The sequence below is a fragment of the Phyllopteryx taeniolatus genome, chromosome 1 (genome assembly GCF_024500385.1).
Source record: "Phyllopteryx taeniolatus isolate TA_2022b chromosome 1, UOR_Ptae_1.2, whole genome shotgun sequence".
NCBI classification, from domain to species: Eukaryota; Metazoa; Chordata; class Actinopteri; order Syngnathiformes; family Syngnathidae; genus Phyllopteryx; species Phyllopteryx taeniolatus.
Genome location: NC_084502.1, coordinates 28743087 through 28985724, shown reverse-complemented (window position 1 = coordinate 28985724; position 242638 = coordinate 28743087). Strand labels below are relative to the sequence as shown.

General features: G+C 42.0%; 8 protein-coding genes across 39 annotated transcripts in view; 2 read left to right on the top strand and 6 right to left on the bottom strand.

Moving 5' to 3' along the window:
- Nucleotides 1–334: 334 nt before the first annotated feature.
- Nucleotides 335–20670, bottom strand: fmnl2b (formin-like 2b). Of its 4 annotated transcripts, none has more exons than XM_061786310.1 (28): nucleotides 20016–20670; nucleotides 19708–19791; nucleotides 19561–19641; nucleotides 18654–18730; nucleotides 18494–18577; nucleotides 17578–17721; nucleotides 17389–17518; nucleotides 17129–17205; nucleotides 16908–17001; nucleotides 16727–16801; nucleotides 16479–16589; nucleotides 16005–16154; nucleotides 15823–15924; nucleotides 15432–15652; nucleotides 15231–15337; nucleotides 13796–13984; nucleotides 12478–12498; nucleotides 12126–12250; nucleotides 11855–12057; nucleotides 10903–11137; nucleotides 10754–10822; nucleotides 10596–10676; nucleotides 7828–7957; nucleotides 7586–7746; nucleotides 4938–5039; nucleotides 4770–4862; nucleotides 4527–4650; nucleotides 335–1607 (listed from the first exon to the last, which is right to left on the bottom strand). In XM_061786310.1, the coding sequence occupies exons 1-28, from the start codon at nucleotides 20130–20132 to the stop codon at nucleotides 1519–1521; spliced, it is 3276 nt and encodes a 1091-aa protein (XP_061642294.1). In that variant the 5' UTR covers nucleotides 20133–20670; the 3' UTR covers nucleotides 335–1518. The 4 variants fall into 4 exon arrangements, with proteins under 4 accessions (XP_061642294.1, XP_061642299.1, XP_061642310.1 ...); XM_061786315.1 differs by having other exon boundaries at nucleotides 17389–17515; XM_061786326.1 differs by lacking the exon at nucleotides 12478–12498.
- A 392-nt stretch (nucleotides 20671–21062) lies between these two features.
- LOC133484110 (ATP-binding cassette sub-family C member 4-like) lies at nucleotides 21063–104489 on the bottom strand. Of its 9 annotated transcripts, none has more exons than XR_009790289.1 (32): nucleotides 103899–104469; nucleotides 97489–97599; nucleotides 93158–93278; nucleotides 90788–91012; nucleotides 89432–89521; nucleotides 86885–87048; nucleotides 83411–83536; nucleotides 75442–75691; nucleotides 68845–68946; nucleotides 59376–59465; nucleotides 58732–58932; nucleotides 55643–55737; nucleotides 55488–55574; nucleotides 49810–49906; nucleotides 47214–47432; nucleotides 46227–46364; nucleotides 45170–45207; nucleotides 44974–45089; nucleotides 39622–39768; nucleotides 39371–39450; nucleotides 38833–38983; nucleotides 38633–38752; nucleotides 38447–38557; nucleotides 30314–30414; nucleotides 30042–30233; nucleotides 29809–29964; nucleotides 27160–27249; nucleotides 26873–27045; nucleotides 25873–25978; nucleotides 24272–24406; nucleotides 23324–24190; nucleotides 21063–23161 (listed from the first exon to the last, which is right to left on the bottom strand). XR_009790289.1 is itself a non-coding variant. In XM_061786246.1 (32 exons), the coding sequence occupies exons 2-32, from the start codon at nucleotides 103973–103975 to the stop codon at nucleotides 24173–24175; spliced, it is 3927 nt and encodes a 1308-aa protein (XP_061642230.1). In that variant the 5' UTR covers nucleotides 103976–104071; nucleotides 104174–104469; the 3' UTR covers nucleotides 21063–24172. The 9 variants fall into 9 exon arrangements, 7 of the variants coding, with proteins under 7 accessions (XP_061642230.1, XP_061642221.1, XP_061642245.1 ...); XM_061786246.1 differs by having other exon boundaries at nucleotides 21063–24190; nucleotides 103899–104071; nucleotides 104174–104469; XM_061786237.1 differs by having other exon boundaries at nucleotides 21063–24190.
- A 2903-nt stretch (nucleotides 104490–107392) lies between these two features.
- Nucleotides 107393–122168, bottom strand: timmdc1 (translocase of inner mitochondrial membrane domain containing 1). 5 transcript variants are annotated; one of them, XM_061786197.1, is made up of 9 exons: nucleotides 121947–122106; nucleotides 119633–119833; nucleotides 116801–117138; nucleotides 115845–116010; nucleotides 114188–114276; nucleotides 113839–113906; nucleotides 110596–110674; nucleotides 108091–108201; nucleotides 107393–108005 (listed from the first exon to the last, which is right to left on the bottom strand). In XM_061786197.1, exons 3-9 carry the CDS (start codon nucleotides 117118–117120, stop codon nucleotides 107858–107860), a joined length of 981 nt encoding a protein of 326 aa, XP_061642181.1. In that variant the 5' UTR covers nucleotides 117121–117138; nucleotides 119633–119833; nucleotides 121947–122106; the 3' UTR covers nucleotides 107393–107857. The 5 variants fall into 5 exon arrangements, with proteins under 5 accessions (XP_061642181.1, XP_061642191.1, XP_061642199.1 ...); XM_061786207.1 differs by having other exon boundaries at nucleotides 119633–119871; nucleotides 121947–122105; XM_061786215.1 differs by having other exon boundaries at nucleotides 119633–119830; nucleotides 121947–122105.
- A 198-nt stretch (nucleotides 122169–122366) lies between these two features.
- poglut1 (protein O-glucosyltransferase 1) lies at nucleotides 122367–132214 on the bottom strand. 4 transcript variants are annotated; one of them, XM_061786139.1, is made up of 12 exons: nucleotides 132045–132214; nucleotides 131365–131449; nucleotides 131099–131242; nucleotides 130874–131009; nucleotides 128052–128173; nucleotides 126077–126136; nucleotides 124713–124812; nucleotides 124534–124592; nucleotides 124034–124201; nucleotides 123787–123902; nucleotides 123373–123429; nucleotides 122367–123253 (listed from the first exon to the last, which is right to left on the bottom strand). In XM_061786139.1, the coding sequence occupies exons 1-12, from the start codon at nucleotides 132115–132117 to the stop codon at nucleotides 123057–123059; spliced, it is 1317 nt and encodes a 438-aa protein (XP_061642123.1). In that variant the 5' UTR covers nucleotides 132118–132214; the 3' UTR covers nucleotides 122367–123056. The 4 variants fall into 4 exon arrangements, with proteins under 4 accessions (XP_061642123.1, XP_061642143.1, XP_061642136.1 ...); XM_061786159.1 differs by having other exon boundaries at nucleotides 132101–132212; XM_061786152.1 differs by lacking the exon at nucleotides 123787–123902 and having other exon boundaries at nucleotides 132045–132209.
- Nucleotides 132215–132259: 45 nt separating this feature from the next.
- On the top strand, nucleotides 132260–142217 carry LOC133484080 (calsequestrin-2-like). The gene is made up of 11 exons (XM_061786174.1): nucleotides 132260–133123; nucleotides 133358–133442; nucleotides 133524–133624; nucleotides 136092–136200; nucleotides 138879–138952; nucleotides 139031–139161; nucleotides 139233–139278; nucleotides 139377–139431; nucleotides 139507–139607; nucleotides 140551–140625; nucleotides 140695–142217. The coding sequence occupies exons 1-11, from the start codon at nucleotides 132881–132883 to the stop codon at nucleotides 140902–140904; spliced, it is 1230 nt and encodes a 409-aa protein (XP_061642158.1). The 5' UTR covers nucleotides 132260–132880; the 3' UTR covers nucleotides 140905–142217.
- Nucleotides 142218–146510: 4293 nt separating this feature from the next.
- On the bottom strand, nucleotides 146511–214256 carry LOC133484008 (vang-like protein 1). 13 transcript variants are annotated; one of them, XM_061786024.1, is made up of 10 exons: nucleotides 214082–214256; nucleotides 208397–208454; nucleotides 205474–205661; nucleotides 190834–190960; nucleotides 166062–166493; nucleotides 165106–165281; nucleotides 152248–152408; nucleotides 151089–151236; nucleotides 149987–150221; nucleotides 146511–147465 (listed from the first exon to the last, which is right to left on the bottom strand). In XM_061786024.1, the coding sequence occupies exons 3-10, from the start codon at nucleotides 205542–205544 to the stop codon at nucleotides 147205–147207; spliced, it is 1611 nt and encodes a 536-aa protein (XP_061642008.1). In that variant the 5' UTR covers nucleotides 205545–205661; nucleotides 208397–208454; nucleotides 214082–214256; the 3' UTR covers nucleotides 146511–147204. The 13 variants fall into 13 exon arrangements, with proteins under 13 accessions (XP_061642008.1, XP_061642113.1, XP_061642096.1 ...); XM_061786129.1 differs by having other exon boundaries at nucleotides 166392–166493; nucleotides 214082–214254; XM_061786112.1 differs by lacking the exons at nucleotides 205474–205661; nucleotides 208397–208454; nucleotides 214082–214256 and adding exons at nucleotides 169420–171002; nucleotides 171095–171151; nucleotides 185383–185449.
- A 15620-nt stretch (nucleotides 214257–229876) lies between these two features.
- Nucleotides 229877–232801, bottom strand: nhlh2 (nescient helix loop helix 2). Of its 2 annotated transcripts, none has more exons than XM_061765562.1 (2): nucleotides 232272–232801; nucleotides 229877–231610 (listed from the first exon to the last, which is right to left on the bottom strand). In XM_061765562.1, the coding sequence occupies exon 2, from the start codon at nucleotides 231587–231589 to the stop codon at nucleotides 231215–231217; it is 375 nt and encodes a 124-aa protein (XP_061621546.1). In that variant the 5' UTR covers nucleotides 231590–231610; nucleotides 232272–232801; the 3' UTR covers nucleotides 229877–231214. The 2 variants fall into 2 exon arrangements, with proteins under 2 accessions (XP_061621546.1, XP_061621463.1); XM_061765479.1 differs by having other exon boundaries at nucleotides 229881–231618.
- A 9308-nt stretch (nucleotides 232802–242109) lies between these two features.
- Nucleotides 242110–242638, top strand: part of LOC133465436 (uncharacterized) — a 12884-nt gene continuing 12355 nt past the window's right edge. Inside the window, exon 1 of the mRNA XM_061748258.1 lies at nucleotides 242110–242514. The gene's annotated coding sequence lies outside the window, so the exon portion shown is untranslated. The remainder of the gene's footprint in view (nucleotides 242515–242638) is intronic.

Sequence of the window (242638 nt, the reverse complement as noted above, 5' to 3'; positions counted from 1 at the left end):
TTAAATGTTTTTGCTCTTTGCTTTTAAATGTACTTTTATTCATGTAAAGCACATGAGCACCAAATATGCTTTATAAATAAAGCTGCCTTGCATTGCCTAAAGAATTAATCTTTTTTTTCCTCCCAAAGTGTTGGTGTGTAAATTGTAGGCCTACTCCAATTCTGGAATGACCCCTTGTAACCTACTTTATGTGACATTTTGTTTGTGGTGTGCCAGGATTTCTCTAATGTAAAATGTGTGCCTTGGGTCTATGAAGTTTAGGAAACACTAGTTTAATCAAACGATGATCAACAAAGTTTTCTCAATCAGAGCAAATAACGTATCAAGAAGAAAATAACGTTGTAACAATGTGTTTTATTTATTTACACCAAATATAGACTCAACAACAGTAACAACAAAACCGGAGAACCTACAAAATGTAGAAAACGTTGTGCTCTTTTGTGTGACTGAAAAGACGATTCAGGGCAACATTGGAGTCTCTGATGGTTAAGAAACAGGTTGTCTGACTGGGGGTTGTTCAAGGCTGCAGGGGAGCTTCCACGGTGAGCAAGCGATGTCAGACAGAAACGAAGAACTTGTTTGGATGTTACGTGTGAGGTGAGTCAGAAAAGTTCCTGCCACAATTCCCACCTCTTCTCGCCAAGGAACAAAGCAAACTCTGCAGATCTCTTCGTAGACTTGCTGGTTGATAGTCTGGCCTACATCGAAGGGAGATCTCATAGTTTGTGTTTGAAGTATATCTTTTGTGACACCTTGTCATGGAACTTTTCTGACACCCCTCATATGTGCAAGCTAGCAGAGTAGCCAGCTAGTAAGACTTCAGGTGAATGAAAGAAAGGTTGCTCATGAGTAACAGTAAGTCACAGATGAATTGTTTTTTTTTTAAGGGGCTTTGATTGCTGGATTTTACAATGTTTCATTTAATGAAACCTGAAGTCACATTTGGTTGGTAATAGTTTAAATACAGTACAAACTAGTAGTAGAACCCTGTACGCATTTCACTTAACAAGCCTCCCGAGTCCGACCAAAACTCTGACTCACTCGCAAGACTCAGGAAAGCTTTCACTACTACACTCACATATTCTTATCCAGAATTTGGTAAGACTCAGCTGGGGACGGCAAGACATCAGCATGTGCATGTGCTTTGCGCTGCTTTTTTTTTTTTTTTTTCTCTCCAGTTCTGCTGCACTCATCATTAAACAAAAAACAAAAACAAATTGTGGAACAGCTAGTCTTCAGTTTGTGAACACAACTGTCAAAGACAAAAGAATCGGGTACTTCGTTGATTGAGCAGCGTACATGAGTGGATAAATTCTCCACAATGCAATTTGTACAAGGACTTGGTTCAGGAAATCCAGTGTTCACAAACCCTTACGAGACCAGGGCGCAAACATCTCGCTGACTGACCAATTAGATCACATGAAGTTATTGTTTTCCTCGAGTAGAAATGTTCAAAGTGCTTATTGTTGCCATTAATTCAGGGTGGGCAAGGCAATGACGAGCATCATCTCTGCCATTTCAGTAGTGTTCTTCGGGGTGGGCAGGGTCGCAGAAGAATCGAGAGCTACGTTTGGCCGACCGTGCTGTGAAGGGACCGGTTTTCAGAGCTGCGGGAAAGAGGGGAAAATGGCCATTAGAATTGCAAACAGGATAGATGCCTAGATAGATAGGGTTTTCATTCACAAGGGAAATCAAAACAACAATGCAAAACAGGAATGCCAAATTACTCATCATATTGACCCTCAACCCTTGCTCAATTTTGCTGACCCTTTTGGGTCATGTACAGACTCGGGCCTCTATTTTCCTGACTAGTGTAAATCTGGTGCGGCGCAATGAGGCAGGTTGGTAGAATGTCGTAATCTCGCAGATGCGTGCAGCTCGTCTATTCAAGAAAAGGAACTGTCTGTGCCGGTGGGAGTAAACAGCAGACTTTATTCACCATCAATCAAAGCAGCTTCATTCATTCATTCCCATGAAGTGAAGCGCAATGACAATCTCGTATGGGTGGAGGGAGCGATCCGCGCGTCTCACTTGGCTAGTGTGCTTCAAGACAATTAATGTGATTAAATACAAGATGAGCTGATGATAACCGCGGGTGACTTAAACATGTCCGCGAACCTCATGAATCTATCCCCACGCATTCACAATCGATCGTGCATGTGCCCCCCCCCCCCCCCTCTCTGCGTTCTGGCCAGTGGGGTGGTTTAGAGAAATAAAAATGGGCTAATAATGATGTTAATAATGATGATGCGTACATTGAACTGCATTCTGCAATGATTCAGAGAGGGTTCGATGTCCGTGGTTCACATATTTAAGAATGAAATGCATCTGCATCTGATCCACATGTGCAGATACATGTCCGCGGAACTTGTGTATCTGTCTGCCCACTCTGCAAGGAGGTGGGCTAGACTCGGTTTTGGTACTTTAGCGGACCCGGCTTCAATCTTCTCCAATCAGAGCGGGTCATGGTATAGCTTTTAAAAGCAGTGCAAATAGTCTCGCATGGTGATGAATTGATTTCTACAATGATTAAGCGGTTTGGATGCCCACTGTTGAAATAAACGTCATCCACTACACGTCTGAGGACCTCGCTTGGCTGTCTGGCTGCAAGTACCCCGAGCAGATTCACCAATATTTTGAGTTAGATCCCCGCGCCACAACTTAGACGTGGTATTAGGTGTAAGTTTAGACAAACTTTTTGACACCATAATGTCACTTAGCCAAGCGCATCTCCAAGAGCACACCCTCGCTACACTAACACCATCCAGCTGGGCGCAGATGGGTCTGCCAACGCGCTTGCATGCAAATTAAGATTCATCACTGAAAATAGGGCCCTAGTAACCAAAACTCACATGTTGTCAAAGGACACACCCTCGCTGCGCAGTGATCGTTCTGCCAAACAGGCAAAACTCATGCAGCGAGCCTTGCGCTGGCACAAATATCAAGACGCGCACCACTTGTGCTCCAATGCACGTTGTGCAGTCTACGAATATAGACCCCACGGTCTTCTTTTTTTGTCTATTCTTTTCGTTTACTGCATTAAGTTTTTAACTAACATCAGATTTTGTCACTAGTATAAAGTATCCATGCATTTTAATTTTTTGCCCCCACCCTTCTCATTGTAGTTTGTTTACACAATGCACAGGTTGTAAATAAACCTAAAAAATGAAATTTCTATAAATTCTCAGGAAGAGAATTGTTTTCTTATATTGCTAGTAGTACAGTCTTGCAACAGTCAGCAGAGGGAGCTTCCACTTCTTAAATTAAAATGTCAGCAGGGGTATCTTGACTTTTAAAATCTAAATTGCATTATTCATTTGCTCCATTGTGGAGTTCAGCAAGGCATTAAACACCTCTTTCTGAAAGTGAAAAAATAAACAAAATTGCTCCTTTGTCGGCGGCACGGTGAACGACTGGTTATCACATCTGCTTCACAGTTCTGAGGATCGGGGTTCAAATCCCAGCCCTGCCTGTGTGGAGTTTGCAGGTTCTCGATGTACCTGCGTGGGTTTTCTCCGGGCACTCCGGTTTCCTCCCACATCTCAAAAACATGCGTGGTAGGTTAATTGATGAGTCAATTAATTGAAGAATTGCCCGTAGGTGTGAATGTGCGCGCGAATGGTTGTTTGTTTCTGTGTGCCCTGCGATTGGCTGGCGACCAATTCAGGGTGTACCCCGCCTATCGTCCGAAGCACGCCCGCGACCCTAGTTTGGATAAGCGGTACAGAAAATGGATGGATGGATGGACGCTCCCTTGTCCACAAACTTATAAAGATGGCCACGATAGACACAATACAGTTTAGTCTTAACAGTATACAGTTAAAGAGCAGAATCTTTAAATTATAAAATCTGAAAAGAAATCCCACCCTTGGGAAGTTTTCTTAGATTTGAACTATCCATCCATCCATCCATTTTCTGTACCGCTTTATCCTCACAAGGGTCGCAGGTGTGCTGGAGCCTATCCCAGCTATCTTCGGGCGGGAGGCGGGGTACACCCTGAACTGGTCGCTAGCCAATCGCAGGGCACACAGAAACAAACAACCATTTGCGCACACATTCACATTTAAGGGCAATTTTGAGTCTTCAATCAACCTACCATGCATGTTTTTGGGACATGGGAGGAAACCGGAGTGGCTGGAGAAAACCCACGCAGGCACGGGGAGAACATGCAAACTCCACACAGGCGGGGCCGGGATTTGAACCCCGGTCCCCAGAACTGTGAGGCAGATGTGCTAACCAGTCGGGCTACCGTGCCACCACATTTGAACTAACAGAGTTAAAATTGTTTCCAAAAAAGGAAACGAGGTGGACACAAATGGCCAGCATTGAGCTCAAACAAAGCTCAAAACTAGCTAAAAACAAAAAATGATTGTACATTGTAGGCTATCTAAAAGACATAAAAAAACACATATTAGCTTTACAAGTCTTTTTTTTCCTTTTCTCGTTTTTAAATTCAGAAATAAAACAAGTCATAATTCCCCATGCTGTTTACCTGTGATGCGTGAGGTCAGAGGTCATTCATTTACCTGTGATGATGTCTTCGATGGCGCCATCCTTCCCCTCGTAAACGTGGCGGCTGTCCTTTCCTTGTCGTCGTCTCAGCTCTGTCAGGAGCTCCTGCTGCTGGCGTTTGCCCTTGTGAGACGGCGACTGGGGTACAAGCATGACTTTTAAACAACAGGCCAGCTGCTGCCTTAACACTTTCAGAATGTAAATTCCTCCATAAATTCCAACATTTGTTTTCCCCCTTCATATGATCTTGGTCTTACCTTGGTCTCTACGTCCTGCTGCTCCTCCTGTTCCAGTTTCTCCAACATCATCTGCTCCTGACGCCGTCGCTGTTCATTCTCCTCCTCGGCCAGCTGAACACACGAGTCGCCACAGCTCACATAACCTCACTGACTCACAGGCTGCAAGACTATTTTGGAGTCACTCACCCTGTAAGCTTTGATGAAACGAACAAAGATGGGGAAGAAGACGGATGGCGGCATGGTCTTGGAGCTCTCCCCAAAAAATTTCACCACATCTTCAAAAGCATCCTTCAGAGATTTCAAATAAACACTCTTGAGAATATTTCAATTTCAATATGTGATTGAAAGACAGTAGTGCAGTGTTTCCTAACCCTAAGGCACATATTTTATCCATCCATCAATTACCTGAGCCGCTTCTCCTCACAAGGGTCGCGGGAGCGCTGGAGCCTATCCCAGCTATCATCGGGCAGGAGGCGGGGTACACCCTGAACTGGTTGCCAGCCAATCGCAGGGCACATACAAACAAACAACCATTCGCACTCACATTCACACCTACGGGCAATTTAGAGTCTCCAATTCATGCATGTCTTTGGGATGTGGGAGGAAACCGGAGTGCCCGGAGAAAACCCACGCAGGCACGGGGAGAACATGCAAAATCCACACAGGTGGGGCCGGGGATTGAACCCCGGTACTCAGAACTGTGAGGCTGACGCTCTAACCAGTTGTCCACCGTGCCGCTCACAGCACACCACCAAACAAAAATGTCAAAAAAAAAAGTGTATACAGTGGTGCCTTGAGATACGAGTGACCTGACCCACAAGTTTTTCGAGATACAAGACATTTGAGATACAAGTGGTGTATGTTGGCAGTGAGCTCAACTCACTTCACAACAAGCAGCTGTTTGGCAAATTGTGAACAATTCTTCAAAAAAGAGCCTTAAAGCTGTTTAATGCCACTCCCAGTCGAAGTTCACACTCAAGCTAAACATAAAGCAAAGACAATTACACGTTGTGTATTTCAAACAAACTCATAACTTTGCCTTTCAGTCCACTAGCTTAATGTTAATTAGGACATAATGGGAAACGCCATAGACCGGCTAACAAATAGCATTGATAGTCACAAAGTTATAACCCTTTAAACTATTTGAAAACAAACGGTGGAGCAACACATGTAGACTTACATAAGAACAAGAATACTCACGGGAATATATTCTTTAGCCTTTGTGAAGACCAACAATACTGTATTGCTGTGGCTTACTGAGGAGCTGAGACCGGCTCCTTGTACAGTAAATCTGTATGTCTATATTATACTGCCCCCAGGTGGCCAAGGCACACACCACAGAAGCACAATGTCCATTGAACTGAAGCAAAAAAATTGTTCAATTTCTTTACATGCTGTTTAATTATGTCATAGCCTTGTATTTTTTATTAAGCACAATATTATAAGGGGCTGTTCCACCAACCACCCCAGGAACTGGTAGCAAAAGATTCCGATGGCCCATGTGGCTAGTGTTTCCATCACACTAATTAATTCAAGGTAGCTTAAGCAAATGAGGCTGATGTTGCTCAATACTGACACCTACTGCATCTAAAAAATGCTGGTATTTAAAGCTGTCAATGTCTTATTTTCTATCTTAATCTAAATTTCAAATATTTTTGATACCTTTAAAACCTAACCTTCTATCCAGGTGAGGCAATTGAGAACTGATTCTCATTTGCAATGCCAACCTGGCTGCCGACAATCTTTGAGGTAGGGAGTTTTATTATACAGTGTACAGGTACAGTTCAAGAAATTTTGAAAAATAAAAAATAAAAAAAATATTCTATTTTACTGAGATGACATACCTATATACATAGATTGTGCAACAGAATATTTCAGATGACTATAGATGTAATTTATCAGCTGGAAAATGCAGTAGGGACATGAGCCTAAGGCTCACACAGTTCCACTACAAATCTGACAACAATAAATCACATCTATAGTCATCTACATTTATTTATATTTTCATTTATTCAAAAAGACAAGTTTTTGCCATGCTTGATGGGTGATTTAAAGTTTTGCTTTTTTTGCTGTATATATATTTTATTTGCATTACAAGCGTGGTCACGGAACAAATTAAACTCGTATTTTAAGGACACCACTGTTTGTTGAAATAAAGATGATCTTATCTCAATTTACTCATAAAGTTGAACACATCTATTATTCTGTTGTATGATAGGCAACAGGTGCATACACAGGTTAGTTGCATCTTCTGCCATCTAGTGGAAGAGCATTTCATTGTTCAGCCTGTCACTATACAGTATGTTGCTGGCATGGCTTGATGGGCAAAAATACATCTGGTTCACTGTACGATATTTGTACTAAATAATAATAATTATTATAATTATAATATTAATATAATATCATGTTAATATGATCATAATATTATTATTGTCATCATTATTATTAATAATATAATTATATAATAATAATAATAACTATTATTATTATTATAACATTATTATTATTATTAATAATATAATTATATCATAATGATAATAACTATAGTACTATAATATAATATTAATATATTCTTATTATTTACTGCAAATATTGTACAGTGAACCAGTTGTATTTTTGCTCATCTATCCATGCCAGCAACATACCGTATCGTGACAGGCTGAGCAATAAAATGCTCTTCCACTAGATGGTAATAATAATAATACTAACTATTATTATTATTTTTGGAACAATTTTGTTAAATTGGATCATTTTAGCGCCACACCTGGTGATCTCTCACAGTGGTAGGGAATCACTGCACTAGTTAGTATGTGTGTGCATGTGCGCGTGCGTGCCTGGGCTATGCGTGCATCCTCCTGAAGTTTGTTGAGTCGTGATTCGTGCCTGCTGATGAAATCTTTCAAGGTGGAGTTGTGCTGAACGCTGAACTCACGCCAGGTGAGTTCCATCCCTCGCTGCAGCTCCTTTACGTCGCACAACACATTTTCCAGACTCACTGCAAGACACATACACACATGTATATGGTCGCATATGATGCAACGCTAGAAAGACATGCCGTCATCGGTCGACGTCTAACCTGCGGCTGCCTTGTCTACGTAGTGAAGCTCGTTGTAGAAGAGCGCCGCTGTGGGATATTTCTCTCGGACAACATTGCTGATGTAGTGTAGCAACGTCTGTGTTCTGTCAGTTGACTTGGTCTCCAGGAGCTGAAACCACGTAAAAACAGGCAACATTCAGTAGCAGCCAGACTTAAATCACCAATTTTAGGACTTGGGACTTAGCGGCTAAAACTTACGAAAGACTTAACGTGACTTTGACTTGGTATTCATGAGACTCGACTTTTGACAAGTCTTGCGTGTTTACATTTAAAAATCAGCATTTTCAAGGTAGTGTGTCAGTTGTTTTGTGTATGATAGGTAATTAGCAACCCACTAGTATGATATGATGGCAAAGGCCACGCCATGAAGGAAGTATCATAGAGGGAAGATTATATTTTGGATTCAAATATTGCTTTTGAAAGGATACCAATGTAACTTTTGAAACAACTACAAAATGTAACTTCACTATAGTCACTATAAAACCCACAGATGGGTGAGCTGCATTAGCTTCCCATGCAGTTTAGCTGGAGCAGGTCTGTTTAAACTTTTACAACATTCAACATTCATTGATGACTGTGAAGGCACATTTCCATTTCTACATTCGCCTAATTCAATTTCTTATTGTTATGTATGCATGGTGTGCGAGAGCACAGAACACTACACGTGTGCCAACACTTTTTTCCCCCAAACATTATTGTAATGCATTATAGATTCCTATCCAAGTATATTATTATATAATAACTTATGTCACACAATGTTATCGTTGGCCAAATATCGTGATAATATAATATTTCAAGTCACTCAGTCCCTTGTGACAAGAATGCCAGTGATTCTAAAAGGGCTCCCTCTATTGGTACGCAAAGAATAATTGATCAACATTTCGCAATTCCGATTCCATTATCGATACTGCTTATCAATCGGATTCCTTGTTGACTCTCGTGTCCATTCTCACTGGGCGATGGAATTAAATAATAGAAATGGGTTTGTGTGCTTTAATAACGGTTATAATTTTGGACAGAGGATACAGTAGATCCGGTATGCAGTCATAATCTGCAATTTATCCTGTAAAAAAAAGAAAAGTAGGTGACTTCCTTTTCAAAGTATGCCAAGAAACCAAAATGCCTTGTACAGTTTTTGCATACCTTAGAAGATATCAAAGCTTTATGAAATTGTCTAGTTCCACTCTTATTGGGGCGGCACGGTGGCCGACTGGTTAGAGCGTCAGCCTCACAGTTCTGAGGACCCGGGTTCAATCCCCGGCCCCGCCTGTGTGGAGTTTGCATGTTCTCCCCGTGCCTGCGTGGGTTTTCTCCGGGTACTCCGGTTTCCTCCCACATCCCAAAAACATGCATGAATTGGAGACTCTAAATTGCCCGTAGGCATGACTGTGAGTGCGAATGGTTGTTTGTTCCTATGTGCCCTGCGATTGGCTGGCAACCAGTTCAGGGTGTACCCCGCCTCCTGCCCGATGACAGCTGGGATAGGCTCCAGCACGCCCGCGACCCTAGTGAGGAGAAGCGGCTCAGAAAATGGATGGATGGGCACTCTTATTGGTCCAGAGAAAATGAAATATTTGGGGTTTTAAGCCCAACTGATCCAAGAACTCTAAACATCGAGACTAAGAACAGTCAAAAGAAAGCTTCCTTTGACTCTCATCCTTCCTGCCAGGATATCAGCTCCTTTTTAATTCAGCAGGTAAAACCTTCCATTATATGCAGAGCTGTCAAATGTTGAGGAGCATCCGTATTTTGTTACTTAAATAATCACTGAACGCTGACACCGATTGTTCTGGATACTGGGGGCTGTTGGGAATCTAGCGCCCGACACTACCGGCCAGTACGGCGCTGTGTCCAGCCACCGTAATGAAAATTTGACAAATGAATTTGATGAAAAGAACCACTATATTGTTTAAAAAAAGAGAGAGGAAAAAAAGCCGCTTGGTATGTATATATTATATATGTATGAATATTATTATTCTTAATAATTTTATTAGTCCCACAATGGGAACATTTCCATCATTTCAGTAGCAATAGTGGATATAGGAACTATAAATACATAATATTAATATCATGCAAGAGAAGGCATCTATCCAACTACAGTCACAAAATAGAAATCTAAACTATTGTCCATGCAGAAACTATCCAATTCAATCCCTTTATTTGCAAGATAGAGTGCTGAGTATTAATTGACTTTTGAGATCTGATTAATGTGATTTCATAGATTTAACCAAGGTTAAAAACAGAATAAATCCAGAGACCGATATTTTTGACGATGGCATGTCAAAATCTCATATTCTTTGATTTAGGTTGCAACTGCCTCCGCCATTACAACGTTGATGCAATAAAAACATTAAAATAAGAAATATTGAAGCCGTAACTTATTAACGATTACGATTATAGAGTACTGATTATGTTGTGCAATTGAACCATATGGAGAATTATTTTATCCTATTCCATAATATAGTGCAATAGCCGCCCTGCAGTAACGTTGTTGACAAAATATTGAAAATAAAAATGATGACAAATTGTTCTGGAAGTGAATTTCTATCGCTACATACGACACCTTGGCTAACAACGTGCTCCTTTTGCATTCACCTTTGATCCAAAACTAATTCAGACGTAAAACAAGAATTCTTCAGAAAAAGAACATATTTGACCTGGTTTTGAAAAATACCTTCCGTAAGACTTTTTAGACCTCCAGACCTCCCCCAGCCCCTTGTGTTTGTGTCCGTGTCTGTGTGTGTTACCAGGTCTAAGCTCTGTAGTTTGAAGCCATACACAGCACCTCTCTTACTGCTGTTCATGTAGTTCCCAAGAGCTAAGATGATCTGTAACAACAAAACAGCAGCAAGTCAAAATAATTAGGATAGTGGCGAGCGCACACTAACAATGGAAACAAACTGACCTCGAGTATCTTCTTCAGTTTTTGAGATGATTTTATCGAAACAGATGCTGCAATCATGGCATGGAGTTGCTGCAAGGAAACGTGAGCTTTTTAGAAATAAACTACACTGTCATGCCAACTCTTGTACTTCGTTTCCATGTACGACATACCGGTGTTAAGAGTTGTACATTGTCGCTGAAGTTTCCCATGAAGGTCATGATGGACATGCGCTGGTTGAGTCTTTCAATGCGACTGAACTGGATCATGAAGCTATCTTCGTCACTCAGCGCCTCCAAAGGTTTTCGGTCTCTCTCGTACTGCCGGAGAAGCTTTATCTCAGCTTCAGTTGGCAAGAAACGCATCAAACACTCCACAAAGTCCACTCGAATCGTCCGCAGGTCAAACCTGAATAAGCACAATCCAGCTAAGCTACAGACAGCTGAGCAGTCGTGTATTGAAGTACAAATATTTTTTTACTGTACCTAAGTACTGTAGACCTTTCAGGTATTTTACCCGAGTACTTTTTTTCCCCAGATATTTATAAGAAGGCGTGTTACTTTTTTTTTTTTTTTTTTTTTTGGTCAGGCGTGGGTGCGCACATCATGCAGAGAAAGGTGGAAACTCAAAGGGAAATTAAAAAAAAGAAAAAAAAAAAGTCGCACTTGACAGCCAGGGTGTGGACCGGGGCTTCGGGCTGGGATCGCCGCTTTAAAGCGTGTCGTCGCAGAGTGGAAAAGCCCCGCGACGACCCGGTGAGATACAGTACATAGTATTCCAGCTATGGGAGGCTTTAAGTTCTAGCATGTAGTTATCTGTAGGCATAAGAAAGATGCTAGAAGAGGTAGCATCCATTTTTCCAGGTCGTTGATTGACAGGTGACAGTTGAGCGGGGCGTGGTTTCAGCACATTCAGTGGACACGCCCACAGCGTTTGAAAAGGCAGAGGACGGCTTGATTTTTCACCATCCTGAAGCCACATTTTTTTAATCATTCAAATTTGGTGTGTTGTTAACAACACTCTTCTCTGTGGTCTGTCAAATTTAGAAGACATTTATTTTCACCGTACAGGGTGTGAGTACTTTTGGCCCCTCTGCAGCTGAGCATTTGTCTATGTGAGTCTTACATGTGGATGGCACGGCAGATGACCTCTGGACCCTGACCGGCCTTTCTCAGCGTGATCGCCAGATTCTTGGCTCTGTTGGCGTCCAGCAAAGAAACTCTAGAAGGAGCTTTCTGTGGAAGCTTCTGTCTGGACAGAGTTAAGTCCATCGCTGGACCCTGAGCCTTTGTTTTAAAAAGTTCCTCAAAGCCCTCCACATCCAGATCCTGGACACAAACAAACCGGTAACAGCTGGATCTGCACTTTCTAACTCGACTGGGTAATTGAAGGTTACCTGCAGGATGGCTTCGTCATCAATGTCATTAAAGACTGTACCGTTGATTTGACTTGGCTTCAGAGCAACCCAATTCAAGACTGGCATCCGAAACTTGGTCTGGATTGGCTTCTTTATCTTAACCGCTGCACAAGTGAGCAATCAGATCAGTTATTGTAATAGACATTGTAGTGTTTCTTTTTAAACAAGGCTTAGTGGTTTATGGACAATGTATTGATTGACAATTGTAAGATGGATAGGTGAGTGACAGGTGGAGGCGATAAAAGGTTCACACGAGGATGAGAGACAAATGATTGACAGATGACTGACAAGTGACGATTGCTTTAAGTATGGGTGCAGTCAGTAAACATACAGAATAACTTGAGTGGTCCCTCTGACAGCAGAAAAAAAGAGAACACACTTGTAAGTGACAATCAGAGTGACATTTGGTTGGACAGTGTTTCTCAAACTCTCCCCAAAAAATACTTAGCTATCCAAGTACCGCCATCAACGTTGGGAAAGTTCATTTTCTACGCGAACTACTTCAAAGTTCAGTTCACCGTTCTAAAAATGAACTAGTTCAGTTCATAGTTCATAATTCCAAATTTTGACCTAAGATCTCCATTCCAAAAATCAACCAGTTCATTGTTCTTTTTTCTTTTTTCTCAATACAGCATGTTGCTGACGGGCTATCAAAATTTCATTTTCCCATCGTTGCCACCCATTCAGTCCACACTAGTAGCCAGCTACAGCTTTCACCCTACAATCTCAAAAACATGAGGAGAAATGTGGTCTTTTTTAAAATGAGGAATTAAAGCAGTGTTGTCCTTAATGTGCAAAGAAAAACACGCAACACATTTGACATGAACGATGGTTAAAGGACATTAATAACTTTGCATTCCTCGCAGCTCTGGCTGACTTTATTAACAAAATATATTTTTTTTAAATCTCTTTTTATATTACAAAAGAAAATCAATTCCATATCAGGACAGTGCAATCGTACAGTTTAAACTAAAGCATTCTGATACAAATAATAATTGTAAAAATTATGTACTGTATTACAAAAGAACCACCGAAGAACACATTTACTCCCTGTTACGCAGTGTCCCTGAACGCACCTTGCGTTCTCACGCAGCTGCGACGAGCCTGCCATGAATGCCGCCCGTGGCCGCACTTAATCAGTTGAATCCCTGACAAAACCTGGCATTCTTGAATGAAAATGAACTTTTGTTCGAAAACCGTCCTTTGACGCCAGAATGACCGCTTTCTCAATTACGTTCATCAGGCAAAAATTAACTAGGTTCAGTTCATGATCGCACAAAATATGAACTAGTCATGAACTTTCATTCATTGAACTCTTTCAGGTACAACACTGACCGCCATCATGACCAACATTTAAACACAGTAGCATAGTAGGCACCGTTTGAATATTAACACTGCTCTTAAATACAGGAATGTAAAAACTGCAATTAAAAAAATTACTCAAAATGTATTGCACATAAACTTAAATAAAAAAACAACAACTAAATAAATGATTAAAAACAAACCTTTCCTCAAGATTGAGGGCAAATGTATTAAGCTTAAAAGTTAAATACAACTGAACTGTACATAGGCAGTGGTTGTTTTGCATACCACACTTTGACAATCACAGCTGTAGGATAGAATATACGTAGACCTTTATCTACGCTCACCTGCTAGCCCCGAGTTGAAGATGACGGTGGGTGACCCTCCTGAACCCGGAAGTGGCGGGGCCACTGGCGGAGGAGGTGGAGGCATCGGGAGGGTAGAAGAGAGCTCGCTGGTCCGACAAGGAGGGGGAGGGGGCGGGGGAGGAGGAGGAGGAGCAGGCGGTGGAGGAGCAGGGTACAACCCATTGGACACTTAAAAGAAGAAGACATTCCACTGTTGGTCCATGGTGGACAGGAAGCACTTGGAGGTGACATACAGTAGATAAACATTTTTTACTGTAATGAACAGAGATAGGGGAATCGAATGACTCGAATGATACGAATGAATCATTACTTGAAGGTGGCAATTTTGGAACTTGCTTGGCTAAAACTTAAAAGACTCGACTGTGACTTGGTTTTAATGAGACTTAATTGAGTTTTGCCTGTTTTTAGTACTTTCCTGGTAGTGTGAAAATTAATTTTTGTTGGAGTACAATGACTCCCTCACCGCCACAGTCATCATTGCGCATTTGCACATTTGGATATAAATAGACTTTTGGGGGGTAGGCTGTCATCTGTTATTCGCTGAAAAACTCATTTGTTGTTTTTGTGCGACCATCCCCACTACACACAGTGTTGATGAGTGCTGAGATGTCACCTGGTGGACCAGAATTTCCTCAAAGCCATCCAGAAGTTGTTCTCCACAAAGCCATGTTGGATAAAGTATAAAATAGTCCTTCAACATCATCTGGTGGCATCTTGGTGCCAAGAAACTATGTTGAACTGAGGGGAGGAGCGTCATTTAGTCAGGCCATAGCCTTGTTTAATGGAGAAAGGTGCATTGCCACCATCGTGTGGCATCTATAGGCAATCAAAAAACCTTTTGGGTGGTCGTCAAATACTCGCATATTTTTGTTATATGCTAATTCACTGTACACACAAACCTAGTAACCCGCTAGTATGCTATGATGCAGAGTGCAGAGGACAACGTATGAAGCAAGTAACACGGAGGGAGCTCTTACTTTTGGATTCAAGGATTACTGTATGTTTTTGATCAAATCAGGAAAGAGAGAAGTTTGCAAGTTTGCAACTCAGAGATAAGAGACACAGCAACTACGACATCCAACTGCAACTGTCACTAAAATCAACCACAAGGACAGGTCAGCTATGTCAACTTCACAGCTGAACTAATCGATAGATGGTCAAACATCAATGTTTAATTGAGAAAACTGGTTGGTACAGCTAACTAACACAAGTACAGACACTGAGGGCAAAGTCACTAATGTGCAAATATACTGTATGTTGCGACTGAGCAAATTGTATGACTTGACTTATAACTTGCTTAACTCAAGTAATGACTTGCTTGAAACTAGAAGGACAGACTTGAGACTTTCTTATGACTTGCACATATGTGAGCTAGTCCCTCTCTAGTATTTTGAATGATGCTGTTCAAAGTCACCTGAGCCTGGCATTGGTGGTGGTGGAGGAGGTGGAGGGGGTGGGGCTGGCATGTCCGGTGCACCACCCATTCCTGGTCCCATGTCATGATAGGCTACTGTCTCTGGGCTGGATCATGATAATAAACATTTGTCACTGTGACTGTACTTAGTTTTTTTGTGTTCAATCCAAACGTGTACAGGAAGTTTGGGGAATACACTACCTGGGGGAGAGAGTGGCGCAGGGAGGAGGTGAGGGTGAGGCAGAATTGGCAACACCCCCATCACCTTCTCCTCTTTGGGGTTGAGGAGCTCCAGGACCACCTGCCTGTTGTGCCTCTTGGGCCTGTCGCTCTAAACGACTGTGACGGCGAATGGTCTGGTCCTTCTCCCGAACAATCCGCCTCAATGTGTGCACCTGTGTGTTGGCACTGGCATACACGTCCTGCATGTGCAACACAAAAACAGTCTGTCCAGTGTAAGGTTGAGCATGTAGAAACATTCAAATGGAGTTCTAAATGTAGGTTGAGAAAAAGTGAAACGAAGGGACAAAAATGGCTTTTTTAGGGTCACCACAGCGAGGAAAAGTTGGCTTTACTCATTATCATTACTGACCCGGAGCTGGTCCAGGTCTTTGTTTGTTTGCATCAGCTGTTTCTCCAATTCCACGATCTTCAGCATTGCTTCATTTTCCACATCAAGCAGACGCTCCGACATCTGAGTAGAGAGTGATGTGAGTAAGAAGGTTAGTCAGTCAGTTATCTGTGTGGCCATTCTGTCTTGTCAGCCTTTCTTACAGTGCTCAGGTTCTCCTCCAGCTCTTCCACTCTTTCCAGAGCTGCGGTTTTAGTCTCTGCATCTTCCAGCAGTGTCCCGACATCAAAAACATTGTCCAGGTATGCCTGGATTTGCACTTGTAGTCTGTCACTCTCCGTGTGCTTCAACCTCTGGCAGATAATAGAGAGACAGGTGGATAATGATACTCTTGTGTACACGAGTGTTTCGCCAGGTCACTTCCAGTTGGACAGAGATAATGTGACTGACGCCAATGGTTTCACAGGTTATAAGGTTTACCAAACTGAGGCAAATGATTCAAAAATGGGTTCACAAGTCTGTTTTTAGGTTTTCAAAACTGAGGCTCATGCATACAAAACGGTTTGCAAATCACTAATTTGGGTTGCCCAGTTTCTTAAACTGAGGCACAGGTGCACCAAAATTGTTCATGGGTTACCAGGTTTCACAAACTGAGGAACGTGTTCCAAAAATGCTACCTCTAGGTGGTCATCTAGGTTGAGTTTGGTGAAGTCATACTGCAGATGGACTCGGAAGTTCATGTCTTCCACTGAGTGGACCACAATGTTAATGAACTGCATGCACGCAACCTGACCAACAAGAACAAAAAGAACAAAAGTCAGTCAGTTATTCAAACTAAACTCTTGGCGATTAGTCGTGCTCGTCGAACTGATATTTCATTGGTTTTTATGCTAACAAGAAAGAGGGTTGTCACAGTTGATGTTACCAAGAAGTCGATATTGTCATCTTCATTCTTGAAATGTTCCATCAACTTTTCAAAGCGCATGGACTCTGAGCACACCTGGAAAATATCAACCAACCGATTGACAATCAGTCTACATGGCAGTCAATTAATCAACTACTGAAGTAGCCGAGGATCTAAAGGGACTTTGACTGAATGTGTTTACAGTTTTAAAGTTGTCAAAGGCCGACAAGATGATCTCATGTCCTCCTCTGACCAAACACACAGCAGCCAACAACTCCAACACCAGAGCTTTCGTCCTGAAGGGTACACACAGAGCGAAGTTCAGCTTTCAACTGTTTGTTCCTTAACTACATACTGTTGTTATGGTTTGTTATGTAATGTGTATAATGTATGATTGTAGATTTTACGGTGTGCGCTAGCAACCTTGCATTCCTGTTGTTGAGGCTCAGAGCAATTTCATTGACCCCGTGCGGATGAGACATGACCATGTTGAAACCATACTGAGGAGGTCAGAACAATTCACGTATTATTTCCATGCTTGCCAGAACTCCTCATGTGACGAGTGACGTAACTGGGTTTTCACAGTGACTTATTTTTAGAGCTCTAGTTTAGAGTTCATGAAGGCAACAACTTCATATAGGTTTTCGATTGTGATTATTTCAGCCACGGATATTTTGTCTCACCTGGTAGTTCATGATGGCTCGTAGACACATGATGCACACATGGACGTCGTCTTTCTTGCAGACAAGTCGGGAATTTTTTAGAGTGCGACTACTGGGTAGCGTGTTGGAGCGAGTTACCAAAGTGGAACTACTAACAAAAGAAAACCTGATCAGAGTTCTGACCTGCAGTTCTCTTTTGCCGTTTGTTACCTGATGGAGTGTCGTGCTGCTCTGGTTGCAGAGGTGGAAGGGGATGGGAGACTGCAGTCGCCATGGAGATCCTCTATGGACCGACTCCACGGAGAGTCAATTGAAGCTGCGTCTCCTCCAGACTCTGACTGCTCACCATCAAACCTGCACGGGGAAAGTTGGTTGAACATCCATCCATTTTTAACACCGCCTATCCTGGTTAGGGTCGCGGGGCGCTGCAGCCTATCCCAGCTGACTTCGAGCGAAAGGCGGACTACACCCTGAACTGGTCGCCAGTCAGTTGCAGGGCACATATTGACCCGGACAACCATTCACACTCAGATTTTATACCGTCACTGAGTGGGAACTGAACCTGGGGCTTCCCGCACCAAAGTCAGGCGAGTGTACAACTACACCATCAGTGACTAATTGGTTGAACAGACACGACAAATTACCCGATAAAATCTGAAGATGTCGCTTTTCCCTATGTAACGCAATCTGATCACTGGCACTCAGACACAGGCTCACTAGTAATGTCTGCATAGTGGTTACCATGGCAACAAAAATAGTCAACTAGATTTTGTGTGGATAGGTTCCAAATTCCTGTGACCCTGAAGAGGATGTGCAGTAGCAAATGAATGAATGAGTTCAGTATGGTAACTAAGTGGTTCGCACATCTGCTTCACAATTCTGAGGTTCGAATCTCAGCTCAGATTTTGCTTGTTCGCCCCGTGCTCCGTGTGTTTCTGCGGGTACTCCGGCTTTCTTCCACATTCCAAAAACATGACAGTTCACTATGATTCTTTTGCGACCAGTCCAGAGTGTACCCGACCTCTTGCCCAAAGTCAGCTGGGATGAGCGCTAGCTCACCTTCAACTCTAATGAGGTGTAGAAAATGCTTGGATGGAATGAATGAATAAAAATTCTCCAGACTTACGTGACAGCATATTGAGCGAAGGACAAATACTCAACCAGGACATCCAGCCCTCGGTTCTCCTCGTTCAGAAACTCTCGAACCCACCTGCACGTAAACGGACATGTCAGACATAAAAGCATTTAGCCCATATAAACAAAACAGGCAGCCACGCAAACGGTACCCGATGTGGTTTGTGCGAAGAGAAATCTCAAGTTCTCGGAGTGTCTGAGTCGACTCCTGGACTCTCCTCCGGAACTTCTACAGACAGAGAGACGGACAAAGTTCTGTCATGAGCAAAACAAATCTAAATCACTATTATGCTCATTGATGGTTGCTAATGTTTTTAGCTTGATCGTATATTCTATGACTGCTCATCTGTAGGATGGTCGGAGCTTGACTAATATCAAAAATGCTTCACTCGGACTTGTCATAAAATCATGGTAGCAAGTGAAGAGGCGTTCATGAGGTCTAGGTATTTCTGTGTGGATACTATATATCCTCTACGGAAAAGCCTTGGTCCCAGCATTGAGTGCTGCTCTACACACACTTGATGCAAGATGGCTCTGGTACCGAGGTGGGAGGGACAACATTGTCTAGTGCTGAAAGGTTCTGAAGGGTGCAGTTTGTGTCTAGTGGATGCTCAGAGTCAGAAACGATGGTTATGATTTCCAGCCAATGCCTATGCAGAGTCACTGATGGTGTTGTGGTACATTTAACCGGACTTCAGTGCAGGTGGCGTGGGTTCAGTTCCAGTGTGATTGTGAGGGTGGATGGTTGTCTCTCTCTATGTGTGCCCTGCGAATGACTGGTGACCAGTCCAGGGTGTAGTCTGACTTTCGCCCAAAGTCAGTTGGGATGGGCCTAGCTCTCCGCGATGGACAGGATACAACGTATAGAAATTGGATGAGTGGATGCCTATCCATGTGAAGATGATTGTCCAAGGTGGGTCTTGATGAAGATTAAACTTCAAACGATTCACTTTAGTTCATTTGATTTGTTTTCATTTCCACAAATCATAAAACAGCAGGCAGTCTTCCACTATTGAGATTGCTAGGTTTCCGTCAGATGCTTTCGATCGCCCATCTTACCTTGCGTGTGACAGCCGGGTCGAGGAATCCCCGCAGCTTCTGGATGTATGTGTGCGGAGGGTTTTTCACCTGGAATCTCTCCTATATCCCCAACATAGAATATCACATCATCATTGATTCAAAATCACCTTTATGAAGAGCTCCTACCTGATCACAGATGAGCTCCCACTTCTTCTCATTGTCATAGGAACGCAACAAACGCACCTTGTCAGGAGGAAGGTTCATTGAATTCTGAAACACAGTTTCATTTTGCAAATCAAAATGTCTGGTGACATTTCACCTTCTGTGGACTTTTCCTTTCCAGCTCTAAGCATCTTGAGCCAATCGGTACCTGTCTCGCAGCTCCCTCAACAATAAACCGAAGCCAGTGGTCTACATCAGACTGATGTGTGTTGTTGTGTAGTATCCCCCCACCCCCCGCAACATATGATTTCTTTCCATATTTGTGTAGTTACCAGTGCAATGGAGAACCTTTCCTCTAGCTCGGCGGCGTCAGGCATCGGGAGTCGGACCGGTGCGGCTCTGGACCTGATCACGGCCAGCTGGCTCTCCATACTCTCAGCGTTCCCCATCACAGACACACACACACTCACACACGCTTCCACCCAAACACACCCACCACAGACAGACTGCTCAGCATACACACAGCAGCAGGAACATGTGGTCAGCCATAGCACACGAACAGAACTGGAGGTGATGAAGGCCGTGGGTCTGTCCCTCCTCCCGTCTCTCCCTCTTCCGTCCTTCTGTCTCTCTTCCCGACCGTCAGTCAGTCTCCTCCGGTATGCCTGTCTCTCTTCCCGTCTGTCTGTCTCTCCTCAGATGGTGATATGGTCCCAATTCACCCCCCTTCCACTGTCTCACTCTTTGTCTCTCGCCCGCCACCGATGGTGATGATGTTGATCCCGGTGATGCTAAGCAGTGTTTGGTGTGCCTATCTAATGTGTGTGTGTGTGTTGTGTATGAGCGCGTGTTGCAGATCAGCCGGTTAATCCTCCCCCCCTAAGCCTCCCCCACATGAAGAAAGAGAGTTGTCGCCGCCTCCTCTTTGTCTATGTCTCTTCACCGCTCACTGCCTTGCGCTCCCAGTCTTTGTGTAGCTGCTGGCCTAACCCTCCCTCCCTCCTCCCTCGCTCCTCTGCATCCTCAAACAATAAGGCCTCTGCTGCAATAAGCGCCGCCCCCTCGCATGCTGACGCGCACACATTCAGTCCATTTTTAAATGTTTTATTGGCTATTCCTATTCCCAAATGTGCCTACTCCTTCCACATTTTTCGACCGATTCAAACCATTTTGATTCACCTTCAACATTTCAATTAATTCTACAAGCATTAAGTCCAGCTTTTCAGTATTCACACCAAGTGTCTACATAAATTGCATTCTCTACTTTCAAATCTTTTATTAGCCGTCTCTTAGCGATACAAATTAAGGGATCAGAAAGCAGAAATACTGTTCAAAATTATCTAGAAAATGTAGTAGTAATGTAATGTAATGAATCAGAATAAACTCAAAATGTATTTTTAATTAAGACATTGTTTACATTATTCCCTCCTCCATCCACATTTCTTGACTGATTCAAACTATTCCAAATTCAAAGTATTCAACTCATTCAGGACATCTCAAGAACTATACCCATTCCACAAATTTTCCATATTCCTTCCACATTTTATGTCAAGCGTCACACACTTTCTACTTTCAACATTTCAATTAAGTTCACAGCTTTACAGTTTGGCTTCACAAGCTTTACAGTTTGGCTTCACACAAAATTTCTACAGATATTGCATTCTCTAGTTTAAAATATTTGATTGGGTTTCTCTTACCAAGTAAGGTCAACAAAAAATGGAAATATTGTTCAAAATGATCTAGAAAATGTAGTCACTGGATGTAAAAATTAGAAATGTTTTTAAATTAAATGAACCATTTAATGTACATTTTAAAATAATTACATCTATAGATGAAAGAAAAATGTAAATTGCCTACAATTTGATCACACTCGGGGGCTCAGGTTTGAATTCTGTAATTGACAAATTTGAACAAATGTGTAGAGAAGTATTTGGAGAGAGTTTTTATGTTTGAACAAGGATAGTTTATTCATGTAGCACCATTCATACTCGAGGTAAATCCATAGTGCTTTACAGAGGCAAAGAAATAATGATTAAAAAAGCTAAATGAAAAGATGAAAACCCAAATAAATTCTAACATAAAATCAGGGTTAATGAAAAGAAGAAAAAAAACACAGCTTAAGTTAAAATCACAGTATAAAATCAAAATGGTGAAAACAAGCAATATTTGATTGATGAATATAAATCACCACAATTAATTTTAAAAGACAACAACAAAAAAAAAACAGTATGCAACTGACCCAGTATAGTCCTCTGAGATATTCACTGCATTACTACAAATAGGAGGATTTGGTATGTTTATATTTTTGGAAAACATTTTTGACATTATTTGTCATGCATACAGTGGACGCAAAATTTTCTTTTGATGTTTGGTGGTGGTCACTGATGGTGTAGTAGTACACTCTTCTGACTTTGGCGCGGGCAGCGTGGGTTCAGTTTCCACTCAGTGACGGTGTGAATGTGAGTGCGAATGGTTGGCCGTGTCTATATGTGCCCTGCGACTGACTGGCGACCAGTTCAGGGTGTAGTCTGCCTTTCGCCCGAAGTCGGCTGGGATAGATAGGCTGCAGCGCCCCGCGACCCTAACCAGGATAAGCGGTGTTGAGAATGGATGGCTTTATGGATGTTTGGTGGTGCAGTGTCTGCAAATTTCCTGGAGAGGTGATTGACTGGGTGGCATGGGCGTGCATGTGGTTAATTAATCTGCCTTAAAGTCGAGAAGTTCTGGGTTCGTATTTTGGCTCAGGCCCTCCTGTGTGGAGTTTACATGTTGTACCCTAAGCTAAAAAACAAGGTTCTTACTGAAGACTCCAAATTGACAATAGGTGTCAATGCTTGTCTGTCAAGCAACTACTACAACTTAAAGGCCTGCAGCCATTAAGGGCCACCCCAAACTTACGCATGATGCCATTAGCTTTTTTTCATTACGTGGCAACCTCAAACTATGTATTGCTGCTACGCCAGGGAGGAATGCCACCAGGGATTTGGGGTCCGGTGACAAAATCTCACTATGGGCCCCACTAAACAAATAATTTTCTACCCCTGTCAGTCTTGGGCCCTTTGCATTGTCATCACATCTCTTTCAGCATCCCTGACTGCAGGTAACAGTCAGTCATCTATTTAGTGCTAAGAACTGGCAACCCAGAGAATGAAGCAATTGGTCAGCTTTGAGATGGCGGCTTGGAAGAAATTCATCAAAACAACTTTCGCCACATCGAAAAAGAGATACCCATCGGTACCCAAAAACTGAAAGACTTATGAAGAAAAGAAACATACTCAAGGTAGTATAAAGTGAGTTTTATCAATAGACAGTTTCAGAATGATTGCAAACAATACGCGCTAGGGTACTTACGGGTGGCAGAAAGTTTGACTTTGGACGGACTGGGAGCCAAACCTCCATCATCAGAATCAGAGTCATCTTTATTTGCCAAGTATGTCAAAAACACACGAGGAATTTGTCTCCGGTAGCTGGAGCCGCTCTAGTACGACAACAGACAGTCAATTGACAGAGAATACTTTTGAGACAAAGACATAGACGGTTTGTGGAAGGCATTTTCTCACAAGTACAATGTTTAGTTGTGTTGTCTTTGAGTAAAGAACACATCTGTGCCATTAATCCGAGCAACAGAAAAGTTCATTACCCATTGTTGTTTGATTGAATGCAGTAGAGTCTTTTTGTTCTGGTGGGGTGGTTGTCGTTATAGGGTGAGTAGGTCTAGCCAGTAGGCGTTTACGTTTCCGTGTTTGTCGCTCCTCGCGCTTGTTGTCTTGTACCATCTGGGCTCTGGCCACGAACTGAGAAACTTCTTAGATGACTGTGACTGATCAAGTGTTTTGGAGTTGTCTGGAGATCTGGTTGACCTCCTCGTTGAGAACATGAATGGTTAAGCTTGTTCTGTGTTTTCTGGAGAAGTTTAGGACTCGACAGTGGAGTGAAGACCTAGGCTTTTAGATGTTAGTGTTCTGTCAACATCTTAGATTGAAGCCAATCTGGTTCCTACTGTATCTGCAATTTTCCTTGCCATCATTTCTTACTCTCGCACCTGATGCTGGGTGTCCTTCCCAAGGTTCAAAGCGACATTTCAGTATAGATTCTCAGTAATCCAGGTCATAAACAGTTTTAAAATGTCTTAATATGTTTGAGATTGTACAGTAGCATAAGTAATATTGCAAGCTAAACCAGTGAGCAGTCTCTCCTTACAAACTTTTACCCTCTTCTCATGCAATCGGACTATCAACATTGATCAAATTCTAAAGATTTGTTCCACACTCTTTAATAGCTAATGATTATTTCTTATTGTTGTAATTGTCCTTTCAACATCTAATAGCGATTGACCCAAAAGGGAACACTTTCAAACCTTTTCACCCCTTTGGATTCTGATGATCACCTCTTCAACATTCTTAAACCCTGACAAACCTCACTCAGTGTTTCTGCAGGCACTGCCCACATCTGCTACTCAAGTGATTGCTGCTCCATCAGCTTCGACCAGTCAGGTCGTCTTCGCTGCCTGCATGTGATCCACACAGATATTAGGATAAATGGTCTGACCGGTGCTTAAGATGACTGTGTGGAGCACAGTGTACCTCACCTGTTTAGCTGCTTCCAACAAAGATTCAGCCTCAGCCGGGCCCAACTGCTGAACCAACCTGTACAGAGCGCCATCTTTGTTCTGAAGAAGGTTAAAAGGATGATCCAACTCTTGTATTCTACCCTCATCCAGCACCTGCAAACAGAAGGCACAGGTGCAAGATGCATGACTTGTTGCGGGTGTAGTGCTTTAATTGATTAACTACGACTAAGTAGCAAGAGCTGTGTCTCAATTGTTGAGTCAGTAAGGTGTAAATCAGTGATTTCCAGCGATCATCAAGTGTGCCACGTGAAATTATCCAATTCAAAAATAAACCAATTAAATGGCCCGAAACTTATAATTTATCCATCCATCCATCCATTTTCTGAGCCGCTTCTCCTCACTCGGGTCGCGGGCGTGCTGGAGCCTATCCCAGCTGTCATCGGGCAGGAGGCGGGGTACACCATGAACTGGTTGCCAGCCAATCACAGGGCACATAGAAACAAACAACCATTCACACTCACAGTCATGCCTACGGGCAATTTAGAGTCTCCAATTAATGCATGTTTTTGGGATGTGGGAGGAAACCGGAGTGCCCGGAGAAAACCCACGCAGGCACGGGGAGAACATGCAAACTCCACACAGGCGGGGCCGAGGATTGAACCCGCGTCCTCAGAACTGTGAGGCTGATGCTCTAACCAGTCGGCCACCGTGCCGCACTTATAATTTATATACTACAAAATATGTTTTTTTTTTCTTGTCTATCTATGCCAGCGACGTACGTGTAGTCACAAGCAGAGCAATTATCGGTAAATGGTCTTCCACTGGCGGATCGGTGCAGCGTCTGCAGTAATGCGGACTCTGTGTCGTTCTGTCATAGTGAAGAAAGAGCTGAGCTGGAAGGCAAAGCTCTTGATTTACCAGTCAATCTACATTGCTACCCTCACCTATGATCACGAGCTGTGGGTCGTGACCAAAAGAACAAGAGCTGAAATGAGTTTCCTCCGCAGGGTTTCCGGCCGGGCTCTCCCTTGGAGATAGGGTGAGAAGCTCGGTCAGCCGGGAGAGGCTCAGAGTCAAGCCGCTGCTCCTCCACACCGAGAGGAGCCAGATGAGGTGGCTCGGGCATCTAGTTAGTATACGTCGAGGACGCCTCCCCGGAGAGCGGTTCCAGGTACGTGCCACTAGGAGGAGACCCCGGGGACGACCCAGGATACGCTGGAGGTACTATGTCTCCCAGCTCACCTGGGACCAGCTCGGGATCCCCCCGGAATAGCTGGACGAAGGGGCTGGGGAGGAAGTCTGGGCTTCCCTGCTTAAGCTGCTGCCCCTACGAACTGACCCGGGATAAGGAGTAGAAAATGGATGGATGGACTAGATGTGAGAAGGTCCAATTAACCTGTGTATACCCCTGTTGCCATTCACAACACATAATAATTTCACACTGAGTAAACCAATTTGTGACTTATTGGAGACGAGATCATCATTATTTCAGTATATTTACATTTCGGGACATGTTTGTTTACTGGTGTGCTATGAAATTTTTCTAATGTAAAATACAGTACAGTATGTTCCTTGGCTCAGTTAAGGTTTGGAAACACTGGTTAAGATAAAAACCTCACCAGTATGCGATCGCTGTCTATGACGGTGTTGAGTCGGTGAGCAATGGTGAACACGGTGCAATCTCTGAACTCCCGTCGGATGGTTAGTTGGATCAGCTCGTCTGTCCTGCAACAATGGTCAAACAACCACAATTACCCATCAGTAGCCAGTCACAGATTCTGGTGTGGTTACCCATAGTACATATGGAACAAAATCTGCCAACAAGCCATACTGCGCATATGTATATTGGCCATGCTCTTAGAAAAGAGTGACTCTGAGAAACAAACTTTTCTTGTAAACATTATGTATTTCTGAGAATCTTATCAGCTTCACCTATAACGGTCACTTTAATTTTGTATTGGCATCTCAACCACTGGTTGATTGGAATTGGAATTGTTGCAGGGTTTTCCACACCGCGACAAGGCCCTCTAAAGTGGCCATCCCAGTCCAAGATCTAGATGTAGGCTGTCAAGTTGGACTTAAAAAAAAAAAAAAAACTAATTCACCCTCCTCTTCTGCCTTTGTCTGTGTGACATGCGTGCACTCACGGCCGATAATGTGGCTTTCTTTCTAAGGTCAATTTAACACTGTCTACTCTGTCCACTACTCAACATTAATGAACAGAACCATTCCTGAAATCAGTGATATTTTCCTTTATTTTATCCAAGTTTAAAATCTAGTCATTGCCAAGAACTCAACTTAAGCAAAATATTTAACATCATCGCCATTCCTAATCAAATTTACCATCGCTCATCCAATGCCCCCAAACATCCTTCCATCCATACATTTTCTGTACCACTTATCCTCACTAGGGTCACGGGCCTGCTGGAGGTTATCCCAGCGAACTCTGGGGCTGAGGGGCAGGGTACATCCTGAACTGGTCACCAGCCAATCGCAGGGCTCCCAAACAAATATATGATATTGAATTATTATTTTTTTTTAATATTTAAAGGTTTCTGTCATCTAAAACCTTTGTTCCATATGCGGGTTGCGTAACCACAACCTGTTTCTCTCTGGCACCTGGGGTCCACATTGGCTGTGGCCTCGTCAATGACGAGGATGCGGTTCTTCCTCAGGATGGCTCTGGCCAGGCACAGCAGCTGCCTCTGACCAACACTAAAGTTGGAGCCACACTCAGCTAGAACCGTCTCCAACTTTGCATGAAGCTCCTCCACCATGCACTTTAGCTGGACCTGTTGGTGATGTCGGAAAATGGTTAAGACAAGTTGTCTGTCTGTGTGTGACTGTGTGTGTGAGAGCAAGAGAGAATGCAAAAGAGACAGCATCAACAGAGGATGGATATTTGCCTGCTCCAGAGCCTTCCACAGGTCAGCATCAGTATGCTGGTTAAAGGGGTCCAGGTTCTTCCTCACAGTATCAGTAAACAGCACTGGATCCTGGTTCACGGTAGAAAGAACAAAACAAAATGACGAACACGCACCTTTTTTTTTTTTTTTTACGTATTAATAATAAAGTGTTATTAATACATTTCCCACCCCTAATGATCCCTCAATTTATTATCAATGTATTTAGATTTGATCGTTTCTCCCCTCCATGAGCCATCACCTTATCGTGGTGGAGGGATTTGTGTGTCCCGATGATCTTTGGAGCTAAGTTTTAGCTCCTAAGCTTTACGCCCCTGGTAAGGTCACTCTTGCCCACGGTAAGAGCCCCTGAGCAGGTGTGGGCATACTTATTGGCCCCCGACTTGGTGTCTGTACGTTGGGGTTTACCCCCGGTGGATGGAAGGGTAGCCTCCCTCCACCTTCGGGTGGAGGGATGGGTCCTGACTGTTATTTGTGCCTATGCAACAAACAGCAGTTCAGAGTACCCACCCTTTCTGGAGTCCTTGGAGGGGGTGCTGGAGTGTGTGGCTGCTGGGGACTCCATCGTTCTGCTAGGGGACTTCAATACTCACGTGGGCAATGACAGTGAGACCTGGAGGGGCGTGATTTGGAGGAACACCCCCCGACCAGAACCTGAGTGGAGTTCTGTTATTGGACTTCTATGCTCGTCATGGATTGTCCATAACGAACACCATGTTCCGACATAAGAGTGTCCACATTTGCACTTGGCACCAGGACATCCTAGGCCACAGTTCGATGATCGACTTTGTGGTCGTGTCATTGGACTTGTGGCCGCTTGTCTTGGACGCTCGGGTGAAGAGCGGGTCAGAGCAGTCAACCGATCACCGCCTGGTGGTGAGTTGGATCCATTGGTGGGGGAAGATGCCGGTGAGACCTAAATGTATTGTGAGTAGGAGAATCGAGAATTGATTGGAACCGGGACTAACATTCCGGTTCTACCGGAAGCGTTCCAATTAAAAAAATACGGTTCCCAGTTTCGATGCCTACAGTCCGCCTACCCCGAAGAAGAACCCACCCGAAGACATGCTTGTGGCCAACGGCAGTGCGAACAAAACTGTCTTAACTATCCTAAAATAATGACCAGTGACTTCAGTGCAACACTTGGATTAAGATTATATTGTGCAAAGGAGGCTTTTAGGATGTGTACAAGTCTGACGCGCTTCCTCCCTCTCCGAGCCTCAGCCTACACACCGCGCGGAACTTCAGTCAAGTCAATTGGGTGAGTGAAACAATAAAATATGTCTATGCCAACATTGAGGCAGCTAACAATTTAAACGGTGGGCTGCACTCTTGCAGTGATGGTTTTAAACATTTATTTTAGTCTTCAAACCAATGTAAGAGCTGGTGACAGACACAAAAATAAAATATGCATTATTTTATAATACTGGAAAGAAAGTAGAAAGAGTCACATTCCAACTTTAACATTGAGCAACCTAACTAGAAACCTTACATCATAATGAATTAGGACAAAATTCACAAAAAGGTTGTGTCACAGTATCATAAACACTAACCTTGTGTCTAATCGGTGGAAAGGTAAAGGAACAAACGTTTTATAAAGCTTTTTCTTGCGGTGTCGTGTGAAGTTGATACTTTGTCTTTGTTGTTACAAACCACAGTCTGTTCTTTAACTTGAAACAGCATACAACCCCTTTTTATTATCATCTCAGTTTTAAGTGCTTTGCTGGCACTTCTGGTATCTATGGGGAATTACAAATCCCTTTTAGGGGAGGGTCAATTACTCGCAGGATTTTCGCTTTTCGCAGCAGGGCGCGAATCCCCGCGAATTGCCAAAAGGCCGCTTGTATTTAAAAAAAACTTGTAAGTTGGGTCCCTCGTATGTCTAGGCACCGCAGAATATAAAATGGTCAATGTTTTGTGTTCAAATGTTTGTGTTTAAAAATTTTAAAAATGTAATTAAATTATATATATATATATATATATATATATATATATATATATATAGTGTGGCACGGTAGAGAACTGGTTAGCACATCTGCCTCACAGTTCTGAGGACTGGGGTTCGAATCCCGGCCCCGCCTGTGTGGAGTTTGCATGTTCTCCCCGTGCCTGCGTGGGTTTTCTCCGGGCACTCCGGTTTCCTCCCACATCCTAAAAACATGCATGAATTGGAGACAAAATTGCCCGTAGGTGTGAATGTGAGTGCAAATGGTTGTTTGTTTCTATGTGCCCTGCGATTGGCTGGCGACCAGTTCAGGCTGTACCCCGCCTCCCGCGCGAAGATAGCTGGGATAGGCTCCAGCAGCCCGCGACCCTGGTGAGGATAAGCGGTAAAGAAAATGGATGTGTGTATATAAATATAATATGATGTTGTTTTGTCAGCTATTATTCCACTGCCGATGTTATCGTTTTAGTGCCGGTATCGATGTAGTTTATGTAGGTATTGTATTAAAGTCAGCATTTTGGCATCGTGACAACACTACCCGGAACTACGTGTGACGTCGTGATGAAAAGGTCTATTTCAATGAAAAATGTTAGACAGCTTTTATTTAGACACCCGTGAACTCATAAATTGTAAAAAAAGCTTAACGTCTCACGCCTTATAAGGGGAGCCTGTCAGCTAATGTCTACCTGAGGTATAATCGACATCTTTTGCCGCAGGTCGTGCAGACCCAACTCAGAGGTCAACACGCCATCGATGTAGATGTTCCCTTGTGGCTCTGCCAGGCGAAAAAGAGCCATCACCAGGGAGCTTTTCCCGGCTCCCGTCCGACCCACGACGCCCACCTGACCAATGGAACACTCTGACTGTGAAACTTTTTCTCTTGGGGTCACATTGGTTGACACTATGGGAAATGTCTCACCTTCTCACTGGGGCAGAAGATGGCATTGATGTCCTTGAGGATAAGTGGCCCGTCGACACTATACGACAAATGCACCCGGTCAAAGGTAACCTGGCCTTGACTGGGCCAATCAAGAGGAGGGCGCGTCTTGGTTTCCCAGGGTGCTTCACACTTTAACTCGGTGTACTCCACCACTCTCTCTACAGATGTCATCTGAGGACACAACATTTGATGTTAAATTCTTACACTGACCTTGTGAAAAACAATGAATTTGCGTGTTGAACAGTATATACCATGTTCTCTAACTCGGCACTTTGCCTCACGGTCCACTGGAAGTTTCCAATCAGCGTCACAGCGTACGTCAACACCAGGCCCACCTCGCCAGCATCCAAACCTGATGGAAAATAAATAAATAAATACACACACACACGCACAAACACACACGCAGCGGTTGAAATAAGTATTTAACACGTAACCCTTTTTCTCACTAAATATAGTTCCAAAAGTGCGCTACTGACCTGAAAATTTCACCAGATGTTGGGAACAACCCAAGTAATCCATACATACAAAGAAAGTAGAACAAATAAGCTGAGAAATTAAATTGTGTGTACAAATGTGAAATGACACAGTTAAAAAGTATTGGACACATGAAGAAAGGGAGGTGCAAAAAGGCATGGAAAGCCAAGACAACACCTAAAATCTATCAATAATCAAACAGCAATCCAGCTCTTTGTCAGTGAATATCAGCTAGTTCAGTCCTAATTGATGGTCTACAAAAAGGTCTCTTTGCCAAGGTGTGAGTCAAGACATATCTCATGATGTATAAGAGCAGAGAGCTGTCTCAAAACCATCGCAAACTAATTGCTGCAAAACATAACGATGGGATTGGTTACAGGCGCATATCTAAGCTTCTGAACGTTCCAGCGAGCATGGTTGTGGCCATAATACATAAGTGGACAGTCAATCATACCACCATAAATTTGCCTCAATCAGGTGCTCCTCTCAAGATTTCTGACAGAGGAGTGCAAAGAATAATCAGAAGAGTTGTCCAAGTGTCAAGGTCCACCTGTGGAGAGCTTCAAAAAGAGCTGGTACTGTTGTCATAAGGAAAACAGTGAGGAATGTACTCCACCACCATGGCCTGGATGCACGCTCACCACGCAAGAACCCATTGCTGAAGCAAAGCAAAGCAAAGCAAATGTATTTATATAGCGCATTTTATGCACAAAGTAACTCAATGTGCTTTACATGGTTAAAAGCATTTAAAAACAAAGAAATAAACCCATCTTATAAACATTTAAAACAAAGAGAAGAAATAAAATAAAAGTACAATAAAAACAGCGTAAAGTGCAAGAAATATAATTTAAAAGTGGAAATACTCTAAAAAGCATGAGAAAAAAGAAGGATTTTTAACCTGGACTTAAAAACATTCACACCTGGGGCTGACGTCACTTTTGTTGGCAACTTATTCCATTTGTGTGCAGCATAACAGCTAAATGCTGCTTCACCATGTTTGCTTTGGACTCTGTGCTCCACTATTTGACCTGAGTCTATCAATCTCAGAGCCCTACTAGGTTTATATTCCATGAGCATTTCTTTCATGTATTCAGGACCTAAACCATTTAGTGATTTATAGACCAGTAGCAGAACTTTAAAATCTATTCTAAAGCTGACTGGAAGCCATTGTGAAGACTTTAGAATGGGAGTAATATGCTCCGACCTCTTTGTTCTGGTCAGAACCCGAGCTGCAGCATTCTGAATGCTCTTTTTGGGGAGTCCAGTCAGAAGACTATTACAATCGTCTACTTGAGATAAAAGCATGGATGTGCTTTTCCTGGTCTGCTTCTCCTGGTCTGCAAGCCTTCTCTCTGGATATGTTCTACAGATGGTAGAAGGCAGTTTTAGTAATTCATTTGATATTAAAGGGTTTTATTGTGACTTGGTCTGAGGGTAAATAAGGGTGTTTATTGCAGAAAGTATAAAATGGAAATCAGATAAGAGTGTGGGAGTGTGTTGCAGGAAATCTCCCAGGAGGGTGCATGTGGAGGCCACAAAGAACAGATGTCGGAGAAGACAATGGCTGCGGGGGGTTGCTGTAGACATGAGAAGACCGCGCCTGGAGCCAGCGGCAAATGGCCATCATTCTGCAGAGCAATGATGACGTCAGATGGGACCACGGACCAATCAGACGACAGCGATTCCATACTACCTCTTTTAAACATTGTATAAGTCGGGGGGAAGAACAGATAGCTTTGTTCAGTCTGTGGTGTCTCTGCTGAGGCTAGGATAAGCGTAGCTGCTGACCCAGAGCTCTGTAAAATGTATAGACTCCTCTGTCAGGAATAAATTGGTTGACTTTTAACACATCGTTATAATTGTAATTCCTTCATGAAAACGAACACGCATGGAACCTCGAGAGTAATAGGAGATTATAAAATTCTGGTTCCTTCAAATGGTGACCCCGACGTGATCCTGGAAGGGCATTACATAAAAAGACAGAGGAGTGGACAGGGATTCAATTGGACGAACCCGCATGGAACCTCGAGTGTAATAGGTGATTAGAAAATTCAGGTTCCTTCAATATGACTGTTGAAAGTCAGGCACGAATCTATCAGAAGACCAAGGTTTCGGATTTGGTCTTTGGTTTTTAAAGAAAGTGACTCCAGGTATTTACTAACAGCAATCCTCTTTTCATTTTTGCCAAAAACAATTATCTCACTTTTGTTGTGGTTTAATTGAAAAACTTGGCTCATCCAGTCATCTGTTTTAGACAGTGAGACACCACTGCCTCACAGTTTTAATAGGAGCGACAGCATTCATGACATTTGAGATTTTACAGGTGAAATTATGCAAAAGTTCATCAACTGTCTCAGCATTCACAGTTTGTGGCACAGCTATGGTCGCCATAAACTTAGTGGCGGTACTCTCATTTATGTACCTTTTCTTAATAGACATAGAGGTTGTCTGAACGTTTGGAAGAATCTGTAATTCAAAGAATACACAAAAAGGGTGAGAAATAGCCATATCCTTAATGTCACTTGATAGAATTTCAACATCCTTGGAGATGACCAGGTCGAAGATGTGACCTTGAGTGTGGGTTGGACTCTTAATATGTTGAGAGAAGTCAAATGTGTCTCGTATAGCAGAGAGTTGTTTAGATTTGTTTTCTGTTATTGTCAACATGAATGTTAAAGTCCCCCGTTATGACAAAATAGTTGTAGTCAGTACAAATAACTGACAGCAGTTCTGAAAAATGATCCATACATTTTCTATTGTATCTTGGAAGTCTATAAATTATTAAAACAATAACCTTTGGGTCACCTTTAACTAAAAAACAGAGATATTCAAAAGAGCTAAAATCACCCAGTATAATTTGTTTACACTGAAATAATGACTTAGAAATAACAGAAATAACCGCCTTTTTTCCCTATTCGACACTTGTTCATAAAATAAAAATTTGCTGGTGTTGCCTCATTTAAAATGGTATTACAGCTACTTTCTGTTAACCACGTTTCATTTAGTTACAAAAAGTCCAGATCAAAGGTTGTAATGATGTCATTAATCAACATTGATTTATTACCCAGTGACCTGATATTGAAAAAAAGCTAGTCTCGCAGAGATAACTGGAGACAATGGTTTGATAGATTCACATTTTATCCTCACTAGGTTTGTAGTTCTTTTTTTGTGCCATATTTCTTTGACGAAATTTCTGTCCCTTGTAATTACAGGGATGAAACATGCCTGATCTCCACACGGGTCTGACTTATTCTGGAAAAGACCCCGCATATATCAGTCAGATTCGGAGATAAGATTCTTCATGGGTGGAGGAGGGGCCCTTCGCATCTTATTGGACGGTGGTTTCAGGCGAGGGGGGATGGGAGCAGGATCTTGGCATGGTGTGGGCTGGACTCCAATATTGACAATAGCCATGGCATTTAGCCTAGTAGAGAGTGAGTTTTGCATTGGGCTTGGGTTCAACGGGGCAGGGAGGGGTGAGTGAGATTGAAAGTGGTGGCTCATCCGCTCCTCCGATTGTCTGGATGGCGTCCTTTTTTCTTGCTCTTCGCTGTAGTGACCGTCCACGGCCGCTCACTTGGGGTTGAAGCAGCCTGCAACGCAGGCCAGCCGGATTCCTCGGTAATCTGCTGGTGTTGTGACCTCCCTTTTAGATGTTGTCCCATATCTTTGGGCTTTGGTCCTAGTAAATTCCAGGGAGAACTACTGGATGATCCATTACTGTTTCCACAGTCCACACCTGTCCTCTTTGTTGAGCTAAGTGGCTGTCTGTTTGCACACTTCTGCTCACCATTTTGAGACATCGGTAGAGTGGTTTCATTCCTCAACTGTCCATTTACATCTACATACACTTCAAGAAGGTGGATTTTCGTTTCCAGGATTCATCCTCTGCAGCAGTCCGTGATGGTTCTCAGTGGAAAAGAAAGGCATCTTGTCTGCTGAGCTTGTTGCTAATAGCAGACTTGTGCTAATTAGCAGGCCATGCTCACGTAATGGTGAGAGGGTATCAGAAAATATTGGAATATGGGTCATTCCACTGAGGTGGTACACAATTTGTGACATGTAAGAAAAGTGTAAGAACTTGAAGAATTTTGTTGAAAATATGTTGAAAATTTTCTTTGAAGAATACCAGTTACATTTAGGGGTTCATGGGATAAAAACATACATAGTTTACTTAATATGACCATTATTTGACCAGTGGTCGCTTGTAACACTGACTCTAGATATGAACATGGATAGCTGTTTATTGTATGAAAACCTTGAGAATTGTTCACACAAACACTAGGTTTAGAGTAGGTTCACAAACCAATTCATGTCCAACTTGTTAATGCACCGCAAAGTATTGAGTAAAAAATGTACTTAGGGCAAATGTCGATGTGTGTAACGTTGACCAAAAATACAACATGGAAAATGAAGGACCTGAATACTAACAGGTATAAGTGAATGAATTCAGTGCATATCAGAACTTAATAGGACTCGTGAATTTTTCAATATCAGTTTCCTTACTTGGTATGACACCCTTCACAGTTAGACCATCAACAAGTTTGAACGTTGACATGTTCCATCACTTGCCATTTTTAACTTCCAATTCAATCATTTGACCAACTATGTTTATCTAATTGTTTGTACATGATAAACAATGTGAAGTCAACATTTTAGATCATAGGGAACATTAAGGTTGTCTATATTTTTATTTTTATTTAGGCATAACTATTTTACTGCTTAAACCCTAGTTCTGAAAACAATGTCTCTACACAAGTCAGTGTTAGTAAACGATAATACAGCCATTTAGACCTGTGCGTAATTTTGACACTAGCAGTCTTTGCCAGTGCCCATGTCATGTTAAAAGCACCAGTAACAATCCACAGTGCACCACACAACATCGACATTTTTATCAACAAAGTGAATCATATGTTTTGATCAAAGATAGTTAAAAACGTTTGACAGGAGGCCTTGATAATCGGAACCGAATCCAAGTTTAATAATAAGGATTGAAGTATGCGCGTAATCTTGACCACATCCTCAACACTGCTGTGATCCTTTCTCCTTCAACGAATCAAACAAGAAACCATCTATTTCTATACAAACTCGCTTTTCATCATTGCTAATAACTTGACCGTTTGAGATCGACGCTTGTAACATTTTGACATCATTTTCTTGACAAAACTCACCAGGTTCTACCGGTATATTATTTTATATCTACATGTTGATACCTGATTACTGGCGATACTGTTGTGTGTTAATATTTGATGCCTTTTAATGTATTTTGCCGTTAATAATTACTCGTAACATTTCACCACATCCGTGGAATGATCCGTATGGTAACAACTGACCGTATCAACAAAAAAAAGTACAGTCCCACAGGTTCAAAAATATCCAGGAGTCGCTGCTTCAAATTTTTTTTAGAAGAAAAACAAGCTTATCAGCAAGAAACAATGTAAACAGAGGCGAAGCAAGCAGAGCGAGCAAAAAAGCGTCTGCACTGTACGAGAGCGAGAGTAAGTAAAAGAAAAACATGTCACAACTCATTTCAAGTTTGCTGAACAACATCAGAATCAGAATCATCTTTATTTGCCAAGTATGTCCAAAAAATGCGGTAATTAGAGCCGCTCTAGTACGACAACAGACAGTCAATTGACAGAACACTTTTGAGACATAAAGACATCGAGAAAAACAGTCACTGAGCAATAAAGGGTTGCTAGTCATCTGCCGGTACATTTCTTTTTCTTTTTTTTTTGACAATTGTGCAAAAAGATGCAGAGTCCTCTTGCACTTACAGCAGTTCGAATGACTAATATTGCAATGGCCATTGTGCAAAGGGCGCCGAGACTTCAAGCGAGTAGTGCGATAGTGTGGGACAATGTTGATTGTGCAAATGTTGCAGATACTCCTCAGTCAATGTGCAAATGGAGCAGATGCTACTCTGGCGTGAGTGGCCAGTATTGGTCAACAACAGATATGCAAATAGTGCATTTGGACAAGCCAGTTAAATACTGGGAGAATATAGTCTGGTCTGATGAGACCAAAATTGAATTGTTTGGATGCCATAATGCACACCACGTTTGGAGGAGAAATGGCACTGCACATCACCCTAAAAACACCATACCAATAGTGAAGTTCGGAGGTGGGAACATGATGGCGTGGGCCTGCTTTCAGCAAATGGTACTGGTAAACTTCAGATTACTGAAGGAAGGATGAATGGGCAAATGTACCAGACATTCTTGACAAAAATGTGCTGCCATCTACGAGGATGATGGAAATGAAACGAGGGTGGACATTTCAGCAGGATAATGATCCAAAACATACTGCCAAGGAAACTCACAATTGGTTTCAAAGAAAACAATAAAGCTGCTAGAATGGACCAGCCAATGACCTGACTTGAATCCGATCGAAAATCCATGGAAAGAACTGAAAATCAAGGTCCATAAAAGCAGCCCACGGAACCTTCAAGATTTGAAGACTGCTTGTGTGGAGGAGTGGGCCAAAATCATACCAGAGCAATGCATGCGACTAGTTTCTCCATACAGGAGGCATCCTGAAGGAGTCATGGCAAAAAAAGGCTTTTTTACAAAGTATTAAATCAATATCAGTTGGCGTGTTCAATACTTTTCCCTGTGTCATTTCACATTATTACACACACTTAATTTCTGATCTTATTAGTTCTACTTTCTCTGTATGTATGGATAACTAGGGTTTTTCCCAAAATCTGGTGAAATTTTCATGTCATATAGTAATATATAGTAATATATAGTTGTTCATTATTAAGTGAATGTCTCATTTTCTTTTGTGTATTCATAATTGCTCTTTAACCAAACAAAAATATATTTTATCCTAATACTTGATTATTCCTATAGAATTGTCAGTAGAATAATCGATTACCAATTGCAGCACTACTGGATGCAAATTCTTATTTGTGACAGGTCTGTTTCATGTCACTTCAGAAATAAAGTGAGAAAAAGTAAGTCATAGCATAGCATTTTCATAGATTAAGTGAAAACCTACTATGAATTGGTTTTGAAGGTGCAATAAACTAAGCCCCCCCCCTTGACGGCTGGTTTTGAAGGTGCAAGAATTTTTATCAGCCCCCTAGTTTTCTTATAAAGGTTTAATGCACTTGTTTGTCAAATTTGTTTTGATAAATAAATATGGATTTTAAAATATATTAAATACATAAATCCAGTATATAATATATACATATTAATTAAACATATATATATTAAGATATATTTTTATTTTGCTGGTAAAATAACTCGAAAGGACTCACAACTCAAAGTGTAGGACTTGGGACTTGACTCAGGACTTGCATGTCTCGACTTGAGACTTTTGGTTCGGGACTTGAGGGCAAAGACTTGAGACTTACAGGTGACTTGCAAAGCAATGACTTGTTCCCACCTCTGCCTGTGAGTATTGTTATATTGTCTTTCTACATGTGTCGATGCACCGTCTGTGTTCGAATATCATTTGCTTGAAGCGTTATAACACTGCCACATTGATACTATAATCCGGCTATGCCGTTTTGCATTGTTTGTTACCATTAAGCTAAGCTGATTTTCCTAAGGCAAAGCTATGTGGTTGTTTGAAATTCACAAGATGTAATTATCTTTGTTTTGTTTAGTTTGACAGTTACCTTCAACTTGGAGTGGCATTTAACAAGTTGAAGCCTCGTTTTCAAAACATTGTACACTATCTGCTGAATTGCTGCTTGTTGTGGAGTTGAGTTCACTGCCACCATACGATGCTCGTAAATCAAATTTTTGCTCTCAAGCCAAAGCAAAAAAAAACAAACAAAAAAAAACAAACATCCAAATGACGGCTCATATCTCGAAAAACTTCTAAGTCAAGTCACTTGCATATCAAGGCACCACTGTACTTGACACTGGTCAGACAAGACAGTATTTGAACATCCTCACCATCTCTGAGTAAAATGCACCCAAATGTTGCTACGGTGATAAAGACGGAGCAAATGCTGTCCAGGCGGAGGGCAAACCAGCGGGATGTCATCAGGAAGAGAAACCACGCTTCTGAGATCAACGACAACACTTAATCGAAACACAGTCACCATCTCATGCGTTAAAACACACACACAAGAGAAGAACCTGAGTGCCGGTTCTGGTGTGAGTCAAAGGCTTTCGTTAACCTCTCCTCTCCTCCAAAGGCTCGGATGCTGCACAGGCCCTGGAGGGATGATGAAAGATGGGAGAAGACCGGACTGCGTGCTGTAAGGAAAGACGGAGCATGTCACGGACTGCCGTGGCGGCTGGCACGGTTTACAACTCGCTTTAATGCCTTCATGTACTTATGGACTCCAGACGTTTGATATCTCGTGACGTGGAGAGATAGTAACGCCGCAGGTACAGGAAGATGAAGAGCAGGGGAGCGATGGAGACCAAGAGGAGAGGGATGATAGAGGCCGCAATGACCAGAACGCCCACGTTCTGCAAAAAAAGCTACGACAACCCCATATTTTCATCAAACCTCTACAAAAATATTATGAGCTCTGCCAGTGATTCCCAACCACTGTACCTCTCAGATCATCAGGTGTGCCACGGGAAATTATCCAATTTCACTTAATTGCTCTGAAACTTTATATTTATGTACAATAAGTGAATGATCTATGATCATGTATCGGTGCCAGTGATGTGTATTGACAGCTGCAACAACTAAATGCTTTTCCACTATGGCAGAAGGTAAAATAGATCTGTGTATCCACTTGTTGCCGTTCATGCAACAGAATATGAACAAAGTGTTCAATTTAACAGGTACAGATTTGAAGTTGACTGTGTCTTGGCTCAGTAAAGGTTGGGAAACACTGGCCTAACCTGATGACTCCTCACTTGATAGAAATCCACAAAGGTGAGTGGTAACAGGGAGTCCATCTGGCTGATATCCTTGGAAAAGCGGTTGAGGATTCTTCCTAGCGTGCGGAGAAACAAGCAAAATTATGGAGCAGCTTGGAGCTGAAACAATAACATGATGATTCTGAGTGGCACCTCCTGTCTTACATGACATGAGCCATCAACATGCTACGTGCTTCACCTTGAAAGATTACATTTAAAATAATTAAGACATGGCGTCAAGGTTTCACCTATGGGGTTGACGTCAAAGAAGTGGACTTGGGTGCGGAGGACAGCGTTGAACATGCGGTTGTGCAGTGTCTGAGTGGATTTTACTAGCCCGTGAAAAATCACTAAACACCTGGCAAAGCCAAAGACCACGGCGGCAGCAGTCAAACCTGCAGAACAAAGAAAGTAGGGATGAGAATCGATAAGAATTTAGCGTTTTGGATTTCATTATCAATACTGCTGAAGAAGTGGATGAAGTAATTCTAATGAATTTATCATTATTTATATGAATACAAAAATGTTTCTGCATCGTGCTGTGCACTATGGACAAAATGTTATAATCCCAATAATGATACATTTCCCAATAAAGTATTTTTCCTCAAAATGACATGAAATTGATGCATTTTTTTCCTCTTTTCTCCATTTATTTATAAAACACATTGTATACAGGAAAACAATTTAAAGGATAAAAGATTTTTTTTTCAATCTATTAATTGATTCACGCTCAATCCAACTGTTACACTAATGTAACATGTGAATTAAGCATGGGTTGATTGGTCATGCCTGGAGAGTGAGGCACAAGGATGACATAATAGACAGGCAACTGTTGTTGCTACATTACTGTAGCAACAATGTTAACCCAATACCCCACAGATAAAAAATTATTATATAAATGATAGAGGGGTTATATCGTATGTTACACATTTTGATATTGCGTAGCTCTATTTGTGCATATTGGAAGCGTCCCCCTCCCCCGTTTTGACAAAATAAAAGCTTTCCAAGTGTTGCAAGTAGCCCCTCTATTATATTTTTGTGTGAACTATAGCCAAACTAAGGAGTGCTTCTGCCTTGACTTCAGAACCAAAATTGACCTCTCGCATGTGACGTCATTGTGATTTAAGAGGAATCGATAGAGGGAATCGTTAGGCAAGCAGACAAACAATTCCCAAGAATCTAATTACTGGGAACAATGTCCATTCCTGCAATTTTAACTTACACCACTCGCAAAACGTTAGGGATATTCGCTTTGGGATGGAATTTCAGGAGGAACATAAAATGCATTATAACCTTTACAGTTGAATTCGATTTGACCTTATCTAAACTTTTGAATGGAGATGTCCAGCTGTTCAGTGATTCGGTACGCTCTGCACAACTTGTTGTTCTCTAACAAGGAGCAGAACGGCAAAATTCCAATGTTTGACCCATGGATGGACCATTTTCTGGTTCACTCAGAATTGGTATTTCACTCATTCACCGACAGCGGTTTTCAGAGCAGCCAAACCAATACTGGCAGCCGTTTTAAAGCATTTTGACCATGATTTTATATATACAAAATCTACCAAAAGAAAGCATAGACTCTCTTCTTTCACCAAGAAAAAAACCCTTAAAACTATCTTTTGTTTAGCTGCTTTTACATGGCCACCGGTCATCCTTGTCATTCCTCCAAGATCGGCGTCATACTTCCGCCAACTACCGCAGCACATACTTTGCTAATACTTTAAATATACACACTCTATTTGAGTGTAAAATGCCTAAACTTATCCAACTTCCAACCTGTGGCCATTTTATTCCTCATAATCTCTCAATCTTTCCTCAAAATTTGGGTTGATCTAAAATCTAAAGTTCTGCATCGCTGCCATCTACTGGGATCTGTTCGGCAGTACAGTTGTTTACAAGCTTGAAATCCACAGATGAGCAGCATCGGACCCTGCCCCATCCTCCCTGTTGAAGTTGAAAAACATAATTGATGTGCATGAGTCAACAGTGGATGAGTTAAACAGCTCTCTTTATCATGCTGTTGACATTTTGACATCATGAGACCAAGATGACCCCTCCTGGAAGCCGTCTCCTTATCGTGGTGGAGGGTTTTGTGTGTCCCAATGATCCTAGGAGCTAAGTTGTCTGGGCCTTCACGCCCCTGGTAGGGTCACCCATGGCAAACAGGTCCTAGGTGAGGGACCAGACAAAGCACGGCTAAAAGACCCCTATGATGAAAACTATTAATGTATCTAAGTTTCTCTTGCCCGGAGGTGGGTCACCGGGGCTCCCCTCTGGAGCCAGGCCTGGAGATGAGGCTCGAAGGCGAGCACCTGGTGGCCGGGCATGCACCCATGGGGCCTGGCCGGGCACAGCCCGAAAGGGTAACGTGGGTCCCCCTTCCCATGGGCTCACCACCTGTGGGAGGGGCCATAGGGGCCGGGTGCAGTGTGAGCTGGGCGGTGGCCGAAGGCAGGGACCTTGGCGATCCGATCCTCGGCTACAGAAGCTGGCTCTAGGGACGTGGAATGTCACCTCTCTGGCAGGGAAGGAGTCTGAGCTGGTGTGTGAGGTCGAGAAGTTCCGACTAGATATAGTCGGACTCGCCTCCACACACAGTTTGGGCTCTGGTACCAGTCCTCTCGAGAGGGGTTGGACTCTCTTCCACTCTGGAGTTGCCCACGGTGAGAGGCGCCAATTAGGTGTGGGTATACTTATTGCCCTGTACATTGGGGTTAACCCTGGTGGACGAGAGGGTAGCCTCCCTCCGCCTTCGGGTCGGGGGGATGGGTCCTGACTGTTGTTTCTGCCTATGCACCAAACAGCAGTTCAGAGTACCCACCCTTTTTGGAGTCCTTGGAGGGGGTGCTGGAGAGCGCTCCCGCTGGGGACTCCATCGTTCTGCTGGGGGACTTCAATGCTCACGTGGGCAATGACAGTGAGACCTGGCATTGGGAAGAACGGTCCCCCCGATCAGAACCCAAGCTGTGTTCTGTTATTGGACTTCTGTGCTCATCACGGATTGTCCATAACGAACACCATGTTCAAGCATAAGGGTGTCCACACATGCAATTGGCACCAGGACACCCTAGGCCACAGTTCGATGATCGACTTTGTGGTCGTGTCATCGGACTTGCGGCCACATGTCTTGGACACTCGGGTGAAGAGAGGGGTGGAGCTGTCAACTGATCACCACCTGTTGGTGAGTTGGCCCCGATGGTGGGGGAAGATGCTGGTCCGACGTGGCAGGCCCAAACATATTGTGAGGGTCTGCAGGGAACGTCTGGCAGAATCCCCTGTCAGAAGGAGTTTCAACTCCTCCGACAGAACTTTGCTCATGTTCCGGGGGAGGCGGGGGACATCGAGTCCGAGTAGACCATGCTCCGTGCCTCCATTGCTGAGGCGGCCGCCCGGAGTTGTGGCCGTAACGTGGTCGGTGGTTGTCGTGGCGGCAATCCCCAAACCCATTGGTGGACACCAACGGTGAGGAATGCCGTCAAGCTGAAGAAGGAGTCCTATCGGGCCTATCGGGTATGGGAGGAGTTCGGTGAGGCCATGGAGAAAGACGTTCCGCCGGCTTCGAGGAAATTCTGGTCCGCCATCCGGCATCTCAGGAGGGGGAAGCAGTGCACCATCAACACTGTGCATCGTGGGGATGGGGCGCTGCTGACCTCTACTTGGGACATTGTGAGCCAGTGGGAAGAATACTTTGAAGACCTCCACAATTCCACCAACACGCCATCCCATGAGGGAGCAGAGTGTGGGTTCTCTGAGGCAGGCTCTCCTATCTCTGGGGTTGAGGTCACCGAGGTGGTTAAAAAGCTCCTCGGTGGCAAGGCCTCGGGGGTGGATGAGATTTGCCCGGAGTTCCTAAAGGCTCTGGATGTTGTGGGGCCGTCCTGGTTGACACGCCTCTGCAACATCATGTGAACATCGGCGACAGTGCCTCTGGATTGGCAGACTGGGGTTGGTGGTTCCCCTTTTTAAGAAGGGGGACCGGAGGGTGTGTTCCAACTACAGGGTGTGTTCCAACTACAGGGGGATCACATTCCTCAGCCTCCCTGGTAAGGTCTGCTGGAGAGGAGGGTCCGTCAGGAAGTCGAATCTCAGATTCAGGAGGAGCAGTGTGGTTTTCGTCCTGGCCGTGGAACAGTGGACCAGCTCTACACCCTCGGCAGGGTCCTCGAGGGTGGATGGCAGTTCGCCCAACCAGTCTACATGTGTTTTGTGAACTTGGAGAAGGCGTTCGACCGTGTCCCTCGGGGAGTCCTGTGGGGGGTGCGGGAGTATGGGGTATCGAACACCCTGATACGGACTGACCGGAGTCAGAGTTTGGTCCGTAATCCGGCAGTAAGTCGGACTCGTTTCCGGTGAGGGTTGGACTCCGCCAAGTCTGCCCTTTGTTACCGATTCTGTTCATAACTTTTATGGACAGAATTTCAAGGTGCAGCCAAGGTGTAGAGGGGGTCCGGTTTGGTGGCCTCAGTATTGCATCTCAGCTTTTTGCAGATGATGTGGTTCTGTTGGCTTCATCAAGCCGTGACCTCGAACTCTCACTGGAGCAGTTCACAGCTGAGTGTGAAGCGGCTGGCATGAGAATCAGCACCTCCAAATCTGGGACCATGGTCCTCAGTCGGAAAAGGGTGACGTGCCCTCTCCAGGTCGGTGATGAGATCCTGGCCCAAGTGGAGGAGTTCAAGTATCTTGGGGTCTTGTTCACGAGTGAGGGAAGAATGGAACGGGAGATCAACAGGTAAAGAAGGAGCTAAGCCGAAAGGTGACGCTCTCGATTTACCGGTCGATCTACGTTCCTACCCTCACCTATGGTCACGAGCTGTAAGTCGTGATCGATTGAACAATATCCCGGATACAAGTGGCCGAAATGAGTTTCCTCCGCAGGGTGTCCGGGCTCTCCCTTAGAGATAGGATGAGAAGCTCGGTCATCCGGGAGGATCTCAGAGTAGAGCCGCTGCTCCTCCACATCGAGAGGAGCCAGATGAGGTGGCTGGGGCATCTGATTCGGATACCCTCCCGGACGCCTCCCTGGTGAGGTGTTCCGGGCATGTCCCACTGGGAGGAGACCCCGGGGACGACCCAGGACACGCTGGAGAGACTACCTCCTTTGTTTGGCCTGGGAACGCCTCGAGATCCCCCCGGAAGAGCTGGATGAAGTGGCTGGGGAGAGGGAAGTCTGGGCGTCCTTGCTAAAGCTACTGCCCCCGCAACCCGACCTCAGATAAGCGGTAGAAAATGGATGGATGGATGAGCTTAGAGTGTCATCAGCAGGTTGTAACAGGGATAGACTGGAAGAGTCACAAAAAAGCATAGAAGTGGCCGTTGTTGGAATTTTTCATGGATCACACACCTGTTGTGAATTTTGCCTCTAAGCTCTTTGTTTGAGAACAGCAAGTACTGAAACGTGAACAGTTGAACATGTGCATTCAAAAGTTTAGATAAAATCAATTAAGTTCACCTGTAAAGGTTACAGTGCATTTTCGGATCCTGAAATTTTGCCTCAAAGCCAAATAGCCCTAACCTTTTGTAAATTGTGTCTAACCCATAAAAAATTGGAGATACTTTTTCCAACACAAAGAGAAAACAAGAATTTTTGCACTGACCAGAGTAAATGCCCAGATAAAACGGAAGATTTGTGCCTTGGTATAAGGCAGACGACTGATTGGTGCTTTTCTCAACAATCACAACCGTGCTGGTGTTGTTGAGCTCATCTTTGGCCCTGTTGTCAACAATATCAACACAAAGTAACATGTGATTTAGTTTGTGTATGTGTGTGTAGACGCCAGGCCATTGACTCACCAGAACACCAGCCACCAGTCCTGCAGAATATATGCAGCCTAGAAAGAACGACAAAGACCCACTAGGTGAACAATTGTGAATTCCGGGCTTATGGTGATGCTACAAACTGCTTAGTTTCTTCTGAGCAGTACAGTTCAATTTAGTTTGTTTTGTAATTTTCTTGTATTTGCAGTTTTGGAAACCGGCATGCTGGAGCCATGCTGCAGCTGCATTCCATCGAATCATAAAAATATTTTATAGTTTAAACCTTTAAAATACCTTTCCCACATGACATAGCCACATTGAAAGTAATTGAACTCATTCACTGCCAGCCTTCACAGTTAACATGGATATTTGACTTCTAAAGCCGTCAATGGCAGTGAATGTGTTAAACATACTTCTTAAACATTTATTTCAATGCAAAAAATGTATATCGTTGACAGAAAAATCTGCGATATAGCAAGGATTAATGTATTCCAGTATCTACTCCACTCCGTTTCATGCCTCACACTTATCTAATACATATCAGTATGGTTAAATTGTAAGGATATCACATTAACTGATCAGTACAACTGCAATAGCTGCATGAGCTCTGTAAATAGTGTGGCATCATTATAGCAGGCGGCACCGTGGCTAACTGGTTAGCACGTCTGGCCTGTGTGGAGTTTGCATGTTCTACCCGTGCCTGCGTGGGTTTCCTCCGGGCACTCCGGTTCCCTCCCACATCCCAAAAAACATGTGTGGTAGGTTGATTGAAGACTCTAAATTGCCCGTAGGTGCGAATGGTTGTTTGTTTCTATGTGCCCTGCGATTGGCTGGCGACGAGTTCAGGGTGTACCCCGCCTCTCGCCCGAAGATAGCTGCGGTAGGCTCCAGCACGCCCTTATCCTTGTGAGGATAAGCAGTGAAGACAATGGATGGATGGATCATTACAGCATTAACTCGCCAGTGACTTCAACAAAGAAGAAAAATGTGGGTGTTTTAGGTTTTTTTTCGACTAAACCATTAGATGGAGACAATATAATTAAACTGTATGTACTATATATTTTGTTCGACTTCCTCAGAGGTTCTCACTCACCTCAGCAATGACACTGAGGAGCAGAATAGCCAGTAAGATCAGAGGATGACAGTGGGCAGTAAAATACTTGACATAAATGTCCTTGCTGACATTTCCTTCAGCACGGGCCTCCTCCTGAGCTGTGTGTGCACTCTCGACCTGTAAACAAAAAACAAAAAAAGAAAAAAGCCATCACAGTCAAGTTGCTTGTGGTTATATTACTTAAAAATAAATAAATAAATAAATAAAATAAAAATAAAACGCAATGACCGAGTTGGGTCTGTCTTTGCTTTAAGTTACTTCTTGTTAAAAGAGGTTTGCTGACACTCTTTTCAAGTGCTGGATAATTGTTATGATTTGGAATTTGATATTTGAATTTGAAATCTGGACAAATACAGTTAACCCCCATTATTCACCGGGGATGGGACCAAGTCAACAAAGAATCATCATCAAAGTATCAACATGACATGTACAGTCATGAATCCATGTTACATACTGTAAATGACTGTATTCAGTAGTTAAACTATTTAACGCACACAAACCACCTCCAGAAGAGACTCATCAATACTATTGGCTAGGAGACAAGCCTAAATAACACACTCGTACAAACTGACATAACATCACACATTGGCAAACAGATATTGAGTCATTCGGTCATTAAAGCCACATTTTGGCATTTACACACAATAATAAATGCCAGTGAAAAAGGCAAATTGTAACTGCAAAGTTAGCTATTAATAGCTGCACCACTTTGAGTGTTCCATCACACAAGGTGAATTCAAGGATGACCAACAGAACAGAACAGAACACAAAATGAAAAAAAAACACCATCAACCATCAATCTAAACGTTGCCACAAGATGGTGCCAAAGTAATGTTAGCAAAGTAAGTTCCCCCACCACTCCCCCACCAAAAAAAACTAATAATCTGAAAATAGACAAATTTGCAAACGCCAAAATGTGAATATGCGGGGGTTGACCGATGCAAAATATGGGGTTCTGCTGCTTACGGGAAGCAGGTCAGGAACACTGCTCTCTGGTGGGAGGAGTGTGCTGTGTGCGTAGAGTGAACTGCTTGAGTGATTGGTCCTCTTGCTAGAGAGTGACTCCTTGTCACAGTTGGCTGACAGATATTGATGCTCCTGTTCCTCCTGACTTTTTAGCAGGAAGCCAACATCAAGGCCGGAGCTCTGCAACTCGCTGTAGGTACCCTGGGCCATGATACGACCCTTGGAGAAAGTAAGAAATAAACAAAAACAGTCAGCGGCAACCAAAAAGTCCCTGCCAAAAAATGTGTATCAAACCTGTCCAGCTGGCCTAAGGGCATTCATAAACAAGGAAAGTAAATGAAAATGTACTTATGTCATGCTCATTGTGCTTCTTTTAATTGAAAGTGAAAGTGTAACTTTTATGTACAGTGTTTCGGCCCGCATATGCAAGTGCTAAATAAATAAAGAATAAAAATCAATACCCCTCCTGGAGCCGTCACCTTATCGTGGTAGAGGGATTTGTGTGTCCCACTGATCCTAGGAGCTAAGTTGTCTGGGGCTTCACGCCTCTGGTAGGGTCACTCATGGCAAACAGGTCCTAGGTGAGGAACCAGATAAAGCACACTCAAAGACCCCTTATGATGAGTAAATATACTGGACCTCGTTTTCCGTTGCCCAGACATGGGTCACCGGGGCCCACCTCTGGAGCCATGTCCGGAGGTTGGGGATGATGGCGAGCGCCTGGTGGCCAGGCCTGCACCCATTGGGCCCAGCCGGAAAAGACAACGTGGGTCCCCCTCCCATGGGCTCATCACCTGTGGGAGGAGCCAAGGAGGTCAGGTGCAGTGTGAGCTGGGCGGTGGCCAAAGTTGGGGACCGTTGCGGGAACGTCACCTCTCTGGCAGGGAAAGAGCCTGAGCGAGGTCAAGAAATTCCGACTGGATATAGTCGTGATCGCCTTGACACAGAGCTTGGGCTCAGGTGTGAGTCTTCTCAAGAGGGGTTGGACTCTCTTCCACTCTGAAGTTTCCCACGGTGAGAGGCGCCAAGCAGGTGTGGGTATATTTATTGCCCCCCGGCTCGGCGCCTGTACATTGGGGTTAACCCTGGTGGACGAGAGGGTAGCCTCCCTCCACCTTCAGGTGGGGGGACGGGTCCTGACTGCTTTCTGTGCCTATGCACCAAACAGCAGCTCAGAGTACCCACTCTTCTTGGAGTCCTTGGAGGAGGTGCTGGACAGCGCCACTGCTGGGGACTCCCTCCTTCTGCTGGGGCACTTCAAAGCTCACGCGGGCAATGACAGTGAGACCTGGAAGTGCGTGATTGGGAAGAACAGTCCCCCCCCCCCCCCGACCAGATCCCGGGGGGTTCTGTTATTGGACTTCTGTTCTCGTCATGGATTGTCCAGAACGAACATTTGTTCAGACATAAGGGTGTCCATACGTGCACTTGGCAACAGGACACCCTAGGCCGTAGTTCGATGATCGACTTTGTGGTCGTGTCATCGGACTTGCGGCCGCATGTCTTGGACACTCGGGTGAAGAGAGGGGCGAAGCTGTCAACTGATCACCACCTGGTGGTAGTCGGCTCCCATGGTGGGGGAAGATGCCTGTCCGACCTGGCAGACCCAAACGTAATGTGAGGGTCTGCTGGGAACGTCTGGCACAGTCCCTTGTCAGAAGGAGTTTCAAATCCCACCACCAGCAGAACTTCGTCCACGTCCCAGAGCAGGCGGGGGTCAGTGAGTCCGAGTGGACCATGTTCCGCACCTCCATTGTCATGGCGGACAACCGATGCTGTGGCCCTAAAGTGGTTGGTGCCTGTCGTAGCGGCAATCCCTGAACCTATCGGTGGACACCGGTGGTAAGGGCTAGATAGGACTCATTCAGCTTGACAGCATTCAAGCTGAATGAGTCCTATCTGGCTAGGGTGAGAAGCTCGGTCATCTGGGAGGGGCTCAGAGTCGAGACAGTGCTCCTCCGCATCGAGAGGAGCCAGATGAGGTGGGATGCCACCCGGACGCCTCCCCACATATTCCCCCGCAAAAAAAGAAAAACAAAAAAGACAACAATTGAAATAAAATTGCAAAAAAAAAAATTATCCAAAAATGGTTGAATTTGCGGATGCCGAATATGCGGGGGTCCAATGTACAGAGGTTTTAGTGGATCTCTGTATATTGCGCAAATGTACAGGGATTCATGGAGAGGGTTGCAATTATTTTCGCAATTTTCAAAGTAAGTTTGAATGGGACTTTTTGGGTATTTTTGAAATGGGGTTTTGAATGGGTTGAGTTGGGTGAGTAATATTTAACTCAACATTTATGTTTTTTTTTGTTCTTCAATAAATAATTGATTGTTCATTCAAATATTTAACAGTTGTTAAAGTCCTACTTACAAATAGGTTTATTTAAATGTCATGCTTTTTAATTGTATTATTTTGCATGGATGCCTGCTTATGACACAACATAATGTTTATATTTTTGCATGAATACGATATCCTTTAATAATTCCCTAGCTTAACTTCCAATGGAAATTTACCGTAAACCTTCATAAAATGTAACAGAAACGTACCACTTCTACGCAACACTCTTCATGACACTCAAATTTGTGACACCAACCTCCTTGATCACCACTATGTGATCAACTGTCCACAGATTCTGAAGTTGATGAGTAACCAGGATGCGACACTTGTTCTTCAACAGACCACAGATGCACCTGAGGAATTGACAAAAATACTCTTCAACAGGACTGACAAAGGGGAAAGACACAGCAGTCATGAGCAGACATTCATAAGACATTTGGGACTAAAGTGTGCTTCCAGCTTGTTGGGAACAATTAGGGGGTGCTCTGTTCTGTTTCAGCTTGACTATACAGTGAGCACCCGCTATATTGCAGTTTATATTTCACACCTTTGTTATATGTTTCAGATTTTTAAGTGGGTAATTTGAATGTGTTTTTACAGTAAACAAGCAAGTCAAAATTTGGAATTGGACGACTTCAGTGTATTACCACGTTTTGCTGCAACAAACTCTACTGGATGTAGAAGCAGCATAATTAAAAGAAGAGAAAAAGAAGAAGAGAAGGTCCCCTACTAAACAGACAGAATATGTATATGCCTGTGAGTAATGTACTGTACGGTTAAACATTCTGGTGTTTAAATATAGTATTTAATTCTCCTTTGTTGTATGCTAATTTCCGTTAGCTCTTCTATGGGATTTGACATTAAATGTTTGAATTAAGCAAGCAGACTTTTGTTATTGTATGGCTTGGGTGAACATTTTGGGGTTTAAATATACGGTTTAATTCTCTTTTGTTGTGTGTGATGCCGCTCCATGAGTTTTAAGCAGCAATTGTTTGAAGGTTTATAATTAGAGCAACATCTATGCTGATTTTCATTAGCCCTTCTATGGTGTTTCAAATTACGTTACCATTAAGCAAGTGCTCTTTTTGGTTTGGTTACACATTTTGGTTTTTAAATATACGTTGAATTCTCTTTTGTTATGTGTGATAAACGCAGCTTTGGTGGTGGTTGAGGCAACAACTTGGACGTGGGAGGAGTTCAGTTAGGCCATGGAGAACGACTTGCAAATAAATGTCTTAGAAGAAATCTGGTGCATGCGGAATGTCACGTGATCAAACCTGGAAAACAAGTTAGCAGACTGCCTGTATAAGCTGCGCTAACGAGCAACACTATGAGTTAGTGATATGATAGTTTAATATGATAGTTTGCATGCTAAAATGTTGTTTTCTTTATGGCTGGTCTCTTTGGACAAAAGTTAAATATATGTATATCATTTATCTATACAGATATGATATGACAATTTATATGTAAACACAAATGAAGGCTAAACACTATGAAGGCTATTGTCATCTTTGGTAGCTCTGTGGTGACATCTTTGAAACAAAAGATACTGTAGACATTGAGGAAGCAGAATCTGGGGACTCTTAGGAGTTGAGGTCATCGAGGTGGTCAAAAACCTCCTCGGTGGTCGGCCCCTGTGTGTGGATGAGATCTGCCCTGAGTTCCTAAAGGCTCTGGATATTGTGGGAGTGTCCTGGCTGACACACCTCTGCAACATTGGGTGGACATCAGTGTCAGTGACTCTGGATTAGCAGACCGGGTTCGTGGTCCCCCATTTTAAGAAAGGGGACCGGATTGTGTCTTCCAACAACAGGAGGATCACACTCCATAGTCTCCCTGATGAAATCTATTCAGGGGTGCTGGAGAGGAGGGTCTATCAGGAAATCGAATCTCAGGAGGAGCAGTGTGGTTTTCGTCCTGGCCGTGGAACAGTGGACCAGCTCTACACCCTCAGTAGGGTCTTCGAGGGTGCATGGAGGTTCACCCAACCAGTCTACATGTGCTTTGTGGACTTGGACAAGGCGCCTGGAGGGTGTTGGAAGGATGCACTTGGTCACCATTTTGTTCAAAACCTTTATGGACAGAATTTGTATTCGCAGCCAAGGCGCTGGGAGGGGTCCGGTTTGGTGACCTCAGTATTATGTCTCTGCATTTTGGAGATGATGTGGTTCTGATGGCTTCATCAAGCTGCGATCTTCAGCGCTCACTGGAGCGCAGTGTTGTACCTGAACGAGTTAAATGTTCGAAAGTTCATGAACTAGTTCAGTGCGCGGCCGCCATTCATGGCAGGCACGTTGCAGCTGCGTGAGAACGCGAAGTGCGTTCAGGGACATTGCGTAAATGGGAGTGAATGTGTTCTTTGGTGGTTCTTTTGTAATACAGTACATAATTGTAAAAATTACTATGGAAATTATTATTTGTACCAGAATGCTTTTGTTAAAACTATACGATCCCACTATCATGATATGGAATTTATTTTTGTTTTGTAATATAAGAATAGATAAAATAAAATATTTTGTTAATATAGTCAGCCAGAGCTGCGAGAAATGCAAAGTTATCAATGTCCTTTCCTGTCATACTGTGTTGCATGTTTTTGTTTGCACATTAAGGATGAAAGTCATGTTTTGGTTTTACTTCCTTATTTTAAAAAAAGACCATTCAAGCAGCATGTATTTCCTCATGTTTTTGAGATTGTAGGGTGAAAGCTGCAGCTGCCTGCGAGTGTGGACAAAAATGTGACCTAGAGGTTATGAGATAGGTGTACACTTTCATTCCAATATGCCACCGCCACCTAGTGGTTATAAAAAAGGTGTAGCCTACACTTTCATTCCAAGATGAAAGAGGTACGTACGACTGCATATATGTACAGTTGTGCTCATAAATTTACATACCCTGGCAGAAATTGTGAAATATTGTTTTTTTTTTTTTAAATACGACTGATGATTGAACAACCATTATTAATTTCTTTACGGTTATGTTTTGTTTAATGATAATGCTTTTCTGAAAAGCTAGACCGTTTAATTTGAATCCCTTTAAAATAAAAGTAAATGCGTTTCCCCTGGTCCTTCATTGTTTTCTTTAAAGAATTGTACTCATCTTACAAATTCTGGCTGGGTAATCAACCATATGAGCACAACTGTATGTTTTCTCATTTACTAAATAAAAGTAGGGCTGTGAATCTCAAAATAAGAGCAAATAAATTAAAAAAGTATTACATTTTCAAATAAAGTGCTTAACTTGAGAATAATTATTTGAAAAAAACTAACAAAATACAGATAATACTTCATATTTTGATCATATCGGTAGAAGCATATCATTATATCATCATTATATATGCTGGACACTGCTGGAGCGGTTGGGAGTCGTTTGTGATGCTGTTGGGTTGAGAATCAGCACCTGCAAATCTGAGACCATGGACCTCAGTCGGAAAAGGGTAGAGTGCCCTCTCTGGGTTGAGGAAGAGATCCTGCCCTTGTTCAAGTATCTAGGGGTCTTGATCACAAGTGAGGGAAGAATGGAAAGGGAGATGACCAGGCGTATCGGCGCAGCGTGTGCAGTCCCTGGGGCTTCTGGGACACATTGGAGAGATGGTGTCTCCCATTCGAGACTTTCCTGCTTAAGCTGCTGCCTCAGCGACTCGACCCCGGATAAGCAAAGGAAAATGAATGGATGGATGGATGGATGTTGTGTGTGATTTGGCTCTGTGTCTGGTAAATTAGAAGTTGTTTTGAGGTTTATAACTACTGTTATATCTATGCTAATTTCGGTTAGCTTTAACTGGGAGTGACATAGATGGCTTCTTTTACCTCTTTCATACCAGCGGTCCTCCTTATCCAGAATTTGGACATTGTTGTACTCGACAGAATGTCACTTCTTCTTGAGATGCAAATGAACCGCTGAGTCTGGACCCGAAGAAGCCGCCAAGCATTGTTGCGGCATGCGCCTGTGCAACGTTTTTGTGCAACGGCCGCTGGCATGGCACAAAAAAGAAGCCATCTATGTCAAGCTAGAAAAGCTGTCTCCAAACAGAGGGGGGAGGTTTGAGGCATCACCTGCCAGTAACAATGTTATTAGATCTCTCCCCCTGAAGATCGCCTCATTCAATCAAGAATGGTCCAGTTGCCTAGATTCAGCCTTTTCAGATTACCATCACCTGTAGGGCTGTCACGATAACATTTTTTTTAAAGAAGATATATTGTCCCAAAAACTATCACAATAAACGATAATATTGTGGGTTTTTTTTAAATCATGAAAAATAAAGCCTGCCCTTACTATTTTTTTATATTAAAAATCAGTAATTTTGTTGTTACTGTTACAATTTCCTCTCTTGTTTCTCTTTCCATCCATCCATTTTCTGTACCGCTCATCCCCACTAGGGTTGCAGGCGTGCTGGAGCCTATCCCAGCTATCTTTGGCTGAGAGGCGGAGTCTACCCCGAATTGGTTGCCAGCCAATCGCAGGGCACTCTCTGTTAAATTGTTTTTCTTTACTCTGTGATCCCCCTGGCTCTAAAATAAAGAATAAAGAGCTTCAAGACTAGTCTGTTTTTTATGGAGTCTTCTCTTTCGATTATAATCGGCGTAGAAGCCCAAACCGAACCACAATGCTTTATATAAACACCTCAATCGGAAGAAACAGACTGAATATGAATGAAATTTCATTCAGTTTCACAGGAGTGGAGTATTCCTTTTGCCAAACTGATCAGAAGTAGATTTTCACCATGTAGATGTCATTCAGAATAGTCGGGAAAAGCTGTCTCCGCATGCTTTGTCTCGACATAAATCTGCGGCGACGTCATCAATTACGCACGGCATAAAAATGGCTGCTCCTGACGGCGCGCGTATGCGATGGAGATTAGCTACTTTTTAGCTACTTCTAAATTGTTTTTATCAAGCGTTTTTTTTTTTTAAATAAACATAAAAACAATCCCAAATACTGGGCTAAATAGACGACGGACCTCCATCTTGATAAATGACGTTCACGACAACGTGTGCATGTCACACGGCGATTATGATTAAATGTAGTGCACATCATGGATACACCCGATCGAAAGAGATCACATCACATGGAAACAGTTGACAAGAAATCTTTCAAATGATTTCAATCAAATTGACAAAAAAGACTCCATGTAAACCCGGCTATTGTGAGATTGGTCCACTGAAGACGAGCCCCTCACCTGTCAATCAAATACACGTTGACTTCACAGCAGTCAACTACTGGCTGCATAACGTGTGCCACGGAAGTTATTCTTAATAAACAGTTAACGTTCCCATGTTTGTGTTCACTGGGGATTAACGCACACAACAACTTGGAGCGAAGCGCTGATGTTTTAAACGACAAGGCTGTTTAGCTCCTTAACTCGCTAGCTCGTTAGCTCGCAGGCTAGTTCGTTAGCTTGCGAGGTAGCTCGTAAGCTCATGGCCGGGCCAGCTAACACAACAAACAGTTCACTTTCCCTTAAGTTCTGTTGTTTGAATCTTCACACTGCACATGGAGCAAGGCTGTGGAGTATTGGACTGAGCCAACACCCGCAAGAGTGTATCGGTCCACCGGCATCCCAGGAGTCCACTAGCGGCTAAGACACAGCCATTCAACTCTGTCAGCTCACTGTGTGATTCGTATGTCGCCTCACCACAACGACGACAACCTATCGAGTCCGGAAAAACTATCGTGTCCATTTTATTTACTGAACAATAAGTCGACATAGTAATTATAGTAACAGGTCTAATCACCAGGATGACTGAGAATCTACATAGACATATTGCAATGTTGATGACTGAGGTAGACTTATCAAATTATATCATGTTTTTTCTTGAAAACAAAATGAAAAAAAATTATAAAATAAATAGTCCGTTTAAATGTTGATGTCTAAATTGTCCTCCAATTCTGGAATGACCCGTAATGTACAATGAACAATAAAGGATTGACACTCACACTTCAAAGAGATATTTTCCAACTTCGGCATCTACAGCACTCAGAGGATCATCTAAGAGGTAGATATCTGCTTCCTCATACACAGCTCTGAGAACACACGCACACAATTATTCTCACTCTGCATGTTTCAGATTGCAAATGCAACATTCTCGCACCTGGCCAGGTTGATGCGAGCCTTCTGACCCCCGCTGAGGGTGCCTCCCTTGTCCCCGATGAGGGTTAGGTCTCCATCTGGGAGTAACTCCAGGTCCTGCACTCCAAAACATTACACAGAACACAATATGCAGTGTATGGCGATGTCTCAAACAAATGTAAGCAAAAACCTGTTCAAAATGAATGCGCCACCAGCTAATACTTTTTGATACAAATGTTAGACACAAATTCATAAATGAATTATGAATCTGCTTTTTGCAGATGATGAGGTTCTAATGGCCTCATGAAAGCGTGATCATCAACTCCCGCTCGAGCAGTTCCCAGCAGAGTGTGAAGCGGCTATAGCCTTGAATCCTATAGGATGAAAATCAGCACCTCCAAATCTGATGCCATGGTCCTCAGTCAGAAAAGGGTCGAGGAAGAGATCCTACCCCAGGTGGAGGAGTCAAGTGTCTCGGGGGCTTGTTCATGAGTGAGGGAAGAATGGAGCGCGAGATCGACAGGTGGATCGGTGCAGCGTCTGCAGTAATGTGGATTCTGTATCGATCTGTCACGGTGAAGAAAGAGTTGGGCCAAAAGGCAAAGCTCTCGATTTACCGATCGATCTACACTCCTACCCTCACCTATGGTCACGAGCTGTGGGTCGTGACTGAAAGAACAAGATTGCGGATACAAGCGGCAGAAATTAGTTTCCTCCGTAGGGTGTCCGGGCTCTTCTTTAGAGATAGGGTAAGAAGCTCGGTCATTAAGGAGGGGCTCAGAGTCAAGCCGCTGCTCCTTCGCATCAAGAGTTGCCATATGAGGTGGTTTGGGTATCTGGTTAGGATGCCTCCCGGACGCCTCCCTGGTGAGGTGTTCCGGGAACATCCCACCGGGAGAAGGCCCTGGGAACAACCCAGGATTTGCTGGAAAGACTACGTCTCACGGCTGGCGTGGGAATGCCTCGGTATCCCCCGGGAAGAGCTGGATGAAGTGGCTGGGGAGAGGGAAGTCTGGGCTTCCCTGCTTAAGCTGCTACCCCCACGATCCCAGATAAGCAGAAAAAGATGGATGGATAAATGAATTAGGACGGTCGACAAGAGACAGGAGCATGTCCAGCTCTTCTTTGCAAACCACAAGACTGCATTTTGTAAACAGAAAGTTCCAAGAAGAGATGAGGTACAAATAAGCTCATTCAGTTCCATTAAACACTTCCAAAAATGAAAATGGACTAAACTGAAAAAGTACTTAACTAATATTATCCATCCATCCATCCATTTTCTGAGCCGCTTCTCCTCACTAGGGTCGCGGGCGTGCTGGAGCCTATCCCAGCTATCATCGGGCAGGAGGCGGGGTACACCCTGAACTGGTTGCCAGCCAATCGCAGGGCACATAGGAACAAACAACCATTCGCACTCACAGTCATGCCTACGGGCAATTTAGAGTCTCCAATTCATGCATGTTTTTTTTGGGATGTGGGAGGAAACCGGAGTACCCGGAGAAAACCCACGCAGGCACGGGGAGAACATGCAAACTCCACACAGGCGGGGCCGGGGATTGAACCCGGGTCCTCAGAACTGTGAGGCTGACACTCTAACCAGTCGGCCACCATGCCGCCTTAACTAATATTAGGAGGAAAACATATTTGTAGGTATTTTTGTTAAGACACTCCTTATTCTGACATTTACAATTAAAGAGGTTTGCAATTTCAAAAACAATCACTTTTTGTCATACAGTATTTGTTAAAACTGCCAGTCCGACCTGACAGTAGTACATTATTAAAATGGTCTGTGAACAAAAAATAAAAATAAAAAAAGCAGACCTGTCTTGTTCTATATTGGTTGGTTCGTCAATTAATATTCAAGTACCTGCCCACTTTGTGGTTGCTACATGCCCACACTCATGAAAACTGGCTGAGTGACAACACTTCTGTCATGTGCAGAACTTGCATCCCCTGCCACCAAAATTGTGCTGTGTTCGGGCCCATTTCATGGAAGATGGCTTTGTGAAGTAAACTTTCATACACTGCTGGAAGTGCATTTCCAGGTTTGGAGCGAGCGAGCCAGTTGGATAGGCAGCCGCTACCAAAACATGCAAGTTATAGTGATTGAATGGGACCCGCTATCACAATATCCGCCTCTCTTTTACTTTTTGTGACACGTCCCCTCCTCTGTGGGTTTGTGACTTGTGAGTCAGGGGCAAGCAATCCAACACTTGGTGAATTCTGCTTCAACGATAATAGTGCGTGAACGTGAGGTCGCCCTGCCGCCAATAGATTGCCATTCACCAACGGTCACTCAGAATGCAGCTGTTTTCCATATTTACATTGAGGAGATGAGCAATCCAATGAGAAATCGCATATTAATGAGAAATCCGGCCGTCTTAACTGTCAGGCGTAGAAGACCAACTAGAATAGCTTGAAAAGGGACTTTTTGGGCATTTTCATCTCAAATTACCTTGCAAACCTGAAAAAAGGACATCAAATATTATTTTTTAAATGATTGAAGAGACTTTTAAAGATTCCACTGTATTGACCTTTTTGATCTGGTCTTTAAATTTGGTGGTGCGACCCAAAAGCTTTCATCATGTTTTTCAGTTCAGGTCAGCGGTAGCAATCACTTTTCTGCCACCTAGAACTACCCTGGTGCCTATTATTTACAAACATTTTGAAAAGTTCTGGCACGGTGGACGACTGGTCGAGTGTCTGCCTGGTTCGAGTGTCTGCCTCACACTTCTGAGACCAGGGTTCAATCCCCGGCCCCACCTGTGTGGAGTTTGCATGTTCTCCCCGTGCCTGCGTGGGTTTTCTCCGGGCACTCCGGTTTCCTCCCACATACCAAAAACATGCATGGTAGGTTAATTGAAGACTCTAAATTGCCCGTAGGTGTGAATGTGAGTGCGAATGGTTGTTTGTTTGTGTGTGCCCTGCGATTGGCCGGCAACCAGTTCAGGGTGTACCCCGCCTCCTGCCCGAAGATAGCTGGGATAGGCTCCAGCACTCCCGCGACCCTTGTGAGGATTAGCGGCTCAGAACATGGATGGATGGATGAAAAGTTCTATCTACCAGCTCGACTGGACCGGAGGCTCCTCTTTTACAATCAACTCTGCTTACCAAACTCACCTTCTTTAGAGCGCAGGCCTTCAGTACTCTTTCATACTTCTGGGGATTCAGCACTCTCCCAAACAGGATGTTACTGCGGATGGTCCCTGGAAACACCCAGGGTTGCTGGGATGCGTAGTTGAGTTGACCTCTAACGGTCATCGTTCCAGTGTCATGAGACAGCTCGCCCAGAATGGCACTCAGCAGCGACGACTGGCGGAAGTGGGTGGGGAGAGGGGAGTAGTATGAAGTGATGAATGAAAACAACTTTTGTCAGTAATCAGTATATTTGTGTATCTAAGCTAGTGGTTCTTCAACTTTTTACATCAAGCATCAAGTAATTGCCAACATTAAAATACAGTAGGCTTAAGTATCTGTCAAAAATGAGGCAGAGGTTTTATACTTACAAAGTATACAGTATTTAATATTATTGCAAGCCCATCTAATATAAATTAAATACAACTGAATGCTTTCAGGGGAAAAAAATCCACTGGCTCGTCCTTAAGTGCCCTGTGTTTGGTTGTGAGATGGCACGTGTGATGGTATGGTTTCATGGATTCATTGGTAAGGACTTTGCCAAATACGACACGCAGAGTACCACTAGAGAGAGCCCTCGTACCACACTTTGAGAATCATTGAACTATGTTTAATCTCACCTTCCCCGCTCCTACTGGTCCTATTATAGCCAGAAGCTGATGTGACTTCACGGTGAGCGAGATGTTTTGCAGAGATGGCGAATCCAGAACCTGAAAAGAATAGATACAGATGTTAACAAATATTTACGTACATTCATCATGGGCATCAGTGGTGTTGTTAGGCCTATTTTAGGGGGGCTTTAAACTGTTCTTAAGCCCCCCTAAATTAAAATGAGTTTAAATAATCACCTAACCTATCATTATTCACTTAAATATGATCATAAATCTATGGTTTTCAACTTCACTTCGTAGTGTAAGGTAGAGAGCCCACGTAGTGTGTCGGTATCCAATTCGTTCCACTTGTTCATGAAGGCTGTATGACTACGTCAGAAAAGGCGCTTCTCTGGCTGTGCAGAGTCTCCCGTCCACTTAAGCACCCTCGTGCCAACTACGCACTCTAGGTGGAGCAACCCTGGAATGTGGGCATTCACTATCAAATCTGAATATTCGCGTTTTCTGCCATTGACTTCAGGCCCTTTCTCTCTCCGCACTCTGGAGGCTGCTGCAAATACAGTACCCCGTGAAGGTGAACCATCACATGGCACTTGGGAGTTTGGAGGCAGTTACAGTATACAGTGGAACCTCAATTTAACAAACCCCAATTCAACGTATATCGGTAGTAACAGACCATGTGGACAGTACATGTGTCTAAAAATAGCTTTCAGTTGTCACTTAAACCGGTGGTGACAAAGTCTGTTGTTTCCGGAATTGGTTGCTGTTTACTGGCACTGTGGCGCAATGAAGGCAACACACGTGCCTATGTGGTGGCCATGTTGAATGTGGCAACATTCCATCAAAGGCAATGATTTGACATATGCAACATTTCCAGGCATATTGATGTGGCAGCTGTGATGTCAGGAGTTCTATCTATGCATAGAGCTCTGTGCAGAGAGAGAGCACGCACATGCTATCTTTGGTACAGTAACAGTTTTTTTGTCAAGCCATTCGTCTATGGAATGGATTTGGAAATAGGAAGCACACAAATTCCTCCCGGCTCATGAAAGCGACCCACTGCGACTCGCCTATGACTACAACAACGTCACGATCAAGCACACCAGCGTGGTAAGTTTAGATACAATTTAAAACTTCTCAAACATTTTCAAGCTTTTTTATATTTATGTACAATAACTTTCCGCTGTACTGGAGCGTTTTAGGGCGTGAAAAAAGTACATTAATATGGGTGCATATGGCCACAAAAAAGTGCTTCAATATAACGGACAATCAGCTGAAATGGACGATCCCCCGCCCCTATTAGTCCGTTAAATCGAGGTTCCACTATACGTCATACTACGTGAAAGAGACCCCCCTTCAGCTCCTGGCTGTTTACATAAAGTTGGAGGTTATAAAGTGAACTTCGACATCTACTGGAAATGTGAGTCTGGGGTGTGAAACTCATTTTAGTTCAGGGCCACATTCACCCCAATTTGATCTCAAGTTGGCTGGACCAGTATATTCGTGGCCTACTAAGTTATAAATAACGCCAATTCCAGATTTTCCACACTAATTTGGTGCAAATATTTACAAGTACATTTGGAAAAGATTCACATTTACGATGATCTTTTTGGAAATCATATGCGCAATCTGAAATTTCTTAACAAAAATGAGTGCAATTTCAACTTTTTTAACAGGTGTACAACTTACAGATCAAAGCAGATCTATATACTGTACTGTATGGTAGCTTTTATAAAACTACTTCTTAAAATCCATAAATCATTTAAAATGTATGTACATACATTTCCACATCCATCTGAAATCTTGACAACCTCAACTGACTCATCATACACCACCATACAAACTAAAGTGGGAACTTCAGTGAATGAAAAAGGAAAAAATGGTTTCACCAAACCAACCTCTTTTGAACTAAAGCTGTTGACTGACATTTTGCAATATTCAATGTCTTGAAATATTTCTAAAGAAGGTATTTATTTTCACAAAACTAATGCAAAGGTGGCAAGGCATTCTATATGAAATGGGCTTCCTTTGCTCCTGAAACTTGAGTAAGTCTCGTCTGTGCGCCCCCCACTGTCCAAAATTAGCAACAACAGTTACTTTTATTGAAAAACAGCAGTGAACTTGTTCTCCGTCCCCACGAGCCAAACATGGTGTGGCTTACTATGCGCTTGAGAGCCGTTGTACTGCAGGAGAGCGTTAATACTCTGGCAAGAGTTTCCGGGATCCGGCAGGCTTTTATGCAGGTGATGATGAGGGCTGATTGATGACAGGTGCGCGGCCGAGGTGGAGCTGATTAGAGAGAGAGAGAGAGAGAGAGAGAGAGAGAGAGAGATAGTGAGAGAGAGAGAGGGAGGGAGAGAGAGAAGGCAACTGGAGTCCCTCTCAACAGACGCCCACTGGCGTCCTACCAGCTTTCCCCGGGTTAGCCGCATAAAAGTCTCTAATGAGGGAGTCGTCCAATATACGTTTACGGGAAATCCATGAGCGTTCCTCCGGAACCATACCCCTCCCAGTCCACCAGAAACTGATAACCCCTCCCCTTGGGCCTCACATCAAGGATGCGCGAAACCGTGAACCCAGGTGGTTGTCAATAACACGGGGGGCGGAGAGGGCACGGCCGGAGGGCTAAGCGCAGGTGGAGACAGGCTTGAGTAGTGACACATGGAATGTAGGCTGAATCTTTAGAGAATGGGTAAATTTCAGTTGGACAGACGCGGGATTGATAATTTTTGTAATAGGGAAAGGACCAATGAAACATGGAGCAAGTTTGCGGGATTCCGTCTGAAGTGGGAGGTAATGGGAAGAAAGCCAAATGGACTGACCCACCTTGTACTCAGGCGTAGGAGAGCGATGAAGGTCCGCAACCCGTTTGTTTCTTTCTGCAGACAAGGCCGCCCGGACGTCTTTCCACACGGCCTGGACCCTTTTGAGGTGATCCTTAACCGTGGGAACCGCCACTGCATGCTCCTGTTCCCTAAATAAAGGAGGTTGGAAACTGTGGCAAGCCATGAACGGGGACATACTGGTAGCGGAGCTGGTGAGGGAGTTGTGGGCGTATTCAATCCACGGGAGGAACGAGCTCCGTGAGGAGGGGTTGCGTGCGGCAACACAGCAGAGGGCCGATTCTAGGGACTGATTCGCCCACTCCGTCTGGCCGTTGGTCTGTGGATGATATCCCGAAGACAAGCTGGCTGCTGCGCCCACCGCTTTACAATTCCTTCCAGACAAGGGAGGAGAACTGAGGTCCTCAGTCATAGAGGATATTGATGGGAATTCCGTGGAGTTTAAAGACATGTTGGGCAAGGAGGTTAGTAGTTTCAAAGGCAGTTGGTAGTTTGGGGAGGGGTACGTAATGGACATATTTGGAAAAGCGATCGACAATAGTGAGAATGATCGCGTTACCTTCAGAGGGGGGTAGGCCGGTGACGAAGTCCAGAGCAATATGGCACCAATGGCGGCTTGGGATAGGCAAGGGACGCAGGGGACCAGCTGGGGGCAGGTGTGAAGACTTTTCTCGGGCACAGACGGAGCAGGCTTGGACGAACTCCTAAGAGTCTTTAACAAGGCTGGGCCACCAGAAGTGCTGCTGGATGAACTGAATGGTGCTTCCACTCTTCCAAGGCCCATATGATGGCCAACAGCTCTCGATTGCCAACGTCATAGTGGCGTTCGGCGGCAGATAGATGACGGGAAAAGAAAGCACAGGGATGAAGTTTTTGGGAAGGGGGGTCCTGCTGAGAGAGAACGGCCCCTTTTCAGGTCTTTACTGAAAACGGGAAAGATCATGATATTCTTCGGGGGCTCAAGAGAGGTCAACTGGTGTGGCAGATGGTGGTGGTTTACAGGAGGGCGGTATGGCAGAGAGCAGGCAGTGTGAATGGCAGTGAGCGCTCCATCCCGTGATTGACAAGTACGTCCAGTCTATTTCGGGGTTATGTCTTTTGAGCCAGGGAATTCCAAGGACTAGTGGGGTCTCAGGGGAAGGGATGAAAAAAATAGAAATGTCCTCATGGTGATTTCCAGAAATAAGCAGGGTGAATGGAACTGTTTGGTCGGTGACAGGGGATATGACTCGCCCATCCAGGGCTGTGACCTTCTTGGGAGACGGGAGCGGTTGGAGAGGGAGTTGATTTGCTAATCCTTCATGAATGAAGTTATCGTCTGCACCAGAATCAATGAAGGCAACTATGGATGTGTCGTGAGCAGTACCAAGAATGAAAGCGGGAACTGTCATACGGGAGGGAGAGCTATGGGAGGTAGTGGTTTGGCTCACCACGGAGCCTGGTCTTTTGGTCGCAAGGGCCATGTGGAAATGAAGTGACCTGATTGAGTGCAAGTTTTATAACAGCAGTAACCCATTTCAATGGACTAGCCTATTAGTGGCATGCAGTTAAACCTTAGCAAATGCAAGCTGTTGCTCTGCAAAAAAATATGCTTGTGTCACAACAGCATGTGCTCATGTGGGTTAGGTTAACAGGTTTCTGATAAAAATCTGTTTTGCTCTTCTTGGTACAGTGCCGTAAAAAAGTATTTGCCCCCTTCTCAAATTCTTATTGTTTTGCAGTTTTCCCACTATAATGTTTCAGATAATCAAACAAATATAAATATCAGACAAGATAATCTATCCATCCATCCATCCATTTTCTGTACCGCTTCTCCTCACTAGGGTCGCAGGTGTGCTGGAGCCTATCCCAGCTATCTTCGGGCGAGAGGCGGGGTACACCCAGAACTGGTCGCCAGCCATCAGACAAGATAAGTAAATATAAAATGCAGTTTTTAAATGGTGATTTTATTTATTGAGGGGAAACAAATATTCAAAGCTACCTAGCTCTGCGTGAAAAAGTATTTGTCCCCCTTGGTAAATCATGAATTAACTGTTGCTAATCACATTTTTGGGGTAATTTTCACTGTCCACACCCAAGCCTGAATACTTCCAGACCTGTTCAATCAAGAAATCACTTAAATAGAATCTGTCTGCCCCTTCTTGAGCCATCACCTTATCGTGGTGGAAGGGTTTTTGCGTGCCAATGATCCCAGGAGCTAAGTTGTTGTGTGCTTTATGACCCTGGTCGAGTTACCCAGGATAAACAAGTCCAAGGTGAGGGAGAGACAAAGCACATCCCCTATGATGAATACAAACAATGAAAGACATTTTTGCTCGCTCGGAGGCAGGTCACCGGGGCCCCCTCTGGAGCCAGGCCTGGAGGTGGGGCTTAATGGCGAGCACCTGGTGGCCAGAGGCCTGCACCTATGGGGCCTGGCCGGGCACAGCCCGAAGAGGCAACGCGGGTTCCCGTTCCCATGGGCTCACCACCTATGGGTGGGGCAAGAGGGTCGGGTGCGTGGAGAGCTTGGCGGCAGCCGAAGGCAGGGACCCTGGCGATCCGATCCCCGGCTACAGGGGATCGGATCCATACATATTGTGAAGGTCTGATGGGAACGTTTGGCAGAATCCCCTGTCAGAAGGAGCTTCAACTCCTACCTCCGACAGAACTTGGCACACGTCCCGAGGGAAGCTGAAGAAGGAGTCCTATCGGGCGTTTTTTGGCCTGTGGGACTCCGGAGGCAGCTGACGGGTACTGGCTGGCCAAGCGGAATGCAGCTTCGCTGTTCACTGAGACAAAAATTCAGGTATGGGAGTTCGGTGAGTCCATGGAGAATGACTTACAGACAGCTTCAAGGAAATTCTGGCCCACCATCCAGTGCCTCAGGAGGGGGAAGCAGTACAGTGTCACCATTGTGTATTGTGGGGATGGCCTTAACTCAGGACGTTGTGAGTCGGTGGTCCCAATACTTCGAAGACCAAGGTTAAAAAGCTCATCGGTGGCAGGGCCACAGGGATGGATGTGCTCCAACCAGAGTTCCTAAAGGCTCTGGATGTTGTGAGGCTGTCCTGGTTGACACGCCTCTGCAACATCGCGTGGACATCTGGCACAGTGCCTCTGAATTGGCAGACTGGGGTGGTGGTGCCCCTTTTTAAGAAGGGGGACGGAAGGGTGTATTTCAAGAATAGCGGGATCACACTCCTTAGCCTCCCTAGTAAGATCTGATTCAGGGGTGCTGGAGAGGAGGGTCCGTTAAGAAGTTGAATCTCAGATTCAGGAGGAGCAGTGTGGTTTTCGTCCTGGCCGTGGAACAGTGGACCAACTCTTCACCCTCGGCAGGGTCCTCGAGGGTGCATGGGAGTTCGGTCAACCAGTCTACATGTGTTTTGTGGGCTTGGAGAAGGCATGGGGTACCGGATTGCCTGATATGGGCTGTTCCATCCCTGTACAACCGGTGTCAGGGTTTGCTCCGCATTGCCGGCAGTAAGTCCCATTCATTCCCAATTAGAGTTGGACTCTGCCAAGGCTTTCCCTTTGTCACTCTGTTCATCATGGAAAAGAATTTGAGGTTTGGTGGCCTCAGCATTGTGTCTCTGATTTTTGCAGATGATGTGATTCTGATAGCTTCATAAAACTGTGATCTTCAACTTTTGCTGGAGCGGTTCACAGCAGAGTGTGAAGCGGCTGGGATGAAAAACCTCCAAAACTGAGGCCATTGTCCTCAGTAGGAATAGGGTGGAGTGCCCTCTCCGGGTCAGGGAAGAGATCCTGCCCCAAGTGGAGGAGTTCAAATATCTCGGGGTCTTGTTCATGAGTGAGGGAAGAATGGAGTGGGAGATCGACAGGCAGATCGGTGCAGCGTCTGCAGTGATGAGGACTCTGTATTGGTCTGGTGAAAAAGAGCCGAAAGGCAAAGCTCTTGATTTACCAGTCGATCTACGCTCCTATCCTCATCTATCATGACCAAAAAAACAAGAACGCGGATACAAGTGGCTGAAATTAGCTCCACCGCAGGGTGTCCAGCTTCTCCCTTATAGATAGGGTGAGAAGCTCGGTCATCCGGGAAGGGCTCAGAGTCGAGCCAATGCTCCTCCGCATCGAGAGGAGCCGGATGAGGTGGCTCGGGCATCTGGTGAGGTGTTCCAGGCACGTTCCACTGGGAGGAGGCCTCGGGGACGACCCAGGACACTCTGAGAGACTATGTCTCTTGGCTGGCCTGGGAATGCCTCAGGATCCTCCCGGAAGAGCTGCCCCCACAATCCAACCTCGAATAAGCGGAGAAAATGGATGCATGGATAATAAAATACATATAGGGAGATCTGTGTATTTTGTATCTCTCCAGATGATTGTCATGCTTTCCCTGGGGGCAACAATGGACAGAAGAAACAAAAATTTAAAAAGGTATGCTTAAATTAAAAGACAAGCACTTGTACTATTTAAATAAAGGTATACAAACTGAAATATTTAAAAATAAAAAAGCTAGATTTGTTTCAAACATTTATTTGCCCACTAAAATTAATGTTTGCAATATTATGTTAATGTTCAAATGTGACATAATTTACTGCCAGTGAGCAAGACTTCAACAAACTAGCTTTATAAAAAGAAACCTGTCATGAGGAGCTTTTCCACCAACCAGTCCAGGGAACTGGAGTTCCTGCTAACAGGAGTTCTTGGTTGTAAAAGGTTCCTGTGGCCCAGGTTGTTTTTGTTTCCATCGCACTTATTAGTTTAGGGTAGCTTAAGCAAATGAGACTGATGTTGCTAAATACTGTGACGTACTGGATCTAAAAAAAAATGCTGGTATTTCAAGCTTTCAAGTTAATGTCTTATTTTCTATCTTAATCTAAATTTCAAATACTTTTGATACCTTTAAAACCTAACCTTTTATCCAGGTGAGGCAATTGAGAGCTGATTCTCATTTGCAATGCCATCCTGGCGCAGACAGTCTTTGAGGTAGGGAGTTTTATTATATACAGGTAGATTTCAATCAATTAGAATATATTTATTCTATTTTATTGCGATGATATGCCTACTGTAAATACGTAGATTGTGCAACAGAATCTTTCAGATGACTATATATGTGATTTATGAGCTGGAAAATGCAATAGGGCCATGAGCCTAAGCCTCACACAGTTTCAGTACAAATTAGACAACAATTAATCACATCTATAGTCATCTGCAGTCAGTATTCTACATTTATTTGTATTTTCAAAAAGACAATTTTTCTTCATGCAAGTTCTTCAGCTTTAGAGAACATCCGCTCACATGCCTTTTATGGACCTTTTATTCATCATGTGCTATGATTACTATGCACTTACTATGTACATTGTAGTTTGTATATGTCTTTGCTACTATTTTGCTTTGTTTTAATCTGCTGTCTGCAGCCAGGTTGGCACTGCAAATACCTTACCTGGATAAGGTTCAATAAATAAAAAAATACATGACTTCACGGACAGCTCTTTGTCAGTTTTTAAATACAGCAGTGTGAAGTATTTGGAATCTGTAAATGTATTTTCCTGAAAAAAAGACTGTACATTGCAAATATTTATTTGTGAAAATACAAAAACAAACAAAAAGCCTGGCTTCATTTCCTTGTCTTGCAATTTGGCAAACGCAATATTTTTTATGGAGCAGCTCCTGTCTGGGAAGTTTTTTATTTTTATTTTTTAAATCTGATCCCTACACCCCGCGATTGACTGGATTGGGTGGCATGGAGGCTAACTGGTTAGCACATTTGCCTCAGTTCGGTGGACCTGGGTTCAAATCTGGCCTCACCCTCACCTGCTGGGCATTCAGTGAGGGTGTGTCGTTTGACTAAATAGCGGCTCAAGGTAGGCCGCTGGTCTAATGCAATTTTGTTGAATTTGACCGGGACACAGGCAGACAGATACTGAGGTCCGCTGACATATTTATGTCACCGGTTATCACCAGCTCATTCTGAATACCCACTCACATTGTCTGTTGCTACACCGGCCAAGAGCAGTTACAATACTCCACTCATCCACGAATCGCTGCGATTAATGCATTGTCCTCTTACGCATAGAGATGTCTCTGTCGAAACTGTCATTGCGCCATCTTTAAAGGGAACGAGAGGAGCTGCGTCAATTGGTGGCAAATAAAGTCGGCTGTAACACACTCACAGTGGTGCAGCCGGCCCACTATCGGATGTGCCAGGCTGCGGTGGTCTACGAAATTACAAACACCGGTCTAACCTCGCCGTGTTGGATTCATACCGTTCACAAAAACAGGGCCCCGTGTCTTTAATAATTTGGAACACATTGTAGGAAAGTAAAAACAATCAGATACAATCAGATAAACAGCCAGGCCAGAGACATGCAAACTTATTTCCAAAAATCCCTAAAAGTTCAATTTTCAGTATTATTTTCATCATCACACTTTTCCTCTTTGCCATCAATGGGCCCCTTTTGTTTTGGCATCACAAATAAAGCCAAAAAGGCATTGTGGAGTTAATCCTTTAATGCTCTCTGAGCCGGAGTCTCATGATAAAAAATAACTTTGTGAATGCTCCAGTTCAATCTCTGGATTTTTGTTATGGTGTATTCGGCTCGACAATTTTGGTTGAATTTCAAATTGTAAGACTACCAGGGTTTTCGACCTTTGACATTACATGGTACACAGAGTAGAATGGTCACCTTATCCCAGTAGCACGTCAGCCTCTTCATCTCGATGGTGTTTGGGTTCTTTTCCTCGAGTGTTAACTTTCTTCTACTCATTTCATCCAGGAGAAGGAAATTCTAGATGAATACAGTAAAGCAGTGGTTCTCAAACCAACGGGTACTACAGCCAAAAATAAAAACAGCGCGAAAAGATTAAATGCAACTTATATTGTACTTAAAAGTTAAATAGAACAGAACTGTACTCAACAAATGAAGTCTACTTGATTCCAAACAAAGTTTAAGTCACAGTATCTATGCACAATTTGAACATTTAATTTTGTGTCCGCTTAGGACTAGTGGTACCACACTTTGAAGATCACTGCAGTTGAGTACTGGATCAGAAGCCCAAACCTGCGCCACTCTTTGTTTTCCACCATTGGACATACTTTACATAAACATAAGTATTGCGACACCTGCCCATTACGCCTGTTGGAAGTGAAAATGGAAGTTCTGTTGTCGCGTCGATGCTAAAACAGCTTCCTATTTCTATGAGATTGTGGAGTATGGCCAATTTTTGTACATTATTCCAGAAGAGCACTAATGTTGGTTTCTCTTTCATGGTATTGACGTCAGGGTTCAAATTAATTCTTCCACACCATACTGATCCAAGCATGCTTTTATAGACCTTGCTTTGTGCACTTGGGCTCAGCCATACCATCAGTGTTGTACCTGAATGAGTTCAATGAACGAAAGTTCATGAACTAGTTCATATTTTGAGTGAACGTGAACTGAACTTAGTTCATTTCTGCCTGATGAACGTTATTGAGAACGAGCTCATTCTGGCATCTGTGAATGGTTTTCCAAAGAAAGTTCATTTTCCTTCAAGAGTGCCTGGTGTTGTTAGGGACTTCCAGGAAAAACCCGTCTGAACACACCACATACGAGCCTTCATACAGTGCCGTGAAGAAGTATTGGCCTCCTTCTCAAATTCGTATATTTTTGCATAGTTTCCCCACTTTAATTTTTAAGATCAATCAAACAAATATAGATAGAAAAATATAACACAAGTGAACTTAAAATATTGTTTTTAAATGGTGATTTCATTTGTTAAAGAAGAAAAAAAACTATTCAAAGTTACCTGGCCCACGTGTGAAAAAGTAATTACCCCCCTTGTTAAATCATGAATTAATTGTGGGAAATGACAAATGTTTGTTCATTTTTACTGAGCACCCCCAAGCCTCCAGACCTGTTCAATAAAGAATTCACTTTAACAGAATCTGTCCCGACAAAATCAAGTCGGACAAAAGCTCTAAAAAAAAGCTGCAACAAAATGACACAATCTAAAGAAATTCCAGAACAGTTTAGAAATACAGTGTTGAACCTTCCCAGGAGTGGCCAACCTACAAAGGATAAGGCAAGCACCTTATCGCCAGCTGTGAATGACCGTAACTTTGCCTTGGCCCTTTGTTCCAATTGAGCTTTCTGTTGAAGGTGCACAATGTCTTTTGTCTTTTTAGGTCTTAGAAGATCAAGTCGAGTGCGGAGCGTTTTCTTGAACATAGACGAAGAGGGAGACACCTTTGTTGTAGCATGGGGTGTGTTTCTGTAGGACAACAGAAAAGCACTGAGGTGTCGGTTGAGGGACTGGGAGCTAGGTAAGGCTTTGAGCACTTGCTTCAAAGTTTGTACAAATCCTACTCCAAGTCCATTTGTAGCAGGATGATAAGGCGCAGACATAATGTTGTGAATACAATTTTCTTCCATGAATGTTCTGAACTCCTCCGACACGAGGTGTGGGCCATTATCAATAAGTTGTTGAGGTAGACCAAATCGGCTTAAGATAGACCTGAGCTCTTGAATGGTTCTCTCTGAAGAGTTGCTCTTCATCACAGCTACTTCTGGCCATTTACTATGAGCATCAACTACCACTAAGAACATGTGGTTGCCCAATGGTCCCACAAAATCAATGTGAACTCTTTGCCACGTTTCTTCAGGCCAGTTCCATGCATGTAAGGGCACCAACTGTGGGAGGTTTCTCACTTTTTGGCAGTCAGTACATGACCTTGCTTTCTCCTCTATAGCTGCATCCAGGCCACCAGAAATAAGTGTAATAACCGTTTCTTTCATCCGCACTATTCCACAGTGTCTGACATGAAGCTCAGCAAGCACTTTCTCTCTAAGGGTGGTGGAATGATGACACGATAGTCCCACAACAGGCATCCATTTTGGACTGAAAAGTTCATCTTGTCTCACCAGATACGACTTGAAAGTGGGTGTCATCTCTCCTCCTCTTCCCCGAGTGATGGTATCAACAACTGTGTCAGTGCGTGTATGTTTCGTCACGTGAGCTGAGGGGACCGGAGCAGCTGTCACCTCCTTGAAGTAAAATATCTCAGCCTGTGGAGGCTCAGAGTGTGTGACAGGTAAAGGAAGCCTAACAGATAACAGATAACAGCAGAGCCCATCGCTGCATACAGGTGGCTGCCAGATATGGAATGCCCACAAATAGAGGTTAGTGGACGATGATCCGTTAGTAGCGTGAATTTCCTGCCAAAGAGATACTGATGAGATTTCGTAACTCCAAACACTACAGAAGGTCCCTAACTTTCATTCTGTGCATAATTACTTTCCGGCTTACTCAGTGTTCTTGATGCAAAGGCGATAAGTCTCTCTTCTCCAGATGGCATTATGTGTGACACAACTGCACCCACCCCATAAACTGAGGCATCACATGCCAGCTGTAGTGGTAGCTATGGGTCAAAGTGGGCCAGGCCCCCCAAGTTGACGAGAGTTGTCTTTACGTCTTTGAATGCAGAATCACATTTGTCTGTCCATTTCCATGTTCTTGCTTTGTTGAGCAGTACATGTAGCGGGTTTAACATGTTTCCCAGGTTGGACATAAATCTTGCGTAGTATGTCAACAATCCAAGAAAGGACCTCAACTGACTCATATTTTTGGGAGGTAGAGCTTCCAAAATAGCCTTCACCTTAGATGGTGCCTTGTCAATCGCATGTCCCAAGTATTCAACAGAAGGCTGGAAAAACTCACATTTATCTTGTTGGACGTTCAACACCTATTCCCCCAGACGTTGTAGTGTCGCATCCAGATTCCGTAAGTGGGACTCCTCATCTGGCCCTGTGATGAGCAAGTCATCCAGATAACACCGAACCCCTGAAAGGCCACTCAGGATCTGGTCCATTGCTGTTTGAAATAGTGCTAGAACAGAGGTAATCCCAAAGGGGAGCCTCTGGTACCAGTATAGTCCTTTGTTCAGGCAGCAATTCCTGTGACTCATGTACCGCATGCATTTGATTATATGCTTGCAAGAAATCTATCTTGCTAAACTTTTCACCTCTAGCCAAGCATGAGAAGAGGTCATCGATGAGAGGTAATGGGTAATTCTCAGCTTCCAGAACTGGATTTACAGTGACTTTAAAATCACCCCAAATTCTCATTGTGTGCTCCTTATTTTACAGTCATCTTAACAGTAATGTCTTTCATGCTGCCAAGTTGCCCATCGAGAACTTTGGAATGTTTCTTCAAAATCTCCTGCGAGAGGCTTGTTTTGTTTGTTCTCTAATCATGCCAGTTCAGCTTGATCTTCTTCAGCCCATCAGAGCGGATGATTCCCCCAAAACGACGTACACTGGAAGAGTCTTTTTCTGTTTGCTATGTTCCACGAGCACATAAACAACTCCTAACACTGGTACAGACTCACCAGTGTATGTCCTTATCATAAATTTTGTCATTTGGAGAGAAAGGTGCTGTAGTTTGGCATTGTAAACAACGTTTGATACCATGGATACATGTGTACCAGTGTCCACCTGTATCCTGACTGGTTGGTTCTCCAGTAATGGTGTGACCCAGTATCCATCATCATTGTCATCGATAACAGATATGTACTGTCTTCTTCCTCTGACTCACAATTACTCAGTTCCATTTTATTCACATATTTCTTCTTATTTCCCCCACTTCTCTGTCTCTCTTGCGTGTCTGAGTTTTCTTACTCCGACAGACACGTTCTATGTGGCCCTTCTTACCACAGTTTCTACAGTCTAAAGGCCTCTTTACACTCCCGCGTTCGTGCGGCTGACAATGCCCGTATTGCATCACATGACCGACATGCAGACATCTCCATTGATGTGCTAATTTTGCCTTTTCCAGTCGTAGGTTAGCTTCTGGCAATAATCGTTTTTGAATAGCCTCACCACGTAGACCACACACCAGCCGGTCATGTACAGTGTCATTTAGTGCCAGTCCAAAATCACAATGTTCAGATAACTGTTTTAATACAGCTACAAATTGTAAAACAGCTTCCCCCTCTTCCTGGTTCCTTTTATGGAATTTGAACCTCTCTGCAATGACCAGCGGCTTTGGTGCATAGTGATTTTTCAATCTTGCCACTATTTCCTCAAATGACTTGTTTCCTGGCTTGTCAGGTTGCACCAGACTACACAGTAGGTTGAATGATTTTCCTACCATGATACATAAAATGTTTGTACAATAATATCCTTTTCAATCTTGTTTGCTAGGATAATGTATTCAAACCTCTCGGTATATGAAGTCCATTGTTCTCCATTTTCGTCAAATGGCCCCCGATGTCCAGCCATCTCAGCAGTTTGTCTTGGGGTAACTTTTCCTTTCCACCGCGGACCTTTTTACCCCGACCCACAGCAGCAGCAACATATCCCAGCGTGCATCGCGGCATACGCAAGAGGGACATCACAAGAGAATAATACACAACAATTATATGGACTGATGAGATGAAAGTTGATCTTTTTGGAAGGTGTGTCTCTCGTTACATCTGGCGTCAATGTAGCACAGCATGTCAGAAAAAGAACATCATAACGTCAGGCAAAAATGGTGGTGGTAGTTTGATGGTCTTGGGCTGCTTCGCTTTAACTTGTGATTGATGGAACCATGAATTCTGCTCTTTAACAGAAACTCATTGCCAGTTATAGAAAACTCTTGCTTTCAGTTGTTGCTGCGGAGGGTGGCCTAACCAGTTATAAGGTTTAGGGGGCCATTACTTTTTCAAACAGGGCCAGGTAACTTAATCGTTTTCTTTCCTGAATAATTTAAATCACCATTTAAAAAGAGCATTTTAAGTTCACTTGGGTTATATTTGTCCAATATTCACATCTGTTTGATGATTTTAAACATTGAAGTGGGGCGCTATGCAAAAATATAACAATTTGAGGAGGGGGCCAATACTTTATCACGGAACTGTATTTTGGGGATAAAACGCTGCATTTGGCAACCGATTTAGTGCGGCTATGGCCGCCATTCATGGCAGGCACGTCGCAGCTGCGTGAGAACGTGAGGTGCATTCAGGGACACTGCATAAATGGGAGTGAATATGTACTTTGGTGGTCCGTTTGTAATACAGTATAGTACATCCATCCATCCATTTTCTGAGCCGCTTCTCCTCACAAGGGTCGCGGGCCTGCTGGAGCCTATCCCAGCTATCATCGGGCAGGAAGCGGGGTACACCCTGAACTGGTTGCCAGCCAATTGCAGGTATAGTACATAATTTAAAAAAGATTTTTGCTACGAAAATTATTATTTGTATAAGAATTCTTTAGTTAAAACTCTGTACGATCACACTGTCATAATATGGAATCTATTTGAATATAAGAATAGATAAAATAAAATATTTTGTTAATATAGTCAGCCAGAGCTGTGAGGAATGCAAAGTTATCAATGTCCTTTCATCATCGTTCCTGTCATACTGTGTTGCGTGTTTTTCTTTGCACATTAAGGACAAAAGTCTTGTTTTTGTTTCAAATCCCCTTTTAAAAAAAAACACCTTTCAAGCAACATGTTTTTCCGCATGCTTTTGCGATTGTCGGGTGAAAGCTACAGCTGGCTACCAGTGTGGACTGAATGGGTGGCAACTATGGGAAAATGAAATGGCAGTATTTTGAGGGTAATAGCCTATCAGCAACATATTGAGAAAAAAAAGAGCTATGGAACTCCACAACAACAATTGGGTTCACAAGTTTGAAATATCCTTAGCATTTTCTGCAATCAACAAATGATGAAACTTTTACATACAGGCTCAAATACAGTATATACTGTACATACACTACCACTAATCTCCCTTAGCAAGTTTCACCGTGTACTGAGGCACAGGCGGATCTGGTTATCAAAAGAATAGTTCTAATAGAGTTCTAATGGAGTTCATCTTTGGAATGGTAAATTTATGTCAAAATTTTGAATTATGAACTGAACTAGTTCATTTTTGGAATGGTGAACTGAACTTTGAACTACTTCGCGTACAAAATGAACTTTCTCAACACTGCATACCATCCATTTTCTGGATTACTTATCCCCATTTGGGTCACGGGAAAGGCGAGCTGCAGTCTATCCTAGCTGACTTTAGAGAGGTGGGGTACACCTTGGACTGGTCGCCAGCCAATCACAGGTCAATATAGACAATCAACCATTCATACTCACATTCACACCTATGGACAATTTAAATTCCGGATACTGTACCGAAAAAGTCTACTTAAGTACAGTACAGCAATTATTTATTTGAACTTCATTACGTACCACCATCGATGGTGAGTGAATGTGACATAAATGAATGTTTTCAAGGAATGGTAGAAAAAGTGAGGTAAGAGTGGTACCTTGATCCTGTGAATGCTGACGATGGTCTCTGACAGTTTTTCAATGGCCAGCGGGAAGAACAGCGTGACAGTGAGCTTGATGGTTCCGTACAAAGACACCGTGACAAACACTCGCCTGGCGCTGATACTGTTGCCCAGCATAACATACACCACAAAGGTGACAAACACCACAATCTTACTACTGGCGAAGAACGATGCCATGTTGAGTCCTCGCAGGTAGGAGCTCTTCATGATCTGGTTTATTTCCTTTCTGGAGAGAAAAGAAGAAACACAGGCATTTGTTACTGCCTTGGCCTTCCACCAACAGATGACCCAATACCAAAAGCAACCGGTAAAGGTCCATGGGACATTTTCTACCCGGTCGTACAGGGACTAAACCAAAAATATTTTATTGATCACCACAGGCTATTAGAACTATTCTTTTGATAACCAGATCCGCCTGTGCCTCTGTACACGGTGAAACTTGCTAAGGGAGATTAGTGGTAGTGTATGTACAGTATATACTGTATGTAAAAGTTTCATCATTTGTGGATTGCAGAAAATGCTAAGGATATTTCAAACTTGTTGTTGTGGAGTTCCAGACAGACCATTTGACCAGTGACAGCTGGTCAGTAGAGTGCAGCTTTTTTAGGGTTTTCTCTGGTCTCGTCAACTCCTGTGACTTAGCCAAAGGAGGTCTCAAGCGCACAGGCGCAACCTCAGGCCAATGCGTTTGCATATTTGTCCGCTGCGGAGTAATATTCACAATTACATCTGTGTGTGGATGGTGGATGTGTGGAATGGATCTAGCTGCCAGTGTTCAAGGAGTACAAAACAGCCCATGACAACAGCGACAGCAACCCCCCAAAGGAAAAACTTATACGATTCACGTAAATGGCCTACCTATTTTGACTTCAAAATGGCCAATTTCGCCGAAAGGCGACTGATTTGCATGTATGATTTTTAGATGAGCAGGATAAATTGTATGTCGTCAATCATGAGTAAAGTTGTTTCATTCATCTCTGTTGTCTGATTTTGTAATGTATTCCCATTCCGGGGTCCAAGGTGGATGGCTGTTTGCTTACAAACAGCAACTCTGGGAGGATATTATTGCATCCTCAAATGAGATACAAGCAGAAACTATCCATGGACTTACCATTTCAATTGATCAGAGAGTTGGTCAGCTGATAATGAAGAGGGGTTCCTATTGTAACACTTGACAGGCCAATATAGCTTTACAATATAATCAGGGCTGTCAAACTCATTTTTACCATGGGCCACATTGCAGTTGTGGTTAACTTCAAAGGGCCGTTATGACTGTGAATCGCCTCATCATATCATTATATATACTTGTATAGTGGAACCTCAGTTTTGTATGCCATTCCTTTCGTATGATTCGATTTCTGACCATTTTTTACATTTAGAATTTTGTTTCAGTTTTATACATCTGCAAATAGTCCAAATGCCAAATGCATCCACCTGCCCACATCACTCCTAAATTTGTATTATTAAAATGCATGCCATTTCTCAACATTATTAAAATTGGAAACAATTTGAAATTTTGGTACATAAGAACATGAAGTAGACACACATGATTTGCTTATTCTCCCAAAGGTTTAGACAACCTCTGTCTATTAAGAAAAGGTATATACATGAGAGCACCAGCACTACATTTATGGAGACCATAGCTGTGTTACAAACCATGAATGCAAAGAGAGTCAATACACTTTTGGATAAGTTCACATGGAAAATCTCAAATGTCACGGATGGTGTTGCTCCTATTAAAACTAAGACAACCTTGAGTCGACCAAAAAAAGAATTCCTGGTGTCTACGTCACTTGGGTTGTTTGAGGAAGAAAAAATAAAATAAAATTCAGGCTTTAGAAGAAATTGAGAAAAATGCCAAATGTTTGGAAATGTGGTTGACTGTTAGATTTCGATGCGGACAGGGACAGAAACTTTATGACAAAACTATGTGTAGGGCAAATTACTGATAACTGTGTATCGCCTGTGGTCTGATCTGTCCGAGTCAGCCAAGGGGAGGATGTCGGGTTTTGGTCGTGAGCTGGGTTCCACAGTGGCCTCCACAAGTCAATCACCCTATGACAAAGATCAAGGAGAGTGCAATCTGGAAAAAGACCAACAATACAACCACCTCCTGCGACCCACAGCACAGTCCTCCACACGCATGACTTCTGCGGTCCCCTCTCTTCTCACACAGCCTGCTGCAGTGTCACAACAAGAGCAGCCACCTCCCTCCTACACCGCTTGGCCTTGCGGAATGTACTTGACAACTCATGGATAGCAAAGCACCGCTGAACCAGATTTGAGGAGGTTGAGGCTAGGCGCTGAACATGGGAGGGGACACGGAGGGTGCAGAAGATGCCTCCATTGTGGAAAGAAGGGACATTGGATAGACATTGAATCAGAGACTGTCCGAAGGAGAAAAAAAAAAAAAAAAAAAAAAAAAAAAAGGCTTTTGCACTCATGGGGATGATTGATGGTGGGGGACCCAGTTCCTCCGACCTCTGGCTGACTCCCGGCGGCCCCAAAGACAGAGCGGCGCTTAACTGCCGATATGTAGACACACATGATTTCAACATTGCTGTTTCTTTTTGTTATTTTTCTGCAATGAAGACGCGCTTGGCACTGATAACACTGCTTCACTTAGGCTAGTTATTTAATTTACAGTCACCACCAGACATTCATGTACACACTTATGGAGTTAATGTATACAATTATGAAGTGTAATTGATAGATCCCTTTGACTTAGAAAGATATCCTCCCCCTCTCCAAAACCAGTCCAAATTGACAGAATTAGCATTATATTTGGATCTCTCAGCACTGTTGTTTATGTTCTTTTGTTTTGTTTATTTGTTTGTTTTGTTGTCATGACAACAAAAGACGAGGGATAACAAAGATACATTGAAAATTGAGTTACTTGAAATGTAGACTTATTACTTGTAATTGTCTGAGGATCTATTCCCTGTGTTAGATGTTGTACAACCCCAATTCACACTCACATTCACACCTACGGGCAATTTAGAGTCGTCAATTAACTTACCATGCATGTTTTTGGGATGTGGGAGGAAACCGGAGTGCCCGGAGAAAACCCACGCAGGCACGGGGAGAACATGCAAACTCCACACAGGCGGGGACGGGGATTGAACCCCGCTCCTCAGAACTGTGAGGCAGACGCTCTAAACAGTCGCCCACTGTGCCGCTAAAAACAGAATACAATGATTTGCAAATCACGTTCAACCTATATTTAATTGAATACAGAAGCTATTTAATGTTCAAACTGATTAACTTTATTGTTTTTAGCAAATAATAATTAATTTAGAATTTTATGGCTGCAACATGTTCCAGAAAAGCTGGGACAGGTGGCAAGACTGAGAAAGTTGAGGAATGCTCATCAAACACCTGTTTGGAACATCCCACAGGTGAACAGGCTCATTGGGAACAGGTGGGTGCCACGATTGGGTATAAAAGGAGCTTCCCTGAATTGCTCAGTCATTCACAAGCAAAGATGGGGCGAGGTTCACCTCTTTGTGAACAAGCCATAAAATAAAAGCCATAAAAGTTAATGATTATTTGCTAAAAACAATAAACTTTATCAGTTTGAACATTAAATATCTTGTATTTGTAGTGTATTCAATGAAATATAGGTTGAACATGATTTGCAAATCATTGTATTCTGTTTTAACACAACGTCCCGACTTCATTGGAATTGGCGTTGTACAATTATTATTTTTTTCTTTTGTTTGTCTTTGTTCTGTAAATCTGTTATCCATTTTGTATTGTGTTTTTGGGATGCCCTCAAAAAAGAGATACTGCAGCTCAAGGGGTTATCCTTGAATAAATTCAAATTACACTTGCTGACCGGGCAAAAATTAATTCATGTTCTAAACATAACAGTAACACACACATAAGGTAATGAATTGACCTTTGTGCAGTAAAGTTAACTGTAGCCTGAAGCTAGCTAGCAGCTCATTTGCACCAGGAGTTATGTGGAAAACCTTTGGCTTACATTACATTAACATTATGTATAAAAGACATGTTTAGAGGACTTGTAACTTACCTTCGACCAGTCTCGTCAATGAAAACTGGCACGCATTTTATCATGTTTAAGTCATCAAAGAGATATGTTTGGCTCGACAATGTCCCATTATCATCATGAAAAAAGGTCTGTGTAATTAAAATTTTATGTAATGAATTAAAACAGTTTTTGCATCATGGTTTCATGCTTTAATTCTGTGCTGCTCCTTCTGGTATGCCTGCATTGGACACCAGAGGGCAGTACAATAATTACATATACAAATCTGTAATACACAAAGATCATCATTGCAACTAAACTGCAGTAATATTAATTGTTTTACATGCCTGTCAGTATTGTTCTATGCCCTGTCTGGATGTGTTTTTGCACCGTTTGTGTACAAATATTAGTTATTTAAAGGTTTATAACTAATGTGATATCAGTGGTAGTCTTGTTAGCCCGCTACTTAGCTTACTTGTAAGTGAAATTTATGCTCACAACACAAGGCAAAAAATAAAGACCCCGCAACAGCTTGCAACTCACAAGACTCACAAATCGGGGCACTTGTAAGTCAAGGTACCACTGTATTACCAACACCTCTCAGTACAATGCAGTGCAGGTGAACACATCTATATACTGTACATAATAACAAACAGTATTAAATGAACAGCTCTCTGACAGTGTCAATATCTGGCATCATTATCTTTAAAGGCTGAATTTCAGATCTCGCCCTTGTAGTGGATTTCAAAAGATTGTGTTGCTTGTGTTTCTCCCAGTCATTTTTTGCCAAATGGCAGGAAACGGATGCCATCTTGCCTCTAGAGCAGTGGTTCTTAACCTTGTTGGAGGTACGGAACCCCACAAGTGTCATACGCACATTCACAGAACCCTTCCTAGTTAGAAAAATAAAATATGCTTTATTTAAAATTCAAAAGAGCTATTCTGTATATTTTATTGTCTGTGTAGATTCTCAGTCATCCATGTCATGGTAATCCCCAAAGGTTCAATCATGGTGACTGGACTGTTCTTGTTTATTGTTTGTTCAACAAACACAAACAGTCCAGTTGCCATGTTTCAACCTTTGCGGATAAACTGTACATTTTATTTGTGCACAAAATGAACCACCCATTAGTTACACACAAAATCATTATGTTCAAAGAACCGTAAATTAATGTGAATTTTGCTGTTGCCTTTCTCCTTGGCAAGTGCCACTCTTATATCATTTTCACAACAAAGTCCTTTTTTTTTCTTTGTGTTATTGCTACAATCCTTGAAAAGGGTTCATAGGTAAGAGCAATTTTTTAGGGCTCTTTTTTTTTAATGTTCTGTATTAATAGTACATGCATTGATGTTGACAAAAAAAGTTAATCTCATGCAAATCGGTTGATAAATGAGCAATTTATGATTTATTTTCAATAAACATGCATTGCCCTTGATGGGAACGTTGCCCCCAGCAACATGACCGCTACGAAGGCACGTCATTTAGCCGGGCTGCTCCACCGCACTGGCGTATCTAGTATGCTTTCTATTCACGTCTAAGTATTGCTGTTTGCACTGTGAAGCATTCCACCAACCCATCTCCTATCGGTTGCGCCGTCTGATGGCACAGCGATTCAGCTCAACTCGTGTATCGCTGAAATATTGGTTTATATTATATTTTTTAACTATTATATATATAAATAAATTATTAAAAAAATAATAATTTCAGATCAAGGCGCAGCGCCGCAACGGCAATACGCCCACCTTGACACAATGTTGCGTTTTGAACGCCGTGCTTTTATGGAAACACGCACACACGCCGTGTGTGTCTTGTCCACCATTGAGCCCCTGTGACTGCCTCAGCGAACCCCTGGGGTTCGATCGAACCCAGGTTAAGAACCACTGCTCTAGAGTGATATTTCTAACTCTAAACAATTTCTATGAGACTTTGACAGGGTAAGGAGTGCATAGGGGCTCATAGAAAACTTGGCTTCAAGGTCTCGCTTGAGAATTTGATCCGGAACCAAACCGCTGTTCTAGAGAAGGATTTACTAAATGTTGGGCCCTGAATACAATGTCAACAGACAGAAAGATATGCCAAATGAGGCATGTGCATTAAACTGCAGTAAACAAACAAATTCTGAAGCCTGCACGCGAGGCCTCAGAGGAACAAACGGCTTGATTAAACAAAAAAAGGGGGAAAAAAAGGCTGACTCTTACATTTTTGACCTCATTATTTTAGGTTCAACACACTAATAGAGCCACAATTGGGAGAACCAAGAAACAAAAAAATGCACCAAGCATGTGGATACTAGATGCATAATACAATCCTAGGAATAAAAACAACAACTTATAGACTTTTTCACCAGAACGTCACATGTATTTTCAAGAGACAGCGCCATTTCCAATGGCTACTAGTAAACACACCCTTCCATGTCATTTGACCAAGGCAGATTGATTAAGAAAACAGGGGAAATGGCTTGCACAATGATTTTAATCTTCTCTACCACCGTAGTTTGAATGTGGGACGTGTTAGTCGTAAAGATGTTACATGAGGTGAATTTGTCACGGTTAGGGTGAGGCAAAAACGAGGAAGACCAAAGTGCAAGGAAGCAGGGAGGCAAGGCAGTAGTCTCAAAAAATTATATTTAATCCCCCCCCCCCCCAAAAAAAAAGGCAAACAAGGAACATAAATAAAGCAAACTGATGGGGGCTATCCATTTAGGCATCAAAAGAGTCAATCTGTTTGTATTTAGTTCCCTGGTTTCTTTCAGTTCTTGTCGGTTCATTTTCATTGTCTCTGTCTGTGCAACGTCTTAGTTACCAGTAATGTTTTGTTTCCAGTTTTAGGTTTGTTCAAGTGTTTCTTTGTTACTTTGGTTATCTGTTGTGGGACTTTTGTTTAGTTTGCTTTCCATCAAGGCAGTCTTGCAATGTTCTCTGTACAACTACTTAGGAAATCCACTCCATTTGCACTCTTCAGTCACAGGTTTCGCTAGTTATTTTTTTGTTTTGAAGGAAATCGAATGGTAAAAAAAAGAAACCTTTTGGAGTATATCTGAGATTCCAACCCCAAACCCAACAAGTAAAAAGTAGTCCTCCAAAAAATTACGTATTACGTAAGTACTAAGTAAATGATAACTTCTAGTTTACTTTTTAAATCAGAGCATGAACGTCAAATAAAATTAAAATTAAAAAAATGAATGTACAAATTCTCATATAGTTGTGTGTGTGCGCGCGCATGTGAGAGAGTAGCACATACCCCAAAAGATGCATGTTTTACAGTTACTTAAGACCATAAAATAGGGCTAATGTGTTCTCTCAATTTAGAAGTGAGCTGGAATATCCACATTTGGGCAGACAGTGCCAGACAAATGTTACAACGCATGAAAGCTGTTGTTTTTCTCCATCAATATGTACACACAAGTTGTTCGCCGTTGCGTTCAACGGGAACGACGACCGTTCCAACATGGCCGCCACGTAGGCACATGGATTAGCCGCACAGGTGTTTCTAGTGCTCACATACCTATCCCGGTGAAGCCCAATAGAAGACGTTGTGTGCGGTCATGTTATTGCCTTGTGTCATTTGATTGGTGAACTAGTCAAACGTCACTAGCGGTCACGTTGGATTGGATCAAACAGCGTCCGATGCAGAAGTCGTAGTCCAGACCGTACACAAAAAAATTGGTAAATATGCAAAAATTGATAAATAAAAGTAGCGAGCGGCATGTAGATCATTGTAACAGAGTAAAAGTACCGTTTCTTCTTGACATAAATACTCAAGTAAAAATAAAAAGTTAAAGTAAAACACTAAAATTGCTCAAATAAAATGAATGAAATTCAAATTATACAAAATGCTACTTGAGTCAATGTAGCGCGTTCCTACGCACCTCTGGCTGTAGTCAATCGCTTTTATGCCACATGAGGTATGGTGCATATTATTTAGAAACATTATAAAAGCTCTATTATGGTTACCTTCTGGACTCTGTGACTAGAGATGAAAAGGGGTTTTCCCATGCGTACATCTTGATTATTCGGATGCCAGACACCACTTCGTTCATGATGCGGATCCGACTGTCAGTAAGGACCGCTGTTTTACTCCTGCACAAAAAAAAAAAAAAAAAAAAAAAAAAAGGATTCATTAATCTCCAAAGTAGGAAACTTTACATGGGAATCAACAGGAATTCATGGGAAGTAATGGGAGTAAACCAGGAAGTTAGAAAATTTTAGGTTGGAACTTATTGTAAATAAGGGAATATATTTATTATAATATTATATTTTCAAGTATAGTTGAAGACAAGATTTGTATGTGATAATAATATTTGTCCTTTTTTATCAAGCTTATGTTACTAATTGGTAAATATTTCTTGTAGAATTTAATTTGTACACAAATACCTTCCCTGCTTAAGCTGCTACTCCCAAGACCTGACCCCAATTAAGCAGAAGATGGATGGATGAATCACTTGAAGCTAATAAATAATTTTAAAATATATATGCTAAAAAACCTTGGTGAGTTATATCATTTATCATTTATACAAGTTGAATGAAAAGAAGCCTACTGCCCCTTATACCGTTTGTGTTATTTTTTTGAGTGTTTCTTTTGTTTGATCGTTAGTTTTGTTTGCCATTATCCATCCATCCATCCATTTTCTTTACCGCTTATCCTCACAAGCGTCGTGCTGTTTGGTGCACACAGTGGGTACGGAAAGCATTCAGACCCCTTTAAACGTTTCATTCTTTGTTATATTAAAGCCATTTGTTCAAATAATTTAAGTAAATTCTCCATCCATCCATTTTCTGAGCCGCTTCTCCTCACTAGGGTCGCGGGCGTGCTGGAGCCTATCCCAGCTGTCATCGGGCAGGAGGCGGGGTACACCCTGAACTGGTTGCCAGCCAATCGCAGGGCACATAGAAACAAACAACCATTCACACTCACAGTCATGCCTACGGGCAATTTAGAGTCTCCAATTAATGCATGCTTTTAGGATGCGGGAGGAAACCGGAGTGCCCGGAGAAAACCCACGCAGGCACGGGGAGAACATGCAAACTCCACACAGGCGGGACCGGGGATTGAACCCCGCTCCTCAGAACTGTGAGGCTGACGCTCTAACCAGTCGGCCACCGTGCCGCCTAAGTAAATTCTTTTCCTCATTAATGTACACATAGCACCGCATATTGACAGAAAAAAAAACTGAATTGTTGCAATATTTGCTGATTTATTGAAAAAGAAAAACTGAAATATCACACAGCCACTGTGACACTCATATATTTAACTCGGGTGCTGTCCATTTTTTCTGATCATCCTCGAGATGGTTCTACACCTTCATTGGAGTCCAGCTGTGTTTGATTATACTGATTGGACGTGATTAGGGAAGCCACACACCTGTCTATATAAGACCTTACAGCTCACAGTGCATGTCAGTGCAAATGAGAATCATGAGGTCAAAGGAACTGCCTGAAGAGCTCAGAGACAGAATTGTGGCAAGGCACAGATCTGGCCAAGGTTACAAAAAAGATTCTGCTGCATTTAAGGTTTCTAAGAGCACAGTGGCATCCATAATCCTGAAATGGAAGACGTTTGGGACGAACAGAACCCTTCCAAGAGCTGGCCGTCCGGCCAAACTGAGCAATTGGGGGAGAAGAGCCCAAAGGTCACTGTGGCTGAGCTCCAGAGATGCAGTCAGGAGATGGGAGAAAGTTCTTGGAAAGTCAACCATCACTCCATCCTTCCACCAGTCGGGGCTTTATGGCAGAGTGGCCCGACGGAAGCTTCTCCTCAGTGCAAGACACGTGAAAGCCCGCATGGAGTTTGGTAAAAAACACACCTGAAGGACTCCAAGATGGTGAGAAAGAAGATTCTCTGGTCTGATGAGACCAGGATAGAAATTGTTGGCCTTAATTCTAAATGGCATGTGTGGAAAAAAACCGTCACTGCTCATCACCTGTCCAATACAGTCCCAACAGTGAAGCATGGTGGTGACAGCATCATGCTGTGGGGGTGCTTTTCAGCTGCAGGGACAGGACGACTGGTTGAAATCGGAAAGATGAATGCGGCTAAGTACGGGGATATCCTGGACGAAAACTCGTTTTTTTCTGTCAATATCGGATGCTGCGTGTACATTAATGAGGAAAAAAATTAACTTAAATGATTTTAGAAAATTGTGCTCTGCGATTGGCTGGCAACCAGTTCAGGGTGTACCCCGCCTCCTGCCCGATGATAGCTGGGATAGGCTCCAGCACGCCCGCGACCCTAGTGAGGAGAAGCGGCTCAGAAAATGGATGGATGGATGGATTTTAGAATATCACAAAGAGTGAAACATTTAAGGGGGTCTGAATACTTTCTGTACCCACTGTATGCACAAACAACAGTCAGGACTTGTCCCTCCACCCAAAGGAAGAGGGAGGCTACCCTCTCGTCTACCGGGGTGAACCCCAACGTACAGGCGCCGAGCCGGGGGGCAATAAGTATACCCACACCATCAGGGCAACTCCAGAGTGGAAGACAGTCCAACCACTCTCAAGAGGATTGTTACCAGAGCCCAAGCCGTGTTTGGAGCCGAGCCCGACTATATCTAGTCGGAACTTCTCGACCTCACACACCAGCTCGGGCTCCTTCCTTGCCAGAGAGGTGACATTCCACGTCCCTCGACCCAGCTTTTGTAGCCCCCCGCCTTTAAGGTCCCCGCCTCCGGCCACCGCCCATCTCGCACCCCTATGGCCCCTCTCACAGGTGGTGAGCCCATGGGAAGCGGGACTCACGTTACCCCTTCGGGCTGTGCCCGGCCGGGCCCCATAGGTGCAGGCCTTCGAGCCCCACCTCCAGATAAATAAATAAAGATACATAAATAATATAAATCAATAATCAATAAATAACATCAATCCATCCATTTTCTGTACCATTTATCCTCACTAGGGTTGTGGGCATGCTGGAGCCTATCCAAGCTATCTTCGGGCGAGAGGCGGGGTACACCCTGAACTGGTCGCCAGCCAATCGCAGGGCCAATAAATAACATACTTACGGTAAATAGTATTATTTGCTGAAAATAAAATGTTTTCTGGATTTTTTTTACCACATCAATCACAAATGTAACTAGATTTGCGATTGGATGATCAAGGATGCAGAGTGGGAACTTTTGCCACAAGCTTAACAGATCTCCATCTATGCTGCGGCGCAGAGCAATGCGTTATGCACTCTGTCTGTAAATGATCGTGACGCAGCGCGAATCGAAGCACAACAGTTGCTTCCATTCATCCATAACATAACAAGACCGTTCACAAACTGAAAATAATACATAACTAGCAGTAGATTTTCTATTAAAAAAAAATTTTACATAACCCAAATCGTACGTAAATCGGATCATTCTTAACCCGAGGTTCTACTGTATTTGTGCCATTTTATTTTAAAATTACCCATCTTAAAATGTTCCACCCCTTTGTTACCCTACTCACCTGAAGATTCCAAAAAGCTTTCCAAACCACGTCTGCACGGGCATCATGAAGGCAAGTACAGCCATGCCTGCGAAACATGAGGGCCCGATCTCATACCAAAGGAAAGAGATGATCACAACTGCCTGAAGAGGTCCCACCCACAGGTAGTGCAGATTGAGTGTAATCTGCACAGAAAGCACAAACACTCAGTAAGTAAGCAATGAAATTACCATTTTTTTGCAGACTATAACCACATTTCAACATGCGTTGACTTGCGCTCAGTTTCTACACGTTTAGACTCTAAATAGCCACTCCCACCACACTCCAGTCGCAGAGCCAGGTCCACTACCCTTGTCTTGCTCTCTTCCCTTCCTGTACCTGCCCCATCCTATCCTACATTGTTCTGTTCTTCCCCGACAGGGTGTAGCACTACTGCCCCATACAAAACTCAAATGAAATGTGACATTGTAGTATGCATATCATGCTTTGTTTTGCATATTTTTCTCACAGTTCGTGTCCTGTCTTTTATTGTTTATGTTTCTCTGTGTCCTCTAATTCCCCTTTAAATCCCTGTTCTTTCCAACTCCAATTTTCAATAAAGAACAATGATAATACAAAGGACCACAGTGGCAGTATAAAAAAAATTCCACTGTTGCACAGTAAAACTAGATTATATAAATTAAATTAAATATAGATTACAGGTTAAAAAATAAATAAATAAATACTCTTTCTCCATTGAAATGAATAGAAGTGCCATTTCAGCCTTTTTTGTAATGTTTTTTTTTATAGGAAAAACAGCACTCCATACATCTTTATCAAATAATTCAATAGAATGTAAAGAATTAATGCATGACTAATTCATTGCAGCTCCCTTTGCTGAGTGTGACTGGGCCGCCGGGGGCAGTATAATACACTCATGGAGACACAAACAAAGAAGAGTTTCACAACTACTGTAAGTGATTCAGTAAGTTGCAGTGACATTAGTAATTTTCCTCTGAGAATAAAGAATATATGCCTGTGAGTATTGTTATGTTGTCTGCCTGTTATGTGTTGCTGACACATTTTTTACTTAGTGTAATAACACCGCCACATAAATGGTATTCGTTCGCCCACCTTTGGCGTTTTGCATTTTTACCATTAAGTTTTTCTGAACGCCCGCGACCTTAGTGAGGATAAGTGGAATGGAAGATGAATGAATGAATGAAAAGTTTTGCTGAACCAAGGGTGATTGATGCATGTCAAAATGGAGAGACTAAATATACAAACAGAATTACACAAATAACTTGTTTCATATCCATAGTTTCATATCCACAGCATTTGCTCATTATGTCCCATATTTCACATATACATTCATTTCTTTTTGGCGGCACGGTGAACGACTGGTTAACACATCTGCTTCACAGTTCTCACGACCCGGGTTCAAATCCCACCTCGTCTGTGTGGAGTCTGCATGTTCTTCCCCCGCCTGCGTGGGTTTTCTCTAGGTACTCCGGTTTCCTCCCACATTCAAAAAATATGCATGGTAGGTTAATTGAAGACTCTAAATTACCCGTAGGTGTACATATGAGTGCGAATGGTTGTTTGTTACTATGTGCGATGCGATTGACTGGCGACCAGTTCAGGGAGTACCCCGCCTCTCGCCCGAAGATAGCTGGGATAGGCTCCAGCACGCCCGCGACCCTAGTGAGGAGAAGCGGTATGGAAAATAGATAAATGGATGAATTACACTAGTGTCAATGTAAAATGTAAATGCAAAATATGTTCAAATACATTTACAATGTGTTTAAAAGTGTTTTAATAAGTTTCAATGTGTTCAAAGTGTATGGGAGGGGTAAAACTATTAAAAATATATATTTTTTTTACATAGTCTCTTGATATCGCGGATTTTCACCTATAGTATAGCAAGTAGGTCTGGAATATCTGCGGAATGAACTGTTCACAGTTTACTGAACATGGTTTTTCGCAAACAGAGACAATGGTATTACTAGCGATGGGCATTTGAAGAAATGGAAATTATCGGCTATTGATTCATTGTTTAATTTTTTTCATAATTTGTATACACACACCATTTTCATTTCAGGCCGAATTTTTTCTTTACAAATACATTTCAACTACTTTGTTGCAAGGCAGAACAGAGGGGCATTTAAGAAATGAGCCATTCATCCATTTTCTGTACCGCTTATCCTCACTGGAGCCTATCCCAGATGACTCTGGGCGAGAGGCGGGACACACCCTGGACTGGTCGCCAGCCAACCGCAGGGAATGCATAGACAACCACTCACAATCGCGTCTATGGACAATATCGAGACTTCAATTAAGGAAGCCAGACTACCCGAAAACCCCCCACATAAGCACAGGAAGAACATGCAAACTCACAGGAACACCAGAAGCCGGATTCGAACCCCCAACCTCAAAACTGTCACCATGCCGCCAAAAGGATACGTACATGCACAATTTCAGTCAATTCACGAATCCTGTGACAGCTGCTAACCTAAGGCACGCTTCAAAACGCAGAGACTCATGATGGGGAAAAGAAACTGGTAATTGAAATGTTGCAGCACACCTGACCTCATCAAAACGATTGACATCATTTGAAAGGAGGTTCACAATTTGGCCTGTGGTGGTTTGTCCCATCGCTTGGCTGCTGAGACGAAGAGCCTGAAGAAAGCCACAAAGACAATCAATCAGTGGTGGGAAGTCATGAAGTACAAATACTTTGATACTCTACAAGTAGATTCTGCATGTATCTGTAAATTTACGTATTTATTTTCTGGATTTTTAAATTTAATCCCTACATTTAAAAAAAACATCCATACTTTCTACTCCTTATTTTGTCAAAATAGGCTTGTTACTTTTTTCAACCACCGCAGATGACGACACGACATTATTAAACGTGGTTGAGATTTTATTAATTCTTTGCGATCTTGGAGAAAAAACTGAGACTGTAGCAACATGAAGGAACATGAACCAGGGAGCTAATCTGCACACACACAAAAAAAAAAAAAAAACATACAGCTAAAGTGTAGTTTTTGTTGTTGTTATCAGCCAATCTAGCATTTTTTGTTAGTTATTCAAAACAGCAAATATATGGGAACCCGTTGTTGAGCCGACACTAGCCAGCTCTTAAAAAACAAGACTAAGTAAAGTGATGATTTTTTTCTTCTTAGTAGAACAACCACAGATATAAATAGGTAGATATGACACGCCCATTTTGAGTTGCGTGCCTCCAGCGACACTAAGCTAGGAGGTTAAAAGTGGTCAGCCCATGCCATGTGTGTGGACAGCAAGAAAACCAAAAGACCAAGGACGCCGGTACATTGTCCTGCATACAGTTGCATACAATGCAGCGCAATTATGACAAGGGAACTGGGAGTAACGTTTCACAGATATTTTAGGGAGCTTTTTTTCCAATGTTATGCATTGATAGCACACGCTTTGACGTTGACAAAAAGAGTAAACCTCATGAATATTGGTGGAGAAATAAGCAAGTTACGACTTAATTTCAAAGTCCATGCATTGCCTTTGATGGGACCATCGACCTCCCCAACATGGCCGCCACATAGGTACGTTGGCTAGCCAGGCTGCTACAGCGCGCTGGCCTAGCTAGTCCTTATATCTATGACAATAACAATGTAAATTCATGATAGAGAGAAACTATTTTAAGTTTTTTTTATTGTACCAAGTTATAAATGAGTATTGTATATAATTGACAGTAAAAATTCATTTTTACTTTTTACTTTGTACTTAAGTAAAATTTAGTCTGTACTTTTTACTTTTACTGAAGTACAGGAGTTGAAAGTTTACTTCTACCAATCTTTTTTACACAAGTATCTACGCTTCTACTTACTGTAAGAACAGAGTGTGATAACTTTTGCCACCTATGTATTTAATCATCTCACAGCACAAAGCGACATTGAAACTGACCTTGCAGTATATAATGTGACACACGGCCACTCTCATCTTCATGCCTGTTCTTTGGACAAAATAGTAATAGAGATGCTGGAGGATAGTCAAACCGACGGTGGAGACGCACATGGCAGCAGCGCAGCCGTATACTGCGCAAAGACCACTTTGGTCATCTGCATCATAATTCTCAAAGAACATTATTATTTTCCCTAGAAGAAGTGGCTGGATGACTTTAATGGCCTCCTGTAAAAAGGAAAACAGTTGCATTAGTAATTGCTGCAGTCAAAGAGGAAGTAAATAATTTTTGATAGAGCACTTGGACAACAGAGTTTGTGTGTTATATTCCAAAAAGTGACATCAGCAGGATGCCATTATGTCATACACCTCACTGCTCACTGGACTGGAAGCAGCAAATATGTGCTTGGTCTGCCAATTTAAATTAGAGCTGCTGAGATTATCAGAGGGGCTACCCAGGACAGACTCCTGCTGTTATCTTGGATGGTTTTGAATTCAAAACTGCAATAAGGGACTTTTTAGTTTTTCGGCTTGTCCGTCGCCACAGCAAGTCCCGGTTTTTTATGCAACCCAACCATTTTTTATCCACACTTGGGACTGGAAGTGGCTGGGTATTGGGGCACTGGCTGGGAATCAAACCTGCACTGTCTGCATGAAATCCAGCAGCATGTACAACTACGCCACAATTTCCAATGGACTCTTTAGCGTTGACAAAATACGTTTTGTCATCATTTTTTACATAAAACAGGGCCAATTGTTAGTGGCAAGGTTTTGTGGTAGTGGTAATAAAGTCAAGAACTCTACCAAAAGCAACAGAATAATCCCTTATTCTTAGTTGCCAAAATCGGCAATACATTATCCTTCAGTATGAGATCAATGCGTCATTATTACCTGCACTAAGGAAGCCATGTTTTCATCGCTACTCGATTTAACCTGCATGACTGAGAATCTTCACAGACAGATAGAATAGCATCGCTGTCATTGACATAGCAACCCAGGGCGTGTTTCCAGCAAATTCAGCGTCATGCCCACACCGTCCTACAGCTCATTTTGGAGCCTTATTTCACATACGTTGCAATTTTTTTTATTCAAATTTGGCAGCTTGTTCACAATACTCAGGGTCTTACAGGATCTTTCAGTTCTAAATTTTCGGTTCTGATTCTCCCTATTTATGCCTCAGTGGGTGTGTTCCAAAAAGGTGTTGTTGTTGTCCTGCATGGCTGGTGAACAACTATCCTGCACAGGGACGCAGCGAGAAATATTTTGGTGGGGTGGCTAAAATGACAATCTTTGGAGGGAGGGATGTCGCAACATTGTTTTACGCTGACCATAGGTCGTGCTTCAAATCAGAATCATCTTTATTTGCCAAGTATGTCAAAAAAGACACAAGGAATTTGTCTCCGGTAGTTGGAGCCGCTCTAGTACGACACTAGACAGCCATTTTGACAAAAAAATACTTTTGAGACATAAAAGCATAAAAACACACTACGAAGAGCCACTGGGCAATGAAAGTTTACCGGTAATGTGGTAATGCTGATCCTATCAATTACAGTTGTGAAAGTGATGCAGAGTCCTCTAGCAATTTAATGGCAAGAGGGAAGAAGCTGTTGGAATGTCTTCTTGTTTTAGTTTGTTTGAATTGTGTTTATGGACGTCTTTTCTAGTTTGACATAGAAATTACTCCTCTTTCAAACCAGCGGTCCTCCCTCTCCAGAATTTTGACTCAAAGGAATGCCCCTTCTTGAGATCCAAATGGACTGCTGACTACAGACTCTAAGAAGCTGGTCGCCGATGGTGTGCCATGCACCTCTTCAAAGGTTGCTTGGTTTCTCCAATATGGCGATCATTGCACTCCTCCCTGCACTGTAGTGCATAAACAACAACAAGTTTGAGTTCTGTCTTTGGGGTAAACCAGCTTTGGTTTGAGTGTATTTATGGGTTTGAAATTCATTGGTATGTTGTATTTGGAGAGAATCATTGTGAATTACTCAGAGAGATCAGGCACATAGGAGACCACTCCATTCCTCCAACCTCACCTGATAGTGACCGCACCAAGGAACACCAACTGAGGCATGAATAGACTCTACACCACATAAGATTTTGAACTAAAGAATCCTTCTGGAATAAAGGTTAAACGTCTCCAACAAACAAGAAAATTCCATTTGCCTCAATTCAACCTTTACAGAGATGCTATTCTCCTTTTTACAAAGTCCAAATTTCAAGTACTTAAAATTGCTTTCTTTCCCATAATTAAATAAATGGATCTTTTTGTATTAAAGATAATAGAGAATGTTATTTTGTGAAAGGGATTAATTAAGATTCCTTATTGACTTTGGGTCACATCATGCTTTTATAAAGCCTATCGGTTCATACCAAGGAAAACGCAAACAGTCCCGCTACAGCATAAGACTTCCCATAGCACCTAATAAGGACTTTGGTCAGCTTAGGCTTCCGTAGTTGTTTTGTAGCCTTTTTAACTTCAAGATCCCAGCACCTGCAAGACATGTGAAAACATTGTTTTCGCACAGGCACAAATTACAGTGCAACTTCTACAGTAGGGTTAGTCACAGATAGGGTAGCAATATTGTTGGAATTTTCTATGTTGGAAAGTTTCCATGAGAATTATTGAGAAAAAACAGGAATAAACCAGGAATTTACCAAATTGAAGTGTGGCTCTTTAACAGGGAACGCAAATATAGTCGGGGTAAATAGATTTTAGCATAATCCTGACTAAAACAACCAAACTTCAGTTCAATGGTACCTAACATGCCGAAACGGACAAAAAAAACAAAAAAAAGAACAAGCTGGCTTCTCAGGATGAAACTTGTTATCAAGTTGTTTTCTCAGAGCGTCAGAGCGCATTGACATTTGGAAGACTCTGCCCACCCAATATTACGCTTCCAGTTTTTTATTTGTACCCAGATTTGTTCGCGCCCAAATACTGGAATGGGCTCAGACGTCTGCTTGCCCTGTCACTCAGGGTTCCATAGACCCTCTGTCAACGATTCTGGTGGCCTTCCATGGAGATGGGAATGCAGTCCTTGTCTCTGCGTGCACGGTATCTGCCCAAAACAAGATAACCACTAATCCCAACTCTGGATTCCTAAACCAGTTACCCATTCCCAGTCGGCTATGGCCCCACATCGCCGGTAGCTTCCGCTAAAAACCCAGGCTAAAATGAGCTCCTCCTTAACATACAAATATTGTCTCTCAGTCAAGCTTTATCATTTCAAAATACTTATTTGGCACCACTTACGGTACTACTTTCCTACTTAGTCTGTGCTTTGGCAGCATCTTGGGCATTTCAGAAAGAGCACAAAAGATTTGACAAAAGGTTTGACAGGGAAAAAAATGCAAATAGATGAATTTGTGAATAGTGAACTGTGAATATTACTGTAATAGCAAATCATGGGCTTGTCTGGGTTGAAAGGTCCAGGGCAGTTTTTTCAGACCCACTCCATCCCAGCTTAACGCCACTTGATGAGGCTGACCCATCTTTTGGAATGAGTGTGACAAAAGCAGCTACAGAAAGCCAAAAAAAATAAATAAATAAAAATAAAAATAAAAAAAATCAAACACATGCACAGAGTTGAGTCACTGACTGGTACCTTACTTCAATGTGGTTACTTCAGCATGGTTTTACTTTCCACTCAGTGACAACGTGAATGTGCGTCTGTCTCAAAATGTCCCCTGTGATTGACTGGCAACGAGACCAGAGTCTAGTCCCTGCTACCCTGAACAGGATAAACTGTAGGCCTACGTATAGAATATGAACAGGTGGATGGATGCAAAGTTTGATCAAGTCAATCACAAAAGAGGGTAAAATAGCTTCACAGGTCCACAGTTGGCAATGACTGAGGACATCCCCTAATCTAAACCCCCCAATGGAGCAAGGAAAATCTCAGAACCCAATTTTGGGAAGAAAAGAAACCTTAAGAAGGGACCGCAGATGTGGATGACCATGCTGCAATGGATGTCGCGTGGGTAACATTTATCACATAGTCTGGTGTGGTAAAATGTTTATTACGAGGGCAAGATGTTGTATAAATGTTCATTAAGATGGCATAAGAGTCAATTTAAAGAGAAAAGGCGCCCCACGGTAGACGCTTTTGGTTGTTCTGCCTCAGGATCTGACCCGGTCGGTCGGAGCAGAAACCTCCATGGCGACGACTCCGGGGGAGGAGGTCCACCTCAGATCTTGTCCCAATTGGTTGGTGCAGAATCCAAATAGCAATAGCCTCAGATTCGGTCAACATCACCTAGCCTTCTGATACTTGCTGAACGGAGCTCTGGCTGACATCCGTGTGAATTTAAACTGAGGGTTTTGTGGGGTTTGGGAGTTTTGTGTGACTGAAGATCTGGGGTGGCCAAACTTTTTTCTCAGAGGGCTGTATACGGATAAAGGGCCAATTTGACATTCGTTAACGTTAATATATTAGACGTGCTAAAACCAATCCATAATTTTAGGTAAAGATATGCAAAGCAATTATATATTGTTTATATCTGTTATAGTTATTTTGAAAAACTGCAACATCACAGCTTTCTGTTAAACGTGATAAAAATGAGGAGCAGCAGAATCACATCTCTACAAACAGAACCAAACCAGGAGCAATTTTTAGTAAGCGGACAATCTGACAATCTTTAAGTGACTGCTTACTTTATTAGGATCAATTACTGATATGTTTCACAAATCTGACCTTAACGTCAAGCAGAACGTGAAGCAAACAATTGCGATTAACTCAGTTTTCTTCTGAAACTGAATTATCACTATAAAGAGAAATTTTGTTTTTAATGGTAGCATAAGCAGTACAGATGGATGGATATTTTAGCTATAAATAGATTTTTTGTGTCTATATAAAAGCTGTATGTTAAACCAATTTAATGGTATTATTTGTAGTAGTAGTTGTCATGGGTTTTGCACCTTTTTACCTACTTAGGACACGGGTGTTGCAAACTTTTCCACACTCATACTTTTCACACTGCCCACTTCCGCATTTAAAAAATAATAATAATGCCATGGGGTGTGTCAAATTGGGGACACTTAAAACCAGAAAATGGGCCGAAAATAACCACCGGGCTATTGTTTGGACACCAATGCTTTAGATGCAAATGCAGTGGTGCCTTGGGATAAAAGTCTAATTTGTTCTGTGACCATGCTTGTAAATCAAATAATCGTTCCCCATTGAAATGAATAGGAGGGTCATTAATTACCCCCTCCCAAAAAAAACAACATCTTTTCCAATGTGTTTTTAACAAGGAAAATACCTCTCTAAAGAATAGTACTGTATAAAAACATATAGTAATAATAACATCCATCAATCCATTGACTGTACCGCTTCATCCTCACAACGGTCGCGGGCGTGCTGGAGCCTATCCCAGCTATCTTCGGGCGAGAGGCGGGGTACACCCCGAACTGGTCGCCAGCCAATTGCAGGGCACATAGAAACAAACAACCATTCACGCACACATTCACACCCACGGGCAATTTGGAGTCCTCAATCAACCTACCACGCATGTTATTGGGATGTGGGAGGAAACCAGAGTGCCCGAAGAAAACCCACGCAGGCACGGGGAGAACATGCAAACCCTACTCAGGCGCGGCTGGGATTTGACCCCGGTCCTCAGAACTGTGAGGCAGATGTGCTAACCAGTGCTCCACTGTCCCGCCTAATAATAACATAATCATACAAAATGTAAAGAATGAATCCGTTGTGCACCCTGATTTAATGCTTGAATTTAATTAATACAGTCGTGCAGACACAAGTATAGAGGGTATGGCATGACTCAGTAAGTTGCAATAATATTGGTCGTTTTTCGCAGAGGATACAGAATATCTCCCTGTAAGTATTGTTACATTATCTGTCGACATGGGTTGCTCCATTTGTATTCAAATATCTTAACTGAGACTATCGATGCTACCTATAAACCCATCCATGTTTTTTCAATTATGTGTTCACTTTAAGCTAGGAGAGCCATTCCTAAGGCAAACTTGTTTGGTTATTTTAAATACTCGCGGAATTCTCTTAAAATAAACTTCAACTGGAAGTGGCAGTGAACAGATTGAAGCCTCTTTTTGGATCAACTGTTCAATATCTGCCAAGCTGCTGCTTATTGTTAAAGGAGTTGGAATGAGTTACAGCGCTTGCAAGTCAAAGCAAAAAAAACGATCAAACGATGGCTCTTATCTTAAAAAACTCATAAGCAGGTCACTGGTATCTCAAGGCATCACTGTATTAGGACATTTTTGGTTGGTTTCTGACTTGCACAACCTCAGGGGAATTCACATTTTGTGGTTCTATCCATCCATCCATCCATCCATTTTCCATACCATTTATCCTCACTAGGGTAGCGGGCGTGCTGGCGCCTATCCCAGCTATCTTCGGGCGAGAGGCGGGGGTACACCCTGAACTGGTCGCCAGCCAATAGCAGGGCACATATAAACAAAGAATCAGTTGCACTCACATTCATACCTACGGGCAATTTAGAGTCTTCAATTAACCTACCATGCATGTTTTTGGGATGTGGGAGGAAACTGGAGTACCCGTAGAAAACCCACACAGGCACAGGGAGAACATGCAAACTCCACACAAGCGAGGCCACATTTGAACCTGGGTCCTCAGAACATCAAACCACAGTGCAAATAGAAAATAAAGCATGCCTCTCCTTGTACAGGTCCTGTAAGAATGAAAAGGCGCAAAGTGTACCTCTGCAGGTCTTGTCCCAGTACTTCTGATTCATCTTCAGGAAGAATTGTGTAGAGGTCACTTTCCTCCAGCCTTTGCTTGTGTCCGACGTGTAGCAAAGGACTTACCCAGCTGAAACATAAACATGATCATCTGAAGAGGTTGATTTAAGAGGACCTTTTTTAATAATAGTCATAAGAAACTTGAGTGGGTTCTTAGAAAAGAACAGTGGTTCCAAAGGCTCTTGGGATGTTTCAAATGATGTGTTGATTGCACAACAGTTAGAACTGATAAGATGTGAATACAGGCACACCATTTAGGAATCTTCTTTTTTAATGTTTGAACGTTGGATTTAACGCTTCTTTGATTTGGGCACTAGCATGCTGGGAATGGCTAACCACAGGATAGACTGGGTGCCAAAAAATTAGTAGATAGTTATTTGCCATCCCAGTAAGTCACATGGCATGACTTCTTTTTGTCTCATAACCATGAAGCACGCGTAAAGAAAAAATAAATTACTATCATTCTCCATATTTTAAAAGAAAACAATGTTTCTATGACACTAAGCAGCTTACCGTTTAATACAGTCCCCTACAAAAGTATTGGAACTGCAAGGTCAATTCCTTTGTTTTTGTTGTATACTGAAGACATTTGGGTTTCAGATCAAAAGCTGCAGTTGTTGCAAGTAAGGTTTATGCCACCAAATATTAAATGTTATTCACTTTAGGTTAATTTAATAATGTCTGAAGTCACTGATGGTGTAGTGGTACACTCGCCTGACTTTGGTGCAGGCAGCGTGGGTTCAGTTCCCACTCAGTGACGGTGTGAATGTGAGTGCGAATGGTTGTCCGTGTCTATATGTGCCCTGCGACTGACTGGCGACCAGTTCAGGGTGTAATCCGCCTTTCGCCCGAAGTCAGCTGGGATAGGCTCCAGCGTCCCGTGACCCTAACCAGGATAAGCGGTGTTGAAAATGGATGGATGGATGGATAATAATGTCTGTTCCAATACTTTTGCTCACTTGAAAATTGGATGTCTTCAAACAAAAGGTGCTCTGTACTGTGTAGTTTAGCACATCTAGATGTAAATACCATGAAATAAAAGCTGGAATTCTGAACTTTTGTCTCATATTCAACTTTTGATCTGAAACCCAAATTTCTTAAGTATACAACAAAAACAAGTTTGAGATCAGTCCAAAGAGCACAGTGGCCTCCATAATCCTTAAATGGAAGATGTTTGGGACGACCACAACCCTTCCGAGAGCTTACCGTATGACCAAACTGAGCAATCGGGGGAGAAAAGCCTTGGTGAGAGAGGTAAAGAAGAACCCAAAGAGGCTGTGCCTGAGCTCCAGAGATGCAGTCAGGAGATGGGCAAAAGTTCGAGAAAGTCAACCATCACTGCAGCCCTCCACCAGTCGGGACTTTATGGCAGAGTGGCCCGACGAAAGTCTCAGTGCAAGACACATGAAAGCCCACATGGAGTTTGCTAAAAAAAAAAAAAAAAAAAAAATTTAAAAAACACCTGAAGGACCCCAAGATTCTCTGGTTTGATGAGACCAAGATAGAACTTTTTGGCCTTAATTCTAAACGGTATGTGTGGAGAAAACCAGGCACCGCTCATCACCTGTCCAATACAGTCCCAACAGTGAAGCATGGTGGTGGCAGCATCATGCTGTGGGGGTGTTTTTCAGCTGCAGGGACAGGACGACTGGTTGCAATCGAAGGAAAGATGAATGCGGCCAAGTACAGGGATATCGAAAACGAAAACCTTCTCCAGAGTGCTCAGGACCTCAGACTGGGCCGAAGGTTCACCTTCCAACAAAACAATGACCCTAAGCACACAGTTAAAATAACGAAGGAGTGGCTTCAGAAAAACTCTGTGACTGTTCTTGAATGGCCCAGCCAGAGACCTGACTTAAACCCAATTGAGCATCTCTGCTGGAAAGACCTGAAAATGGCTGCCCAACAAACGTTCACCATCCAACCTGACAGAACCGGAGAGGATCTGCAAGGACGAATGGCAGATGATCCCCAAATCCAGGTGTGAAAAACTTGTTGCATCATTCCCAAAAAGACTCATACCTGTATTAGCTCAAAAGGGTGCCTCTACTAAATACTGAGCAAAGGATCTGAATACTTATGGCTGTGTGAAAGTTCAGTTTTTCTTTTTTTATAAATCTGGAAAAATTTCAACAATTCCGTTTTTTTCTGTCAATACGGAGTGCTGCGTGTACATGAAGTCCTTTGAACGTCTCGTGCTGGACCACCTCAAGAGCGTCCCAGGTCCCCTGCTGGACCCCCTGCAGTTTTCCTACCGAGCGAACAGGTCTGCGGATGATGCAGTCAACATGGGACTGCACTTCATCCTTGAACACCTCGACAGTGCAGGGACCTACGCGAGTATCCTGTTCGTGGACTTCAGCTCAGCGTTCAACACCATCATCCCTGAACTCCTCTCATCCAAGCTTCTCCAGCTCAGCGTCTCACCTGCCATCTGCCAGTGGATTTACAGCTTCCTGACGGGCAGGACACAGCATGTGAGGCTGGGAGAGACCACCTCATCCACACGCAGCATCAGCACTGGGGCGCCCCAAGGTTGGGTCCTCTCTCCGCTGCTCTTCTCTCTCTACACGAACGACTGCACCTCAGCGCACCCGGCTGTCAAACTCCTCAAGTTTGCAGATGACACCACTATCATCGGCCTCATCAAGGACGGTGACGAGTCTGCATATCGACAGGAAGCGGAGCGGCTGGAGCTGTGGTGCGGCCGACACAACCTGGAGCTGAACACGCTCAAGACTGTAGAGATGATCGTGAACTTCAGGAGGCATCCTTCGCCACAGCTGCCCCTCACGCTGTCCAGCTGCCTTGTGTCAACCGTCGAGACCTTCAAGTTCCTAGGAATTACAGTCTCTCAGGACCTGAAGTGAGCAACCAACATCAACTCCGTCCTCACAAAGGCCCAGCAGAGGATGTACTTCCTGCGGCTTCTGAGAAAGCACGGCCTGCCACGGGAGCTGCTGAGGCAGTTCTCCACAGCGGTCATCGAATCAGTCCTGTGTTCTTCCATCAAAGTCTGGTTTGGTGCTGTTACAAAAAAGGACAAACTCCGACTGCAACGGACAATCAAAACTGCTGAAAGGATTGTCGGTACCCCCCTACCCACCCTTGAGGACTTGCACGCTGCCAGAACTAAGACAAGAGTGTGCAAAATCCTCTCGGACCGTCCACATCCCGGTCACCGGCTCTTCCAGCTCCTTCCCTCAGGAAGGCACTACCGATCAATGCAAACTAGAACTAGCAGACATTCCAACAGCTTCTTCCCTCTTGCGATCAACTTCTTAAACACCTAACCTACAATTTTTTTGCAACATGCTGGCCACTCATGCCAGAGTAGCATCTGCTCCATTTGCACACTGACTGAGGAGTATCTGCAACATTTGCACAATCAAATTGTCCCAGATTATCGCGATACTCGTCACTTTAAACTGCATACACTCCTTGAAGTCTCGGCGTCATTGCACCGGACTATTGCAATATTAGTCATTCGAACTGCTCTAAGTGCTAGAGGATTCTGCATCTTTTGCACAATTGTCCAAAAATATTTTTTACTGGCATAACCAGATAACTATGAACCATTTATTGCTCAGTGACTGTTTTTTGTCAATGTCTTTATATCTCAAAGTGTTCTCTGTCAATTGACTGTCTGTTGTCGTACTAGAGCGGCTCCAACTACCGTAGACCAATTCCTTGTGTGTTTTTTGGACATACTTGGCAAATAAAGATGATTCTGATTAATGTGGAAAAAAAATGAACTTAACTGATTTTAACAAATGGTTGCAATATAACAAAGAGGGAAAAATTTAAGGGGGTCTGAAAACTTACCCACTGTATATCTATCTATCTATCAATTTATATATATATATACATATACATATATATATACATATATATATATATATATATATATATATATACACATACATATGTATATATATATATATATGTATATATATGTATATGTATATATATATATATATATACGTATATATATGTATATGTATATGTAACAAACCCAATTCCAATGACGTTGCGATGTTGTGTTAAACATAAATAAAAACAGAATACAATGATTTGCAAATCATGTTCAACCTATATTTAATTGAATACACCACAAAGACAAGATATTTAATGTTCAAACTGATCAACTTTATTGTTTTTAGCAAATAATCATTAACTTAGAATGTTATGGTTGCAACACGTTCTAAAAAAGTTGGGACAGGATCATGTTTACCACTGTGTTACATCACCTTTTCTTTTAACAACATTCAATAAACGTTTGGGAACTGAGGACACTAATTGTTGAAGCTTTGTAGGTGGAATTCTTTACCATTCTTGCTTGATGTACAACTTCAGCTGTTCAACAGTCCGGGGTCTCCATTGTCGTATTTTACGCTTCATAATGTGCCACACATTTTCAATGGAAGACATGTCTGGACTGCAGGCAGGCCAGTCTAGTACCCGCACTCTTTTACTACAAAGCCACGCTGTTGTAACGTGTGCAGAATGTGGTTTGACATTGTCTTGTTGAAATAAGCAGGGGAGTCCATGAAAAAGACGTTGCTTGGATGGCAGCATATGTTTCTCCAAAACCTGCATTAATGGTGCCTTCACAGATGTGTAAGTTACCCATGCCATTGGCACTAACACAGCCCCATACAATCACAGATGCTGGCTTATGAACTTTGCGTCCATAACAGTCCGAATGGTTCTTTTCCTCTTTGGCCCGGAGGACACGACGTCCACAATTTCCAAAAACAATTTGAAATGTGGACTTGTCGGACCACAGAACACTTTTCCACTTTGCATCAGTCCATCTTAGATGAGCTCGGGCCCAGAGAAGCCGCCTGAGGGATCGAAGGTCACGGGCATTCAATGTTGGTTTTTGATCTTGCCGCTTACATGCAGGGATTTCTCCAGATTCTCTGAACCTTTTGATTATATTATGGACCGTAGATGATGAAAATTTCCATAAATTTCTTGCAATTGGAACATTGTTCTTAAACTGTTCGACTATTTTCTCACACACTTGTTCACAAAGAGGTGAACCTCACCCCATGGTTGCTTGTGAATGACAGCAGCTCAGGGAAGCTCCTTTTATACCCAATCATGGCACCCACCTGTTCCCAATTAGCCTGTTCACCTGTGGGATGTTCCAAACAGGTGTTTGATGAGCATTCCTCAACTTTCTCAGTCTTTTTTGCCACCTGTCCCAACTTTTTGCAGCCATAAAATTCTAAGTTAATGATTATTTGCTAAAAACAATAAAGTTCATCAGTTTGAACATTAAATATATTGTCTTTGTACTGTATTCAATTAAATATAGGTTGAACATGATTTGTAAATCATTGTATTCTGTTTTTATTTATGTTTAACACAACGTCCCAACTTAATTGGAATTGGGGTTGTATATATATATATATACACACACACACATTCCAATACCATACATATACACTCACTCGGCACTTTCATCTATCTTTGCACTTCTTGTTAGATGGCTAAACTGCATGCCGTTGTCTCAGTACAGTACCTCTTATCTGTGCAATAAAGAATCTTGAATCTAATCTAAATCGCATAACAATGGGAACACAGTTCTATTAAATATTGTGTCAAGTCATTTTTTTTTCACATCTCAATACATTATGCAAGTTCATACTGTAAAACAAAGCACTGTGTATAATTGACAGTCAAAGTTTATTTAAATATTTAATTTCAGGACATTTCAGTATTTTGCCTAACTCCGTTTACTAAAGGCGTTGATACAGTTTCGTGGCATGCGTCCATCTCAGGATAACATTTGGAGTCTCACACTTCTGTATCTGGGTCAGTCCGTGGTTGAGTTGCAGCGCTTGCTGTGGCTAAAGAGTCTAATGCGAGAGGGTCTCCCGTTTAGCTACAGTCGCGTTGAAGTGACCTCGGAGGGGGGGCTCGAACCGGCAACCCTTTGCTCACTGAACAACCCGCGGCTCTACCAACTGAGCAACAGCTGCCCAGTTGAATGAGTACATTCTTTTTTTTTTTTTTTACCACTGAGTATGAGTACTTTTGCCGCTTTTCTTACACCCATGTGCAAAGTAGTTCATCGCGCATCGTTCGTAACCTCGAAACCACGTATGAACATGACCCGCTGCATGTTACAATGTATCTTTTTTATATGTATCGCGAGAATGAAAGAATGAAAAACCAACGGCTCATATAATGCACTTTATTACATTACAAAAAAAGGTGAATTTACCTACGCTTGGTGCAATGGGGAGGGAGTCCATTATTAACTACATGATAATTATAGTAAACACTGCAGTACAACCGAAACGCACACGGACGACTTGACACTGACCGGGTGCTGTCATGACTACGCTGACTTACCACAAAAAAAGCTGTGAAAAAAATCCCGCATTTGCCAAAGGATTGGGTTTCTCAATGTCTCTGTTCTCCGGAAACATTTTCCAACGCAGGGAAACTCTTGAGTGACCTCGCCGAAACGTGCTAAATCACCACACATGCCACTGCCATGTGCACTTTGAGGACATCATGTAAAACTGAAAGTTAATCGATTCATATTGAGTTGTTTCCTTCAGCCGAACATATTCAAGTCAATTCAAACTAAAAGACACGCAAAGCAAAGCTGAATTTTAAGTTACCTCAATTTGTGCTAGTCCTTTTTAGGCAACTGTAATCAAAAGCTTCACGAAAACGGATGCCGGGAAGGAGCACTTGAAAGTAGCACGTAAAACACACCCTTCTATGTAACTGCTGTAAATATATTAACAATATAAACTGTATTTTACATATTTCCCCAGTGAGTATCAGCCATATCGTCTTAACAACTATATCATACACCTTTGTGTAAAAATGTAAAGTGGCTTTTAGCTTGAATGTTGCTGTTGGTGGCAGCCAGATGTTACGTTTCCTCATGTGGTTCACATGTCACGTGACCGTCACGTAGGCTTGTTTTGATAGCATAGCGCCACTCCATGGATGCGGATAAAAACAACATTTGTTATTATTATCCATCCGTCCATTTTCTTTACCGCTTATCCTCTCTAGGGTCTTTATATTATTATTATTATTATTATTATGGTCCGCTGCAAAGGTCCTATTTTAATCGTAGAAATTATTATTATTATACATTTTCTTATTATTCTCACAATCAATCGCATTTTTGAGGCCTAAACATGCCCCGATTCGAACCAAAGTTTGCACTTACATCGAGCCTGGTGAAAAATGTGATATTTTATAGCTTTCATGAAAGATTACATTAAAAAAATAATGATAATCATGTATCCTAAAATGAACGGAAAGCGAGCTATTATTATTATTATTATTTTTAAAGATAGATTGACCTTTTGGACCAAATTCCCACATTCACAAGTGTCATATTTTTACAAACTTCTCCTACAGCTTTCATCTGATTGACTTCAAACTTGGTGTGTAGCATCTCCAGACCTGTTAACAGCTTTTCTATTTTGCCATACTATATGACGGGGGCGGCGCATCAAATTTTGCATATCAAATTCCCTTTACCACAAAACAGAAAATGGTTAATGCTCCCAAAAATGCGTAACAGTACCACCCTGAACACATCTGTATGACAATATTCTGCTATACCTATAGCGCCAGCTAGTGGCGACAATAAATATGTCATCATCTACATTTTCATGTAATGCTCCCAGCACGTTGACCACATCTACCTGAAATTTTGTCAGTAAAGCCTCAAGATGTTGATCATGCTTAGTAAAAAATATAGCGAGACGAATTTGGATGATTCACCGTAAATTCGTAAGTTATTTGAATTTTCATTAAAAAAGTAGATATTACTCAGAAAAGCAAAACGAAACTGAATAATATGGTTTGTTTTCAAAACAGCACCTTGAAATTGCACAGTTTGTGACTGCATGTGTCTGTCAATATTGTGCAAGAAAGTTCATTGCAGTGTGACAGGTGGGGTAGCAGGCACGTGCACACAGACCCTAAGTAGTGCTCAAGCACTTGCCCTTGTGCCCTGGATGAAAAAAGTGCCCTTTTTGCTGTAGCCCATTCTTTTCTTCATTCATATACCCATCCATTTTCCATACCGCTTATCCTGTTCAAGGTCGCGAGGTGGTGGAGCCTATCCCAGCTGACTTTGGGTGAAAGGCGGATTACACCATGAACTGGTCGCCAGTCAGTGGCAGGGCACATACAGACACGGACCTACGCTGCCTGCACCAAAAGTCAGGCGAATGTACCACTACACCATCAGTGACTTCATCGATATAATAAAAATAAAATAAAATGTTGTCATCAATTCCACTCAGTGATTCCACTCCCACCTTAATTTATTTAGGGTTAATCAGGGATACTTTAAATGATGGCAGGTGTGTGCTGACCCCCATTTAACATGAGTTTGAGCGTTATTGCTTACTTCTGACAGCCACAACCCCATTTACAAAAGGCTGTGTGTACTTGTCCAACCATGTTATCTCAGTTTGTTTTTACTTCCCTTGTAAAAAAAAATTTCAATTGAGTTGTACAGGTTATAGGTTAACTAATAGTGGAAAAAAAGTTTTAAATGATTTATTTTACCCTAATTTTTGGACACTGCAAAAACCTGCCTCGGTGACCTCAGACCCAAAGGACAGTTTCTAGGCACAGCCAGGGCGTTGAGAGGTTCCAATCTGGTGACCTCCGCATTTCGTCTGTGCTTTTCGCACATGATGTGGTTCTGTCAAGCGGTTGGGATGAAAATCAGGACCTCCAAATCTGAGGCCACGGTCCTCAGTCAGAAAAGGGTTGGAGTGTCCTCTCTGGGCCCAAGAAGAGATCCTGCCCCAGGTGAAGGAGTTCAAGTATCTTGGGGTCTTGTTCATGAGTGATGGAAGAATGGGAGATCGATAGGCGGATCGGTGCAGTGCCTGCAATAATGCGGACTCTGTGTCGTTCTGCCGTGGTGAAGAAAGAGCTGAGCCGGAAGGCAAAGCTCTTGATTGGTGGTGAAATTCTGAGCTCCAGAGGAGGTGGTTCGGTCATCTGGTTAGGATGCTCCCTGGATGCCTCCCCCGGTGTGGTGTTCCAGGTACGTCCCAACACAGCTGGACGAAGTGGCTGGGGAGAGGCAAGTCTGGGCTTCCCTGCTAAAGCTGCTGCCCCCGTGACCCAACCTCAGATAATTGGAAAAAAATGGATGGACAAAAACCTGCCTATGAACAGGGGTGTGTACACTTTTTATATCCACTTTTACCTTTGTTCACAGTTTTATTGCATGTGTTGCATGTCTTAATAGAGGAAAATACATAGGTTAAACATATACAACTTTTTTTTCTTAATAGTATGAATAATTTTGGTGAAAGGTGCCCTGCCCCGAAAAATATCTATGCATATGCCTGTTTGGTAGGATGACAGACTGTTGTGTGATGGGAAAAATAAAGCCACGGAACAACTCACAACTTGTAAATGATTCATACTATAGCTTGGATTCTTTACTAGGTTCAATGACCCCATAACACCGGAGAGGCCACTTTTGTATGATAAGGGTTAAAGATCCATCCATCCATTTCTGTACCGCTTATCCTCACTAGGGAGCTGCTAGAGGCTATCCCAGCTATCTTCGGGCCAGAGGTGGGGTACCCCCTCAACTGGTCGCCAGCCAATCGTAAGGCACATATTAACAAACAACCATTCACACTCACATTCGCACCTATGGGCAATTTGGAGTCATGGGACTGCCTGCCTAAGGTGTAGTCTGCTGTGGTGTAGCGCTTCCTCCTACAGTCTCAATCATAAGCCATAGATTGTAGTAGTCACATCCTCCCTCCTTTGACCTAGTTGTCAAACCCAAGAGGTGAAAACCATCAGTAACCAATATGGTAAGGCAACTGGACTTAAAGATCGAACATTCGCTTCAGCTTTATTCATGTATAGAAGGAAGACGTGAAAACAAACACCAAATCATGGAACTGATTTGGGCCACAGCATTTCACATCATTTGTTGAGTCTATCACTCACTGAACAGTCCATATTGTTTTTAGCTTGCCTACTTTGTACGACAACAGTGAGCACCTCATCTCCTTACTTTGTTTTATTACGTTTCAATAACATTCAATACTCAGATTCAGTCCACACGTGTGATTCCCGTTTGACCTTAATGTACTATAACTGCTATTGTGGCTACTCAGGAAACAATGTACAGTATTCAGGTTTCTGATTCCTAGATTGTTCTGAAAATAATTTCAGCTCCTTCATTTTTCAAATGGAGATAAGGGGTCAAGTCCAAGTAAAAACCTAATTTCCCCTCAATGTTATGTGAAGTCGCACCTTTAGTGTCTGTCATTTAGCAGGTAACACCGTCATTGGCTGCTCGAGTCCTGATTCACATCATTCTGTGGTAAACTGAGGAGCTCCTGGATCTTCTTCAAGTCCTGTTCCGTTCCCTCTGCCTGTGAGCCCACATTCAGGTCGCCTATCAACTCATCTGTCAGTTGAAGTCGTGCCGCCCTGATGAGTGCCAAGGACAAGTCAAACAACAAGGCATTGTATAGACTGCCGGTCGTCTTTGTGACAGTTTTAGGATCCAACTCACCACTCTGCAAGTTTCATCTCATAAATCTCCCTGCGCTCTCGCCGTCGCCTCTCTCGGGCACTTTCTCCTGCCAGCGAGTACATGCTGATGATCACAGCGCCCGTGGGAATCCTAAGAATGGAATTTATTTGTACTTTGAGCAGCTGTAGACTTCTTCCTGCTCCATGCCTGTATTCTCCTACTGCACTTTTCCCCCACCATGTCATGTAACAAACACTGTTCATTTTACATTCACACACAAAACGACCAAGTCATCAAATTTCAGGGTGAAAGAATGACACTTGGGTATTTATAACCGAAAAGGATGTAAGGGTTAATCGCTTGCTGGACATAAATATTACATGACCTGCTGATTCACAACTTGGTAGCAATTATCCACACTATAAATAATTTCTCTATAAAAACAAATACGAGTTGACATTCCGTTCAACCTCAACTACAGCATGTTTTGATAAAGGGGACAAATCTGACATATCTGTAGTGTGATGTATAGCTTAACCTACTTTCACTTCTGCTCTGCCTGCACCTGCCACAGGCCGAGCTGAGTTGCATGTCAAACTCTCCGGGAGGCTGGTCACTCGAGTACACATTAAAAGGGGAGTAGGTGGCAGCGATTAATGTGTGGCGCCAGTCGAACAAACGAGGTCCAGGTAAAAGGGAAGTACATCTTAAATCTGAATCACAGGTCTACTATCCAACATTATCAACAAGCACAAGGGTAAATTGGTACGTTGACTTACAAGTTCCCCAACTTGCAAGTTTTTTTAAAATTATGAGCCATCAATCGGTCGATTTTTTGCTCTGTGTTGCAAGCAAAAAAATTGGACTCCGAGCGAACGCCAGACACTCAGCCACGAGATGGCAGCAGTGAACTTCACAACATTCAGCCAGCATCTGTTCAGTTGCAGTGGTTACCTGCAGTGAAAGTATAGGGATCCTTTGTCTTTTGGGCTCACTTTTTAATTTTTTGCCAAATTCCCTTTTTTTTTTTTTTTTTTTTTTTAAACATACATACATGCATACATGCATGCATACATGCATGCATGCATGCATGCATGCATACATACATACATACATACATACATACATACATACATACATACATACATACATACATACATACATACATACATGCATGCATGCATGCATGCATGCATATATATATATATATACATATATATATATATATATACTTATACATATATATATATACATATATATATATACTTATACATATATATATACATATATACATATATACACATATATATATATACTTATACATATATATATATATATATATACATATACATATATATATATATATATATATATATATATATACATATACATATATATATATACATATATACATATATATACATATATATATAGATACATACATATATACATATATATATACATATATACACATACATATATACATATATATATATATATATATATATGTATATATATGTATGCATGTATGTATATATGTATATATATGCATGTATGTATGCATGTTTTTTAAAAAAATATATACATATATATATACATATATATATATATATATATATATATATATATGTATATATATATATAAAACAAGGGTCGAAAGAGAAGACGATAATGTCGACTGAATTAAAGTTGTAGAAAAACGAGCGAGGTGTGCGTGTAGTCAACTTGGCAAAGCAGTACGAGGGTAGTACTCCTACAATACATACTATACTGAAGCAGAAGGAACTGAGGAATGCTATAACACCAGCCAAGGGTTTTAAAATAATTTCTAAGCTATGGACTGCTGCCTATGAAAAGTTGGAGAAGCTGTTGAAAGTGAGTAAATTGTGGCGCAAAATGCAAGAAACAGTGAAAGTTTTTTTTTTTTTTTTTAGCCATTAAAGAGAAACTGTTTTTCTTTACATTCTATTTTCAAGTCAATGTACCCTGTACGTTTAAAAACCTATATTCTTTGTGTTTTGACCTTTTGTCTAAATGCAAAGTGCTGTTTCCTTGTTAATCCCCCAAGATCCATTCATTTGAATGCAGGGAAAATACACATACATTTAGACATCAAATTGTTCCAAACCACAAAAATCCTACATGTGCGTGCTAAATGACAGGGAAAGATGAGGCAAATGAGTGCAAGTGAAGCATTAGTCCACATCAGACCATGTTTGAAGAAGAGGAGAGGCTGGAATAACATAGATGGTAGAAAGAAGAGGGCCAGCTGCTGCCTTGGCTGGCCTCTCCGCTCTATTAGCCAAGCTACAGCACTACTGCATGCACATGAGCGCCTCTGGCAGCCAGTAGGGCTGAGGACATGGGTTGGGGAGGGGGCATCTCAGCTGGGGCACAGAGGGCTGCTGGAAGGGGACGCAGCTGGCTGCCAGAGTGCTCATTGCGCTCAAACTCTGTGTACATGCACAACAAACATGAGACAATAAACACAGAGTTAGTGGAGTTAGTCGTGGACAGATGTAAAAAGGACGACGGGCTGCTTACCCGAGCACTCCTCCGATGATGGTGCCTGCCACCAGGCCTCGCAGGCCCAGGTTCAGTCTGAAAAGTCCTCCAGTCACAGCTACACACGCATGGATGCGCACGCACAGACATTTATTTTTGGTACGATAACACAATTGTATTTAAAAGTGAAGGATATATGGAGACAACCCACAACATTATGATCACCTGCACAATCCAATGATCCATTCATTACAAGAGCTGTATCAAATATTCAGCCTTTACTGAAGATGATGTTCAGTTTGATTGACGATGCCAGGGCTATTAATTCAACAAGTTTGCCATGGTGGAGAACCTTACGTGTTCCTAAAGGCCTATCTTACTGGCGGAGAACTTGGCGAGACTGCCAAGGCTGATCAGTAGCAGCGACTCCAGAAAATATTGCTTGCGCTCTCATGAGGTAGATGTCTGGGAGATGTCTCCAGATAACGTGACAACCAATTCACACGGCCAATGCTTATATAGGCCTTGATACAGTATAATGTTTATATTCTTTATAACGCACCGTAATTTCTCGTGTTTAATGCGCACCCATGTATATTCGCACCCCCAAAGTTGACATCAGAATTCTGGAAGACCCTTCTACCCATGTATAATGTATTTTTACAATGCATGATTTTGCATCTACCCAGATGATCAAAACATTAAGTATTATCCGTATTTTGTTTGTTTTTTCAAAGAATTATTCTGAAGTTAAGCACTTTATTTGAACACGTAATACTGTCTTTTTATTTACTCGCTCTTATTTTGAAATACACAGCCCTACTTTTATTTAGTAAATGAGAAAACACACAGTTGTGCTCATATGTTTGATTACCCAGGCAGAATTTGTGAGATTGGTACAATTCTTGAACGAAAACATGAAGGACCAGGTGAAAAGACATTTTATTTTAATTTGATTCAAATTAAACTGTCAAGCATTTCAGAAAAGCATGATCATTAAACTAAACATAACCATAAAGAAATGAATGATGGCTGTTGTTCAGTCATCAGTCATATTTAAAAAAAAAAAAAAACAATATTTCACAAATTCTGCCTGGGTATATAAACTTATGAGCACAACTGTACGTATATGCAGTCATATGTATCCCTGTCATTTGGAATGAAAGTGTAGGCACATTTTTTTCATAACCTCTACGTGGCAGTGACTAGAATGAAAGTGTAGCCGTTTTTCATAACCTCTAGGTGCCGGTGGCATATTAGAATGAAAGTGTAGACCTTTTTCATTACCTCTAGGTGGGGGTGACGGGAATGAAAGTGTAGCCCTTTTTCATAACCTCTAGGTGGCGGTGGCATAATAGAATAAAAGTGTACAGCTTTTTCTTAACCTCGAGATGACGGCATACATTTATAAAATGTGAAAGTTTTATTTCATTTTCCCCTATACCTATGTATAATGCGCACTATTGACTTTTGACAATTTTTGAGGAAGAAAATGCGTATTATACACAGGAAATTACAGTATATTATGTGAGTGTGTGTGTGTGTTGTGCATGCAGTTTTGTGACATTAAGCTACCGTATTTTCACGAGCATAAGGCGCACTTAAAAGTCTTAAATTTTCTCCAAAATGGACGGGGCACCTTATAATGCGGCGCGCCTTATGTGTGCAACATCTATAAATCTTGTGTGATGAGCGCTCCGCTTGACTTTTTTTTTTTTTAAAGCATTTCCTGCCGACACGCTGCTTACACAGAGGAAAAGCGGACGTGGCTGAGGACAGGGGAAGGGTGCGTGAAGTAGGACGCTAAAGCCACGCCCCCAGTAGGTATATAGCGCAGGTTTTTTTTTTTCTTTATTAACCGCTTGACTGACTGACGGAGCATTTCCGGGGTGTGCATTGTGCAAAACAATGTCAGTTTGGCTAAGGACCCCCGAAAATGTCACCTACGAAGAGACACGCTTACGAAGCACAGTTTAAACTGCAAGCTATCAGTTACGCGGAGGAACATGGGTTTCTGTTAAATACAGAAATAGACCCCGTAACTGAGACTGCGCCTTTTAATACGGTGCGCCCTATGGTCGTGAAAATACGGTACATTGATTTTCTCTAGCCGGCACGTCTGGTTAGTACATCTGCTTGAAAGTTCTGGGGACCGGGATTCAAGTCCTGGCCCCACCTGTGTGGAGTTTGCATGTTCCCTCCGTGCCTGCATGGGTTTTGTCCGGGTACTCCGGTTTCCTCCCACATCCCAAAAACATGCGTGGTAGGTTGATTGAAGACTCTCAATGGCCCATTGGCGTGGATGTGAGTGCGAATGGTTGTTTGTTCCTATGTGCCCTGCGATTGGCTAGCGACCGGTTCAGGGTGTACCCCGCCACTCGCCCGAAGTTAGCTGGTATAGTCTCCAGCAGCCCACGACCCTAGTGAGGACAGCTCTTTATTCTTTATTTCAGACCCACGGGGATCCATATCACAGATTAAAGAAAAACTATTTAATAGAGAAACAAGAAGGGAATTTATAACAACAACAATACTGATTTAAAAGCAAACATATCCAAATAAAAAATAAGGGTGTGCCTTATTTTTCATGATTTCAGGCATTAAAAAAAACAATATTATCATTTATCGTGATAGTTTAGGCGAAAATGTGTCTTACATTTTTTTTTATTGTGACAGGCCTGTGTTACGGTCAACATGAATAGCGAATGGGGATTTAAAGGTCGAGTCAGAGCCCGACAAACAACTAAATGATCGAAGTGGCAGGGGATGACAAGTCACATCCCCAGTGGAGGTAGTCATTATGTATTTCATGCCATAATTGCCACTGGACTCAGATCCTTTTCTACCAAGGACCGTGTGTTAGCTGTAGGCCCATAAATCTCCCCATGTTAAAAAAAGTCACGTCCAGGTGTCCTCCCGAAACAGAGCCTATCCACTCTACATCACCAATCAAAGTCCCGTGGTGACCAGGAAGCGGAGAGGATGGCTTTCCATTTGGCACATAAGGTGGTGGGAGTCAAAACTAAGTGATTAAGCCTTTGGACTGAGGCAGAAAGAGCTTTTGGGCAGTGACACTACTCTGTTCTTGTGTCAACGTAACCTAAAACCACACAATCTGGAGGTTGGTCAGCATTTTACAATGGATTATATTCAACCTTAGTGGTTCCAATGCACCAATGGCACAATTATATTGTTCAACCTATAGAATTGTCTTCGCTATAAACCCCTGACAGTAAACAACATGAACGACCAGTGGGGTACTATAAGAATCCATGGACTCACCTCCAGCTGCGGCAAAATTGCTGAGGGTGTACTTGTCCCGGTAAACTGACAGGCCTGTGCTGACGGAACTGGAGACACAAATCGTATGGAGACACAAAATTAGTATCAACTGTACATGTTTCAGTCCTCTCATAATTTGCTATGATGATGTTGCCAAGTGGAAATGACGAAATGGAGGACTGGGGAATGCTGGTGTCTCAGACTGGAGTGTAACAATACAGAACTGAGCACAATGTGTCGGCTCCTCGTTTGTTTAAGTCCCATAATCACCCGTCAAGTCCAACATGGCTGCTCTAACAAGTTACTAATCAACACATAGCATGAAACCTGATTGTAGTTTTCATCTTACTTGAACAAAGAAACAAATGCAGCAACTCTCCAGCTCCATCGAACTCCATATCTCACAAAACCTCGGACAGCTGCGTTGTGGGCCAAACGCTAATTTGACACAAAACACACAGAAAAGAAAAGAAATTAACAACCAGCTGTTTTGTAATGGTCATCTGAAATACATATGGGATTAAGTAGTCATCCCCCGCTCTATTGCGGTTCAGACGTTGTGGGCCCAGCTACTCCTGGATTACAAACGTGAAGAAGTCTAATGTTTTTTTTCTTGCATATTCCCTTCTACATTATGGCATCCACAAAGCCTACTGCCTATTGTATTAGTAGACTTTTTGCAGTACACTACTGCGAGTGGCTGGCGACCAGTTCGGGGTGTACCCCGCCTCTCGCCCGAAGACAGCTGGGATAGGCTCCAGCACGCCCGCGAACCTAGTGAGGATAAGCGGTACAGAAAATGGATGGATGGACTATAAATCAGTCATCCTCACCGTACTGCACAGTGGATTCATTACTTTTAGAATAGAGTAGCATAGTCACTGATGGTGTAGTGGTACACTCGCCTGACTTTGGTGCAGGCAGCGTGGGTTCAGTTCCCACTCAGTGACGGTGTGAATGTGGGTGCGAATGGTTGTCCGTGTCTATATGTGCCCTGCGACTGACTGGCGACCAGTTCAGGGTGTAGTCCGCCTTTCGCCCGAAGACAGCTGGGATAGGCTCCAGCGCCCCGCGACCCTAACCAGGATAAGCAGTGTTGAAAATGGATGGATGGATGGATAGAGTAGCATATGTATACAGTAATTAAACTTTATACCGTGAACCTCCGCATTTGCAATTTTTTTTAATAGTCCGATATTCGCAAAAAAAATAAGTAAATAAATTGCCTAGTCACTGTTTTTGTGCTCAGGCCAACGCAATAACAGTATTGCTTTGGTGCCATCTGGTGGAATAATGGTGTCAAGGACATATGTTGAAATGAGTTGAGATATACACAAATTAGACATAATTAATGCTTTACCACCATCTTGTGAATTCTACAGCCAATTAGCTGCAGATGTTTGCTATTTGCAGCAGAGCTTGCATAATTTTTCGAATAGGACCTAACTAGGTTAAAGTGGGCGGCACGGTACATACTGGTTAACACGTCCGCCTCACAGTTCTGAGGACCGGGGTTCAAATCCCGCCCCTGTCTGTATGGAGTTTGCATGTTCTCCCCGTGCCAGCGTGGGTTTTCTCCGCACACTCCAGTTTCCTCCCACATCCCAAAAACTTGTTGGTTTCTATGTGCCCTGCGAGTGGCTGGCGACCAGTTCAGGGTGTACCCCGCCTCTCGCCCGAAGACAGCTGGGATAGGCTACAGCACGCCCGCGACCCTAGTGAGGATAAGCGGAACGGAAGATGAATGAATAGGTTACAGTGTACTCGGTGAAAAGTAATACAATATATTCTTTACCAATTTGTTCATGAATATGTGTAAGAAGGTTATTTTGGGCTTAATGGGTTTTTTTAAAACAAAAGATATTTCATGGTTGGTGTCCATTAATCGCAGATTTGAAAATTTTACAAATCGTGAAAATTAATTCTTAGTGATTTGTCTTCCCTTCATATACAACACTATTAGCATCAATGCTACATGCATACTGTGCTTTGCAGCGTTCACTTACCACTGCTTCCACACGACTAGTGTAGAGTTCTGCCTGGCTCAGTTGGATGTACCTCTGCTTAGCATGGCGAGCCGCTGGCAGGCCTCCATAGATCAAGCCCGCTATGGAAGCCACAAGCCCACTTTTTATCACGTTGGTCACCTCCTCTGGGTAACTCTGGGTGGCGCTAAGAGACGACATATAGTTAACTGGTCAGAGTCCAAAGTCAAAGCAGCATAAAAAATGTTTGGTAATTATATGACTTACAGTTTCAGCTTCATTGTTCCACTCGTGATTCAAAACCATCAAAAATTCAGACAACAGTGAACCCCGCTACTGTATATCGCGGTTCATTTCCCTCCACACAAAATCACCGATTTTGAAGCGATCAGTTTTGAATGGGTTTTCAGCATCAGTAACAGTATGTTATATTGAATGTGGTATTGGACAGGAAGCCAGGGCAGCACTGAGCTCCACTGGATTTAGATGCAGTGTTACTAAGAGGAAGAAGAGCAGGAAAGGAGGAAGAGGAGAAGATGGAAAAGGAAAAGGTAAAGAAGGAGAATCACAAGGAAAAGAAAAAGGAGAAGGTCTACTAAGCCACAAAGCAAAGAGAATATATACCTTTAAGTAATGTTGTACTGTGTGGTTTGGTGTTTAAATACACAATGTTTAATTCTCTTTTGTTTTTATGTGATGCCTGTGTGTTATGTGTCAGTTTTAGAGTAGACTTTACTGGGAGTGTTAAATAAACAGCTTGAAGCAAACATGCTTAGCCTTTTACCTGGAGAACTGTGCGAGTCTTCGTTTAAAATGGTTTTTATACGGTCCACTTTATGTTGTGTTTTTTTTTACCTATCACAGGTAGGTCTGGAATGTATCACCCCACTATAAATAGGAGTTCACTGTATTCTTCTCAGTGCTTTAAGTGAGTGAGAAAAACTGTAAAATGAATAGGCAAAGATAATGGCACTAACTCTTTATGAAAGAGATCCATAATGCGGTCCCAGCCCTTGTCTGGGAATTCTGGCTTGCCAATGTTGTTTGGGATGGCGCTGGCAGTGATGGGGTGTGGAGGAACTGCACAGGTGGAGGAGGCAGACGAGGGCATCTGCGCAGGCTGGGCAGAAGCCATGTCAGCTGCATGGACCCTGGGGAGCAGGAGGCAGACGCAAGGAGGTCTGGCACTCTGGATCAGGCCCTGTACAGGCCCTGTGCTCAACGTGCCCCGAGGGGCTGAATCTGCCAGTCTTCTCCGAAGGGTGAAGCCTGTTGTGGGCCGCTCTGGATGCATCATGCTTCAGCTGGCGTCAGGCTGCGGCACAGAGGCACAAACACATGACTTAACAGTTAACAGTTGCCGCTGCAGTTTCATCTTCAAAACAAACAGCCCTAAGGCAGAAGAAATCCTGGCACAGGCTGGGGAGGCTGTCCAAATAAGCAGATGTCAAGTGGTGCAAGCCCTTTAAAAACATGTAGGCTCTCAGCTATACTATCGCTCTATAGTCTCTACTTGGCCTGTCAGTTGACAGGGTCATTAATAGATGTTTGATTTGTACAGTGTGAAGTGTGCGTGATTCCAGTTGAATATGGTATCAATCCAGCCTTTTTTGATATCACTTAATTCGCAGAGAGAGAAAAAAACAGATTCTTTAGTGCAATGGGGATCTAGAAAGGATTCACAAGTGTCAATAATGTTAATAAAGTAATGCTAGCATAATGGGGAATTAAAAAAAAAAAAGGTTCTCACTGGAGCTCATGCCACAAATAGCTCAAATCTGTGAGTAATTCACACCCACCCAAAAAGGTTTGTAATTGCCTATAGATGCCACAAGATGACAGCCAACCATTTTTTCTATTAGACAAAAGTATGGCCTGACTAAATGAAGTTCCTGCCCTGAGTTCAACATAGATGCTCGGCACCAAGATGCCACCAGAGAGCACCAAAGAATTTTTTTTATGAGAAGAATTTGGCCTGAACAGCAAATTCACAAGATTTTCACTTAATAACAGAGGATAGCCGACCCCCACCTCCCACAAAAAAATGAATAAATCTATATTAAAAGTTGTCGATCATATACGTTGCCTTAGGTTAGGGAGGGTGGACGGATTTATGATCCATATGTCCGTAACTTCATATTTAAGTGAAATCCTGGTTGCCGCTGTTGTACACAATCTTTGATGCATATATTTGCTTGGTATCAGCTGGCACAAACTTGCATTCTGCGATTAGAAAGCCACAAAAACATGTGTTCTCAGACAATATGATATGGAAGCGGTTGGCACCACAGATATGCAGAGCAAGATACAACGGGCCCATTTTGAGGCCAACGGCTACGCTAAACTAGGAAGGTCAAAGTCATCAGCGCATTCCATGAGTGTGGACAGCAAGAAAATCAAAAGATCAAGGACGCTGGTACATTATGCTCCATACAGTTGCATAAAATGTCGTACAATTATGAAAAGGGAACCGTAAGTCCCTTTCTCATGTAAAAACAAGTTTTTTTTCCCCAAATGTTGACAGCATACGCTTTGGCGTTGACAAAAAAGTAAACCTCATGAAAACCGGTTGAGAAATGAGCAGAGTCAAAGTGTCAATGCATTGCATTCTATGGGAACAACGACCTCGACAATATGGTAGACATGTAGGAACGTCGGTTAGCTGGGCTGCTGCAGCGCGCTGGCGTATCTAGTCTTTAGCTGTATGGTTGGCACTTTTGCCAGTCAATTATACGTCACGATAATGTTTCGCTAATGCTCCCATAGCGGAGATGTCAAACTGGTGGACCAGGGGCTAGATCCGCCCTGCCACATCATTTTATGTGGCCCGCGAAACCAAATCAAAATTGCTAGTTTTGTTCTAGTGTAATACCATTGAGATATTTGCAGGCATTTTTCGTTACTAATCCCACTTTGTAAAGAAATGTAATAGTTGAAAAACATGTTTTTATAGGCTTCTGATTTTACAACTGGTTACTCATCAATGTGTTGTGTATACTGTATTTAATTACGGTACATGAGGTAATCTTTTATTTATATGGGTGCACAGTTGTAGAGGCCCTCCGAGGGAAGTCATAACTACGATGTGGCCCGTGATAAAAACGAGTTTGACACCCCCGCCATACAGTATGTACCACATATGGGTAGGTAGCCCCTTCTGAGCTGCGTGCTGACGGCGTCGGTATGCATGGGAGATCAAAGTCGTCAGCGAATTCAATGTGTATGGACGGCAAGAAAACCAAAAGAACAACGATGCACGCAACGCTGTACAATTACAAGGGAACTGGGAATAACCTTTCAAATGTATTTTGTTTTTACAAAAAATATGCTTTGATGGCACACGCTTTGTCGTTGACAAAATAAATCTCGTGAAAATCAGTCAAGAATTGAGCAACTAACGTTTAATGTCCATGCATTGCCATCGATGGGAACGTCGACCTCTCCAATATGGCCGCCATGGAGGCACGTCGTTTAGCCGGGCTACTCTTCATACTTACGGTCTGTACAGTGTACTATGCAATTTGTATTTTTTATGTTTTTTTGTATATATATTTTTTTTATTTGTTGACACAATGCATACCTTTTATACTCCATATATTTTATACCATTGTATTTGTTGTATTGTTGAATAGATTTTTTAAAGTACTGTACTATGTAACTGTACTAATGCAGCCCTATGGAGGGCACAAGCCAGTGCAAACTGTAGGCCGGTCCCAAGCCCGGATAAATGCAGAGGGTTTCGTCAGGAAGGGCATCCGGCTTAAAACTTTGCCAAACAAATATGAGTGTTCAGCCAAAGAATTCCATACCGGATCGGTCGTGGCCCTGGTTAACAACGTCCGCCACCGGCGCCGTCAACCTGCAGGCCAAGCTGAGACAGGACAAGTGTTGTGCAGCTTTTCTGGAAGAGATGAGACAGGCTCTCGGTGGACAGAAGTAACTTCCAGAAGACTGGATCACTGCAGCCAAGGTGATCAGAGAGGCAGGCAGGAGAGTACTTGGTGTATCTTCTGGCAGGAAAGGAGAGAAGGAGACTTGGTGGTGGAACCTCAGAGAACAGGAAATCATACAAGGAAAAAGGTTAGCGAAGAAGAAGTGGGACACTGAGAGGACCGAGGAGAGGCGAAAGGAATACATTGAGATGCGACATAGGGCAAAGGTAGAGGTGGCAAAGGCCAAACAAGAGGCATATGATGACATGTATGGTTGGACACTAAAGGAGAAAAGGATCTATACAGGTTGGCCAGACAGAGGGATAGAGATGGGAAGGATGTGCAGCAGGTTAGGGTGATTAAGGATAGAGATGGACATATGTTGACTGGTGCCAGTAGTGTGCTAGATAGATGGAAAGAATACTCCAAGGAGTTGATGAATGAGGAAAATGAGAGAGAAGGGAGAGTAGAAGAGGCAAGTGAGGTGGACCAGGAAGTGGCAATGATTAGTAAGGGGGAAGTTAGAAAGGCATTAAAGAGGATGAAAAATGGAAAGGCAGTTGGTCCTGATGACATTCCTGTGGAGGTATGGAAGTATCTATGAGAGGTGGCTGTGGAGTTTTTGACTAGCCTTTTCAATAGAATTCTACCAGGTGAGAAGATGCCTGAAGAATGAAGGAAAAGTGTGCTGGTGCCCATTTTTTAAGAACAAGGGTGATGTGCAGAGCTGTGGGTACTATAGAGGAATATGGTTGATGAGCCACACAATGAAGTTATGGGAAAGAGTAGTGGAGGCTATACTCAGGACAGAAGTGAGTGTTTGCGAGCAACAGTATGGTTTCATGCCTAGAAAGAGAACCACAGATGCATTATTTTCCTTGAGGATGTTGATGGAAAAGTACAGAGAAGGTCAGAAGGAGCTACATTGTGTCTTTGTAGATCTAGAGAAAGCCTATGACAGCGTACCCAGAGAGGAACTCTCTGCGTGCGGAAGTCTGAAGTAGCAGAGAAGTATGTTAGAATAATACAGGACATGTACGAGGGCAGCAGAACAGTGGTGCGGTGTTCTGTAGGTGACAGACGAATTTAAGGTGAAGGTGGGACTGCATCAGGGATCAGCCCTGAGCCCCTTCCTGTTTGCAGTGGTGATGGATAGGCTGACATATGAGGTTAGACTGCAATCCCCATGGACCATGTTTGCAGATGACATTGTGATCTACAGTGAAAGCAGGGAGCAGGTGGAGGAACAGTTAGAAACATGGAGTGGAAAGCAGAGGAATGAAGATTAGTTGAAGTAAAACAGAATATATGTTCATAAAGCAGTGGTGAGGCCAGCCATGATGTAGGGATTAGAGACAGTGGCACTGAAGAGACAACAGGAAGCAGAGCTGGAGCTGGGGGAAATGAAGATGTTGAGGTTCGCTCTCGGAGTGACCAGGTTGGATAAAATTAGAAATGAGCTCATCAGAGGGACAGCCAAGGTTCGATGTTTTGGGGACAAAGTTAGAGAGAGCAGACTTCGATGGTTTGGACACATCCAGAGGAGAAATAGTGAGTATATTGGTAGAAGGATGATGAGGATGGAGCTGCCAGGCAAGAGAGCTCGAGGAAGACCAAAGAGAAGGTTGATGGATGTCGTGAGGGAAGACATGAGGGCAGTTGGTGTTCGAGAGGAGGATGCAGGAGACAGGCTTCCATGGAAAAGGATGACGCGCTGTGGCGACCCCTAACGGGACAAGCCGAAAGGAAAAGAAGAAGACTGTACTAACTCTACTAAGTACTAGCTATGCAGCATGCTGTACTGTGCAAAGTGTTGTTACACGAGGAAATAAACTATTAACTATACATACTATACAAGTGGAAATGCAGTGCAATGAGATGAAGATAAAGATTTGCGGTATTGCAAAAAAAAGAAAATATATATATATATATATATATATATATATATTGGTGCAACTGTATACAGATGTGCAAAAAGTGCGTGAGCTGTACTTAAGTCAAACACCATGCTCGTTTTTTCAGGTTAAGGTTTTATTTTAGCTACAATGTCAGTACAGCTAACTGCAACTGTCGCAAACTGTATTCTTGTACCTGTCTTTATTGATAGTCTATTCCTGCCGACCGATGTTTCGCCGGATAGTGTTAGCCCCTAGCAGCTAATGTCTTGGTTATCTTAGAAAATGTAACCTACCTCGAAAACGGAAATAATCCAGTCCCTTGTGGGGTAAAGATGGAAAAGTCAGTGCTTAATTAGTGTTACTGCAATTTAACGTCCCTTCGCGAATTTGCTTCATTGACAGCGTCCTCAGTTCCTACCTGTCGACCTCTCAACTTTGTCGTCTTCTTCGGTTCCTTCTACTTCATCGTGCATTACCGACACCGACTGGACTGGAGAGAACGCGCAGCTATCAATTCATAGAGCGGGGAAAGAAAAGATAAAAGGGTGGTGGTTAGGGGGGGTTACTAAAATATGCCCATCCAGAGGTGGCAAAAGTCGAAGTACGAATACTTGTGTAAAAATACATAAATAAATGAATAAAAAGACTGTTGTAAAAGAAGAAGTACTGATTCAACAAGTAAAAAAAAAAAATAATAATAATAATTACAAGACTAAAATACAAACATAAATTTATTTTTAGTGAGAAATTTATACAATACCAGTTTCGATAAATTGGCACAAAGGAAAAAGAATTTACAACAACAATTTGCATGTTATTGTTCACTAGTATTGGGCTCAACTTTTATGCTATCAAGTGTTCCCATAACTCTGCTAAAGTTGTGAACTGACAAACAAAAAAACTGCAAAATTAATTAATAACCACGACTGTTTTTCAGATTAGAGAATGTTTAATTTTGTGCTTTTCTTACATCAGATTTTCCATCATCGTCAACCTCTAGATTCTCCAACCACCCCCATCAATCTTGCTATTTGTTTAACAGAAAAACAAAATTAATCTTCAAACTGTATGAGTACTTATATATCTATCAGGTACCACAGTTTTATCAGGTACCACAGTTTTATTGGCAGAAACACAGTAACCCTGTTAAAAGCTTGGCTGTCCTATACTTAGACCAGACACATCATCACTGATTTTTGGTCAAGTAAACATATCTGTGGATCATCTTTAACACATTTACTAACGAAATACAAACTGCACAAAGTATAACACGAATACTACAACATATTCAACTTTATGCTTCCCTCCAGTGAGCTGTGGATCCCCATGGGAATGAGAAGATTGCTTCTCACAGAAAATTACATCGGGTAAAAATCGCTTGAGCAATTTTACAAGTTTACATTCTATTGTTTTCCATTCACTCCAACTTGCACAGTGTCATTATCATAGTTCAGTCTTGCTGGGCTTCTGCATGATCCGACTGTAGTTGTTTTGTCTTTTGGGTTGGTAGGTGAGAAGCTGACTAAACTCTGTGAGGAGTCGTTCCCAGTAGCATGAAACATCTTGCATTTGTAGGTGCTCCGAGATGAACTCCATACCTCTAATCAAGGGCAAACGAGAAGTAACAATGATGCCAGTAAATCCTGAGTGTTTTCTGTGCAATAATTGAAAGAATGGGTTTGAAGAATACAAAGTCAGAGATTTCAAACAAAAGATTACCTAATGGCAATTTCTTGTGCGATGGCATCATTGTCTTTGACAAACTGCAGTAGTTCTCTGTGAACAAAACACATTTTCAACATGATTATATGTATATTAACACACAAACCCCTGGTGGATAGTCTTTGAACTTATTTGTAATCAGGTTGAATTCAAGGTAACTGGACATTAAAAAATTTTTAGCGGACCATTAGAGGACATTGTGCGCATCAAGTATGTGCCCCTTAGCTAATGACTTCTCCAAGATCAAATGAGATTAAGCAAACAGAGTCCAATCAATATGACGAGATTGTGGTGTTGGTTAATGCTGCTCTTCCTGATTTAAAAAAAAAAAAAAAAAAAAACACACACCATGAACCATGCCTTATACAGAAAAGCTCTCAGAATCCCTAAAATTAAGAATCGTTAACTTGCTGGAAAGGGTCACAAAAGTATCTCTAGGTGTCTTCAGCCCGTGGTAAAATGTCTCCAAAATGTAAAGTTCAGCAATGTAGCCACACTCCATAGGAGTGGCCTTCCTGTAAAAATGACTGGAAGAGCACATACCAGAATGCTCAATGAGGTGAAGAAGAATCTTTGAGCATGTTTATGAAAATATTTGTGTTCTTGTTGACATTGGCCTTTTACAAACATGACACAAACATGCAAAAAAGGATGGTACCTGACGTCAGAGAGATCCTGCTTCACCGGGATGTAGTGCACCCAGGGCTTGAGCTGTGGGTAGAAAAACTCTTGCCATTCGTCCCCCACGTGAAACACCAGTGAACCGCAAAGAAAGAGATGTTTGAAACGAAAACTGGCCGCCACTCCTCGGAAGTTGAATAAATATCTGGAGGCGGAAAAGAAAAGACATGAGCCTTGCTGAGAGGCAGGGATTTACACTGACAATTCTGTCCATTTTCTATAGACCTTTTCACTATAATGTCACATGTACTTCTGAGTGGCAAAAGCTCAGTCTCTTTGTAAACAAACCCTTCTATGTACGTCAACTGACGCAAGCACAGGGAGAACAGGGAAATGCCACAAAGGACTGTGTGGCAGACATGCTAAGCAATATGCCACCTTGCTGCAACCCCAAAATCTATTTGCAAAAAAACACAGAAAACCATACCCGCTGCACTTTTCTGCAAAAAGTAAAAGCAGGCAGGAAATACAACTTACTTGTACTTGCAGTGGTCAACCAGTGAGATTTCTTTGGCTGGTGGTCTCCCAAGAGTGTCCTAAAATGAATGTTCCAAGTTATGAAACATAAGAAACATAAACAAGCATTACATTTTATTTTTATATTCAGGTAAGGGGAAAAACGAGGGGGGGGGGGGAAATAAAGATGAGACTGTGACCTTGTCAGACTTCCAGGCCTGGTTCTTTGTGTATTCTGCATTTACCAGCTCTGGCATGTCTCGAGAAAGGAGGATCAGAGGGTCACGCTCTGGACTTGTTCTACCAAGAGAAAAAAACAAGGGGAATGATGAGTTGATCACACTGTAATATTCTGGTTTAATAATAAAGTAGACCCTGGCTTATCATCTCATCTCAAATCAATTTTCCTCAACTCATCATGAGCATAATGTCATTAATTTGGAGCTTTTTATAATTGTCAAAGTTTGAATTTGGTTTTGATTTTCCCTAACCCACACGGGGTCAAAACCATACATACAGAATGAGAGGGTCAGATAAATACATCAAATAAATCATCAAAACCCCCAAATGAATAAAGACAGTAATGCCCTTAAATTAGTGTATGTACTATAAATGTCTGTCTGACTCCAACCTTAGAACAACTGCAGACAGGTTGCACACATGAAAAATGAAAATGTAACTTGGTGTGGGCAATAACGAATAATCAGAAAGAAAAAATGTTACTACAATAAAAAAAAAATAACTGCCGTAATATCTCGTGTATAATGCGCACCCATGTATAATGTGCACCCGCAAAGTTGACCCCAAAATTTAGGAAAACCCTTCTACCCATGTACAATGGATTATTTTGCTTCTACCCATATGTTCCAAAACGAAGTATTTTTTCAAAGAATTATTCTGAGGTTAAGCACTTTATTTGAACATGTAATTTTTTGTTTTTTTTATTTACTTGCTCTTATTTTGAAATTCACAGCCTTACTTTTGTTTAGTAAATGAGAAAACACAAAGTTGTGCTGATTACCCAGGCAGAATTTGTAAGATGGTTACAATTATTTAAAGAAAACATGAAGGGCTAGGCGAAACATTTTATTTTAATGGGATTCAAATCAAACTGTCAAGCATTTCAGAAAAGCATCATCATTAAACAAAACATAACCATAATGAAATGAATGATGGTTGTTCAGTCATATTTAAAAAATACATATATTTCACAAATTCTGGCAGGGTATGTAAATTTATGAGCACAACTGTACATACAGTATATGCAGTCATACGTACGTACCCCCTGTCATATTGGAATGAAAGTGTAGGTTACACCTTTTTCATAATCTCTAGGTGGGGGCATATTAGAATGAAAGTGTACCCATTTCTCATAACCTCTAGGTGGCGGTGACATTGGAATGAAAGTGTACAGCTTTTTCATAACCTCTAGATGGCAGCATACATTTATAAAATGTGGAAGAAAAAAAAAATTCCCATATACCTATGTATAATGGGCACTATTGACTTGACAATTTTTGGGGGTGAAAAGTCCACATTATACACAAGAAATTATGGTACTAACCTTGATCCTCTGAAGAATACTTTGGACTCTTTCTTCTGCCATGGCCATTGAGCTGCAGACCTAAAACATATTTTACTGTTATATACAGTGGTGCCTTGAGATACGAGTGACCAGACTTAAGAATTTCTCGGGATAAGAGCTGTCATTAAATTTTTTGCTTTGACTTGCGTGTAAAAAAATGCGGAGGTCGAAGTCTCACGCACGAAATAGTTGATCAATAAGCAATAATTTTTAAAAGTAGTGAGCAACATTGAGATCATTGTAACAGAGTAAAAGTACCGTTACTTCTTAGCAGCAGGAGCGGCAGAAGTGTTTTTTCTGGTCTCAACTCCTGTGACTTTTCCAAAGCAGGTCCAGAGAGCCTATGGTGACGGCAGGCGCACCCCCCCAAAGGAAAAACGCATCGGATCTATACGATTCACGTAAATGGTCTATTTTGAGCTCAAAACGGCGAATTTCACCGAAAGGCGACTGATTTGCGTGTATGAGATAGAGAACAATTAAAAAAAATAAAACATCTTATTTCCACTCCCAGTTGAAGTGTACTGTCAAACATAAAAGAGAATTAGACATTGTGTATTTAAAACAACCACATAGCGTACACTTAATAAAGTCTATTTGGCCTAATGCAAACAAACATTGAAAAAAGCCATAGATGGGCTAACGAATAGCATCAGTGTCAGAGTTTTACATTCCCTTAAGCCAGGAGTGTCAAACTCATTTGTGTCGTGGGGCACATTGTAGTTATGGTGTCTCTCAGAGGGCCGTTAATGTTTTAAAATCATAAATATTGAATCACCTATTATTATTAATAGGCTTTACACGATCAGGATTTTTGGGGCCGATCACCAAGTTTAAAAAAAAAAACAATAACCGATCACCGATCCGATCACAAGATGGAGCAATGTGTCTATTTACATGACTTGTTCATTTATTGTATATACTTGTGTACTGTATATTGTATCCATCCATTTTCTGTACATCTTATCCTCACAAGGGTTGTGGGCGTGCTGGACGTTCCAGCTCAAATTATTCTCTAGCATTTTAGACAAAAGTTAAAACACCAATGACCTCAAGGGGGCATTTAAGGATTGGCCACTGACATAAGTTTAGGTCAAATCAACATTACATGACAGAAATAATGGGTGCTAACTTACTGTAATTAAATTACTTTATTGCAATTAACTTTCATAAATACCGTTAATGACATGCTTACTCTAACTTTCTCACTGTCCCAGCTATATGGACGTTGTGTTGTCCAGAGTACGAATCCGTTTGACTCCCCCCACGTTGCGTTGTTTGAACGCGGCAAGTATACATTCGTGTACATTCTTCAGGTGCTCGATCAAGTTTGTTGTGTTGAAGCATTTAGATGACATTCCCCACGACGTACTTCAGTTGTGCACAGACTGCAAATAATATATGCGTTGTTTGTCTGAGGCACACAAAATAGTCCCATACCAACGACGTTTTTTCACAGACAAGATTGAAAAAACTTTATTGGCCGTCAGATAGTTACAGTACTGCGCAACAAGACACGTAACAAGGCTAAAAATAAACTAGCTTTTGGATTCATACGTGACGAAGACGCGGAGTTAAATGTCTTGTGCGGAGCCGATCGATGACGTCATTAATCGGATCGGTGACTTATGACATGAAAGCTGATCAGCATAAAATGCAAATTATCGGCCGATACCGATAACACCGATCAGATCGGCGTAAAGTCTATTACATAGAAAACACATTGATAGATGAATAGTTGGGAAATCAAAATACATGGGTAATACTTTGTAACTATTGTTTAAGTTACTGTATTGTAAAAAGAGGTTCGGTAACAAAAACATTTTTTTCTTTTTATTGCATATGACAATTTATTTTTAACAAATTGAACTCGTATCTCAAGGCACAATTGAACTTTACTTGAAATTGTGTGGATATGTACACAAGCTACACTAAGAATATCCTCAAGCCTTACTTTTTGAGATCGTGCCTCATTAGATCCCACCTCCCGAGTCCGGTGGGATATATGGGCCAGACAGCAGGGCCCCCCTCCCAAAACGTCCACGCTGGGTACATGATGTCCTTGTAGTCTGAAGTCTACATGTCACACACATACACAGAAAAATGTGCTCCCATCAACCTAAAAGGAGTGTAAATTGTAAAATGTCTAATGTTGCAACATTTTCAAAGGTGGAAGGAAACTTTCTATGGAAACTGACAGGAATTTATGGGAATAAACCAGGAATTTACAAAACTGAAGGTTGGCTCTTAGTAAGATTAAAATATATTTTAGCATAATCCTAACTCAACAACCAGACTTCATGCAAATCCAGTTTTACCTTGATTTATGAGTGCCCCAGTTTGAGGGTTTTTTTTGTTTTTTGTTTGTTACAAGCCATCATGTCATTGATTTTTAAAATAATTTTTGGGGCTTTTTCTTGTGATCTGAAATTTGACTTACAAGCGGGCTTCAGATAGAGTGCAGTGAAAAAGTATTGGCCCCATCAAATTCTTAGACAGTCCCCTCCAAAAGTATTCGAACGGCAAGGTCAATTGCTTTGTTTTTGTTGTATAAGACATTTTGGTTTCAGATCAAAGGATGAATATGAGACAAAAGTTCAGAATTGCAGCTTCTTCTCCAGATTCATCTTTTGATGTGAAACCCAAACGTCTTCAGTATACAACAAAAACAAAGGAATTGACCTTTCCGTTCCAATACTTTTGGTGGGTACTGTATTTTTGCATAGTTTCCCCACTTTGTTTAACATCATCAGACAAATGTAAATAGACAAATATAACCCAAGTGAACATAACATGCTGTTTTTAAATGGTGATTTCATTTATTAAGGGGGAAAAAAACTATTTAGTTACCCGGCCCTGTGTTAAAAAGTAATCACCCCTCTTGTTAAATCCTGAATTAATTGTGGCTAATCACACTTTTTGGTTAATTTTCACCAATCACACCCCAAGCCTGTTTACCTCCAGACCTGTTCAATCAACAAGTCACTTAAACAGAATCGGTCCCGACAAAATCAAGTCGGACAAAAGATCTAAAAAAGCTGCAACAAAATGACACAATCCAGAGCAATTCCAGAACAGTTGAGAAATAAATGATTACTATCAGTCTGGAAAGGGTTACAAAAGCCATTTCTAAAGCTTTAGGATTCCAGCGAACCATAGGGAGAGCCATTATACTCACATGGAACAGTGGTGAAACTTCCCAGGATTGGCCGACCTACAAAGATTACCCCAAGAGAACAGCAATGACTCATCCAGGAGGCCACAAAGGAACTCAGGACAACTTCTAAAGAACTGCAGGCCTCCCTTGCCTCAGTTAAGGTCAGTGTTCATGACAACAATGAGGAAGAGACTGGGAAAAAATGGCATTGATGGCAGAGTTCCAAGGCAAAAACCACTGCTGACCAAAAAGAACAAAGGCTCATCTTACTTTTGCCAAAAAAAAAAAAAAAACAACTGAATGATTCCCAAAACTTGGGAGAATATTATATGGACTGACGAGATGAAAATTGAGCTTTTTGGAAGGTGTGTCTTTGGTTACATCTGGTGTAAATGTAGCACAGCATTTCAGAAAAAGAACATCATACCAACAGTCAAACATGGTGGTGGTAGTGTGATGGTCTTGGGCTGCTTTTCTCCTTCAGGACCTGGACAAGTTGCTGTGATTGATTGAACCATGAATTCTGCTCTTTACCAGAAAATCCTGAACGAGAATGTTCAGCCATCAGTTTGTGACCTCATGCTGAAGCGCACTTGGGTTCTGCAGCAGGATAACAATCCGAAACACACCAGCAAGTTAACTTCTGAATCGCTTAAAAAAACAAAATTGAAGCTTTTGGATTGGCCGAGTCAAAGTCCAGACTTGAATGCGATCGAAATGCAGTGGCATGACCTTAAAAAGATTGTTCATGCTCGAAAACCCTCCATTTTCAAACAATTCTGCAAGGAAGAGTGGGCCAAAATATCTCCACAGATGTGAAAGACTCATTGCCAGTTAAAGAAAACGCTTGATTTCAGTTGCTGCTGAGGATGGCCCACCCAGTTATTAGGTTTAGGGGCCCATTACCTTTTCCACACAGGAATAGTTTTAAGTTGTTTTTTTCCCCCTAAATAAATGAAATCCCCATTTAAAACAGCCTTTTAAGTTCACTTAGGTTATATTTGTCTGATAATTTTAAACAATAAAGTGGGGAAACTGAGCAAAAATCTAAGAATTTGAGAAGGGGGTCAATACTTTTTCACAGCATTATAACTATATGGTGTTGTAGAGTTTGCATTTCACTGATGTGACCTCTCAGCCACAGTAGATAACACTGCCGCTCAAGTGAAGTAACAAATAAATGGTTAGAGTGTCTGCCTCACAGTTCTGAGGACCGGGGTTCAATCCCCGGCCCCGCCAGTGTGGGCAAAGTAGGGCTGGGGGGCCACATTTAAACTCCGTTCTTTAATCGGGCCCACCGACTATTTACATTATAAAGAGTCCTCAAATATTTGTTACATTCATTTAGCTGTTTTTTTCCCCTAAAATAGATTTGTTAAATGTGATTATTATTTTTTGTTCATTTAACTAATTAAATGGGCTATGAGAGCTATCCGTTTTGCATGGATGTCAGCTTATGACAAAAAAAAAAAAAAAAAACAAGGCTTTAAAATTATACCTTTCCCTTAAATTACCCTCAATTCCCAATTGATAATTCCTTTGGAGAGTCTCCAAATTGGAATTTCTCAATTAAATTTACCGGAAACCCCTTTGCAACCCTAGTTAATGCTCACACTAACCTTACTGAAGGAGAAAACAGGCAAGGGTGGCTGCACCCAGTTGGGCACTTGAGGATAATCCCTGACGTTTACCACCATCTCCAAATCAGGTAACTTGTCAATTACCTGTAATATGAAATGCTCAACCCCACTGCACCTAAAGAGAAGAAAGGAAATGAAACCGGAAAAAAAACCAACAACACAATTGCCACTTTGCCTGGATGCCAGTTACTGGGCAGAACTGACCTGGCTGGGAACATGCAGTTACGCTCCCTGTATAATTTATGTCCAATGAGCTGGTAGTGGGTGCCAACCCCTCTTTGAACTGTCGAACCCATGACATCCTCCGAAATTCCTCCATGAAAGGGACCCAAGTCTTGCTGCAGGACCCTAATGAAGGAATAATATTTAGTCCATGCTTTCAGAGTGAAATCCCATCAGATTTGTTAAAGTAACATTATATAATCATAAAGTATAATGCAGATCATTATTTAAATAGTTATCACACTTACTTAAGATGGCAACTGCAGTTGGCAGTGTTACAGCGACTATATACTTTAACAGCCTCAGATATCGTGTCCCTTATTGCCCGTTTGTCTGGAACAAGAGAGAAAAAGCAGAGAAAAGCATGATTATCGAACAACTATACCATATAAAATTATCCAATTCCACTTAGTTGGCCCGCAAAATGTTTGTTTATTTACTATAAATAATGTATTTGTGTTGATTCCAGCTGAACCTGACCTCAGAGCAGTATTGTGTTTGCCAAACGTACCTTTTGGAATTATGGCCAAAATATTCAACCTTGACTTCATCTGAACACAACCTACTTGTGTTTGGGACATTGCCTTTCGTTTTGAAAAGCAGTACAACAACGTACCGCAACTGGACTGTAACATCTTCAAACTCAACCCGCCTGTAAACCGCGTCGCCAAGATTAATAAAACGAATAGTAGAAAATAGAACATTAAATAGCTCACGTGGACTTGGACGACGTGGAAAATGGCACGCGCGTGTAAGCGTAAACGTGGTTGTTTTAGTTTATTTTAGATGGATTAGTTTTCGAAGCTCGATAGTTAGCTCTCGAGCTAATGAATGACAAAAGCCACCAAACAATTAACACGGTAGCGAAGACGAACAGGTTTCAAATAGCTTCAAGTAAACACACAAAAAGGAAGACACGGTACAGCACCTGCTTGACAAAGCGAGAACAAAATGCACAGTTGCAACACAAAGGTAAAGACCCACAGACAGCGGCGCTCCATTTTTCCTCAATCTTCAAATTTTGTCTATATTTAAAGATGAGAAAGGGCGCGTGTTGTTCTGGAATTGACTACTTCTCCCTGAGAGCTGTAATTACGGTAATGCGCAACACAAAGCCTAGCCTACCGTAAAGTCGGAATGACGGGCTCACACGGGTTTCATAGAAAAATATGACCGCGCACTTGTTGTATTCGATCTAGTGTAGTGCTGTTTCTTTTTAAAGTCATTTTCCTTTTTTTCAAAAACATATTTTTATCATTTCATAGCACCAAACAATCATTGGACGATAGATAGACAGACAGTTTGCTTTTCAGATACATTGATGGAGGGACAGACAGTGTGTTATGGATGGATAGATGGATAAATAAATAGAAAGATAGAGAGACGGATAGACAGACGGATAGACAGATAGAGAGACGGATAGACAGACAGACAGATAGATAGATAGATAGATAGGTAGATAGATAGATAGATAGATAGATAGATAGATAGATAGATAGATAGATAGATAGATAGATAGATAGATAGCATTGCGAATGCCTGTCTTGTATGTGGGTGAGGAGGAGGAGGAGGAAAAATGCCTCCTGTGAGATTTGACAAAATGATGGAGAGAGGAGGAGAGCAAGCCCAGGTAGATCGAGAAAGTACAGCGCAAGAGATGAGAGGAGCACGAAGCGGGGCCAATGTGATACAATAAGTGCAATCTTTTTGAATGCCATCGCTAGACCTTAAAGTTACCTTTCCCACTCTCAACATCGGACAACAATGCAGCAAATGTGCCTGTCTCTGCTTTGCACTCTTTGCCTCCATTTCATTTGGCATTGTGCTGCAGAGGAAGGTCTGGAATTCCCTAACTTTGACGGCAGGGACCGGGTGTTGGACATCAACGAGCGTAGCTACAAGAAGGCTCTGAGGAGATTTGACCTGCTGTGTCTGTTTTACCATGAGCCCGTGACTGCCAACAAGGGCCTGCAGAAGCGCTTCCAGATGACCGAGCTGGTCCTTGAGGTGAGAAACATCAGAAAGAAAATGGTGATAGTTTAGATTTAGTGGGAACGGGACTTGACTTTCTTGATTTCATCCACACTAATTTGGGACTTGCTTGAAACCTGAAGGGTAAACCTCAAGACTTACTTACAGACAGACATGTACATACTGTATGTGACTTACTCTCACCTCTACAAATAGTCTTTACTTAATGAATAAAGATCCTAATGCTTGTTTTATGTGAACACCACCCAGCTAACAGCTCAGGTGCTGGAAAACAAAGACATCGGATTCGGGATGGTGGATGCTCAGAAGGATGCCAAAGTAGCCAAGAAGCTGGGTAAGCCATTACACACATACAGTATCTCTGGTGTACAGTATAGAGCGAGTGTTCTCCTCTTCTTAAACCGTTTTTGATCAGGCCTAGAAGAGGTGGGCAGCCTGTACGTCTTCAAGGACGATCGCGTCATTGAATTTGATGGAGAACTCTCAGCAGACACTCTTGTGGAATTCCTCCTGGATGTGAGTGTACCAGACACAACACGACGTGCCCCAAGTTCTGTCCTGGGATTTAACTAATTAATAATCCAAAGGAACAATCACAAAGACACTTAAAGGTCACGAAGATTCATTCAGATTTACTAATTTGATGATGCCTCCACATTAATAATTCACAACTCACAATACTAAACTAATAATTCAAAAGACTCATGATCGGCGATACTGGAGTTTACTTTGATCTGAAACCAGAACGAGCAGTATCGCAGTCCACTACTTGAGATGGCAATATTACAACTTTTTTTTATGTTTACAGGCCCATAGTTTGTCCACCTTTTACCATTAATTGTGCCGAGCATAGACACAGTGTATATATGTGCCATCTGAGTTTCAATGACAATTTCCAATTTTAAATTTGAATTTTAATTCATAACAGTTCTACTCAAAAATGTTTTCAAAAGAATCAAATTACTGAGCTTGAATTTGAGTTTTTAAAATTATTTTAGAGTAAAATTGTGTTATGAATTCAAATTTAAACTCAGAAACTCACAGGCAGAAATTGAAACTCACAAGTTCAACTTCAAATGCAGAAATTTATACTCAGATGATGCAGTATACTGTTTGTACTATTTGAGCAGTCCCACAAAAGTGCATGAAAAGAGCAAACATCTACAGACTCTTTCCAAAAAATTTGAATATCATGGAAAAGTTCATTTATTTCCATAATTCCATAAAAAAGTCAAACTTTCACAGATTATAGATTCAGGGCCCACAATTTGAACAATTTCAAGTATGTATCTGTTTTTTTTGTTTTTTTTACATAATTTGGATTTCCAGCTCATAAAACCCACAAAATCAGGAATTCAAAAAATTTGAATACTGTGGAGAAATCAGCCCAAATTTTGCAGTGACAAGCTGGAAATTATATAAAAATAAACAAATAAATACTTGAAATTGTTTCCCTGAATCTATAATCTATGAAAGCTTAACCTTTTGAATGGAATTGTGGAAATAAATAAAAAAAAATTTGGAAAGGGTCCTGTATATCATAAATAGTTCCTTATATGTGAAAATCAATATACATCAGTCAATATCAGAATAAGGTGCCTTTAGACTTCCCCATTTCATCCCTCAAAAAGTTGAGATTTTCCATTGAACTTCATATTCATTGTATGAAGTAGATGTTATGCTATCAGAAATGCATATTAGTGAAGCTCCCACACTTTTTCTTAATATATAAATCAACTGCAAGTAGACAATGTAAATGCTAACAGCAAAATGCTTGATGAGAGGGTTGACAATGACAGGCTGGACAGTTTTGGCTAATGTTCGCTTTTGATGAGCACATAGTGGAGCTTCACTTAGCAACGTAATTCAGTGGCGAGCTCACTGTGTACTTTTTAACAAATATATTTTCAATTTCTGAAACGTTTTACGTCAGTTGATATTTTTCACTATGACGTGTGGATGTTTTATGCTTACACACCTCCATCGACATATAAAATGATGAAAATTACAAAACATAAGTGTAAATATTTATTCTGCAACACCGTTCAGCATCTATTGAGGAAAGACAAATGAAATAACCAGAGTTTTTTTTTTTTTTTAAATGTGCAGTTAGCTCATAATGACAGCCTGGACATAAATTTCGGGGACACAGGCAAAATGTTCACCATGATTATGAAAAGAGAATACACATGATCAAATGACCTTTTTAATCAACTACCTTTTGTGGACAATGAAACCATGTAGAAAAAAGTTAGTATCATTTAATCACTATTTACATACATTGTAGCTAGCGGAGTAATATCTGGGACATGCCAAAATTACGTACATCCAATAAAAAAAAGGAAGGAATAAAATAAAAGGAAACATATTTTCAGAGACTTATCATTGTACTGTTATTGCCACTCATAATCGGACCTCTGAGTTTCATTATTCTGCTACATTTTCAGGATAACGGACTAATTTTTATGAGGACACCAAAATTCACTTTATCGTGATATTGACCCACATAGCATTTTGTAAAATAAAAAAAATATATACTTTCTCTTATGACCAAAACAAAAAAAAGAAAAAAGACTGGACCTCTTTTGGTATTTTGAATATTTAGTTTTTTTCCATTTTTCTCCAAATACATGCTTTAAATCAAAGTATTTGGAATTTGGTAGTTATGTTGTCAGTAGTTAAAAAAAACATATACCTATGAATAGAAAGATCTGAGAAACTGACAGTAAATTTGCAGTGGTCTCAATATTTTTCAGAGCTGTATATGCTCTCAGTATGTTGCAGTGTACTTCTACACCACTGCAAACTACAACCACAGCAATAAACGCATTGTTAAATTAATACCTCATCAAAACTGAGCATTATTGTCTTACGGCTTTTGGATTGATCTCATAATGTTGTGTCCCGTTCAGTATTTATCATGTTGATGTATCAATGTGTTCTTTGCAGCGTCTTACTGTGTTGGCCCCCCCTCCTTCTGCAGGTGCTGGAGGACCCGGTAGAAATAATCAACAACCCAATGGAGCTTCGAGCCTTCGAAAGGATAGAGGAAGACATTCGCCTCATTGGTTACTTCAAAGGAGAGGATTTATGTTAGTTTGCCACTGTGTGATGCCACTACTCCTGCACTCGCATTTGTAGTCAAACAGAGGAATTTTTTCGCCTATAGCTCCGTTCTGTGTCCCAAAAGACCCTTAATGGGATCTCAATCTCTCCATCTCCTGATTTCACTGTGTGGGTTCTCTCATGAGAGGCTTTAAATAGCATCTAGTTCACTAACTAATAGGTCAAACTGCAATTACAATCTTGAGACAAGATGTGATGTGGTGCATTGTGGGATGTTTCACAGTGGGATCTTGAGCAGTAATTCTCAAACTGGGGTCCACGAAATATAACGTGGGGGTCCGCAAAATAATTAGCATGTAATAAAACTGCATATCTAAAATATAGTGTAGGTTCTATAGGTAATGTAAGATTAATAAATTAAGAGCAGAGTGCCAACACTCTACTTTTGCTCTAATAAGCAAAAGTATGAAGTTTAAATAAACGATTAAAACCTAACAATATGCTAATTTATATTTACCTCAGCACACCACTCAATTTGAATAAAAACAGGGAAAATTAGTTCAGTCCCACTTCTTAAAGGCTCGTACATAAAATAGGAGTTTGTCTACTCTGTGTATAGAGGCTGTAACACTTCAGCACAAACAAAACACGTAACCCTTTTTACTTGTTTATGTTTTATATTGGAAGAATTTATTAACTAACCTACAGATAACAGAATAAATGAGGAATTATGACAATGGGAAATATGGAGGCATGGTTGAGACTGGTTAGCATATCCGCCTCACAGTTCTGAGGACCTGGGTTCAACTCCGGCCTCGCCTGTGTGCATGTTTGCATGTTCTCCCCATTCCTGTGTGGGTTTTCTCCGGGTACTCCGGTTCCCTCCCACAACCCAAAAACATGCATGGTAGGTTAATTGAAGACTAAATTGTCCGTAGGTATGAATGTGAGTGCGAATGGTTGTTTGTTTATACTGTATGTGCCCTGCGATTGGCTGGCAACCAGTTCCCGCAGTTAGCTGGGATAGGCTCCAGCATACAGTCCTACTGTTAGCTGAAGCAGTTCACATCAGTTAGCAAGGTCATGGTCCTTAGTTGTAAAAGGGTGGAGTAATCTCTCCAGGTCCGAAAAGAGAACTCCCCCAAGTGGAGGAGTAAAAGTATCTTGGGGTCTTGTTCACAAGTGAGGGAAGAATGGCGCGAGAGATCAACAGGACTGGTGCAGCATCTGCAGTGATCCGGCCTCTGTATCAGTCTGTCATGGTGAAGAAGGAGCTGAGCACAAAGGCAAAGCTCTGATTTACAGGTCGATCTACGATCCTACCCTCACGTATAGTCATGAATCGTGGGTTGTGATCGAAAGAACAATATCGCGGATACAAGTGGCTGAAATGTGTGAATGAATAGGGTGAGAAGCTCAGTCATCCTGGACATGCTCAGAATGAGTTGTTGCTCCTCCTCAGAAGAGCCAGATGAAGTGAATCAGGCATACGGTTAGGATGCCCCCTGGACGCCTCCCTGGTGAGGTGTTCCGGGCACGTCCCACCGGGAGGAGGCCCAAGGGGAAGACCCAGGACACGCGAGAGAGACTCTCTTGGCTGGCCTGGGAACATCTCGGGATCCCTCCGGAAGAGCTGGACAAAATGGTTGTGGAGAGGGAATACTGGGCTTCTCTACTTACGTTGCTGGCCCAGTGACCTGACCCTGGATGAGCAGAAGATGATGGATGGCTGGACGGATGGATGGATGGCATTTAGTGGTGCACAACGAAGTTATGTTTAGTTGGTACAGTGGAACCTCGATAAAATGTACCCCGATATAACAGATATAGGATAAAACAGACTGTTGGGAATGAACAATGTGTCCAAAAATAGTTTCCATTTGTCACTTAAACTGCCGTTGACGAAGTCTGTTAGTTCCAGAATTGGCCGCTGTTGTTTACTGGCGCTGTGGCAAAAGACGCGCCTCCCTTGCCTACGTGGTGGCCATGTTGAATGTGGTACATTGACGTGGTGGCCATGTTATGATGGTTATATCTATTGTTTATTGTACGTAGAGCACTGGTAGAGAGAGAGAGGCATGGCTGCAGTGTTAACTCTGAGGAATAAAAAAAACAACTGTAGTCTGAAACATGCTATTTTTGGTACTGTAACTTTTTTTTGGGTCAAGCCGTTGGCCTTTGGGAACGGATTTGGAACTAGGAAGCACACTAATTCCTTGCGGCTCATGAAACCGACTTGCCTATGATGAGTACTGCACTGCAACAATGTCACCATGACCAAGCTCACTGGTGTGGTGAGTTTTGATAAAATGTGAAACTTTCAAACATTTTCAAGCTTTTTTTAATATTTATGCAATAACTTTGTACTGTACTGGGCCTTTTTGAAAAAAAAAAAAAACCTACAAAACAATAATTTTGTATTGTCCAATAATATGGGTGAATATGGGCTAAAAAAAAAAGTGCTTCAATGGAACAGACAATCGGCTATATCGGACGACCGACCCCCCACCCCTATTAGTCTGTTCCATCGAGGTTCCACTGTATTAGGATTAAATGGGTGGGGGGGTCCTTGAAAACATTCTCACCTGTGAGGGGTCCCTGGACCCAATGTTTGAGAATCCTGGTCCAGAGATAATACAAGTGTATACCACCCCATACATTCAAGGCGACACTTGGGGTTCCTCAATCTTTCTTTCCCCCTCAGACTACAAAGCTTTCCAGGAGGCCTCAGAACGTTTTCAACCCTACATCAAGTTCTTTGCCACATTTGATAAAGCTGTAAGTGCAAAGTAAGTTGCCGCATCCAAATGTAACACGTGACGTGTGAGTTCTCTGAAGAATGTCGGTGTATTTCAGGTGGCCAAACATCTCTCCCTCAAGATGAACGAGGTGAATTTTTACGAGCCCTTCATGGAGGAGCCCGCCGTACTGCCTGGCAGACCTTTGTCAGAAATGGACATTGTGGACTTTGTCAATCAACACAGGAGGTTAATGTGGTACTTTTTACTGATTTTTTTCAAAGCTGGCACTGGATTTGAAATGTGAGTGTGCTTTACAGGGCCACTCTCAGGAAGCTCCGGGCAGAAAACATGTTTGAGACCTGGGTAAATAGAATTCTACTACTCATGCTGTGATGCATGTAGAAAATGGTGTTGAAAATCATTGAACATGTCCCCCCCCCCCCCTCTACACCCACTGCCAGGAGGATGACATTGACGGAATCCATATTGTTGCATTTGCTGAAGAGGAGGATCCAGGTCTGTTATTATTTTTTCTCCTTCAGTCCCAAAAGGTGTTGCACTGTATATTATTGTGCCCCCTCCATCACCCAGATGGCTTTGAGTTTCTGGAGATCTTAAAGGACGTGGCCAGAGACAACACCAACAACCCAGATCTGAGCATTGTCTGGATTGACCCTGATGACTTCCCTCTGGTTGGTAATAATTATAAATAAAATAAAAAATAATTATACAGGCGACAATACAGTCTTTAACAAACTATACACAATTGTCAATGTATACGCTCCTAATAAAGATGACTCAGCCTTTTTCGACACACTATTTTCACACTTGATTAACCTGCCAGCCAATTCCACAATTATCATGGGAGGTGACTTTAACCTTCCTCTTAAACCCTTCATAGATTTCGGCAATTAAAACAATAGGAACCAGCCACAATGTGCGAATACTGTATTTTAGAGCAGTATAGGACGACATTGGAAAAATTGTACAAAAAGAGAGTACACATTTGTTTTCGTCGGGACACCGCTCTCTCAAGAATAGATTATTTCCTCTCAAACAATTTGGCGGCTCATAAAATTACCTCCAAAATACTTCCAATCATCATCAGTGACCACGAACCAATTTTTCTCTCCCTAAATATTGAGTCAAATCTGGTACCTCTACCAACATGGCGCTTTAACATGTCTGTATTGAAAGACCCCGACTTTGATTCTTTTGTGAGGAAAGAATGGGATGACTTTGAAATTCTAACACTCCCTAACCATATCCCCATCTCTGCTTTGGGAAACCGGGAAATCTGTAATCAGAGATAGAGTCATATCATACTCTTCGTACAAGAAAAAACAAGAACTAAAATTAGAAAATGAAATTGAACAAAAAATTTGTTATCTTTTCACTGTCTCTCCCCTTGGTTTTTTCTGTCACTCCCCTTTAAAACCGTGTTCTGTCCGACAGAAATTTTTAATTAAAATCCATCAGAATACAAAGAACCACAGTAGCAGTTTAAAAACTCCACTGTGGCACAATAAAACTGTTCCGGCATAAAAGTGGTACAGATCCTCCAATCTGTTTGACCTAACAGCTGAACAGGACAAAAAAACACAAAATGTGAGCATCTTTTCTCATCTTTTCTAGCTCACCACTTACTGGGAAAAGACCTTCAATTTGGACTTGTTCAGGCCTCAAATCGGTGTGGTCAACGTCACAGATGTAAGTCAAACTCGATTTAGGTAATTAAAACTCTACAGACCTTAAAGAGATGTCCGTTGTGAATTTTAGGCGGACAGCGTGTGGCTAGACATGTCCAATGACGAGGACCTGCCCACTGCAGAGGAGCTGGAGGATTGGATTGAGGACGTCCTGTCCGGCAGGATTAACACGGAGGACGACGACTTTGAAGACGACCGTGGAGACTTTGACAGGGACTTTACTGAAGACAGCAACGAGAGCCTTGACCGAGATGAAGATGAAGATGACCTCAATGACTGAGCCTGCTGGGATCTTTACCATATCTCTTTAAATCTCTTACAGATTAGAAATCATTTTAGAGACTAAGATTTGACCTCTTGTGCTGTATGATACAGATAAGGTCAATCTAATGCTTAGTACATGCTATGATTGCTATTACAACATTACTTTTGTTGCAGAGGTAAAAGTAAAATAATGCACAGTGCTGCCTTGATTTACAAGTTTACTTCTTTCTGTGACCACATTTGTAACCCAAATTAAGCATATCTCAAATTATCTTTCGCCACTGAAATGAATGGCTATTCTTTCCAGAACTCCAACAAACACCAACAAAAATGTTTGTACCCGTTTATAATGAGAAAAACAGAACTCTACAGTATTGTACTTTGTAAAAAAAAACATAGTGATAATTTAATTGAATATAAAGATTTAGGCAGCACGGTGAAAGACTGGTTAGCACATCTGCCTCACAGTTCTGGGGAAATTCCAGCCCCGCCTGTGTGGCGTTTGCATGTTCTCCCCGTGCCTGGGTGAACATTTTCTCGGGGCACTCCGGTTTCCATCCCAAAAACATGCGTGGTAGGTTTATTGAAGACTCTAAAATATCCTGTAGGTGTGAATGTGAGTGCGAATGGTTGTATGTTTCTATGTGCCCTGCGATTGGCTGGCGACCGGTCCAGGGTGTACCCCGCCTCCTGCCCGAAGATAGCAGGGATAGGCTCAAGGAGCCCGCGACCCTAGTGAGGATAAGCGGTAAAGAAAATGGATGGATGTCAAGATTTAAACAGTTTATGCATCATGATAATTCAGTGGGCAGTGTGCTACTCATTCTGGTGTGCATGCCTTGGCCACCATGGGGCAGTATAATATATAGACACCCTACACTCAGATTTAGTCATGAAACGCAAAGACCATCTCAACTAAACTGCAATAATATTAGTCATTTTTCGCAGAAACTAAAGAATATATGCACGTGAATATTGTTGTATGTTTTGTTGGCATTTCTTGCTCCCGTTTGCATCGAAACATAAGTTTAAACGTTTATAGTTACCGCAACATCTAAGCTAATTTCCTTGTCCTTGACTTTGGAGTTCTTCCATTAGGTGTTAGCATTAAGCTTGCGGACTTTCATAAGGCAAATCTAATATATGTCATGTTATATTTAATTTTAAACTTTAACTAGGAGTGGTAATAAACAGATTGAAGATTATTTTTTATCAATTGTTCACTATCTGCCAAACTGCTGCTTGTTGTGTCATTCCCTCCCCCCATAGCCAGTGTTAAGGACGTCAAATAATGTCAATGTTCAATAGATTACGGAACCTTCAATCGTCCTTGCGTGTTCGTTTTCTTTGTCCAAAAAGAGAAGAAAAAACAAGACACCAACGTGCTGAGTCTCAGGGTGCATTCAAACAACTGCCCACCAGAGTGCAGGTTCAGTGAATGACACACCTTGTTAATTTGCGCTAACTCCTTTTATACACGTCAGAAGGTTTCGTTATGACTGTTCAGCAGAAGGTACCTCTGGCCTTGGGTGTTATCAGAAAAGGGGAGTCGCCCTAAAACCATCATTCTTCAGTAATCTACCTTGGGTGCTATAAAGAATGAAAAGGGAGTCATCCTAAGATGTGGGCACCCCTCTCTCTGGCCTTGGATGTTTTGGAAATGGAACTTAATTGTTAAAGAAAGGAACATAGCTTCATGAGTACAAATATAACAATCCAACACCAGTCAAATTTATGCTCGCAACTCAAGACACAAAATTTGGCCAAGTGACGGCTCAAATCTCAAAAAACCCGTTAGTGGGATCACTTGTAAGTAAACATACCACTGTATTACAAAATCAAAAGGCGCATTTGGGCTGAGAAAAGTCACCACTCACCCTTTCTGAACAAGCCCCACAGCATTTGCTCTTTTCGATCAAGCTTGAATCTGTTGCGCCCATGGTAAAAACTATTATGTTTTGGTGGTGTTGTTGAATGGTTGACTTCGCAAGAGAATCTCATTGAAAAGTATTAAAATGTCTTGTAAAATAATTCCTAATTAGTTTTGTTGATTGAATGGAATCTGCCCCTTCCGTGCCACTTTTGTCTCATGAGGAAGGTTTAGAATAACTATCCTGAATCTATTAGGACATTTTGGCCCTTCAGTCAATACTTTCTGAATGAATTAACAGCCAGTGAATAATTCAGCATGGTTATGCCTCTTAATGAGTGCAGGGATCAGGGCGAACAAGTTAGGTGTGAGAGACGCAAGCAATGTCCCCCCTCGACGCAGCAAGCTGACATAAAGAGCCGACCAAGTCATGACCATGAATTAGTAATAGTGCGTCAGAAAGTGTTTGTGTGATGGTGTAGACATGTTCACATGACCCCAGGCTCTCCTGCCAAAGAAAGCTGACAAGTGTCCTGGGTAGCTGACCATGTCAATTAAACTCAAATATAATTGACACATCTACGAGGTCTACCTTCATCTGTCACTATGAAACCCACAGACGCATGTAAACGAAGTTAGCTTGACAGTTTAGCTCAATGATAGTTGATCAAACATGAACTAAACTTCACGTTGATTATGAGTTCAAGTGAGAAGACAAAGTATACAGACTGTTCGATGCAGCTAATGTATTAGTACAGCTAAGGAACATACAGATACTGAATGTAAAGTCGCTAAGGAGCAGCCTGGGTCCCCCCGCTTTGGCTGCTGGTGGGGGCGGTGGGGCCCCCATGTCGCTCCTCGGGCCTGCTTCCTCCTCTTCTCTCCGTTCCTTGCATCCCGCTGCGGTCGCCTCTACCTCTTCCCGTGGGGGAGCCAGGCCTGGTTTGGGGGTGGGTGGTCCACCTCCTACACGTGTGTGTGTGTGGGGGGGGGGTGAGGTAGCCCTCTTCGTCTGTGGTTGTCTGGCCTAATGGGCCCGACCTGCAGGAGCCATGCCTCTTAATCACTCACTGTATATATTTTTCTCACGAATCACATCTGGGCACGTATACATTTCTGGGTTGGCTGGGGGGGATGACAAGAGTCCGCTTGCCTCGATTCAACCTTTTGCGGATTACCAAGACTTGGTTGACTGAGAATCTACACAAGCATAAAGAGAAAACCCAAGTTTTACCAATCAGATTGGTATTTTTTATTGATATTGTAACAGTAGTTAAAAATGACTTATGCCTGGATCAGACTACAAGACAAATGTGGTCTTTTACGATTGCCCTATGTCAGACTACTGCCCTACAATCTTGCCGTATCTCGGTCAGACAATGGCAACACGATACGATGTATTCCGATACCACCGTATCTCGTCCTTTATGATCACTGGGCTTTATTTTAATAAAATACTGTCAGAGAGGCGGAACCAGAAAACATGTCACCGGTCAACACACCTGGATATACTCTTTCCCATGACAATGACAACAATGGATCACGCCAATATATTGTGTTGGGGAAAAAAAGAACAAAAATGAGGAAAAACACGTGGTGCTCGCGTGGGGACGTTCATTCAAGGTTTGCTTGAGGTACGTTCACATACTTTTAACTTGCTTGCAAACAGGCAACAACATGTTACATAGCCTAGCAAGCTAGTGCTAGCACTAACGGTTTCACGTAAACATGCCGGTGTACTGTCGAATCATGGTCTAAAGCTTTGGTGAACATTGGTTAATGTGCATGAATACAGTGGGGCAAAAAAGTCAGCCATCAAAGTTTTGACACACTGTTGCTGGTATTTTGGCTCATTCCTCCATGCAGATTCCTCTAGAGCAGTGATGTTTTGGGGCTGTTGCTGGGCAACACAGACTTTAAACTCCCTGCAAAGATTTTCTATGGGGTTGATACCTTCGCTGCCCGAAAGGTGTGTTTGGGATCATTGTCATGCTGAAAGACCCAGCCACGTTTCAATTTCAATGCCCTTGCTGATGGGAGGAGGTTTTCACCCAAAATCTCACGATACATGGCCCAATTCATTCTTTCCTTTACACGGATCAGTCGTCCTGGTCGCATTGCAGAAAAAAAAGCATGTTGTTTCCACCCCCATCCTTCACTGTAGGTATTTTGTTCTTTGGATGCAACTCAGCATTCTTTCTCCTCCAAACACAACAAGTTGAGTTTTTACCAAAAATTTCTATTTTGGTTTCATCTGACCATATGACATTCTCCCAGTCCGCTTCTGAATCATCCAAATGCTCTCTAGCAAACTTCCGACAGGCCTGGTCATGTACTGGCTTAAGCAAGGGGAGACATCTGGCACTGCAGGATTTGAGTCCCTGGCGGCGTAGTGTATTACTGATGGTCACCTTTGTGACTTTGGTCCCAGCTTTCTGCAGGTCATTGACTAGGTCCCTCCGTGTGGTTCTGGGATTTCTGCTCCCCGTTTTTGTGATCATTTTGACGCCACGAGGTGAGATCTTAGGTGCAGCCTCAGATTGAGGGAGATTATCAGTGGTTTTGTATGTTTGTATGATGAAAATTACAGGCCTCTCTCATCTTTTTAAGTGGGAGAACTTGCACAATTGGTGGCTGACTAAATACTTTTTTGCCCCACTGCATATGTTGAAAACAGCGACCAAGTATGCAGACAACAGCAAGCACGGGAGGCAAAGTCACAATACGCAATCCTTTTGGTCAACATCAAGGTGCGCTGTCGGAGAGTTGTCGTTGATACGTCACACTTCATGGAAGATATCAAAAAAAAAAAAAAATCAAACATGCTAGACTTTACATTTTGTTATTGTAGGGCTATCATAGGTCCAAATCGTTGATCATGTCACACTACATGAAGTTTTGCCGTTCCCGACAAAATATGTCAGGCCCGATCTGGGAAATCGGCCGCAACAGCTAATTGGCCCAATATCGGGGCAAAAATCCTGTAGTCTGATCTAGGCATTCGGTAACAATGTGACTTACTTCCACCTCTGCATTTCTGATTAACAATTTTAATTTGGGCAGTAATCTGGGGATAAGGAGACAACAAAAGAAACTGTTAGTATCTTTTATAGTTTAAGAAAGTACGTTATCAAAAACTGCAGCATCCTCTTTCACTTACTCAAATTTAGCTCTTTAAAATGAAGAGAGAATCATTCTTTAAGAATTCCTTCCAAGTTAGACTGCATGTCGCATTTGATTTTTCTCACCCAGTGGCAATGGGACTAAATGAACGACCTGTCCCGAATAGTTTTGACCAGATAGTTTAGCCCATGTGTCAATATCAGCCAGGACAGAACATTTGTTTGAAGATGAAGCCAACAGAGGAGACGATGCATCCATCTGCACATAACCACGTCATTACAAAACAAATCGAAGGAGGAAAAGCATTCCATTTAGATGCAAATGTTCATTTTGCTCTCGACTCATTCCTATTCTGGTCTTGGAAGGAAAAGACGGGTATATAAAGAAGGGAGGGTGGGATTAACTCAATGATAGATGAGGTGCGACAGGCGGACCTAGACACTGTATTTGCACTGGGATGATACTATTCATTTTTAGCACCAGGCAGTGATATTCGGGCCTGACACGCCAATTATCGTCAACCTCAAAGACATGCAAAACTAGTTTTATGATGTTTGTGATACCACATATCATTTTAGGAACATTTAAACAATAATACATTAGCTACTTTAAGACAGAGCAGTTGTACAAACAGTCATAAAATGTCTTTAATTTTGTTACCCAATACAAAGGCCCGTGTTGGAAGTCATAGGAAAGCTGTTCAACAGAGTTGGACAGTAACCTGGCAACAGCGTGAGAAATGGGGATGAAAAGGCGACAAGCGCAACATATGAGTAAACAAATATACTGTACATACATACAGCTGTTCATACATAAACAGATACAGTGTATTGGCATCCACAAAGCGTTCACCACTCAGTAGTTATGTTCAATGTTCACCAGGTGGCAGTAGCGTACAACCCTGATCTCGAAACATGAACACACATTTCCAGTGAATATAAATCACTTTTTTTTCACCTCATTAACTAAAACTGTTCAACTTTTGAACTCAGGCGTAATGGCCTTGAGGTATGTTTTTGTCCATAGTCCTAAAGATGTATTTGAAGTGGATTTGGTCCTTGATTGACACTCCAAAATGAGTCTGATTGTATCTATACTTTTTCATCATTCGAGAGAAGTTAGGAAATGCAGATCCATTCCCACCGTTATTCTTTCCAAACAATGGACAGAACTTTGCTTCTGATTCAGGATCACAAGCAGAGCATATACTGGGAATTTTACTCCACATGTACAAGCCATCATAAACATTCCAAAAACTTGAAAAAATGTGTGTGATATATTGATCCATAAAAAAGACAGGTAAAAATAACCTATACAAAAGACCTAGACGGAGGTCTCCGATTGTAATCGCAGGACAAACTTGTGGGACTTTGGGTCAATGTACTCCTCTGACATGCGGATGTAGGGGATCTTCTTGACGGTCATCACCAAGCTGAAGTCTGCACATTTAAGAACGAAGACGGTGCCGTCTCTCAGGCCACTGGTGACTGACGCCTCACTGACCAGCGTCCACTGACGGGCCAACCAGTGGTTCCGGCTGTACTGCAAAGTAGGACCTGGCTTCAGGTAACTCTCCAGGAAGGCCTGCGTATGAGACAGTAAAAAGTTCACACAATCCAGCAGAGGCGTCCAAAGCTTTTCTTCCAAAGGCTCTGAAGAGAAAAGTCTAAGGATGCAAGGGCCGCTTTGACCCACTTCACCTTTAATTATTTAACACATTAAAAACAACAGTGTCAGTAAAGATATGCTAAGCAGTTACAGTATATAGTGTTTTTACAATAGTCCCTAGTGTATTCACAGGATTTGCGACATTCCAGAACCCCCCATGATAGTTGCAAATCTGCTAAGTAGCGACCGTATATTTATTTTATTATTTGTATACATTTTAAAGCTCTATGGATCATACCAATACACAGTATGATGTGCAGGTATTATTTTGTCCACTTGGGGTCCCCATCCTCACCATCCATCCATCCATTTCTACCTTATCCAAGGTCGGGTCGCGGGGGCAGTAGCTTTAGCATGGATGCCCAGACTTCCCTCTCCCCAGCCACTCCATCCATCCCGAGGCGATCCCAGGCCAGCCACCTCATCTGGCTCCTCTCAATGTGCAGGAACAGCGGCTCTACTCTGAGATCCTCCCGGATGACCAAGCTTCTCACCCTCTCTCTAAGGGAGAACCCGGACACCCTGCGGAGGAAACTCATTTCGGCCGCTTGTATCCGGGATCTTGTTCTTTCGGTCACGACCCACAGCTTGTGACCATAGCTGAGGGTAGGAACGTAGCTCGATCGGTAAATTGAGAGCTTCGCCTTTCAGCTAAGCTCCTTCTTGACCACAATGGACCGATACAAAGTCCGCATCATTGCAGACGCTGCACTGATCCGCCTGTCTATCTCCCGTTCCATTCTTCCCTGACTCGTGAACAAGACCCCAAGATACTTGAACTCCTCCACTTGGGGCAGGATCTCATCCCCGACCTGGAAAGGGCACACTACCCTTTTCCAACTGAAGACCATGGTCTCAGATTTGGAGGTGCTGATTCTCATCCCAGCCGCTCCACACTCGGCTGCGAACCGCTCAAGTGAGAGTTGGAGATCACGGCTTGATGAAGCCAACAGAACCACATCATCATCAAAAGCAGATATGCAATACTGAGGCCACCAAACCGGAACCCCTCTACGCCTTGGCTGCGTCTAGAAATTCTGTCCATCAAAGCTATGAATAGAATCGGTAACAAAGGGTAGCCTTGGCGGAGTCCAACCCTCACCGGAAATGAGTCTGACTTACTGCCGGCAATGCGGACCAAACTCTGACACCGGTCGTACAGATACTGAACAGCACGTATCAGGGGGTTCGGTACCCCATGCTCCCGAAGCACCCCCCACAGGACTCCCCGAGGGACACGGTCGAACGCCTTCTCCAAGTCCACAAAACGCATGTAGACTGGTTTGCTGTACTCCCATGCACCCTCGAGGACCCTGCCGAGTGTGTAGAGCTGGTCCCCTGTTCCACGGCCAGGACGAAAACCACACTGCTCCTCCTGAATCTGAGATTCGACTTCCCGACGGTACCCTCCTCTCCAGCACCCCTGAATAGACCTTACCAGGGTCGAGTCGAGGTCAGCAGCGCCCCATCCCCACTATACACAGTGCACTGATTCCCCCCCCTGAGACGCCGGATGATGGACCAGAATTTCCTCGAAGCCGCCTGGAAGTCTTTCTCCATGGCCTCACCGAACTCCTCCCATGCCCGAGTTTTTGCTTCAGCGACCACCAAAGCTGCATTCCGCTTGGTACCCATCAGCTGCCTCAGGAGTCCCAAAAGGCCTGATAGGACTCCTTCTTCAGCTTGACGGCATCCCTCTCCGGTGTTCACCAACGGGTTCAGGGATTGCCGTCACGACAGGCACCGACCACCTTACGGCCACAGCTGCGGTCGGCAGCCTCAGCAATGGAGGCGCGGAACATGGTCCACTCTGACTCAATGTCCCCCGCCGCCCCCGGAACATGAGCAAATTTTTGTCGGAGGTGGGAGTTGAAACTTCTTCTGACAGGGGATTCTGCCAGACGTTCCCAGCAGACACACACATCAATACACACAGGCACACAGAGACAGACAGACACACACACACACACACACACAACTCAGACACTTTAGCACCAGCCACCTTAGCAGCATTGGGGTTTTGTCATCTAATTTATAAATGTCTTATTTGCCTTGGTTCTCTGACCTTGACTATGTTGCACACGTCACCTGATCTTTGATATTTGCACATTCAATTAATAGTTTTTATACTGTTTATACTATAGTTTTTAGCTTTTTTATATTGATGTTATTATTTGTACTGTCTTTGTAGCACTGCGAGCCCTTGAGTACCGTAATTTCTATCCTCTGTATGTGTTACGCATATTGAAAAATTGACAATAAAAGCACCTTCACCTTTAACATACTTGCTTAGCACTACTTTTCTATTTAGACAGGGCTTTAGCTGCATCGAATAGGTACATTTTGCAGCAAACAGCTGGGGATGGGTTCCACGAAAAAAAAAAGACTTCCTGAGGATGTGGGGGACAAAAGTAAAGTATTGTGATGGAGGTCTGACCTTAGGTGACATGTTGTTGCTGATGCAGAAAGCCAGGTGCTGCTGGATGCTCTCCATGCTATGGCAGTGCTGCTGTTTGGTTGTCCTCAAGTACTTCTGCAGGGCCCGTGCCATGGATGGGAAGATGGCTTGTGCTGCCTCTCGCGGGTCCATCACATCTCCTGGAGCTTTCTTCTGCTCCTCCTCCTTCATGTGCTTTATATGAGTGAAGGCCTCTTCTACAGCAACCACCAGTCTAGGAGCAAAATGCAGTGAGGGGTGACATCATGGGTCAATGCTATACAGGTGCATCTCAATGAATTTGAATACTGTAACCATTGTATTTCAGCTTTGCAATTCCAAAAGTGAAACTCATAAATTATACAGATTCATTCAACACAACAAAGTACTTTTCAGAAGGCCAATTCCAACCTCAATATTAAAATCTTTTTGACTGTTTCTTCTGTAACATTCCAATGATAAAATGTGGGTTTTTGTTAGCTGTTTGGAGTTGGTGCTTCATTTATATATTTGGAAGACATTTACCTCATCTATCCTTTGGTTTGACTTCCAAGCAAAAAGTGGAGAGACGAGTACTGCATGGTGGCAGTGAACTCAACTCACTTAACAACAAGGGTTTTGAGTTAAGAGCTTGGTCACAAAACAAATTCAACATGTATCTCAAGGCACCACTGTATTATTCAAAACTGATAATTCAAAAGCAAAATAGCACTTGATCATGTTATTGATATGGTTGTCTTAGTTTTGAAATGTTTTGTCAATGTTTCTAAGCAGTTTTTTATTTTCTATATTTTTAAATGCTATTAATCATGTAAAGCACATTAAGTTACCTTGTGTATGAAATGTGCTATATAAATAACTTTGCTTTGCTATGGTGAATTGTAACAATTGTGTTGTGTTTGAGTGTCTGTTGTGGAGTATTTCAGTCAGCAAAAAAACAAAAACAAAAAAGCGTTTGTTTTTTTTTGCAAATTCTGTCTAAGTCTGGGGACCTTTAAACAGTATACAAATCAACTCCAAATGTGGCTGGATTCAAGAGAATTCTGCAAGTGTTGATTAAGATGAAGATGATGCAGAAGTTTCCCTGATTGCTGCCACTCACCGTGCTCTACGTTTGCGGACGCGCCTCTCATGCTCGGCCTCCTCATAGTAGAGTTCGTTGTGGCTGGAGTCCCGGCAATGGGCGGCAGCTGCGATCATGGCTCTGGACTGGGAATGTGCCAGCCCTGTGGCTGCATTGTTCTCTGGACCTGTCACAGTGCATGGAAACGAAAGATGCAGAAAGGAAAGAATTAGTCTGCAATGACATTTGCTGCAAAGGAAGTGAGGGCATGATTTTATATCTATTAAACCTTGTGCATTTTGCCTTATCATTCAGTATTACTTTGAAAAGTTTGAGCTTTAATATCCTTCAAAGCTATTTTTTTGTACTGTCACAAAAGTGAATTCTAGAGCGTGATCCTGACTGGTGCAAATGCACGTTAAAAGATGGCAGAGCTAGTAAATTATTCATGTAGGGAAGAGATGGCGCATGAATGGAATAATTCATGTACGGCGCAGCTGGGAGTTTATCAGCAAATCCGACTTGGAATGACTCTGGTTAGTTGGGATGTATGCATTATTATGTTCCAAACAGTTTACAGATTTGCAACTCTGAGAAAACAATACAAGCAGCCAATAACTTGTCAGGCATCATCAAACTTGCTGAATTAATTTGGACGAGCAATTCAACAATAGTGGAAATAAATAGCACAGACTTGACAGAGGATGACGGGTGAAAACAAGGGTAAAAGAGGTGCAAGGGGGAGAAACAAGTTGTGAGCAATTCCCTCTTTACATGGAGACAAGTGCAAGGAAATAAATAAATAAAGTGAGCCAGGTTAGTGCACTTGTGTGATGCCTGAGTATACTTGAGGACAGGTGATAATTTAACAGCAGCTGACTGTTACATTTACAGTTGACTGAATAGTTGGCATTAACCCGTGGCATGCCAAAAGCCTGTGTGTGTGTGTGTGTGGGGGGGGGGGGGGGGGGGTGGTGTTACAAAATGTAACATTTACAAGGTATTACAGTATGTGCATATAAGTGAAAAGCATCACCATGGAGTTGACTTACTGTTCAATAAATAGGCTCTGAGTTTAGCTTTAAAGACTTAAAGAGACAACATCAGGAGAGGAGACAGTCAACGAACGACACACACAATTTTAGTTAAGCAGGAGAGGCTAGAGGCACAGCATGAGCTTACACAATATAACACACACCTTCAGCAGGGGCTGCTGGAAAGTCCCCATCCACGTTGTACACCTTGAGACCAGCCAGGTGCTTGGCAGTGCGCGACTTGGAGGCGGACAGCAAAGCTGGGTTATGGATGGCGAAGTCACAATAGTAGTGCTCCAATATGGCCAGTGCTGCCCGCTGAATACTGCACATATAAAGTGTAACTCATCATTTGCATAAATTTCAAACTTACACTCACACATCACAACTTCATGAAATTTGAGATATGAGCACTGTACAGTTGCAGTGAACTCAACTCATTTCACAACAAGCAGTAGTTTGGCAGATGGTGAACAATTTTTCAAAAAAGAGGCTTCAAACTGCTTATTTCCCAGTTGAAGTTTACTGTCAAACCAAACATAAAACAAAGAAAATTACTCGTGCATTTAAAACAACCACATAGCTTTGGCTTAGAAAAGTCTGCTGAGCTTAATGTTAACAAACAATGCAAAACGTTATCGACGGGTTAACGAATGGCTTCAGTGTCGCAGTGTTATTTATAACTTTAAGCAACGGATATTTGAACATAAGCGGTGCAGCAACACATGTGGACAATACTAACAGGCATATATTCTTTATTCTCTATGAAGAACAACTAATACTACCCCAGCTTACTGAGAAGTTGTAACCACCTCCATGAAATGGCCGTATGTCTCTATTAAGCCGCTCCCCAGTGGCGAAGGCGTGTACACCAGAAGAATCATCACAAATTGAAGCAAAAAATGTGTCAAAAACTCGTTTTTTTACTTATGTCATTACTGTATGTCTTATGAAGTACAATATTATCAAGTGCTGATTTTTTATATTAAAAAACATTAATTCTTTTTGTTTTTTGGGGGAGGATGGGATGGATTAATGGCACTTCCATTCATTTCAATGGGGAGCGATGATTTGAGATAGGAGTTTTTTAAGTTATGCGTGTCGTCACGGAACGAATTAAACTCGTATCTCCAGGCACGACTTATTTGCACAATCAAATAAGATCTAATACAAGAGCTAAAATTAAATCAGCTTTTACAAAGATAATGCTCAGTTTTAAATGTGAATTGATCTAATCACATTTATTATTGTGCTTGTAGTTTATAGTGATTAACTGCACCGGTTCATGTGGAGGTACTTTTAGCTACTTCATTTTCCTTTTTCTATTCTATTATTCTTCTTCTAACCACTAGTCTTACTGCCTCAAGTATTGGTATCTGGGACACCTGTGGTAACTTCGGACACTAGTCTGTCTAAAATATTTACACGTATGTACTTCTTCATTTAAAATTGTTATAAGTCAACCAGACCCATATGTCCTAATTCTGCGGTTGACAGTATACTGTTAGTTTTCATTGCAGTTCAGATGTTTAATTAGTTGCTTGTTCTCAATGGCAAAAGTTGCTGTTGATAAATAAAAACAACAAATATTTGTGAGAAGAAAAAAAACAACAACAAAAAACAGGAGTCTTCATATCCATACAGCCGCAACACTTATGCAGCACCAATTCTGTATAATTATTGTGGAAAAGCACAGAAAATACACAAAACAAGAAATTGTTGAGTGGGCTATCCCCCGAGCCACATTAGGTCAATTATTAAGCAGAGCAAGCAAGGAATGTGTACAGAGCGAGCAGCCCAACAGGTTGCTGTCTGTAAGTCCTCCAGGCTGGGAGGAATGCATTCCTATTCAATTTAGAACTTCTGACAAAAGGAACACCCAAAAAAGGCATTTGTGTTCATCTTACCCTAAAACTAACATCTCAGGTGGGGCTTCATGCACAAAGAAATTTTCTACCAAAATTCATACTGACAAGCCTTAAACCTTCTGGGGTAATGTCCATTGGACAGACGAGAATATGCTGGAGCATTTTAGCAAGTCACATCAGCATGTGACTTGCTAAAATGCAAGTCACATGCTGCTGTGACTTGGAATTTGTGAACTGTTCACATTGGAATTTGTGAACTGTTCCACCACTAATTTGTCAACTGTTCCACCACTAATATTTAACAAATTAGTGGTGGAACAGTTCACAAATTCCAATGTTCCATTTGTAATTTTTTTTGTCACAGTTTTTGGTTTGGTTCGGTACAGGTTACCTCTTAGTAAAATCATTAATTTCTTGTATCGTTAAAAGTGAAAGTATGTTCATTGCATGATTATGAATTATTTTATTATGATTTTTTTTTTTTATTCATCAGAAATTATATATTTTGCTGTTCTCTCTTTGCCAGCGATGTATAGTGACAGACAGAACAATTTAATGCTCTTCCATTGCATGGCAAAAGGTACAATAAGCTTGTGTATCCACCTGTTGCAATTCATACAACATAACAAGCGAACTGCATAGAAACATACTGGCTTTGTGTTGAACAAAAGAGGCCCAGAATTCACACTAAGTGCATCTCTAACTAAATTGAAACAAGACAAGGATCACAGTATTCATACTTTTTATATTTTTCCTAGATGGTTGACCATGAGGCGGCAAAGTTCTGAGGACTCGGGTTCAAATCCAGCCTCCCTGTGTGGAGTTTGCATGTTCTCCCTGTGTTTTCACCAGGTACTCTGGTTTCCCCCCTCATTCCAAAAACATGCATGGTAGGTTAATTAAAGACTGTGGGGCCAATTATATATTGCTCGAGCACTCACTGTAGTAGTCTTGCCACGCTGCACTATTTGCATATCTGTTGTTGACCAATACTGGGCACTCATGCCAGAGTAGCATCTGCTCCATTTCCACACTGCAACATTTGCACAATCAACATTGTCCCAGATTATCGCACTACTCGTCACTTTAAACTGCGTACACTCCTTGAAGTCTCGGCGCCTTTTGCACAATGGTCATTGCACCGGACTATTGCAATATTAGTCATTCAAACTGCTCTAAGCGCTAGAGGACTCTGCATCTTTTTGCACAATTGTCCAAAAAAATTAAAAATTAAAAAATTTACCGGCATTACCAGATAACTAGCAACTTGCTCAGTGACTGTTTTTTGTCAATGTCTTTATGTTTCAAAAGTGTTCTCTGTCAATTGACTGTCTGTTGTCGTACTACAGCGGCTCCAACTACCAGAGACAAATTCCTTGTGTGTTTTTTTGGAAATACTTGGCAAATAAAGATGATTCTGATTCTGAATTGTCCGTAGGTGTGAATGTGAGTGTGAATGGTTATTGATACAGTGCAGTGAATAAAAGTATTGGTCCCCCTTCTCAAATTCTAATATTTTCATTGAGTTTCCCAACTTTAATGTTTAAGATCATCAAACAAATTTTAAAATTAGACAAATATAACCCAAGTAAACTTAAAATCCTGTTTTTAAATGGTGATTTCATTTATTAAGGAAAAAAACTATGAAAATGTATCTGGCCCTGTGTGAAAAAGTAATTACCCCCCTGGTTAAATCATTAATTAATTGGGGCTAGTCACTATTTTTGGTTAATTTTCACTGATCACACCCCAAGCCTAATTACCTCCAGATCTGTTCATTCAAGAAATCACTTAAACAGAATCTGTCCTGGTAAAATTAAGTCCGACAAAAGATGTAAAAAAGCTGCAAAAAAATGACACAATCCTAAGAAATTCCAGAACAGTTTAGAAATAAAGTAATTAACATCTATCAGTCTGGAAAGGGTTACAAAAGACATTTCAAAAGCTTTAGGATTCCAGCGAACCATAGGGAGAGCCATTATCCTCACATGGATAAAACATTGAACAGTGGTGAACCTTCCCAGGAGTGCCCGACCTACAAAGATTACCCCAAGAGAACAGCAATGACTCATCCAGGAGGCCACAAAGGAACTCAGGACAATTTCTAAAGAACTACAGGCCTCCCTTGCCTCAGTTAAGGTCAGTGTTTATGACACAATAATAAGGAAGAGACTGGGCAAAAATGGCTTCCATGGCAGAGTTCCAAGACGAAACCAACTGCTGACCAAAAAGAACAAAGGCTTGTCTTACGTTTGCAAAAAAAATTTAAAATAAAAATAAATAAATAAATATCTGAATGATTCCCAAAACCTTTGGGATAATATTATATGGACTGACAAGATGAAAGTTGAGCTTTTTGGAAGGTGTGTCTCTCGTTACATCTGGCGTCAATGTAGCGCAGCATTTCAGAAAAAGAACATCATACCAACTGTCAGACATGGTGGTGATGGTGTGATGGTCTTGGGCTGCTTTGCTCCTTTAGGACCTGGACAACTTGCTGTGATTGATGGAACCATGAATTCTGCTCTTTAACTGAAAATCCTGAAGAAGAAGGTTTTGGAGTGCCCTAGTCAAAGTTCAGACTTGAATCCAATTGAAACGCAGTGGCATTAACTTAAAAAGGCCATTCTTCCTTGAAAACCCGAAATTTTTGCTGAATTCAAACAATTCTGCAAGGAAGAGTGGGCTAAAATATCTCCAGAGAGATGTGAAAGACTCATTGCCTGTTATAGAAAACGCTTGATTTCAGTTGTTGCTGCTGAGGATGGCCCAAACAGTTATTAGGTTAAGGGGAACATTCATTTAAAAAAAAAAAAAAAAGAAAAAGAAAAAATAAAATAAAATTATTATTAATTTTTTACACAGGGCCAGGTAACTTTGAATAGTTTGATTTCCTTAATAAATGAACTCACCATTTAAAAACAGCATTTTAAGTTCACTTGGGTTATATTTGTATATTCCGTTTATTTATTTTTAAATTTGTTTGATTATCTTAAAGTGGGGAAACTGCAAAATCTAAGAATTTGAGAAGGGGGCCAATACTTTTTCATGGCACTGTATGTGCCCTGTGATTGGCTGGCGACAAGGTCTGGGTGTACCCCGCCTCTCGCCCAAAGTCAACTGACACCCGCGGTTCAGAAAATGGATGGATTGATTGTTTACGAGGTTTTTCTCATGCAAAATAGGTGGCTTGGCTTAACAAAGGTCGACTGATGATAATCATGTATATGAGCTCAGCTCATGCATAAAGTTCACTCTATGAACTTCATCTATGTTACTAGCAGCATTGATGTGTGTCTCCAGTCAGGACCATAAATATTGCGACATCACACAATCCAATGTGCAGAACGTCACGTGACCAATGTGGAACACGGAATAGCTCACTTCATGTGTATGCTTTGCTAAAGAACATATCTAGGATCGATGACATGATTGTTTGAAGTGGAATTAAAATTCATGTTTTCTTTATGGCTAGTGTTCCTGGACGAAGTTAAATACATGCAGGGATCTCGTTTGATGTGCGTCCTGCGTCTGACATGCACAAAAATGAGCAGGGATGCATAAAGCACAGAGTCCTGACTTTGCACTAGCCAATCAGAGGTAGAGTAGGGTGGGTTATCGTTAAATAAATACAATGGACACAATACTTTTTTCCGGACTCAATACATTTTCATTGTTGTGGTAACACTGGCGTGCTGCTCACAATGCAGCAAGCCGCTGGCATAATGGCTTTGGCTCCGTAGATGCACACACTTATGACACTTTAGGGAAAGTTAACTATTTATTGAGTTCGCTAGCCTGTGAGCTAACTAGCTAGTGAGCTAAGGAGCTAAACAGCTCGCTCGAGCTCGCTCGATTGTGACAACATACAGAGGTCACTAACTGGTCAACTGCGATCCGTGTCCGGACCCAGAAAGAGTCCCATACATACCCACACCATAGCCCAAAAAGAAAGGATATGATTCAAGACATACGGGGTGCCGCAACATTTACGGTAGTGATGAACCGTACTGACCAATCACATGCAAAATTAAATCTGTATCTCAGGCCGTAATTACTGTCTGAGCACAGCCCAGACAGAGACGAGGAGAAATGTAGCAGGGGAGAGATAAAAGACACTCATTGTGTAAGTTGAGTTAAAGACGAAGAAAGATCAGAAAATGACTGACAAACGAAGAAAACATTTGGAGCAAATGCTGCTTAAAATCGAAGGGTCAGTGTCATTTTTGTTTGTACTTCTCAGTGAGAAGTTCCCACTGGGAGCACTTATTAAAAGTGCATATGTGAAACGTCATTATGAAACAAAACAAAGGTTTTAAACAAACATAACCTCTAAAATGGTCCCGTTATTAAGATTTGTTAAATTAAAATATAAAAATTGTTTGAGATTCACTGTTTTGTCACAATACCAAACAGAAAAGGGGAAACTCAAACTTTATTTTTCTTAAGCACTTTATTTGAACACTTTTCAATTTTCTCTTTTTATTTACTTGCGCTTCTTGTGAAATTCAGCCTTACTTTTATTTAGTAAATGAGAGACCATGACCAAAAGAGGATTGCTGTTGTCAATACCTGGAGTCACTCTCTTTGAAAACCAAAGACCAAGTCCGAAACCTTGGTGTATTGATAAATTCTGAACTGACTTTCAACAGTCATATGAAATCCATTACTAAAACTGCCTTCTACCATCTGAAGAACATATCCAGAGTGAAGGCTTGCATGTGCCAAGGAGACCAGGGGCCTCATGTACAAATACATGCGTGGATTTCCTACTAAAACATGGCGTACGCTCAAATCCAGAAAACGTACGCACAAAAATATCCAGATGCATGAATCTGTGCGTACGGATGAATCCAAGCACATTTCCTTCATACATTCCAATCAACGTGGAAATGAGCGCACATGCTGGAGTAGCCGACTCCTCCCTGTCCATGCCCAAATTTAAATATGCAAATCATATTTAAATGAACTCCTCCACCTGAGATCCCGATCTCTGTATGATCAGGAAAAAAGGACAATGAGCAAGGTAATGAAGAAAAATTATTTTTCTGAATGTGAAGTTGCTCAATGAAGCAGAGGTGCGCAAGAAAATCCTCTTTGGCACGCTGTCCTCTGGCGTTAACAACACACGAAAGAGGAGTGAATGGGACAGCGGGTGTGCGGCTGTCAATGCTGTGGGGTCGGAACAGCGCACGCACGCTGAACTAAAAAAGAAGTGGTCAGACATTAAGGGGGATGTGAAGCGGAGGGCAGCTGCCCATCGCCAAAGTGTGCTCAAAACAGGCGGAAGAACCGGCGCGGAGGGCCTCACCCCGTTTGAGGAGAGAATCGCTGTGATCATGGGTGACACTACTCTTTCGGGTGGTGGGAGGACATGTGGCTGACTCTGATCACACCACAAGGTTAATACCATGTATTTTTATAACTCATAACAAATGTGTTCATACAGTAACCTACACTCAGCCCTGTGAGATAAAGATTCATGCATAAATGTTGTATGTATGGTATTTGTAATAAATCTTTTCAATTCAAATAGAAGCACATCAGCATATCAAAGAGGATATCAAAAACTGAGTCCTTTTTGATGACTCAATGTATTACTTTAATACACAGGAGAGGACACGCACACTGAAATAAAAAAAAAAAAAATCTTTAGGAGAAGAGGGATAAATTATGTCATTTCAACACATTTTTATCATTTGCAACTGATGTACATGTTCAAATTAAGTAAATGAATTTACTTAACTTGAACGTGCATCGGTTGGACGTGATTTAAAATTGACCTCTTCTCCTAAAAAATTTTTAATTTTAACACATTTTAATCATGTGCAACCAATGTACATGTTCAAATTAAGTACATTCAAAGGACTCTTTTTTTTCAGTGCATGTGCTGGAGTCACGGAGCGATTGTGAGGGCAATTGGCGGCATAAATGATCGCCTTGATCAATTAATAGGTGTCCTCACAAATATCAGTGGCTCATTAAATACACTGGTTAACAAATGAATTCCTTGCCTCAATTACATTGTTGAAATCAAATGTTGCCGGGCATTAATTGTTCATCAGTTCTAATTGTTCATGTGTCTCGATATTCATATTTATGATAACAGTTTCCCAACATCACCTCTATGTGTCGCTAAAGCACCAAAAGCTGTAGAAACGGGCGTACACCAGCCATGCAGTTGGCGTGAGGCACCGCATGTTTCCAGTCATTTCACTCTTGATACATCTGACCTTTGCCGTGAAAAAGAACGTACGCCACGTTTTTGTGCGTACACACCTTTTGTGCATGAGGCCCCTGGAGAAGCTCATCCATGCTTGTATCTCAAGTAGACTTGACTATTGTAATGGTCTTCTGACTGGACTCCCCAAAAAGAGCACTAAACAGCTGCAGCTCATTCAGAATGCTGCAGCTCGGGCTCTGACCAGAACAAAGAGGTCAGAGCATATTACTCCAATTCTAAAGTCTCTATACTGGCTCCCAGTCAGCTTTAGAATATATTTTAAAGTCTATAAATCACTAAATGGTTTAGGTCCTGAATACATGAAAGAAAGGTTCATGGAATACAAACCCAGTAGGGCTCTGAGATCTACAGACTCAAGTCAAATAGTGGAGCACAGAATCCAATGCAAACATGGTGAAGCAGCATTTAGCTATTATTTTGCACAAAAATCGAATAAGTTGCCAACAGAGGGGACATCATCCCCAAGTGTCCAGGTTAAAAAACAGTTTTTTCTCATGCTTTTTAGAGCATTTCCACTTTTAAATATTTCTTGCACTGTACGCTGTTTTAAGTGTACTTTTATTTTTCTCTTTTAAATGTTTATGAGCTGTTTTTTTCCCTTTGCTTTTATATGCTTTTAATAATGTAAAGCACAATGAGTTACCTTGTGTATGAAATGCATCCATTTCCCATACCGCTTCTCCCCACTAGGGTCACGGGCGCGCTGGAGCCTATCCCAGCTGACTCTGGGCGAGAGGTGGGGTACACCCTGAACTGGCCGCCAGCCAATCACAGGGCACATACCTGTATAAACAACCAGTCCCACCCACATCCATACTTACAGGAAATTTAGAGCTTTCCAATTAACCTTACCATGCATGTTTTTGGAATGTGGGAGGAAACCGGAGTATCCGGAGAAAACCCACGCAGGCACGGGAAGAACATGCAAACTTCACACAGGCATGGCTGGATTTCAACCCGGGCTCTCAGAACTGTGAGGCAGATGTTCTAACTAGTCGTCCACTGTTCCATCCATCCATCCATTTTCTGAGCCGCTTCTCCTCACTAGGGTCGCGAGCCTATCCCAGCTGTCATCGGGCAGGAGGCGGGGTACACCCTGAACTGGTTGCCAGCCAATCGCAGGGCACATAGGAACAAACAACCATTCACACTCACAGTCATCCCTACGGGCAATTTAGAGTCCCCAATTCATGCATGTTTTTGGGATGTGGGAGGAAACCGGAGTACCCGGAGAAAACCCACGCAGGCACGGGGAGAACATGCAAACTCCACACAGGCGGGGCCGGGGATTGAACCCGGGTCCTCAGAACTGTGAGGCTGACGCTCTAACCAGTCGGCCACCGTGCCGCCTGTCCACTGTTCCGTTTGGGAAAATGTTTATCGTTTCTTCTTCTTTTCTTTTCGGCTCTTCCCTTTAGGGGTCGCCACAGCGCGTCATCCTTTTCCATGTAAGCCTATTTCCTGCATCCTCCTCTCTACACCAACTGCCCTCATGTCTTCCCTCACGACATCTATCAACCTTCTCTTTAGTCCTCCTCTAGCTATCTTGCCTGGCAGCTCCATCCTCATCATCCTTCTACCAATATACTCACTCTCTCTTCTCTGGACGTGTCTAAACCATCCCAGTCTGCTCTCTCTAACTTTGTCTCCAAAACATCTAACCTTGACCATCCCTCTGATGAGCTCAGTTCTAATTTTATCCAACCTGGTCATTCCTAGAGTGAACCTCAACATCTTAATTTCCGCCACTTCGAGCTCTGCTTCCTATTCTCTCTTCAGTGCCTCTGTCTGTAATCCGTACATCATAGCTGGCGTCACCACTGTTTTATAAACTTTGCCCTTCATCCGAGCAGAGACTCTTGTGGCACATAACACACTTGACATCTTCCGCCACCCGTTCCAACCTGCTTGGACCCGTTTCTTCACTTCCTTACCACACTCACCATCGCTCTTGACTGTAGATCCCATGTATTTAAAGTCCCCCACCCTTGCTCTCTCTTCTCCCTGTAGCCTCACTCTCCCCCCTCCACCCCTCTAATTCATGCACATATATTCTGTTTTACTTCGGCTAATCTTCATTCCTCTGCTTTCCAGTGCATGCCTCCATCTTTCTAACTGTTCCTCCACCTGCTCCCTGCTTTCACAATGTCATCTGCAAACATCATGGCCCACGGGGATTCCAGTCTAACCTCATCTGTCAGTCTATCCATCACCACTGCAAACAGGAAGGGGCTCAGGGCTGATCCTTGATGCAGTCCCACCTCCACCTTAAACTCCTCTGTCATATCTACAGCACACCTCACCGCTGTTCTGTTGCCCTCATACATGTCCTGTATTATTCTAACATACTTCTCTGCCACGCCAGACTTCCACATGCAGTACCACAGTTCCTCTCATACGCTTTCTCTTGATCCACAAAGACACAATATAGCTCCTTCTGACCTTCTCTGTACTTTTCATCAACATCCTCAAGGCAAATAATGCATCTGTGGTACTCTTTCTAGGCTTGAAACCATACTGTTGCTCGCAAATATTCACTTCTGTCCTGAGTCTGGCCTCCACTACTCTTTCCTATAACTTCATTGTGTGGCTCATCAACTTTATTCCTCTATAGTTCCGACAGCTCTGGACATCACCCGTGTTCTTAAAAATGGGCACCAGCATACTTTTCCTCCATTCCTCAGGCATCTTCTCATTCCCGCTAGAATTCTGTTGAAAAAGCTGGTAAAAACTCCATAGCCACTTCTCCTCGATGCTTCCATACCTCCACAGGAATTTCATCAGGACCAACTGCCTTTCCATTTTTCATCCTGTTTAATGCCTTTCTAACTTCCCCCTTACTAATCATTGCCACTTCCTGGTCCACCACTCTTGCCTCTTCTGCTCTTCCTTCTCTCTCATTTTCCTCATTCATCAACTCCTCAAAGTATTCTTTCAATCTGTCCAACACATTGCTGGCACAAATCAACACATTTACATCTCTATTCTTAATCACCCTAACCTGCTGCACATTATTCCCTTCTCTATCCCTCTGTCTGGCCAACCTGTATAGATCCTTTTTTCCTTCTTTAGTGTCCAACCTGGCATACATGTTCTCATGTGCGTCTTGTTTGGCTTTTGCCACCTCTACCTTTGCCCTACGCCACATCTCAATGTATTCCTTTTCCCTCTCCTCAGTCCTCTCAGTGTCCTACTTCTTCTTAGCTAACCTTTTTCCTTGTATGATTTCCTGTACTGTGAGGTTCCACCACCAAGTCTTCTTCCCTCCTTTCCTGCCAGAAGATACACCAAGTACTCTCCTGCCTGTTTCTCTGATCATCTTGGCTGTAGTGGTCCAGTCTTCTGGAAGCTCCTCCTGTACACCGAGAACCTGTCTCACCTCTTCCCGAAAAGCCGCACAACACTTTCCTTTCTCAGCTTCCACCACATGGTTCTCTGCTCTGCCTTTTTCTTCTTAATCTTCCTTCCCACCACCAGAGACACCTTACACACCACCATCCTATGCTGTCAAGCCACACTCTCCCCTACCACTACCTTACAGTCGGAAACCTCCTTGAGATTAAATCATCTGCACAAGATGTAATCCAACTGCGTGCTTCTCCTTCCGCTTTTGTAGGTCACCCTATGTTCCTGCCTCTTCTGGAAAAAAAGTGTTCACTCCAGCCATTTGCATCCTTTTTGCAAAGTCTACCACCATCTGTCCCTCCAAGTTCCTTTCCTGGATGCCGTACTTACCCATCACTTCTTCATTCTTCAGGGGCGGACGTTGTTAACCCGGGCCATGACCGATCCGGTATGGAATTCTTTAGACGAACGCTCATATTTGTTTGGCAAAATTTTAAGCCGGATGCCCTTCCTGACCCAACCCTCTGCATTTATCCGGGCTTGGGACCGGCCTGCAGTTTACACTGGCTTGTGTCCCCCACAGGGCTGCATTGGAAAATGTATTTCGTTTATTTATACAAATATGATATCATGCATATAAACATTAACAAAGCCCCAAAGACCCTCTATTGTCATCTTTGGTGACATCTCGTGTTTAAAAAAAACACATTGTACCTGTAGACATGAAAGGTTCCTATGGGTGCTTTGAGGGGCTGCTTTCCTTATTCTCCCGAACGAGGCGGAAGTGCTCTGAACTGATTTGCCAAATGCATAAGTAGTTTGCGCATGTACCAGATTCTCATCTTTTTGGCTCTAAACACCACCACAATGGATTTGAAATAAATTTAATCCAAATCAGTCACACGGTGTAGGAATTACAACATCTTGTGTATATGCCTAGCAGTCTCCCACTTTTCAGGGGCTAGCATGCTAGCATGTCATATCCTCGAGTGAAGCAACGTTACCGTGGAAATCAACACACCTCAGTCACGAATCACAAACTTAGCGATTTCCAGTGAGTCGTAATTTCAGGTTGTCTGTTGTATGTACCAGAGATCTTATGTTGGAGAGATACAGACGAGGTAGTGCCATTGTAAGCCTACTACAGTTCTTCTACCGAGTCTGTAGCTCTACCAACGCAAGATCTCTGGTGACCAGCCCCGCTGCAATATCATTAGCTGCTGCATTGCTGGAAGGGCTCGACACTGATGACCTGACATGTGTGACGCCATCTTGGCTAACTTGCTACATTGCTCTGGAGTGTACACACTGTTTCACCTCAGTGGTAAATGAGGAAAAAAAGTTATGCGTGAATCGATCTGGACACATGCGGCCCAAACCGCAACAGTTGACCGAAGCGTGTGGAGGGTTTTGAAAAACCGTTCCACCCCTATTGCAAAATTGAAGAATACAATAACATCATGTTTGGTTACAGTCTGGTTGGGGCTGCTTTTCTCCATCCAGCACAGAGTGTCTTGACACATACAGTATTCTCCAATCTTCCCATTGCTTGCTGCTTTTCTTACCTGAGTTGTCCCAAGTTGTAGTGTCTGGTCTCGCCATCTGTGGAACGTGTGACACACACAGAGTAGTAGGGCTGAAGCTGCCTTAACTCCAGCAGCACGATGGCCAGGTAGTGAATGAAGAGTAGCGCGTCCACCAGTGACACAGCATATTGCACGATCCCCTGGTAGTTTTCATCCTAGAGGGCACATGCATGAGGAATGAAATGAGAGTAGACCACTGTGAGTCACTACATTTGCAAAGACAAGCGAAAAGCAGGCATGAAGCAGATGTAGGACAAGATGTAGAACACATGAATATTAAAATATATTTCAAAGCACTGCAATATTTGTGTATTTCCTTACAAGCATGCTAGCATTAGAATTACCACACACCACAGTAGGGAAAATAAATTTGTCAGTAGTGTTCTAATCTTGTTACATTACCCCATGTAAAACAGCGGAATATATTCTTTTTGACAAAAGCATTGGGACACCGTTTTTATGTTACTTTAATAAATTAAGGGTCACACTGTTATTCTTCATCTTACTGAGACTTTGGAACATTTCTACGATTATAACGTTATAGGACTAATGTGTGGAATGTCCTCAAATGTGCTTCTGGATGAATGAACTGGATAAAAATTGCCATAAACTGATTAGTTTAATGATAACAAACAATGCAAAATGCCATTGACATGCTAACACATAGTATCAATTATTGCAGTTTTAGAAGCAAATTATGTTATTACTCTGTTTTTCTAAAGTATAATATAGTGCTTCTTTCCTTTTTAAAAAAAAAAAAAATAATAATTTTTTTAAGGGAGGAGGCTGGGACAGATTAATGGCATTTCCATTCATTTCAATGCGGAAAGACGATTAAAGATACACAAGTATTTTGAGTTACGAGCTTAAATTTAACTCTTATCTCAAGGCACCACTGTATTTAGCATGCATTCAGCAGCAGATCATGTTCTCACCTGCGAATCTAGTATCCTCACGCCATAGAACAACCAGTAGGAGACCACAAAGAGCAGCACCAGAACAGCAAGCAGAGCCCGGAATACAAAGAGGCGCGGGAGGCTGGCTCGTGGTGGCCGGAAGAAGAGGGCCCAAACAGCAAGCAGCAGGATGAGCAATTTAAAGGCCACAGAGATGAAGAGGCCTTCACAGGCCGTGCCGCAGCTCTGCAGCTTCTCTGGCCAGAGCAGGTGCGGGAGGACCATGAAGGCCAGCGGTGAGAAAAAGACCAGGAGGCCCAGGATCGCTGCAAGGATGAGCGTAAAATAGCGGCGGCAGTCAAGCCCCACACTGTCCTCCAGGTCCTTAGTGATGCGCACAATGTCTTCCTGAGAAAGGCTGTGTTCCGACGTGCCAGTCACGGCCGTGGTGGTCTCACCCCAGTTGTCATCCTGCAAATATGGGCAACACATTTCAAATAAGGTGAAATGAGCAAGATGTTCCTTTAGCTTACAATGCTTTTAATTGTTGACTGAAAACGTACAAGAAGAACGAAAACATCCATCCATCCATCCATCCATTTTCTGAGCCGCTTCTCCTCACTAGGGCGTGCTGGAGCCTATCCCAGCTGTCATCGGGCAGGAGGCGGGGTACACCCTGAACTGGTTGCAAGCCAATCACAGGGCACATAGAAACAAACAACCATTCGCACTCACAGTCATGCCTGCGGGCAATTTAGAGTCTTCAATTAATGCATGCTTTTGGGATGTGGGAGGAAACCGGAGTGCCCGGAGAAAACCCATGCAGGCACGGGGAGAACATGCAAACTCCACACAGGCGGGGCCGGGGATTGAACCCGGGGCCTCAGAACTGTGAGGCTGACGCTCTAACAAGTCGGGTCACCGTGCCGCCCGAAAACATACACAACACAATTTACCATTCAACGAGCAATCTTTTAAAGCCCCAGCAATGCCACACTACAATTCCTCCCTAAAAATATTATATCCAATGACACCCCTTAAAATAGTAGGGCTGAAACAATTTATTGAATAACTTGAATTTTCGTAACACAAAAAAGTTAAAGTAAAATCTCTGCCTCGAAACTTTAAAGTGATCGTTTTTCCACAAGGACTAATGTTTCTACAGACTCACGCACTACTCCGTGTAGAAATTTGGCATGATTTAGTAATTATATTAAACAAATGGTAAAAAAAACTATAATAATCATGCAAGCATAGATGAGTCGCTACGGCCACAACTGACTGGCGCTTAAAGACGCAGACTGGCAAAGTTAGCCACTTAACGGCAAGCGCTAACCTGAGCTATCAAGAGCCAACTCTACACTCTCATTTGCCGACTACCATGTCAATCACCAGGCAAAGCCTCAACTGTTATAGCCACACACACACAGTGGAACATGATGATGGCGAACTCAAGTGGACAACAATAAAAGTGGCATTTTGCAAAATACATTTTCATCTGATTACTTAATTAATCAGTGAATAATTTATTCTAAAAATATTCAATAGCTGCAGCCCGACAAAATAGTCTTCCTTATTTCATTATTTTTTTTCCCATTTACAGTATATTCATCCAACAGCACAGGCAGGTAACATTTTTTGAGAGAAACATCCATCCATCCATTTTCTAAGCCGCTTACCCTCATAACATAAAAATAAAAAATAAAACATTTCAAAAATAAAGTCTGCCATAGAATTTAGACAAAAATCACTTGCTTATGTCAAGAAAACAAGGATTATAGTGTGACATTAAGTACTTTTTCAGTGGTGCCCATGTTCCAAAGGCAACCTTCTGCAACTTAGCTGACAATTCAAAAATATGTGGAACGTGTGACAGTAGCCGAACCTCAACTCAAGCACCTTGAAAGATTTTCGGAAAAAATATTGCTTAAATGTACACACTTTGGACACAAACTGTCACAATGCGTAAGGTCTGCAAATGAAGCAGCTTCCAGTACACCTCGTCAGACTTGTGCGCTCTGCTTTTTCTGTTAGGCTATTGTCAATAGTCAATATGGAGTGTTAAAAGATGAAAATAAGAAGAAAAGAAAACTATGCATGGAAGTTACAATACAGTGGGTATGGAGAGTATTCAGACCCCATTAATTTTTCCACTCTTTGTTATATAGCAGCCATTTGTTAAAATCATTTAAGTTCATTTTTTTCCTCATTAATGTACACACAACACCCCATATTAACAGAAAAAAACTGAATTATTGAATTTTTTGCAGATTTATTAAAAAAGAAAAAGAAATATCACACAGCAAATAAGTATTCAGACCCTTTAGTTGCTGCTGCTGAGTATAACTCAACCAGTTATTAGGTTTAGGGGGCATTACTTTTCACACAGGGCCAGATGAGTTTGAATAGTTTTTTTTTTCCTTAATAAATGAAATCGCCATTCAAAAACAGCATTTTCAGTTCACTTGGGTTGTATCTGTCTGATATTTACATTTGTTTGATGATCTTAAAGTGGGGAAACCATGCAAAAATATAAGAATTTGAGAAGGCGGCCAATATACGGCTCTGTATACCAGGGGCGTCAAACTCATTTTTGTCACGGGCCATATTGTAGTTACAGTTTCCCTCAGAGGGCCTTTATGTCTGTGAAACCATAAAAATCTTTAATCGTCTCATCATATTTACACACGAAATTTATGAACTAGTTTTGGAATCAGAAATCAAGGGTCATGGGTTGTTCATGTTTGGTAACAAAAATGTTTGCAGTATCTCAACATTATCATTTATGATATATGCGATCCACCCATCCATGATATATGACAATTTGAAATTTCGGTGCAGATTTGAACTAGAATCATGGAAGTTGACACACATGATTTGCCTTCGCGGGCCACATAAAATCAAGTGGCGGGCCGGATCTGGCCCCAGGGCTTGAGTTTGACACCTGTGCTGTACACATTCCAGTGTTGGTACATTGCAACCCCAAAAAGAAAAAAAAAAAAGCAAGCACTATGTGTTTGCAGTCGAGGTCCAAGCTTGAATGGCATCGTGTGCTGGACCCCCCTTGGCTTTTAACTACTGTGTTTGTGAAGATTGTTCTCTCTACCAAATTAACAGTTGTGGTCTATTTAAATAATCAATTTGATATTTGAAAATACAGATTATTAATTGGATCTGCAAGGAGGAATGGCAGAGGATCCCCAAATCCAGGTGTGAAAAACTTGTTGCATCATTCCCAAAAAGACTCATGGCTGTATTAGCTCAAAAGGGTGCTTCTACTAAATACTGAGCAAAGGGTCTGAATACTTATGGCTGTGTGATATTTCAGTCTTCTAACTTGGGCTCAAAGTTACTGTATAATCAGCTCTGGAAAAAATTAAGAGACCAAATACTGTACCTTTTTTGTTTTTTTACCATTTCTTTCCTGCAAATACATGCTCTAAATGAGTGGTTCTCAAACTTGTTACATGAAGTCCATCCATCTATTTTCTGTACCGCTTATCCGCCCTAGGGTCATGGATGTGCTGGAGCCTATCCCAGCTGACTTTGGGCGAGAGGTGGGATACACCCTGAACTGGTCGCCAGCCAATCACAGGGCACATATAGACAAACATTCCTTCATGATTCAATTAAAATGTATTGCATATAAGTTACACAAATACTGTACCGAAATGAATTGAAAATGAACAGTTCTTCAAGATTAAATGCAAATGTAAGGAATTTAAAAGTTAAATACAACTGAACTGTATTTAGGCAGTTTCTTTCATGTAGCACTAGAGGTGTACAACACTTCAATAGTTATGCTTTTATCATTTTTAGGTTTGAGTAATATCTTTCAGTAATATTTTACTGTTTCCAGTGTTTCCTCAAAGGGAGCCCCCTGCCCTGGGACCTGGGATGGGCTGTGGTGCTACCGTTGATTATAATATACTACTAGATCGCTTTGAAATACGTATTGGTATTACAGGCCCAGCACTTTCTTGGTTTAGATCTTATCTTTCGGGTAGGACGCACCATGTAATACATGGTAATGTGACCTCTGAGTATTACAATGTCACTTGTGGAGTCCCGCAGAGATCAGTACTCGGCCATCTTTTGTTCAGTATTCATATGCTGCCGCTTGGCGATATTAGACGCAAATATAAGATTAGCTTTCACTGTTATGCCGATGATACTCAGCTATACATGCTGTTAAAACTAACTAGCCTACGCTAATCTGGAGTCGTGTCTTGCTGAGATTAAACAGTGGATGTCCTGTAACTTTTTGCTCATCAACCCTGAGGAAACTGAGCTGTCGATTATTGGCCCTGCTAAACATAGCCACTTGTTTAACTCATTCACTGCCAGCCGTTTCCTGAGCAAGGAACCCCTAGACTTCCAGGTATTTTCGAGCAATTTCACTCATTTTTCAAGTCCCACAGAATATTGTGTACCATGACTATGTCAACACCAAAACCACCAAAAGAAAGATCTGAGTCTCTTCTTTCACCAGAAAAATAAGTTTGTCTCTAGCTTATACCATTCTTCAGTAATCAGCAGTCAAATATAGGTTACTTTCAGCCAAATCTGTTTCTGGAGGGAAAAAAAAGAAGAAAGCCTTTTTGTGAAAGCAGACAGATCAAGTAGAACAATGACTTTGACACCAGTATTTTTTTTCTTTAGTGAAAATCTCAAACGTGAACATAAAGCAACACTGAGAAAGTACTTTTGACAGAAAACTTTATTTACAAGTATAACAATGTACAGAATTTACATTAGAAAAAAATGCATGAACAAATGAAGCTCCGACACGTGCACTTTCTTCCACGTAATTCTCCTCCTGTACAGTTTGCTCAATAGTCCAGGTTTTTATTACCTTGCGCATAAAATCTAGCAAAGTTTTATCAACATCTGGATTTTATTCTTTGGTGGCGGTGAATGGGATCTTGTGCGGTTGTCATTGTCCTTGAAACCAGTCCATACTTCTGCTTGCAGCACAACCTGCGCAATTTAGAAATATAACTATTACTATAAAAATACATTGTTGAAATTCCTGTCGACGGGACGTGGAGGAAAAAAAAGCTTTCAATTACCTTTTTTGTTGGCACTACGTACTGGAATGGGAGTCGAACGTCTGCTGGATGAATAACCTGTAAAGGAAAAAAAAATACATACGATTACTAGAGAATACTTTTTATTGATGATGTGTTTTGCATAGGTAAAAAAAAAATGCTTTTCTTCGTCGCAATCCTAAAAGATGTTCGACTTGCGGGTGTTGAATTACTGCAAGTTGGACGAGCTGTAAATGGAAAATTCAAATCAGTTCTGGCAACTGGTGGGACTAAATTATGCTTTTATGTAACAAGGATTGAAGGAGCGTGTTTGCTCGCTAAATGTAGCTAACGCGAGCTGCAACCGAGTTACCTTCGTCTCCAATATCATCCGGAGGAAGCTCTGAATGAAGCTTGGGTGCTTCTAGGCGATCCAAAGGGAGTTCACTCATCACGATTCCGGATCCCATTTACTCAAATCCTGGTCGGCAGACGATCAGCTGGCAAGCGGCCGAGAGCATCTCGCCATATGGCCGGCCATTTTTGGCGATAGCTTTGCAAGAAAGGGATCGCTCGGAGCGTCATTCTTTATTCCCTTGCATGTTCTAAGGTGTCATCCCTGTCAGTCGCAGGAATATTTTTCTTGTCTTGGCGCAATAAATTTTATTTTGCTGTGGTCTCCTTTTTTCCCCCTCAGAGCTGCAGCTGTATTATGCTTTAATGTGACATTGCATTAGTGGTTGATTTCTTTATACACGTCTGACAGTTAATAATTGCATCGCAGAACTGGATTGTGTTCAACTTTTTTTTCTAGTCTATGGATGGAAGAGGAGGTTGTCTAATCATGTGAGAAAGGAAGGGATAAAAAATGGAAAGCAGAAAAAGAAAACAGTGCTCGATGCCAACTGGGCTCAACTGACCTTTGGGTCAGACTGCATCCGCAAGTAATGAAGGTCAGCCATGTTAGAGCAGAGCCCTTATAACAACAACGATAAGGACTCTTTGCAGGGCAGTCACAACAAACTGCCGGCACAAAGCAGAGGAAACACCGGCTGTCGCGGGGGTGGGGGTTTAGGGCTGGGTGGGTGGGTGAGGAGGAGGAAAGTACTTTGGGAAAGAAATTAGTCTCTGGCCTATGTGTGAGAAGAGCATGTTGAAATACAGCAATGGAAGGTTTGAACTCGAAACATGTACATTGACATTATTCACTGAATTTACACTGTGCTAAAACACACCAAGTGGTCACAAAAAAAAAGGATAATTGGTTCTCTCTTTATGAAGACTTTATTTATTTATTTACAAGGTCAGTGCTTGGGCTTAAATAACATCACCTGCCGGACACAACAGACATCTTTTGTTCTTTGAGTTGCAAAACGACATGTTCATAAAATGAACAAGGGAATTATCCATTCATTTTTCATATCGCTTATCCTTAATAATCAAAAGAATAACCTTTGCTCAAAATGCGACAAAAAGCTAAATTATAGGTATTTGTGTAAATATTTGGGAATTTTTGCATTCACCAGATAATTGAAAGCAAAAAAGCAAGCAATAGATGGTATATTGACTTACAGTTAATTCTTTAAAAATATAGAGAGATGTGTTTAGTGATAGCATATACAATATCGGACATTAAAATCGTTAAATAAATTGACTATTTGGTCTTCCCTGCTGCTGATGTTTCAGCAGTTGAAACTATCGCAGAAGAATTACTACACAAGTAGCAAAGCAGACAATGAGATGTCTGACTTGGATTCATATGGTAAAAGGGTAACGCGACGCCAGATCCCAGTGGGGCTTACAAGAATAACAAAAAAATCTCCACATCCTTCGTTACGATTAAATCAAAGCACATTTTGGGCATTTTAATATGAACTAAATCATTACAAATCAACTACACTTCACAAGGTGGGTTAATACATCTCTAATCTTTTCTAGACTCCCAGAATAAAAATAGACAGTAGTGACCCACATTTCTCCATAGGATTAATCAATTAAAGACAACAGGTTCCCAGTCTCCTTTATCACATGAAAGTAGGTGAAAGAGAGGAAGTGGCAAGGAGCAGACAGAACTTAAATTTCCCCAGAGCAGTTCAATAAGACAACTATTTAAAGCGATGGAATGATCCACAAAGTGAGGACTTTACCTATATTAAATTACTACTGAGAATATTGCAGTGTACAGTCTCCTTTTGTTCGATAAATATTTTAGTCAATAAAACTTCATATTTTTAGGATTGCTAAAAAGAAACAAAGAGGTCCTAAAAGACTGCAATGGTGACTTCTGAGTGCAATATACTGTAGCACGCTAACTACATAATGTGCACTTTGTCATCTGCTTCCAATAGCATATTGTTGCTTTTTTTTTTCTCCAGCTGAGTAAAAATAACTGCTTGTGTAAAACAACTGTCCATTAAAACCCTCTTTGTTGCTGTTTGTCAATCTGAGAGCTGCAAACAAAACATTGAACTAGTGCACTCCACTCACTCCTGGTAGGCAAGGGGGGTGGGTGTGTGTGGGTGTGTGTGTGTGTGGGTGGGTGTGTATGTGTGTGAGTGTGTGTGTGTGTGTGTCTGCGTGGATGTGTCTGTGTGTACCAAAGTACATTTGTAGAAATTTTCAGGACAAGAAAGGCCACTCAAACGCTATAAAGGTTTCCCAAATTCAGAGAAGAGTGACAAGGCTACTAGTAATGCTTCAATGCTTGCAAACGAGTGTCATCATTTCATAAAATTTTTATTCTGTTTAGAAGGACAGCCAGTGGAGAAAAGTGATTCTATGGAAGAGGCAATTGTTGGAAATTCACTATTATTGCTGCGTTTTGTGCATGCATTGCTCAGACAGTGCTGAACTTCATTTATGTTACGTCAAACACCTTGCTGGGCAGCTTAGGGGTCCTTGGGAAGATGTGTGGATTTCATTAGCGGCAGACGGCTGTTATTTTTTAATTTTATCATTGAAGCTTGTCTGCATTTGTGATGAAGATATCAGACAGAAATATCGCCAGCAGAACAATGCAGAGAGAGTGAGTTACTCCCTATTATTGCTGCGTTTTGTGCATGTATTGTTCAGTGCGTGCATTTTACGTTGGGCACCTTGTTGGGCAACGGGAAATATTGAAAAAAAATATATATATTGGACATTTAATTTACAAAAAAACAAAAATAGACAAAGAGACCTCTGAAATATGTCTTACGTTTGTTCACTGTAATTATTTTCATTTCCACAGTAATTATTGTATGATTATTTTCTGCTACAAAAAAAGACATGTTTTTTACAAACAGGAGAAAAGGGGCTGCATTCCACCGACTGCTCAGTAAAATGTGTAAATTCCGGTACGTAATTTCCGCTACGTCATTTTCGGTGCGCCACCAAGTGAACCAGTGAGGGAATGTCTCTGGTGGACACGAAATACAAAGGATCAAGCACTGAAAAATACTGAAATATGTTAGAGGAGCTCATAAGCTTAATTAGTAGTTGCTCGGGTGAAAAAATTTTTTTTTTTTTTTTTTTTTTTTAAACAAAAAATTTTACATACCGTAACTTTAATATTGCAATAGTTAAATACTGATTTTATTTGAATGGCAGTTAACAATGTTATAATATAACTTAAAACGTTGCCAGTACAGTTAATAAATCGTTTATGGTGTTGATAGTTTGGGCTGGAATTAATTATTCTACATACTGTGTAGTAAATCTCAATGGGAAAATTGGTTCTGAAATCCAAACAAAACGGCCACAATTCTAGAAACTACTTGCAGAAATTATTGAGTTTCGAACGGAGGACCTTTTGTCCTCATAGGTGTTGTATTATAAATATATTTTATAAGTGAATAAAAAAAAATCTGTAAAATCCTATCTATTCTTTAACATAATATGCAATGTGAATGCAGGGGCAGAAGTTGTACATCAAGCCAAATTTTAACCTAGAGTGATGTGGGTGCCTGAAGGTGTCTAAAAATGACCAGTGCAAAATGTGTGGGGTTTCTAACTGACCATCTCCTGCCATGGTATAAAAACAAGAGCCGTGCTTTTTGCAGGAAAAAATTCTCGTGCAAAACAACACACTAATCGACGCTACAGAAAATACAACTGCAGCTGTGGCTCCTAAAGTTATAAAAGAAGGAAAAATACCTGTGGGATTCTTAACAAGAAGCTGTATGAGGGTGAACAGTGGTATAACTCCGAAAAGCAACTCTGGGACAAGTCAATTCTTGCATCCTCAAATTTCCCCCAAAAAATTCAATAGGTGACTCAGTTGTTTAGGTGATATTTAAGAGGAAATAGCACTTGTTTAAAAAACTCACGTTGTGACGTTGTGTCAAACGTAAATATAAACGGAATACAATGCTTTGCAAATCCTTTTCAACCTATATTCAAATGAATACACTACCAAGAAAAGTTACTTAATGTTCAAGCAGGTAAACTTTTGTTTTTTTGCAAATACTCACAGATTTTGAATTTGATGGCTGCAACACGTTCCAAAAAAGCTGGGACAGGGGCACGTTTACCACTGTGTTACGTCACCTTTTTCACGTCACAAAACCAAAAATTATATGCATACTATAATGTCAAACTGTTTCGAGTTTTATACGGGACACAGGTGCTACATACTGTGAGAGAAGAACAGGACAACGTAGGACAGGACAGAACAGGACAGGGTCAGGGACAGGGACAGGAGGGGAAAGAGACAGGAAAAGGGTAGTGGACCTGGCTGTGCAACTGGAGTGTGGTGGGAGTGGCTGTGTACATTCTAAATAGTGTTGGGAACGCTAAACCAATGTGACCGGATAGGCGTTCGTATAGGAGAGAGCTCTCGATTGTATCGGTAGCAGACTCCATAATCGATACAAAACCTGCCAGGAATCCTGAGATACATCCGTTGTAGGGCGTGGACCGGATACCGCGAGGCTAGGAATCGGTTGCCTGAGGCTTTACATTTTCATCTCTTAAAACAAGTGCTTAAAACATAACATTTTGCTTACAATTGAAATCTGCAGTGGTGGGCACTAGCACCACTACTAGTTTAAGTACATTTCTTCATAGCATTACTATTTCAACATCAAATAGCTTTTCAGTAGTTAAGCTACTTTCGTGGTCAGAGCGATAGCAAAGCAGCGTTCACAAAATGTGTGCAGCGGATGGTAAATGTGCAGACAATATGGCAAAGGTGGGTAGATCTCGGCAATTCCCTTGGGTCATATACAGTGCAGTGAAATAGGTATTGGCGCCATTCTCAAATTCTTATATTTTTGCATAGTTTCGCCACTTTAATGTTTAGGATAATCAAAGAAATGTAAATATCAGACAAATATAACCCTAGTGAACTTAAAATGCTGTTTTAAAATGATTTCATTTATTAAGGAAAAAAAAAAAAGGGTGCATGGCTCCTTCAGGACCTGGACAACTTGCTGTGATTGGTGGAACCATGAATTTTATTCTTTAACAGAAAATACTCAAGGAGAATGTTCAGCTATTAGTTCATGACCTCAAGATGAAGTGCACTTGGGTTCTGCATCAGGATAACGATCCAAAACACACCAGCAAGTAAACTTCTGAATGGCTTAAAAAAATAAAATGGAGGTTTTGGATTGGCCCAGTCCAGACTTGAATCCGATTGAAATGCAGTGGCACGACCTTAAAAAGGCCATTCATGCTTGAAAACCCCCCATTTTTGCTATGTGCACTGCGATTGGCTGGCGACCAATTCAGGGTGTACCCCACCTCTCGCCCAGAGTCAGCTGGGATAGGCTCCAGCATGCTCGCGACCCTAGTGAGGATAAGCGGTATGGAAGATGAATGAATGAATAAAACAATTCTGCAAGGAAGAGTTGGCTAAAATATCTCCACAGAGATATGAAAGACTCATTGCCAGTTATAGAAAACGAGTTTAGTTGCTGCTGGTGAGTATAACACAACCAGTTATTAGATTAAGGGGTCATTCCTTTCACACAGGGCCAGGTGAGTTTGAATAGTTTTTTTTTCCCTAAATAAATGAAATCTCCATTCAAAAACAGTCTTTTCAGTTCACTTGGGTTATATCTGTCTGATATTTACATTTGTTTGATGATCTTAAAGTGGGGAAACTATGCAAAAATATAAGACTTTGAGAAGGGACCTAATGTACGGCACTGTATACATTCCCGTGTTGGTACTTTGCGACCCCAAAAAGACAAAAAACAAAACAAAAAAAAAAGCAAGCATTATGTGTAGCTTGAATGGCATCGTGTGCTGGACCACCCTTGTCTTTTAACTACTGTGTTTGTGAAGATTGTTTTCTCTACCAAATTAATAGTTGTGGTCTATTTAAATAATCAATTTTAATATTTCAAAATGCATATAATGCATTTTTTAAAGATTGTTAGTGCCATAAAGCAACAATTTTCAGTGGTCTTTTACATGTTTGAAATCAGGGTTTGACATATGTCATTTTATAGCATTCAAAATGAACTCAAAGTCAAGTCAAATTAAAGTTCTTTATGACTGACGTCTACGTCAACAAATGTTAACTATTGCATTGTTTCCGCACCAAATCCAATACTGAACCGAATCGTATCGTTAAGATATCGCTTTTAAATTGAATCGTAACCTGTGCATCTAGATAAAGTGGGTACGGAAAGTATTCAGACCCCCTTAAATTTTTCATTCTGTTATATTGCAGCCATTTGCTAAAATAATTTAAGTTCATGTTTTTCCTCATTAATGTACACACAGCACCCCATATTGACAGGAAAAAAAAGAAATTGTTGAAATTTTTCCAGATTTATTAAAAAAGAAAAACTGAAATATCACACAGCCATAAGTATTCAGACCCTTTGCTCAGTATTTAGTAGAAGCACCCTTTCAGCTGTGTGCTTAGGGTCATTGTCTTTTTTTAAGGTGAACCTTCGGCCCGGTCTGAGGTCCTGAGCACTCTGGAGAAGGTTTTTGTCCAGGATATCCCTGTACTTGGCCGCATTCATCTTTTCTTCGATTGCAACCAGTCTCCCTGTCCCTGCAGCTGCAAAATACCCACAGCATGATGCTGCCACCATCATGCTTCACTGTTGGGACTGTATTGGACAGGTGATGAGCAGTGCCTGGTGTTCTCCACACACGCCACTTAGAATTAAGGCCAACAATTTCTATATTCGTCTCATCAGACCAGAGAATCTTCTTTCTCACCATCTTGGAGTCCTTCAGGTGTTTTTTTTAGCAAACTCCATGCAGGCTTTCATGTGTCTTGCACTGAGGAGAGGCTTCCGTCGGGCCACTCTGCCATAAAGCCCCGACTTGTGGAGGGCTGCAGTGATGGTAGAACTTTCTCCCATCTCCCGACTGCATCTCTGGAGCTCAGCCACCGTGATCTTTGGGTTCTTCTTTACCTCTCTCACCAAGGCTCTTCTCCCCCAATTGCTCAGTTTGGCTGGACGGCCAGCTATAGGAAGGGTTCTGATTGTCCCAAACGTCTTCCATTTCAGGATTATGTAGGCCACTGTGCTCTTAGAAACCTTAAGTGCAACAGAATTTTTTTTGAAACCTTGGCCAGATCTGTGCCTTGCCACAATTCTGTCTCTGAGCTCTTCAGGCAGTTCCTTTGACCTCATGATTCTCATTTGCGCTGACATGCACTGTGAGCTGTAAGGTCTTATATAGACAGGGGTGTGGCTTTCCTAATCAAGTCCAATCAGTACAATTAACCACAGCTGGACTCCAATGAAGGTGTAAAACCATCTCAAGGATGATCAGAAGGAATGGACAGCACCCGAGTTAAATATATGAGTGTCACAGCAAAGGGTCTGAATACTTTTGGCTGTGTGATATTTCAGTTTTTCTTTTTTAATAAATCAGCAAACATTTCTACAAGGAAGTTTTTTTCTGTCAATATGGGGTGCTGTGGTGTACATTATCCATCCATCCATCTATTTTCTGAGCCGCTTCTCCTCACTAGGGTCGCGGGCGTGCTGGAGCCTATCCCAGCTATCATCGGGCAGGAGGCGGAGTACACCCTGAACTGGTTGCCAGCCAATTGCAGGGCACATACAAACAAACAACCATTTGCACTCACATTCACACCTATGGGCAATTTAGTCTCCAATTCATGCATGTTTTGGAGATGTGGGTGGAAACCGGAGTGCCCGGAGAAAACCCACGCAGGGACGGGGAGAACATGCAAACTCCACACAGGCCGGGCCGGGGATTGAACCCGGGTCCTCAGAACTGTGAGGCTGACGCTCTAACCAGTCGGCCACCGTGCCGCCTGGTGTACATTAATGAGGAAAAAAATAACAAATGATTTTAACATTAAAACATTTAAGGTGGTCTGAAAAGTTTACGTACCCACTGTATGAATCGAATCGGCCTCATGCCAGAGATTCCCATTGGTAATTCAAAACATAGAAAAAGGAGAAAGGGAGTGCAAGTGAGTGGACATCCCAAGAAGCCCAAGGACCCACCCGAGAACGGCACGGCCGACAGGACACCACCCACACCAAGGGATCCAGGGTGGTCCACCAGCCCCACCGAAATGCCCCAAAAACGGCCACCAGAAGGAGAAAACCGGGGTCCAACGCTGCCCCGCCGGCTAACCACCATAGGACAGCGAGAAGCCCCCCCCAGCCAGCAGAGCCTGCAACAACAGTGAGCCCCCGTCCCAGCCAGAGGGTGAGCCAGTGACCCGCGCCACATGGACAGGGGGGAGGATCGGTCGCCCAAGACGAAGACGATAAGGCGAGTCAACCCGCAGGGCAGCCACGGTGCACGAGAGGGGGCCCCCACACCCATCCAGCCAGAGGGGCCCGGCCCCGGGAGCATCACCATGATAATAGTGGATACCCACCTCCCTCCCGTTACTATGATTGCCAGGTCCCTGAATGGCAGTCATTGGCCCTACCTAACCCGTGTACATGAAGCCTCTGTGTGGTGTCGTGTATTCAAATCTGGAGGGGCCCATGGAATGGGTGGTTAGGGGGGCATTCCTGGCCTACAGCCTGGTCCCCCCGACCCAGACCACAAAGCCCCCCAGATTGATGAAACCTGATGAAAACTGTGAGGCAGCTGTGCTAACCAGTCAACAACTGTATCATTCCTATATCATAGAGTTTAAATTGACTGAACACCTGAAACAAACAGCTTGCCACCAAAATGTGTGAAAACAGGTGTCAACATTGGGTAGCGACAAAAACTAAAAAATAAAAACAATACAATTTTAAGTTTCCTTCCCCTTTAAAGTACCTCCACACAGCTGATGTGGCTCCTACCCAAAAAGTGGCATCACTGTCATAGTATCGGAGCGTTTTTATGAGGGAGAGTACATGTACAGACATCCAGTACCGGCATTGATACAGACATGCAAACACCAAAGGCATGAAAAAGGTGACCAAAAAAAAAAAATAAATAATAATAATAATAATTTATCGGATCTGTACGATTCACGGAAATGGCCTATTTTGAGTCCAAAACGGCGAATTTCGCCGAATGGGAACTGATTTGCAAGTATGTTGATAAAGATACCGCCATCGTTGCATCCTTATAAGTAAATGCAGATTATCATCCAGCAAGAAAGGGGTGACAAACATTGCAGCTACACAGCAAATTAGAAGTGTTAACGGAGGTTTAAAAAAATAATAATTAAAAAAGCCCTCCATGAACAAGTGCCATTCCATATGTACAGTACACACTGCACACATATGCATACATATGAATGTAAGCATGACTAAGCAAAACACAAAACAGTTGTCCTGCCAAAAAAAGAGAACAAATTTGTCAGGTGAGTTTGGACCTCTTAGTCCTACCTGGCCTGATTTGTTCCCAGTTTCAGTGCTGACCAACGGAGGAAGGTGAGTTTCTCCTCCTATTGTCGTTACAATGACCTCCCCTCTCTCAACTACATCATCACAGACCTCCAAAACCTGCAGAACTTCATCGCCTGTCTCCATCACACTAGCCGTGTGTGTGCCAAAATCGTCTGCCATCATACTTTGTCCTCAGCTGGTCCATCACAGTCTTCAACAAGTCTGTGTATGTCTGATCTACCACACAATGCTGATTTGAAGCCTAGTAATGCATTAGACCACTTTATATATAAATTTTTCCCATCATGCCTGGGGACGTATTGCACGTCACTTGCCTCTTCATGTGTGTTTGTGTGTGTCAGAGTGGAGGGGGGCTGCTCTTTATGGACGTTAGAGAGTGAAGGAGACGGAGAGAATGTGAGAGTGATGAGACGATGTCATGGGAGAAGAGATGGAGGGTGGGATAAAAGGATGGATGGACAAAGAGGAGGAGAAACAGGAGGGGGAAGTAGTACACTAAACAAACATGGCTGCACACTATCCCAGCAGGCTAAGAATAAACAAAATAGCAATTAGAAGATGCACTTCTCCCATCATCTTTTTCTTCATTCTTCACCAGTCCTTTTTTCCATTACTCCCCTTGAGGCAACTGCTCTCATTCTTTTCCTGTCTTTGGCCTTAACACCACTCTCCGTCCATTGCTTCTGACCCAGTGAACACTGTGTGTGTGTTAAAAGGTAAAACAAAATAAAAAATGTGGATTTTTTCTGGTAGACAAAAAATATACAGTATTAGTAAGATTGAGGCTGCAGAGACAGACACACACACAAAATAAGAAAATATATACCCAAATAGAAAGGGTGCAATCGCTATCAGCAGCAGCAACATATAACACACAACTACCGGCTTTAGTTTACAACGTTTCAGTCTAAACACCAACAACACATTGTCACATATCTCTAGCATTACAGCTGCCATTTTGCGCAGGGAAAACATACAGTACAGAACTATGAAAAAGAAAAAGGCCCAACTGCTTTTTCACGACACAGCATTTTGACATACTAAACAGTAAATATTAGGACAAATGCAGTTAGTAGGATTCTGTAGAAATGTATGTAGAAAAATCCCAAATATTGGGGCGTTCATTCTGATATTTTCAGACGATAAAGTGGGCATAAGCAGAGCTGTCCACATACATTTTGGTGATGATTGATTACAATTTTGTGACGTTAAGATTTTTATCTATATAACCGTATAAGAAAACATTTTAATGTCCATAAAATCCAAAATATTGGGGCAATCGTTCTGATATTTTTCACTGGTTGAAGTGGGCATAGGAAGAGATGCCCATATATATTTTGGTGATAATTGCTCGCAGTTTTGTGACATTAAGCAACCTTAAGCTTTTTCTATATAAGAAAACTCAATGTCCATAAAATCCAAATTATTGGGGCGACTATTGTTTGTGCCTATGCACCAAACAGCAGTTCAGAGTACCCACCCTTTTTGGAGTCCTTGGAGGGGGTGCTGTAGAGCGCTCCCGCTGGGGACTCCATCATTCTGCTGGGGGACTTCAATGCTCACGTGGGCAATGACAGTGAGACCTGGAAGGCCGTGATTGGGAGGAACGGCCCCTCCGATCAGAACCCGAGCGGTGTTCTGTTATTGGACTTCTGTGCTCATCACGGATTGTCCATAACGAACACCATGTTCAAGCATAAGGGTGTCCACACGTGCACTTGGCACCAGGACACCCTAGGTCGCAGTTCGATGATCGACTTTGTGGTTGTGTCATCGGACTTGCGGCCCCATGTCTTGGACACTCGGGTAAAGAGAGGGGCGGAGCTTTCAACTGATCACCACCTGGTGGTGAGTTGGCTCCGATGGTGGGGGAAGATGCCGGTCCAACGTGGCAGGCTCAAACGTATTGTGAGGGTCTGCTGGGAACATCTGGCAGAATCCCCTGTCAGAAGGAGTTTCACACACCACCTCCGACAGAATTTTGCTCATGTTCCGGGGGAGGCTGGGGACATCGAGTCCGAGTGGACCATGTTCCGCGCCTCCATTGCTGAGGCGGCCGACCGAAGCTGTAGCCGTAAGGTGGTTGGTGCCTGTCGTGGCGGAAATCCCTAAACCCGTTGGTGGACACCAACGGTGAGGAATGCCGTCAAGCTGAAGAAGGAGTCCTATCGGGCCTTTTTGGCCTGTGGGACTCCTGAGGCAGCTGATGGGTACCGGCTGGCCAAGCGGAATGCAGCTTTGACGGTCGCTGAAGCAAAAACCCGGGCATGGGAGGAGTTCGGTGAGGCCATGGAGAAAGACTTCCGGACGGCTTCGAGGAAATTCTGGTCCACCATCCGGCGTCTTAGGAGGGGAAAGCAGTGCACCATCAACACTGTGTATAGTGGGTATGGGGCACTGCTGACCTCGACTCGGGACGTTGGGAGCCGGTGGGGAGAATAATTCGAAGACCTCCTCAATTCCACCGACACGCCTTCCCATGAGGGAGCAGAGTCTGGGTTCTCTGAGGCGGGCTCTCGTATCTCTGGGGTTGAGGTCACCGAGGTGGTTAAAAAGCTCCACGGTGGCAAGCCCCCGGGGGTGGATGAGATTCGCCCGGAGTTCCTCAAGGCTCTGGATGTTGTGGGGCTGTCCTGCTTGACACGCCTCTGCAACATCGCGTGGACATCGGGGACAGTGCCTCTGGATTGGCAGACGGGGGTGGTGGTCCCCCTTTTTAAGAACTACAGGGGAATCACACTCCTCAGCCTGCCCGGTAAGGTCTATTCATGGGTGCTGGAGAGAAGGGTCCGTCGTGAAGTCAAATCTCAGATTCAGAAGGCGCAGTGTGGTTTTCGTCATGGCCGTGGAACAGTGGACCAGCTCTACACCCTTGGCAGGGTCCTCGAGGGTGCATGGGAGTTCGCCCAACCAGTCTGCATGTGTTTTGTGGACTTGGGAAGGCGTTCGACTGTGTCCCTCGGGAGGTCATGTGGGGGGTGCTTCGGGAGTATGGGGTACCAAACCCCCTGATACGGGCTGTTCGGTCCCCGTACGACCGTTGTCAGAGTTTGGTCCGCATATCCGGCAGTAAGTCAGACTCGTTTCCGGTGAGGGTTGGACTCCGCCAAGGCTGCCCTATGTCACCGATTCTGTTCATAACTTTTATGGACAGAATTTCAAGGTGGAGCCGAGGCGTAGAGGGGGTCCGGTTTGGTGGCCTCAGTATTCCATCTCTGCTTTTTGCAGATGATGTGTTTCTGTTGGCTTCATCAAGCCGTGACCTCCAACTCTCACTGGAGCAGTTCGCAGCTGAGTGTGAAGCGGCTGGGATGAGAATTCGCACCTCCAAATCTGAGACCATGGTCCTCAGTCGGAAAAGGGTGGCGTGCCCTCTCCAGGTCGTGGATGAGATCCTGCCCCAAGTGGAGGAGTTCAAGCATCATGAGGTCTTGTTCTTGGTCTTGTGAGGGAAGAATGGAACGGGAGATCGACAGGCGGATCGGTGCATCGTCTGCAGTGATGCGGACTTTGTATAGATCCGTTGTGGTAAAGTAGGAGCCAAGCCGAAAGGCGAAGCTCTCGATTTACCGGTCGATCTACGTTCCTACCCTCACCTATGGTCACGAGGTGTGAGTTGTGACCGAATGAACAAGATCCCTGATACAAGCGGCTGAAATGAGTTTACTCCGCAGGGTGTCCGGGCTCTCCCTTAGAGATAGGGTGAGAAGCTCGGTCATCCGGGAGGATCTCAGAGTAGAGCCGCTGCTCCTCCACATCGAGAGGAGCCAGATGAGGTGGCTGGGGCATCTGATTCGGATGCCTCCCGGACGCCTCCCTGGTGAGGTGTTTGGTGAGGTGGCCCTTTGGAGTGACTGTGCAGTTTCTGCGCATGTATGCAGTTGTAGTTATAGCCCTCCACCAAGATCTCAGCGTAAGAAGGCGTCTATTAGCCCGACGAGCTGCATTGATATTCATGGCACCGCCACAACCGAAGCTGAAAAAGAGCCATCGCCGAGGTGGATGTCGACCGTGGCAGATTGAATGGGAAAAAGCTGTTTCAACACAGCGTGGCTAGGTAGTCCGCAAGGCAAGTAACCGTGGCTAGGTAGCCAGCCGACTAGGTAGGAAGGAGGCAGATGAGGAGGTACTGCACCAACAGGCGTAAACCAACCTGGGTTTTATCTTTAGCCACTGCACAGTGAGAGATCCTGGTCAAAGTAAGCCATTTTAAACTAAAAATAAAAACCTTTCCGGAGGGAGAAACGGCAGCCAAAATGTGCCTGCGTACTCTCTCTCCGGTTTTCAAACAATCAAATCGGATTTTTAATTTGTTGGACGATTATTTTGGAATAGTACAAAAAGTAACGATTCGATTCTGATTTAGAAGTCATTCGTTACTGTCAAAACGAATAGCGAATCAGGATTTAGAGGCTCAGACCGAGCCCTTCGTGAAAAGCATCTTAAAAATTTTTAAAGACAGAGATATAATGAATATTCTTCAATAGCCAAGTCAGTCCCCTAATTTCAAAGAAATGCATTATCCTTTTTAGTTACCGAAGATGAAAGTGAAGGCAGCAAGACCCACAGAGAAGCAGCAACCGAAGGTGACTGCAGTGAAGGCCTGGAAGAAGGAAAGTCAGAATTCTGTGATTTAAGGGAAGGATTTTTAGATTTATAGTTATATACAGTTTACAATCAAGCTAATTGTACATATACTTTTGAGCTCGTGAAAATTTAGCCACTCAGCATACAGTAACTAATTGCTAATAATTTTGAGCAACCTCTTAAAGTGCTGTGAATAAGTATTGCCTCACTTCTCAAATTCTTAGATTTTTGCATAGTTTCCCCACTTTAATGATTAAGATCACCAAACAAATGTAAATATCAGACAAATATGAACAGTGTTGTAGTATGAAAAGTGAACATAAAATGCTGTTTTTCCCAATGGTGATTTCATTTATTAAGGAAAAAAAAACAAACTTCAAAGTTACCTGGCCCTGTGTGAAAAAGTAATGGTCCCCTCAAGCTAATAACTGGTGGGACCATCCTCAGCATCAACAACTGAAATCAAGCGTTTTCTATAACTGGCAATGAGGCTTTCAGATCTCTGTGGAGATATTTTGGGCCACTCTTCCTTACAGAATTCTTTGAATTCAGCAAAAATTGAAAGTTTTTGAGCATGAACGGCCTTTTTAAGATCATATCACTTCATTTCAATCAGATTCAAGTCTGGACTTTTACTAGGCCAATCAAAAACCTTCATTTTGTTTTTTTCAGCGATTCAGAAGTTGACTTGCTGGTGTGTTTTGGATCATTATCCTGCAAGCAGCCACCACACTACCACCACCATGTTTGACTGTTGGTATGATGTTCTTTTTCCTGAAATGCCATGCTACATTTACGCCAGATGTAACAGGAAACACACCTTCCAAAAAGCTCAACTTTCATCTCGTCAGGCCATATAGTATTCTTCCAAAAGTCTTGGGAATCCTTCAGATGTTTTTTTTTTTTTTTTTTTGGCAGAAGTAAGATGAGCCCTTGTGTTTTTTTTGTTTTGTTTTTTTTGGTCAGCAGTGGTTTGGAAATGTGCTAGGGATGCCATGTTTGCCCAGTCTCTTCCTTATTGTTGTCATGAACACTGAACTGAACTGAGGCCTGCAATTCTTTAGAAGTGGAGTAATCTTTGTAGGCCAGCCACTCCTTGGAAGGTTCACCACTATTCCATGTTTTCTCCGTGTAAGGATAATGGCTCTCCCTATGGTTCGCTGGAATCCTAAAGCTAGAAATGGCTTTTGTAACCCTTTCCAGACTGATAGATGTCAATTATTTTATTTCTCGACTGTTCCGGAATTTCTTTGGATCGTGTGATTTTGTCGCAACTTTTTTAGATCTGATGTCTGACTTGATTTTGTCAGGACTGTTTAAGTGATTTCTTGTTTGAGCAGGTCTGGAGGTAATCAGGCTTAGGTGTGATCAGTGATAATTAACCAAAAATTGTGATGAATTGAACAATGAATGAACACTGAATTCATGATTGACAAGGGGGTAATTACTTTTTCACACAGGGCCAGGTAACAGAATTTATTTTAATTTTTTTTTTTTCTTCCCTTCATAAATGAAATCCATCCATTCCATCCATTTTCTTCACTGCTTAGCCTCACTAGGGTCGCGAGCTGCTGGCGCCTATCCCAGCTATCTTTGGGCGAGAGGCGGGGTACACCCTGAACCAGTCGCCAGCCAATTGCAGGGCACATAAAAATAAACTATAATCTGCGCTCACATTCATACCTACGGGCAATTTAGAGTTTCCAATTAACCTACCATGCATGTTTTTGGGATGTGGGAGGAAACTGGAGTGCCCGGAAAAACCCCACCCACGCACGGGGAGAACATGCAGGGCCGGGATTTGAACCCCAGTCCCCAGAACTGTGAGGCAGATGTGCTAACCAGTCGGTCACCGTGCCGGCATAAATTAAATCACCATTCAAAAACAGCATTTTTAGTTCACTTGGGTTATATTTGTCTGATATTTACATTTGTTTGAAGATCTTAAACAAAGTGAGGAAACTAGGCAAAAATATGAGAATTTGAGACAGGGGCCAATTTTAAGCTTTATAAGGGCACACTAGGCTCAATCACATCTTGATTATTTTATTTCAAGTCCATTGTATTGGTGTTAGGAGGCAAAAATGACTAAAGTCACAACCAAAATACTTCTGGACTCAACTGTTTGTCCGCATGACATTGTTTACACATATGTGACCTCTGCTTTGTTTATAATTTGCTTTGTCTGTGATAAGTTACTCTGCCCTGTTGTCTTCTCATACACAGAGAATTTTAAGCAATGTGTTTGGCATTGTTTTCTTTGTCCAATAACATGCAGTGCAACCTACATTTTTCAAGATCCAACTGAGTCATTATGGGTGTGTCTATTTTGAGTCCAACAGGGGACCTTTGTTTAGATTTCCTCCTTATCTTTCATAGGATGGAGGAAAGAGGAGCTCGCGCTCTCTGTGGTCAATACCAAAGTGACCTGCCTGCCACTTTTACATACTTTATACCAAACAGCCAGTGAAAATGCCAGAGAATCATCACATCTTTGCAACAATGGAAGTAGAATTGGAAATAGACCATTACTCATCAAAAAAAATCTATCATTGTCTAGTAAAGAGCCACACACCAGGAAGAACACAAAATGCTGACTGTCATCCATTTTTGTGATCATTTACTGTCTTTTGTCCTTTTACTTTACTGAACTTAGTGGCATAAGTAGCCAGGTACTGGTGAGGCAATCGTTAGCTTGGTGTGATTGAACAGAAGATCAAGGATCTCTAAAATTACATATCCAGCAAAAAAAAAACACAAATCACACAGGTCAAGAGATTCTTCCAGTTGCTCCAATACAGAGCAAATTGTTCAAGAATGCATTTTAGTTTAAATGGATGCCACTTCTCCTGTTTGACACAACAATCAAACTGACTCAGCCAAAGTGATGCAAAATGTGACCTGGACTTTGCCAGTTCACCTAAATATCCACTTACACACAACAATCGCAAAGGGGCAAAATGAACTTATTCACGTACACAAATGTGTTATCACAGCTCTTACTCTTTGTATGCGTGTGTAAGGGTGAAAGTAAATCCAGTAGCAATGCCAAGTAAAAACACAAAGGAAGGCAGCTCTCTGTTAAAATTAGACACAAGCACAAACAAACACAGGGAATGATAACAAAGCTTTCCACAAGGGAAAAGTATTCACCAAGTAGGTCAGTAAAATTACACAAGGGTTTGATTTAGTCTTCTCTTGTTGCACGCCTATGCCAGGCCACTGTGTGAGATGCTTGTTTGGCAACATGAAACGTATGATACCGAATGATGGACAAGACAGCCAGACGAGGTTATCTAACTCCATGTGACCTAAAGGTAACAAGCTGTCATCGTCGGACCTCAGTAACTATCACAAACTCATACTCGGAGGCTCAAATTCATGAGCATGGTAGAAGCCTTGTGATGCAGCACTGATAAGAAAGACTGGAATCTTGATACACAGCAAGAGGGCTATGATGGAAACAAATGATGAACCATTGAGAATGAGTCACATGGATAATACTTGCACCAGTATCGCAATATGGCACATTGAGAGTAGCTAGATGAATACATCAACTAGATAAGACATTTTAGGGACTGTACTTCATTTCCATTTATTTTTTCATTTCAATATAACCTTTTCTATGATGGTTTTCCCATGTTAAAATAAAAGTTAAAGTAGGTGCTTTATAAGATATGAAGATGTGGATAGTATAAACAAATACTGAATACTGTATTTAAACTCACATTGCACAAAATTAGGCACCCCTGCACAATCTAATGAGAGCAATATAAGAGAGGTATTAAATAATATGCCTGCACAAAGACAATACTGAGCTTTGACTGACACAGTCAGACAGGTGTGTGCATAGTGGCTAACAAATTTACTGGACCATCAACTGCCCTAAATTGACAGCATTGGTAATTACCAAAATATTTTAATATTTATGCACCAGTATGTAGAAGCGCTTGAACCTAAAAGGTATTTGTAATGCTAAAATATAGTTATTATTGTTGTACAAGAATTTTCTAATTTATTGTTTTAGTACAATTGGCTGGCAACCAGTTCAGGGTGCACCCCGCCTCCTGCCCGATGACAGCTGGGATAGGCTCCAGCACGCCCACGACCCTCGTGAGGAGAAGCGGCTCTGAAAATGAATGGATGGATGTTTTATTACACTTTGTCGTCAGAGTAACGAGTGAACTGAAGTGTAACCCAACTGACTTTAGCCGAGAGGTGGGGTATACCCTAGACTAGTTGCCACTTCATGGCAGAACAATTTTCATGCATAACTTAACAGCAAAAATAGTTATTTCATATATCTGACTTCTCAGATAAGCCCTGTGAGAAGAGTCAAATTGTTGTTCATTAAAAATTTGCAAATATTGGAAGCTCACTAAAATAGGAAAGATTCTGTATTTAATCACTTCATGATGCTGAACGGTCTTTTTCATATTTATGAAGGATAGTCTAATAAATGTAGTAAGCACTGTATATTATTGTGGTTATAATGTATAGTGGTGGACTACACTGCAGCATACTGAAAGCAGTTAATATTTCGACCAAAATTTAAGTAAGGTGACACAAATATTAATTACACCAAAACAGAACAAATGAGGAGATATTTCTTTCTACACCGCTGCAAACTACAACCACAATATTAAACAGTAAATTATGACAAGCCAAGATTTATTTTACAATTCACATATTTGAATTCAGAACTGTGATCCAGAACAATTCATAATGGATGGTATAAATGCAGCATGACAAACATTGTATAATACATAATTGTATCTGAAGGCTGAATTAATATTTTTTTTCACCATGATTGTAAATACCACCCAATAAAGGCAAAATAACTTCTGATGAACAATTTCTTACCTTATATTTGTCATTTATCAAACAATCCATTATATAATGCATGGGTTCATCTTCTATTGACATGCATGATGACTGAGTATAGAGTTTGAGTTGTATCAACTAAGCAGCTTGGCCTAATCCATTTCTGGTGGGGGCCAAAGAAACGTTTACGACCAACTGAAGGACTCCTTCCCAAGGATTAACATGTGTTTCTCTACTAAATTACAAACCATACGTCTGGAGACCAACTAGGCAGCTTGCTACAATAGGCATATTTGTGCAAACATTTATCAACCCGGTTGTTTGTAGCCACAAGTGGACCAGTCTCCTCTAGTGTTTGGAGTGAAATAGCAGATGGACTGTCGTAACGCCGATTTACCATGTCACTTCACTTTAACTTGTGCTAAGTCTCTTGAAAGCCAAACCTTTTCAAAATGAGAGAGTGTTACTGACACTGTTCGGACATTGAGGCTCTAACAACGAGGCTTTGGCAATTTAAGAAAGATGATGTACAAGAGGGTTGTGGGATAAGTGATTGTCTGATATGTTCTGTCCTACCTGGACCTGCTCGGTTTGAACAGTGACGTCACCCAGCAATGGGTCTGCAGGAGCAGGGTGAATAGTTACAGATTTTTCTGAGCGGCTGTCTTTGCTGCGAGACTTGTGGCGGTCCCGGCTTCTCTCCCTGAAAAAGACATTTCCAAAAAATTATTTGCAGACTTAATTTTTCTCTGGCAGGACATGAAATATTTAATCAAAAACATCTATTTTGTTGGATTCAGAACAGGACAAGACAGAACAAGCATGATGAGCCCCTAAATGTTCTGCTTCGAAGTGTCCAGCAATAAATAATGACAATCAGGGACAGAAACAATTGACCTCAAACATTGTTTGTTACAAAATCTAATTTCTGATGACTTAATATGGGCACTCTGACCCAAATACAACCCAAACATGTGCTCTAACATATGAGCTCCATTGGCCAACTGACCATATGCACTTACAACTCTAATCCTGTGTCAAAAGTAACCAGCAGCAAACCGTATCCTTGGCCCAGCAGTACTATGGCTACATGGCACTGTGCCCAATGTGGATGGATCCATTACCACCGAGAAGATGGCATGGATGACTACAGTTAATCCCTCATCTGTGTCTCTCCCATTTGGCTGCAGCCATCTAGGCTCGAACGAAAACGTTAAATGATAATTCTTGAATTAAAACACAGCACAATGAGGTTCTACAGCACAAATGAATAACTCCCCCAGTTGAGGTGTGAGAGCAGTTTTAAATGGACATGTGTATTGAGACCTTTTAATCGACTAATTTATCAATCATGGGTTAAAAAAACTCTTTCCAGGAAAGAGGAAGCTGGGAATCAGAACCAGATTTTCTTCTATTTTCACTTCCTGTAGGTGTCATGAATTGATGTCCTTTACTTTTTCGCCACAGTATTCAGACAGGTGTCCTCAATTAAAAGGTTTTGTTTTAATCTAACCTTTATTTGTCCAGGTAGGACCATTAAGAACAGATTCTCATTTGCAATATCAATCTGGCTGCAGAAAGCAGAGTAAGGCAAAATGAAAGCAAATACAAACAGACATATACAACAAATTGTACGCAAACTGTACACAAAACAAAACATAAAACGTACAAAAAACACACAAAATAATAATACATCATAGCTCCCTTTACCCAACCCTTAAAAAAATATTTATAAATGAGAGAGATGGGCTCACCACCTGTGGGAGGGGCCATAGGGGTCGGGTGCAGTGTGAGCTGGGCGGTGGCCGAAGGCGGGGACCTTGGCGATCCAATCCCCGGCTACAGAAGCTGGCTCTCGGGACGTGGAATGTCACCTCTCTGGCAGGGAAGGAGCCCGAGCTGGTGTGTGAGGTCGAGAAGTTCCGACTATATATAGTCGGACTCTCCTCCACACACAGCTTGGGCTCTGCTACCAGTCCTCTCGAGAGGGGTTGGACTCTCTTCCACTCTGGAGTTGCCCACGGTGAGAGGCACCAAGCAGGTGTGGGTATAACTTATTGCGCCCCGGCTCGGCGCCTGTTCGTTGGGGTTCACCCCGGTGGACGAGAGAATAGCCTCCCTCCGCCTTCGGGTGGGGGGACGGGTCCTGACTGTTGTTTGTGCCTATGCACCAAACAGCAGTTCAGAGTACCCACCTTTTTTGGAGTCCTTCGAGGGGGTGCTGGAGAGCGCTCCCGCTGGGGACTCCATCGTTCTGCTGGGGGACTTCAATGCTCATGTACCGGACTATTGCAATATTAGTCATTCGAACTGCTCTAAGTGCTACAGGACTATGCATCTCTTTGCACAATTGTCCAAAAAAAAATAAAAAATGTACCGGCATTACCAGATAACTAGCAACCCTTTATTGCTCAGTTTTTTTGTCAATGTCTTTCTGTCTCCAGTGTTCTGTAAATTGACTGTCTGTTGTCGTACTAGAGCGGCTCCAACTACCGGAGACAAATTCCTTGTGTGTTTTTGGACATACTTGGCAAATAAAGATGATTCTGATTCTGATGTGGGCAATGACAGTGAGACCTGGAAGGGCGTGATTGGGAGGAACGGCCCCTCCGATCAGAACCCGAGTGGTGTTCTGATATTGGACTTATGTGCTCATCACGGATTGTCCATAACGAACACCATGTTCAAGCATAAGGGTGTCCATACGTGCACTTGGCACCAGGACGCGCGAGGTCACAGTTAGATGATCGACTTTGTGGTTGTGTCATTGGACTTCCGGCCGCAACACTCGGGTGAAGAGAGGGGCGGAGCTGTAAACTGATCACCACCTGGTGGTGAGTTGGTGGGGAAAGATGCCAGTCCGACCTGGCAGGCCTAAATGTATTGTGAGGGTCTGCTGGGAACGTCTGGCAGAATCCCTTGTTAGAAGGAGTTTCAACTCCCACCTTCCGCAGAACTTCACGCACATCCCAGGGGAGGCGTGGGACATTGAGTCCGAGAGGACCATGTTCCGTGCCTCAATTGCAGAGGCAGCCAACCAGAGCTGTGGCCGTAAGGTGGTCGGTGCCTGTCGTGGCGGCAACTCCAGAGTGGAAGAGAGTCCAACCCCTCTCAAGAGGACTAGTACCAGAGCCCAAGCCGTGTGTGTAGGTGAGAGCGACTATATCTCGTCGGAACCTCTCGACCTCACACACCAGCTCGGGGTCCTTCCCTGGCAGAGAGGTGACATTTTGTAGCCGGGGATTGGATCGCAAAGGTCCCCGCCTCCGGCCACCGCCCAGCTCACATTGGACCCGACACATATGGCCCCTCCCACAGGTGGTGAGCCCGTGGGAAGGGGGACCAACGTTCCCCTTTTGGGCTCCTTCAAGCCCCAGCCCCAGGCCTGGCTCCAGAGGGGGGCCCCGGTGACCTGCGTCCGGGAAAGGGAAAACGTCTTCCTAAGTTTTTTAACATCATACGGGTTTTTGGAGCTGTGCTTTGTCTGGTCCCTCACCTAGGACCTGTTTGCCATGGGTGACACTGCCAGACAACTAGGATCATTGGGACACACAAACCCCTCCACCACGATAAGGTGACAGCTCAAGGAGGGGGCCATTAGGAATAGTTTTATGATTTATCATTACATGGCATTTCTATCAAAATTGACTAACATTGTATATATATTTTTTCCAGACAATAATAATTGTTTCTAACTTTGTTTGTCAAAAGTTAAAGGAAAGGATCTAACACTGCAATAATAAATGGTGCACTTGAATAAGAGCTCAAACTTCAAGTGACCCTTGAATGTTACACTCTCACACAAAAACAATCCCCAACACGAAGTTACAGGACATCCTGGTGGTGAGAGAAAAGGCGGAAACAAGCAATGAGTGAGAGCACTGGGATCGCTACAGGCTACTGGAGCTGTTTTGATTCGAGGGTGTGAACCATACTGCTTCCCGCTTCTATTCTTGCGCTTCCCTTTCAATGTGAACATAGAGTGATAACCGCAGACATATGCAAGTGAAAACATGACCTCCTTAACATAGCTAATCAACCTAGAATAGGGGATGCTGAAAGGCTTTAAATCTATTGTAGTTAGCATGACTTGCTATCATGACTTTAAATATATTATGTCATACAGTAGCTGTTCTTTTAGAAGTCATTATAATCAGTGATTAGAATCATTAAATAAGGGGAGGCGGGAGAAGGTAAGACACTGCAAGGGGATTTGTGTATTCAAGATCATAAGGAGACTAACATGCGGCTCTTATTACTTACATCATGGCAACGACAATGAAAATGAGCATTATCGCTGTACAGTGCACTGCGTTCCCCATATTGTTTCTGTTCCTCATTGTATTTCGGGGAGGTTGATATAGAAACTGAGCACCAAGTTGCGCATGTTCAACAATTAAAGTTCCAGTGCTCAAGCCTGTGCTACGCCTCTTGGTACATGTGATTAATTGTGGGAGTATACTCTCATCAGGAACCTCAGGCAAGAGAACACCTGGCCTCTGCTTAGACTTTGAATGTGCTAGAAAGAGAAGAGACACAAAGGTGATGACACATTTTGGAATGTACCAATGTGGAATTACACAGAGGAGGGATTTTAACATGAAGAAAACAACACACGTACTCATCCCTCTCCCAACACAAACCTTCCCAATTAGCTTCTCACATTTTGCGCCTACTTCATTAGCATGGCTCTGCTTCATTAGTATTCCAACTGTGCACTACACGATGATACTATGGCCTGATTAATGCAATTTGGTGTGCTGCATGGATCCCTCAAGTGGATATGGCTTTCTGCCTGCGATGGAGCCCATTGGGACTTTTGGCCTTGGAAGAACACTTTCTCTTCACCTGAGAATGAGTGTACAATTGTACATTGTACAATTGTGTGGGATAATAGTTATCCTCACTTACACCTGGACGAAGCAAATAAATAACAACCCATTGCAACACACAGAACCAGAGTAACACATTTTGTTGCGGTGACCATCACATTAAAAAAAAAGTTTCTTCCAGCTGACTGATGAGTTCCGTCAGCATATCACATTGCTGGATGCCTGCTTGACTTACGGAGATTTGCAGAACAAGGAGACTCATTCCAGTTCTGACACCTAGTCTTTTTTATTTTGTGTGGTTTTAAATTTAGGCATGGTTACAGATTGATGTATCAACAGAGTAATTCTCCACTATTAAAGACTTTGTGGCCCCACACACGAAAACTGGGTTACTTCATCTACCCATACGCTCCATTATGAAATGTTTTACCCATTGTGGGTTGTTTTTTGGTTATTTTTGAGCTGGGTTAATATTTTGACTTCAGACCAGAACTTTTTATAATCACGTGACCACGTCGACACATCAGGCTCCCTATTGGTCCGTTGCCACCTTCCACCTCACCGATATTTTTTTTCTGTCCGCCATATTGGAAAGTGAGGACGGTGGACGGCCTTCGCTTCATTAAAAGTAATTTAAATAAGGTATGAATTTAAGGTTTTGAATAGGCTTTACACGATCAGGATTTTTGGGGCCGATCAAGTTTAAAAAAACGATAACCGGTCACCGATCCGATCACAAGATGGAGCAATGTGTCCATTTACATGACTTGTTCATTTATTGCACATATACTTGTGTACTTCATGACTTGTTCATTTATTGTATATACTTGTGTACTGTATACTGAGTACTGTATCCATCCATCCATTTTCTGTACCGCTTATCCTCACTAGGGTCATGGGCGTGCTGGAGCTCATCCCACCTCAAAATTATTCTCTTAGCATTTTAGACAAAAGTTAAAACATCAATGACCTCTAGGGGGGATTCAAGGATTCGCCACAGACATAAGTTTAGGTCAGATCAACATTACAACATGACAGAAATAATGGGTGCTAACTTACTGTAATTAAATTACTTTATTGCAATTAAATTACTGTAATAAATACTGTTAATGACATGCTTACTCTAACTTTCTCACTGTCCCGGCTATATTTACGGGTGTTGTCCTGAGTTGGCGTCTGTTTGACTCTTCCTTTTTTTTTTTTCCCCTCACAGTGTGTTGCTTGAACCCGCCATGCTCCTCCTTGTGTACATTCTTGAGGTCCATCCATCCATCCATTTTCTGAGCCACTTCTCCTCACTAGGGTCGCGGGCGTGCTGGAGCCTATCCCAGCTGTCATCGGGCAGAAGGCGGGGTACACCCTGAACTGGTTGCCAGCCAATCGCAGAAACAAACAACCATTTGCACTCACATTCACACCTACGGGCAATTTAGATCAAATTTGTGTTGAAGCATTTAGATGACGTTTCCCACAACGTACTTCAGTTGTGCACAGACTGCTAATAACTTACGTGTTGTTTGTCTGAGACACCGCAAAATAGTCCCACACAGATGACGTGTTTTTTTTACCAACAAGATTGAAAAAAACTTTATTGGCCGTCAAATAGTTACAGTACTGCGCCACAAGACAAGGCTAAAAATAAACTAGCTTTTGGACTCATACGCAACGGCGAAGTGGAGTTAAATGTCTTGTGCGGAGCCGATCGATGATGTCATTGATCGGATCGGCGAATTATGACACGAAAGCCGATCAGCCGATCAGCATAAAAAGCTAATTATCGGCCAATACCGATCACACTGATCAGATCGGCGTAAAGTCTAGTTTTAAGATACTTGAATATGTATGGTTTAGAGTTTGGACAACAAATACTGTAATTCTGCCTGTAGCTAATCCAGGTTCACAAGACAATGCTTTCCTTAGCTTCTTTTAACAAATGTAACATGTACAGTATATGGCATCATTGCGCACACTATTTTGCTGTCATGTAGTGTATGTGCGTTAGTACTTTAAGGCTTGTTTTTTCAGTAATGTTTGATAATGGAGACTGCTCTTCAGGCAAGTTTAAAGTGGGAGCGGAACTCGCACACAGAGCTGTCATTTGTTGCAGGAACAGAGAGAGGACGGTGTACACTCCGTGTACACTTTTTTTATCAACCTAAATACACGTTGAGAATGCGAAGGGAAACTGCCACCGTGAGTTGAAACATTGTGAAGACTGAAATAAAATGAAATCCAATTGGATGGAAATGACACAGCATGGATTATTACTTTGGTTGTTTTTACAAAGTTAGGGCAGCTTGAAATGATTCGCTCTGTCTAAAGAAATGCCCCCACAGCAGATTGGTTCAGAGTAAACAGAGGCAGGGATTGATAAGTGACTGACTTTCAATTACAGGTTTGCTATTAGGGATATACAGTGCCGTGAAAAAGTATTGGCCCCCTTCTCAAATTCTTATAGTTTCCACAGTTTCCCGACTTTAATGAAGATCATCAAACAAATGTAAATATCAGACAAATATAACGGTAACCCAAGTGAACTTAAAATGCTGTTTTTAAATGGTGATTTCATTTATTAAGGAAAAACAAAATTCAAAGTTACATGACCCTGTGTGAAAAAGTAATGGCGCCCTAAACCTAATAACTGACCATTGTGCAAAGGGCGCCGAGACTTCAAGGAGTGTATGCGGTTTAAAGTGACGAGTAGTGCGATAATCTGGGACAATGTTGGTTGTGCAAATGTTGCAGATACTCCTCAATCAGTGTGCAAATGGAACAGATGCTACTCTGGCATGAGTGGCCAATATATGCAAATATTGCAGCATGGCGAGACAACTACAGTGAGTGCACGAGTAATGTATGATTGGCCCCACAGAAATGTGACAATGAAATTAAGTCAAAAAATTGCCAGCATGTTGTAATGGAATTGTAGGTTAGGTGTTTAAGAAGTTGATCACAAGAGGGAAGAAGCTGTTGGAATGTCTGCTAGTTGGGTGAAATACTTCACTCATCTGTTGGGTTAAAATCGACCAATCCCTCCTGCTGGGTCAACGTAACTACTGTGGGCTTGGTGCTATAATGACCCAAAAACTGGTTTTAAAAAAAACCCAATTGGGGTTATTGTTGACTCCCCTGTTTTTAGTGTGGTTTCTGTGCGGTTCCCCACAGGTTTTTCACATCATTAAAATCTAAAATTATATATATATATATATATATATATATATATAATATTTTCCATATCTTCACATCATATATTACTGTGCACTTCTATCCCTGTCCAGCCAATGTTTACATATGTATACAGCTCCTCCAAAACACTATTATTGCTGTAGAAATAATCATGCTATTCTCACAATAACAAAAATGTCCATTGAGAATTTATTGGCATATGTTTTTAAAGTTATAACATAAGAAATTGCTGCTACTCTTAACTAACATTAACAGTGATTCGTTCTGAGTGACAGCGATTTGTGGCGGTACGGTGGACGACTGGTTAGAGCGTCTGCCTCACAGTTCTGAGCTGCGGGGTTCAATCCCCGGCCCCGCCAGTGTGGAGTTTGCATGTTCTCCCCGTGCCTGCGTGGGTTTTCTCCGGGCACTCCGGTTTCCTCCCACATCCCAAAAACATGCATGGTAGGTTAATTGACGACTCTAAATTGCCCCTTAGTGTGAATGTGTGCGCAAATGGTTGTTTGTTTATGTGTGCCCTGCGATTGGCTGGCAACCAGTTCGGGGTTTGCCCCGCCTCCTGCCCGATGATGGCTGGGATGGGCTCCAGGACGCCCGCGACCCTAGTGAGGAGAAGCGGCTCAGTAAATGGATGGATGGAACAGTGATTTATTTGCTTGAGTCGAAAAAATTAAAGTCAAGTCAGAAAGGCAGGAACACTCCAGGCAGGAGTTTCCAGGTTTAGAAACACCCAAGTAACAATAAATAAAATAATCATGGGACTCCTACATTCAATTTTTTTTTTTATTGGTCCACTTCTTCACTTTTTCGGTTTTCATGATGGCGCCTAACCGAGTGGTCGCCTCAGTAACAAGCTCTCTAGTACTGTCTATGTTTCTTTTGTTCGTCTTTGGACACATTACGCAAACTTTTTACACAAGGGAAGACTTGCTAAACAGTAGGGAGTCTATGCCAGACTTTCTTTCACCAGCTTTCACAAATCTGCTCAGTTTTTTCTCTGAGTTACTCACCGGCGGAGCAGCTGCGGTTATGGTGCATGGAGGAGGTGAAGGCGACACCACAGAGGAAAGCAGCTCAAGCTCCGAAAGAGCATTCTGAATGTCGGTCCCGTCAATACACCTCGCAAATCTACGCTCTCTACCCAACAAAATGGATGAGCTTCAACTCCTCACAAAGACCAGTAAAGACTTCACCGAGACATGGCTTTCTGAACGAATCCCTGATGGCGCCGTAATCCTTCGAGGCTTCCAACTTCATGGCACGGACCACGACACGGAACTATCAGGGAAAACAAAAAGTGGCGGAATATGTTTCTAGATCAACAAAAAATCGTGTACTGACGTCACGGAGCTCAACACATACTGCAGCCCGGACATGGAGTCGTTGTTTTTTAACTGCAAGTCATTCTACTCGCCGTGCAAGTTTACTTAATTCATTCTCTGGAGTGTTTACATCCACCCCCAGGCTAACACGAACGCCGCACTGCTAACGTTGTCGAACCAAGTAAACAAGCTTGAAAAAGCACCCAGATTCACCCCTCATTATTTTAGGGGATTTAACAAATTAGAACTCAACCAGGAACTCCTTCAATACAACCAGCACAAAGACTCTCCCGCATGGGAAAACAACATTCTAGACCACTGCTACGCCACACTAGAAGACTCATACTGTGCTATTCCCCATGACGACTTGAACACCTTCTACTGCAAATTTGAAAAGGACACTTTTACACCCCACACCCACCCACCCGCACTACCAAACAACCACCATCACACCTCTGACTCGCCCTTCTCCGTTGACCATCCACAAACAGGATGAGAGAGGTATCTTCAAACAACAAAACATCAACATAGCGGAGGGCCCAGACCTTGTGTTCCCATCCTGCCTCAAAGTCTGTGCGGACCAGCTTGCTCCAGTCTTCATGAAGTCCACATGCTAGGACGCTGCGTTCGGAAACCGGAGGTCCACGGCAACCGATCCCGGCCCGTGAGTCTGCATTTGCTGGGACAGAGGCCGGCATGAACAACAAGGCGCCTCTCTCTTGCCCAGTCGATTATGAAGCGACACTTTGACAGGCGTAGTACGTCATAGCACTCCTCTCAATGCTGCGGTCACGCAGCCCAGTCAGCCAATCAGTGTCTATCTTTAGACGTAGATATGTGGTCACATGGGTTACGAATCCAATCGGGAGCATTTACACTCAAATGAGGAAGTGAAGCGCTCTCGCGGCCTGTCTAAGTGGCTTGGCTTCGTATAGATGGCATAAAACTACATTTGAAGCACAACGCTCATTATTTTATGCAGAGACAAGGCCACGACAATATCGAGGCAGTTTTAATTTCGCGATATCATGAATATTGTGACATCCCTACATACGACAAAAAACATTTTCATACGCTTGCTTGATCGGGAAGGTTGGATGTTTTGCTAGCTTTCCCGTGACTATTTTTGACTTGTTCTGAGCAATGATGAATCTGTCAACTTCGAGCCCTGAACAGTGATGTGACAAACATTTTCACATATTTTAATTAAAAAAAATTTAACAACCGAATAGTTTTGGAGGAGGTTTGTTCAAAACCTTTGTTTCATAAGAGCGTTTCACATATATGCACAGTTAATAAGTGCTCCCAGTGGGAAGTTCCCACTAAGAAGTACAAACAAAAATGACTCTTTTTGAACCTTTTCCGTCTTTACCTCAATTTACACGCTCCAAAAAGTACCACCGAAGGGATATCACAATCATGTTCATGACTGACTGGGGTGTTTTGATTAACATGGAAACTTTGCTTCACCCGAGGATACGCAATGCTAGCATGTAGCGAGCTAGCCTTAAAAAAAATGGAGGCATAAACACAAACTGTTTTAATTCCCACACCGTTTTACCTGATTTGGGTGTAAATACAATCAAATTAAAGCTGAAAGTCTGCAGCAAGGACATCTTGTTTGTTTAATTTCAAACTATTTGTGGTGGTGTTTGGAGCTAAAAAGACGACAATTGTGTTCATGTCCCAAAATTTATGGACGTGACTGGAACCATATCAATGCTGATAGTAACATTAAATATGACGTTCATGTAGAGTGAAATTTATGCATAAGCAGAGCTCATTCACATATGATCAGTAGACCTTTGTTGTGCGAAGGCACCTATTTTACATTTGAAAAATCTCACAGTTAACCACCAAACAAAAATAATATAAAATGTATGAATACTGGCGGCACGGTGGAGACTGGTTAGAGCGTCAGCGTCACAGTTCTGAGGACCCGGCTTCAATCCCCGGCCCCGCCTGTGTGGAGTTTGCATGTTCTCCCCGTGCCTGCGTGGGTTTTCTCCGGTTTCCTGCCACATCCCAAAAATATGCATTAATTGGAGACTCTAAATTCCCCGTGGGTGTGAAGGTGAGTGCAGATGGTTGTTTGTTTGTATGTGCCCTGCGATTGGCTGGCAACCAGTTCAGGGTGTACCCCGCCTCCTGCCCGATGACAGCTGGGATAGGCTCCAGCACGCCCGCGACCCTAGTGAGGAGAAGCAGCTCAGAAAATGGATGGATGGATGGATGTATGAATACTGAAATCTTGTCTAGTTTAGTCACAAATGTACTTTACACAGTGTCAAATCTGGGCTTGTTTAGTTAAACACAAAGCTGGTATATTTGTAGGAAGAGAACTTTTGTACTCTAGTATGAATAGCAACAGGTGGATACACAGCTTTATTGTACCTTTTGCCATTCAATGGAAGAGCATTTAAATGTTCTGCCTGTCACTACACGCCGCTGGCATAGATAGATGCACAAAGATATATTTCTGATTAAGAAAAATACAAGGCATAATTAATTTTCTTAAGAGTCAACGTCGTATACCAAACCGAACAGAAAACCATCACCACAAAACCAAGATACCAACTGAACCATTGATGTTGTGAACAGTTCAAACCCTAGTTTTGGGTCATTAAGCCACGTATATGATTGCTTGGGTTGATGAGGCTTTCAAAGATGAGGCACTCACCAGCTGTATTTGTGTGGTTATTTATTTATTTTGTCCTGTTCATCTATTAGGTCAAACACAAAGGAGGATCTGTACCCCTTTTATGCTGGAACAGTTTTAGTGTGACACAGTAGAGTTTTTAAGCTGTCCCTGTGGTTCTTTGTATTCTGATGGATTTTTTTATTATTTATTTCAGTCAGACAGAACAAGTTTTAAAGGGGAGTGACAGTGAAAAGATAACTAAATAATACATGAAGAGAAGACAACAAAAGACAGGACATTAGCTGTAATAAAGATGAGGAAAGTAAATCATTATATGCCTAGTACAATGACACATTACATTTGAGTGTTGGATGGGACAGTAGTAGCGCTTTATACCCTGTGAAGGAAGGACAGGACAATATAGGACAGGGCTGGACAGGCCAAGGACAGAAGTATGCAGGACCGAAGTAGTGGACCCAGCTGTACAACTGAAGTGTGGTGGGAGTGCCCATGTAAATTCTCAACATCTTTAGAAATAGAGTGCAAGTGAGGAGATATCCAGGAAGTTTGCACAGTTATGAGTTATTTATCGCAATGACTAAGACACATACAAGTCTATTTGACACAGTCTTGCATGCACAATAACCTTCAGAAGTGACCTATAATTACAGGGCCTACACCGCGGAGGCTGAGGACCCCACCCCACCCAGCCGAGAGATCAAGGTTCAGCATGTTGAAGAAGGGTGACCAGCTATTTGTGTAATTATGTAATAGATTTTTTCATTCGCCCGATATTTTTTTCTAATGCAATATATTCTAGAATGAGATTTAACCAGGGATTAATATTGATAGATTGTTTATTTTTCCAGTTTATTAAAATTGTTTTCTTAGCATTTTTTTCTTCGTGTTTCTGTCATTTTAATCTATGACACCCAAATACATTTTCAATTTTTCAGCATATTACATTCGCGATTGAACATAATTTTGGGGTGCTAGCTGTAGTTCAAGCAGCACGGTGTACAAGTGGTGAGCACATCGGCATCACATTTCTGAGGACCTGGGTTCAAATCCGATCTCGCCAGTGTGGAGTCTGCATGTTCTCCCTGTGCCTGCGTTGGGTTTTCTCCGGGTACTCCAGTTTCCTCTCACATATCAAAAACATGCATGGTAGGTTAATTGGCAACTCTAAATTGCCCATAGGTGTGCATGTGAATGTGAATGATAGTTTGTCTATGTGCCATGCGATTGGCTGGTGACCAGTTCAGGGTATACCCCACCTTTCGCTCAGAGTCAGCTGAGATAGGATGGCCGCGACCCTAGTGAGTGTAAGCGATGCGGAAAATTGATTGATAGCTGTTGTTCATGTGAGCGTGCTACGATATACAGTATAACAACGATATAAGGTATAATACCAACTTGAAAAAAGTGTCAATTGAAAGCTGTTTTTTTTGGGTTTTTTTTATTTTCCTGAAAAGATGTCATTTTGAAGGTGAGGGTATTCTGCCCGACAGCCTTGACATAAAAATGACTAAAAACTGCCACTTTATAGCATTGTATAGTACATTCCTTTTTCCACAATGGCTATGGAGTGAATTTGGTCTCCACTTCTGCCACTGACATCAAAGCAAGACATACAGTGCGTGTTGATTTTGGAGATGAAAAGGGGGTGTTCCACAGGGAAATCATTGTTTACCAATTGGTCCAAAATGGTTGATATTATTGGAAATGCCAGTTTCATTTTCTTAAGCAAAAAAAAAAAAAAAAAACTAAATCAACTTGTTATTAACCATTAAGACTCACAGTCCCTTTAAGCAAGCAAATTACACAACCCAAGTTATTATTTTTGTGTGCTGTCTATTTCTGAAAATGTGCCTGTGAACAAGAACAACCTGCTATAAAGTTTGCCGTCACAATTCTGTCTCTGCGAGTAAAAAATCACGGTGAGAATTAGCCAGGGCTGGCTTCCCAGAAGCAGGACTGTGTTCATAGGGGTGAATAGCTACAATATAACAAATTGTGAAACACTAACATTTCAGATAGGTAGATCCTTCGCTCGGTACAATGAAAAAAATGGAGCCGGCAGCTTCCTTGCTAATATCCACACTTTCCCTTTAATTCTCACCTGCATCCTCTCTTTAGCAACCTGCTTCTTCCTTAACTCTTAAGCTATCTTTTTATGGTTTAAGAAATGTGATCAAGTACAAGATACTGTATATACAGCAACAAACGCCTATACAGGCTCGCTGTTCAGGGCGTCCATATATACAATCGCTATTTGGAATGGATATCACGTTCCATCTGTGTAGCCTACCCTTTCCGCGATGCAGGAGCCAACTATGTTGAAGCGGGGCGGGTCTTGCAGAGAAAGGCCATGGGGTTTCCAAGAATGTCTGTGAAATGGGCCCCTCCCTTTCTGGGTTTCCGCAATTGTAATATGGTTCGTCTTTTTGTAAAAGTGTTTCGTCTTTTGTTTTTGTGTTTCCTGAAATGTTAAAGTGTTTCACAATTTGTTATATTGTTTTGCACTTCCAGGCCACCGTAAATATCTCCTGCTCTGCACTTTATGCAGTCCCAGTTTTTAGGGCCTAAAACATATTTGGACAATTGGACTTTCAGACCCCTCGAGCGACAAATCTAATGTTTTTTTTTTTCCTGTTGTTAACTGGAAACTTTTAGCGACTCTAACACTCCTGCAGCCAGAGCAGGAGATATTGACCCCTGTGAACACAATCTTGCTTGTGCGAAGCCAGCCCAGGCTAATTCTCACCGTGATTTTTCACTCACAGAGGCAGAATTGTGATGTCACAAGACGGCAAACTTTATAGCAGGTTTCTCACAGGCACATTTTCAGAAAAAGACAACACATAAAATATTAACTTGGGTTGTGTAATTTGCTTGCTTAAAGGGACTGTGGGTATTAATGGTTCATATTTCAATAACAACTTGAAACTGGGACTGCATAAAGTGCTGTAATTTCTAAATGTTATACATATTTTTTGGGAACATTTTGAAGTGAAAAGTCTAGACTTCAATTACATTTCAAGGGTGGTCTGATGGTGACAAGACAGAGGCTCTCTCTCATCGTATCTGCAGAGCCATCAGAAATTAGGCCTGATTAGGCCCATCAAGCAGAGGTTGGGCGCATACTAATGCATAGTCAGAGGAAGAGGAGCAAGATAACCCGATAGCACTGCAATCATGGCTCAACATTAAAGAGAGGGAGGATTCGACTTACCCATGCCGATGGGAGCCCCGTGAACGCCCAGAGTGGTAGGAATAGCCAGAATAGGTTGACTCTGTGTCCATGGCAACACTGTGGTGTGACTGAAGTGGACTATGTCCCTGTTCACAGAGAGGCAAAGGGTAGCTGTCGTGCTCAGGCGGTCGGCTTGGAAATCAACCCTGAGGCAGGGCAACACCAACCTAGGTAGGGGGTGAAGAGAATGAAGATTTTGAATGTGAAGAAAAAAAATAAATACAAATAAAAAAATAAAAACATTTTTAAATCAAGAAAGTGCATTTCAGCAGGTATTTGACACGCTGCAAGCCTTTTCATCACATATAACCTCAATGGCCACATCATCAGCTTCACTTGCACCATCCATCACAATCTAAAACTTCAGCCTTCACTAAGACACTGCAACTAGAATAGTACTATAATAGGGTAATAACCTATACCAAGACCTCTACCAAGGTGGAATTGTAAACAAAAATGAATACAAATGAACGTTCCACATTTGTTTGTCCAACAGTTTGCACTAAAAAGCGCTCTGACAAGAACGAGGCAGTAAATAATTGTATTTACAGAGAACAGTGCTTCTGCAGGATTTACCAAATCAAAGACCTATATCATGACATAAAACAAAGAATTCGGCAAAGAAAGTCATTCCAAACCAAAATTCACACAATACATAAGTCAGTTATGTATACCTAGAACCACTAAACTATAAGAAAACGAAAACAAGAAAAATGCATATACTACAGTGTATAGACATCGAAAAATTTTAAGCAATGATTTTTTATGAGATTTTATGGTATATAGGCAAATATGAATTGAGAGGTGGACGCCTTCATGCTGGACAGCACTGAGCTCTACTTGATACACCTGCAGTATAAAACGAGCAAGAGGAGGCAGCGAAAGTCCCAAACTAAGTTCAGGGTTTCCCACACACTCTAAAAACAGTTGGGTTATTTCATTAACCCAATTCCTGGGTATTTTGTGTTGGGTCATATTTTTCTGAGTGTACCCAATTTGTTGTGTCAAACAACCCAATTGTTGAGTCATCGATCTTCCCTGCTCCCGCCTACAAGCGATTTGAAATGGAGTGTGCCAACAAAGTAATGTCTGCCACAGCCTCTTCGACTGCAATTTACTCAAGCGGTAAGCGTTTTCAATGATAACCCTTTATATCTTTGTAATGGTTTAGTTGTTGTAATGTTTCATTTGCATTTGATTTATCTTGACCTTTAGCACCCTTGAGTGGTAAAATGTGTGTTATACGTCAGTTTGTCGAGTTAATTTCTGTGTTCAATGACTTGGCTGAAGTGTTTGGTAAAGTCTTTGTCCACGCTGTAAATCACTATTTGTGGTAGAACATGTAAATTCCTGTAAGATATAAGGTGTTTAGAAGTAAAGCGTGTTTTGGGGAATGCAAATGTTGCTAAAAATATGTTAAAATTATAATTTTTATTCAAAACGTTAGCATTTGTTGGCACTCTAAGCTAGCGGAGCTTTGTTGTGCTAATTAGGCTAACTAAGTTCAGAGGTTGTCAACCAGGATTTCGCGGTACAAGGCTCCATCCAGATTTCCCTCGATGCGCTGAGGTTGACCTGTCCCCTTTGCAGAGAAACAACACCAAAGCATAATGCTTCCACCTCCATGCTTAACGAGGGGGTGGTGTTCTTGGGGTCATAGTCTGAATTCCTCTATCTCCAAACATGGCGAGTCAATTCCAAACAGCTCAATTTTGGTCTCATCTGATCACATCACCTTCTCGCGTTCATTCTCTGAATCATTCAGGTTTTCACTGGAAAACTTCGGACAGGCTTGTACATGTGCCTTCTTGAGCAGGGGCACCTTACAGGCGGTGCACGATTTTAATCCAGTACGGAGTAGTGTGTTACCAATGTTTTTCTTGGTGACTGTGGACCCAGCTGCTTTGAGATAACTAACAAGCTCCTCCCATGTAGTTCTGGGCTGATGCCTAAACTTAAACCTAAACCTAACCTCAAAGATACCCCATGATGAATTAATGTATCCACTTTTTTTTTACATTGTTGTTTATTGGTGTGCCGTGACATTTTTCAATTGTAAAATATATTTCATGGCTCCATAAAAGTTGGAAATCACTGCTCTAGTCAGATCGTGTATTCTAATCAGTCAGGTCAAAGCAACATTACAACGTGACAGAAATAATGGGTGCTAACTTACTGTAATGAAATTACTTTATTTTTAATTAAATTACTTCACCCACACCGGAACTTTAGAGCATGATTCGACAGAACGGCGGCATTTTTACATCCAACCGTTCGTGCTAGCACTAGCTTGCTAGGCTACATAATGTTTTTGTTGCCTGCTTGCGAGCCGTATCGTATTAAAAGTACGTGAACATGCCTCAAGCAGTTCTTGAAAGTCTCCCGAGCACTGGTAACCAGGACTTTCATTCAAGAACTGCTTGAGGAATGTTCACGGACTTTTAATACTATACGGCTCACAAGCAGTCAACAAAACGTTATGTAGTGTAGCAAGCTACTGCTAGCACTAACAGTTGTACGTAAACATGCCAGTGTTCTGTCGAATCATGCTCTAAAGTTTCACTGTGTGTGAAGTAATTTAATTACAATAAAGTAATTTAATTACAGTAAGTTCGCACCCATTATTTCTGTAATGTTGTAATGTTGGTTGATTATAATACATGACCTGACTAGAGAATACTTTTGAAGATACTCAGTACACAAGTATATCCAGTAAATGAACAGGTCATTTAAATAGAGACATTTCTCCATCTTGTGATCACATCGGTGATCGGTTATTGTTTTTTTAAATTCGCTGATCGGCCCCAAAAATCCTGATTGTGTAAAGCCTAGACACTAGAGTTGGATTTTGAAGAATGAAAATGAAGTAGTCTTAGTTTTAAACTGATGCAAAAACACGCACCGACGCTGGAGTTTTCTGGATGGGCGGAGGAGTGGACAGCTTACTGTTAGAGGCGCACCTGCAGAGAGTGAAAGCGGGAAACATTACGTGAGGATTTATATTCCATAGTTGTGATATAGTCATTTTATATTTCTCCTGGGCAACAACCCCCAGTATATCAAGTCTTCGATATATCCCCCACCCAGAAATGGAAGTTGATTAATTTTATTTGCTTTTGCGGGCCACACATTCTGACAAAAAATATATGCTTTCAAAATGTCCAGGCCCCAAAATAAGACCAAAAAATGAACAGGGCCAACTCCCCAGGGAAGGGGTTAGTCGCAATGCTGAGGGATGATTTTTCTATTCCAGCCCCAGAACTTCAAAACTGTGAAATATGAACAGATTTGTCAACCACGACTTGCAACCAGTGTGCTGATTTAAAAAACGGTCCCTCTTAATTAGACAAACTCATGGCTGAGGTATAATATCAAACAGAAATGTAATCAGTGATTAGAAAAAGAAAAACAAGATTTGAATTGTTTTTTGTCGCTCCTGACAAGCTGCACAACCTCCCCACTGGAAACTTACAAACTATGCTTCCAGCAGTATGCAAAGGTTTATGGCTTTTTTTTGGTGGAGGCGGAGGTGCCCTCAAGGTGCTTAGAAATTGGGTGAGCATTTTCTCCCCACTGGTAACATTCTTGCAATCACAACTTGACTTCGCAATCACCCTGTCCAAAAATACCGTAATTTCTCGTGTATGATGTGCATTGTTTCCCCCCAAAAAATGTCAAAAGTCAATAGTGCGCATTATACATGGGTATAGGGGGAAATGGAAAAAAACTTGCACATTTTATTAATGTATGCCGCCATCTAGTGGTTATGAAAAAGCTGTGCACTTTCATTCCAATATGCCACCACCACCTAGAGGTCATGGGAAAGGTGTACACTTTCATTCTAGTATGCAATCGCCACCTAGAGGTTTTAAAAAACAAAACAAACAAAAAACAAACAGGACTTGCAGTTCAGTGACCAGAACCATTTATATACATATAAATAAAAATTTATAGACAGATGCGACGACGTCATCAACAAGCATTATCGTGATTGGTCGGTAAAGACCCAATCTCTACCATCGGTCAAAGTTAGACAGTCTAGTACCAGTTTTTAATGTACCGTTTATACAAAGCACTCCTAGCTGTAGTAACAACAGTATAGTTGGACAGACATCTTGTGTTACTGTGATGTTTCAACTTAAGAGTTTTATGCCATGCTAATACAAAAATGATCATGATGTTATAACATACATTCCTAAACTTTGCAAAATTATCTTCCGACGACGCCTTAATCCATATCTAATGTACGCTTCCCAGTTTTAATTAACACACAAAAATTATTGCATAATTTGTATTATTTTGTGCTAGAAGAAATAGTGACAGGGTTTCCACCAAACAGGACTGCAATTTTTCTCCTCATCACCTGCTTAATCTTCTTAAAGGCAAAGGCACTCTGCTCAATGTGGGATTAATAGGTCAATGGGTCCAAGTTCATGCAGAGTGCAAAAGCTAATTTCTGATCTGCCCGTGTTGGCGTGCCTAATTTTAGAATATTTATTACTAAGTTAACAAAACCCAAGGACCAGTATTTAACTGATACTAAAGGTGTTTTCTGTAACTAATATAACAGACTTTGAAAATGTCTACAGAATTTGTAAACACAATTAAGTTCACTAAGAAGTGATATTGAATTAACATTCATAACATTTGGGATGAAAAGGAGGAGTAATTTTTTACAGATGCGTACAGTTCAGTTAAAAATTTTGTTACCATTGTCATTATTAATTATGTAGGCTACAACGTTTACATATTTCTTGTAGTAAAGAGTCACATGAGGAAAGAACACCAAATACTGAATGTCCTCCATCCTTCGTTTACTGTGATCAAGTCCTCTTAGAATTGACCGGCGATTTAAGACTGTGACCATTGCCGATCATGTTGTCAAACGATTTATGTAACTGATGTATAGAACCCTTAAACTCCACATGGTACAAGGGGCTAATTAATGGCTGCTATCAAATTGTCTGAAGTCACTGGACCTCATTATAGTGACCAGCTTTGAAGCTTTCAAAGACATACCTACTAAATGGGGTGGAAAGCACAAATATGATAAATGTGGAGCATCTCATGAACCACATAGGATGTCTGTTATGTTTCCAATTCTGAACTCACTTTCAAGAAAGCCATTCATCTGTTTTTTGTTTAGTGGATTCAAAGGCAGTCATAGTAAGTAAACTTTAACAATTCACTTGCAATGGCAAACTGCAGCTGCCTCTAATATCACACAAAGTGTCTCTGTGACTTCCCTTAGAGCAAACATCAAAGCTCCATGGAAAACAAAAGTCATGAGACAAGCAGCAGCCCGAGGAAAATGGGCATATCGCATCACATGTTTGCTGTGTTGCTGTTCATGGCAGAGCAAATTAGGGTTATTACTTCTGTGGAATTCAATTGGCATTCCAGAATGTCACGAAATTCAACCTCCAGTTGGGCAATGACCACACTTTGGCCAACACTGAGCTACTGACTAGACATGTAAAAAAATACAGGAGTGGAAACCATCCACTCCTGGTGACTTTGTTGTTATAGTTTCCGCCACTCCCAGTAACTTTCGGGGTTAGGGTTAGGTCCTACTCCTGCTCAATCACATTATTAAAAGTGAAATTTACTCCCATTCCACAAGACCCTTGGGACCCGGTGGAAATCCCCAAAAAAGGTCAGCCTCCAGTTGGCACTCGAGAGATATGTACTGTACTCTTGAACTGAAAACAATGACCAAAACTTTTGTTTGGGTTGCGCTTCCAGATAAACCCAAAATATTTTGTTTTTTTTAATTGAGTATCCTATCAATTATCTCATCAATTATTCAAGTATTCGAACAAAACTTGATTGAATACTTAATTTGAAACTTGATTAAACATAATAACATGTACATGTCAGTTGCAGCCTGCGGGTATTAGCGTAATATCTGTGACTTCTGTGTATGGCTCTAAAAGGAAGGGCCAGGACTGGTGAGTGACATGGGCATCAGCGAATGAGAGTGTAAAGTTAGGCGGCCATTATCCTGCGTAGTGACTTACTGTGAGCTGTGGCCAATGGCAGCTCATGAATGAATGTGCTTATGTATAGTACAGGTGTCACAATTAATCGACTGAATAACAACTACATTGATAATCGATTAATAATTTTGAGTCATTGTTTAACTTTAAATCTCACAAATCCTCTGATTTCAGTCTCCCAACAGAATATAATCTCAGATTTCTGTAGTCCTTCAAGAAAGCAGACTGACAATCTTTTGTGTTTCATCAAAATTAGACATTTGCAAACATCTGCTTTTACTTTGGAAAACAATGATCAACATTTTTGCCTATTTTTTTTTGTCACAGACCAAATGAATTATAATCAATTTATCCCCCCCAAAAAAATCAGTTTAATATATTACGAAAATTATCAGTTGCAGTCGTAGTATGAATAACCTCTATTTGACACGGAGTTGAACATGAGGAAGTCTTAGAAGTGTATAACAAACTAGCATCCCTTTGCATTACTCAAAAAGTAGTTCTCAGTTTCAAAAACGGTGAGTATCACAACAGTCCCTCTGGTCTGATATTGATTAATTGTTGTTTGTTTGGGTTTGTTCAATCATTAAACAATACCAAATAAACAACAAATATTGTTTAATAAACAGTAATGGGATAAAATATTTTGCAATAAACATCCATCCATCCATTTTCTGTACTGCTTATCCTCACTAAAGTTTGTGGGTGTGCTGGAGCCTATCCCAGCTATCTTCGGGCGAGAAGCGGAGTACACCCTGAACTCGTCGCCAGCCAATCGTAGGGCACATATAAACAAACAACCATTCGCACTCACAATCACACCTACAGGTAATGTAGAGTCTTCAATCAACTGACCACGCATGTTTTTGGGATGTTGGAGGAAACCGGCGTGCCCGGAGAAAACCCCCGCAGGCACGGGGATAACACGCAAACTCCACACAGGCGGGGCCGGGGATCGAACCCCGGACCTCAGAACTGTGAGGCAGATGTGTTTACCAGTTGTTCACTGTGCCGCCACAATAATAATCAATGCAAAATATTTTTTTTATCCAACAATTTCATGAATTGAAAACCATATGTTAGTTTTCCTACTGTTTGTTCAAAGTGATTGAAAGTGCACCAGCTGCTGTGTCTATTTTTTTTTTTTACCACTGGCAGGGGCATTACAATACGTTATAACTAGCGATGTTAGGCCATATTAAATTAGCTAACATCTATACGTTACCTCTTGTGTGGGCAATTGTAGACATGCTGTTGTGGTACATATTGCACTTTAGCTTCTTTTTTAAGTGTGAAATGATCTTAGGACATTCTCTGTCTTTTAATGAAGTCTTTCCTCCTGGATCACCGCCATTGAGCTAACTTATTTTCTACACAGAGTGGTGCATACAGCTGCAGTAACATTAGTCCTTGTGGGAAAATGATCCCTGCGAATTTTTTTGCAATGGAATTATTTGAGTTTTTTTTTTTTTTAATAACTGTTGCAGCCTTATAATTTACCCAGTTGTTTCTCAACTGCTCTGCCTTAGACATATGACGTGTAGGCTTGGTTTCCTGGTGGTGCAATCTTGAGTTTTTGCCACCCGGAAGTAAGTGTGACGTCATGGCATAAAGGTCCAGGCATGCAATACAACAGTCGATTTCGCACAATATGTCACCTTTAAAACTCGTGCTCGCTATAATGCACATTTACTCAATAAAGCTAAAGATTTAGGCGTTACTACTGTCCATTTATCAGTGACAAGACAACCTGTGTGAGCCTGTCACAAGAACAACTGAGATCGAAAGTTGAACTAACAATAGTGAACAAGACATTTATATATAACCTGTATCTTAGGACAACCTATTACTTGCACTTCACTGAATAATATTGTCTTTGTTTTATTTCAACTCTACCCTCTCAACATTCAAGGCACTCCACTCTCAGTTTTCTGTTACCATGGTGAGACATGACATATTTTGAACGGAGATACAGATAATTAGGCTATACTTTAGTTTTTGATTGTGTTTGTTTTAAATTGCTCATGTCAATTGTATATTATTATTCACATTGTACAGCTACATAACTGAAGTCTATGCAAGGCTAATAGCGTAGTGCACATACAGTAGATCACTCCGCCGAATGCCTTGCAGCACTTAATAACTGTTGTCATGTATCCCTGCGCTGCTTACACTTTATCAGCTGAGTCCCAATGGGGGCAAATAAACTTATGCTCACCGGACCTCATTACTACAAACCTAGCCGATTTAAAATTAAATTATCCACGCATTACTATTGTGACATGTCGAAGCTCAAGAAAAATAACAAGTACGCTAGACTTGGTTAGTGCGTTAGTCTCGTAAAACAAAAAAAACAAAAAAATCATACAGGTAGACGACAAAGGCGTGTCATTTCTTTTAAAACAACCGAGTAACTTTCTACATTTACCATCGTTATTGAGCTAACAAACAAAAACACATATACACGACGTCCACAGCATTGGTGACAGACCATTAGACTGTAACACGGACACCTTCACACACACCACTGAGCTAACTTGCTAATTAATTAGCTCATCACATACATGCGCTATTGAAGTGAAACTCACCTGTTATCGGGAACAATATCATTCCTGTGGTTGTCTTGGCATCCAGAGGTTGTAAAACAGTTGTGCTACAGTGGGGGAAGCAGCCCTTGCTAACAGTAGGGGGTCACACCGCCACTTTGGAATATACAGCGCCAGTGCCTTGCAGCACCCCTGGGGTGTAGTACGGCGGCCGGCCGCTAGGAGGGTGTCGGTCGCTCAAGTGGAGCTTCTCTGTGTGAGACCTTTCTACCAAACTTTTTCTTCCATTGGCCACATAGAGAAAAATGGAAGGACGCAAGCGCCACTTTGACATTCTTCATTGATTCAACACGTTAAAACTAACCCATCAGTATAGTTAAAGATATGCTCAAAATTAGATGTAGGTCAAAATCATAATACCCTTGGTGTCCTCATCAGAATCACCCATGCAGTCATCATGAAACTGTAGTAGAAAAATGTAACTCAGGCCATATTATAAGTGGCCAAGCGTTTGCACTCCTACCAGTCCAATGATAAGTCTCCTAAAATATGTTTCCTTCATTTTATTTCATTGGATACACGTGATTTTTACATGTCTCACACACTCCAGGGTGTGTAATAATTGGTTAGATGATACAAAATAATTTGTACACGGTTTTATTGTCCACATAAACGTATTTGTTGAAATGAGTCGATTTGAAAGTGGATATTCTATTTTCATAATCATATTGAACATTTCGCATGTGTTCCTGAAACTGTTGTCCACCCTGTCATTATGCGATAACTGCCCGTTTTCACGACTAGCATTTTATCTTTCCATAGCAGTGACTGAAACAGTGGAGCTGCAGAATGCATATTTCAATATATGTTTCATAAATGTCATCCTATTTTGTGTAGTTGGATGTTGTCAAGCTTAACATGTCTACTGTGTCATAGTGAAATATTAATTGATATGAAAACCTTTAAGAAATTTGAAATATATTTGTAATACAGTTGCACTTTTTATGCGGTTCTCGCACATATTTATTTATCCACCCATCCATCCATTTTCTACCGCTTATCCGAGGTCAGGTCGCGGGGGCAGTAGCTTTAGCAGGGACGCCCAGACTTCCCTCTCCCCAGCCACTTCGTCCAGCTATTTATTTATTTAACCGGTGGACAGGACAAAATTAACAGTCACAGTTAATGCACCAGAGTAGAAAGTTGGTAGTACATTGCAGGCAAACCACACTGGGTGTGTCAATTGGTAATTTTAGTATAATGGCACGGACCACTGAAAAGCAGGCCGTGAGCCAGCCACAAATGCCATATTTTTGACAGCTGTGTTTTAAACAGGTGTTTAAAAAAAGTACTCCCATGCTGTACTTTAGTAGAAATACAGATATTTGTGTAAAAAAGATTGGTAAACGTGGAAGTGCTGCTTCAACTGCTATATACAGAAAAAACTGAATCTCAAGACGATATATATGGACCAAAGCTACAAAAATAAGAAACAAAGCTAAGATCTTGAATTTTAAGATTAATATCCTTGGCAAGGAGACATGTTAACCTTTTTGTATTTATAAACAGTCGTGTGCTTTCACTATAATTTGGCTTGGTCTTGGAACTGATTTCGTGTTCACTTATACATTTTTGTTTTGTATTCAAAGTGTTTGATGACTGCACATCTGCAATCAAAGTGAAGCACCCACCTGAAAACATCTAGCATGTTGACTGGGCTGAAGCACAGCAACACAAATTGCACTGCCGGTGGTGCGAGCCAGTTGATTGAGATTCTTAAACACACACACGCACAAACACGCCACACACCAAGCAACAGATGCCCCCCAGCAATGCGGTGGCTGCGTATAAATCAATATTTTGTCCTCCTTTCAACAACCCCTCCACCCCCACCACACACACATAGCCTAAGAACTCATGCCCTCCAGAACACAATAGAGGTCACGACTTATGTATGACCCCTCTCCATCCCCTTGAAAAGCCAAATAAAGCCCATACTCTGTCAGGGATGAGGGTGTTTTAACTATATCTTTTGCTCATTATACATTCATATTTACAATATTTGAAACTGTGCTTTTGTACTCACATTGATAAATTAGCGACATTAAAATCATTCCCAACGGAATGTATGTATTTGAATGGAAAGATCTGGATAGTTGGTTTTGAAAACGAGACAATGATTGAGTCTAATTTTTGTGTAAGAGTCGTGCGCCATCATGTGGTATAATCTGGCTATTACAAAGTTGGCGGCTCCGTTGAGAATTGCAAATTAACTGTTAAAACTGAACTGATGGCGGCACGGTGGACGACTGATTAGCACATCTGCCTCACAGTTCTGAGGACAGCGGTTCAAATCCCATGGTAGGTTAATTGGAGACTCTAAATTGCCCGTAGGTGCGAATGGATGTCTGTTTCTATGTACACTGCAATTGGCTGGTGACCAGTTCAGGGTGTCTTTCCTCAGTGTTGCTTTTTATTGTTGCATCCTTACTTCCATCCTTCCTTTGCCAAAACTACTTTCCCCATGTTTACTTCTGTCACTTAAACCTGCTTTTCTTCCTTCTTTCCTATACCTCCTTCCTTCCACCTCAGAACTGTTTTTCTTCTTTCCTTCCTGGCCTCTTTCCTTTTCTCCTAATTTCCTTTCCACCTTCCTTCTTTCCTTACCTCAGACTTGTTTCCTTTATTCCTTCACTTGTACCTGCTTTCCTGCCTTCCTTCTTTCCATGTCAGAAATAATTTTTCTTTCTTTCTTTTTTCTTTCTTTCTTTCTTTCTTTCTTTCTTTCTTTCTTTCTTTCTTTCTTTCTTTCTTTCTTTCCTTCCCTTTGACCCACTTTTCATTTTGCATCCCCTCTTCACTTAAACCTGCTTTTCTGCCTTCTTTCACTACCTCCTTCCTAATACCTGTCGTGAATTTTATTTCCTTCCTATTTCCTAACCTCCTTCCCTCTCTCCTACCTTCTTTCCCGACTTCCTGCCTTTCCTCAGAGCCACATTTTTAGCCGATTTTAAATTTGCAACCTTCACTGAAACAAACTTTTCTGCCTTCCTTCCATCTAAAACACATTTTTTTCTTTCTTTCCTTTATGACTGCCATCCACTTCTCCTACCTTCCTTTGTTTGTGTCTGCTTTTCTCACTTTCTTCCTGACCGCTTTCCTTCTGTCCTACCTACTTTTCCGCATTGCTTCATTCCCTCAAAACCACTTTTTGCCCTTCCTTCCTTCCTTCCTTCCTTCCATCGGACTCGCTTTTTTATTTTGCGTCCTTCCTTCGCTTAATCCTGCTTTTCTGCCTTCCATCCTTACCTTAGTCCCTCCACTTCAGACATGTTTTTCTTCTACCCTTTCTGACCTCTTTCCCTCCCTCCTACCTTCCTTACATCATACCTTCTTTTTTACTTTGCATCCTTCCTTCCTCGCTTACAACTACTTTTCTGCCTTCCTACCTTCGGAGCCTGTCCAATACTGTTTGAGAAACCAGTTTATTTGTTTTTGACTCCAATTATTTACCATTATTCACAGTACCTGTAAAAAAGATTTTAAAAAGTGTATATGCCTAATTTTGGCCCACCCTGTCTATGTTAATATGTGCAATTAATTCTGATGCGCGTATGTTGATTGGAAGCGCGTGCTGCCACTTTTCGTGTTTATTCAAAGCGGGAAGCGTGTGCAGATGGCCCCGAATGAGAAGGCAAGGTGCCGTGCCCCCCACCACCACACTCCCAGATGAATTGAATTTGGTGTCCGGAAGATGGATGGATTCCTCCCCAAAGACACAGTTTATGAGTTTGGGCTTTTTGGTAAATAGGGAGGGAAAATGAAACAGTGTAAAAATGAAGACAAAGTGGGAAGAGATGTGTTTATAAAACCACACGCACATGAGGAAAGTATGGTACATGGTTAAAAGTTTTAATGCATTTAATTATAAACTTTGCAACCATATAAATGAAGAATGACAGTAAATGGTTAAGATGTTCTTGTGCAATTATATCCAGCATGCCTTTTTTTCAGCAAAACACAACAAATATTTGTTTTCAGCAAAACACAACAAATATTGGTATTAATAATCTTGCAGTACTGCAGTTTCACAAATTCATCCTAAACATGATCAGAAGGACTTCACTATGCAGCTTTGATGGAAGAGTATGTAAATGCTAGATTGTTTCATCTTTTGTTGATAACACTGGTCAACAACAAATATATTGTCTCAGATTGTTTAGCTGATTTAGGACAATTTTAATGTGCTGACTCCAAATAGCACATTGTTTTTGCTCAATCAGGTCAACTTTTTGAACTATGAACACATTTTTCTGTTCACATGTACAGGTATTTTTGCTTTAGAGGTTCAAATAAATGGAGGTTTATGCCCTGAATTTTGAAACAATGATGACATTACATTCAATTTACAGGTACTTACTTTTACCAATGTGTACCATTCAATTTACAGTTAGCAAATTTTGCAACATTTGATTAATAAACTGTTAACAACTTGGCATAAAACGTGACCTGAAAAAAAGAAACAGATGTGATTTTCAGATTCAGCAGTGCAAAATCGTCCAGAATCAGTTGAAAAAACATCGACAACTTACAATATGTTTTTTTTGTAACCTAGTGTAATCACTACAAATTTGAGCATCCCTCCCCCCCACTTCCAATTAAAGTTAGCAAAGGCCCTATAACCAGATTTCTCTAAAAGATTATCCTGACCGATTATCCTGTTGTGTGAGCTGTGTCACTTGTGATTTTTGTTGGGTCCGACAATCATAAATGTTAGACCTGCTCAATATTTATGATCTCAAATCCATTCATTTATCATTGTACTTAAGTGCCTAATTTCTTCCGACACTTGTGGGATGTTTATATTAAATGAATGCACCTCCAAAACTCCCTTTGTTACTCCCTTTTCATTGAAGATTGAAGAGAATTTAAGCGAAACAGCAGGAAAACTTCAAAAGCTTTGTCACAATCATCATGGACTCAACAAAAAACAGACGCATGGATGCAGTTTCACTGATACAGGGCGTAAAAACAAACTTTCTATCTATCTATCTATCTATCTATCTATCTATCTATCTATCTATCTATCTATCTATCTATCTATCTATCTATCTATCTATCTATCTATCTATCTATCTATCTATCTATCTATCTATCTATCTATCTATCTATCTATCTATCTATCTATCTATCTATCTGTCTGTCTGTCTGTCTGTCTATCTATCTATCTATCTATCTATCTATCTATCTATCTATCTATCTATCTATCTATCTATCTGTCTATCTGTCTGTCTAACTATCTATCCATCCATCCATCCATCCATCCATCTATTCATCAAAAGTGGGAGGCAATTATACAAACTGTTGTAATTCCTACACCATTCATCTGATTTGGATGTAAAACTAAAACTAATACTACAACTAATAAGAACTAAACTAAAGTTAAAAAAAACAGCAACAAATAATGCTACCAAACCTGCTTTCAAAAAATAAAACTAACTTAATTTGAAAAACACAAGTCAAAACGAAATAGAAAAACGTTCTACAATGAAAAATCCAAAACTATTATAACCCTGATCTCAAGGGACCACTGGCGCATGTTTCCAAGCCACAAACATTTTGCCGAGGTTGTTTTCCTCACCTGTACAACTCCACACAAGAAAGGAGCATAAAAGAGAACTAGAATTGCAGAGCTTTCAGATTTTACATGATGATACATCACAATCATATCAGAGCTTTTAACTGGCTAAGGTAGGGAGGAGTAATTGGTTTAGTATGTTTGTTTTATTGGTGGGTCCCCATAAGTACGTAAGTGACATAATTTATTGCTGATTATTTTGGACCTCAATGGTCCAAAAAGGGGACCATCATGGATGCTGAATAAACTCGCCCTGTATTTCACAAGCAATGAGGCACTGACAACAATTGGATTGCAAAGATCTAACGCAAATGGAAATGTCATGATTGTAAGTGTCCAGATTGGGCTATGTAGTTCCAAGGCCTCTAATGTATGCACACACACCTTATGACAAGCCCCAGTACAGATGGTCCGAGCGTGAGTCTGAATGAGAAGGGAACCATCCGCGGCTGCTGACGCATTGTGTGCGTGTATGTGTTGGGAGGGGTCTTCAATACACCACTTAATGAGAACAGACTGGCCCTTTTTTCAACCCCCCCCCCCCCCCCTCCACGCCCCGCCCCACCCCACCCATCCAACACACACACTCTCGCTGTCTGATTTTTCATTTCTCTTCTTTGCCCATTCCCATCTGTTTGAAGACAAAGGGCCACGAGCCAGCTCGGGCCTCGGGACCCGGCTGGTGAAGTAGGCCCGGATAATACGGCCCATCCCGGGGGCTGCATTTCAACACATGGACAAGGCTTTATACTTTTTGTACCGATGATGCTCAAGCCCCCTTCATAGAGGGGGGATGTCCCACAAAACACACACCTCGATCAGATGTCCGTGTGTGCGCTTTGAACATGAACACACATCCGTAATAAAAGACAGTGAGGAAAAATGATAGCTCTCCAATGTTGTGAACATATGGCTGTTTGTTGTCACACTCTCCCTGTCCAATTTGCACAAAGCGTGCCACTTCTCTGAATTAAACGGGTGTGAGTGGAACGCCACGTGCATGCTGGCATGGAGCAGAACCGGAGCACGCCCAAGTGATGAAGAGGATGATGATGGCGGTTGCACCCTCTATTGCAGTCTGCACACTTCCTGACATATGGTCGCTCCCATTACATAAGCCCGCTGTGCTGTGTGTGAAATGTGACTCTAGCTTTTTCTTGTCTCTCTCTATTTTTCTCTCCCCCTCACTCACGCACACACACACACACACACACACACACACACACACACGCACACATACTGTCAACCAGGCTGTTCAGCGCCCTCAGCAGTTTGGGGGACTGAGGGGGGTTGGGGGGGGGGGGGGGTGGTGGGTGTTGGGGGTTATAGGGTAAGGAATAAATTGAAGGAAGCTGATGCTAGCGCAGCTTAAGAGATGAGAAAAAAAACAAATGGCCTTGTGGTGCCTTAATGGAAGTGTACAGATGGACAGATCCTTTCTATAGACTCAAGCACAAGTCCAAGCAATGCCACAAGTTCACAGCTTGTTTTATTTTGTCTGGAAGACTGCAATCTGTCGATGTTTTATTTCATGTTATTTTAGTTAAAGTATTGCAATGAGTCAAGTTTGAATCATGCTACAGTGGAACTTCAGGTGGACCTGTATGGTGGCAGTAAACTCAACTCGACTCACTGCACAACAAGCAGCAGTTTGGCAGATGCGAAACAATTCTCCCCAAAAAGATGCTTCTCGCTGTTTATTGCCACTAGTAGTTCAAGTTCACAGTCAAACTAAACATAAAACAAACAGAATTACACCTTGTGTAAATAAATATAACTTTTCCTTGGGAAAATCTGCAAGCTAAATGCTAACACACAATGCAACACGCCATAGACGGGCAAACAAATGCATCAATGTCGCTGTGTTGTAACTCTTCAAGCAACAGATTGTTGAACTCAAAATGTGGCATAACAGATGTTGACAGACGATATAACAGTACTCACAGGCATATTTGCTTTATCCTCTGCGGAAAAAAAAAATGACTGCAACTTACTGAGTCACACATCGATATGTCTGTATTATACTGGCCCCTGGTCGCCAAGGTCGACACATAAGAAGGAGCACAATGTGGGGTTGGAATGGATTAATGGCATTTCCATTCATTTCAGTGGGGAAGGATGATTTAACATATGAGTACTTTGAGGTTTGAGTGTGGTCAGTGAATGAATTACACTTGTAAGTAAAGGCACCATTCATTCATTCATTCATTCATTCATCTTCCGTATCGATTATTCTCACTAGGGTCGCGGGCGTACTGGAGCCTATCCCAGCTGACTGTGGGAGAGAGGTGGGGTACACCCTGAACTGGTCGTCAGCCAATCACAGGCCACATATAAACAACCATTCACACTCACATTCTCACCAACAGGCGATTTAGAGTCTTCAATTAACCTACCATGCATGTTTTTGGGATGCAAACGCCACACAGGTGAGGTGGGATTTGAACCCAGGTCCTCAGAAGTGTGAGGAAGACATGCTTGCCTATCGGCCAGTGCCGTGTAAAGTCACCATTGCAAATGGATGGATGGATGGATGGATGAATTGAAATTCTCAAAACTGCTTGTTCAATCGTCACATCAGTGTGTCAGTTGTGCACATTGAAAAAAACAATTTTCAAATGCTTTGGTATATCCATGCAAATGATTATGTACAATTCTCTGCTTTTTCCTACATTATCAATTGCTTATGTTATGTTGAGCAAAATGATTTACCTGTATAGTGTTCCCAATTGAATAGTCTCAGGGTTTGACTATTCAATTTCTACTTGAACAATTTGTACATGGAAATGTTGCATGTTAAGACTTACGCGATGAACAAATACCTAAATGCTGTGGGCAGTGAGGCCTTCATGTCAAGCATATTTCTGTACATATCCATTAGACTTTTTTTTGCCAGGTCAATCTTCAGTTTCCCTAACAACGGGAAATGTGTGACGCATTAAACTGTATCAAGCAATGATGAACCATTTTTCTGAAATAGCTCATCACAAGAGAAGATACTGATTGTGATGTGGATGAGAATTTGTGGCCCAACAGCCACAAACCTCAGTTGTAGGGGACTGCACTGTAATTCCTATAGCATTGCATGTACAGTTTTCCCTGAATGAACTATGTTCAAAGTTCTACTTTTTTTTCTTTTTTCTTTGCAGTGCTCTTTTTCTTTATGTAATGCATTGACAAACAAAATGTTTAACATATAACATTTAACAAATTATTGTGCAAACAGTAAAAGCGTCAATGTGAATTTTGTCCAGACTCCTGTAATCAATCTCCCACATACACTAAAGGTGTAACTTACAATTTTAAGCAATTGTCATCAAAACTTTAGCCGCAATTTATCTCAGATATTATGTTATTTTGATAACATGACCAAGCAATATGACTGTCTTATCACACAATGACACGAGAACTTGTCATTCTGATGGCACTGATATGTTCATTGACACAAATATTTGCTTTTGAGAGATGAATTTTTAGAGACTTCTGCAGGTAATCCATGGTGTTTTGCTATTTGTACGAATTGTTTTGAGAAATGTACTTTTTTTTGTTTTTCAGTTTTGCAAATGTCAAAGCTGATTTGAAAAATGCACCAAAGTGACAGAGAAAAACTATAACAGCAGTGAGATTCTAATGAGGTGAACCATCGTTTTCCCTACAGTGAAATCATGGAAGGAAAAGTAATTGTGTCCTTGCACCTGGAAAATCATTGCACTTATTCATTGTTTTGTTGGATTTTTGTGCGGGTTTTGATACGGTAGATCATAATATATTGCTGGACAGCCTGGAAACGTGGGTAGGACTAAATGGAACAGACATTAAATGGTTCAGGTCGTACCTGCAGGAAAGAAGTTATTTCGTAACCATTGGAAGTGTTTAATCTCATCGAATGGCAATTATCTATGGGGTCCCTAAAGGGTCAATAGTTGGATCCCTCCTATTCAGCCTGTATATGCTGGCCTGGGGCCAAATTCTTCAAAACATTAACGTTGACTATCATAGCTATGCAAATGACACTCAGTTATATCTAGCAGTGTCTCCAGATGACTACAGTTCAATTGAGATGTTGTGTCACTGTCTAAAAGAGATAAATAACTGGATCAGCCAAAACTTTCTTCAATTAAACCACAACAAAACTGAGATAATTGTTTTTGGCAGTAAAGAAAAGAGGATTGCTGTTTGTAAATACCTGGAGTCACTCTCTTTAAAACTCAAGATCAAGTCCGAAACCTTGGTGTACTGATAGATTCCAACCTGACTTTCAACAGTCATATCAAATCAATTACTAAAACAGCCTTCTACCAGCTGAAGAACATATCCAGAGTGAAGGCTTGCATGTGCCAAGCAGACAAGAAGAAGCTCATTCATGCTTTTATTTCAAGTAGACTTGACTACTGTAATGGTCTTCTGACTGGACTCCTCAAAAGAGCATTAAACAGCTGCAGCTCATTCAGAATGCTGCAGCTCGGGTTCTGACCAGAGAAAAATTGTCCCAACATATTACTCCAATTCTAAAATCTCTACACTGGCTCCCAGTCAGGTTTAGAATATATGTTCAAGTTCTGCTACTGGTCTATAAATCACTGAATGGTTTAAATCCTGAATACATTAAAGAAACGCTCATGGAATATAAACCCAGTAGGGTTCTGAGATCTACAGACTCAGGTCAAATAGTGGAGCACAGAGTCCAAAGCAAACATGGTGAAGCAGCATTTAGCTATTATGCTACACACAAATGGAATAAATTGCCAACAGAAGTGACCTCAACCCCAAGTGTGAATGTTTTTAAGTCAAGGTTAAAAACTTGCAGACTAGACTATTAATACAAATCCGCCAGGAATCCTCAGATACATGGGTTGTCGGGCTGCCGACCGGATATTGCAAGGCTAGGAATCGGTTGCCTGAAGGTTTATGGTTTTAATCTCGTAAAACAAGTGCCAGAGGTCTCACGCTGTGCTCCGCAGGTAACGTTATGCTTACAACCAAACACAGCAGTGCTGGATACTAGCGACGCTACTAGTTCAACTACATTTCTCTGTGGTGTCACTACTTCAGCATCAAATAGCTTTTAAGTAGTTAAGCTACTTCCGTGGTCACGGCGATAGCAAAGTAGCGTTCCCTCAGGAGTTGTAAACATTGAATGTGACGCCACGTCATGTATCTTATCTCAAGTCCGCCGTCGACACCGGGGCCGGCGGCGAAATGTGCGCCGCAGATTGTAAACATGCAGACAATATGAAAAAGGTGGGTACATCTCGGCAATTTCCTTGGGCTGTAACTCAGCAAACTAATGCTTCTTCTCGAGTCCTCGTTGGTGTTGGTACTGTGTGACCCTAAAATGAAACTTCCGAGAGGACACATGGCCAGGTATGTCCAGAAACTGATGCAACAATCGCCAGTTGAACTAAGCTAGTCATAACGACTTCAAAGTTCAAAAAGTCAGCCAGCACTCAGCAAGCAGCAAAAAAACAAAACAAGAAGCAAACAAACAGTGCGTGTGTGCAGTGGCGGTCCTAGCTTGAATGGCACGGTGTGCGAGACCACCCATGGCTCCTTAAATATTGTTTGTGCAGAGTTTGTAGAGAGAAAATCTTCAAAATTAATTGTTGTATTGTTGTGTTCTATTTAAATAATTAATTTGCTATTGAAAGAATATATAATTTTTATTTTTTACAATGCCATAAAGCAACAATGCTCAGGGTTAAGTGGTCTTTTACTGTACATGTTTGAAAATAAGGTTAGACAAATGTCATTTTATAAAATTGGTTCTTTATGATTAGCAAATGTGCAAATGTTAACTATCACATATTTTCTGCACCGAATCGAATCAAGAATTGGGTCGCTCCCATACTGAATCGAATCCGATCGAATTGTTCGGCCCGTAAAGATATCATTTTTTTAATCGAGTCGCTACCTGTGTATCTAGATCGGCCTCATGCCAGAGATTCCCAACTCTAGTTTAAAAGCTGTTTTTTTTCTTTGTTTTTAAATGCTTTTAATCATGTAAAGCACATCGCGTTACTTTGTGTATGAAATGCACTATATAAATATATTTGCTTTGCTGTATGAAGCATACGATCAGATTGTTCTGATGTCAACCATATGTGGAATAAAGCCACAACTGGGCAAATTTGTATGGATCTGATCTGGTTATATTTTAAAGGGGGTTCAATTAGTGGTAGTCGTCATTCATTCATCCGTCCGTCCATCTGTCCATCTACTTTTCACGCCGTTTATCCTCATCCGGGTGACAGATGAACTGGAGCCTATCACAGCTTACTTTGGAAGAGAGGCGGGGTACAAACAGCCATTCAGAAACACATTCACAGCTCTGGGAAATTTTGTCTTCAATTAACCTAACATGGGTGTTTTTGGAATGTGGTTAGAAGCCTGAGTACCCAGAGAAAACCCACACATGCACGGGGGGAACATGCAAACTCCTCAGAGGAAGGCCGGAGCCCAGATTCAAGCGAGTTGTGAGGCAAACGTTCTAACCAGTTCTCCACCTCATCAAAGGTTTTTTATTTTATTACCTTTTTTTGCACAACTGGAAAAGTGCTGTGGCTGCAGTGAAAGTAAAACAACCCAGCCAAAAAGTCAGCATGCTCCCCTTGCATGACAACTTGCAATCACATCGAGAGAGTATACTGTACACCAGGGTCCTCAACCTTTGTAGGGTTATGGCTGCAAAATGAGAGCTGCTTCTAGGGTACTGATTAATGTGTAAGGTACCAGTTTAATACACACTTCTGAAAGGGTTGAAATTTGCTTCAATTATTTGGCGTTCATCTTCATTATTATTGTCACCGTTGTCCTCGTCTCCATGAACACTACGGTTTTGGTCATGCCCTACGTTACTGACCTTTGAACTACACAAGTTTTTTTTTTTTTTTTTTAAAACAATATCATTTTCAAATTTACACCAACGCAAGTGTGATTTGAAAAAGAATAGCCACAAAAAAGTAAGATGAAGCTTGCAGCTAAATACTGCTGTTTTTTTTAAGAATAGATACTCAAAAGCCTCTCACTGGTGAGCTAATTTTAGAAGAGGCCCGTGGGCTACATGTTTAGTCATTGGGGACTAACTGATGCCCCACGGGCACCATTTTGGTTACCCTGGTATGAAAATTTTCATCATGAAATACTTTTGGGGGGCTAGTAACAAAAACTTTGTAATTTGACCAAGGCAAGACTGAGAAAACATAGTCAATTGTTTGAATGGTGATTTGAGCGTTTTTTTTCCTCTAACCCAACACTGTGAATGTGTGATGTGTCAGTCCAGAAGAAAATGTTACGTGAGGTAAATAGCTTCCAAGTGAGACGGAACACCGGCCGTAATTTACCTATTAAAATACAAGTTGATTCAAAAATGGGCTTGGTGGAAATTTAGACATAGTTAACGTGATCATTGAGGGACTGGCTAGGCTAATCAGTGTTTAATTAATGGACGTTTCTGTTGCTCAGATTAATGGCGCAGATGTGCTCTTTTGACTGTGAAATGGATCACGTGCTATTGAGCTGACGTTAGCTAGCAGGTTAGCCCTTATGTTCTGTTAAATTGCTCAGACAAGCCGACCAAACACAAGGCAGTCTTACGATCGTCTCTGTACAACTATTTGCAACATACACTTGGTGTATCCTTCTCACCCAAAATAAAAATTAAAATAAATAAATAAAACCTTTGCAGGCATATCTGGCACTACACCCCTAAACAGAACCATGTCATCGTTTTCAGTTCAAGTCAACTGTATACTTCTGACTTCCTGCTACCTTGAAGTACACTCGTGGCTATTATTTACAAACATTCTGAAAAGGTCTATAAAGCTCATTAATAGATGGCTGGACAGACGGATGGACGGATAGACAGACAGACAGAGAGATATAGATAGATAGATAGATAGATAGATAGATAGATAGATAGATAGATAGATAGATAGATAGATAGATAGATAGATAGATAGATAGATAGATAGATAGATAGATAGATAGATAGATAGATAGATAGATAGATAGATAGATAGATAGATAGATACTTTAGTTCAGTGGTTCACTCATCACATAAGCTACCAAGGCTCAGGCTCATGACAGCTTTTGACAGTATTTGTTCACAAGTTAGCCAAAGTGAATTGGCACCTTTGTTGAAAGGTAATTTTGAAGTGACACCAAGTGGAAGGAAATATATCTTGTCACCCAGTTCCATTCATGTCTTTCTCAAAATCTGCCGTGAAGAGAAAGGTTGGCAACAAGCTCAGCCAATTTTGGGAAAAGTGGGAGAGGGAATGTTAAGCACAGGGCCTCCCCGGTGTGTGTTATATGCACAGAGAAAGGTGCGATGCTTCAGAAATACAGCATCAGACGTCATTATTAGTTAACTACACATGCTGAGGCGCATGCAAAATACCAGAGGGATGAGAGAGAGGACCAGGTCACCAATCTTGTTCTGAACTCTTAGTTATACAGATTGAGAAGATTGAATTAGTTGTCCTTTTTTAGAATACTTGAAAGTTTGGCCGGCACGGTGGAGACTGCTTAGCACATCTGCCTCATGGTTCTGGGGACCGGGATTCAAATCCCGGCCCCCCCTGTGTGGAGTTTGCATGTTCTCCCCGTGCCTGTGTGGGTTTTCTCCGGGCACCCCGGTTTCCTCCCACATCTCAAAAACATGCGTGGTAGGTTGATTGACGACTCTAAATTGCCCGTAGGTGTGAATGTGAGTGCGAATGGTTGTTTGTTTCTATGTGCCCTGCGATTGGCTGGCGACCGGTTCAGGGTGTACCCCGCCTCCGGCCTGGGATAGGCTCCAGCAGCCCGTGACCCTGGTGAGGATAGGCGGTAAAGAAAATGGAAGGATGGATGGATGAACGTTTGAAACCCATTTTTGTGGAATACTTGATCTGCCCAGACTCTATCTCCAGCGGCCCCTGGATAAGTTAAGTTTGAGACCCTTGCTGTACACAGATACTGTAGATAGAGATGGCTAGATGGGCCTCTATCACAAATGAATATAAATATTTGGATCTTTTTGCTCAAACCATTTGGCCATATTATACATCTCGGTGGTGAGCTGGCTCATAAATTTCCATGTCTCCCATCCCTCCCTCCCGGCTTTCCCACGGGAGGTGCCAGACGGCCAGTAATTTGGTTGTCTTGGCTCGTCTGGAGTAACACCTGCCCCCTCTCTGGGGAGGGAGCGAGCCTTTCAGCCAGGAGCACAAACGGAGGAGCCTACTACTACTGCCTTTAGCTGCTGACCACTGACACTGTGTGTTTGCGTGCATGCATGTGTGTGTGTGTGTGTGTGTGTGTGTGTGTGTGTGTGTGTGTGTGCGTGCGTGCGTGCGCAGCACGCTCACCACATGCACGTTTGTCACTCTCCACACATCCACATGCACGAGCGTGAAGCTGAAGTCATCCTCTATACCAGTGGTTCTCAAAGTGTGGAACGAGTACCTCTGGTGGTACATGCACCGAAAAAAACTCCTCTGAATTTACTCAATTGTAACATGTACATCGGTTTCACATGATTAAAATGTGTTAAAGTAACATATTTTTTGATTTAAAAATATATATATATATTTTTTTTTTAGGAAAATAGGGGAAAATGACCTCAATTTGTCACATTTTAATCACGTGCAACCGAAAATTAAGTACTCCCCCCCAGTGTGGGCTCCCTCAACTGGTATGCAAAAGAATCACTAAATGAAATGTTGAAACTGAGCATAATGTTACGGTGGCTTAAACATTTTTAAAAAAAAATCCAGTGTAGTGCACTTTTTGAATAGAGTTCAGTTGTATTCAACCTTTATACAGTACATTATACACATTTAATATTTTAGTTTGTTTTCGAATATTTATTTCAGTGCACTTATTATTCAATTTTATGTGCGGTATATTATAATTTAATCATTATTCAAGTAGTTTTTTTAAAATGTTCATATAAGTGTAGTGTTAATGTTCAAACTAGGCATAATGTTACAGTGGCTTAAGATAACATTAAATATACTGTACTTTTTAGGAATAAAACCATTTTGCACTCTGCGCTACCTACTGGATTTTAATGTTGTCATGATGGTAGTACTTGGAGAACTAATTATTTTAGTATAGGCTATTTGGTGACAAAAGTTTGAGAACCACTGGTTTATACGATTGCACTGAGTCGAGATTGCAGCAGCGCTGGAGTCACTCAGACATGTTTGCTTATTCTTATCCCAACATTTCGATATGTAAATATTATAATCGTACGAGGATACAAAAGGAAAGACAAAGTTTTTCTTCAAATATCGCCGTTTTTTAATTGAAAATAACACCAGAAAATATGAAAAGTTTGTCCTTTAGAAACCAGCAGTCACACAATAGCTCCACTACAAAAGATGTGCATGTAAGCAACAAGTAGTCTACACAACCCTGAAGAGACAAAAAAATCTTTGGATAGAGGATATGTTTTTTGCTCTTCACTAGAAAAAGCACATCATTAATTTCCAAATACAAAGCAGAGACAATTAAACAAATAGCCACCCCCCTCCCCCAACATCGAAGTATTAAACATAATAAATTCAGAGTACTTCTTGTAAATTATTTGTTTTTTGGTCACAGCAAAAAAGAGGTTGAATAATGTCAATCCCTCGGTGGTGGAAGCCGTTTGCCATAATCGTTTTAAAAATGAAATTTATGAGCAGTCCATTTTTAACCTCTTAACTATAAGGAAATAAATATTTTATAGAGCCAGTGTGCTCTATCTTCAAGTGCTTATCGTTGCTATTGATAAACAATAGACATCAAATGATGACAATAATAATAATGATAATTAAAACATACACCAGACTCACGTGAAATAAATTAACAGAAAGTGCAATTTTAAAAAGGACCACCACTTTCCAAGTTGAACGTCACAGTCTAAAATATCCAAGCAAAAAACCAACACACACACACACACACGCACACGCACGCACGCACGCACGCGCGCACACACACACACGCCCGAGGTAAACATAAATAATTTGAGTCTTAAATAGCAACACAATTAAATAAATAATTCCGTAATTTAAAAAAAAACAAAACAATTAAGGTCACCGTTTTATATGTCCTAAGTGGCACTTACGCATGTTCTCATTCTTTCCCCGTGGAAAACTAAATTTGTCAAGCAGACATCTTCACGTTTCTGTTATTCATCGCCCTGCATCACGAACTTGGGACTTTTACTGTGGACGGATCAGTTCAATTGAAATGGGACTTTATTATTATTCCCGAATCGTGCACTCGCTTTGGGCTCCGTGGTGACGTCACCGTGTGGCAGCCACCGCTCTGGAATAATGAGGCACCAATTGCATCCGATCCGCCCAAACCAGCCTGTTGCGTGCAGGGACAAAAACCTTTTCAAATCATTGATCACCCGCTTAACACTACGAGGAGCAAAGTGGAAGATCTGAAAATAGAAAAAGAAAAAAAAACATTGTTCAAGAAAATCTCAAAGGCCAAATATATGCGTGGTCTTTTTTGTTTTTGTTTTTGTGTGTGTGTTTTTTTTTTTTTTTGTTTTTTTTTTAAACATCCAGGACATGGTTGAGATAAGAGATGTAGCAGATAGCCAGTCTGAGGATCTCAATCTTGGACAGTTTCTTGTCCGGTGGCAAAGTGGGCAGCAGTTTGCGGAGCTCGGCGAAGGCCACGTTGAACGCTTCCACCCGGATCCGCTCCCTGGTGGCGTGGGCCGAGCGGTACTTGGCGGTGGCCCGCCGCCGTCGCCGCTTCTCCTCGCGGCTCAGAGGCTGATCCGCCCGGCACTTGTTGGCCCGTTCGTCGCCCTCCGCCGGCTCTTCCGACGAGCAGCCCGCAGACTTGAGGCCGCTCAGCAGCGTCTCCGGGTCGGATTGAGTCCACGAGAGGTCCGCCTCGGCCTGGTCCGGACTTAGCATCATCTTTAATATCCTTCGTTTGGGCTGAAGTTCTTACACCGAAAGGGGAGAAAACATTATTTATCATTATTTTCTGTCCTTTTAATTATTTTTATAGCAACATGCACTGAAAAAAAATAGTTATTTGGATTTACTTAATTTGAACATACTGTATACATCGGTTGCACATGATTAAATCGTATGCAACCGATGTGCTCAAATTAAGTAAATCCAAGGACTTTTTTTTAAAGTGACATTTCTCAATTGGAAAGCAAACTAAATTCGGTCTATTTTGAACGCATGATGACATTTGAACTATACATTCGGAATATCCTCTAGTAAGATCCTTGGAAGGAGTGGGACTATCGAACAATGTTTTATTTTCCCACTGTTTTGATGCTTTATTGTTGTTGTTGTTTTTAGAATCATGAATAAGAAGAACGCTTTTATTTTTAAATGACAAACTCCATCATGCAAATCGATTAATCGGCGAATTAACATAATAAGACTTGGCCATCTGTCAGTGATAAACACAACTGTTAGGCTGAATGTTGCCAAAATATTGCTGTTTGTTCATTCGATAGATTGATACAAAAATAGAGCCTTCTTCAATCAGAAATTAAATGTATTGCTTCATCGACATTTTACGAATTCTCCCAAGGGAAACATTTACAACATATTTTGCATATTTATGTGTAAGACTCACCTTGGCAGGTACAGTTGGCAGTTTTTGTGTGTGTGTGTGTCTCGCAAATATCCTAAAAAGATGCTGAACTTAAAATCATATTCCAGCTCGGTGTTGCACAGGCAACTTCAATGCCAACTTTTTCTTTTCCAACTTGCACACATCGAAGTGCGCCCTGATGAAACCTTTGTGGAGGAATTAGCTACGACAGGTGATGTCCGCCACCTTTTTGGGGTCGTCAGAAGCTTCGATCCTCCACATGTAGGGTGATGGAGAGACAATAGAGGCACAGATCGCCGGTTACTCGTCCATCCACGTGCAGGAAGATGATGATGATGATGATGACGGCGATAGAGATGGGAAGTCACTTGACGCGCATATTACGCTTCCTTTCGCTCTCCCGGTATCACGTGTGAGATAAGATCCAAACGACCCCCGTCTAATAAAGGCTCACTTCACGGACGGAGGGGCTGGAATATATTTGAGGAAAGGTATTGTCTAACCCTCCTCTCTCTCTCTCTCTCTCTCTATCCCTCTCTCTCTCGCTCTCTCTCTCGTGCACGCGCTCATTGTTGTGCACGCCCCCTGAGCTCCCCTGGAGCACTTTCTGCCTCCCATGGGGGTGGGGGTGGTGGTGGGGGTGGGGGTGGGGGCCAAAGATGCGCGTGTGTTAAAATAAAGGGATGGAAAACATAAACGCGACTTAGTACACGTTTGCGGTTTCCCGAATGACAGAAAAGAAATATAATAATGTCATGATGGATGTGCTTAATTTATTTGAATGTATTGTTTTTATTACAGGGGGTGTTTTTCTTATTTTTATTTTTTTATTTGTTTGTGCGCAGGTGTACAATGCTTAATATGTATAGCTGTTCTGTTTTAATGATGGATTGGAATTCTTTGATGTAGCCATTTTTTTTCGTAATCCAATCACAGATTAATTTATCAAAAATGAACGCATGATTAATCTGTTGCATCTTACTTGATTTGAATGTCAGATAAAGCATTTATAGCAGCAATTTAAATTGAAGTTCAGACGAGCATACTTTATCAGAGTTTATCAGATCAGATTGTAATTTTCTGCGTATGGACGAAAATAAAGTTGTAACAATACTTAAGAGTTTCAAGGCAACAGAATGAAACCGTAACAGATGCAAGTATGATTTTTGCACATGAAAGTTATTGTTTCAATATCATTGAAAAATATATGTATAATATCCCTCCATTTGTTTTCCTTGACATACTTTTTCATCATTGAGTTGAAAAACAGACAAAAACCAGTGCAGTGAAGCCTTGAGATACGAGTCTTATTCATTCCGTGACCACGCTCATAACTCAAAGATCTCAAATGTCAAATCATCTTTCTCCATTGAAATGATGGGAAATGCCATTAATTCTTTCCAGCCTCAAAAAACAACAAATGTGTTTGATAACTTTAACTGAACTTAAAAAGCATATTGACATAATTAAGTAGAATTAAAAAGAATTAAACAGTTTTTTATCATACTTTCTGCTTTAATTCAATGCACTTTGTGCTGCTCCTTCTGGTGTGTGCACCTTGGCCAACAGGAGGCAGTATAACACAGACATACATCATATGAATATGGAGACAGTCTCAGCAGTAATATTAGTCATTATTTGCAGAGGATAAAGAATATATGCCTGTGAGTATTGTGATCGTGTCTATATATGTGTTGTTCCACCGATTGTGTTCAAATATCTGTTGCTTGAAGGGTTATAACAATTTAATATAGATGCATTAATTTATAGCAGCCTTCAAGGAAAAGTTATGTAATTCTCTTTTGTTTTATGTTTAGTTTGACAGTAGACTTCAACTAGGAGAGGCAATAAACAGCTTGAAGCTCTTTTTTGAAGAATTGTTCATGAATTCTTTATGCCAAACTGCTGCTTGGTGTGAAGTGAGTTGAGTCACTGCCACCATGCAGCGCCCTTAGCTCAAGTTTTTGCTTGCAAGTCAAAGCAAAAAAAATAATAAAAAAAAATAAAAAAAGGCCGATGACAGCTCATATCAAAAAAAATCTTAAGTCTGGTCACTCATATCCCAAGGCACCACTGTATTTGACCAAATGAATATAAAAAAAATAGAAAATTACTTTAGTGTCGATACTAAGTCCCACATATTGCTCATTTGTGAGCTTTCAGTCCCCTATTAGTCCTGCTGACCACCACACCTGCCATCCATTCCTCTTCCTGTCAAGCGAGGAGGAGAAGAACCTGCATGCCAGTAAGAGTGTGGAGTTTTGCTGTGCCTAAAGAGGTGATTACAATTATAAGAACAAGCTCAATGACTGGTCGTGGCTTGCAGCCACCGTGCACACCCACACTGTGATGGACACACAAATCACACTACGTGCAGTGCCAGAAGGACAAAATCAGTGCAAATCCAGCATGCATGAGAGAGAATTGACTATGTAAGAGATGACGGACAGGTCGCCCTGGGCTCTAAGCGTGTGCATGTGTGTGTGTGTGTTGGTGTGACATGGAGAGTCTGACAACAGGGTGTACTGGAGACATGTCAAGACCAGGAGACAGAGGCCTCTTGACAGCTGGAGCCCATGGACACACATACACACACACACACACACACACACACACACAAAAACATACAGGCACGCACGCACGTGCACACACTCACAGAAAAACTGACGACTTGATCGGTGGTGGTCCGTGATGCCCGGATCACTCCACAGTGCATGAGGCCCCTGGTGAAGATCCTGACAAATGTGTTAGACTGTATTGAGAGATGAAGAAAAGAAAAAGAAAGTGTTTTCAAAATGTATTAATACATACTGTACATAGTAGGGATGCATCGATACCACTTCTTCAGACCGAGTACGAGTACATACATTAGAGTACTTAACGATACTGAATACCGATACGTGATAATGCTGCTGTTACGTCTTGCAATTGTCATAAACAATTATTTTATATTACTATATAATAATCATTATTATTGAAATATAAATATTTTAAATACAAATATTTTACATATTTTTAAAAACACAAACTTTTCTTGAACATGCAAACTTTCACTCAAATGTAACAATTGTTAGAGTAACAACTACAGTATTTCTCAATTGCTAAAACACAAAATTCTACTGTCTGAACCAAAGGCACAGTGCCCTGAACCCACTTATTGAAGTGGTCACTCTTTTGGTAGAACCCAAAGCGCTTTCAACTTGTTAGACACAACGTGCCAACATATTTTCACCCACTAAAACACGTTTTACACTCTGATGCACTTGTGTGGCATAATAGTAAGCATGTGTAGCAAAAGTAAATCTCAAATAAAGCATAGCTGTCTCACCTTAAACAGAGCAACTCAAAATTGATCACAATTGTGGCCAATGATGTGAAGAGACTGTTATAAGACTGTTCAGGGAGAGCTGGTTGGTGAAGTTTCACCATGGATAGAGACAATCAGAGACACAAAGGTCAAGGAGGAAGAGAGATGGTATTAGGAAAAGAACAGGTATGTATTTCAGATGAAATACGGGCCATTGTTTGACAATGAGGGAAGCGAAAATAAAGCGAGTGCAGCCCAACCTAAGTAGATTTAGTGAATCCACTATGGTCTGAAGAGTCAGAACAGGTAATTGCTTTTTTTCATTAAATACATTTTTCCAGTATGACTCTATACAGTGATGTACACAGAAAGGTGTTTAAATATATCAATGGTTCATTATACTTGTAGGCCTAGTACTATATATATAATTGTAATTATATTGTTATTACATATAATTGTATGTAATTATTATTATTTTAATTTATTTTTTAAATTATGTTTTATGTTTGATCGTTATTATGTACAAAATTTTATTATTATTATTTTTTTTACATCTGCGGTTGTTCTTTAACGTGCTCTATAGATAAAATTGAGTTGAGTTATGTGGTCTCGGTCCAAACACTAGAGGGCACTATAAAAGGAGTACAGTACATAAGAGCCAAAGAGGAAATAAGAGACGAAGAAGAACGTAGCACCGGGGTACGCACATACAAATCCTAAAGGGCCGCAAATTTTTTGTTCAATAAGTCAACGGTCCATTAACCAAGGTCAGTCTCGTCACATGCGGTAATACTGTAGTATTCAATCTAAAATGTCCTTTTCATTCAAAACAACAAAAATATTGACTGAAATAAAATGTTCATTTTTACATACAACTACATTAAAATAAATAGTTGATTAAACAAACAGTACAAAGAAATACAAGACTGCTTCTTGAGAATACCACAAGTTTTAAAATAAAACTGTGACAGGACAACTGTGGCAATAGTTCATCATACCATCGCTTACTTCTCTTTTACGCAATGTGCCGCGCCGCGGCGCGTTGCCCACCGCCAGGCCGCCTTCATCGCCGCTTCGCGATGGGAGCGCGGCTGGCTCGGTTGGAATCGAGCAGTGCGTTGCGCTCTGGGTGATGGGGCTCACAAAACTGTGCTGACGGGATGGTGGTCACTGGTCATCGACCGAGCAGAGTTAATCATCCGTTTTACTGAGCATAATTTGCAGTCTTGATAGTCTATCTATCTATCTATCTATCTATCTATCTATCTATCTATCTATCTATCTATCTATCTATCTATCTATCTATCTATCTATCTATCTATCTATCTATCTATCTATCTATCTATCTATCTATCTATCTATCTATCTGTCTGTCTAACTATCTATCCATCTATCTATCTGTCTGTTTAACTATCTATCCATCCACCCACCCATTCATCAAAAGTGGGAGGCAATTATACAAACTGTTGTAATTCCTACACCATTCACCTGATTTGGATGTAAAACTAAAACTAATACTACAACTCATAAAAACTAAACTAAAGTTAAAAAAACAGCAACAAATAAATGCTAACAAACCTGCTTTAAAAAAATAAATTTAAAATAATCTATCTATCTATCTATCCTTTTCTTGGTACGTGGGCATCTTAGAGAAGTTGCCAACAGGAAGTGGTTAATGAGTACAGCTGTTTGAGCCATTCTTACTCCGCCGACAGAAAACCTTGAACTCCTATGACATACGTCATATGGTCAGCCATCATTCCTAAATGTAAACATAGCCAGGGAGCTGGGAGCAGTCGGATGGAGCTGTGAAATGGGGAGGATTAGTCACTTTGTCAGGCTACTCTCAGGTGGATGGCGAGCCACTGGAGGAACCGGAAAGAGAGAGAGAGAGGAGGAAGAAAGATAACATTACAGGCCAGAGAGAGGGGGCAGAATGGTTAGGAACTACAAGTTAAGTCATTTGTGACATCAAAACATACTTGGAAAACATTTTTGCCCCACTTTCCCCAAGATTTACTGTGTTCTTCTTTGGCCCATGTCCCACCCCCAACAACGCATCAAGCACTTTGCAAAAATTATCTAATTTAATATCGATAATTGAAACCAAACTAGGCGGCAGGGTGGCCGACTGGTTAGAGCGTCAGCCTCACAGTTCTGAGGTGCGGGGTTCAATCCTCGTCCCCGCCTATGTGGAGTTTGCATGTTCTCCCCGTGCCTGCGTGGGTTTTCTCCGGGCACTCCGGTTTCCTCCCACATCCCAAAAACATGCATTAATTGGAGACTCTAAATTGCCCATAGGCATGACTGTGAGTGTGAATGGTTGTTTGTTTCTATGTGCCCTGCGATTGGCTGGCAACCAGTTCAGGGTGTACCCCGCCTCCTGCCCGATGACAGCTGGGATAGGCTCCAGCACGCCCGCGACCCTAGTGAGGAGAAGCGGCTCAGAAAATGGATGGGTGGATGGATGGAAACCAAACTAGTAATTACTGACAACATCTCTCTCTCTCTCTCTCTAGATATATACGTGTATATATATATATATATATATATATATAAATATATATATATATATATATATATATATATATATATATATATATATATATATATATATATATATATATATATATATCCATCCATTTTCTGAGCCGCTTCTCCTCACTAGGGTCACGGGCGTGCTGGAGCCTATCCCAGCTATCATCGGGCAGGAGGCGGGGTACACCCTGAACTGGTTGCCAGCCAATCGCATGGCACATACAAACAAACAACCATTCACACTTACATTCACGCCTACGGGCAATTTAGAGTCTTCAAGTAACCTAGCATGCATGTTTTTGGGATGTGGGAGGAAACTGTATTGCCCGGAGAAAACCCACGCAGGCACGGGGAGAACATGCAAACTCCACACAGGTGGGACCGGGGATTGAACCCAGGTCCTCAGAACTGTGAGTCAGTCGCTCTAACCAGTTGTCCACCGTGCTGCCTCTCTCTCTCTCTCTCTCTCTCTCTCTCTCTCTCTCTCTCTCTCTCTCTCTCTCTATATATATATATATATATATATATATCCATTTTCAACACCGCTTATCCTGGTTAGGGTCACGGGACGCTGGAGCCTATCCCAGCTATCATCGGGCGAAAGGCGGACTACACCCTGAACTGGTCGCCAGTCAGTCGCAGGGCACATATAGACACGGACAACCATTCGCACTCCCATTCACACCGTCACTGAGTGGGAACTGAACCCACGGTGCCTGCACCAAAGTCAGGCAAGTGTACCACTACACCATCACCATACACCATATATATATATATATATATATATATATATATATATATATATATATATGAAAACCTAGTCTAGTCCAGCTAAAAGCGCTCTGAAATTCCTTGGTCAAAATTTTGTCTCGAGATAATGAGTCACTGCTTGCTCACCCCACCCACCTGTACAGTGGAGTTATTGCAGAGCACCATTTTCATTACCATGACGACCTGGGGCAGAGCTAGGGCAACCAAACAGCCCAGAGTCTGAAGAGTAAAACGAACCCCATAAAGATGAAGTCAAAGCATCATTTGTGAATTTTCTCTTGTGAGTCAGCACTTCATCACCAAGCTGCCACCAAATTGCACTTGGTTAGTTAAAATACTGTCATGTATTCGCGCATTGGCGACATCGGCAAACACTAATAACACCCCCACGTCGACAACTTTGCCGAACATTCGAGTATGTGCTAGTGTTATCGTAAGCTGATGCAAAAACGCTGTTGGTTAATGCAAATCTGTGCTACCACTGCAGGTCTGCTTACCTTTTGACTTTGATATTTTAGTGGTCCTTCGCAATTCAATGACTGGACAGCAGTCATTGCTTGAAAATGGCAAATCTTCCCATAGCTGCCAAGTCATGGGTGGAGAAACTCGCTGTAGAGGTGGTATTATGTCATAATCCAGCAAAGTTCTCAGACACATTTTCGGAAATAACACAGCTAATGCAAGATTCATTCAGTTGTGTAATTTGACTTGAGGAATAGGCAGGCACTCCAGAGAACCAACTATTTCTATAAAAGCAATTAAATAGCTCGTAATATGTCCTCTTTGACGGTCTGAAATTTTAAACCCATTTTTTGAAGAAAATCATGGAATTGGTTGTGGAGCAAGGTTTGTTCAAATCTTGACCATGGTTGACAGGCACTTGAACCCCAAACTGCTGTGGGCCCCTTTTCTATGGCATCCCTTCTTCGAGTGTAAAATAGGATTTCCCCCATTAACCACTAAACTATATAAAGTGGTACCTCGACTTTTGGAGCTATTGCCCGGACTATTGCTTGCCTTAAGTTGTGAGCAGTGACTTGAGTTACGAGCTATAAAGTGGGGTTAAAGTTCACAATAAGTTGTAGACAAGCGTACAACTCTTCAAAAAAAGAGGCCAGGTGCAAAAGGAATTTAAGCAAAGCACATAATGTATGAAAGTCCGCAAGATTAATATAAGATGCCATAGTCAGGCTAACAAAACTAGCATTGATGTTGCGCTAGTTTTAACCCTTTAAACAATGGGTATTAGAACACAAATGGTGCAGGAACACGTGTAGACAGAAAATATAACAATGCCCATAGGCATTTATTATTTATCCTCTGTGGAAAAAATATTAATATTGCTACAGTTCACTGAGTCACATTTGCAAAACTCTTCTGTTTATTATGAATGTCTGTTGTACTGCCTACTGTTGGCCAAGGTGCACACACCAGAAGGAGCACAATGTCAATGGAAATTCCATCCATCAATCCATTTTTTTGTCCCGCTTATCCCCACGAGTGTCGCGGGCATGCCGGAGCTTATCCCAGCTATTTTTGGTCAAGATGTGGGGTATCCCCTGAACTGGTCACTAGCCAATCGCAGGGCACATATAAACAAACAACCATTCATACCTACGGGCAATTTAGAGTCTTCAATCAACCTACCATGCATGTTTTTGGGATGTGGGAGGTAACCGGTGTACCCGGAGAAAACCCACGTAGGCACGGGAAGAACATGCAAACTCCACACAGGTGGGGCCGGGATTTGAACCCAGTCCTCAGAACTGTGAGGCAGATGTGCTAAACAGTCGATCACCGTGCTGCCACAATGGAAATTGAAGCATCTAATCATGATGCAAAAACTGTTTAATTCTATTTAATGATGGTTTTATTGTATAATAAAAAAAAATAGAGTACAGTGTAAAGTGCCTATTTTTTCTCATTAAAAATATTTAATGGTTTTTATGTGATGGTGGAAGGGATTAATGGCATTTCATTCATTTCAATTAGGAAAGATGATTTCAGATACAAATATTATATTAATAATATTTTCAGTTCCGAACATGGTTACGGACCAAATTAGACTCGTAAGTCAAGACACCACTGCACAGTCCAAAAATGAACACAGCATATGCAAAATAAATGCATTATAATATACACTGTCCTGAATAGTAGTTGTGTTGTGTTCTTTCTTACGGAGCATTCAACGCACATCATTGAACTTTGAGTGTTTGTGTGTGTGTGTGTGGTTGGGTGGGTGTTGGGGGGGGGTCACGTCAAGAGTAGGGAAAGAGAAAGTGAGCACCTTTGTGTGTCAAAATGACTGAGAGCGCTCCCTGCTGGGTGCACAGATGGTGCCGACGATGGCCACATTTTCACATGGGAGCAAGAGCTTTCTGGATTCCACACCTCCTGTTCTTTCCCTCACACACACACACACACACGCACACACTACACTTAATTTGGGATTGTTTCGTGAGAGCTTGTGACATCACTCAGGAATTGGAGTTCAAAACACAAAATTTCAAACTCTTTACATTTAACAATCAGAACATTGGGTACAATCTAATGTGATCCAAGAACTTTAACATTGCTCACATTTAAATGACATTGTCACATAATTGTAGTTCTTTTCAGTGGTTTCAAACTGCACTGACAAAATTGTTTCTAGACCTCTAAAATGGTTTTCTTTACTCTTTTCCCTTCCCTCTTGATGACCAAGTTACGCAGGAGAAATAAAAGCTAAAATAAGTTTTAAAATGAGCTTTTTTTGTATGATTTTGTTTATAAAGTATGTCTTGTAATACTACATTTTTGTTTTATCACAGACATGATTTAAATAGTAATATTTATGGTCTGAAGTTGTCAATGCAGCCCTGTTACTAAAACCCTTTTACCCATCTCAAGGAATAGAAAAAAGTAAGCAACACGACTCAGCAGAAATAAAATCATCAAGCTAATTGCTCTAACCATGCGTAGACCTAAGGTATGTCCTCTCTTCTATTTTTCATTTTTTTCAATTTCTGCCATAATGGCGTGTGCCACTCAAACCAGTGGGTCACTGGTTAGCACAGTTCTGAGGACCCGGGTTCAAATCAGGCCTCGCCTATGTGGAGTTTGCATGTTCTGCCTGTTCTTGCGCGGGTTTTGTCCGGGTTTCTCCGATTGGCTGGCAACCAGTTCAGGGTGTACCCCAACTCCTGCCTGCCGTCAGCTGGGATAGGCTACAGCATACCCGAGACCCTCGTGAGGATAAGCGGTGTAGAAAATGGATGGATGGATATATAGCTGAGATTACTCTTCCAGTAACCAGTTAGCATAGCAGCTAACACATCTAGCATGTAGACTTGAGCAACAACATCAGGATTGATTTGCCTGTGAGAAACTCCACATAATTACTTAAATGCGCATGCGCACACGGTCTGAACCAGTTTGAACTCGACCGAGCGGCGAACTCACCTCCGACTGAACCTGAGCCGTGTGATGATAGTTCGTAGACAATTTCTTTACTGAAACCCCCGAAGAAAACTTGACCAAACGTGGACAGTTGGATGTGAACTGAATTGTTTCTACCATTACGGATTTTTGTCTTGTCTGCAGTTTGATTCTAGCGTTTGAACATTTTCTGGACAGAAGCGGGAACGGACAACCATTTTGCCCTAGCAGGTAAGCTAACTAAGATATTTCCAGCCCTTCACCTACTTCTATGCTAAGGTTTTTTTTTCAAAAAGTAATGTTTGATACTGTTTTATGTTAATCATGTCTGATATTCAGTACAGACTTTCATCAC

Excerpts from the sequence above, each read along its gene's own strand:
- timmdc1 (XM_061786224.1), bottom strand. The coding sequence starts at position 117,120 with ATGATGCATCCAGAGCGGCCCACAACAGGCTTCACCCTTCGGAGAAGA. Across the intron at positions 113,907-114,187 it reads GCATTTGTTTCTTTGTTCAA|TTCCGTCAGCACAGGCCTGT; the intron begins GTAAGATGAAAA and ends TTGTGTCTCCAG. Across the intron at positions 108,202-110,595 it reads ATCATCGGAGGAGTGCTCGG|GATTCCCACGGGCGCTGTGA; the intron begins GTAAGCAGCCCG and ends TTCCATTCTTAG.
- fmnl2b (XM_061786310.1), bottom strand. The coding sequence starts at position 20,132 with ATGGGGAACGCTGAGAGTATGGAGAGCCAGCTGGCCGTGATCAGGTCC. Across the intron at positions 17,722-18,493 it reads TTCGCTCAATATGCTGTCAC|GTTTGATGGTGAGCAGTCAG; the intron begins GTAAGTCTGGAG and ends TTCCCCGTGCAG. Across the intron at positions 15,925-16,004 it reads TGGAGGAGAACCTGAGCACT|ATGTCGGAGCGTCTGCTTGA; the intron begins GTAAGAAAGGCT and ends CTCTCTACTCAG.
- LOC133484008 (XM_061786024.1), bottom strand. The coding sequence starts at position 205,544 with ATGGACACAGAGTCAACCTATTCTGGCTATTCCTACCACTCTGGGCGT. Across the intron at positions 190,961-205,473 it reads CGGGGCTCCCATCGGCATGG|GGAGAGAAGCCGGGACCGCC; the intron begins GTAAGTCGAATC and ends TGTCTTTTTCAG. Across the intron at positions 165,282-166,061 it reads TGAGGATACTAGATTCGCAG|GATGAAAACTACCAGGGGAT; the intron begins GTGAGAACATGA and ends TGTGCCCTCTAG.
- poglut1 (XM_061786139.1), bottom strand. The coding sequence starts at position 132,117 with ATGGAGCGCCGCTGTCTGTGGGTCTTTACCTTTGTGTTGCAACTGTGC. Across the intron at positions 124,202-124,533 it reads GTTGACCACTGCAAGTACAA|ATATTTATTCAACTTCCGAG; the intron begins GTAAGTTGTATT and ends TTCCGCCTCCAG. Across the intron at positions 123,903-124,033 it reads CAGGATCTCTCTGACGTCAG|TCATTTTTACAGGAAGGCCA; the intron begins GTACCATCCTTT and ends GTGCTCTTCCAG.
- LOC133484110 (XM_061786237.1), bottom strand. The coding sequence starts at position 103,975 with ATGTTTCCGGAGAACAGAGACATTGAGAAACCCAATCCTTTGGCAAAT. Across the intron at positions 38,753-38,832 it reads CAAACGTCTGGAGTCCATAA|CACGCAGTCCGGTCTTCTCC; the intron begins GTACATGAAGGC and ends CTTTCCTTACAG. Across the intron at positions 27,046-27,159 it reads TGTGGAAGGCTCTGGAGCAG|GTCCAGCTAAAGTGCATGGT; the intron begins GCAAATATCCAT and ends CATCACCAACAG.
- nhlh2 (XM_061765562.1), bottom strand. The coding sequence starts at position 231,589 with ATGATGCTAAGTCCGGACCAGGCCGAGGCGGACCTCTCGTGGACTCAA.
- LOC133484080 (XM_061786174.1), top strand. The coding sequence starts at position 132,881 with ATGCAGCAAATGTGCCTGTCTCTGCTTTGCACTCTTTGCCTCCATTTC. Across the intron at positions 133,625-136,091 it reads TTGTGGAATTCCTCCTGGAT|GTGCTGGAGGACCCGGTAGA; the intron begins GTGAGTGTACCA and ends CTCCTTCTGCAG. Across the intron at positions 140,626-140,694 it reads GTGTGGTCAACGTCACAGAT|GCGGACAGCGTGTGGCTAGA; the intron begins GTAAGTCAAACT and ends TGTGAATTTTAG.